The sequence below is a fragment of the Arvicanthis niloticus genome, chromosome 15 (assembly GCF_011762505.2).
Source record: "Arvicanthis niloticus isolate mArvNil1 chromosome 15, mArvNil1.pat.X, whole genome shotgun sequence".
NCBI lineage: Eukaryota > Metazoa > Chordata > Mammalia > Rodentia > Muridae > Arvicanthis > Arvicanthis niloticus.
The window spans coordinates 15,717,735-16,001,181 of NC_047672.1; the positions used below are offsets into that span (position 1 = coordinate 15,717,735).

At 46.9% G+C, this 283,447-nt stretch overlaps 3 protein-coding genes, 2 long non-coding RNA genes, 33 other non-coding genes and 2 pseudogenes across 51 annotated transcripts; 27 read left to right on the forward strand and 13 right to left on the reverse strand.

The window, feature by feature from the left end:
- Positions 1-1,545: 1,545 nt before the first annotated feature.
- On the reverse strand, positions 1,546-56,892 carry LOC117720609 (SCO-spondin). Of its 3 annotated transcripts, none has more exons than XM_076913379.1 (103): positions 54,343-54,572; positions 53,827-53,909; positions 53,471-53,650; positions 53,017-53,261; positions 52,800-52,899; positions 51,449-51,607; positions 51,233-51,312; positions 50,757-50,909; positions 50,123-50,294; positions 49,767-50,007; positions 49,391-49,535; positions 48,283-48,400; positions 47,490-47,665; positions 47,183-47,410; positions 46,877-47,042; positions 46,435-46,672; positions 45,156-45,345; positions 44,952-45,046; positions 44,480-44,736; positions 44,042-44,176; positions 43,118-43,314; positions 42,875-43,002; positions 42,676-42,785; positions 42,200-42,349; positions 42,012-42,105; positions 41,761-41,930; positions 41,303-41,536; positions 40,672-40,893; positions 40,055-40,291; positions 39,573-39,701; positions 39,409-39,500; positions 39,098-39,329; positions 38,810-38,962; positions 38,384-38,524; positions 38,127-38,309; positions 37,885-38,035; positions 37,198-37,351; positions 37,020-37,074; positions 36,465-36,569; positions 36,001-36,195; positions 35,786-35,913; positions 35,109-35,274; positions 34,882-35,035; positions 34,345-34,417; positions 33,642-33,699; positions 32,105-32,227; positions 31,671-31,814; positions 30,146-30,316; positions 29,897-30,061; positions 28,821-29,000; positions 28,598-28,720; positions 28,386-28,515; positions 28,090-28,215; positions 27,841-27,932; positions 26,766-26,939; positions 26,356-26,520; positions 25,588-25,837; positions 24,656-24,702; positions 24,334-24,504; positions 23,853-23,984; positions 23,446-23,591; positions 23,089-23,183; positions 22,146-22,198; positions 21,766-21,972; positions 21,465-21,635; positions 21,273-21,352; positions 19,689-19,858; positions 19,143-19,189; positions 18,858-19,043; positions 18,572-18,742; positions 18,169-18,369; positions 17,772-17,868; positions 17,477-17,676; positions 17,023-17,189; positions 16,033-16,193; positions 15,664-15,887; positions 15,360-15,401; positions 15,066-15,221; positions 14,008-14,217; positions 13,662-13,829; positions 12,224-12,355; positions 11,884-12,130; positions 11,485-11,637; positions 11,364-11,410; positions 10,837-11,181; positions 10,379-10,546; positions 9,751-9,881; positions 9,388-9,512; positions 9,135-9,181; positions 8,628-8,906; positions 8,123-8,281; positions 7,839-7,955; positions 7,068-7,206; positions 6,727-6,929; positions 6,018-6,145; positions 5,766-5,908; positions 5,623-5,669; positions 4,723-4,931; positions 4,099-4,194; positions 3,911-3,971; positions 3,561-3,691; positions 2,265-2,415; positions 1,546-1,721 (listed from the first exon to the last, which is right to left on the reverse strand). In XM_076913379.1, exons 1-103 carry the CDS (start codon positions 54,555-54,557, stop codon positions 1,699-1,701), a joined length of 15,513 nt encoding a protein of 5,170 aa, XP_076769494.1. In that variant the 5' UTR covers positions 54,558-54,572; the 3' UTR covers positions 1,546-1,698. The 3 variants fall into 3 exon arrangements, 2 of the variants coding, with proteins under 2 accessions (XP_076769494.1, XP_076769492.1); XM_076913377.1 differs by having other exon boundaries at positions 26,329-26,520; XR_013104026.1 differs by lacking the exons at positions 1,546-1,721; positions 2,265-2,415; positions 3,561-3,691; ... (8 more) ...; positions 7,839-7,955; positions 9,135-9,181 and having other exon boundaries at positions 8,142-8,281; positions 26,329-26,520; positions 54,343-56,892.
- Positions 56,893-57,251: 359 nt separating this feature from the next.
- Znf467 (zinc finger protein 467) lies at positions 57,252-65,898 on the forward strand. 7 transcript variants are annotated; one of them, XM_034519394.2, is made up of 5 exons: positions 57,252-57,797; positions 59,681-59,756; positions 60,398-60,517; positions 60,909-61,022; positions 63,381-65,898. In XM_034519394.2, the coding sequence occupies exons 2-5, from the start codon at positions 59,723-59,725 to the stop codon at positions 64,904-64,906; spliced, it is 1,794 nt and encodes a 597-aa protein (XP_034375285.1). In that variant the 5' UTR covers positions 57,252-57,797; positions 59,681-59,722; the 3' UTR covers positions 64,907-65,898. The 7 variants fall into 7 exon arrangements, with proteins under 7 accessions (XP_034375285.1, XP_076769504.1, XP_076769507.1 ...); XM_076913389.1 differs by lacking the exon at positions 57,252-57,797 and adding an exon at positions 58,036-58,182; XM_076913392.1 differs by lacking the exon at positions 57,252-57,797 and adding an exon at positions 58,279-58,298.
- LOC143434517 (uncharacterized) lies at positions 59,994-64,376 on the reverse strand. Its single transcript, XR_013104027.1, has 3 exons — positions 64,238-64,376; positions 62,546-62,771; positions 59,994-61,167 (listed from the first exon to the last, which is right to left on the reverse strand). It is a non-coding gene; the product is annotated as an uncharacterized LOC143434517 (long non-coding RNA).
- Positions 65,899-87,620: 21,722 nt separating the features above from the next.
- On the reverse strand, positions 87,621-109,005 carry Krabd3 (KRAB domain containing 3). 6 transcript variants are annotated; one of them, XM_034519208.2, is made up of 18 exons: positions 108,793-109,005; positions 101,376-101,502; positions 100,897-101,016; positions 100,246-100,395; positions 99,488-99,643; positions 98,427-98,561; positions 97,847-98,020; positions 96,998-97,147; positions 96,148-96,348; positions 95,527-95,700; positions 95,003-95,179; positions 92,791-92,943; positions 92,124-92,276; positions 91,266-91,460; positions 91,035-91,175; positions 90,375-90,482; positions 89,952-90,062; positions 87,621-88,926 (listed from the first exon to the last, which is right to left on the reverse strand). In XM_034519208.2, exons 1-18 carry the CDS (start codon positions 108,802-108,804, stop codon positions 88,115-88,117), a joined length of 3,249 nt encoding a protein of 1,082 aa, XP_034375099.1. In that variant the 5' UTR covers positions 108,805-109,005; the 3' UTR covers positions 87,621-88,114. The 6 variants fall into 6 exon arrangements, with proteins under 6 accessions (XP_034375099.1, XP_034375100.1, XP_076769495.1 ...); XM_034519209.2 differs by having other exon boundaries at positions 99,488-99,640; positions 108,793-108,945; XM_076913380.1 differs by having other exon boundaries at positions 98,427-98,558; positions 108,793-108,945.
- Positions 109,006-109,286: 281 nt separating this feature from the next.
- Positions 109,287-143,486, forward strand: LOC143434519 (uncharacterized). Its single transcript, XR_013104029.1, has 3 exons — positions 109,287-110,031; positions 123,248-123,403; positions 142,733-143,486. It is a non-coding gene; the product is annotated as an uncharacterized LOC143434519 (long non-coding RNA).
- On the forward strand, positions 125,550-127,497 carry LOC117720848 (retinol dehydrogenase 11 pseudogene; annotated as a pseudogene).
- A 2,448-nt stretch (positions 143,487-145,934) lies between the features above and the next one.
- Trnac-gca (transfer RNA cysteine (anticodon GCA)) lies at positions 145,935-146,006 on the forward strand. The gene has a single exon. It is a non-coding gene; the product is annotated as a tRNA-Cys (tRNA).
- A 7,021-nt stretch (positions 146,007-153,027) lies between these two features.
- Trnac-gca (transfer RNA cysteine (anticodon GCA)) lies at positions 153,028-153,099 on the reverse strand. Its single transcript has one exon. It is a non-coding gene; the product is annotated as a tRNA-Cys (tRNA).
- Positions 153,100-154,093: 994 nt separating this feature from the next.
- Positions 154,094-154,165, reverse strand: Trnac-gca (transfer RNA cysteine (anticodon GCA)). Its single transcript has one exon. It is a non-coding gene; the product is annotated as a tRNA-Cys (tRNA).
- A 3,407-nt stretch (positions 154,166-157,572) lies between these two features.
- On the forward strand, positions 157,573-157,644 carry Trnac-gca (transfer RNA cysteine (anticodon GCA)). Its single transcript has one exon. It is a non-coding gene; the product is annotated as a tRNA-Cys (tRNA).
- A 904-nt stretch (positions 157,645-158,548) lies between these two features.
- Trnac-gca (transfer RNA cysteine (anticodon GCA)) lies at positions 158,549-158,620 on the forward strand. The gene has a single exon. It is a non-coding gene; the product is annotated as a tRNA-Cys (tRNA).
- A 3,188-nt stretch (positions 158,621-161,808) lies between these two features.
- Positions 161,809-161,880, forward strand: Trnac-gca (transfer RNA cysteine (anticodon GCA)). Its single transcript has one exon. It is a non-coding gene; the product is annotated as a tRNA-Cys (tRNA).
- Positions 161,881-162,732: 852 nt separating this feature from the next.
- Trnac-gca (transfer RNA cysteine (anticodon GCA)) lies at positions 162,733-162,804 on the forward strand. The gene has a single exon. It is a non-coding gene; the product is annotated as a tRNA-Cys (tRNA).
- Positions 162,805-173,159: 10,355 nt separating this feature from the next.
- Positions 173,160-173,231, forward strand: Trnac-gca (transfer RNA cysteine (anticodon GCA)). Its single transcript has one exon. It is a non-coding gene; the product is annotated as a tRNA-Cys (tRNA).
- Positions 173,232-174,176: 945 nt separating this feature from the next.
- Trnac-gca (transfer RNA cysteine (anticodon GCA)) lies at positions 174,177-174,248 on the forward strand. The gene has a single exon. It is a non-coding gene; the product is annotated as a tRNA-Cys (tRNA).
- A 4,614-nt stretch (positions 174,249-178,862) lies between these two features.
- On the forward strand, positions 178,863-178,934 carry Trnac-gca (transfer RNA cysteine (anticodon GCA)). Its single transcript has one exon. It is a non-coding gene; the product is annotated as a tRNA-Cys (tRNA).
- A 945-nt stretch (positions 178,935-179,879) lies between these two features.
- Positions 179,880-179,951, forward strand: Trnac-gca (transfer RNA cysteine (anticodon GCA)). Its single transcript has one exon. It is a non-coding gene; the product is annotated as a tRNA-Cys (tRNA).
- A 4,618-nt stretch (positions 179,952-184,569) lies between these two features.
- Positions 184,570-184,641, forward strand: Trnac-gca (transfer RNA cysteine (anticodon GCA)). Its single transcript has one exon. It is a non-coding gene; the product is annotated as a tRNA-Cys (tRNA).
- A 945-nt stretch (positions 184,642-185,586) lies between these two features.
- On the forward strand, positions 185,587-185,658 carry Trnac-gca (transfer RNA cysteine (anticodon GCA)). Its single transcript has one exon. It is a non-coding gene; the product is annotated as a tRNA-Cys (tRNA).
- A 4,612-nt stretch (positions 185,659-190,270) lies between these two features.
- Trnac-gca (transfer RNA cysteine (anticodon GCA)) lies at positions 190,271-190,342 on the forward strand. Its single transcript has one exon. It is a non-coding gene; the product is annotated as a tRNA-Cys (tRNA).
- A 945-nt stretch (positions 190,343-191,287) lies between these two features.
- Positions 191,288-191,359, forward strand: Trnac-gca (transfer RNA cysteine (anticodon GCA)). Its single transcript has one exon. It is a non-coding gene; the product is annotated as a tRNA-Cys (tRNA).
- Positions 191,360-195,971: 4,612 nt separating this feature from the next.
- Positions 195,972-196,043, forward strand: Trnac-gca (transfer RNA cysteine (anticodon GCA)). Its single transcript has one exon. It is a non-coding gene; the product is annotated as a tRNA-Cys (tRNA).
- A 945-nt stretch (positions 196,044-196,988) lies between these two features.
- Trnac-gca (transfer RNA cysteine (anticodon GCA)) lies at positions 196,989-197,060 on the forward strand. The gene has a single exon. It is a non-coding gene; the product is annotated as a tRNA-Cys (tRNA).
- Positions 197,061-201,676: 4,616 nt separating this feature from the next.
- Positions 201,677-201,748, forward strand: Trnac-gca (transfer RNA cysteine (anticodon GCA)). The gene has a single exon. It is a non-coding gene; the product is annotated as a tRNA-Cys (tRNA).
- A 945-nt stretch (positions 201,749-202,693) lies between these two features.
- Positions 202,694-202,765, forward strand: Trnac-gca (transfer RNA cysteine (anticodon GCA)). The gene has a single exon. It is a non-coding gene; the product is annotated as a tRNA-Cys (tRNA).
- A 4,656-nt stretch (positions 202,766-207,421) lies between these two features.
- Positions 207,422-207,493, forward strand: Trnac-gca (transfer RNA cysteine (anticodon GCA)). The gene has a single exon. It is a non-coding gene; the product is annotated as a tRNA-Cys (tRNA).
- Positions 207,494-208,401: 908 nt separating this feature from the next.
- Positions 208,402-208,473, forward strand: Trnag-gcc (transfer RNA glycine (anticodon GCC)). Its single transcript has one exon. It is a non-coding gene; the product is annotated as a tRNA-Gly (tRNA).
- Positions 208,474-214,062: 5,589 nt separating this feature from the next.
- On the forward strand, positions 214,063-214,134 carry Trnac-gca (transfer RNA cysteine (anticodon GCA)). Its single transcript has one exon. It is a non-coding gene; the product is annotated as a tRNA-Cys (tRNA).
- Positions 214,135-219,562: 5,428 nt separating this feature from the next.
- Trnac-gca (transfer RNA cysteine (anticodon GCA)) lies at positions 219,563-219,634 on the forward strand. Its single transcript has one exon. It is a non-coding gene; the product is annotated as a tRNA-Cys (tRNA).
- Positions 219,635-220,636: 1,002 nt separating this feature from the next.
- Positions 220,637-220,708, forward strand: Trnac-gca (transfer RNA cysteine (anticodon GCA)). Its single transcript has one exon. It is a non-coding gene; the product is annotated as a tRNA-Cys (tRNA).
- Positions 220,709-237,713: 17,005 nt separating this feature from the next.
- LOC117720597 (histone H3.3A-like) lies at positions 237,714-238,122 on the reverse strand (annotated as a pseudogene).
- An 8,475-nt stretch (positions 238,123-246,597) lies between these two features.
- Trnac-gca (transfer RNA cysteine (anticodon GCA)) lies at positions 246,598-246,669 on the forward strand. The gene has a single exon. It is a non-coding gene; the product is annotated as a tRNA-Cys (tRNA).
- Positions 246,670-249,039: 2,370 nt separating this feature from the next.
- On the forward strand, positions 249,040-249,111 carry Trnac-gca (transfer RNA cysteine (anticodon GCA)). The gene has a single exon. It is a non-coding gene; the product is annotated as a tRNA-Cys (tRNA).
- A 2,419-nt stretch (positions 249,112-251,530) lies between these two features.
- Positions 251,531-251,602, reverse strand: Trnac-gca (transfer RNA cysteine (anticodon GCA)). The gene has a single exon. It is a non-coding gene; the product is annotated as a tRNA-Cys (tRNA).
- A 4,676-nt stretch (positions 251,603-256,278) lies between these two features.
- Positions 256,279-256,350, reverse strand: Trnac-gca (transfer RNA cysteine (anticodon GCA)). Its single transcript has one exon. It is a non-coding gene; the product is annotated as a tRNA-Cys (tRNA).
- A 945-nt stretch (positions 256,351-257,295) lies between these two features.
- Trnac-gca (transfer RNA cysteine (anticodon GCA)) lies at positions 257,296-257,367 on the reverse strand. The gene has a single exon. It is a non-coding gene; the product is annotated as a tRNA-Cys (tRNA).
- A 4,545-nt stretch (positions 257,368-261,912) lies between these two features.
- Positions 261,913-261,984, reverse strand: Trnac-gca (transfer RNA cysteine (anticodon GCA)). The gene has a single exon. It is a non-coding gene; the product is annotated as a tRNA-Cys (tRNA).
- A 944-nt stretch (positions 261,985-262,928) lies between these two features.
- Positions 262,929-263,000, reverse strand: Trnac-gca (transfer RNA cysteine (anticodon GCA)). Its single transcript has one exon. It is a non-coding gene; the product is annotated as a tRNA-Cys (tRNA).
- Positions 263,001-274,265: 11,265 nt separating this feature from the next.
- Trnac-gca (transfer RNA cysteine (anticodon GCA)) lies at positions 274,266-274,337 on the reverse strand. The gene has a single exon. It is a non-coding gene; the product is annotated as a tRNA-Cys (tRNA).
- Positions 274,338-277,928: 3,591 nt separating this feature from the next.
- Trnac-gca (transfer RNA cysteine (anticodon GCA)) lies at positions 277,929-278,000 on the reverse strand. The gene has a single exon. It is a non-coding gene; the product is annotated as a tRNA-Cys (tRNA).
- Between the last annotated feature and the right edge of the window lie 5,447 nt (positions 278,001-283,447).

Here is a 283,447-nt window from a genome sequence, read left to right on the forward strand (position 1 = left end):
TGTGTGTGTGTGTGTGTGTGTGTGTGTGTTACACATATGTGCAGGTGTATCTCTTTTTTCAGGCTGACCTTATATAGCTTATACTTTGGATTTTGAGACAGAGTCTATGGTGGTTTGAATATGCTTGACCAGGGAGTAGCACTATTAGGAGGTGTGGCCTTGTTGGAGTAGGTGTAACCTTGTTGGAGGAAGTGTGTCGCTCTGGGGGTGGGCAATGAGACCCTCCTCCTAATCCTGTAGAAGCCAGTCTTCTCCTAGTGGCCTTCAGATGAAGATGTAGAACTCTCAACTCCTCCTGCACCATGCCTCCCTGGATGCTGCCATGTTCCTACCTTGATGATAGTGGACTGAAACGCTGAACCTGTAAGCCAGCCCCATTTAAAGTACCCCATAAGAGTAGCCTTGGTCATGGTGTGTGTTCCCAGCAGGAAAACCCTAACTAAACAGGGTCTCTCACTGAATCTAGAGCTGGCTTTTCTGCAGGACTGACTGGCCAATAATAGATGTACTTTCTCTGTACTTCCAGTACTGGGGTTATCAGTGAGGACTGTCTACCTATATAGGTGCTGTGGATACTAAAGATATAAAAGCCCACACAAAGATTTGTGCAAAATGTTCATAATAACTTCATGCAAAATAGAAAAGGCAGCAGCAACAGGAATGTCTACCAACTGGCAAATCGACAGGCAACCCATAAGGAGTGTCTATCAACAAGCCAATCATAGGCATTTCACAGATGATCCATGCAACCGGTACTAACTAGCAGAAAAGGGGAACGAACCACGGTTACATGTTATAATGTCAGTGAGCCTCAGAATCGTCAGGTTAACTGAAAGAGGCCAGGCTTTTACATGAAATGTGCAGAAAGGACAATTCTGTTGAGATGAAGTAGGAGAGGTTGATTGTCAGTGGGCATGGGCAGGAAACAATAGAAAGGTTCTAAACCTGGATGGAGGTGATGTTTGTGTAACTTCCTTCTAAAGTCATTAAAGTTTAAAGTTAAATTGCAAGATTTCAGGCCGGGTATGGCACCTCACACCAGTAACCCAAGTGCTCACAAGGCAGAGGAGGCAGATCTCTGCTGAGTTTAAGGCCATCCTGGTTTATGTAGAGAGTTTCAGGCCAGCCACGGTTACACAGGGAGATCATGGAGACCATGTCTTGAAAAATCACACACTTGTGTATATATACACACACACACACACACACACCACAGAGGGGGAGGCAGAGAGTTTCTTTCCATACAAATTACAGTTCAGTGAGTGTTCCAGAATTCTATGTTGTGATGGAATCACACTGGGTTGAGGGATATGACCAGGGACACTCATGTCTAACACAGGAGCCCTTCAGACTTTAGTGTCAGTCCTGTCCTACTATAGTTGAAGAAACTGGGGCAGAGTTGGAAAGTGACTTATTCAAGCCACAGAGAGCACCATGATGAATGCATGGTGGGTCCATCAGAGCTGTTGCTCGGGTCCAGGATGAACTCTCCCTCCAGCCCCCTGTTGGTACCAGGAACAGAGATCACACAATAGTTTGTCAGCATTAGTTGCCAGCATTACTTTATTCAGAATGTGCTCCTGCCAGAGCATGGTTCACAGGTCAGAGGCGGGTAACTGAACACGGAAGGAAGTGGGGAGTGCCACCAAGCCCTACGGTCACAAAGGAGACAATAAAGGCTGGGTCCAGCAGAGCCTGTCAGTGCTTTGAGAAATCACCACCTGCAGACAGAATTTTGAGATGGGCCAGTGAGAGGCAGCAGGGTCAAGTGAGATAAGATGGGGCAGGGTGGGGCAGTGGAGGATGAGATAGAGCTGCCCAAAGGAAGCCTGAAGCCTGCAGCCGGCTCTAGCCCCCACCTAGGAGGTGTCATTGTGCTTCCTCTGCATCTTCTCCACACTTGGCAATATGGTGTGACTTCAGTTAGCACACATCAAATATGTAACTTAACCCGCCAGGTACATGCATGCCCTTCCAGAGTCCTCCCTGAAAGCTGGTGTAGATCTCAGCCCATTTAAAGGATGGCATTATGGGTACTGACCTCAGTGGAAGACTGAGATTTGAACCAAGTTTATGTGTAATTGGAAAGGAAATACGCAGAATGTTGAGAAGGGGAAAGGATGAGAGCGGACTGGCAAAACCCAAGGAGGAACGGGACCGTGCACTGTGCATGCTCCTTAAGGAGAACTCCGACCTAGCCTCTGCTGGTCCTGTGGAGCCCTGCCCACCAGCAACGCTGTCCTCTCCTCCCAGGCCAGACCTACCCTGACAGGCACTGCACTGGCAGCTATGAATCATTGGCAACACCACTGGCTCTGTGTGACCATCAGGGCAAAGGAGGTTCAGGATCCGCACGGGGTTGTCCAGATCCAGTCTGTAGCTACAGCAGTCACACTGGCTCTGCAGGTAGGGCTCCTGAGCAATAAAAGGCCGGTTTAGTGTGTAGGGAACCAAATGGAGTCTCCTCCCTTCCCCTGGCCTTTCCCTTCCATCAGTCCTGGACTCCTAAGGTAGCTTGGCCTCGCAAGCTCCCTTCCTCAAGAAGCCCATTTTCTTCACTCCAGCCCCAGCACATCTGAACACCCAATGAATGGATGTGTCAGCGAAAGGATGTGGTTTCCACCCTAAGGGCGTCTAGATGGAAATGGGCTAGTCATGCATGAAACTGCTAACAAAACCTAACAGAGTTGGAATCCTAGGCACAGCGGGCTGCCCTTCCAGAGCAGACCCTCCTGCCCAACTCAATAGTGACTTAATTTTACCTGTAATCCTTGTATAGCCAATAACTCTTTCAGACATTCATACAGTATCAAGTTCAAAATGGCAAAGGTTATTGTCTCCTAACTGTTCCTTTTTTCTTTCTTTATACTGTCTTTTAAAAGTTCCACGTGTGTTTTGAGAACGTATCCCCAGGAGGGCAGGGGCACTCGGGCCAGCAGCACCACAGCACAGGGCTGAGGGGCAGCATCCCTGGGAACCAGACAGAAAGCACCATTGCCTTCCAGCACTAGCTAGCCCAGTTTGGTGGAAGTGGAACGAGTAGACTTAAGAATGAGTGTGGTGCTGGAGGTCAGGATCTGGTCTCCATTCAAAGGAATACCAGTGGCCCAAGTTACAGCTTTCCAGGTTGGAAGCTAAAGAAGTCAGGTCCAGGGGGAGCAAGCAGAGAGAACTTGATTCTGGGCTTGCTCAGGTGTAGACATTACAGGGAAGGCTCAGGAGGGCCTATCTATAAAAGACCAACTCTGGGTACCCTCCTGCAGCGAGTATGATAGGTCTGGCCTTAGCCACTTTCCCTTCCCAACCCTTTCTTTGTGGGCATCTCAGCTTATTGGCTTAGAGGGACACAGTATGGCTGAGAGGCATACTCTAGGGATGTGTGTATACCACAACCTTGGAGAAGGCCTCTGACACTCCATAGCCCCAGTTCTGTCTGCTCTATGAGAATGGACACATTCTTCATGTTTTCTGGGTTTTACCCAAGTCCTCAGATAGTGTCAAGCCCCCCAGAGTCCCTGGCTGACCTGCCCCATGGAACTTTACGACAGCCCCCAGCTCACCTCAGTCATGACATTGGTGCTGGACCTGCAGTGTCCACTGCAGTAGCTTACTTCTACCTGATCCAGGTGGCAGGGACCCTTGGTGAGGTTTCTGAGTTCTGTGAGGTACCTGCAGGAGACTGGCTCCTCCTCTGGAGGTGAGGGGGTAGCACCAAGACAAAGGAAGAGGCTATGACTGAAGTAGTGGTGGTGGGGAACTTTAGGGCAGAGTCTGGGATGAGGGAGTCACTATGATCCCCATGCAGGCAAGCCTGGGGAGGGCGGGAACATAGCAGGCTGGGCATGAGATGGTGAGGCAGAAAGATGCAGGCCAGGGAAAGGCATTATACAGGTTCTTCTACCCTCCATACCCAGAGTGTCCTGCTGACAAATGGGACAACAGCTCCCTGGCTCCTGCATGATCACTTCACCCTACAGAGAGCCACCCACAAGTCACATGCCATCACCCCACACTGCCTGCTCAGAGACCCCCCCCCAAGACCAGCCACATATAGAAGGTACTAGGGTGCTGCCAAGAGGGAAGAGGGCCATGGAGTACCTGAGCACAGCTGAGTTCTGGGCAGTGTCGAGTACAAACGCTCTTCCCATGGAGGCAGCGGCAGCTCTCACAGGCCTCCTGCCATTCAGATCCAGGCTGCAGGAGGGGAAACACTCTAGTTGGTCGCTCTCAGATTTTCTTTCCTTTTTTTATAAGATTTTATTTTCTTATTTTTAAACCGTGTGTGTGTGTGTGTGTGTGTGTGTGTGTGTGTGTGTGTACACGTGCATGTGCACGTGCTTGTGGAGACCAAAAGAGGGCTCAGATCCCCTGGAGCTGAAGTTGTAAATTGTTATACGCCACCAGATGTGGGTGCTGGGAACTAAACTCAGATCCTCTGCAAAAGCAATAATACATGCTGTCTCTCCCAGCCCACTCCCACCCGCCCTGGGATTTCCATGGTAACATCTCAGTTCTAAATCCAGCCTGGGAGTTTCAGCCAGAGCAATGGCCCAGGACTGGAGCCTGGCTAGGAGCCAGGGGGCATTTCAACCTAGGGCCAGCTGGGTCCTGAGAAGGCAGTCTGCCTACTACCGCAGGGCCGGGAATAGGGAGTCAAAAGAGGTACAGCTACAAATCAGTAGATGGTGAGTCCTTGGACAAGAAAAGCAGCTGTTGTCTCACCAAATGAGGACTCCCATGGTGCCAACATTCACAGTGGTCTTCAGGAACACAGAGACCTGTCTGGCTGCGGAAGTGCCCCAGCTGACACACGCAGCCTGGAACCCGTGCCTCAGTGCAGTTGCTCCAAGCCTGTGTCATGTTCATTTCTGGGCATGTTTTCTCGCAAGGCCCCAGCTCCCCATGCTGCCATGTTTCCCCAGGAGGGCACTCTGCAGGAAGACCATCCACTTGTTGTCTCTGTGAGCTCTGGATCCAACCCGCCCTACTAGACATGCCTTGGGTACTTGACCTGACTTCCTCCTGTGCAGCCTCCTAGCTCCAGCTGCTGTCTGTCAGCTATGCCTCATCAAACACTGGGCCCAGACAGCCCTCACTCTATAACCAACTCTGCCCACCTCCCCTCTGCGTTTCCAGTACCCTGTCTCATCTTAAGGGTGCTGTCAGAGACAGCCTCCAGTCTTTACTTGTTCTGGTGGCTGGCCCACCTTCATTCAGCAGCTAGGCTTGGTGCTTCGGAACTTGCAAAACCTAAGTCTGAATTTACAGAACCCAGCGTGGCAAAGGTGGGCAGCACCAGACATTGAGGGTCTGGGGTTTCCCAAGCCAGACTCCTCCTTTCCACTCTGGAAACCTCAGCAGGAAGCACCGTTTAATTCCTGGCTTCACTCATAGAGCCTAGCTCAGTATACACGTACTATATTGGCAAATACCACACATCAGTAGAAAAGACACACAGGGTGCTCTGGGATTGCGGAGTGGGGAGTACTGGGCCTCAGGGCCGGGAAGCTGTCTGACCATTTCCCAAAGCGAGTAGCTTAGCCTGGGTTGTAGATAGGGCTCTCTTTCCCTGAGCAGAGTCTTGGCTTTGGAGGGTAGGAGGGGAAGACAGCCATGTCTCACCCTGACAGTCCATACGGGAGCAGATGAAGGCTCCACCTTGACAAGTGCTAAGAAAACAGAAGCAACGGCTCAGAGGCCCCCTGTCCCTCCTCCTCACCCCATTCTCAACAACCCTGCCCTCTACCCAAGCTCAAGGACCTCACCAGTGTGTGCAGTTCCAGGTAAGCACAGTTCCTGAGAGCAGCTCCCTGGCCTGCTCTTCCAAGGGTAGGGTGAGGCCCCAGGGTAGGGAAAACTGGGTGCAGGGACAGGCCGCAGGAGGAATGCACGTGCCATTGTGTAGCAGCTGAGGCAGATAGGTTCAGTTACAGGTTAGATCTGGGCCCATGCCTCCCCAACTGCATCTCCCTCTATTCCCTACCCCACAGAAACCAGAACCCAGAGGCCACACTCACCTGTCCTCCAGGGCAGCCACAGCCAAGCTGGCAAGGTTCCCGCACACAGATGGTGCCAGGCCACAAGTGGGAGCAGGAGCTCGGGCACAGAGTGGCACAGGTACTGAGCACCTGCCCAGGTGGGCACTCTGAGAAACACACATATGCAATGAGAAGGGTACTTGGAGGTTACAGAGGGTCTCTTCTACCCACTGCACGGGGCTAGCAAAGATGGAGGACTGTGTAAATGAATTATCCTTAATATAAATATAAAGGATAAATTAATAAGGCAGCTGTATTTCTGTACCTTATTCTATTTCCCAATAACCACACAAAAGAAATAGGACCCAGCCCCATCCCATGATACTTACATAATATGTAATAATATCGGACCCCTTCTTCATGGTTCTAATTCTCCCATCCTCCTGCTCCCCCTGCTCCCAGCTCCCTCTCTCTTTCGTCTGTTGGCAGACATCCCACCCTATTCATTATTCTGCCCAGCCATTGGGTGATCAGGCATTTATTGACAAAGCAGAGAATGTGTGGTAAGAACTGTTTACACAATCTAGAGACAGGAGATTCTTGGTATAAGCATTACAATGCTGTGTCTGGATTGAAACAAGATATGAGGGCAGAGAAATCAGCATGTGAATAACCTAAGGGTAAACTTTACACAGCATACAAAGCATTCTGTCTACAGGGCTGTACAACCTGGACCCAGGGCACTCACCAGGGCAGGCTTGAGGGTTACACTCTTGCCATTGCTGCAGATCTAGAGCCTGGCATGGTACCCCCTCAGGATGCTCCTCACAGCTCCTGTGACGCATCATGGTGCCCCCACCACAGACAGCTGAGCACTCGCTCCAGCCTGACCAAGGTCCCAGGACTGGACACTCAAGGTGTGGACACATCAGGGTCCCATTGACGCATGTGCTATGGAAAATGTGCACCCCCAAGGGCTCAGGTCCCAAGTTGTGACAAACAGCTTTCGTTCCCCAGCATTGCCCATGGCCTTGGCCTGCCCCATGTCTCCCACCCAAAGCCCTTATAGTTTGGCACACAGCAGCATACCAATTACGGCAGTCCAGCTGGACCACCTGTGTGGGGGCCACCTCCCATGAGGCATTGGCACTGGGCAGGCCACAGCGGCAAGAGGAGATGGGCACGCAGTGTCCATCTTGCACCAGCTGACCAGGGGGACATCGGCAGCCTGCGAGAGGCAAGCAAGATTCAATGCTTTAAAAAGACATGAAAGTGTGAAAGGGAGATTTACCATTCAGGAGGAAAGCTGGGTAATGAAGAAAGGGAATGGGGAGAAAAGGGAGAAAGTACAGTGTGTGCATTATGAAGATATGACTCATTATTTTGTATAAAGTTAATACATGCTAATAAAAAGGTTATAAAATCCTACGTTTGGACAAGGTTTACATAATGGGTCCCTTCAGCAGCTAGACTGGATCCAAAGCTGGTCTCACCATCTGGCCATGTGTGGGAGATGCCTCTGTGCTCCTCTACATAGCCCATTGTTTTGATACAGTATCTTGCTATGTAACCTAGGTTGCCCTTAAAGTCAAAATGTATCCCAGGCTAGCCTCAAACTCAGCAATCTTCATGCCTCAGGCTCTCAAATGACACACATTTACAGATGTGTATCACCACAGCTGGCAACCCAGCAGGTTTAGGGACCATTAGGGACTTAGAATGGTTGCTGGAAGTGACTCAAGGACTTACTTTCTTGCCCTGTCATGATCAGCCTGACCTTTTGCCTACTCTACCCCTGCTCCTGTAGTAAAGAGTCTGGGCAACCCAGATACCCCAGGCTAGATACCCCAGGACAGATACCTGGGCTGCAGGGTCCCTGTAGACACTGAACACCATCCCAGAGGTCAGCACAGCTGCGAGGACACTGGTTGGCACAGTCAAGGGTAAACACAGTGTCCCTGGTCTCACAGCTCTCTCCTGGGGTCCAGAAGTAAAAGTGTGAACTGGGGGCACTCATACCCACCCCACCCACAGCAGACCCTCTCTTTCACTATAAACCACCAGGGCAGAGGCACCAATGTCCCTCAGAGGCCATTTCCAATGTCCCAGTGTCCATACCCTTGAGATGCTGGGATACTGGTTACCTGGGCAAGATCCCATATTGCAGCTTTCTGTCTGAGCCCAGGGTCCACGGCATTCTCCCCGAGAAGTGTCTCTTGTATCTCTCCAGCGCAACTTGAATCCTCCACTGCAGGGCACTTGGCAGGGGCTCCAAGGTCCCCAAGGTCCCCATTGGCACGTGTCTGAAAAGGAAAATTAAAATGGAAATGAGTGGCTCAGGCCCCACCTGCCTCAGGCATTCACCCCAGGCAGTGTCTCCTACCACTGGAAAAATGCCCCTAGGCCCTTCACAGTCCTGTTTTGTTTTGTTTTGTTTTGTTTTGCTTTGTTTTTCCCAATTGCTACTGTTACTTCATCAAGTCTCAAATCCAGCCAGCCCTGGAGGCAAGCAAGCAGGAGGCTTAGCAGCTTACCTCTCTCCTAACAATGAAATGAATCTGTGACTAGCTCCATCTGGACAACCCCCTGATGCTAGCATGCCAGACCCATCCTGCCTGCTGGCCGGCACAACCCCTCCCCCCGCTTTACCATTGCAGGCTCCAGGGTCAGGGCACAGGCGTTGCTGGCTGAGAGGCACAGTGCAAAGGGCAGGATCTCCTGCCCAGGGCCTCCCGGTCTCAGGGTCCAAGCAGAGGCGGTGCCGGTACTGCTCTGAAGCCAGCAGAGTGACTGGGGGTGGAGGGAGGCCTGATATGTTCAGAGACCAGTGCCCCTCCAGGGCAGTCCTGGAGGCAGGGGCTAGGGCACTCTGGGGCAGGCAAGGCCCACAAGGTGACCACTCTGACCATCCAGTCAGAGGCAGGAGACCTACAAGGGCAAAGGGTTTGTGTTGATCTCAGGAAAATTTTCAACCCAGAAAGCCCAGTGGGCAGGCAGGAAGAGTTCAGGGTCATGATCAATAGGAAAGACTAAGAAAAGTGTCAGGGCAGGACAGGGTACTATTTGTCTAGGACTGTCCTGGCCTTAACAATGCAAACTCCATGTCCCAAAGTCCCCCAGGGCAAACAGGGACAGGTCTCCTAAGGCCAGGATTACCGTCACAGCCTTGGCTGGAACACTGCAGCTCTCCTCTCCGGCACACGCTGTAGGAGGGACACATCAGGGTGGGCTTTTGGAAATAGGGGTCTGCTGAACCTATGGCTCAGCAGCCTGGGAGCTGGGTGCTCTGATGCAAGATGAAAGAGCTTTAAAGTTGGGCATCTTTGGATCACTTGCTTTCAAGTTGGCTTCTGCTGGGTCGGAATGCCCTTGTCCCCACACTTCTGTCCCTCTTTCCCCTGTTACTCACCATTCCTTGCAGCCCAGCTGCAGGCGGTCCCCAGGGGCCAGGGTCACCCTAGCTCCCTCTCCTGAGGTATGCCAGCAGTTACACTGCTCTGGGAGAATACAGCCTCCAGCCTGCTCTAGCAGGCCCTGTGCAGAAGGAAAAATCAGAACAACTTGGGACTGCAAAGGGATCACTGTCATCTACGTGCCCTGCACCATGCTGGCAGTGCACACGTGTAGTGTAGTGACAAGGTGTGGAGAGGTTACCAGCATGGAAGCAATGTGCTTCATGGCACATCAGACAGGCACCCTAGAGAGGGGAGTGGGGGTGGGGGCTGGGCAGAGCACCCCCTTCTTGAGTGTCTCACCATCTTCTGGAACTCACCTTGGGGCAGTAGCAGCCAGGCTGGCAAGGTGGCAGGTCCTGACAGAGCCGATGGCTCAGATGTGTGGCACAGAGCCCAGCACAAGGGGAGCCACAAGACTGGAACTCAAAGGGAGGTGGGCAGCTGTCCTCTGGAGGGAGAGGGAGGAATGCCAGTGGAGAGACAGACAACCCATGGACACCACATCCCACAAAACAGAGCACATGACATGCTACATGGTTCCAGTGACACCTTCGAGAGGTCACTTGGTGATAGATAATACAAAACTGTCCTGCTGCCTGCCAAGACTATTGTCCCCAGCCTTTCTACTGGCTCCCACTTGGTTGGGCCCCAAGATCCAGGAAGCTGCAAGGAGGAGGGACTATAGGAGTCAGAATTGTGGTGACTTACTCTAGGGACTGGCAGGTGGGACACAAAGAGACGAGATGAGCGACAGTTTCAACAGAAGCCAGATACAAGGGGGATAAAACACAGCTGTCAGTGGGAAATCACAGTGAGGAAGGTAGCTAGTGGGTGGGACAGAACAAGCGTGACTGTGTTCTCAGGGCAACGGTCAGTGCAAACCCTGGGCATTTATACCGACCCTCTTCCCACTCAGCCCCCTGACCTCTCATTCCTGGGCCTTACCTGAGCAGTTGCCAATGGCGCAAGGTCGGAAGTGGCCATCCAGACGGGTGCAAGGGGTGCCCTCTCCAGACTGGCTGGGTGATGGCACCTGATGCCGGTAACGCTGCTGCACCAGGACCTTACAGGAGCAGCGTGTCCAGCTGCTCCAGTCACTCCACATGCAGTCCTCTAGAGATGGGCAGGGAAGTAGGCTGGTGTTGGGGGGGTCTCACATCACCCCCTGTGCCCACACCCCTCCCCTCCTTAGCTGGAATAAGGAAAGAAGAACGCATGGGTTCTGAAAGGCCCTACTGGGTGGATTCTCTCAAAGTTGGCAAAGAGAGCACATGGCAAAGAACTCTGAATGGAATAAAGTAAGTTGTGGGGTAGATACAGGGACATTTCCAAGAGATAACCTGGCATGGGCAAACATTTATTCCCTGGATTTTCCAGGCAAGAAAAGCAAAGGAACAACTCACCCTGGCAGGGCCCTAGGTAGCAGGCCTGGGTGTCCAGGCCTGAGAATGTGTCATTACACTCAGAGTCCTCTTCGGTCAGTAGACAGGGGCAGGATCCAGAGCGGGAGGCTAGACCTGTGCCACAGCTGCGGGAACAGGGTCCCCACGGTCCCCAGGAGCAGATCTCTAGCAGCTGCAGGCACAGCTGCTGCCCACAGTGTTGGGTCTGGGTGTCTGGGCCCTGGCAAGATAGGTGCCCATGCTGAGGGGCTGACACCATACAGGATCGAGTGCGGACCTGGCTTCCCCCTCCACACGAGACAGAGCAGGAGGACCAGGAGGACCACAAGGTCCAGCCTCCGGGCACTGTAAGAGGGCAAGGTGAGGTTAGAGTAGTGAGGTGGGGGTAGCAAACACTCAGATCCTTGTAGCACAGAGGGTGGCATTGTATGTGTATGGGGGGAACAGAAGACAACGAAGAGATGAGCTACAAGACATAAGGCCAGTAAGAGGGTGCTGAGGGGGTAGGGGACAGGATGAACCCAAACCTGCACAGTCAGTGTCTTTGCAGATCACTCCCTCTGGGGTGCAGGAGCTAGAAAAGAACCTGGCTTCAGGGTCTTGCTGTCCAGCAGGACAGTGGGTCACCCTTTCCTGGACCCTGCTTACCACTGCTGGCATTCTCCATGCAGCCAGTTGTCCCCCAGAACATGGAGGTGGGCTTCATGTAGGCACAAGGGTGGGCAGGGGGCCTCAGGGCAAGGCTGACTCTGTGACTGCTCCTTCTGACACTCCAGGGCCCACGAGCCTGAGGTGGAGGACCTGGGCAGGGCCAGGGGCAAAGGCAGTGGGAAGGGGGTGGCAGACAATGCATGCCCTCCATAATCCTTCTGGCTTCAAGAGGGGAAAGTCCAGGGTGAGCATGAGGGTGGCTAAGGCCTAGGTGACCAGCTCAAACTAGGCCAGGACACAGGATGGAGCAAAGTCACTGATGAAACCAGGAAGTACCCAGGAATTTTGTCAGAGAGGACATGCCAGGAAGGAGACCCTTGTCACCCAGACTCATACCTAAAGCGACTCTGTTGCCCTTGAGGTCCACATGAGTGACTGCAAGAACTCCAGGCAGACCAGTGGCTCCAGGCACAGTGGGCAGGAGGTGGGCAGGGCTGGTCAGTGCAGGAGAGTTGCCCCGCCTGACAGGAACAGTTGTTGCAGGCATCCTGATGCTGGCTCCCTGGAGCCCAGCTGCGGCCCTGGGCATCCGTGCATTCACAGTGCCCAACTGGCACACAGACTCCATCCTGCTCCAGAAACCCTGTGGGGAGGCAGCAGATTGATGTTGGTACCTAGACCACAGCTGCCTTCCCATTGAGCTACCCTAGGTGTCAGATAGATCTTTAGCACACACCTTCAGAGCAGCGACAGCCAAACTGACAGGCCTGGTTCTCCTGACACATGCCTCCCTCCTGCAGGTCTGAGCAGCTGTAGGGGCAATGGTTGGCACAGCTCACCATCTCCATGCCCACTGGGCAGCCTTCCTCTGTAGGAGATAAGCCCAGTGTCAAGAGTACATGGGTGCCCCAAGACCCCTGTGGTGGTTTTAATAGGAATAGTCCCCACAGACTCATGTGTTTCAATGCTTGCCCCATGGAGAGTGGCAGTATTAGGAGGTGTGGCCTTGGTGGAGTAGGTTTGGTCTTGTTGGAGGAAATGAGTCATTGTGGGGGTGGACTTTGAGGTCTCCTATGCCCAAGCTCCACCCAGTGTGGCGTCCAGTCCACTTCTGCTGCCTGAAGATCAAGATGACGAACCCTCAGCTCCTCTGACACCAAGTCTGCCTGTAGCTTCCATGTTTCCCACCATGATGATAATGGATTAAACCTCTAAACTATAAGCCAGCCCCAGTTAAATGTTTTCCTGTATAAGAGTTGCTGTGGTCATGGTGTCTCTTCACAGCAATAAAATCAAAACTAAGATAACCCCCCCTTCTTTCTTATTAGTGACTCCTAGAGGCTCCAGGGTCCATTCCCCCTGTCCTCCCCCCCATATTGGTATGAACTGAAAAATCAGGGGCTTGGCAGAGCCCCAGAGTTAAGTTATTCTAAGTGCACAGAGAGCTCCTCACGTCCAGTAAGTTCTCAGAACCTCCTGTTCATGAAGCTGGATTGCATTTGTACATCTCAGAAGCTAACATTCTCTCCTAATGGTTCATGGCCCTGGTCTGAGGTGTGAGGCAGGGTACAGTATGAATGGGGATCTCTTGACAAATGGGTCTTGGAATAACCAAGCCCCTTAAGGCTGGGAGCATTGAAAGGAAGGGCTGGAAATAAGACAGGATCAGGGAAGGGGGAGGGGGAGGGGGAGGGGGAGGGGAGGGGGAGGGGGAGGGGGAGGGGGAGGGGGAGGGGGAGGGGGAGGGGGAGGGGGAGGGGGAGGGGGAGGGGGAGGGGGAGAGGGGAGGAAGAAGGGCTCAATTATAGTCTTTGGTTCGGTTTATACCTGAGAGTAGCACATATAACCTTGACATCACACTGCAAGCTCTCAGAAACTTTGCCTGGGCTAACTGGTTCAGACAAGGTTGGGAAGATGCTGTCCTAGGCATAAGCCAGGTAGGTGGTAGATCTTTGCATCCCACCCTCAGCCACAAAGGACCCGGATACATATAGGACATCCCAGCCCTGCCCCCAGATTCCCTGAATATCTCTGTTTTCCTTAGTAGCCCACAAAGTAACAGCCTGCTTCCTTCTCCATCCCATGGTATAGTGGAAATGTAGTTAGAGGTGGGGGTGGAGAGAGCTTTGCCGAAAGAGGGCTTTGGCAGGAAGTAGCTGTCATCACTGTAGTACCACAAGGCATGGGATTGCAGGACCGGACATGGAGCCTCTCCCCAACACAGGATGCTCCCCCATTCTTGGGTGGTGGGCTTGAGCAGCTTCTGCTCCTCAAGGATCGACCTCCTCCACAGCTGCGATCACACCAGGACCAGGGACTCCAGTGGGACCAGCCCCCAGGCACTGGTGAAAAGAGAATAGTTCTATCAGGGCTTGGCTCAGACATGGGGCCCCACATGAGCCAAGAGATGACTGTGGCATGATCACGACGGCTAACGCAAGGCATCGGAGCTTCTCAGGGGCAGGGCAGGGGCAGGTAGGACCGTGAAGCAGGCTACTCTTTGTCCTTAGCTCCCCTCACCTGGACAAGCACGAAGATTACAGAAACGACGCTCCTGGTACGCGGTCAGGATGTCAGGGCACCAGTGTCCACCAGGACCAGGAGGGTGATATGCTCGTAGCCGACGCTGCTGGCCCACCCCACAGCTGCGGGAGCAAGGCTCCCATGGAGCCCAGGATGTCCAGAAACAGTTCCCTGACCCACAGCCAGGACCAGGGCACAGAGGCAGTGCTGCATGATGAGCAAGATCTAGAGTTAGCAGAACCTGTCCCAGGCTCTCCTACCTGTGCCAGCTCAGGTTCAGGTTTCCTCACCTGGGCCAGCTGTGATCTCATCCATACCTGGGGCTCCTCCTCCTGATGGGTGTGTGGTTTTGGCAACTGGGTCTGTGTGCCTTGTTCTCATAGGGGTCAGAAATTCCTGGCTCATGGGGCTGCTGAGGGATGGGGAAAAACCCCACAGACAGTACACACACACACACACACACACAAACACACACACATACACACAAACACACATACACACACAAACACACACACATACACACAAACACACATACACACATACACACTTATACACATATACACACACATACACACAAACACACACATACACACAAACACACACACACATACACACAAACACACACATACAAACACACACACAAACACACACATACACATAAACACATACACACACAAACACACACATACACACAAACACACACACATACACACACAAACACACACACATACACACACAAACACACACATATACAAACACACACACATACACAAACACACACACAAACACACACACATACACACAAACACACACACACAAACACACACACATACACATACAAACACACACACATACACAAACACACATGGACCAAGGAGCCTGCCAGACTTGGCAGAGCTCGGAGAAGCTGCTAGCTAGTAAAGTGAACAAGAGGCCTAGAGTCAGACACTGATCTGAGATTAGATTGGATCCTTAGATTGCTCTAGGGGAACTGGATGTTGGACTCTAGGTGTGGGTTTGGATCAATTGTTTGAAGGCTGTGATTAGAGTCATACCTGTACATGAGGGCAGGTTACACGGACGCTCCTGTGAGGAGTCCCCTACTGTACAGTTAGCCAAACAGAGGCGTGTGCGGCTACGCCATGCCGGGTGAGCAGGGTCTGTGCAACTGTGGGAACAGGGAGACCATGGAGACCATGGGCCCCAGCCACCTGTGGGAAGGAGGGTAGAGGAAAGAGTATGTAGTCAGTAGTCAGCTGAGGCTCTCCAACCCTTCCAGGAAGTAGGATGGGGAGAGAGGAGGCCCAAAGATAGGCCATACTGGAGAGGTGCAGGGAGGCTTGGAATACCTGCAAGGCCTGTCACGGGCTCCACTGTGGACACTGCAGTCCCTGTGTAAAAGGAAACCTTGCTCAGAAGTGTTTTAGGGTCTTCAATGTACCCTACCAGCAGCACACATACACTGCAGAGCATCCGGTAAGATCTCCAGAAGTGTTGGTTTGGAGACCCAAACAAAAGTCTAGAGGTATTGGGTAAAAGGAAGGAAAATCCAGAGATACCAGCAGAAATAAACAGATACAGGAAAGGATAAAGACAGGCTGAGCCGTACCTGGCCAGGCAGGTGTTTGCCTAGCTGCTTCCTATTTCACTTACCAGGACATTCTGGGCTGAAGCAGTATTCCAGGTCCTGAAGGGGCCCGCGGCAGCTCAGTCCACCGAGCACAAGTGTGGGATGCACACATTGGCGGGTTCGGGTGCGGGTACCCAGCCCACCACAGGAGCGGGAACAAAGGCTCCACATGCCCCAGGGACCAAAGTCGCCATGGACTCTGGAGCATTCCTTCATAGAGCAAGACAGCTTCCCATGAACGCAGGAGCTGGGGAAAGCACAGGCATAAGGGGAAGAACAAAGTGGCCAAGGAGGCCCAGCCAGAATAGAGGATAGAGCTCAGGGTTCTCTATCCTCAGCCCCCCCACCCCCATTACATTCTAGTCCAGTCCCCACCTTGCCGGTTCCCTTACCAGTTTCCACAGGCTGTGTGAAGCATCTGGCCTGAGTGAAGCTCATCTCCAGGTCCAAGGGGCTCGCCCTCATCTCCCAGAAGGGTTGGATAGGATCTGAGGGCAGTGGTAGCCAACCCCAGCTCCTGCAGCAGCAAGACTGTCAACACACAGGGGCACTCCTGGGGGAGGGGGTGAACAGAAGGAGACAGTGACATCTCCCAGGAGGCTTTCTACTGGGTATCTGTATACAGCTTCTGATGAGACTTGGGTAAAGAGAGGGAATGGTAGCAGGAGGGAGGACCTCGGCTTCAGGAGACATTTCCCAGTACACACAGGACTGAGGGCCTCGAGGCTGTGAGCCAGCTAAGAGTCAGCCATCTTTCTCTACAGAACAGCTAGAGCGACACTGGCAGAGCTCCAAGGCTCCAAGACTCGGTGAGGCAGAAAGAATCCGGGCAGTAATCAGAGGACTCTGGATGTCTCGGTGTGAGAGCAACACTGGTGTTCAACGTCCTCCTGACCTTGGAGCATTCCTTCCTCCATCAGGGTCAGCATCATAATCTCTCAGTAGAGGAAATGGAGACAGAAAACATCTCAGGTTCTGGCTGGCAGAGGCCGCCAGGATTATGTGTGGAATCCCAGAACATCTATCTACTGGACTCAACAGAGCAGAGAGAGCACCTGCCTGCCATCTGCCCCCACAGCTGGAGACAGGGATCTGGGGCCAGGTAGGGTGAAGGTGTGGCGGTATTTCCCCACAATGACTTGTCAGGGAAGAGAGGGTAGTGAAGGTCCACAGCGCCCAACACAGAGGATAGGACTGCTGGTCCATGCTCCATGTGCAGTCATGGGAGCCCATCAGGAAAGGCCTCTCAGGTTTGAGTGCTACTTAAGGTCCCATGACAAAGGGGACTGCCTAAGAGGCTACAGATACCTTGGGAGTAGGGAGCCGCCAGATGCCAGGGACAGTGGGCACAGCCTCGGGCTCCTGGCCAGCTGAGTTCTCACCTGGACACAGGCCAAGTGATGCTGAAAGGTGCCCTCTGGACAGTGACACCCCTCCTCACAGCTCTCAGAGAAACAGGCCACCTGTCCAGTGACATGAGCGCAGGAGAAGGGGCAGCCCTCGCTGGGTTGGCATTCCCGGTATAGTCGGCCCTCTGGGCAGCCTGTCTCTGAGACAACACTGGAGTCAGTGCCCTGTCTGATTCTGTCCTCACCACCTACCTCTGTGCCCACCATTTCTATAGCCTGAGAGTCATAGTGTCCACCCTCTTGGCTGTGTCCCTTCCCCTAGGGCTCCCCCACAATCTGGCTATCTCCTCCTTTACTTGCTCATAACTAACAAGGGAAGAGAAAGAAGGAGGACAGGAAGAGGATTCTACAGGCACTCAGTCAGGCTCAAAGGACCTGACAGGACTCAAGGCTCAAGGCTCATTGGGTAGAGGATGGCTGGGCTCACCTCTGCAGACATGGATGTGGCAAATTCGGCTCTGCTGAGCCAGTCCAGGGCAGGGGGGTCGGGCACATTGCCTGGACCGTAGCTGCTCCCCTCCCCCACAGGAAACACTGCATTTCTCCCAGGGTCCCCAGGAGCTCCATATCCCAGGACCAGGGCAGCTGGGTACCTCATGGCACTGCAGAACACCTGCCACACAGGTGCTGGGGACACAGAAAAGGGATTCAGCAAGAGGGCCTGGTCCAAGCTCCTGAAGGCACCATTGACCAGCTCCATAGTCTACTCTCAACCCACTTACCAGTTGTCACAGGGCCCAGTCACCACCTCTCCAGGTTCTAGACTCTCCCAGGAGCTGAGTGTGGACCCTACTGACCGGCTCTGGTTCTCAGGGATTCCTGAAGCCACAAGAGTAAGAGTGAAGCCAGACAGCACAACAGCCTCACCTCGGTCCCCATCCAACACTCCTGGGTTCTAGAACCCCTTCCAACATTACCCACATCCTGAAGGAAGGAGATGCAAACCCTATAACCTGGACTAGCCCAGGGTGTGGGAAATGCAGGGCTTCCAGTTCCCAACCTATAGCCTGGGCCTGGGCCCCATGGGTAGAGATGCAGAACCAGGCAGAATGATACTGAGCTCCATGGCTGCTGGCGGAAGCGGGTGGCAAAGATGAGGGGAAGGGAGGCACTACTCACCCATGGCTCTAGGCTGGAAGTGGCAGTGGCAGTCAGCTGGGAACACACAGAGCCCATCCTGGGAGAGCTGGCCTGGGGGACACCCACAGCCAGACTGGCAGCCCTCCGAGCCTGGCTGGCATGTACTGCCAAGGGACAGGTCCTGGCAGGAATGAGGACATGGTTGTCCACAGGGAAAGAGATCCTGGCCCCCTCCACAGTCTAGGAAAAAAGTGAAAGCGTTAGTGTTAAGGAGCTATCCCAAGAAGTAAGAGCCTCCTGTTATGCCTACACTGGCCCTGCCCTGACACCTCACCCAGAACCCTGAGGCTGTCCTATGTACAGTGGTACTCAGAGTCAAAGTCAGGTCTTTGTCTTTAGACCTACAAAGGACTCTCCCTTACCCCACCCCCAAAGCCTTCACCTGTACACAGGGTGGAGCTGTTCCGACAAGGGCGACTCTGCTGATGGCCCCCAAGACAAGGCATGCCTCCATCAGAGGTGGGAGGATGGCTGCACTCCCGGCTCCGATAGGACTGCCCGAGGCATGCATCACAGGGAGACCATGGCCCCCAAGGGCTCCAGGCTCCATCCACTGCACCAAGGAGACAGAATCATCATCTGTCTTGGAAGACCCAGAAGGTCATCAGGGTCAGAACCTACATTGGGGTTTCTGGGACAGGGTCACAGGCCTCATGGGAACATCACACCTGGGCATGCGGTGGGGTTAGGGCAGGCCTCCATTTGATGCTGCACTCCTGTTTCCTGCTCAGGGCACGGAGCACCTCCATGCTGGGGAGCGGGACAGACACAGGCCCTGGAGCGGGTCCTTGTTTGGCCCCTGCAGGGCTGGGAGCACGCTGTCCACTCTGACCACGAACACCAGTCTCCAGACACTGCGAATGGTAAGGTAGGCATTGGATATAAGTGATATAATCCTAAGATTACTCCCCTACACTCCTGCTCCTCTCCCCACCCTGCAAGCTAGCACGTACCTTGGCAGGGCAGGTCTGTGCAGTTAAGCCTCCCCTCCCTGCAGGTGCTGGGCAAGATGGAGCCAAAGGAAAAGATAACAGTTTAGAATGGCCTAGGCCACCACAAAGTCATCTGGCTTCTGCTTCCTTCCTCTCCATCTTTTCACCTTCATGGTGTAGTCAATGCCCTTCTTCGTTTATGCTTCAGAAGCCTACCAGTCCCATCAGCTGGCCTTTTGGGATAGCAGAACAGGTGTACAGTATTTGGTAATGACTGTAGGCGACTTACAGGTAAGTGAAGGCAGGCGGCAGGAATAAACACCCTATCTGTTGCTTGTTCTCTCCTCCTCAGGAACAAATTCTCAGCCCTCAGCAGACATATGGAGCTGGCTGCCTCAGTTTCCCCTCCTATTAGGTGTGTGTCATGGAGCCTACTCTACATCTTCTCCAGGGGAGGGGGTATCTAGTGTACCACTGTCTGAGCAGGGCTTAGATGCACAGACACCAGGCAAGCCAGTCTTGTCAGCATGCTGCCTTGTGTCCCAGGAATACTGCATGGCCTCTTACCAGTGGTTACAGCCATCAGGCCTCATCAGCTGAGTGCCTGGATGGTGACGCTTCCCGGTCAGCAGGTCCAGGCAGCTGCAGTGACTGGGATGCATGCAGATCGCCCCATCGGCACTCAGTACCTTGCCCAGGGGACAGTAGCAACCTGGCTGGCAGTGCCACACACAGTGCTGGAGAGGTGGGCAGAGAGCAAGCGGGGGGGGGGGGGGGGGGGAGTTAGTCAGCAGGAAACAGCCTGCCGTGGGGAGTTAGAAAGAATCCCAGACCAAGTTGGAAGGGTGGTGGGTGGATGTGATGGTTAATCTTGATTGCTAACTTGATTTAGAATCACCATGGAAACAAAACCACACCCTAAATGTGAGTGGTAGCATTCCATGTGAGGGGGTCCTGGACAGAGTCAGAGAGAAGCAGCCTCATCCCTTGCTTCCCAACTGTGGATGTGATATGACCACTGCCCTCAGTGCCTCTACGCCTTCTGCAAAGTGATGGGCCTCCCCCTACTAACGGTGAACCTGCAAAAGCCCTTCCTTTCTGAACTACTTCTGTCGGCATCTTGTCCCTGCAATGAGGAAGGAGTGCTGTGAGGATGAAGGGTGCCCAGAGAGGCAGAAAAGCACAACCTTACAACTCCTTTCTCTTTTAAGAATTGGTGAAGGGCAAGAAGGGAACCAGCCTGCCACTGAGTTCCCAGTCACTGAGAAGAGAAAGGTGAGGAGCATTCCTACAGATTAACCCCTCAGCTCCCAAGGAATGTATCTGAAAGCTGGGTCCCTGCAAATGTGAAACCCCAATTCTCAGGGGTTGCAGACTCAGTGTGGGGCCTGCATCAATAGCCTGGGGACTGAGACATGAGCAAGCATGAGACATGCATGCCCAGACCTCCCTAGCACTGGGGGAGCAGGTACCCTGGAAAGCTGCATAGCAAGGAAGGCTGTGGGAAAGATCTGGGAACAGGCCTTGTTCAGGATGACCTGCAGCAACTGTCCCATTCTAATTCTCTTGCACCCTTCTTCCTCTCCATCACCTCTCTGGAGCCAGCCCTGGCCTCCAGTATACATATGGCTCAGGCTTCAAAGCACCGTCTTCATCTTCTGAGCTCTTATTATGTCCAGTCTTTAATCCATGTCTGTCTTCCTCCTCCCAGAATGTGGGGCACAGATTCAGAGACCTTGTCTGTATTTGCCTTCAACTGTGTCTACACTGTCTGTGTAGGTGTACACACACACACACACACACACACACACACACACACACTCATTTTGTACACCAAAATGTTTATGGCACTTAAGATGATGGAGTGAGATGTAGTTCCCCCGCCTACATGTTTACGCTGTGTTTGCAGTGGCATTTTAATTTAGAAACATTGGCTGTACTGAAGCCAAGGGCTGCTGGAGAAGGCTGGCTCTCTCATCAGTAAGACAGAGCAAGCCTACACTGTTGTAAACTAAAATCCAGGGCCTCAAGCCTCCCCACCAGGATGTCTGCCCCATTTCTCTCTGCAAGAGACCATGAGCCCAATGCCTCTTGTTCCCCCAAAGGATGCTTCTCTGGACAGCCAAAGGTCAGGTGGGAGACCAGACTCACCACAAGGTCATCACAGGAGCGAGGACAAGGAGGGCCACAGGGGCTGTATTCTGCCCCTTCAATGGCACTGCAGTTGGTCACTGGGAAGACAGAATGGGCTGAGAGTAGGTTGGAGACGTAGGCCTGCCTCCCAAGACTGCTTCCCAGCTTCTTACTGTTTGTTCCTGGGACCACCCCATCCTCTGCAGGTACCTGGGCATGGTTGAGCCTGGCAGGCCTCCCCCTGGGCCTGAGGTCCCTCACAGAAATCCCCCAGGCCCTGGGGTGGTGGCTGGTCACAGGCTCGGGTCCGGCTCCGCAGACCTCCTCCACAGCTCCGACTACAGCCAGACCAGGGGCTCCAAGGACTCCAGCCCCCTGCTTCTGAGGAGCAGCAGAGGAAAGGATATGAAAAGATTTAAGGTTGCTGGAGGCTGCCGTACAAGGGTGAGGTATCCCAGTGATGGCCTCACCCAGGGCTTCAGGGCATGCATCAGCTTAAAGGGACACTTACGATTGCATCCTGGGAGGAGACATGGCTCTTCCTCAGCCTCAGGGCCTGGGCAAAGGGTTGCGGGGGCAGTCACTGTGGGCAGCAGAACCAAGCTGAAGGGTTCCCTGTTGGGTGGGCTAGCACAGAAGCGGCGCCGGTGGCGTCGGGCAGGGCTGCAGGAGGCTGAACACGCACTCCATGGAGTCCAGGATGACCATGCAGGTTGGCCTTGAGGTGTATGGGAGACAGAGAGAACGAGAGAAGAGAATGATGCGATGTGGAGAGGTACCATGACACCTTCTGCCTTGGCTCTTCTGAGGCTTATCTCCTACCCCAACAAAGACCCATGGCTGCTAGGGATGGGAAGCAAGGGCACATGAGTAGTGAGAAGCCTTTCTCACCTTCCTCACAAGGCCAGGAGCTGCAGTTGGTGATGAGCCCAGAGATGCAGGAGCTAGAAGAAAAAGCAGAGGCTTGGGTGCCCCTCAGGGCTACTTGGTACCCACAGAGACTATGTTCAAACTCTGGCCGCTGGAACTTGCAAATATGACATTTATTTGGAGATAGGATCCTTTCAGAGGTAAGCAATTTAATAAGGTTGTTGGAGAGGGGTGTGGCCAATCCAGTGTGACCTGTGTTCTTGTAAGAAAAGGGTATCTGGATGCTGACCTACACAGGGGGAAGATGATAAAAAGAGGGAGGAGACAGTTCTCTGCAAGCCAGAAAATGCCAGATTGGTGCCAAAAAGGTGAGTTAGAACAAATGCTCCCTCTGCCCTCAAAAGGCACCAGGTCTGCCAATACCTTGATCTAGGACATGTGTGGCCATCAATGGCTGTTTTTCAAGGCCCCTACCTCCAGAACATGTGCATGTTTGTGTACATGTGTATGTGTTTGTGCTTGTGCGTATGTATGAATGTGTGTGTGCTTGGAGTGCATGTGAGTATGCATGCATTCATGTGCATGCATGTATATATGTGCATGTATATTGATATGGTATATTTTGTTACAACAATCCTAGAAATTAGCACAAGTAGAGAAAATAAAGACAGGTAATTTTTCTTTTATTACTGGAGATTTAATTAACGGTCTGACACATTCCAGGCAAGCCCTCTACTACTGAGTGTATTTTCAGCCCCTGAGAGAGGAAAGACAAGGATGGGTGGTTGGAGAGTTGCAGGCAGGTTCAGGTGGCAGGGCTGGTTGGTTGCAGCTAGGGGAAGGATGGGCATCTATTTGACCAACTGGAGCCAATATCCCCTGCTACTGAGGAGAGGCAGATGGGTATACTTGAGTCCTCAGGAACCACAGGGCTACTGCAGAACTGGGGGTGGGAGGGTCTTACCAATTCTCACATGGAAGAATCACAGCACTGCCTGGGGAATAAAGGCGCCCCCTGTGGGCACAGGGGCAGTCCTGGGCAGGCACGCATACATTGTTCTGGAATAGAAAGTCCTTTGTCATCCTGGCTCCAGCCTGCTCCAGTCAAAGCCAGAACTCAGTTTCCTAGTCCCTCTCAAGCGCCACCCAGACTCCTTCCACAGAGCTCTACATGGGCCCCTCTGTCAATGGGCAGGGGCAGATCCTCAGCTGAGGACCACATGGGCACCATTGCCCAGGCCCCTGGCTATCTCTTCCCTGCTAAACCAGGGTCCCAAGCTATGAGGAAGCTTTAGTTGTGGCCAGGCAGTGGGATACTTACGAGCAGGAGCATCCCAGAGAGGCAGTAGCAGCCGGGGTGGCAGGTCTGATTAGCCTCTCTAGGGGTGCTGAGATGAGCACAGGAGGCTGGACCTTGGGCACAGTCCAGCCATTGCTGGTCCTCGGGACACACACCTGGCACTGGTCCTGTAGACACATGTGACAAAAAGGGCAGCACAGAGCCTGTCCACTCAGCTCCCTTCTGGGATCTTAGCACGGGAGAAGCACCAGTTCTGGGTATTGATGAGGTTACCATAGAGGTCATACTGTTTTAAAGGACAGGGCTGCAGCAGGGGTGGTGGTGGTGGTGGTGGTGGTGGTGGTGGTGGTGGTGGTGGTGGTGGTGGTGTTAGAAGTATCCTAGCTTGGTGGGAATGAGAACTAGATTCTGCCCAAGGCATCCCTCACCTGCACAGGGCTGCAGGCTGCAGGTAGAGAACTCAATAGGGCTGTGCGGGCCACTTCCTTGAGTGCGGTTTCGGTAGCCACCACCACAGGGCACTGAGCATGGAGTCCAGGAACTCCACACTGCACCAGGGCCTATGGGTAACATTCAGACCGCTAAAGGTCTCACCTTCCATACCCAGCACACCTCCTTCCCAAACCAATATCCAAACACATCCCTTCCTTCTCATCTTGTGTAACTTCATTGCAAGATCACTTCGTCTCTGGGAGACCTGGAGCCTTCAGAGAGGAAGTGGGCTGGCCTCTAGGGAGGGTCTTTCTTAGGGAGTGGACTAGCAAGGCCTCTGGGGTCCCACCTCTAGGACCCTTAGGGAAGTCCCTTATAGAACTTCTGGGGTCCTGAGGGTTATTCTTGGTTTCTCTCTGGAAGGAACCCTAGATAGATTCTTCAAGGAAGTCTCGGGCCCTAGGTTCCAACTCTCACCTCGGCATGGCCTCAAACTGCAGAATTCAGCGTCTAGGTTGGGACCTTGGCACTCAGCACCCCCAAAGGCAGCTGGCGGTGCAGTGCCTGCTCTGAAGCGCCGTCGAATGCCCACATTACAGCTTTGGCTGCAAGGGCTCCATGGAGTCCAGGGGCTCCAGCCACAGGCCACTGCCAGGGTGAAGGGACAGATGTCTGAGTCTAGGGTAAGCTGTCCTGCATCCTGACTTTCCTGGGACATTACCAACACCCCAGGAGGCTATCACTGCAGGGTCTAAAGTCTCCCATAGTCTCAGCACTGACCACCACATGAAGGAAGTACCTGGACAGCGCTCTGAGGTGCACACCATTTCTCCAGAGATGCAAGTGCTGCCAAGAGATGGTCCAGTGAGCTCTAACCCAGTCTACCCAGTCCGTGCCCTTGAAGCACTGGATACCTGCCTCAAGGACCAGGGAGCTGGGCCACCAAATATATAAAATTCACAGAAGTAAATTCTGTAACTTGGACTCTCAACTCCCCCTCCCAAATCCAATGGGCTACGTGATGCTGAGGGTGGGTGTTAAGAGTGTCCTCTGCTGGCAAAGCATGGTGTCAGTTTTGAGTACTTCAAAGAGCAGAATCCAAGGGATCCTATGTCGAGAATTACATTCAAGAAGGAGAAAACCCCTTTCAGAGGGGCTCATGAGCCCTCTCCCCCCAGTTGGGTAGCTATGACAACTAATGGGTGCTGGTGGAAGGAAAGTTCGTTTTCTTTAAGGACATGGCCCCCGGTGGGTGGACCATTCTCCAGTGGATGGTTCATGAGTATCTAGACAACAGTCTTGAGTTCAGGGGTTGGGGTGGATCTGGAAGTAGTTAAGGGGAGGAGTGAGGATGAAGAGGATCAAAATAATGATGTGCACATGTGAATTTGTCAGGGAATGAAATTATATTTTATAAAGGAAACCCCTCTTTAGTTTACACAGCTCTCCCGCCTATCTGAAACCCAGTCTTCCCACAGTCAGATTGGATGAACACTTTCTGTAGACACCTGTGATGTAGCCAGGCAGTGTCTCATTCACTGCAGTCTTCTCAGGAACCATGTCTGGTGTGTGGTCTGCATACTCAGCCCTCTGCCACCCGCCCCCAACATGCACCACTGAGAGAATATGTGAATGAGTCCATTTCTGCCTGACTCTGGAGCACATAGCCCCTCCCTTTGTACCACCTCTCCTCTGCTCTGTCCCCACCCCATTTCTCCACTGGTAGCCTACCAGTTGTTGCAGTCTAGGTGAGCCACTGCTCCCGGTGCATAGAGCTGCCCGTGCAGCTGGCAGGGGCACTGGCTGAGGGGCAGGCAGCTAGCATTATGCAGGAAGAGGCCAGGTGGACAGTTGCAGCTAGGAGCACAGGAGGCAGTGCACTCCACCCCAGGGTCCTGCGCCAGGCACAGCTGAGGGCACGGACCCCCTTCCTCGAGACACTGCTCTGCTGAGCGGAATACCATGTTCTCTGGGCACTGGGCTAGATGAGAAGACAAAGAGGGTCTGAGCCAGGAGAGAAGCTGACAAGGAGGAAAGCCTGGATGTACTGCCTGACAGGGCAGAGGTGAGGAAGTCCCTCCCCACCAGTCCTCTCCCATTCCGTTCCCTCCCCTTGTCCCAGAGCTGGGCTCCACTGGATATGAATGCTCTTGAGAACAGGAGGACACCAGTGTCTGGTCCAGGAGGAATGCCCAATGGACCAGGGAGCAAGAAAAACAGACTTTATGGGCTGATGCTGCACCCCGACCCCATGAGTTCTGCCTTTGAGTGGGCTCTGCCTCTAAGGTCACTCTTATCAGGAACAAGTAAAGTGTCTGGCCCAGTATCTGGTTCCCAGCAAGTGGGAGGAAGAAGGGACTTGGAGAGATACTGGAGTCCCCAAAGGCTCCCTAGCTCTCTGTGGCATGTCAGAGGTCTGATAAGCGCAAAGAGAAGGCTGGAAAGGTCAAAATCCAGGGTGGACATGGTCACCTGGAAAGTGTGGAAGAAATGTGGCACCTGTGCACGGATGCATGTTGCAGTCTCTGGTCTGAGTGTGGGGTCCTAGGCACACAGGGTTCCCAGGAGCAGAACCAGAGCAGCTGCGCCCACGAGTCTGGATACCACCATTGCAGGAGGCTGAGCAAGTGGACCAGGAAGCCCATAAGCCCCAGGCACTCGGCACTGTCAGGAAGAACAGAGGCCATAGTGGCAAAACACAAGCAGGGGAGGAATAATCCCAGATAATATCAATCAAAGTTTCCCATTTTTAAGGAGACTTTGGGTAGGGGCGAGATGAGGTAGCTTAAGGACATCCACCAGGTTGGCAGTTTCCCCTCCTTCCTGGGGGTTGGACTAGGTCAAGGGGTCATTCTCTTTTTCCTATTTCCACTAAGGTTTCCAGCCACACCAGGAAGGCAGGGCTGTACCTGGGCACACAGGGGGGCTGCAGGGTTCCTCCTGGGTGGCCTCTCCAGGACAGATTGTGTCCCTGGAGCTGGGGCACAGTCGAGAACGCTGCCGCCAGCCAGGGTTCCCCCCAGGGACAAGGCAGCTCTGGGAGCAGGAGGACCAGGATGTCCAGGGTGTCCAGCCTGGTATCTCTGAAAGGAAAGACAGTTAGAGGCCTGCTGGCCAAAGGATTGGGGCTCTGGGTCAGGTCCAAAAAAAACAAGAGGCTATGAAGGGTTGGGATCACTCCTATGGCTCTGTTATTAGGACCCCATTCTGCCGCCCCACGCCCCACGCCCCACGCCCCACGCCCCACGTCTCACGCTTCCCTAGGGCACAGCCTTCCGTGGATCCTGCCTGACCTCGTGCCCATGCCCCCCATGGTTCAGCCAACAGCCCACAACGAATTCCCCATCCTCAGTCACTCAGCCCAGCTCTTCTAGCTTTCTCAATATGGGAAACGTCAAAGTTCCCTGTGACGTGTGACCACCCGTCTGGGATCACCATTCACTCTCCACTGACCCCACTACTCAGCCTCCTGCCCTCATTCCCTGTCACCCACTATGCATTCTGCCTCGCAGACCAACAGCAAGTAGCCTGCACTTTAGTGATTTCCCTCGGTCCCCACATAGCCTGAGGCAAAGGGGGCAAACTGGCACCTTTATCCTGCCTCTAAGAGTCCTATCAGCCCTGGGCACTTGAAGCCCACAGCAGCTCATCTCCAGCCTCTGCAGACACCTGTCCCCACATCCAGCCTACCCAGGTATCCAGGAAGTCTGCACCAGAGCCTATCTGTCCCACCCCAAAGCACACTAACCTAGCCCAGTTCCAGGACCACAGCTTGGAGGGGTGGGCACAACTCTTACTTCTACTTTCTGGCTATGCCTCACCTTCCACAGTACCCACTACAGTTTGTGTTGGCATTGGACTTCAGGCAGGAAAGGAAACAATGGAGACACCAGCCTCCTCCAGCAGTTTCATGCACTAGCTCTCTAAGGTACCAGCCAGGTCAAGGACTTGGAAAAAAGAAGGCAGTCTTCTGTTTTACAGTACCTGTCCCACAGTCTGTGTAGCAGGCCTGCAGTTCCTGCTTGTCACCTTCACATGGGGAGCCTCCAAATGCCGCAGAAGGGTTGGTGGGGGACCTGAAGAGAGACTTGCCTGGGCGTTTGTCTTCCTCCTTCACCACCCAGCACTCCTGCCCTCCTTATCCTTTTCCCATCCATTCACTGCCCTTCCTACTAGGGCAGCCCGCTCTGACCCTCTCTCCCCATCTCCTCCACTCTTGCCGCAGCTCCACACCTGAACCTGGCCCTCACTCCAGAGCCACAAGAGCGATCACAAGCAGTCCAGGGGGACCAGGCAGACCAGCCACAGGACTGGGAACAGGCCCCTGGCTTACACAGCAGTGTCCCCTTCTCACATGTGCTGCAGAGAACAGAAAGAGAAGGATCCATCAGCACCAGGGGCCTCTCCATTCAGCACCATTTCTCCAGAGCCCCACCCCACCCACCCCAACCCCACCCCCGGCCCAACACCCTCTCCCACCCGGATACTCAACCTTGGACTAGCACCACCCCTTAGTGTAGCACACTCACCATTGGCTGCAGTTGTCCAACAGGAAGGGCAGCCTGGGCTGCATCAGCTTTTGGCCCACCAGGCAAGGGCATTCAGAGAGGGGCAGACAGTGAGAGTCCTGGAGGAAGAGCCCAGGAGGGCAGCGGCATCCTGGGTGCAAGGAAAGAACACTTAGGGACAGTGCTGAGCTTGGGAGGGCACCTCTTACTTCCTCTTTCTGGCTCTGCCTCACCTTCCATGCAGCGCCCACTGCAGCTTCCGTTGGCTTCGGGGTCCAGGCAGGAGGGTGGACATGGGGGTACTAGTCCCTTCTGGCACAACTCAGCATTCACATGTACACGGCCTGCCTCACAGTCTGAGAGGAGAAGATCTCAAGTAGGGTGGGCACCAGAAGATCCTGAGACAAACCCTGGGACTCTACTGTCGGAGGTCTCTCCCAGCCAACTTCCCTTTACCTGTGTCACCTGGGCAGACCTGCAAGTTGCAGGGTGCCTTCTCATGGGAAGGCCCAGGGCATGGGGCACCACCATTCTTGGGAGGAGGGTCCACACAGCTCCTCTGGCGACTCTGGTGGCCACCTCCACAGGAGACACTGCAGGGCTCCCAGGGCCCCCACTCTGCCCATGCCCCAGCCACTGTAGAGGAAGAAGGGGATCCATCAGAAAGACTCCAAGAAGACAGGTTGTGTAGAGAGGGGAGAGCCAAGCCAGGGAGCCTCTTCCAACCCCTTGGGGGTAGGTGGCCTAGCAGACAAGGGCAGCACCCTAGCAGTTCTAAAGTCCCTGTATTATGGAAAACTGTCTGTGAGTGAGAAAACCAGTGACAGCCACCTGGTAACTCCAAGGATAGAGTTCCAGCCCCTGGCAAGGTTATAATGCCAAAACCCTGAAGTGGCGCACATCTGGCAGCCATGATACAGGAAGCTACCAAAGCCAGGGATGGGGAACCTGATATAGGAGCTATGGAGAGGCTGAGGGGTGTGTGTGTGTGTGTGTGTGTGTGTGTGTGTGTGTGTGTGTGTGTGTGTATGAATGCACGCACGTGCGTGTGTACTGTCTCAGCAGCACATAGAGCAAGCTGGGAGCCACTGTGGTCGAGTGACTGAACACAAAGGTCTGTAAGGCCTTCAGCCATGGAGCCAGGGGCAGGTGAGTGGTAGCCAGCTGTCACTTAACACACCCTCTTATGTTCTCTTCCTCTCTCCGCACACATGGAAATGTGACTGGCTGGAGGTAAGAACAACTGTAGAAATACCAGTTTACAGCATGAGAACCCTGAGTGAAGAGATTCCCTTGGGCTACCTTGGGCAACCTAGGCAGGCTAGGAAGGGTGGGCGGGGCCAGAGGAGAGAGTATCCTGACAACTCTTCGAAAGCTGGGAATCACATGATCACATGGCTATCTTTGTGCTACAGTCCCAAAAACCTGGACACAAGGAGAGCAGGGCACTTGTTGAGGGGCTCTGATATGAACCAACCAGGTCGCCCACAGCAAGCGGCCAACCCCTATTTCCTTCTGGAGTGCTAGGCTACCTGGGCAGGCTTGCACAAAGCAGGACTGGCTACGGAACTGGTCCAACAGACAGCTGCCTCCAGGCAGGGGAGGTCTCAACAGCTCTCGGTGCTGGAAGATGAGGCCCAGGCCACAGCTGCGACTGCAGTCACTCCAGCCAGACCAAGGTGCCAACACACAGTCTACTGCAGGGGACAGCACACCAGGGCTTAGAAGGAGGCTCAAGCAGGAACAGGACCCTCAGGACTGTGCCTCAGGCCAGCGCGTACCGCAGTCGTCCTCGTCAGAGCCATCCTGGCAGTTCACCTGAAGATCACAGCGACGCTCAAGGGGTAGACACTCGCCACTCCCACATCTCAGCTGGCGTGGGGAGCACAGGGCCCTTGAGGCTGGCAACCCAGGGAGGGCAGTAGTCGGCACAGTGAAGGGCTCAGTACCTGCTGCCAATTGGTCATTTGAGGAGAGAGAAGGGAGCCACATAAATGATTTCTGGCTGGATGAGAAACCAAGTCTCTTGAACTTGAGGCCAAGATCGGGACAGTTGGCTGAGCAGAGGCTCCGGCCTTTCCTCGCCTCCCAGTGCTTCTGCAATCCTCCACTCAGGATGAGCCCACATAAGGTCTTTGTTCTACACAGTTTCACAGTTTCTCTACTGGTAAGTATCCAGAGAGAAGTCAGTGCATGCAGAACAGCCCCTCCCCTTGGTTATCCTCTCTCCGAATGGCTTCTCCCTGGGGTGCCGGTTACTATAATTGGTTAACACTTTTCCTTTGAATTGGAAAACCAAGCTTTGATGAAAATGATCTACCTTGGATGGATGGATGGATGGATGGATGGATGGATGGATGGGTGGACAGGTGAGTAGAGACTATGTGGATAGATGAATGACTATGTGGGTACATGGGTAGATGGATGGACAGAGAGATGAGTGTATGAATGGGATAGCTAAGTAGATGGTAAGTAAATAGGTAGGTGGGTGGGCAGGTGCAAGAGTAAATAAATGAATGTACAGACAGACAGACGATAGATAATAAGATAGGTAGCAAATGGATATGTGGGAAGGTTGGTAGACAGATAGGTCAACAGATTAATAGATATACATTTGGAGAGAGGGATGGAGAGATTGAATAAATAATCAGATGTATGGACTGTGGATGAAAAGATGGGTGTGTGTATGGATGGGTAGATTTAAGAGTATATGGGTGGGTTTAGAGATACCTCAGTGGTTAAGAGTACTGCTTGCTCTTCCAGAGGACCCATGATTGATTCTCAGCACCCACATGGTAGTTCGCAACCATTTTAATTCCAATTTCAAAAAATCCAATATCCTTATCTGGTCTCCATGAGCATACACATGTGGTATGCATTCATGCACATGCATGTGCATGTACACACACACACACACACACACACACACAAAACAATAAAAATATTTTTAAAAAGAATGGGTGGATGACAGATACATAAAGAGATGGATGGAGCAATGGATAAGTGGGTGGGGATGGGTGAGTGTGTGGGGGATGGGTGGGTAAATGTATCAACAGATAAGTGGGAAGGCGGACTGATGGACAGTTGCGTATCCTCAGCAGCCAAATGGGTTTAACAAAACAGGCTGGGACCCAATGCCTAGCCCGTCCTCTTCATTATCTCCAAAGACTCTGGTGCTCCTAGTCGTTTTACGATTTCTCTCCACTCCCTGGTGCTCCAGCCCCTCCCATATCCTTTCCATAGGAGCTACCCAGATCTGAAACCCTCTTGCCATCCCCAGTGTGTGATGCAGTCCCTCTAGCTCACCACAGTGCTGCTCATCGGAGCCGTCAAGACAGTCCTCCCTCCCGTCACACAGCTGCTCCTGCTCCACACAGCCCAACACATCACAGGGCACCTGCCCAGGGCCACACTGCACGGGTGGGAAGGGCCTGGGGCTGACACTTTGACCTGCAGACAGGATACCACCACAGGATGCCAGCTGACTTGGGAACCAGCCACTCTTACCCTTCTTCCTTGGTCAGTTCCTAGAAGTCCCCAACTTCTCTTAGTGTCTAGGATACATCACTTTCTACTTTCCTGGGGTAATGAAAAAGGAGTGAGTTGAATCAGAAAGGCCCATTCTAGCAAAAAATGACGTGGAGCCATGTGACCTTGATCTAAGTGACGAACCTCTTGTGGCTTCTGCTCCTCACAGAGAAGCTAGGTTCACACAGGGTTTTCAGGCAGAAGAGTCTTACCAACAGGAGTTCCTGGCGTGACTGAGTGTGGGGGATGCACCGTCGCAGCTGCCATTCCAGGGTGTAGACTCTTGGCACCAGGAGGGAAGGTAGAGGTGGAGGTCAGAGTCTGCATGGAGTGCCCTGAAACAGGCAGAGGGCCCTCAGAAGCGTGGATGAGACCTGCTATTTCCCCTGATGGGGTGGAGTTAGACATCACTGGTTCAGCTTCCTGGCCTATGAAAGGTGGTGAGACAGACTCTGAAGAAGGCACCCCTGGTTCCTATGTGGTGCAGGATAATTACAGCTATCACAGGACCCCTCAGATAAAAAAGAAAGGATTTCTATCACCCAAGCAGCATGAGAGGGAGTTAAGGGAAAGAAGAAGAAGAAGAAGAAGAAGAAGAAGAAGAAGAAGAAGAAGAAGAAGAAGAAGAAGAAGAGGAGGAGGAGGAGGAGGAGGAGGAGGAGGAGGAGGAGGAGGAGGAGGAGGAGGAGGAGGAGGAGGAGGAGGAGGAGGAGGAACAGATGTGATCTAATACTGTACTCTAGTTGTGTGAAGACACAGCAACTTCCCTCAGTGTGAGTTCACTGTAAAATAAGGCGTTAAGAAGTGAGGAAGGACTGGAGCCATTTAAAAAGAACAGCAGAAGGAGCAAACATGACTGAGACTCGGGATGAGGGCATTGCCACTGATGTGAAGACACAAACTTGATTTCAGCTTCTTGACAACTGTAGTGAAAAGGAGAGCCAGACATGCATTTTCTGCCAAAATATTCATCTTCAAAGACAGCCTTTTTTGGAACCAGACTTAGAATGAGACTAGGATTCATCCCATAAGCCCACACGTTGAAGAAGCGATTTTTTTTCCCTTTTTTACAAAAGACACAAAGATATGGTACAGCCAGACTGTTGAACAACTTCCACTAGAATTCACGGGGAAGAGCCTCCTAGTCTCATAGGCGAGGAAACTGAGGCACAGGGTTGGGATGGTTTGTCCAATGTCTTCCAGGATAGTCAGTACAGCTTGCTCCTTTGGTGGTCCATGCCCATCCCAACCCACATTGAGTCAGCTCCCTTGGGGACGATGGTGCAGGTGGCTTATCAGTAGCCCTGGGGAAGCTGGTACATGCTGAGCAAGGAGTCCCTTTTACTGCTTAGAAGTATCCTAAGATGGGTACTCTGTCCCCTCACACTTTAGAAAAACACCTAACATCATGATTAGATAAGAAGAAAGACCAAGATGAGGCCAGGTGGAATCTCAACTTTCTCAAGGAGGCTGGCCCAAGATAGGGGGCTGCAGCCATAGAGACAATCACTTGGTCCTAGAGACTGTCTTTGTCCCCCTCAGATTGCACATTCTGGGTCTAGTAGGCTGAGCAGGTTAGGACCTGGCCAAGCACCTGGTGAGTGGTATCTCTTGACCCTATAGCTCTCCGGTCTTGGGAGAATTAGGACAGGGGGTTTTAGCCTCTGGAACACCACTGCCTTTGCTCTAGAAGGAGAAGGGATGACAAGGGCGGGGACTTGGGGAGGGCTTTGGAGTCTGTGCACACACCTGCACTAGGCACGGATGATCCCTGCTTGGGCTGCTGGTGTTCCATGTCTGCCAGACCCTGCAGAAGGAGAGAACTTAGCCTTTCTGCTCAGACCTCCAGGAAAGCTCCACCTGACCCATTTCTTTTCCAGCAGGCCACAGCTCCTTCCTTCCCACCTCTATCTGTTTCCAGAAGCTCAGAGCTGAGGACAGAGATGATTTTCCTGAGAGGTAAGTAGGCTGACTATCCCAAGGTACTGGCCCACAGGTTAGCTCATGACTGAGCTAACCTCCCCTGCAAGGTAGATGAGCCGGGGCATCCTCAGACATTGGCCCACCTGTGCAACCGCTTCATCTCTTTTCCCCAAAGTCCTGGGCCTCCCCAATGCCCTGAGCAGGTTGTTTGTCAATAGAAAGTGCCCTGTCCCTTTGTGTCACAGATATCCCCGCACTCCAAGCTTTGTCCAAAATGCCTCTGGGGACCCCAGGCATAGTTTCCAAAAGCAGATGGTATCACCTCACCGGTGACAGAGCTCTTGCCACCCAGACCACACCACCCTACCTCATGCCAAGCTGGCTTCCAGACAGTTCAGGACTGAAGGCCTGACAGAGCAGCATCAGGAAATACAAGTTGGAGGAAAAGCCACTGACCGCATACAGAGTGAGGACAAGGTAGATACAGGAAGTACACTGCTGAGGGAGTGGAACTCAAATTCCCACTCACCTCCATGGGCTGGAACGAAGTCTTTCCAGGCTGAGCAGAGGAGAGGGCTGGGGTCCTGGCCGTGGGGTGGATTCTAGAAAGAAAAACCATCAAGAGGGCTCAAGGGGATCTCCCAGCCCTGGAGCCCAGCCATCCTAAAGAGATCAGGGGATTTTGGACCAGGGTAGGGCATTCAGGAGAGGCCCTGACCACCAAGGCTGGACAAAGGTGGCTCTAACAGTGGTCTTAGCTTGATCGTGTCACGATCACCAGAGGACGGGTAAAGCACTCCCATTGCCACCCTCAGGACCAGGTAGAAACTGAGTGACTCCCATCTATCCCGCTGGGTGATGGTGGTGGTCTTAGCTCAGGGGCCATCGTTTGAGAGTTGCTAAACTCCAGATATCAGAAAAATGTACAGGACCCAAGACTCTCACGGTGGTAAGCGCTCAAGGGCACTCAGCTAAGACTCCTCAACAGTCATGGTTTGGGGGAAGGCAAGACAGGGCTCCTCCCATTCACCTTCCCATCTATGTGCAGCCCAAGGCCAGGCCATACCTGCTGGTAGTGCTTGCACGAAGGGGCCCACAGCCCTCCTCATCAGAGCCATCCTCACAGTCCACAGAACCATCACATGGCCCACCCTTTGGGGCACAGTCACCACTGGCACAGCGGTGCCTGGTCCCTGGACATAGGGGTGCCAATGGGGACACTGTGGAAGACACATGAGTAAGGACTCCTGACCTCACACGGCCCACCCTTGTCCCTCCAGCTCCCAAGCTGACCTGTTTCTGGCATACAGCCCAGTAGCTCCACCCACAGGAAGATATCCTGCGGGTTGTTGTCTCTGAGGTGGCTACCATGCGGCCACACCCTGATGTACCTTGCCTGTACCATCTGGTCGAATGTCCGTATCTCAGGGGCCATGTGGTTCAAGCTCTCCGGGGAAGGCTGTGGAAGACATTACTTGTGGCCCAAGTCCCACCTCTTGCTCAAGCTGTCATGGTAACTCTGTTTTGATGTCCCTCCTGAGTCCCCCCACCCTCATGACACAGATAAACTCCTCCGTAAAGCAGGTGCTCTCTAAGGAGAATGGACATGAGTGGACTGAGTCTTGTGGCCGCAGGGGCCTGTCGTCCTGGGGAGGATGCCCACTCCTAAAGGAACAGAGGCTGCTGCAGAGACCTGTGCTTCCGAGGGCCTCTGTGAACCGGCTGTGTTTCCATCCTGCTCCTTCACAAGCTGGCATAGAGGATCATGCATGCAGATTCTAAGTCACTTTGGTGTTTTCAGATGTCCCTGGACTCTCAACTCATAGTCTCTGCTAGTTAGTAGGCATCCCACAGATGTCTAAAGCAAGGACTGTCCCCCAGGGGACTGAAAGTGCCTTGGGGACAATGGCTGTGTATCCACAAAGAGGTTTGTTGCACCACCTGCCCCAGGGCACTGGAGGGCTCAGTACCTTGGGTGGAGGCAGAGTACCAGACAGAGAGTTGAGATGGTTGTACCACTGTAGACCGTCACTGCTGAACTGGAGCGACAAGCTGGAGACATAAGCAGCAGAGGAGCCGGTCCTCTGCACGATGATGCCTGAGAGGAGACAAGGGCAGGGCAAAGGTCAGCACTGAGACAGCCACCTCTCCCCATTCCCTATCCTGTCCCCTCTTCCTCACTGACCAGTTAGGTTCCGAGGACGAAGCAGGTCCAGCTGCAGATAGAGTGGCTGGGTGTTCCACTCCGCATAAGCGTCCTCTCTGGGGCCAGGCCCTGTTGTGGGAGCTCCCATGGGGGCAGCCCTGGTGCTATGTTCCAGGTACTGGGATGGTGTCCACATGGGCAGTCCAGCCAGGCCCAGGGGAGAATAACAGGCATCTGGGTACAGGAAAGAAAGAGAGAGGTAGGCTCCAGTAAGGCAAAACAGAGGGGCAGGGACAACCAGGGAGCCCCAGGGGAGCTGTGGTACAGAGGACAGAAAAATGGAACAAGGGCAGAGCAGAGTCAGTGAATGCAACTTGGGATGAGTGACTTCAGCACCTGCAGTGTGTGCAAGGCTTGGGACTGGGCCGGAGATCCTGTCTCTCTAGAGGTCTGGCAATCGCTAGGGCAGTCCCTCTCAACACCCAAACCAGCACATGACTTACCCGCCATGGGAGGCAGAACATAGGTGACCAGAGAGGCTCCAATCTGAGGGCTGGGGGCGGGGGCGGGGGCAGGAGTGGTTCTGGGGATCACTGTCTGGTTCTTTCCTGTGCAGAGACCCAGTGGTCAGGAGAAAGAGTGGGAGAGGCTGCCACCAGCCATCAACCCAGCACCTAGGCTCCGCACACTTCCCAAAACACAGTCCCTCTCATGGCTTCTCAGGTACAAAAGCCATCTGGGAAAGGTTCCTCCTTCCTTGTGTGTGAACTGGGGCTTTCCACCTCCACTCACTATTTAGAGAACAGAATGATACCCGCAGGCCAAAACAACTTTCAGATGATGTGTGTGGAACAGGTGCAGCTTCTAACCTATGTGGGCGTTAGGGAGCGACTCATTGTGCAGTGAACCTATGTCACTGTACATGCTTGGTAGGTGCTAGCTTCGTCAATTTGTAAATACGCCTTGAGGATAAGGAAACCCCACCACGGCTCCCTGGCATAGCCTTCAGTGGGTTCTTCTCTTCTTGAGGCTTTCTGCTGCCCTCCAGTTCCACTCACCAGGCAGTGCACAGTGGCAACACGAGTCTCCCATTCCCTCCACCAGGACCCAGCCCTGTGAGAACATAGAAGTCAGGCCACTTGTCCATCACCGAACCACACAATCGGTTGCCCCAAGCCTGGCTGGCTCATATCACCCCTCCAGGCTCTGCCCTCTCCACATTCCCAGGCCCCTCACCTGGGGACAGCTGCCTATTGGGCAATAGGGGGAGCAGCGTGTGATACTCCTGTGCACACACTCACACACCATGCAGGGGCCCCCGCGCCAGCGTTCCCCGACACGATACGTGAGGCCCCACTGTTCACAGCCCTCACAAGGCTCTGTCTGGCACCTGGGAAGGGAGATGTGGTTACAGCTCCTTGAGAAGGGAGTTCACTCAAAGCTATCCCCACCCTACTTGCTGGACAAAGGGCATTCCTAGGCTTGTGACTGTCAGTAATAAAACTAAGAAAGTCCTGGGTAAATGTTTGGTCATGCTATATTCCCACTCTATCCCTGGAGGTTCCACAGCGGAGGTAAGCACTTTGGGCCAACAGTGTAGGTAAATACAGCCTGTTCCAGAAGAGCTGAAATAACTGTGCCCCTACAAGCCTCCCAGATGCACTCCCCACCCACTAGAGACACAGAGACCTATTCTTGCCACTGGATTGCTAAGCTCTATTTGGAAGTTCTGTCTACTGGATCTAAGAGGTACAAGAGTGAAGTAGGAAAAGACAGCTGAGGTGTCCATTGGCGACCAGAGAACAGGTTGCTAGTCTGGAGTTTCTGGCAGATGTGAAATACTTAGTTCAAAGAGAGAATCATTGGATTGCACTGGATTGCATAGCATTGGAGCAGAAGATAATCGTGTCCCTAACTCCGTACCTGCGGGCTTTGCGGTGGATGCCACGGCACTGGCGACCGTGCCCTGAGAAGGGTGGGTTGTTAGGGCTCCGGAAAGACCACTGGAGGCTCTGGCTGCTGCAGGGGCCCAGGCACTCTGCCCAAGGGGACCAGGAAGACCAGCCACAATCCACTGAGAGATAACAGAAATCAAGGCTTGGTGGTCTGGAGAGGAAGCAGCGCCCTGACCCCCACTCCAGGGAAGGGCCTGAACAGAAGCTTACCGGCACATTCTGGATTGGGCCGGCAGCGATGAGGCTGCCCATCCTGGCAGAAGCAGAGCTGGCAGTCCATCTTGATGCGTTGTCCAGGCCAGTAGCGGGCACCATCCACCAAGCAGGGACACTGCCTGGGCCTCACACACCGCCCCTCAGTGCCCAGCACCTTCCCTTCTGGGCACCAGCAACCTGGGTAAAGCCTAGCATTAGGCATCAGGCAAAGCAAGGCCCCCACAGACCCAGTTCAGTACCTACCCCCTCACCTGGGCTGCTGCAGGGCCTGCCAGGAGAGCACACAGCCTGACCAGAAATATCTTCACAAGTCAGAGGGCAGGGGGCACAAGGCCGGAATACCAACTCCCCAAAGCAAGTAGCATTGGGGCAGCCCTCTTGAGGGCAGGGGTCTGAAAGTGGGCGAGGACAACGTCAGAGCTTAGGGAGAAGCATCTGCAGCAAAGACCTGGTGTTCATCCCATTCTGCATCCACCATAAGCCCCCATGTCTTCAGTGTCTCACATGGTGACTCCCATGCCCACAGTACCCTCCAGCAACCCTCTGTTCTTGCCATCTTCTCCCATCCCCTCACCAGTATCCACCCAGAGGTCCCTCCCCCAGTGTCCACCTATCCTCTCAGCATCCAATCATCAGTTGCCCCATGCCTTTACTGTGCCCTCTCCCCCTTTACTCACTGGTCTGGTGGGTGCTACGAGTGTTTCCAGGCAACAGGGCACAGTCCTGGCCCCCATTCTGGGGTGGCCGGCACTGCCGATGCCGTGTCATGGTGCCCCCACAAGATTCAGAACATGGAGACCAGGGAGACCAGGAGCTCCATTCACCATCCACTGCAAGAGAGGGCCAGGACAGTATGTGTGTTAGGGTGCAGGCTTGGAGGCAGGACTGGGGTTTAAGAGCCTCTATTGTCACCTGTCTCTAGGATCTACTGCTCCACACCCCCTGTCAGATGTCCCTTCCCTCACCTGGGCAGGCTTCCATGAAGCAGGCCTGTGACTGGTGCTGTAGGCCTGGACAGTTCTGTAGCACCTGGAGACTGGGCGTGGAGCAGTTTCGGTTCCGACTCTGTATGCCAGGCCCACAGGTCTGACTGCATGGCTCCCACGGACCCCAGGAGCCCCAGGCCCCACAACCCTGCTCGTCCAAGGAGGGCTCTGTTTCATCTGTCAATTCACAGTCTGGGTTCCCGTCACAAACCTGGGAAAGCAACAGGCTCAGGCTTCTGGTTAGGTGTATAAGATCTGAGCCTACCCATCTCTGCTTGAGACTCTCTTACCAGCAGAAAATCAATGCAAGTGCCATTTGGGCAGGAGAATTCTGGACAAGGAACCCCTGTCCTGTTGGGGCCTCCTGAGGCTGACTGCTCCTCTGGGGAAGAGAGAACAGTTAGCTAGGAATTACTGCCATACATCCTAGAAAGCAAGAAAACAGTATCCATACCACAGTGCAGCTCATCCTCGCCCTGGGGGCAGTCAAGGATCCCATCACAGAACTGCTTGGGACTCAGGCACAGCCAGGGAGCCAACCCACAGGAGAAGAGGCCTTGGCATGAGGGCAACTGGGTGGAACCTATGGATAAGAAGTGTCCTATTAGATGAGCGGTGGTGGTTGTGCCTTCAATTCCAGCATTTGGAAGGCAGAGGCAGGCAGATCTCTAAGTTTGAGACCAGCCTGGTCTACAGAGTGAGTTCCAGAACAGCCAAGGCTACACAGGGAAAGCTTATCTAAAACAAACAAACAAACAAACAAACAGAAGTATCCTGGCATGCTCCTGCCTCACCCCCATCCTATCCTCACAGAAGGACAGAGAAAGCCAAGGCATTAGAGGAGGACACAGGAGGCCGAGTCCTGTCCTGGATCAAAGGGACCTTTAGAATGGGGGATTGAAGAAGAAGAGACAGAGTAAGGCATGTGACTTTTACCGCAAACATCGGGGTCCTCATCTGAACCATCGGGGCACTGTGTCACTCCGTCACATAGCTGTCCTGGGGACACGCAGTGTGAGCTATGGGCACAGGGCATTTGGTACAGCATGCAGGGCCCACCACAACCAAGCTCATCACTGCCATCTGTGCAGTCTTCCTCCTGGTCACAGCGCCAGCCCCGGGGGGTGCATTCTCCACTGTTGCACTGGAACTCAGAGAGGCTGCAGGGGGACGCTGCAGAAGATGGGTTGCTTAGACCGGCGAGAGTGGATTCTTGACTCTGCAGGCCAACCTCACATTTCCTCTGGGGCTGCCCTCTAGGTTCTGCGCCCCCGACTTTTACCTGAGAATGTCCCACCCTAACCTAGTCCCACCTTCTCTTGCATTTGGCTGCTGTTTTGCTTTTCACAAGCTTTCCCCTGGTCCCTGAACATTCATTAGATTCTCTTTCACTTGCTCAGAGGGAGGCCCTGAACACTAGGAAGTAATTCTGGACCTTCCATCTCTCCCAGAACTTGGCCTAAATGCTCCCTTCTGAGATGCTCACTCATCCCCTTCCTGGGCAGCTCATCTAGCTTCCAACTTTCTCACCCTATTTATTCCCAACGACTCACCAGGGCTGGTACTATCCATAGGACTTGGTGATGTATCCAGGGAGTTGGTGGAAGAGTTCTGCCCAATGCCCGCAGGGGGAGTAGGCAGAGAAGGCAGAGAGCAGTGGCTAGGCCCCTCATCAGCTCCATCTGGGCAGTCCCAAACTCCATCACACAGCTGGATGGTCCTAATGCAAGTGCCATCAACACAAGATACCTCTCCAGAGATGCAGCTCACCGGCCCTGCAGTCAGAGAGAGAGAGGAGGTGATCCTGAGATTTACCTCCTTTAAGACTTAAAACATGTATGTTTGTGCATGTATGCTACATATATCCAGGGGTCTGTGGAGGCCAGAAGAGCATGTGAGAAACCCCAGATCTGGAGTTATAGGTGGTTGTGAGGTTCAGTGTAGGTGTTGGGAGCTAATTTTAGGTTTTCTTGAAGAGCAACACAAATTTATAACCACTGAGAAATCCAGCCCCTGGGAGTGCCCTTTATTCTCTCTTTTAGGGATCTCCACTTATTCATTCACCGGTACCACCTTTGTGAGTGGAGACCTGACATAGAACGGGGTGGATACTTGGGGGACTTCAGGAGCTGGACCCTGAGAAGGGCTTCCTAGAAAGCTGGAGGCAGGGCAGAGACTCCTCACCCAGACAGGATTCTTCATCTGCAGCATCCAGACAGTCAGGATGACCATCACACAGCAGGGCAGGTGGCAGGCAGCGACCATCAGCACAGGTTAAGGAACCATGGGGACACAGGCACCCTTGCTCATCTGTGCCATCTCCACAGTCATCCTGCCCATCACAGGTCAGGGACAGGGGCAGGCAGAGGCCAGACTGGCAAGACATCTGTCCCTCCCCGCAGACTGAGGTGGCACACCCTGGCATGGGACAAGCAAGCAGGTTCAGAATGTTGTGTTGCCAAAGATCCTGACCCAAGAAGGACCAGAATGCCCTCTCTGTCCCTCAGTTCTTGTCCATCACCCAAGTCACAACTCCTAGCAGGGGAAGCAGTGATTTAGGACGCCACCCCGGGGCCAGATGCTGCAGCTTCAGTAAACTCAGTTATCTGTCCCTGTAACAGCCACACACAGGTTACACTCACCCTCCTCATCTGAGCCGTCACCACAGTCGTCCTGGTTGTCACAAAGCCATTCAAGTGGCACGCAGTGCCCATTCTCTCTGCACAGAGCCTCTCCCTCTGCACAGCCAGGTTCCACCTCCTCACACAGGGCACCGCCACGGTCACAATGCCACTGGCTCTCCTGACACGTGCTGAGCACATGGACGTCTGGCATTAGCCACAGGTCAGCCTGTTCAGCCTAAGGCAAGGCCTCTCTTGGGTCTCCCACTCACCAGTTTCCACAGTCCTTTTGCAGCACAGTCCCTGGTGGGAAGAAACTGCCCTGCCACTCACAGGGACAGGCAGCCAGCTCCACACAGACTCCTCCTGAGAGCACAGAGCACAGGATTCGGAACAAAGGAGACCCAGCTAACACTTGTGGCCTTTACCCAGTGTCAATGTTCTCTCCCCAATGACATACCATGCAGCAGTGTCCCCTCTGGGCAGAAGCAGCCCTCCACACAAGTGATGGCCTGGCACTGCCATCTGAGTTCAGGATGACGGTCATGGCAAGTGGGTGGACATGTAGAGCCACAGGGTTCATACACCTGCCCTCCTTCACACTGTAGGGCTGAATGGGTAGAAGAGAGGCTCTGCTCACTGAAGCCCAAGAGCACCAGGAAGCAATGTCACAGGTGATACAGCTTCAGTTGACACCCAAGGGATGCACAGGACACATGCTAGAGACCTCTATCAAGATGCTTCCAAAGGAAGATGAAAGATGCCAGCCCTGTGCACCAGCCATTCTCAGGCTTGGTCCATTAAGAAAAGTGTCCAGCAACAGAGTAAGCACCCAGATCACATTTGAACTTGAGTGACTAAATAGCCACGTGATGGGACAGGAGAAGCACCTTTCAAGGGGCTGAAAGTAGGCAGGACTGAGTAGGACACACTCACGGCAGAGTTCCTGGCTGCGCCAACGCACATGGTGTCTGTGCCGGGCACACTCATCAGCATATGTGGCAATGGCTGAGCAGAGGCACTCACAGTCACCCCCTGTGTCACAGCTGTGGGGTGGAGCTGTCAGCCCATCATACACCCCACCCCACCCCCAAACCTCAGCATGCCCATTGCACCCACCACACAGTCTTCTTACCCACAAGCATCGTGCACACACCACTCATAGTACTGCTGCGGGGGCACCTCTGTGTGGCATGGGGCAAAGATTGGCTGCAATATCACCTCACAGCGTGCCCGGGCCCAGTTTGCCCGATGGGCATTCACCTGCAACACAGGGCACTTTTGTGGACCTCCCTTCTCTCCCTCTCCCTCTCCCTTCTTCTCCCCTCAGCTAGTATAGTATACTCATCCTCCCGACTGGCTACCCTGCCCTGCTCACTGTACAAGGATGTGGCAGGTCTTCTGGCTCAGGGCACAGGGGATTGAGGCGCCAGGAATGGGCAGTCAGCTCTGCTGTAGGCTCCAGGACTCCTTGGCGGCTCCGCAGGTCATTACTGGCATCACCATCAAAGTTTCCACACAGCCCAGCCACACGACCATGGAAGTGGGGAGACAGTTGTACCAGAACCCGGGTGCCTGGTGGCATTAAAAAAGTGACTTCCAGGGCCCTTGGCAGGCTGGGGCAGAAGGACATATGGGTACAGTAGCCTCCTGCACAGGTGCCTCTACTCAGCAGGGGATAACTGAAGAGCAGCATCCAGGAGCTAACTAGAAAGCTAGTTTCCTAACTAACTCTAGGTTGGGAGCAAAATCTCCCCACCAAGCCAGATTCAGGTGGGAACTGGCTTTTGGATGTTCTGAGAAACTCTTCTGTGGCAAGAAACTCTAGGCTAGCCCAGCTGAGAGGACCAAATCCACACAGGGTTGGTTTCCCTCAGTTCCTCACTAACAGTTATATTTTTAAAACGCCAACTGCTTATGTTTGGGTAGTGCGATATCAGCTGGTCTATTTTCATTTCTTCCTAAAACTTGGTATTTTCTAAATGTTTCTCTGGTGGGGCGGTCATGCTTGTAAAATGAAGAAACATGAAGTTATGAAAATACAGTATGGAAGTTCCCCAACTTCTTTCAAGGGCTGTAAGACATGGATGGCCACTGAGGGGCAGTGGGGCAAGGGTGGGAAGGTGGGAGACAGCAGACATCTTGGCTTGGCTGTCATACTGAAAATCGGTCTTGAGTGGGCTGTCAGGGGTCTGCCTCTACCTCAGAGCCTGGCAGGCACTGGGAAGAAGGGTTTGGGGGGAATCCAGCTGCCAGTGTGAAGGCCTGGCGTGCGCTAAGAGCATAGAGGACAGAGCCTGACCTCCATCCCAGAGCAGAGTGAGACCCAGGCGTGTTGTCAACAGCAGAAAGAGGCCAGCGTGGTGCAGGCTCAGGCCAGGGCCTGTGTAGACTTTAGGGAGCTTTATGCTTGCTCCATTCACTGTCACTGCCTGGCCTGAAAAAGAAGGGAAGATTTTAAACTTAGTTTGGACCCCGAGAGATCCACCCAGCCACTCTTTCAAACTTTCTTTTGCTTAATTTCCTAGGTGACCTCGGCTGGGTTGTTAGTCTTCCCCGGGCCTTGATTTCACAGCCTTCCAGAGTTCTGGCTCCAACCAACCCCACCATAGGACAACCGAACACAGAAAGGAGCTGGGAGGGAGCCTGGGCCCTGGCCATGCTGAGGGGTTACAATGCTACACTGCTTTGTCCCACACCCTCTGGCAGTGTCCAGACATTACAGACAGGTCACAGCCACCTCTAAGCATGTGCACAACAGTGCTGTCCAGACGCACAGCCAATGCCTTGGTACATGTGAGGCCACTGGCACCACAAGGCAAGTTCTGGATGGAGACACTGAAGCGGCCACCAGCCTCTCTCGCCAGCAGGTACTCGCAGGCCCCAAGGAAGGTATAGACCAGCCCATCGAATGTCACATAGTGGGGGGCACCTGATGCCTGGCACCACCCACTGCACCGCTGACCTGTGCAGTGCCAGCGCTGGCCCTGGCATACACTGTGGGCAAGAGACAGGGCCGAGCCATCAACAACAGGGATAGTCCAGACATACCCTGCCTCAGTGTGAAAAATTCTGGAGGGTTCCCCAGGGTCCAGGCCACTCGGGACGTGCTGCCCCATTGATCATTTTAACCCCTCTTAGCGAAAAGAGGCACGGTGCCTGGGGAGGGGTCACAAGGTCATATGGTAAGGGGCGACAGGGACTGAGCATACCAAATGTTGCAGTCTTCCTGGATGGTGGCATTGGGTGGGTACCATTGCCCGTTGTGACGACAGGGACATTGATCAGGAGACACACAGTGCTTGTCCTGCATGAAGGGTGAAAACACTGTTTTGGACGTCTAGGGAGCAGTACAGGATCCTTGTGTAGGGAGAGGAGGCACTTTGTTGCCCCAAGGGTCCCTTTTCCAGCCTCACCAGCAATACAGTGCCAGGGGGACAGACACAGCCATCAGTGCTCCTAGCCAGACAGGAATGGTTGGCACTGGGGCTGTCACAGGTGAGAAGGCAGGCACCAGGGACATAGATGAGCTCCTTGGGGCAAAGTGCCCACTGTCGGGGGCAGTGGTGGGCTGTGCAGTTCCAGAGACCCCTCTCCTGACAGATGCTGTAGAGGAAGGGAAGGTGGAAGAGCCAGGCCCAGCATGGGCTCATCTGGCTAACCTATCCCCTAGTCAGACACAGTGAATCTCAGGAACCAAGATACCGAGGACCCCTGCAGGCATCTGGATCCACGGATGCATACTAGGAACCTGGCCCCAGTGCTAGGGATCGAAACAGTTCTACTTCCGACACCCCAGCCCCCAGCATAGGAGGGCAAGCTGTTCAGGAAGCCCACGTGCCTGGGATCCACAGTCCCTCTGTCTGGCCCCAGTGGGGCTACTCTTGGAGCTCTACAGTGAGGCGGAGATACTGACTCCCCTAATGTGATGACCAATCTTGACTGTCTGGGCTTCTGTATGAAGGATTTTTAAAATTGGGTTAGTTAGGGTGTGAAGACCCACCCTGACTGAGGGCAGCACCATTCCATGGGCTGAGGTCCTGGGGTAATAAGAAAGTGAGCTAAATTCCAGCATTCATCTCTCCCTGCTCCCCAGGGATGCGGTATGACCAGTTACCTCCTGCCATCATGACCTCCCCACCCTAGTGGTCTGTATTTCCCTGCACCATGAGCTGACATAACCACTTCCTCTCTTGAACTTCTTACCAGGTACTTGGTCACAGAAACAAGAAAAGTAACTAAGGCATTTACCACTTGTCCAGTGCAGGAGAGGGGAACCACTGAAGTGCCCTAGATCCTGCCCCTGCCTCCTTAGGTACAGACCGCATCTTGCCTTCTCAGTAACGCATGGTCTGCCCAGCTGAGCCTCTCTTTCCTCATCTACCAAGTAGGAATGGGTTTTCACCTCCCACACTTTATTAGGCCATAGTTAGGTCATAAAATCAACACAGTATGTAGTGAGCATGAAAGGGCTTCCTGAAGCTGACAGTGCTGCAGCAATGAGACAGTATCAACACCCTGCCGTCCCTCCCGGGGAACCACTGGGACCATGCAGCACACCCAGCCATTCTCATATTCTCTCTCTCTCTCTCTCTCTCTCTCTCTCTCTCTCTTTCCTTCCCTCCTTCCCTCCCCCCCTCTCTCTACCCTGCCTCTTTCCTCTTTGCCCAAGGGTGACAGGGTGGCAGGTCTTACCAGTGTCTGCAGTCGTTCACAGTAGTGGTGGTGTTAAAGGCATAACGATGGCCTCCAAGTTGACAGTGGCACATGCTGGGAGGCACACACTGGCCCTCCAGGTCCCACAGTAGTCCTGGGGGACAATTACAACCAGCCACACAGCTGCCAAGCTCTTTACAATCCTCTGGCTCCCCACAATGGTGACCACACACTGGGGCACACTCCTGGTACACCTGGCCACCAGGACACGAGACAGCTGGACACAGGAATATATGAAAATCAGAAGCCTAGCCACCTTGTCTGAACCTCAAGTCCCTGTACCTCTACAGGAGAAAAGAGCCTAGCAATAGTCTGGTAAGAAAGGTGTTCCTGCCCCCTCCACCTCCTCCTAATGATGGTGGCGGGTGGGAAAGGGGAGGTGAGGGGCCTAGGTTAGGGTTGACTGGGCAGAGAAACTCACGGCACAGGGTCTCATTCCTCCATTGCAGCAGGACTCCCTCCTGGGCACAGTGGCGTGCATAGGCAGAGAGCACAGAGCACAGGCAGTCCCTGCCAGGGTCACAGCTACACACGGCCTCCAAGCATCGCAATCGAAATGGTTCCTTGTCTACTAGCCCATGACACTCCTGGGGGGAAAAAGAAAAGGGGCAGTTCTTTCTTCATACATCTCATTCCCTTGGGACCCCACTGCTGCCTCCCTGTGCCCTTGAACTCTTTCTAGAACTTTGGATCCTTGATCTTATGGGCAGAGAGGACACCCTAGTACCTGAAAGGCATGGCCATGCAGGATGGCACAGGCTGTCTCTGCGAAAGTGAGACGTTGAGAGTAAGTACTGCAGGAGGACAGTGGGGTGTGGTCCACCAAGGGGCACCTTCCATCACCTGACACTTGGAACTTGCTAGCAAAGGCCGCAACACTAGTCTCTATGTCTCCAGCCGGTGTCAGAAAGTCATCCTGTTGCTTCCAGGTAAAAGTGCCACACAGACCCTGCACCTGAGCCATGGAAGACACATAAAAGTGAAATACAATCTTAGCTAGTCTAGCCCAGACATTTGCTGGCCTCTCAGCATACCTGGTAGGCATGACGAGGGTCCAGGGTGATGTATGTTGCAGGGTCAGCCACTCCCCAGAGAACCCAGGCCCCAGGCCAGCGCAACAGCAAGAACGTAGAAGAGGCACGGGAAACATTGAAGCCCTCGGCACCAATCCAAGGCAAGTCTACATCCTGGCCATCTACCAGCACCGCTCCTGGAAAAGAGGCCTGACCATGTAATGGGGAGTCTGTGGAAGGAAGGGGATGCAAGAAGGACTTGGCAAAAAAAAAAAAAAAAAAAAAAAAAAAAAAAGGGAGGATGTGTGTCAGTGTGGGATGAGGGAGCAACTACCATGATGTCTGGAGGGCACCTGTCCTACCAGAGGCCACACTTCCATCCCTTTGTTTGTGTGGTCAGTAGTGGGAGGAGTTGAATAAAGAGAGCCAGCAGCAGGCCTGGGCTTGGCAGAGTTGGAGGGATAGTTGCTGGGAGGGGTTAGCCTTCTGCTCATGTCCAAGGCCTTTCCAACCCTTATAACTGTGTGACTTTTATTTACTCCTGAAGACCAGCAGAAAATGTCTGAGAAAATATCCTTGGGATAGTGCGTCTGCCTCTGGGATGGGCGCATGAAGCAGGGTAGTAAGTGCAGGTGCAGCAATTTAGAAGGGACAGTTATTGGAATCCAAAGAGGGGTGTGTGAGGGTACTGGGTAAGCCTGAGGGTACAGAGTAAAGACCATGGACAATAGGCCCTGTTGGTACCCCAAAGACGTTGTCTACTCTCCAGAGAATAAAGGTCCCACACTAGACAAGGAGGCAGAGCTGGAGCTACCTGAGTATCTGAGCTGAATGTGGGTGTTCTCCAGGAAGACAGAGAGGGCATGCAGGCAGCTCCCAGTGTCACAGGCCCCATGTTCCAACACGACCAGCAGCTGGCCTTTCACAGAGTCCTGGGGTAGACAGGATGGTGGGATGTGTGGAGGACCCATGAGGAGGCCTCAGGTAACTTCAGCTCCTACCCTACACAGGTGCTAGACAGTCAGACTCTGTGAGGCAAGATGCGCTTACCTCACCAGGGACCGACACAGGTGAATGGACATGGGTGTATGTGGTGAGGAGATTTGTGTGACGTGTGGTGTGTGTGTGTGTGTGTGTGTGTGAGAGAGAGAGAGAGAGAGAGAGAGAGAGAGAGAGAGAGAGAGAGAGAGAGAGAGCCCATACTCCTCTTCCACCCCATGAGTGTTCCTATAGGTATATAGATATATGTATACACTTTTGTTGAATCTACATATACAACATGACTGTGTGTGGAGTGGTGTGTGTGTGTGTGTGTGTGTGTGTGTGTGTGTGTGTGTGTGTGTGTGCTGACATGTAGCCTCTGTCTGTGTGTATATACCTCATGCATCTTTGGCCAGGTGATGGGGAGACAGCTGCCCTGGATAACAAACCAGCTTGTTACCCTCCTCTCCCCTGATTTCCTCATCTCATTGTCACCCAGGCAAGGAGGAGCAAGTACAGAGACCACAGTGATCCAACACTAAAGTTGAGAAATCACTGATCAGTCCCCAGAAGGATGGAAAAAAAATGATATGTGTTGAGTTTGGGAAGCTTCAGTGTTACTGAGGAGGGCCCCTTCTTTCTCCTGCCTGTGACAAGTCCTGTGTGTTACATCTGTAAAAGGGTCTATAAAGATGGGTTTAGTTCTGTAGCTCTAGACTAGGATGGCCAGTTAAGAAGAGGTGGAGACTGGAAAGGATGGGGGTGGGCAGGGTGCCAGCAGCCATTCTCCCACCAGAATGGCTATTCAACTCTTCTTGCAAGGAGCTATATGTTACACCTATTACTTTAATGATTGGTTTACAGTCATCTCCCCTCAGAACTGCCTTGTGAGGCCCCCCACTCTAACAAAATTCCCCTCCTGAAATAGGCTGTCTGCTCACCTGCACTAGGCTGTAGTGGCAGCCGGGATTGCCCCTGAAGGAGAAGCTCCGCCCATCAAAGGTGAAGTAATGCCCGTCACCACCCACTGCACACTCAGCAGGGCACAGGTCCTGAGCACAGTGCCAGCGGCCATTCTGGCACACACTAAGGGCATAGGGGGTGAGACAGTAAACGGTGGCATCAGCTCCATCCCAGGGTGTTGATTCTTTCTCTCCCCTGGCATTCCCACCACCAGTAGAAGTAGACAGTCGTCAGTCATGCCAGAAAATGCCACAGGTCACTGGGTGGGAGACCCCAGAATGAGCTGGTTATTGAAAGGAGTAGATCTCAGAGACAGCACAAAGAAAAGTGTCAGGACATGGCCCAAAGACCCACCAAGAGTTGCACTGCTGCTTGACAGTGTCACCAGGGGCGTAACGCTGGCGCCGGTGGTAGCAGGGGCAGTGGGCAGCAGGCACACAGTGGGCACCATCCCAGAAGAGGCCGGTTGGACACTCACAGCCACTTACACACTCTTTCCCACAAGACCCCTCCTCGCCCTGGGCTACTGTGGAACAGCTGGGTGGGCAGGATGAGACACAGTCAGAGTAGAGCTGCCCCCCTGGACACAAACGTTCTGTAGGAACAAAAGAGGAGTTGGTTTTGCAAATCCAATAGGCCATGGGAGACAGCCAGGAAACCCAGGCCACTCATGGATCTTGGTTAGCTTGGGATAGGCAGACCCAGCGTACCACAGAAGCCAGGCTTCCTCCACTGCACATAGATGTGCTGCCTGGCACAGGCCTGGGCATAGTTGGCAAAGGTGGCACACACAGCCTCTACCTGCCCCTCTGGGCCACTGCCTGCTGTGGCTCCAACACAGTAGGCAAAGAGGCAGGTTTCATGGTATGCATCTGGGACAACCTGTAGGGAAGGGAAATCCTCAGTCAGCAAATGCCTTTCCTCACCAACATCTCCTGTCTCCTCTTCCTTGACATCTCAACTTGAAACCAAACATGGCAAGTACTAGAAGGGTCCTCAAGAGTCACAAGAACAGCCATCTTGTTCTCAAAGGTAAAATCAAAGACAGGGAAAGGCACCCAATGACAGGGTCAGATCACCCAACTGGCATCTTTTAAGCACCCACTAGCCGGGCAGTAGTGGTGCATGCCTTTAATCCCAGCACTTGGGAGGCAGAGGCAGGTGGATTTCTGAGTTTGAGGCCAGCCTAGTCTACAGAGTGAGTTCCAGGACAGCCAGGGCTACACAGAGAAACCCTGTCTCGAAAAACCAAAACCAACCAACCAACCAAACAAACAAGCACCCACTAGCCTCTACGAAACCTCTCCCCTCTAGAGTTGCTCACCACCTCCGTCCCACCCATACCTGTCCATGGCATTGCCAGAATGGATCCTCCAGCAGTTGGTGGCACATGTCCTGGGCTTGCGCTTGAAGCTTAGCAGCTTCCAAGCCAGTGAATGTACCTTCTAGGAGGCCCTCACAGCCCCGGGCTACCTCTACTGCATCCAGACACCCAGGCTGAGAACAGAGACAGGCCAGGAAGCAGTGATGAGGACATTAGCCGGGAAAACGGGAAAGTGATTATGTCCTCATAGCTGCCTCCAGACCCAACTGCCATGCCCACTAGACTAGGGCTGCAGCTGGCAGCAAAGTGATAATCCCAGCTCAGAGAACGAGGAGCCAGAGCCACGGTCAGCCGGTAAAGATCTGCTCAATGGCCCTAATGGAGGACCTAGGATTGTCATTACACAGCAGTTGCCAGGCTCCCTATGGGGCCTGGAACCTGTATGTTCTCCATGAAGACCCCAGGAAAATAGTAGGCAGGCAGGAGACAGTCTCACCTCAGAGCTAGGGAGTTTCCATGAATTCCCAAAGGTAGCAGCTAGCATAGCCAATCCCCCTCCAGGCTCCACAAAGTCATCTGAGGAAAGTTGAAGCCAATGCTAGACCTGGAGTCCTAAGACTCTTCCTTCCCTCCCTCCCTTTCCCTCTCTCCCCACTCCCTCCCTCTTTCTCTCTCTCCCTCCTCCAGACACACCAAGCTATACCTCACATACCCTCTGGCCTGCCATTGTAAAGTCCACAGAGGCCCTGTGTCTGTCCCCAGAACTCATGGTCCACGGAGATAGAGATGGAACTGGACCTGTCCAGTCTTACAACAACCCCCAGGCCCCCAGAGAGCACCAGCCAATCTCCCTGCCACTGCAGGCTCATCCCTGGAAAGAGAATAGGGTCATTCAGTCTCAAGGGCCACATTCCCATTTCATCAGCAGGGTCTAAACTGCATAGGGAAAGAATTCACAAAGATTTCTAAGCTCTGCACTGTGGTTTTCCTGCTGTGGCTGCTATCTTGAGAGATACCACATACACTCTATCCACACCACACACACATACACTATATCCACACCACACATACACTATATACACATCACACATACATACACTATATCCACACCACATATACACTATATTCACACTACATGTACACTATATCCACATTACACATACACTATATCCACATCACACATACACTATATCCACACCACACATACACTATATACACACCACACATACATATACTATATCCACACTACATATACATTATATCCACACCACATATACACTATATCCACACCACATAAACACTATATCCACACCACACACACATATACTATATCCATACCACACATATACTATATACACACCACGCATACACTATATATACACCACACACACATACACTATATACATACCATACATACACTATCTATATGCACACCACACATACACTATATATACACCACGCATACACTATATACACACCACACACACATACACTATATACATACCACACATATACTATATACACACCACACATACACTATATATACACCACGCATATACTATATACACACCACACACACATACACTATATACACAGCACAATACACTATATACACACCACACATACACCATATACACGTTCCACTCACACTACATATACACATATAACACACATACTGTATGTGCATTCCATGTACCACAATACACAACATAAACCACATACCTCACAGCATTCATATACACATACCACACTTCTACATAGGTAATCCATGCACCGTACACACACTCCATCCACCCACACCATACAGACACATATGCACTTAGCCCCAACCTCCTGTCCCAGACATGATGATACTCTCATGAAGCTCAAGGCAGGTAAACAGAGTGGCTCGCCCAAGTCACAGTTGAAGACAATAAGAAGTGGGTAAGCCAGGCTTATGTCTTCCTGACCCCTAATTTTCAAGTTTCTCAACAGCACTCAGGGGGTGCAGCAGCTCTGCCCTAGCCTGTCACCCTGCCTTCAGGAGTAGGCAGACCACCCCAGAGGAGTGAAGAAACCCTCACCATGGAGCAGCCGAGGCTCCCCAACAGGCACTGGCTGGCCCTTCACAGAGACCTCTCCATCTCGGATCAATACCTCCTCAGGACCCATCATCACTTGAACCTGAGAGAGAGAGAGAGAGAGAGAGAGAGAGAGAGCACAATGGAGCAGATGTGCAACTCTCCTCTCCTACCCCTGCCATGTCCAGACCTTCCCTGGGGTCATCTCTCTCTCCCTTACCAGCCAGCAGTGCCTAGGCTGGGGACAGTAGACACTAGGCCTGAGGTGGACAGTCCAGGTGGAATCCATAGCACCAGCTAGCAAGTAGGTACATTGGCCCAGGAAGTGATAGTGATGTCCATCAAAGGTTTTGTAGTGGAAGCCAGACCAGGTGGTACAAGTGGCTGAGGGACGCTGGCGCTGGCTCCAGAGCTGGCCTATAGCCCCTGCCAGAGGCTGCAGGAGGTCTTCAGAGGAAGCATTGCCTGAACAAGTTACATCATGTGTGAGCCTCTAAATGCAGGAGCTGAGGTGAGGACACAGTTCTGGCACAGCAGGAGGCGTGAGGTCAGGGCATGGTCTCTCGGAGAGACCACAGGAGTAGGCAGGACCTGGTGGAAAGGCCTGGAAGTCTTAAGGGTGAGGATGAGGGTCTGGATAAGCTTGTCTCCAGAACTGGAGGCTACAGACCTACCTGGGTGGTGCTGACCAGAACAGCTGAGGCACATCTGGGAGCTGCTGTTCCACCAGCTGTGTCCCCAGGGCTGGGCACAGCATTCCTCCAGGCTTCCTGCTGAAGAATTAGCTGAGCCTGCTAGAGGCTGGCAATGCCATGTGACAAAGCAATGACCTTTAGGGTTGGCTTCAGCAAGGACTGTGGTAGAAAAGAATGGGGCACACCCAGTTTGTCATTATTTTGGATGGCTCGGAAAGCCAACCAGATCTGTTGTGTCTTCAGGCAGTCTGTCACCTCTGCTATATCACAGATGGGCTCACTTTCATAGCTGCTACCCCAAAGGTACCATCTACCCGTTCCTCTTGGATACTTACCATCGGTACAGTGAGTACCTCCCCATCCTGGACAACAAGCCCTCACTGTCCGGTTCCAAGTAGCAGGCCTGGTTTTGGGGGGTCTGCCGCCACCACCACACAGAGAGAAGCAGGGAGAGATGTTAATCTTCAGCCAAGTCCCACCGTAAGGCAAGGTGGGGCTTGGTCTGGTCAAGTGCTCAGTGGGTTAGTTCTGGTCTACTACTCTGAGGGGTCCTATCAAGTCATTCTCCTCTCCTGGGGCCTTACTTTCGATTGCAAAGCAAGAATGAATGCTAGGAAGTAGCCTGGGGCAGAAAGAAGAAGGGGCACACCCCTCTTCCCCACCATACTGTGCCCACCATGGTACCCTCTCATCCACCTACAGCATCCACCCTTCCTTGAATCCAGCCAGAACCTGTTCCCCAAATGCCCGCTGCACTAGTTCCTCCCAGTCCTCCCCCACTCTCAGGATATCCTGCGGTCACTCTTTCCTTTCCTGTCCGGCAGACAGCACAGGTTCTGACCATCACTCACTTGTAGATTGCACAGAGCCCAAGTGCTGGGGACCTGCTGAGCCCCACATGGCCACTCCAGGACAGGTCCAGCTGCCAGCCTAGGCGGCTATAATGGTACAAACTGGTGCAGGGTACCAGGTCCTCCTGACGAGGAGTTACTTCCTCTTCCACATGGACAGTCTCTGTCTGCTCACACCAATGCCTGTCCAGGAATAGGAGAGCACAGAAACCCATATTGTCCCCTCTGTCACCATGAAGCTCGGTACTATGAATCCAAGCCTTCAAGGACTGCTGGGAAAAGTACGTGAAAGAAGGGAGAGGTTAGGGTCAATAGAAAAGTGCTAAAAGAAAATGCTGGCATCCCAGAGGGAGCCTAGGTATAGACAGGCAGGAAGACCTTATTGGGAGCGGCTTACCCATTAGCCAGAGCCCATAGCATCCCAAAGAGAAGGGCAGGAAGCAGCATAGTGCTCCAACGCAGGTCACCTTGGGGAGGACCTGAGACTTGGACTTGGGCACTGCTGCTGGAGGAGGCCAGAGAAGATAGCACTGTCCCACACTGAGGTCTGAATTAACCTGGAGTTCAGTCTGTCCGAAGCTCTTCACAAGGGTAGAATTTATCCCAGTCTCTTGCCCCTGGGTACCAGCTGCTCAGAACCAGATTGGACCTACCTCCAGCATCCCTTCAGAGGCCAATTCTCCCTGGAAACAGGCCCCATCACACCCCTCCAGGAGTGTGTGTGTGTGCGCGCGTGCGTGTGCGTGTGCGTGTGTGTGAGATGGGACTACACCTGGACACTTTGAGCCCCTGGCTTTTCTACACTTTCAAGCACTATCACTAATATATGAGTGTGGTCAGGACACCTTTTTTTTCTTAGCGTCTGTTTCCTTTCCAGTAAAAACTTCAGGGACTTCCCAAGGCTGCACAGATGGGACTCAATAAGTTTTTTGAAACTTCAGGTGTAGGAGGGTCTCTCCACCCTTCAAAAACTGCAGGGCGAGGAGAGAAGGTGGCTCAGTGGTTTAGAACACTCGGTGCTCCCAGATTTGGTTCTGGGCACCCACACTTTAGCTCACAACCATCCATAACTCCAGTTCCAGGGGATCCAAAACCTTCTGACCTCAGCAGCACCAGGCACACACGTAGCAAACATACATACAGGCAAAACATACACGAAATAAACCATTGCCTTTATTATAGCATTCTCTGTGCTCTTTCCCTCCCTGTTCCCTCAGGCCAGGTGCACAGGAAGAGGGAGCACCCAAGTATGTGGAGACAACATGGAAACATAAATCCTTTCCTCAGTGAGGCCAGTCTTTTGATGGTATTTGTATGAGGTGGTTGGGGCCATTTGGTCACCTGTGGTGTTTCTGAGGGTCCTAAAGCATCCAAACATGGAAAGGATCCAGGAAGATGGGAAGGAGAGAGGGGTGGACCAAGACTGGGAGGGAGTTTGTTCCCCCTGCCCCTGGATGGAGCAGAGCTAAGCCGGATGAAGTAATCTCAGTATCCGGTTTAGAGGAGGCAGCTGCAGGCTCCACAGGCAAATCCTGGTTACATCCTGGTCACCAGCAGACCTCTAAGGCCACTGGGCTGGAATGCAGCTGTACCTGAAACTCTGAACCCTTTCGTTTCATAACAAAATGAGGTCCCATTGGGTATCCTGCATGGTCACTCCACCTGGCACACCACAGCTGGCCTGGGAGTTCCTTCTTCTGGGCCTACTATTGGGTCTGGAACCAAAGAAGGGCCAGTATGAATCTCCCCAGTTGCTTCCAGACAGCTACGGTTGGTGCCTGGGGGTTGAGCAGAGTCCTGGGAAAGTGTCAGCATCTGTTGTGGGCACAATGTCCTTCTGACGTCTCTTACTCTCACCTGGCCACTGTTCCTGCATACCCTACACACAGGACGGCAGTTCTCAAAGCCAACTCCTGTACACAGTTCTCAAAGCCAACTCCTGTACACAGAAAGGGAAACAAACTCTGCTCCTATGCCATCAGTCAGTGAAGTGGCCAGGGATTAGAAGAGCCTTTTGCATCTTGAGTCACAAGACCTCCTGATCCTTCAGGTCTCCACTGCTCCAGACCTCAGGTTATCTGTAAATGTTGAGGACAACCCTGCTCCATCTGATAAGGCCAGCCTTGGGTCACTGCCCTGATTCCACAGGTGTCACTATACTTGTGTCAGGGTGCTATAGTCAGGGACCTTGTGCTATTCAGAAGGGCCATTTACTGGCCTCCTCATCCCAGACTCTCTTCCAGCTCTGTTCTGCAACTTGGCTGACAAGGGAAGCTTGGATTGGGGAGAAATGTAACTTGGATCTGCCCTTTCCCCTACAGGGGCATGCAGGCGGAAATGAGAGCCCATGGGAGTTTGAAGAAAAATCACAGGGCATGAAATATCCAGCCTAGATTTTAGTTTCAGGACTGGGAGGGGGTGTCTGAGGTGCAGAGGTGGATGGGTAAGGCCCAAAAGTACCTGCACTCAAGAGCAGAAACGGTGGAAGTCTGGGGAGAGGTCCACACTTAACGCCAGGAGGTTTTCTTACCCACGGATAGCACTCCCCCGCCCCCGCCTAGCCCAGCCCCGCCTCACCCCCTGTAGCCTCCATGCCTGTCCAGCATGTCTCAGTCGGGGACTTAGTTCTATTTATCCCCATTTTCTACTTTGAGAGCCCTCTCTCTGCCCTCTCAGTTTGGCTCTTAATCCTCAGCCCCTGCAGTGGAACTTGGCTCTCGTCCTTCGGTCTGGGTGGATCCTGGTGGAGAGTTTTTTGACCGATTCTCCCAATCTCTGCTGGCCAGACAGTCTCCCGCGGGACCGCGGCGCTACCACATACTCGGCTGCCACTGGCGATTTTAAAGACAGCCATGCACACATTGCTCTCCTCCCCAAACACGCCCCCTCCTCTCCCTGCTCCCCCCAACTCTTCGCTACTACCACCACCACCCCGTTCCGCGCTCCACCTTTCCCCAGCTCCTCCCTCCTAGGCAGTGAGCACCCTCCCTTCTAGCCCGAGTGCCCTTCCTCCCTAGCCTCTTCTTCTCCTTCCTCTCCCCTCTGCCCTTCCTCGATCCTAAGCTCCCATTTTCCGTCTCCACACTCCGGGCATCTTGCCTTCAGACCGTCACCTGCACCGAAGCCCATTAGTGCACCCTCCCGCGACGGGTCTCTCGAAGACCCTGCGCCTTAGCCTGGTGCCCCTGCCGCCTTAGCCTGTGCCCCGGAGCAGTGTTCCCGCTTCCCGGGTTCCTCCCCCATCACCCGCAACGCAGCCCCGCACCCTCTCCCTCCGCGTCTTTCCTTCCCCTCCCCGCGAAGTTTCAGGGCTGTCAGTCCCGGAGTCTTTCGGGCAGCCCGCACCCAAGCTGCAGGCAGCCGGCGCCATTGTGCAAACGGCCGCCCGGGACCGGAGGCCCGAGCGCCTGGGTCCCCGAAGCGGGCCGCGGCACGTAGCCGCAGGAGCCCACCAGGTAAGGACACCCGAGGCTCCGGGCCAGGCGTCTCCGCCCGCCACCCAAACGGAGCATTACAAGCCCCGCCGGCTCACGGCAGGTGACAACCCCGAGGGAAGGGGCGCGCAGACGCGAGTGTGGGGGAGGGGTGGGGGTCAGAAGAGCGAGGGAAGGGAGTCAGGAGGGAGGGTCCCGGCGCAGAGGGAGAGACTAGGAAACTGGAGGGGAGGGCAAAGACTAGGAGAGGCCCGGTGGGAGCAGGTGGGAAGAGGGCGGGAGGCGCCTGCGGGGAGGATCCCAAGGAGCGGGAGTAGGGTTCCTCGGGATAGAGGAAGGGTCCAGCACGAAGGGGCAGGAAACGGGCTCCGGGATGGGGCTGGTCGGGAGCGAAGGACGCTGACAGGTGAGCTTAGAGCAGGGCAGGGGGCCGGGACCGGAGTGACTCCGGAGCTCTAACAGGGGCGGGGACTGGGGGCGGGGGGAGTCTAGTCAGAAGGAAAACTCCGGAGAGGACGTGAAGTCAGTAGGGAGCAGAAATGGGCAAGGGGGCTGCGGAGAGGGAGGTGTGTTGGGAAGAAAGAGGGATGGGGAGGGGCAGAGCAAGGGAGTAGGTCCGGAGACTGCGGGGTAAGCTTGGATTCCCCCGAGGTGGGGGGCGTGAGACTCGGAGCGGACTAGGAGGGGGAGGGGAAGAACAAGGCTGGGGACCGGGAGGGGAGAGAAGCGGAGCCCGAGCTTGCAGGGTAGGCAGAGGGGGAAGGGAGGCGGGGGCCGCTGAGGGGGAAGGAGAGCAGCGGGAGGGAGGGAAGCAGAGGGGAGGATGGTGTGGGGGAGGGGGAGGGAACCGAGGAGAGGAAAGAAGGAAAAGAAACCCGAGTGGGGGAGGAGAGGGGAGGGGCAAGCGGATGGGGGAGAGCAGCTGAGAAGGGGAGGGCGGGAGTTGGGGGAGGAAGGAAAAGAGGAGGGGGAAGGAAGGGAGGGAGTGTGCAGCCGGGGGAGGGGGGTGGCGTGCGGAGAACTAGGCGGGCGGGCATAGGAGGAAGGGGGAGGGGAGCGCTGCCCAAGACTGCTGGGAGAGGAGGGTCGGGAGAAGCCGTAGCTGCTGAGGGCTGACTCGAAGGGGGCCCCTGGGGGTTGACCCGACGGGTGCGCGTAAGGGAGGAGCCAGAGGGGCGGGGCAGGAGGAGGAGCCCCAGAAGGCTGCCTGATTTGGTGGGGAGAGAGGGCGGAAGGCAGCGAGAGAGGGGAGGGGCAGAGGGAAGGCTGCCAGGGAGGGGGGAGGGGAGTCTGCTAAAGGAGGGGCAGAGAACCGGTTGGAAGAGGAGCAGGGAAGTGCAAAAATCGGGGAGTGTCCTGGCTTGGTGTGGGGGTTGTCCTCGCCGGGTTAGTCCTGTGGGGGTTGTGAGTCTTTGAGGTAGGGGTTTAGGGAGAGGAAGTCAGAGTCATTTACTACCTCTGCAAGAGCCCTTGTTCACCTCCCCCCAACCCGTACCCCTAAAGTGTTACTGGTCCTCCAGGGCTCTCCAGGGTTGGCTCTTATTTCACTAGCTCCTGCCCTGGGGGCTGAAGGGTCTACTTGTAGTTTCCCACTCCCCATCTTGATCCAGAGAATGAAGTGTTCCCTATACTTCCCCTGGCAAAGGCACAGTGGGTGGTGAGTGACGGCTGATGGCTTGGGGATGGTTTTAAAGATTTGACAGGTGGGGACGGGCATATATCCATAGCCAAATTTGCAGAAGGTTCCATGTGATTGTGTGTACCCATCTTCAGAGGCCTCTGTTCCAAATCCAGTTTCCCGAGTTCCTTCACCTGTGCCTAGGACACCACTTTGGTGTTCTTGGGGATAGCTGAGACCTAGGTGGAAGCTGTCAGGAAGAATCTGAACAAGGCTGTCTTTTTAGGGTCTGTGGCCTGATCACCTAGGAGAGCCACTCCTGGTGGCCATGAGAGAGACCCTGGAGGCCCTGAACTCCTTGGGTGAGTGGGGAAAAGGAACCAGGAGGGTGGGAGTTCCTAGGCACCCGAAGTGTAGCATTGCTGTCCTCAGGAGTTTACAACCCTGAGCCCCAAACCATGGCAGCCTGGAGAAGCAGACATCTTTTTAGGTCACCATTTTTATATGTCTCAGTGACCAGACCAGGATGATAATACTAGGTTGTATGTGTGCAGGGGATTCACAGAGAACTAGAAGCTAAAAACAAACAAACAAACAACTCATTGCACTTATATATTTATTGTGTTTATTATGTGTACCTCATGTGTGGAGGTGAGAGGACAACTTTCTGAGTTATCTCCTACCACCATGTGGGTTTTGGAAACCTTAGGTGCAGAGGCAAGTACCTTTACCCACTGAGCCATCTCCCCTGCCCAGCACTGGATTTTTTTTTTTTTTTCTATTTCAAACTATTCAGTTTCCTTTCTTTTTTTCTTTCTTTTTTCTCCCCTCAATTAAAAGGGCTGAGCTTAATACCCGGCCAGACTGCTGGGGAGTTTGGCAGTCCTTTATCTATACAGACCAGAGATACCTTTCTTCCCAAACCAGCCGGGAAAATGCCCCATCTCTGATACCAGTTCAATACCAGAAGCTTCATTTGAACTCATCCCTCTGCCTCCAACAGGATTCTCAGTGGGACAGCCAGAGATGGCTCCCCAAAGCGAGCCCAGGGATGGGTTCAACAATGCCCAGGAGAAGGTGCCATCATCTTCTAAAGAAGAGAGCACGCTTCGTTCCTGCTCAGGTAAGTGGGTACCATGGAGGGGGGCTCTGGAGAGAACATTCCTTCTTCCACAAGCTGTCTATGAAGCACCTACTCTGCTGGAAGCTCTTCTGGACATTCGGAACACCTTAGGCACTAAATAGACCTAGGTCCCTCCCTTCGAGGAACTTAATCTTAGAATGGGCAGCTGTCAGCCAACAAGAAATGTAAGCATGGTAGAAGTGCTATAGGAGTGATAACACACGCCTGTCCACCCTTAGCGCCTGCTTCAGCTACTGGGAATTTGCCTTTGCAGGTATGATGTAGGACAGAGATCTCTGGGGGAGTTCAGGCTTGCTTCCTAGTACCAGTGGGGTTTGCCTTCCATCTGTGATGTTTTTGGAGTCCTTGGGAGCATCCTCTTCTCTTCTAGGGCATGAGACCCCTGGCCAGAAAGAAGGCATCCACACAGAACAAGCTGAAGCTCCTTGTATGGGCAGCCAGGCCTGTACCCCACAGAAGGCAGAGCCTGCATGCTCTGTCCCAGGTGAGTCTTCCTGATGCTCTAGGAGGACCAGGCAAAGGGAACAGGGACCAAGCAAATTCCACAGCTTCTCTCTGAGGAGACAGGTGTGCTTCAGGCCCTCTCCTTTTCCTCTGTACTACTTCAGAGTTCCAAAGGAGTCTCACATCTGTGGACAGTGGAGTGGGAGAGGAAGGTACCAGATAAGTCTGGAAGTCCCAACTTCCCTCATCATCCCCCTCCCATTCATATACACTGTTGTTCTCTTGGGTTATAATTTCCACAAAGATAAACAAAGATACAGAGTGTTCATCAGTATGTTCACTGACTCTACCCTGCATGCTCCTTTCCCAAATCTCTGCTGATCTTCATGATACCAAGGGCTCCCAGTCTGTAGTACGAACACACATGTGTACATATGTGTGTGCAAACACACACACACACACACACACACCTTCCATTCATTACCACTTACTTGAATGGCATCACTGATTCAACAAGGTCTTTTTTAGTGCATACTGCACAAAAGTGTTGAGTATCTCAGGGAAAGACAGGGCATCTAGCTGCACAGACCTGGGTTGAACCCTTGTTCTGCACTGACCTGCTGAATGTTCTTGGGGTGGGATGCTGTGTTCCCTCCAGGGGTGGTTTGCTCCCCTGTCATCAGGGTGACAGTAACATCCTGGCTAGCGTGAAGCTTTGTGATGCCACAGGCACACTGACTAATCCCTAGTTGGCTTCAAATAAATGGTCATAGAACTGACTTTAGAATTCAAGATGTCTGCCATCCAGAAGCTAAAGTATAGCTGGGCTGCTGTTATTATGAGGCAGGACAAATAATTAAACCAACAACACATAGCCACGGGTTCACAGAAGCTAATATTAACGGTGACTGCTATAGGAGTTTATGGTAGAGGATCTTTATGTGCTAGACATGTCAAAACGTTGCTTGGTGTACTGCACGGTGAGAGAAACATGGATTTCAGCGGTTGTAAGTGGGGTGGAGGAGGGGAAGACATTCTTGGCTGAGAAAGGACTTCCAGGCAGGAAGCAGGAAAGGTGATCTGTGACAGGTTGGAGAGCAGCAGCAGTTGTGAAAGACAAAGCTTCACACCTGGATGAAAAGGAAGCTGGACTGGGAATGGGGGGGTGGGGGGGAGGGCTCGTGACACTAGAAGCTATTGCTGATTCCTGAGCAGAGGAGTGGCATGCAGAAGAGGGACTTGACATCGGAGGCTGAGCAGACAGTGAGATGGAACCAGTGAGTTAGAAACTGGGAGTGAATGTAAATCTGTGTAATATGATCAAGGCTCAGGCTATGACAGGCTTTCGGGGCCAGGCAGCACTCACTCAGATCATGTGGCTCAAATGTTCTCAGACAAGATTCACTGGGGGTGGGGGTGGGGGAGGGCTTCAAAGGAAGGGAACGGATTCCTCTGCATGCATGGATGCATTTTGCGAGGATTCCCTAGGAACTTGAATCTGCCCTTTGGGTTGAGGCTCCCCTTGAGGCCTCACCCCATGTCTCCCCGTGGCTGAACACTCACCAGTCTCCCAGCCCCCCAGCCTGTAAACTCCACTCTTGTCTTCTCTCACTTAACTCTTCCTTTGATCCTGTCAACTCCAGCTTCTTTCTTTTTGGGGGTGGGGGTATCTCTGTATAGCCTTGGCGGTCCTGGAACGTGTTTTGCAGACAAGGCTGGCCTTGAACTCAGAGATCAATCTGCCTCCTCCTTCCAAGTGCAGCGTCTTTCTTAATGGGGCTTTCCAGTCCTGTAGAGCAGGAGGAAGGACGCTCAATAGGGGTTCTAAAGGGCATGGAGCAGAAGAGGTAGCATTTGAGAAGACAGGATGGAGCCTAGGGTGCTCTGGTGCTCTGGAGGAAGCAAAGGAAGCGGCATCAAGGTTCCAAGGCCATCCTGCCTCCTTTGGTTAAAGTTGTCTGGGAATAGGTCTTCGAAGGCCAGGCGGTTGTTGACACTACAGTCAGTTTGAAGGACACCCAAGAAGGGCCAGGATGATAGTGGGCGTCCTCAAGGATGGAGGCTCAGAAGTAGGCAGCAGTTCTGTTCTGGAGGGAGCAGGGGGAGGGGTGTCTACTGAGGATTCAAGAGAGGGTTCCTGGGTGGAGGAGCTGGCCAGCCTGGAAGAACAGCCCCTGGAGGGGCCATGCTTGCCAGCAGCTTTGACTGCAGAGGGGACAGAAAGAGAACGAAAGGACTCTGGGGCTTACCGATTCCCAGGACTCTTTGAGTGGGGTACAAAAGGAGCCAGACGGGCAAATGGATGTACCATGGAACCATGGATGGGCTTTCACACAATTCTTTTTTTTTTTTTTTTTTTTTTTTTTTTTTTTTTTTTTTTTTCTTTTTGACTGCTCAGGGGAGGAATGGATGATTCGGAAGGTAAAGGTAGAGGATGAGGAACAGGAGGCAGAGGAGGAGGTGGAATGGCCCCAGCATCTCTCCTTCCTTCCCAGTCCTTTTCCCACTCCTGACTTGGGTCAGTTGGCTGTTGCATACAAATTGGAGCCAGGGACTCCGGGGACACTAGGTGGAATCGCACTGTCGGGGTGGGCCCCGATCCCTGAAAAGCCTTACGGCTGCGAGGAATGCGAGCGGCGTTTCCGGGATCTGCTAACTCTGCGGCTGCACCAGAGGTTGCACCGGGGTGAGGGTCCTTGTGCCTGCCCGGACTGTGGCCGCAGCTTCACGCAGCGTGCTCATATGCTCCTACACCAACGCAGCCACCGCGGAGAGCGTCCCTTCCCGTGCTCCGAGTGCGATAAGCGCTTCAGCAAGAAGGCCCACCTGACCCGCCACCTGCGCACGCACACTGGCGAGCGTCCCTACCCATGCGCTGAGTGCGGCAAACGCTTCAGCCAGAAGATTCACCTAGGCTCGCATCAGAAAACCCACACCGGAGAGCGGCCCTTCCCCTGCACCGAATGCGAGAAGCGTTTCCGCAAGAAGACACACCTGATCCGCCACCAGCGTATCCACACGGGCGAGAGGCCGTACCAGTGTACCCAGTGCACACGTAGCTTCACACACAAGCAACACCTGGTGCGACACCAGAGGGTGCACGATGCTGCTAGCCGCACCCGGTCCTCTCCGGACGTTCCTGCTACTCCTCACTCCCCCACCGCGTCTCTTACCTCGTCCCCTCCTGGGCCCAAGCCTTTCGCTTGTTCCCATTGCGGGCAGAGCTTTGGCTGGAAAAAGAACCTCGCTACGCACCAGAGTCTGCATCTCACCGAGGGTCGTCCTTTTGGGTGCGATGAATGTGCCCTCGGCACCAACGTGGACCCCGCCGCCGCCGAGCCATCAACCTGCACGCCCCACGCGTCTGACTGTGGCACGGGTTCGGAGCCCGCGGCACCCCAGCGTACCGCCTCCAGCGAGCGCTCCTTCTTCTGCCCCGACTGCGGGCGCGGCTTCGCCCACGGACAGCACCTAGCCCGGCACCGGCGCGTGCACACGGGCGAAAGGCCGTTTGCCTGTGCTCAGTGTGGCCGACGCTTCGGCTCACGCCCCAATCTAGTCGCCCACTCCCGGGCCCACAGCGGCGCCAGACCTTTTGCCTGTGCGCAGTGTGGCCGCCGCTTCAGTCGCAAATCTCACCTGGGCCGCCACCAGGCAGTGCACACTGGCAGCCGCCCCCACGCTTGCGCCGTCTGCGCCCGCTGCTTCAGCTCCAAAACCAACCTGGTCCGCCACCAGGCGATCCATACGGGCTCCCGCCCCTTTTCCTGCCCTCAGTGCGCCAAGAGCTTCAGCCGCAAGACCCACCTGGTGCGGCACCAACGCATCCATGGGGAAGCGGCCCTCCCAGCCCCAGCCTCGAACCTCTCTGCTCCAGCCTGGTCCAATCCCTCCGAGGTGGTACCACCCCCAATCTTTTTCTAAGCGGATTTCTGACCCGTCTCCTGCCTCCACCCCCCGCCCCCCAACTTGGGAGACTCATGCCTGGAGACTTAGTGAGTTTTCAACATTCACACGTAGGTTGCTGCCAAAGCACCAGGACACTTGAGTCATTGACCTTTCTTTAATGTTTAGCCGAGAAGTCCGAAAAACATACTTAGCTCTTGACAGTTTTGACAACACACAGACTATCCTTGCAGATTCCACACTGAGAACCAGGCACTCCTGGGGATCAACCAGGTCAACGGGAGACTGGCTGAGCAAGAGACCTCTAAATAGAGGGAAAGAATAGTTATTTATGTACTTGAAGTTCATTGAAGTTCAAATCTGAGGTTCTGGGGCTGTTAACTGAGCCAGGGGAAGAAAGCCTGACTAACTACTCACTGCCACCTCCTTCCACAGGAAAAAGACCTCTCCTGTCAGTCCAGGAAGTAAACTTAGCTAGCTGGTTCTTCCCAACCAAAGTGTAATATGCACGTTTGCCAAACACCTACCATGGTCCCGCGCGTGGGCGCAGACATGTGCGTATGTGTAGCATAGAAATCTGACTTGGAGGGAGTAGGTGAGGACCAGAGCTCTTAGGCTGCTCCCCGGGGGACCAGCATTGTTACTCTAGGTGCTGCAGCTCCTTACTACCTGTTTGCAGCCCTTCAAGAAGTTTCCCGGAAGCATCCTTACCTGCACCTGCCTAGGAGACACAGAAGGAGCCAGCGCTTGAACAGGCTGTAAAGGTTGTTTCTCTACCAATTTTTCCATCTTGCGAGGAGTGCTGGAGCCTGAAGGTATTGCAGCTGTACACCCAGCTGGGGCTGGCAGAAGCAGAGGGGCCTGCCTGACAGCGAGGGGAGCAGTGGGGGATGGGGTACGTGTTTAGAGAGAATTGTTTTGTATTCGACCTCATAGAGAACTTGGAGGAAATCCTTTACTCTCCCGGAACTTCAATTTCTCATTAAAACTAGAGCTGGTTGTTGATGAAAGCGGAGACTCCTTTCTATCCTATTACTAGATTACTAACAACAGAAATACCCAAGGCAACTGTCTCCTGGGTGCTAAGCACTGAGAAGGGTCAGAAGCCAGTTAGCAAGGATCCTTCCTTCCGTCAGCTTAAGTGGGTTTCCTGGTTTCTGTTTCTGTTGCTGTGATAAACTACTGACCTTGAGCGGGAGAGGGTTATTTGTTTTGTACTTTCAAGTCACAGTCCTCGAAGTCAGGGCAGGAACTGAAGCATAGGTCAAGGAGGGAAGAAATACTGCCATTTGGCTTGTTCTCATGACTTGTTCAGGACCACCTGCTTAGGGGTGGCACTGCCTGCAGAGGAGGCCCCTCCCACATCAACCAGTCAGTAATCAAGAAAATTCCCCGCACAGGCTAGTCTGATGGGTCATGTCAATTGAGGTTTCTTCTTCCCAGATGAGTCTAGCTTTGCCAAGTTGGCAACAAAATAAAATCAAAACCTTGTCAACACAGTGGACTTGTTGAGGGCAGAGTAGGGGCCCAAAAGTCCAAGACTAGTCTAGGGAGGTTGACAGACAGGCTGCCTGCCACTTCTGAAGCCATGCCTGAAGAAACCAGATGGGACACATGGGTGGGAGGCTGAATGGACATAGAAGACACAGATTAGGTCCAATCTAAGATCCAGAGAGCTGCAGACCTCAACCCAAGGGACGAGAAGAGAAGCTGGAACTGGCTTGAGAACCAGAAAGGCTGCTGGCACTCTGTTGTACAGTAGTTTCCGCTGCATCTAAGAGAGTGGGGACAGCAGGGTTTAAGCAGGGTGGAAACATGGCTGTGTTTATATTCCAGCACTTTAGAAAGACTGGCTGGAGACTTGTGCATCAGTCACCCATCAGTCATGTTGTGGGGACCTTGGACTATGGACATGTCAGAGGAGATGGAGAAGTGTTAAATTCAAAAAACACTAGTCGGATGGTACATGACTTGCTAAGAAAAATGGTGGAACCACTGGGGCCTGACTTCTGCTTAGCTGGCTAGCTGACAGTAGCCTTCCCCTGAGGAGAAGGGTCCACAGGGTGGAGGAACATATTTATGCTGGGAGAGCAGTCTTTTGTACCTGCTGAGGTTGACACGTAGAAAGTAGCCCATATTGGTCCGGTGCTCAGGATAAGGGAAGCTGGAAACAGGTAGTCTGAGAACTGTCTGCATTCTGGAGGCTATTAGGTATTAGGTGCCCACCTTCCAAAGAAGTGAGTGTGGAGTGAAAAAGGGAGGCCTTGGACCAAATGCTGGTTTGGAGCACCAGCAATGAGGGAAGGACCCTGAGAGAAAGCTGAAAAGACTGGGGACACCAGAGGATAGAGAGGAAGACCCTGAGAGAGGGTGATGGGGATGCGTGGATAACACCTTGAGGAAGGAAGAAGCAGCTGAAGGCTGGAGGGTGGGGGGGAGGCGGAGAGCACATGACCCCAGGATCCTGTGCCAAGGCGATGGTATGTATCTGAGTGGTGGGGTGAGCTCCAATGCAAAGGTGAGTCACAAAACCAAAGTCCTGGAGCAGGCGTGAGCAGGCGTGAGACCTGGACATGGGTGAGGGACAGTGGGAAACCTCTTTCACTGTAAGGCCAAAGGCGTGAATGTGTGTAAGGTTTTGTTTCCTGGCTAAGAATGAGTAGATGACTGTTGACGACTATGGGCGGGGCTGTAAAACAGCCCTCTTCCTGCTGCCTGGTTATTGGAGTCCCCACCACTCTGCTGCTCCAAAACGCAGCAGCTCAGCTTCTCTCTGAAGCTGCCCACCTGGCCTCTGGGGCTCTGAGCTTGAAGGACTTGCTGAAAGGCTATTGCGTGGACTGTTTGGCTCACCCACATGACATTAGCCTACCACTTCCCTTCTCCAAACATTCTGGAATTCTTGTGTAACAGCAGCTTTTTGATCTTTCAGCATGTTTGGTGAGCACTACCCCGTGCCAGCCATTTCTGGGGGTTCACATTCTCTTGCAGATTCACCACCTGGCGAATCTTTGTCCTTTGAGCTTATTTGCAAATAGTTGAAAGTTGTTTAGTATCAAAGCCTGGTGGTTAAAACAAATGACAAGTGCTCAAAACCAAGTGAGCAAAACTGACCTGTCATCCCAGCCTCTCTGGAGGTTGAGGCAGGAGAATCAGAAGGCGCAAAGCTAACCTGGGCTACAGAGTGAGTTCAAGGCTAGCCTGGAGAACCTAGTGAGACATTGAGGGCAGGTCGGGGGATGAGAGTGGGTATTGACAAGATGACTTAACATACCTGCTCTGAGCCTGCATTCTATCCCAGGGACCCACGTGGTGGAAGGAGTGAACTGCTTGCTACAAGTTGTCCCCTGACCTCCACACATGTGTTGTGGTATGCGTATGTGTGAGCACACACTGATTAAATAAAAAGAATTTTGAGAGGGAAAGTTCTGGGTTTGTAGCTTGGTGGCAGCCACTTGTCTGGCATATGCAAGGTTTTGTGTTCAAGTCCCATTCCTCCTCTGCCCAGGCTCTGAGTGAAGGGCAGGGGCTTTTGAAGACTGCTGCAAGGAGGAGCTCTAGGTTCAGTCAGAGGTGTTCTTATTAAGATCAATACACACTCCTGTGTTTCTCCAGGTGGGACCCAAGTTGTGAGCCATCCCCAGTACTGGCATGCAAAAAAAAAAATACTCTAAGAAGTAAAATGCCAATTATATGTATTTATTCGTGTATGAATGTTTCGTTGATGATGAAGTGTTTCGTTAATTAGCCAAAATGTATTTAGTTTTCCTCCAAATCTTGTCCCACAGAAAGATTGCCTGTAGTAAACAGGTATGAAGCAGGCAGTCTAGTCCCAGTCGGTAATACAGACACGTATAGCTCATGCTGCCTGTCTGTGAGGATCTTACAGTCTGTCTGGAAATGAACCATGAATGCACACAGACAGAGGGGTAAGGCTCTGTGTGTCCTGCTGTTGCCTCTGCATCTGGAGGAGGAGTCAGGGGAGGAGCTAGTGTGTTTTCAACAAAACTCCCAGCCCTTGCATTGCTTACTGTTGACAACTGTTCAGTTGCCCGGAATGCTGCTTCTTACCCCCTTCTCTCATTTTCTTCTACATGTTGCCTTGCTTGGAACAATCAATGATCAAGAGACTATTTGGCAAGGGCAGAGCAGAGTGAGTGGATGTTAGCAGCAGCTAATCCAGCCTCTAGCGAAATCTGCCAATCATGTGACCCATGACAGAGGAATCTTGCTTGTGGCAGAGACTATTGGGGTCTTCTCCCTCTGTCTGCAGGGGTGGACAGTGAGAGCTGCTGGTGGACAGAGGGACCTGCCAAGCATGGTGCAAGTCCCAAGTCAGAGAGTCTAGGTGTGTCTCTGACCAGCTCAGACAAGCAGGTAGACTCTGGCATTTTAATCCTCTGAGCTTGCAAATCCACCCAGCCCTGTGCAAACATTGTAGGAAACAGCACAAGCCCTTGATCTCGTGAATTTGATTCTTCAGATGTAAGGCAAGCTTTGTCCTGTGGATGGCCTTTAATGCTGCGTGTTCCGGGAGATGGTAAAAAAAAAAAAAAAAAAAAAAAAAGGGAATCATGGTCCCAGACTCACAAGCTTGAACCTGAGCCAAAGAGAAAGCTGGAGCTTCACAACGTGCCCATCACTTGTGGCTGGGCAGGCACAGGTATTGCAACCTGTTCGTGACCAAAGGGCAGAGAAAGGGTTGGGTGTAGGCTGGAGAAGTCAGGTGTTTCTGGAGAGAAGCATGCCCTGGCTAAAGAAGAGGGCTAGGACTGCAAGAAGGAGGCTGAGGACTTAGGATCAACCCAAAGGCCATTGTATGGGAGGCTTGGGCCACAAGAAACCAGTTTTATGTAAGTCTAAGGCAGTGATGAGAACCTATCCTTCTCAGGGTAGGTTCAGAGAAATCCCATCTCTGCTGAAATGATTGATGTTCTAGCTGATGGATATTGCCTTCGTTAGGTTTCTATTGGTGTGATGAAACACCATGACCACAGCAAGTTCCAGGAGGAGAGGGTTTATTTGGTTTACCCTTCCATATTACTGTTTATCATCAAAGGAAGCCAAGACAGGGCAGTAATCTGGAAGCAGGGGCTGATGCAGAGGCCATGGAGGGGTGCTACTTACTGGCTTGCTCTCTGTGGCTTGCTCAGCCTGCTTTCTTATAGAACCCAGGACCATCCGTGCAGGCATGGCACCCACAATGGGCTGGGCCTTCCCCCATTGATCAATAGTTAAGAAAATGTCTTACAGCTGGATCTTATAAAGGGATTTTCTCAATTGGGGCTCCCTCCTCTCTGTGTCAAGTTAACATAAAACTAGATAGTGCAGTTAGTAATTGCTAACCATTCATCATTATATAAGTGTCATACCGTACTCCACATACATGCAGTCACTGGTGTCAATTGAGAAAACTGAAACTCTGCTATGGAACAGTGACTCCATATTCTCTCCATCTGGCAGGCTCCCACAGCCAACAGTCTATGTTCTCTATGACTTTGACCACTAGGACTCTCCCATAAGTTGGATCATATAATATTTGTCTGGCTTATTTCGCTTAGCAAAAGACTTCAAGGGTCATACAGATGGTAGCACATACCAGAGTTTCCTTTTATAAATTCCTTTTCATAAAAAGTTAAGTGCATTGTATGCATCCAACTGTGGGGCCACCAGACAGAAGACCTGGTAAGATTGAAGCAAGTTCAAAACCCTGGGAAGTCTCATAATTGAAAATGGCAGGCATTAGAACCAGCTCCTGGCCAGGGTCTATCTGTTCTGGAATACATACAATATACCCTGTTTGGAGTTCTCTATGCTAATGAGGTATCTGGATAGGCCTCAAGTGTTTAGCCAATGAGCTTCCCTTCCTGGGCATCCCTTGGTTCACCCTGAGTAAGAAGTATGCATTCACATCCTCCATAACAATAAAGCAGTTTGGACAAGCAAGGACCTTCTTCTTCATCAAGGATCCCCGAGAGGAGGGGAGGAGAAGGGTCTGCCTCACAAAGAGCCCTGCCTAAATCTCCTGGAGAAGGCCTCTTTTTTACCCTTTCCTATTTTCTCAGCACTTATTCAAAGCCAGACTGTATTTTGCCCCATCCTGGGCTCAACCATCCCTTACCTTGTCTGGTGCATAGGGGAAGTGCAGACCCCCAGGCCCCCAGTTCCAACTTCTCTCGGTCCCCAGAGGTGTCTGGGTACATAGGAGGCTGGGAACCACCATTCTCAACTCCTGGTGGTCCCTAGGCTCTGGGTACACAGGAGATTGAGAATCACAGCATCTGTCCCAGACACTTGGTTTTCATCTGGAGAAACACAGGTTGGAAGCCCCTGTCTTGGACTGTGTTCTGCCTTACCTGAGAAACATGTTGGTGGCGCTCTGGCATCCCAGTGGTGAGACAGATTCTCAGTATGCATGTGGAGATCAGAGGACAACTTGAGGGAGTCTGTTCTCCTTCCACCATGTGGTTCTTGGGTATTGCATAGCAAGTACTTTATCCCATTGGGCCATCTTGCAGGCACAATATACCTTTACTCTTAGTCTTTCAATATGAGTTTGGACACAGTTTTCTTCCTTTAAAGGCTGAATGATAACCCACTGTGTGTCTACAGTTTTTTTTTTTTCTCTATTCATCTCAGTGATACAGGTTGTTTCTACTCAATGACTCTTGTGAATCATGCTGTACCCTATTGCAGAGAGCATCCTCACATTCCTGGGCTCTGTAAACTTGGATTCGTAAATGGAGCCAGCAGCTGAATATGTAAGACAACTATGTGCGAGGTGTCTGGGGCAACGAATAAAAAGCGATGGATTCTGCCCGGACGGTCAGGAGGCATCTCTGAGAAGGTGAATCAAGTTGACAGGAATATCAGTGTTGTGGTCTGGGCCTCTGGCCATCCAGGCAGCTTGGTTCTACACACCCAGGGCATTTCACTGTCTGTCTCCTGGGAAAGAAGGAGAGCATCCTCCCTCCTCCCCTGCCCAAGCCCAAGACTATGAAAACTGTCATAGCAAGGAATGAATACTGCATCTGGGTCTCAGTTACAAACATTCCAGGAGCCACTGTCAGTTTCAGAGACATGCTACTGCAGTCTATGACAAAGTGTGAAAGACACAATTTAAAACATCTAGAAATGAACAGGCTGGGTAAAGCCCAGCTTTCATGGAAAATGTATTGTAGGACATGCTGAAAAAAGGCACTTCAGATCGAAAACAAGTATTCCAGCAGATGACCCAAAGGGAGGCCAGCTGTGTGACAGGAAGGACTTAGAGAATGCTTTGCATCACAGGCAGGTGACACCATCCAGGCCTAGCCTCACACCTAGCCTGTTTTCCGAGAACTGCTTGGGAATGTCCCTGTCTTTTAATGTAGCCTTCTTCCACCTCTACCATCCACACCCACCTTCACACACAAAGCAGGGGAAAGTCTGTGCCCAGAACCCTTCACCAAAGGCACCATATTCCTTTTCTGGAGTCTTCTTACTAGAGTACCAGGGTCTGGGAGGCTCCAAATGACAAAGCAGCTCCTGTCTTGTTGTTGGATTGGAGGTTGTAAGATTGAGGCCCAGGCGCTAGCAGGACCTCAAGCCCACTGCCGGGAGTGAAGGATGAAGATGCTGGCTTCTGCCTCGTTCGTAGCTGGCCCTTCACTGGTGGATGCTTCTCCATCTCCCCTTCTGACCTCATACGACTTCCCGAGCCATTATTCTGTGGGCATCTGTATCTTCTCATCTTAAGGACACAGATCTTATTGGATTAAACCCAATCTAATGACCTCATCTTAATTTGATTACCTTTGCAAAAGCCCAAATACATGGTCAAATACATAACCTCAGAGCTGTAGGAGAGCCTGAAATGAAGGTTCCAGGTACCTGAAGGCTGGGAGCTGGCTCTGGAGGTCACTCAAACAGCTGCTGCAGGACAGAACATTTTTGCCTGTACAAGTGATTTTACTTGCTTTGTTTTTGAGACAGAGTCTCACTATGTAGCCCTGGCTTGCCCAGAACTCACTATGTAGACCAGGCTGTCTTCCATCTCAGAAAGATCCACCTGCCTCTGCCTTTAGCTAGGAGAGACTTCATTTCAGCTCTGAGGCCATGAATCTGGAAATTGTGTCTTTGCAAAGGCAATCAAACTAATCCATTCCACCAATGTCTGGGTGGAATCAAAGGTGTGTGCCACCATATCTAGCCTTTGCTGACAATTTTACAAATCCCAGAGGACAGACTCTTCCTTTGTTCTTTAGGGGAACTCACTTATTTTTTACTTACTTATTGACCCTTGGGACTTAGCTGGAGACAAAGCGGGGTTGGGACCATTACACTCTTCTATGGATGAACAGCATCTTGTGCTGTCTGGAACAGCCATTGTGGGAGGGGCTGGAAGACTGTCTTTAGGGAAGAGCTGTGGGACCCTCCCTGGGGAGAGGTGGACGTGCAGGACAAGAGCTAGAGGGGTGGAATAGTGGCCAGAAGCAGGAGCTGGAGGTCCCAAGATGCTGAAGATCTGAGCTGCTAGACTGGTACAAAGCTGTACAGGAGACAGGGAGCAGATTAAACCAACCGCCCAACTGAAGACAGAGCCTTTAAGTTTGGGATTAGGTCAGCCTTAGGGCAGGGGACCTTCCTGGTCAACTACAGGACACTGGTTTATGTAATGGGTTTATGTAATACTGTTATGTAATGCCATTAGAGGCATCACAAATTGTATTCTACTTGAGACTCTGCAGAAGCCAGACCAGGGATCTCTTTCAACCCTGCAAGACAGGTCCTGGGGGTCTGAGCCCTCTTTCTCTACCAGGATTTCTGTCCCGGACTCACTTCCCGTGGTTTTCAGAGTCTTCCCACAGGATGTGGATTTTAGACAGATGAGGCCAATTTCATCCTGAGGATCCCTGGGATCTTTCCTCTGCAGAACAACCCACAGACCCACTCAGATGCTTCCCCTTCCCCCAACCCTCACACTTGCACTCCCAATGCTGTCACCCTGGGAGTGTTCTAGAACATGGGTCTCTAAACTTTTGTGGACCACTAAATATTTTTAAATGTTTATTAATTATGCATTAATTAATTACAATTAATGCATAATAATCGTCCATATTGTTGGTGTGGGTGTGAAACTTTCACACATGAGTACAGTGTACACCTTCATCTACACACAGCCATGCTCCTTCCAGCTTTGTGGTTCACTGTTCTGCATTCAGTTCCATAAAGCACAGTCAGCTTCCTCACATGAGAGAAAACATGCAGCATTGCCCTTCTGTTTCTGTTCCTTTCACTCAGCAACTTCCAGTTGCAAATGGCGGCACTTCACATCTTCTTAGGGCTGAATAATATTCCCTGTGTACATAGACTACTTGTTCCTTATCCATGATTCAGTCAGTAAGCACCTAGGCTTTTTTTTTTTTTTTTTTTTTAAATATGGTGCCATGATAAACATGGATGCTTCTTTCAAAATAATGTATTGAAATAAGTTTGCACATAAATTCAGAGCCCATGATCCACCCATAATTGTATTTGTGGGCCCTCATGGATTCTCGGGGCTGTTGAAAGAATCCCTGTTCTCATTCTATGTATAAGACAGTTTGGGCCTAGAGATGGTGAGATGATTCCATCGGCTGCAGGTGGGAGGAAGGAAATGATGAGCCCGTAGTGCGGTAGGGCAGGTCCTGCTTATGGGTTTCTGGCTCCCAGTGTGACCTGTACCTACCAAAACAGAGCCTAAAAGAAATTCTGGAACAGGTGGGTGTACCCAAGAAACACCCCTGTCTCTGTATCCCCCCTTCCTCTTTAGGAGGCGGGGGAAGGTGGGGTATAAAACACAAACTTGAGGGGGCTGGGCTGAACTGAGCTCACAGCAAGAAGTCTGCTACAAGCTAGTGAGGTGGCTGGGTGGGTAAAGGTGTTTGCTGCCAAGCTTGATGACCAGTTAGATCCCTGGAACTTAGATGCTGGAAGGAGAGATGTGTCTCCTGTGAGTGGTCCATTGATCCCCACACTGATACCATGGCATGAGAATTGTGAGGGGTTACTTACAAGGAGCACATGTGACTCAAAGGCAGTTGTGTCACTGAAAAGCCTACCAAGATGGAGTGACAACTAAGGAAAAGTACATCCCATAAGCTCTTTAAACTACCAGCAGATAATTCAATCTCCTCTGCCTAGCAATTGTGACTGTTTCTATAACCTTGAGATGGAGGCTTGGAAATCTTGTAAGTTTCAGAAGCTTGTGAGTTTTGTTTTGTTCCCGAGCCTTTTAAGTCTCATCCTCATCTCCACGTTTATTTCTAACAAAGGTCACAGCTGGGTGCTGTACAGGTTTTGTGGGTAATGTCCCAAGGGAAGCAGTGCTAACTGGGTGAAGAATAGTCACTAGAACAATCAGGTAGGTATTTAAGCACCAGAGAATGCTGGGAAGGGGTGAATCTAGACTGTTCAGCATCTCTGCACTATCTGCCTTTTGGTCATGTAACTAGCTAAATAAATGGTACTTAGTAGGTGGCAAGCAGGAGATAGACATTTCTCTCATTACTACTTTCAAACTCTCTCTTTGTATCTCTCTTTTCAACCTTACCAGTTTTCCATAGCTGGACAACATACCAATCCCAAATTGAAGGGGAAACAGCAAGCCTGTAGCTAGTCTTTTTGCTACTTTGTGGGTTCTTTCTTCCACCCTTCTCCTCCCCTTTTCTTCTGCCCTTTAAACCCCCTAGATAAGAGAGAGAGAAAAAAAAGATAAAGAGGAAAGGAAAGAGATCCCTGAATACAAGTCAGGAGTGAGAAAAGAGGCAACATTATTAGTAGACTACTTCCTGTTGATTAGGAGTGTCAAGTTCCTTGGGGCAAATTTGATCTTCATCGTCAGGATATCTAGTTTCTTCTCATTTCTTCTTTGTACCGAACTACTTAACAAACCACAACCAACAACAAGAAGCAACAAACAACAACCCACTAACAGCCTACTGCATCTCTTGGGGCCCTTGCATTTATACACTCTCTGAAAAGTTCCCAGAATTCCAAACATCATACAATTGCAGAAACTATCTGCAACTGGCAAAAGCTTGCCTCTGCTAGAGCATGAAGCAAATCATAGTCAGCTGCTGAGGACAGTCTGAAGCAGCCCCACATCTCATACCTGGGATTAAAACAAAAACATATTCTTATGATAGTGTTGCCTCATGATTTAAGGCAGATACGGTCCACTATGGCAGGTGGATTATGCCATGGTAGTAGGAGACTTCAGCAGCTAGTGACATTGAATCATCAGTCAGGAAGCAGAGAGTTAAACGCTGATGTTCAAACATTTTTTCCTTTCCCCTTTTTATTCAGTACAGGACTCCAACTCATGGGACACCCATATTTAAGGTAGCCTTTCCCTCCTCAGTTAAACATAACTGTAAATACGCAGTGGTACCCAAAGATGTGGCTCCAATGTTATTCTAAACCCAGTCGATGAATATTAATTACCACATGAGGGTAGCAGTTGGGGGCCTTTGCTGAGTGGCTCTGGCTGGTCTTCTTTGAAGACCTCATAGCCATCTTGTCTATGGCCACACCACCCTGAATGTGCCACCACCCTGAATGTGCCCAATCTTGGAAGGCCACATATAGTTGTAATCACCTTAAAGCTCTTGGAACTCCAGACCTGGGTGATCCAAGATGTCTCCACTGTCAGCCTCCAGGAGGCTGGTCTGTTTCCCAACATGATAGCTCTGAGCTCTGAAACAAAGAGAGCAGAAGCAGCCTACCCTGGGGTAGGCTCTCATGCAATATCACTTCTGCCATATTCTCTTGTCCACATCAAGTTGTCAGCCATCTTGGTTGACACTCCTGTCCCTACTACTGGAACATATGTTGGATGGGTCCTAACAAAGCTTGCATGCTTGAGCAGTTCCTCTTTCAGCTGTTGCAAAGTTCAGTCTTATCTAACCTAAAGCTTCCCTCTCATCAGCTTAGAGACTTTCTGCCTGGTGCCCCCGAGGCTGCTCAGTGACAGGGGAAGAGGGCCAGGTCTCCATGGTCTCTCTCTTGTTTCTTGCTTCTTCTCTACCAGGACACATGGTTTCCCCTGTAAGAGGACAGGGGTTATGAAAGGAGAAAGAAACATCTCATTTGACTCACAAGGGACCTTGGCATGTCTGGATGCTGTTGGAATACTAACCTTTTATGTTCTAACAGGCTCTGAAGAGCTCTGTCTCTGTCCTGGCATGAGACCACAGGAAGTTCCACTGTTGTCTGATGAGGATACATGTCTTCTGATGCCTGCCATTCACCTTCTGCCTAACAGACACCACAAATGATTGCTTTCTTCACTTTGAATTGCTATAAAAGCATGCCTGGGTCTAGGTAATTTATAATAAATGTAAATGTATTTGACTCATGGCTCTGTAGACTGAATATCCCTTAGCCCAGTTAAATTTATATAAACGTTGATTGTCACAGCAGCTCAACTTAACTAGTGAAGACAAAAAAGCAAACGTTGATTCAATAAATCCATGGGAAGGCTTGTTTGGCAAAGCAGGGCAGAATGAGAGGTTTACGAGGTAGTTCCCAGGGGAGAACAAGCAAGCAAGAAGAAAGAAAAGAAAAGGCATCTGAGCCATACAGTGACTCCCTGAAAAGCAAGGGGGGGGGGGTGTCAGAGGAGGAGAATCATGTAGGTGGAAACTCACACCTCTCTGCATAAAGTCTCAGCGGGGGAGTTCTGAGGCAAAGATGGCTTGTCAGATGAGTCTACTCTGCAGAAGCACCAAGCCTAGTAGTACTCTGTCATGCTCAGATAGGGCTGCTACTCCCTAAGAAAAGCACGGCCTGGGCTGATGAGCTGAGGTGAATCCTGAATGAAGACCAGTGACTTTAGACAATCAGCCATTGCTTTCTTGAACAAAGCAACCCTCGGTTTAGATGAAAAATTCAAGGGTGACATCTCCAATTCCCACAGGAATGTAGGCCTCTGACTCAGCCTCGGGTATACCAAGAATCTGTGGTTGCTTCATTTAATGCCAAGAGTCCCTCCATCTCTCTTCTTCCCATTTTACTCTTGGGTCAGTTCTCACTGAAGACCAGCTTCTCCACACGATATTTAAAAAAAAAAAAAAAAAAAAAAAAAAAAAGCCAATAACAGCTCTCAGGGTTTACTGTGTGTGGCTTTTGCTAACTAAGAGAGAATGCACATACACCATGGTTTAAAGTCAGTGCCTGACCTTGAAGAAGGTATTTCAGCTGCTCTGTCTCTCTGTCTCTGTCCCTCTGTCTCTGTCTCGTTCTCTCTCTCTCTCTCTCTCTCTCTCTCTCTCTCTCTCTCTCTCTGTTTCTTTTAGAGATAGGGTCTCTTTGTCTGTAGAACTCACTTGACAAGGGTGGCCTCATCAAATTCACAAAGATTCACCTACTTACTTCTGCCTCCTGAGTGCTGAAATTAATGTGTTCCACCAACACCTGGCTGGGGTACTCCCTTTTGGACCAGTCAGCAGATGCCAGGGACAGAGCCACACAGGAACATGATAGCCATTGGCCATGAGGGTGAAGTAGGGAGAATAAAGAGCTTCTCTTTTTCCTGAAAAAGAGTGCCACTGGGCAAGTAAAAATTCCACATCTAGTTCAGACATGGTGGTACACGCCTCTAATCCCAGCACTTCGGAGGCAGAGGCAGATAAATCTTTGTGAGTTTGAGACCAGCCTGGTCTGCACAGTGAGTTCCAGGCCAGCCAGGGACACACAGCGATAACTTGTCTCAAAAACAGAAATAAAAATTTATATATCTAAATAGTCAACACATCTTGTCTCCACTTCCTTACTTCCATTTGCCACTAAACCACGTACAATCTAACCCCTGCTCTCACTCTCCTATTGAAGCAACCTCTAAAGTAACAACCTATGGCTTCATGATTAGTAAATTTGACTGTCCCCAGGCTAAGCAGCTTCAATTTCCTTCTCCGAAAAATAAGGATAAAACATCACTTTATTGGGTTGGTGCTAGAATGCAATAAGATAATGCAAAATGATGATATGATATAACAGAGAGCATAGAGCATTCTGGATGTATTTCTTAGCTAAATTTAATATTTAAAAAACAGACAGTAAAACCACTAAATCTTATATCATCAAACTGATCAAGAGCTAGTCCCACATCTTCAATGCAAGTCCATATTAAACTCCCTTACTGAGGCTAGTACATAGTAAGTCTCGGTCAATAGGACTGGTGAGATAGCTCAGTGAGCAGAGTGCTTGCCATGGAAGCTTGCAGGCCAGAGTTCAGATCCGCAGCACTCATGGAAAAGCCAGGTGGTGGCAGTGTGCATCTGTGACCCCAGTGCTGGGCTGAGTCAGAAGTACACTGATGCTAGGCGCCTGCTGCCCAGCCAGACTGTCCAAACTGGTGAGCTCCAGATTTAGTGAGAGACCATGACTCAAAAATAAAGTAGAAAACAGTAAACACAGGCATCTTTGGCCTGTGGCCTTCCACATGTGCACACACAGGCAAGCACACCCCTGCACACGCATACACAAGGCATACACCCCTCTCTAGTGTGGGCATGTCTGTGACCTGGCCTCTAAGCAATAGTTAGAACAGTGCTGATGGAGGTCACCACACACCGTGTAATACAGGGCAAATTTGCCAGCAAAGCTTCTCTCTGTAACCCTGATAAGCAAGTGTTGTACTTGGAAACCTGTGGCAGAGAATCTTGGGTGCCCTCCTAGCTAGGGCCTGAGAATGGCTTCTTAGCTGAGCTATTAAAAAGCTGGGACCTCTCCCTTCAGTCCTGCAGCCCAAAAGAAACGAAATCTGCCAACATACAACCAGAATGTTTCATGGACTCTGCTATATTATCACCATTTTGCATTAAATGCCTGTATCTCTAGCTCCAGGAGATCTGATGTCCTCTTCTGTCCTGCAAGGGCACCTGCACTCGGACAGACAGACAGACAGACAGACACACACACAGACCCACATACACACACACACTCTTCTTTGGGGAAAAATGTGGGAAAGAAAAGGATAAAGAAGAAAATTAAAATGTCTTAGTATGCCTCTCACAATATGCTTTCTTTGTACAGAGCGCTTTTGCAAGCTTACTTATCCCAGCAGGCTGGTAAAGTGACTGAGGCTTTAAGTGCTAAGGGGCTTGTCGGGACTCACATGCCCTAGGTCATAAAGCCTCATCTTCTTTGAGTTTGAGGCATCCTTTCAGGCAGAATTTTTGTCTTTACTACAAGAGATTTTATGATTTGAAATAATTTTATGTGAGTCTGGGAAAGCCAAGCACAATCACAATTACATTTAAAATATGTCTCTGCAAGTCCAGAAAGCTGTGCTGCTACCAGCTGTTTATTTGATGTCCTTTCTTTTTTTGTGTGTCACTACTTAAAAAGAACGACTTTCAGACAACACTACATTCTAAAGCTCTTCATGTATTTCTCAGCAGCATCTGTTTAACTCTCAAGTGACTTCCGATGTATCATTTGCACTTCTGCTTTGCAGTGACCGGTCACTTACCTGACTCAGTGGTCCACAATCCATTCTTAAAACAACACTAGCTGATTCTTACTAAACACGATGAGCAAGCAGATGTTGGTGTGTGCATGGCGTGGTGGTTTGAATGAGAACGCTCCTCATCGATCTAATGTTTGAACACTTAGTCTCCAGCTGGTGGCACTGTTTGGGGAGGTTTTGGAGGTGCGGTCTTATGGGAAGAAGTCACTGGAGGCTGACTATGGGAGTTCAAAGCCTCCTGCCACTTCCAGTTTGCCCTCTCTCTGTTTCAACAGCCTGCTTGCTGTTGAAGATGTGAGCTCTCAGCTTCCTGCTGCCATGCCTGTTGCTTGGTGCTAGGCCTCCCTGTTATGATGAATTCTTGCTTTTCTGGAAATGTAAGCTCAAATTAACTCTGTATTTTATAGGTTACCTTGGTCATGGTGTTAAAAAAAATGTTCGGCCTGGGGGCAGTCAGATTTACTAATATTGCTCTTGGTGGTGTTTTATCACAGCAACAGAAAAGTAACTAATGCACAAGGGAAGATGAATGAGTGTAACAGAATGTGTATGTATGCGAGCGTGTGTACATGTGTGTCTGTACATGTCCACACGACTAACCAAAGATCAGATGGATATAGAACTAACTTGTCATGTGTGTCAACTTCAGCATCCATTTCCCTGTTTGTCTTAAATACTAGTTCACAGGCATCTCCTTCAATGTAATTGAGCAGAGCAGAGGAAATGCTTTCTCTACAACCATTCTCTTATACCTATTGGAACTTCTGGATATAAAAAGGTCACTGCAGATGGGCATGGTGGTACAGCCTTCTAATTCCAGCACTTGGCAAGTCATCTCTGTGGTTTGAGGCCATCTGGTTTTCATGGGGAGTTCCAGTTCTAGGGCAGGTCTACAGAATAATATCCTATCCTATCCTATCCAAAAAAAAAAAAAAAGAAAAAAAGAAAAAAAAGAAAAAAGAAAGAGAGAGAGAGAGAGAGAGACAGACAGACAGAAAGAACACAGCAAAAATGGATAGGCCCAATGAAGGAAGCACTGTGCTGAGAGAATCAAGAGGCAGGAGGAAACTGCTGTGAGAGGCATGCCCATGTTTCGGTGACTTCACTTTTGATAGCTGCTGATGGAGAGCAGCCTGATGCCAGGTCTCATGTCTTGGAGCAGCTTGGGCATTGGGAATAGAACTTTGATTAGGCCTGTCTCTGTTCACAGGAAGTATCAGGAGCATGAAGTCTGACTCTCAGAGGAGACCCACTTTTAACTATGTCAGATGTAATCAAGCTTGTGAAGCTCTCAGAGAGAGGACTTCAACCAAAGAGGGAAGCAGACTTACTGGGAGAGCAGCCAACACAGAAGATGAGGAGAACACAGACGAAGAGATCCATGGATCGGCACCACCAAGGCTCCATCTTGGGAGTCTATAGATTCAAGAGACCTAGCCCAGGACTGTGAAGGTTGTCTTGGGCACTGGTATAGGACATTCCATTTTCCCAGAGAACTACTCACATTGTGCTAAGCTGAGCTGAGCTGGGCCCCACAATGCTGGGCTAAAGGATTCCTAAGATACTGTAGAACTTGGTTGTCTTACGTTACAACCAAGTGTAACACTGCAAGCCTATAATCCTGGCTCTCAGGAAACTGAGGCAGGAGAATAGCAAGTTTGAGGCAGTTGAAGCTACATAGTGAGAACCCTGTCTGAAGATAGAAATTTAAATCTCACTTTTCATGGAAGAGGGACTTTTGTCTAAAATTTATTTTTTTCTGTTTTCTGGGTATTGGGATAGGGTATGGGTGTGGGGTATGGAAATGAAGAGAGTAATCTTCTGGATGATAGCACCTGATAGCTGGCACACTTAGCTTGTGAATTCCCCACAGACGCCTTCTGTGAGTTCGCTCAGGATACCCAGCAATGTCTCTGGGTCACCAAAGATGCAGAAGAACAAAGGTATCTTGGAAAGGTTGGACAGCTGTGGTTTCAGTTTGCATCCTTGCCAGATTTAATAAAGGTGTCTTCATCAAGAGTCACAGGTTCCAGCTAATCCACACTTTTCCCCCTCCATGCTCAAAATATTCCATGCCTAATCAATACTTCCTGATTTCCCTACTGTCATCTGCTGCAGACCCCAAAGACCTTCAATAGCCCAAGGATCAGTGGTGGTGCACCTCTTTTTTGCTCCTTCCTTCCTTCCTTTTTGACATGAGGTCTCACATAGTCTAGGTTAGCCTTGAACTTTCTGTGTAGCTGAAGTTGTTCTTGAACTCCTGATCTCTTGTCTCACCTCAGAAGTGCTGGATTTACAGCTATGTGTCATTATGCCCAGCTTTTCTTTCTTTTTTTTTTTTTTTTATTACAACTTTTTATGTGTTTGAGTGTTTGCCTGTATGTATGTCTGTGCATCACATGCAAGTCTTATGGGGCTAGAAGAGGGTGTTGAACCCCCTGGAACTGGAGTTATAGATGGTTGTGATCTGCTATGTGGGTTCTGGGAATCAAACCTAGGTTCTCCGCAATAACAATACATATTCTTAACCACTGAGACATCTTTCCAACCCACTTTTCTTTCCTCTCTCTCTCTTTCAGTAGAAAAAGGGATTTATGTTTAACCGGTTCACTTTCTTATTTAGATGCATTGGGTTTATTTTAAATGTTTATTGTTGGGGCTCAAGAGATGACTCAGCAATTAAGACTAAGCAATTCCTGCTCTTGCAGAGGACTGAGTTTGAGTTCCAGCACTCATATTAGGCAGCTAATGCAGTCACTGATTCCAAGGGATGCAAGACCCTCTCAGCTCGGAGGGCACCCGCATGCACCTGGTGCACATCAACTCACACAGGCACATATACATAAAGTAGAATATTTAATGTGCCCCTGTTGTGTGAGCAGCACGGTGGAAGCAGCAGCTGAGCTAGTGGTTGGACAAAGCTGCACACAGGAAACACAGAGAATAACAAAAGGAGTAAATACAATAGCAGCTTGTCAGCTGATGCTTGCAAAAAAAAAAAAAAATACAGCTGGGGAGGAGTAAGGAGGACTGTGGGCCACATTACAATTTTGAATAGAGTGGTCAGGAAGGTCATAACTGAGGTGACATTTATGTTTAGGGACATGTTTCAGTGGAACAAATGAATGAAGGCAACAGTTTCTAAAGGTGTTTCCCTACCTTTCCTTTTAGGTTTTGAGACAGGGTCTCACTGTGTAACCCTGGCTAATGTGGAACTCACTATGTTCTAGACCAGGCTGGCCTAAAATTCATGACTTCCAAGTGCTGAGTCTTGAGGTATGCATTAGCACGCCAGCTTGAAATGACCATCCTTGTCTGGTTGTGTGTGTGCCTCATTGCTGGGGTGCCTGAGCACTGCCAACAAGCCTCTCAGGGGAGGCAGAACAACACAGTCCATGATAGGGGCCCCAGCCCGTGTTTCCCCGGGTGAGAAACAGCACGGGCTGGGACAGATGCTGTGGTTCCTGTGATTCTGTCTCCAGTGTACCCAGACGCCTAGGGTGCCACTGGGAGTTGGGAATGGGGGTCTGAGGTTCCATGCTTCCCCTCAGGGCATTTATGTGCCAGACAGGAAGGGAAAGGCAGAGTCTAGGGACAGGAGTGGAATCCAGTTTGGTTCTGAGTGTGGAGGCATGCGTTCCAGATCTGGCAGTTTGGCAAGGAGCTGGCCCCATGCCTACCATTCTGAATTCTGAGATTCCCTGGGACTTGGGTCTGCTCAACCTTACCAGTTCTGTCTGGTGGCACAGTCCACTTGCCCCACACATCCTCTCTGTAGCTATTAATCATGTTTCTCCCCCTTTTAGTCTATATGGTGGTGGGTCGCCACTGGTGATTTTCAGATGTTAAGATCAGTTTTGGATCTCACAGACAGACCCGATGTAATCCTGACCTTGTTCTTCTAATGTTGGTACTCTGATGAAGATTTCGGCTTCCATGGACTCTGAGGCTGGCGCTGATGCCCTTCCCTTGGATTGCCAGCAAGTTGAGGTAATCTTGTATTGAGCTGGAGCCCAAAGTGGCACTTTTCTGGAGTATTCTGGTTATTCCTACTCCTTGCTTAACCCATGAAGCTCTCGATTTCTTCAGTAGGAAGATGGTTAACAACTTTTTCAGTGGTATAAAACTACTCAGGTTTTCTTTTTCAATATTTGAACTGTTTTATGATTTAATTTTTAAGATCTTAGGAAAAAGTTCTTTGTGCTAACTTGTTATCTTTTCACAGCCTATAACATCTATAGTAATGTCCCTTTTCACTCCTGAGGCTAGTTACTTGAGTTTTTTTTTTTTTTTTTTTTTTTGTATTGGTATTTTACCACAGGCTAGTCTCTTGTGTTTGTTTGGATAGTATAATCGTTATTTTTAGAGTATATAAACACGTCTGGGATTTGCTACTTAACTCTAGCCTAGAAAGTAAAGTGTGGTCAAAATATACATTCCATGTAATTTCAATACTTCTAAATTTGTTTAAACTTGCTCCAGGGCTTAGTCAACTAGACTAATTTCCAACTGTTCTGTGTGTGGAAACAGCAGTCCTATGGTGCAGTGTGTTTACATTCATGAATTGGGAGAAGTTTGTTAATCAGCTTGTTCAAAATTTCAGCTTCCACCCTAATTTGCTTTATGAATTCGAGGAAATACTGAAATTTTCCAAATAGAAATGTGAATTCAGATGCTTCTAGTTCTTTGGGAGAAGTGAAATGAGTATGAAAAATTAAAAACAAAACAATACAACAACAATAAAACCTACTACAGCCAATCCAAAACAAGACAGGAAGAATGGAAAACAAAAACCAAACCCAGTCAAGCCAACCCCAAACTCTGAAAGCGGGACAAAGCACAGAGTATGAGGGTGAATGTAAGAACTGTGAATGAACCAGTAACTAACACCATGTAAATGGGCCAAAGCCTCCAGGGACAGAAATCGCCCAGATGGATTAGGAGGGAAAGCTTTGCAATCACAGGTTATTTACAGGAGCCACATGTCAAATCCAGAATGGTCACTGCCCCAGTGGGAGATGCTGCTGTGGTAGAACAGTGACTTGCAGGGTGTTGCAGGAAGTCACCGATTGTTCCCGGGGCTACCTCCTTCAGCCTTTCATCAGCCTGCTCAGTGAGCAGGACTCACCCTCATAACCCTGTGGGTGAAATAAGGAAGAAGTTCCCACTCAGGTATGGCTTATGGCCACTTCCCAGATCAGTAGGGGATAGACCTCTGGTCCCCACTTCGTGGCCAGCAAATCTGCACTGAGTTTAAACAGGTTGTCCCAGAACTGTCAGGTCAGGAACAGGACCCAGTGAGTCCAGAAGGCTGATTAACAGCTGTGACAGCAGCAGGTCCTAGAGAATTCCCAGTGGTGTGATGTAGCTGACACCACAGAAATCCATAGGGTTCACTTAGAGGCTCATGTTCCAGTCTAAATGTTTCTTTAAACCTGTTACTGTCCAGTTGGAACTGAACCACTCACACTGAGCTTGGTCCCAACTGCTCTTATTCTAAGCAGGCACAGCCAAGGGAAGCACTTACCACCCAGGAGATGACAGGGCCTGGCAACTGTGCTGTAATGCTGTTTGGTGACTTGTGCTAGCTGTCAGCAAGGCAGACAGATGTGCCATCCCTTTCACTGACTGATAACAAGCTCTCATGCTTAGGAGCGAAAGGACAAAGTACCTGTCCTGGCCAGGGATACCTAGAACAGTCTCCCATGTCTCATCAATTTAAGACTACCCAAATCACCCAGGTAGGATTATGAAGTTGAGTGTTTTGTCTCCGCCGGACCTGGGTCTTAACCCACCCACTGGTGCTGGAAGCACCAGCATTGCCCCACTAGCCCGGGGATGCAGCTGCCCGTTCCTCACAAGTGGAAGCAGCAGCCACTTGATTTCTATCCACTGTAGGCAGTGAGCTGGATTTGTTCATCAGTGTCCTGTGCACGGCTTATATTCCAGTCTGGGCTGACTCCTTGGGTGCTTTCGTCCCTCCAACAGTTCACAACCGTACCAATGCTGCAACCATGTAATAGTTCCTCATGTTAGTGGTCACCACTAACATTACTTCTTTGTTACTTTAAAACTATAGTTGTGCTACTGTTACAAATCGTAATGTAAATGTCTGCTATGTGATCCTCAAAGGGTGGATCCTTCTGACCCACAGGCTGAGAACTACTGCTCTAAAAACTTTCTACTCTCTTTTGTGTGTCCAAGCCACACTCAGCAAGCCTTACACATGGCTACTTAGGGGGCACCCAGGCCCTGGACATCTCCAGGGACCATTACTTTAGGGCAGCTGCAAGCAACTGCTTGTGGTTGTCAAGGACAAGGCCCTGGCCTTCCCAGCTCCTGTGGGTATAGACACAGCTCCTGAAAGGCCTTCAGGACAACTCTGAAGGACATGAAGAGAGTAAATACAGGATGTCCAGCTATGGTAGAGCACCAGGCATCTCATCAGCAGATGAACTGACATCTAGTCAGCCAGGACTGGCCCAGGTCTTAGGTGTAGTATGAGCTGGATGGTGCCCTCCTCCCCATTTATCTGTTAAAACCTAACAGGCACAGCCAGCCTGTAGCCTACTGAACCTGCATGCAGCTGAGAAATGTTATATGCAACCCAATATAAACTTGTAAACGTACTTAAAACATGTTTTTTTTCCTAATTTTTTTTTTTTTTTTTAAATCTCAACTGTCTGGTTCTTGAATGTAAATTTTCTGAATGACAACACTGTCATGATATGAAAAGCCTGACACCAGGCATTAGGGGAAAGTGCCCCCGCCCACTCCCTGGCACTTCAGAATGTGATGTTCTTTAGAGTCTTTACTTTAAGCTCAAATGAGAATGGGTGTCATTTAAAACATCCTGTGTCCTGGTATGAGGGGCATTTGGAGAAAAGACTCATAGAAGATGCCATGTGAGCATGAAAATAGCCCTCAACAGAGCCAAGTGTCCCCTGCAGAACCAAGCCTGGCAGGACCGAGATTTGGGACCCCTGATTTAAACTGCTCAGACTGGCTAAGTCTGTGACACTTTGTACACAGCCTAGGAGACTGACACATGTGCAGTACTCTCCCTAGAGGCCCCGTGGCATCCATTCTGTCCCCACCTGTATTACACGTGCTCAGTTCTTGTGAGGTGTGTGTATAGAAGAGGGGACACCCAGCCTAGTTCCCAATGTACTGGTGACAATCCAGGCGACCATGACGGAGCTGTCCCCTCTGAGCACCCTTCCATAGAAGCCAGTGGTCTTTACTTAGCAACTAATATATTTAATTTTAGAATCCATGTGGGTAAATTCAGCTTAGACTATAGACCAGGCTCTCCCTAAATGAGATCTGTGAAGTATTCACTCTAGACAAAGGCTAGCCTTTTAGTGTTCTTGGGATCAGGAGCCCGTTAAGCTGCCCTTGTGGTGCCCTCTGCGGCTGGCTCTGTGCACATGTGGTATGCAGGACACCCACCTGGAACCTAGATGGCTCTGCCAAGGAGGAAGAGCAACCTACTGAACCCGAGCCAAGAAGCCAGAGGTACGGCTGAGGAATGCTTCTATGGTGGCTCTGTGCAGACACCATGGAGGCCTGGCACAGCATGGGCAAAGAGCCAGACCTGCAGCAGTAATGAGAGGGCTGGTTGAACAGGTAAGAAGAAAGATGCAACCCCTGGAAAGCAGACAGCTTTTGTCCCACGAGGACATCCCTGCCACCCAGAATCCCCAGCAAGGCTGAGCAGACAAACAGCAAAGTTAATGGGCCCCCCACCTTGGATCCCTGTGGTCACCTTCCCAGAGGTCTTTGCTGAGGGCTTCCCCTAGCAGGCTGTCAGGTTCCTTGGGCTGGTTTGGAATGCTGATTGTTGCCATTCTAGCAACCTGAGGTTCTGTGTCTGCACTGGTTGCAGGTGAGACCACAAGGGGGACCAAGGCAGTAGGCACTGAAGGGGAAAGGGGATTCTGGTGGCATCCAGTGTGTTCCAGAGGGGGGTGTGCAGTCAGCACAGTGTGGCCGCCAGGTGTAGAGAAGATCTGCTGAGATGAACTACAGGTGGGCCTGGAAGATTCTACCAAGGAAGCTTCTGGAGGCAGCTGAGGCACCAAACTGCCCTTCCCTCTAGAGAGTCCTGGGCAATCACCAGTCTTGCAGCCTTCTGCCTGTGTCCGCAGGATCTTTGGTCTGGGCCTGGTGGGGCCCTTCTGTCTCCAGTAGGGTAGATGTCTGTGGTTCAGTCTGTTGACCCAGCGAGGTCTTTGGGGGAGGGTCAATCGCCAGGAACCCTGACCTTTTGGTCCAAGGTTCCGTGGGCGCCTTCCCAACTGATCCATCTGGGTCCTCATGGTTGCAACTTCCTGAGTCAGGCCTGCCACTGCTGCTGCAAGCTGCTCTAGCTTGTCCGTGAGGGCAGTGCCAAGGTTATGCAGCTCCTGCTGCAAGGCTCTGCCACAGGGGCATGGTGGCTGAAGAGAAGTGGGTGACCATTTTGACAAGACAGTTGTGGGAGGGGGAGACTTGCTAGGTGGCTCCGGAGGGTCCCCAGAAAGCAACTTCCCTTGGGTCCTGGCTAAAACCAGAGGAAGGGGAGTAAGAGTGTTTAGATGTTAAGATCTTTTCTCTAGCCCCAGAGACCTCTTTAGTGAATTCTGCATTCTGCCCCATAAGGCCTGGTTTCCAGAGAATTTAATCTTAGGTTCCTTTTTTATCCAAAATGGTCTAATTCTTCAGTCCCACATACCTTGGAGTGGGTCTCACCCCAGGCAACATGGTGCCGGCCAAGGCCCCTGACATTCTTCACCCACTTGGCCCAGAATGGAAGAGGGATCTGCTGTCTGCTGAAGCCCAGTTAGACCCGCCCTTGTCTTTTCAGTACCGTTAGGGCTACAGATAGTGAAGGACAGGCAATGGCCCAAGGACTCACATCTTGTCTCATCAAGTTTTTAAATTAAAGCAAGGATCTGAAACTGAGGCAGGAGGATCACGTGTTCCAGGTGGCCTGGGTTACTAGGTGAAACCTTGTCTCAAACAAAAATTAACAAACACCACAAAACAAAATGAGAATGTGGTCTGATGCTTCATCGAAGGGCAGCCAGGGCTCTCAACAAAACCTAGCACTCTTGAAGGAGCCAAAGCTCAGAGGCATGGAAGGTACAGCACAGGTATGAGGCAACAGTGGTATGTGGCACAGACACTTGAGTCCTGCACACCTGTGAGGCCTTCCCAGCACAGCTCAGGACACGGGGACATCACCCTGCTGGTTATCACTGTGGGTCCCTGGAGCAATGTGTAATGTGAAGCCTGGGTGCTGTGCAGGATGTTAGTGGGGTCAGTAACTGTGTGGAGGTTCAGTTCCTTCAAACCCCAACCTTGACTCCAGATGCTTCTCAATGCCTCTAAAAGGTGAGCCTGTGCACCTTTATGAAAACCCTGAAGTAACGTGAACCATGTCCTGAGTGCCTTCAACCTAAGACTTTCCTAACCATGACGCAAAGGAGGACTCGGAGCACGCTTACTTCCTTATGACGGGACCTGGTTCTGATTCTCCCAGAGGCCACTAAAGTCCAGCAAACGCTGGGAAAGCCACCAGCTCACCTGTGGTCCTGGGCTGTCTATGTCCAGGCTCTAGGTCCCTGGAGTCTTCGGTCCCCTTGGGCTCAGGCCTTTCCTCTAGCTGAGGGGCAGGCCCTGGGTGCCCAGCTGCCTCTGCAGAAGCACACAACACTTGGCATTAGGACAGTAGTGTTGTGTCACCACACAGGGATTCCAACACAGGAATGTTCCGATGAGCCACAACCGCCACTCCTACCCTCCCTCAATGAAAAATCTTCACCTTCAGACGCAAGATGCTGGGGAGCCTGACACTGATGGGGTGGCTCGCTGTGACAGTGGGGACCCAATGTCATTTCGTACTAAATCCTCAGTGTCTTACAGGGAAACATGAGGAAGGTGGCTCCTCCTGAGTCCTGCAGAGCCTGCGGGTGGAGCAGCCTCTGAAGATGGCTCCCTGGTCCCTACCTCCTTTTCCTCCTCCTTTTCTTTCGGTGCTGCTGACAGGGCCAGGCTGGCATGTGCGCTCTGCACCCGCTTCTCTTTTGGGTGGGTGGGGCTTCTCTTCTGCTCTTCCTGTAGAAACAAAGTCCGGGGCACAGGTTGCAGCTCAGGTGGAGAGTAAAGTGGCTGGTAATACTAGCTGTCATTTCTATACTTCTGGGCCAATTTCAAAAGTTCTATTCTCACTATGTATGTGATGTTAGGGATCAGAACCAGGGTGAGATAAGTGCTTTACCAATGAAAAAAGTCACGTTTGATATTTCTTTTGTTAAAATTTTCAAGTTTTAAAAATACTATTGGATACTAACTATATGGTGTATATGTATGTACACATATGCATGTGTGCATATATTAATAGACACACATAATATATATATAATATAAATAATATATATATAATATACATATCATTCAGTGGTTTACCAAGATCTCCCTAACAGAACACAGTTCTTGGCTCAGGGGCTCACCTTCTGTCTGGCTTAGCTTTACAGGCTCTAAAGCATAAAAAACTGGGGAACATTTTAATGAAAGCCAGCAAAATGACATTGGAACTCAGAGATTGAAGTCTAGACCCTTGGCCCACTACAGACATGTGGTTGCCATCCAGGGAGACTTCAGGCTCACCTGCACTGAGGCTACTGCAGTCCCTGGGCACTGCTCTCTCAGGGTTTTCAGCAAGACAGCTATTGTTGTTGACTCTTGGAGATGTTCCAGAGACAGGGCACAGACGAACAGGGTCCTTACAGGAGGGAAGGTGGTCTTTCTCTGTGTCATAAGTAAGCTAGCATCAGAGTACTGACAGGTACCCCAGAGGGCATCCTACTGCCACTCCCACCCCTATGCTAGCAGACTCACGCTGGAGGGGTGACTGCCAAAATGCAGGCTCCGGTCTCAGGTCTTCTCCATCAGAGCTGCTGAAGCTGGAGCTGGAGCAAGGGCTGGGACTGGGGCCAGGACCAGTCACGCAGGTGAAACGCAAGGGCTTCACGGGCAAGATCCCCCTCAGAGAGTTCTCCAGGCGGTGCAGAGGTGAGGGCATGGTGGCTGTCTCTAAACAAAGGAGAATTCACTGACTAGTACCTGACAGCACCAGTCTGGGTAGCCAGGCACCTGGCATTTGTCTTTTTCTGCTCTGCCACACCCTATCTGTGCTCCCACGGATCCTGAATAACTTACTTCCTGGTCATAGGCAGAGAAGCAAAGCCAGAAGCTAGCCATGTTCCTGGCTAAGTGAGCTTCGGAACTTTCTGGAAGTTCTTGGAAGATCTGGAACTTGTGATCAGGAAAAACTACTCTTGATCAGGTTTCTGTTAGGTCCTGAGTCTTGCAAGCTTAGCAGTCCTTCCTACTGGGTAGTAGGCTGCCAACCCACTTCTTAGCAGACCCTCTACCCAGCACCATGCAGGAGTTTGCAGTTTCCTGAGGGCCACTGATGAGCTAAGGGTCACCCTTCTACCCACTGCAAAGACTAACTAGCATGGTCCTGCTAGAGCCATCTACAGTTAACAATAGGTGTACCTCTCAGTGTCAGCAGCATCTCCACTGCAGAGGCCGCCCGCCCACAGGTAGACCTACTCTTTCTGTCCACTTCTATATTCCATGCAAGGGAAGAAGGTAGGACAGAAATAGAAAAACAGAGAGAAGGAAGGCTATTGGCTTGACAGAAACTAACTGTAGGGAAACCATGCCACATGTCCTGGACAGAGAGCTCACCCTCTTGTGGCCATTGCCATGCTCCTGGCCTGGTGGTCACTTGGTGGCAGGTGGGAGTACAGGTCTGTGGACTGCCTCGGTGCAGACTCCTGCTGGGTACTTCACCAGGTCGCTGTCTGAGGTGCGGTGGCTCAGAGACCTCACCTCTCAGTCCTGTTTTAATAAGTAGAGTCCCGATGGTCCTATGGCACCTCATACTTCCACAGAATGGAGAAAATTTCTGCCACCTCCAGGCTTTCGGCACACAAGTTTCAGGTGTGGGAATGACCCTGCTTGGTCGCTGCACCAACCCAAACCTCTTTACTCCCATCAAAGCCATATGGAATCTCAGGAGGTATACAACTCAGTGCCCAGACAACAGGGCATGATACAGCCATGCCAGAAACTTGGTCAGCAAAGCTCTGGCTCAGCGCAGCAGCAGACAGTGGCGCTGGGCCTCCACGCCCTGGGCTCTGCACTCTGCCTATGGCTCATTTATCAGTGAGTCTGCATGTGTCGGGAAGTGACTATCTATCTGACTGTCTGCCCTTAGCGCTCTGCCCAAGCCTGTTTCAGAGCATCCTCTCAGCCCAGCTGAGATCTGAGGGCTGCCACACCGCTGCCAAAGCCAGTGCAGGATAGGGAGGACTGCTCTTCTCTCAAGTATCCACAAATACCATTTTGTTACCTTCTCTGTCTCCAGTCCAGGTCCTGGGCTCTGTTCTCTTCAACCCCCTGTTTACAGTTGAGGAGCAAGGCCAGGCAGCCTGTGGCCTGGGAATAGGGATCTCTCTCAGGCAGTTCTCCAGACCTTGGAGTGGAGAGTTTCCTGGTGGATAGCCTGTGAAGGACAAACATCAACAGTCTATGATTGGTAGCGAGGGCTCTGTGAATCCCTGGAGACTGTCTCTTTTGCCCTGATTAGAGCAGATGAAGGAGACACAGAATATAGGACATGTTCTGGTAGTTCAGGGTCCCAGATGGAGACATGAACCAAACACTTGTCATCCCTGGCTTTGGGGTAGCCCATGCTCAGGCTGCTCGGGAGAAAGCCAACATAGAGGTCTGCCTTGGGGGCTGGAATGAAGGAGTCTAGTCTCAGGTGTAGGCTTTAGGCTCCCTCAGTACAACAGTTTGTCACCACGGCGAGGGGAGATGCTGCCTCTTGTCATTCAGAATACCCTAATAATCAAATGTGTACAAGGTTTCTTTTACCCTTCCGAGGAGGACAAGCTGCAGGACTTCTTGCCTCTCAGTGGACATCAGGTTACAGGAAGTCTAATTCTCCACAGGTTTCAGACACATTGCAGGCAGCACTCCTAGTCATACAGTCTTATGCAAACAACATGAACTAGATTATGTGAGATTCTAGAGGGATAAGGTTAACAGACAGCACTGGCCACATTCCTCCGTGAGGCACCTCCTGTCTGCTCTGGACCTGGGCAGAGGTTATAAGCAAGAGACTGTCATGTGGAACTGATGTAGCATAGCACAGCTTAGAAGTAAAAGCCACAGCAGACAAAGGTGCTTGGTGCCACGCCTGAGTTTGATCTCCAGAACCATATGGTGTTGGAAAATTTACAACTGACTCCTGCAAGTTGTCTTCTACCATGTATACATGCCATGATCTACCATGTATACATGCCATGATCTACCATGTATACATGCCATGATCTACCATGTATACATGCCATGATCTACCATGTATACATGCCATGATCTACCATGTATACATGCCATGATCTACCATGTATACATGCCATGATCTACCATGTATACATGCCATGATCTACCATGTATACATGCCATGATCTACCATGTATACATGCCATGATCTACCATGTATACATGCCACGATACACACACAGGGGCTGGGGAGGCTGAAAGTTGAAGAACATTTGAGTTGTTTACTGGGGGTGAGGGGCAGGGAAGAGGGGTGGGGAGGAGTTGCCTCAATAGGACTCAGGAAAAGAGAAAAGCAGGCTCCATAATAAAAGCAGTCTCCTGGACTTGCAGCAAAATGTTACTAAGTTCTTCTACGTAAGTGCCAGACAGAAGCAAAGGAAGCCACCCTGCCCCGATTAAGCAGTGTTTGGCAAAACCAGCAAATCTTTGATCAGGGCAAGAATAGGACACACATAAACACGTGACTTACTCAGCTGGTTTTGTCCTTGTCTTCGGTACCAGCTCTGCTGCTTTAACAGCTGGGTGGTACTGCAAGCTAAGCTTAAGCTGACTCTGCTGTTGACTTAGAGCCACAGAAATTAGGAGCTTGGTAGGTGTGGGCTTGATGTAGCCTTCCACAGTCATCCATAATGCCTGAAGAAAGCCCTGGTAGACTTGTTTAACTAACTCATCAGGGTAAAGTAAAATGAGTCACTCTTTAAGCTGCTGGTACCATGTCACTGAGGCAGATGTCTCCCCACTAACAAGGGATGAGGCCAGGGCAGATGGGTATCCAGCACAGGACAAGGCAGACATGATTGTTCCAAAAGGAAAGACAAAGGGAGATGCTGAGAGAGCTCCTTACGACCCCAAAGTTCCCAAGACTGACTTTCTTTGGCAGGGCCCAGGGAGCCACATGACACTCAGTACAACTCTGAAGGTGGTCTTCTGTGGTTCTCACTCTATTTCCCCTAAGTTGGAGGTCAGTTAGTATTATAGACACTTCTTTTTGTCCGGAATAGGGTAGCATTTACTAAAAGAGAAATTAAGGACACAGGGTCATCACTGTCCTATCCTCTCTAAGCCAAGACCACCTCACTCTGCCAAGACAAGTCCTGGGTCTGCTTCTGCTTTGGACTCTCTAGCTCTTCTTTTAGTGCTGGAGCAGAGACAACAGTGGGCAAGCACCTTGTACTGCTTCCTAGAGGACTACAATCTCCGCTGGACCAGCTCACCTTTCCCAAGCCGTTGCCCCTGGCTGCCCCTGGGGCTCCTGAAATCCAGATCCCCATCACTGCTGCTGGCTGAGGAGAAGCTGGTAGGGGTTCCCTGGGAGCCACAGGGTTGAATTCCAGGTCCTTCTCTCATGTAGCCCTGCAAGCTCAGAGGCACAAGTGGCTCCCTTGTAGCTTCTGCAGAGAGAAGTACAATTGGGTCAAGTCAGAGCCCACAGGAGAAATCCTTGGGCCTTAGAGTATATGGCAGCAGGAGACCCAGCACAGAGACCCCCTTCCCTTCTGGGGTTTCCCATGGCACTGATGAAAAGTCTACCCCCAAATACTCTTGGCAATAAGGAGAAGTTCTCAGAGCAGGGAAAGTGGGTGGGTAGAATTTGGTTCTCACCAAACCTGGATGGCTATTTGGGGGAAGGCATGAAGCAGGTTAGGAAAGAAGGATATATACTTGAGGAGGCCTAGAGGGGATGACCAGCATTCCCTCCTGTGCGCACAGGAGTAACTGTCAACCCAGGTCCAAGTACCTTCACTGTGAGATCCTTGTTGTTGTAGCTCAAACCTCTGAGACCCAGCATCTCCTGGCTGGGGACTTCTGGACCATGAGATGGCTAGTGACCGAAGAGGTGATGACCCACCTGGAGGAATGCCCTTCAGACAGGCCTCCAGAGCTTCTAGGGGTGAGCTTGAGGCCCTGCTGGCTGGACAAGAGAGGCCACCTTATCAACTTCTCCTGTTGGGCTCTGGCCTGCTTGTCAGATCCCAGCTTGGCCCTTGGCTGGCCCACAGTCTACTTCTATAGTAGGCTCCAGGGACCTGCTAAGCAGGAAATCCTCCAGCGAGGAACTCTGGATGTGTTTTCTACTTCTAAAGAAGGCATGAAGCTGACCCCAATTCTGAAGAGAAGGGTGGGACAGCCTGCAAATGCAGTGGCTACCTTTTGTAGTCAGAACCTCACTGCAAAAGGAAGGTCCTGAAACCAGAGGGCTGCCTGCACATGGGCGTGGATTAAGAACATGGACTATGGTGTAACAGTTTAGGAGGAGAGGCAGGGAAAGGCTCCTCGGCTAAAAGAGAAACAGGTACTTTCCTGTGGGCTTTGGAACTCATTCCCACTGGAATATGTGGGTAGATAGCCCAGAACTTACCTAGAGTCATGGGGCCCCAGCGGGGCACACGGACCTCTCTGTTGTCTCCAGTGGAATAGGAGCCGTAGCCTTGCCTGCTAAGCTGGCAGGATGCTGGTACTGGGGGACTCTGGGCCCAGCCATCTTCTACCTTCACTGTGGTAAGCACACTGCCAGCTCCATGACTAGGACGGAGAGGAGGAGTCTGGAGGCATCTCATCTCTGTGGGAGAGGGGACTGCTGGGGAGCCTTGATTTCAGGCTTGGACTTACCTTAAGTCCTGAGAGGCTCCTCTTTATAGGGTTAGGAGGGACTTTCAAGGCTCCTCTGCCCCCATGACAGTCACTAGCTCTGGGTATGATCACTTTTCAATCCCAAGCACAGATCCGAGTTACACCTCTCCCACCCCTGGGTGCACTAGAGCTTTCTAAGAGATTTTAAAAATAAATCACTCCCTGGTCAGCAACAAGCCAGCGTTTGCTTCTCATGCAGCAGGCTTGGCTCTAACCCGTCCTCTCCTCGCTCGCTCTCGAGACTGTGTTCTGAGGAATCCCACTTACAATTACACTCTACTGAGCTCCAACTTGTCCTCTAGCTCATCTCTCTATCTCCTCTATCTCCCCAGTATCCCTTCTAAAAAGCTCTAGTACTTCTACCTCCTATAACAAGGGCAAGTTTGGAAGATTATGAAGCATTGACTAAGGTTCTCTAACTGTTCTGCTCTCTGTACAGTGATGAAACCCAACACTAGGTCCTCTACCTAATGTGCTGATACAGAGCATCAGATTGTGTTGTGACAGCTGCACTCAGAGCAGGGAAACTAAACACATCACATGTAGCTCCCACCACTAACCCAGTGCATAGCTTTTACCTCCAGAATGCCGTTTCCCTGCATCCTCCTGCAGCTGCAAGTCTGATGCTCCTGAGGGGCTGGGACGCCGGTCTGGGGCTTTGGGGATCTCCTTCAGACAGTTCAGCAGGCCCTGAAGGGGACAATCCCCGGATGCTGCCTCTGTCTTCACTAAGGGAAAAGGCATATGTCTCACTTAAGTTCAGTATCCTCAGTCCCTGACAGACAGACAAGGACTGTCCTAGGGTGCCTTTTGAGCTTTACAGGGACAGAAACTAGGACCTGTAGACTTTGCAGGTGGGCAGCACCTAGGGACAGCTATCACTCAGGGTGGAGGCTGAAGGAGTGGGCTGGCAGCTTCACAGCTCTGAGTACAGCTTAGCTTCAAGGCATATCAGGCCTTGACAGACACATGTAACTTTCATACAGGAGAGTAATTTTGTAGTTAAGTTCACCCGAAGCCAGGGGATAGAACAGCTCTCCTCTACAAATGCAAGACCAAGGCTCAAAGTTTGGCAGTCTTTTGAGGAAAATCTCGGGCAGACCTGAGGGTCCACTGATACTCATTCAAGTCAACGGAAGCGACTTCTGAGCACTGAGCTCTCCTCAGTCCCACAGTAGAAGGAACAGAGGAGAGTCAGGAAAACAGGACCAAGCTTGCTGCTGCTATCCTTGAAAGGCTTCAGCTACTTGACTGTAGGGACACGGGAGCACCCACTGTGGTCACATCATGGGAGGGACACAGGAGCACCCACCGTGGTCACATCAAGGGAGACAGCAGAGAACATAGGAATAGCTATGAATGGCAAGCTGAACCTTGTGGGACTTTGGAGACCTTGGCATGGGCAGGCCAGGTACCCAGGGACTCACCTGAGCAGGGCAGGCTCCCAGCCTCTACCTCAGCTCTGGTCTGCTTCAGCACACTCAAGCCAGGGAGAGACGGTGGCAAGTCCGGGGCTGTCCCCCGGTGCTGGGGCCTGGGCACAAGGATCTCCTTCAGACAGTTGATGAGGCCTTGCAATGGACTGTTCTCAGGAAGAGATCCTATGCATGTACAAGGCAGCTAAGGTCAGCATAGTCCTGACAGGCAGCATGAGACCCTCAGCCATCTTCACCATCTACGGGCAGCTGCAAATCACCCATTCAAATACACAAGGCTTATCTTATAGCATCAGTTCTCAACCTGTGGGTTGCAACCCCCTTGGGACTAGCATATCAGATATTTACATTACAATGTGTAACAACAGCAAAATTAGTTATAAAGTAGCAAGAAAATAATTTTATGATTGGGGTCACCACAACATGAGGAATTATTTAAAGGGTCACATTAGAAAGGTTGAGAACCACTGGTTTATAGGGATGTCATGGAGTTCAGTTGGGTGAGTGAAATGACCTTCACTGACTCCGCTCAGCTCTAGGCTGCTCCACCTCAGGAAAGCCAACCTTTTACCTGTTCCCATGCTGCCTCTATCCTGTCTTAGGTAACTCTTGCTCTGGCCCAGGCTCTGAGTGGAATGAATAGAGGTCTCTCCCAAGGCTCCTACACCTTCCTTCTCTATGGACAGTGGTTTATCATCAGTTCCTACTGCAAAACACAAAGGTCATGTTAGGGGGGACTCAGACCTGGGGTCTCCCCAGATCTGTTTACCTAGAGAATAGGTCACGCTCACCCTCCAACCCTTTGAGAGTCACCCAAACCCTAAACATCAGCCTCGGGCAGGGGCCGTCTTTGGACGATTTGATCAAGGACGGCTGGAGGCTGCTTCCTATCTCCTTCTGGTCTACTGTAAATATTGAGACTGCTTTATGACAAATCCTTCCAGACCCTTTCTCGGACCCCAGCTTGTGAATCTGGCCCAGCCAACGAAGCCGACAGCTACACCACAAGTCAGGCTTGTACTCCTGATTCCTATGTGATTCTTGTAAGACAGATGGCACAGGGAACAAAGCCAATTGGAGTACATTTTTTGGAATGTCCCTTTTAATCTTCATTCCCTTAAGTCTAAATTAAAATACCAAAACAGGACTGGAGAAGTGTCTCAGCCATCAAAGGCTAGGCTCACAACCAAAAATAAAAAAACCCAAACCATTCAGACAAGTACAATTTCGAAGAATTTTGAAAGACAAAATGAGACCCCAGAGAAACTCCAGTAACCAGCATTGCTTTCCTGCTGTTAGCTTTGCCGAGACAGGCTACAAATCTGACCAGGTGCCCATAGGCTAATTGCCTGCAGGGCCTGTACATTAGGAACTGCTCAGAGCTCCCTGTGTGCATATACAGTCCTCAGTGATCAACATGGGCGACAGGCCATCTGGAACTAAGCATTGTATCACCTGGTCTGTAGACCAGAGGCCAAGTGCATTTTCTCACTACTTAGAGACCGTTGTTTCCGGTTAGCTATAGAGCAAGCTGAGGCAGAGAAACTGAAAAGGGTACAGGGTCTAAGGCCAGTTTCCAGGGCTAGGCCTTTACAACGCTGAGTGTCCCTGTACACATTAGGTCAGACTCACTAGTAGGTAAGGGGCTTCCTTGTGCCCAGTCTCCAGGAGGGCCACTGGAAGTTGAGCTGCCTGTGGGTGTGGTGGCCAGGCTGGGGTGGCTTGCAGGGCTCTCCGGAAGAGAATTGAGCAGGCCTTGGGGAGGGCAAGCTTCCACAACCACAGCTACTGTTGGGAGATGGAGAAGATGCCAACTGGTAAGTGTCCTACATTACCGCTGTTATGTTCCACTAACGACCACCAGGGGCCACACTGACAATGCTAAGCTCTGAAACTTTAAGATGCATGGTCTTGGCCAGGTCCTGGTAAAGCACAAAGCACAGGGTATAAAGCCACTCTGTACCTCTGCTCTCTTCCTCTGTCATCCAGTGTTAACTAAAGAGGGCTGCAATAGGAGAGGGACATGTTCCAGAGCGAGAGAGGCTGAGCTCGTCAAGTAGACAGGGAAAGAGCAGTGTGTGAAGTAGGCTGAGCAAAGGCTGGCAACAGGACCTAGGCCCCACTGGTTGTCAGGACAAAGCTCAGCCTCTCTCACGGTCTCCGTCTGCTTAATAGGGACAGACACACTGCTTACCACCATACAAAGTGCAAAGCAACAGGGAGGGACCACACAGGAACACCAAGAAAAGGCTGGAGCGGTTCCTGTACCCAATAGGTCCCAGAAGCTGACAGGATGAGCACACAGTGAGGACGTCAAGAGCAGAGCTGGAAGGCAACTATGCACAACACTGTGACAATAGTGAGGTTACTCTTGCAGCTTGTTGACTTACCCTCAGGGCTTGTTTGCTCCCCATCCAGACTGGTGCTCCCACTCTCAGAGTAGTCCTCAGTACCCTTCACTTCTCCAAACAAGAACTCTGGAATCTCCTTCACCAGCTGCACTAATGCGGTGAGGTGTAGGCTCTGCTGAGACTGTTCTCCTGTGGAGAGGTGTGTGAACCCTGTGCTCAGTCACCTAGCTCCTCAGAGAACCCTCTCAGTCACAGACAAAAACAGCAAGCGGTTCAGAGAAGGGGGTGCTGGACTCAGGAGGGTTCTGTGCCTAGTAGTTCCCAGTAGCTCCTCCTGTCTCCTTTCTATCAAGGGTCATACTGAAGGTCCCTGTGGCCCCATCTGGTCTTCTACCTTCCCTCCCTTACCTGGGCCCTGTGTGCCACCTCACTGTTTAAACTGCAAGCTGGCTCTGGGTAGTGGTGAGTGGGACCCAAGACAGAGGATCTCCCTGACATGACCTCAGGTTTTATTCTGAACATTTCTCCATGGAATAGACCACATGAGTCTCCAACCCAGAGGAGTAAGGGCAAGACTCAAGAAGTCCTGGACTGAGCTAGCTGAAGTCAAAGTGTCAGTCCAGGGGCACAACCAAGGGGCCGAAAGCCATGATTAGGAGGAAGTGCTCAAAGTCTACTGGGATGGCCTACCCTGGGAACTATGCTCCAAAGGGGGCTTTTGTCCCTTATCTTGGTGGCTCTCTCCTGCTGTGGCTCCTCCGGCCTCTGCAGGTGACAGGAAAGCAGAGAGAGGAAGCAGCTCAGCGGTCCCTGGGGAAAGAGGAGCAGTTACACTGGGAACGGAGTGACTTTTACCCTCCCACAGTCACGTGATGACCCAGATGCCTATTTATCTATGTATAGCTTTCCATATACGTTTGTGTAGTCATCAAATCAAGAGACCATATCCCCCTAAGCCTTATACCCAGACCCCCACTCTAGCTCACAGAAACAAGCAAAGTAACAGGAAAGTGTGGCCCTGGGCAGCCTCAAGCTCCCAACACTCCCCTAAGACGCCTCAATTCACAGATGAGAAAACCAAGGCCTGGAGGAGCCTAGGGTCCCAGACTTAAGACCAGTCACCCTCTTCTGTCCCTGCAGCCCACATTCTGGAGGCCTCAGGACCTCACCCACAGACACCAACGTCTCGTAGTTTTCCCGCATCACGTCTCTGTAGAATTCCCGTTGCCCCTCCTGCAGGAGCCGCCACTCCTCTTCAGAGAACCGCACGGCCAAGTCCTTGAAGCTGATGGGCACCTGTGGGTATAGTCTCTGGGGGGGTTGGCTGCAACCATGCTAACAAGGCCCACCCAAACTGTCCCTTAGAAGTCAGTGAGCCACATGGGTCTCTTGGCAGACAATGGGAACAGGCAGTGCAGAAATGGGTGGGCCCGGCCCTGGAGCAGCAGTTCTGGGGCAGTGCTGGAGTCGGCGGGGTACCCAGGAAGATGTGCTCCCAGCAACTGTTTACAAACAAGGTCACTACAGATGTATCTTGGGAAGATGAAACTGCATTCCTAAGTATACAGGAAGCCCTACATGTCACTGTGTCAGTTAATAAGTGAATGTCCAAGGACCTGGAACTCTAGCACTGTGGTGTTGTGACATCAGCTAATAAAACCAGCTTGTTACCAACGTATAGTATTCTTTTCCCAAATTCCTGGGGTTTTGAATATTTGCTTTTGAGTGTTGTCATGTACATAATGAGTCATTTTAGAGGTGACACTCAAGTCAAAGCAAGTATGTTCTTTTGTATTTACCTAGCTGATGGTAACTTTTTTTTTTTTTTTTTTTAAATTTTTATATAAGTACACTGTAGCTGTCATCAGACACACTGGAAGCCGGCATCTGATCCCATTACAGATGGTTGTGAGCCACTATGTGGTTGCTGGGAATTGAACTCAGGACCTCTGGAAGAGCAGTCGGTGCTCTTAACCGCTGAGCCATCTCTCCAGCCCAGCTGATGGTAACTTTTACAGTGTTTTTAGTATGCCCTGTTTTGACTACAAGCATTTATAGGAGCTCAGATGGACCTTCTCCACACGTGGCATTACAGTGCTCAAAAGCTTTGCCCTTTGGAGCATTTTCCATCTCAGATTTCTGGACTATGGCTAATCAACCCACATAGCAAAGAAAAAAATCCCACTTAATGCTCTTCAGCAGGGATGGCATAATTTATGCCAGAAATTAAACACCATCAAAAAGCAGGGGGAGGCGCAGCAACAAAGATCTCAGGAAGCCTTGAAGATCCCGAGATGACTGACTCTTTTCCACCTGCTAGCCAGGTAGGAGGTGAGCCAGGCACTCATAGGCCTGACCTATGCTTAGGGGCCCTGACCTCAACTCCTGTGTGGGTCCAGGATCCTAGCTGCTGGGCAGAACCCACCTTCACTTTCCCAGTCCCATCTGCCCTTCAAGGCTTCCACTCTCCACAGACCCTGGTACAGCCTTGGCCAATTCCACTGTGGAGAGCTGTGACACCCACCACCAGCAGAAGCACGCCGCAGCAGAGGGGATGTCCACAAAGCCCTTCTAGGCTGCAGTCTAGTGGCTCCACCTTGCCATGCTCCCTACCCCACCCCTCCCACTACTGCCACTTAGCATGTAGTGTGGTCCTCAGGGACCTGCTCAGAAAAAGCCCAGAAACCCGGCGCTTCAGGAAACACTTCTTTACATCCACACTCCACACCTTAGCTACTATGCTCGCCTCCTGCTTCCTGTGGCTTTGTAAGATAAAAGCAACAGCTCTTACTTTAAAAGTCATCATTCAAACAGCCATGAAAACTCAGACAATGACCAACATCTGATAGGCATGAGCTTCAATTATGGCAGAAATTAACCATGCAAATAACACAAACAGAATGTAAATTAAGGAAAGAATCCATCTAGGTTAGAAACAAGCATGAGTTGCAGGAAGGAATTGTAAAGAAAATGGCAACACTTCTAATAAAAGCAGAGGAGACTCTACTGCCTATTTCATGCATTTATGCCACTGATTTTAAAAACTATCTCTGCTACAAACTGACAGCCTTGTCATCCACTCCCTGCCATCTCTCTGCCTGCCATTCCTGACAGCTGACAGCTACCAAAGTGCATATACAGACTCATAACACCCAGAGCCCTGACATTCTAAAGTAGTTAGACCCCAGTCACACATCTGGCCAGGGACAGCATCTCCAGTGACTGCTGACATCCGGAAGTCCTGAAAGGATCAGAGGCAGTGTCCTTTGCTTCTTGGCTCACTGTGCATTCCCAACTGTCTCTATGGCCTGCCAGACAACCCAACAGACGTTTTCCCCAGGCTTAACTCGTGGCTCTGGCCCACTATAGCCACTATCCCTCAGGAACATCTCAGTTACTCCACAGACTTATAGCAGGGAGCCATTTTGCATTTATTGTTGGCCTTCTAGCACATAAAATGTGGGCAACCTTAGGTTCTGTACTAAAGAACCAACAGGGCAGGCATGGCACTGCTGCCCTTCAAAATATTTAGCACCAAGTGGCCTCAGGCAGACACCTGGGAATGTGCATCTCAAAAGAGTTTCTACCTAACCAATTAGAAGTTAACAAAGAGGCTTGTAGTGAGAATTCTGGAATTTTGGTCTCTATTTAAAAAAAAAAAACATAGAAATATTCTAAGACAATATTTTTGTTTTAATCCCAGTCAGCGCCACAGCAGCTGACTGTGATTTGCCTTGTGCTTTAGCAGAGGCGTGGTTCTGCCAGCTGCAGATAGTTTCTGAGATTGTGTGACATCTGGAATTCTGGGAATTTTCAGTCGGTACACAAATGCTAGAGCCTTGATAGGTGGAGTTGGCGGTCGTTCAGGGGGGTTGGTTGCAGTTTGTTGGTAGCAGGGTAAAAGAAGAAACAAAAGGAAAGAAGTTAGGTTCAGAGGTCTCTGTCTCCACGCTATCCTTTCTCTCCTATCTAGTGATAGGGAGTAAAACAGGAGGGGGATAAAGGGTGGGAAAAAGAACCCACAAAGTAACAAAGACCAGCTACAGAGGCTAATCTGTATGATATAGTTTGTACTGAACACACACCTTTTTCTAGGTGTCTGCAACTGGGTCAAGTGCTAGCAGACGGAGTGACCTGTTGTTAACAACAATCTTGAGTCTAGAGTTTGCCAAGATTCCCACAGTGGATGACATTCTACATGGGTCATTCAACATCATGCTGGGGGAGCTAAGTGCTTCCTGGTGACTGCACTAGAGGACTCTGGGAACTTGCCTTCAAATGTCCTCTAACGTCACCCCAAAATCAGTGCCTCTGTTGATTGCTGGATTTGTCAGATGTCTTTCTACTGTCATGGACACAGCTATGGAGCTAACTACCGGCTGAGCCTGAATCCTCATGGGTGTCTCTAAATCTCAGATGCTTTTGGGGGGGCCTCACCACAGGACCCCATTACACTTGGCCGTCTTACACCCTCCCCCTATGTATTCTTCTAGCCATTACTTTTTAACCTCTCCTTTGGCATCTCTGCTACAGCTCTGATCTCTGGTCCCTCCTGGTGCAGCCCTGCTCCCCCTTTCCCTTCTGGTATCCTAGCAGCCAATGCCTGGGCACCATGGAGGCTGGCAAGTGGGAAGCTGCTGCTGAGTGCAGACTCCCAGGTCTGTCACAACAGGCTCAGGGTCTACATGGGCATATGTGTGTCTCTTGCAGACCAAATCTGCACGCTTTGCTCCCACACTTTAAACATGTGCAGATGCTGTCGTGATGAACACTCATGTCCTTTAGAGCCATATAAATCATGATGCATAGACATTCACCATCTCATGCACTAAGCAGACAATTACAGGGGTCCAAGAAGTTTCACCATCAAGAAGGGGTCATAAAATCAAAACAAGAGAAGCCCCTGCCTTCTCACTGTGATGGCTAAGGGAATCACTGGAAAGGGTGGCCAAGCCATGGCAACAGAGAGACCTGACCCAATGGAGCCTGTAACCTGAAGAACTGGAACTGGTCAACTGTTTCAGACCCTGCCAGAAGGAAGTGTGCTCACACAGAATAGCATGAGTTTACAGAGTGAATTCAGCAAAAGGGAAGGCCTTGCTTGTGGATCCCTGGCCTTGGCCACATGACCTGTATTCTGGCCTACATAGCAGAACTCTTCCTACATAGCAGCATGGCTCAGGCTACCAAAGCTCCACACTGCCAGCTGTCAAGCTTGTCCAGCACCTGTGTGCTTACGAGACAGCTCTCCATCTGCACGTAGCTTCCCATGCAGGGTCCACTCTAGGTGAGCGTGATTAGGCTATGTCTACCTAGATTGAGGCCATTATCTGGGGGAAGTAATTTCCTGATAAAAAGATGGGGTTAGCCTCTTCTTCCTCTCTTACTCTGTTCTTCTGTCCTCCTGCCTTCCACCATGGGATGACAGTGCTATTGGCTGAATGTGAAGAGTCTCCCAGTGCCCACAAGCTCATGTTTTAAAAGCTTGTTCCCTGTCTGCTGAACGATTTTAGGTTACAGAAACTACAAAGTGGACCTAATATATCACTGGAGGTAGGCCCTTTGGGGTGTAGTACTCCTGGTTCCTTCATGTCAAACCCCCTATCTCCCAAGCATCAAGACTTAGAGAAGACACACTGTGCTGCCACGATGTTCTGCCCAAGGACAGGGGTCAAGTGACCATGACTGAACCCCCTGAAAGCATGAGCCAAAGTAAACCTAGCCTCTCTTAGGTGTTTCTGCTGGATATTTGGTCAGAACCACCAGAAAAGTAGCTAACCCACACATTAAGGCAACCCTTGCCAGATGCCAATTCCTTGACCTACACTTTACATTTTTCAGCAGCTAGAATTGTGAAAGAGAAAAAAAAAAATTGGTTTGTTATTGTTTGCTTTTTGAGAGGCAGCCTCACATTGTAGCCCTGGCTGTCCTGGAACTTACCATGTAGGTCAGGCTGGCTTTAAACTCACAAGAGATTCAGCTGCCTCTGCCTCCCAAGTGCTGGGATTAATGGTGTGCACTGCCACATCCAGCCACATCCAGCCAGATCTGTTCTTTATAAGTGACCTGCCCTAGGTCACTTTAATATACAAATACAAAGAAGTGGCCAGATGTTTCAACAGCTGTATCTCCATGCACTTTCAGTTTGTCAGCTTCACTTTTCACTAGAAGTAAGCACCTGCTTTCCTTCCTCTCTGTGTTTCTACAACTGTTAACAGAACACCTGAGATAGGGTGATCATAAAGAAAATAAATTGACTCCTTACAGTTGCAGATGCTGGGAAATCCAAGGTCAAGGGGCCATGTTGGTTGAGGGCCTCCCTGCTACATCATATAGTACAAGATAGTTTGATGGAGAAACAAAGCAAGCAAGCAAGCCAGCCATACAGGCCTCTTAGACAAGGCTACTCCCTCAATCACCCATTAACTCCAATGACGTCCCAACAAAACATAAACATATGACACTAGGAATTAAGCTTGAAAGGTGAAATTCGGAGGATACTGTCAAACCACAGCATTTTTGTTAGGCTTTTGTGAGTCTGCCTAGTGTAAGTCAGTCCTCTTGAGAACCACAGCCTAACCTAAGGTGCACGGGATGACAACATATTACTCATGGGACTTCAGCCAAATGGCTGCCCCATCTGAGTGTTAGCAAACTCATCTGTAATAGTGGATCATGTTCTAGTTCATAGGGTACTGTACAGACAATATTAATTACTATAGGCTAGAATAAATCTAGAATAAACACTGGGGCCCATCAAGTGTTGTGACTAGTGTCACTATAGCCAAGTCTATCTGCCTAATACCCATTTACAGAGCACTGCTTGCCACCTCAGGCTCTACACACCATTCCTGACTTTGGGGGGCAGCCTATGTGGCTCTTTATCTCAAGGCTAAATATATCTGGCTCCTTTAGGCCTTTGCATGTGCTATTTTCCAGGCCTCCCTCCAACCTAGCCTCAGAAGGCAATCCGCACTGAAAGTGCTTTGCTCTGCTGTGGATGGGAACTTGCTGTGAGTGGAGCTGCTCCCTGCAGAGCCTTCCCAAATGGAAGAAGTGGAACTGGGGGTGCTGGTCATACAGTACAGTGCTTGCCTGGCATGCACTGGAATGAAGTCCCAGTGGCACACAGAGCCAGATATGGTAATACATGCCTATGATTCAGGTGACTGTAGGAGGATCAGGTCAAGGTCATCTTCTGCCATATGAGACTGTCTCCAAAAATATAAATAAAATATAAAAAGCAAAGGAAGAGAGAGTGTGTGTGTGTGTGTGTGTGTGTGTGTGTGTGTGTGTGTGAAGGACAGGGAGTGGGAAAGGAGGGGAAGAGACAGAGTGGATGGGGAGACTAACTTCAGCCAGCTACCACTGGCTTGCCATCCAGACCTCTGTTCAATCATCAGAAGAAAACCTTCCAGGACTAACTAGGACCACTGTAGATGATCAATCTCCTTGCTCAAAACTGCCATGATGGGTCTCCTAAGTAACTGCTTTTAATGTGTCAGTTCTATATGAAATTGCAGTTTCAGCACTCAGTCTTATGTCAGCTTAGCCCCACTGCCCCAGTATGCCTCAAGCTACCAGGGTCAGACCTTGTACAATGCTCCCACTCACTGTCTCCACCTGCAGACTGTGCACACACCCCTGCGATTCTGTCACCCCTGTCACACTGAAAACAAAGATCTCAGACCTCCCCTGCCCCTCTCCCTCAGACTGCGACCCTGTACTCCCAGAGACCGTGTCTGACCATCGTCTTATGCAGTCACAGAGTATGTGGATATTCTTACTTGAACGACAGGTCTGAGATCCGTGGTTCAATTCCCTCATCTACAGAACAGAAAACCCAAATAAGTAGACTCTAGGATGGGGCCAGTGGGCGTATCTGAGCAAGAATGTCCTTGGGCTACCTGTCAGCCAAAACTAAAGATGATGCTAGAAGGCCATACAATATCCAATTTACCTGGCTACCATTTCTCCTGAGATTCTTGTGGGGTATTAGTGATGTCCAGCCACGACCTCAACACAGCTGCCTAAGTCTGGCCAAAGCTCTTGCACACCTGACTCTGAGTGTCTACCCAGAAGGCAGTGCAGCAACTGCCCTGGCATCTTCACAACCTACGACCCTGCCCAAACTGTACCTAGGCCACAACAGTTGATGGGGCTCTTCTTCAGCTCTAGGATCGACATATTTTACCAGCATTAACTTCGATCTGCTTTCTTTCTCCCCACTTTTTCGGCCTAACTCACCGGGATTCCGTATCTTAACAAAAATAGACGTCAGATTTAGTTATTCCCCCAAGACCCGCTGAGGCTTCGATCGTGCACATCCTCTCTCGACATCTTGTACTGAAAAGCCAAAGGAATGAGTTCCCCAGGTAGAAAAAAAGCTCCAGGTCCGTGTGTCCAGGAAGACGGGGAGAGTCCTAGACTTCTGGCCAGGGAATCTTGGGCACTGGCCGACCTTGATGGGCTCACCCGAGCTCAAAGTCAGCGGTGACGGCTCCTCCGGGGCCTGTTACCCCGGGGACCGCGCTGCACGGAGAAGCTCGACCGAGGCGTCCGTCGGTCCGCAACGGCTCGTCTTACCTGGAGCGCCATGGCGGAACTCAGCTTCCCGACTCCCTGGCCCACCCAGCTTCCGGTGCGGCTCAGGCTGGAGGCTGCACCGAGACCCTCGAGACCCTCGGGGACAGCGGCCCAGTTCTGCACGACAGGAAGCGGGGCCGGGGGACTCGCCGCAGAGTTGGCTCCTTTGGGTCGGCCCAGCGCTTCGCATCCCGGGAGGTGTGGTCCCGCTTCCGCCCGCAGCCCCCAGCCTCACAGCGATAACAACGCAAGCGCAGACTACACTTCCCAGAGGGCGCCGTGGCTGAGGCGTGGTTCCAGGGGGTGTGGCGGGGGTTCTCCTTTACTGCTCCGTCCCTCACACCTCTAGCTCCTCAGGTTCAGAGATCCGCCTGGCATTAGCTACATCCTGTCAAGCTTGCGGCTGCGCATGCTCAGGTGCAAACAACCGTTCATCCAAGTAGCCATTTATCCACTGTTGCATTTCCTTCAGCATCCGGCGCTTTCTGAGAGCGTCCTGTATAGGTGCCAGATTGGGATGCGTGGATAAGAAGGGACCAGTTTCTCCCATACGCCGCAGTCACGTAAACCGGACCCTGAGTGGCTGAGGGCCAGGGCACAGATCTGCCACACAGATCTGCATCTCTATATTTTATGTGACTATTTGTTTGCTGGTCTCACCCACTGATAGTGGCGGCTCCAGTAGTTCCTGACAAACGCTAGGCTTAAATATATGTATGATGTATGGACTAAGTGTGGGCTCCACCATCCCTGGATTCATTTGTGCTGGTGCAGACATAGACATAGTCCTCAGGCTGCACTTTGAGGCTCATTTTCCTTCCTGGAGCCCTCACCATTCCCTTCGTTCATTATATATAGGGAAAACTCAAAAAGAAGTTTGTGGAGTTTCAACCACTCTTTGAAACAGGTGCTTGGAGCCACAGCTAAAGTTACCCTACTCAGGACTTGTTCTTTTTTGCTCTCCACTCCTAAAAATGTCTGCAGGAAAGTCCTCTCATCTGCGATATTCCGAGGAACGAGGATTTCTCTCCTCGTTATCCCAGTATAGAGTTTTAGTGACTCTGGCATACGTGGACTGCATTGGGTTTGTATCCTGACATGCCAGAATGCATGATTGAGCAGAGACCACTAATTATTACTGCCCAGCCAGCTGAGTGAATTTCCTCCTTCACACTCCAAGGACCAGAACATGGAAAAGGCAAACTGAAAGTTCAATCTCATCTCCAGTAGCAACTCAGGGTAAGTCCTAGGCCTCAAGCCAGGGATCCATGATCCCTAAGCCACAAAATCCTCTCAAAATCTTTTTTAAAAAAGACAATTTAAAGTATGTGAAGTGTCTTGATGCTATTTTAAGTGTCCTCCTCCTGTCTGGGCTTGGTGCAGGATTTGAAGATGTGGGCTATCTGTTGCTAAGAAGAGCTTGCACCATCAAACTTGCTGAATGGCCAGTTGTTAAAGTTATGGAAAAAACAGCTGCCCATTCATTACCCTTTTGACTATTTTGCATCTACGCCAGCCCTTATAATCTCTATGTTAAAATTTTTTACTCTAGATGACAAGGGTTGTAGTCTGGGATATGGTACCATGACAAACAATGGTTGTGTTCAGGGAAGGGAAAGAATTTTGTTATGTTTTGTTTTCTCGAGACAGGGTTTCTCAGTGTAGCCAGCCCTGGCTTCTGTGGACTTGCTTTGTAGATCAGTCTGGCCTTGAATCCACCAGCCTCTGCATCCTGAGTGTTGGCATTCTAAAATGAGCAAGGTTGCAGAGTTGTTTTGAAATGATAGTCCTTGGCTATACAGGTCAGTAACAAAGGTGTTGTTAGTTCAACTCTGGGCAGGCACTTGCAGGGTGGGCATCCTTGTAGAAGTGCTTTCTCCTTGTAAGGTTGTTATGGCATTTGTGCAAGGTTGTGGTCTTGGCAGCTTTTTGTGATCATTCTGGTTATCAGCAAATATGTGTGAGGAACCCCCTACCCTTACCACCAGGGCTTTTTGACATTTTCTGTCAGCAGTTGATATAGCGATTCTATCAGTTTAATGTAAGTAACTCTAGTTTGATCTCAACAACTTCACATGAGCTCAAGGGATGGAATAAAAATGGAATACATTAAATAAAACCTTGCGACACTCTACCTCGCCGATAAGGAGCACGTCACACTCAAGATTCTTCTGACAGCGTCTTTTATTGTTACAGCTCTTTTAGTTAGAAGGATGCAAGATGGAGAACAAAGGAAGGACCCCAAGCCCCAGAATGTACTGACTTATATACTATCAAAGAGACATGATCTGTCCTCATTGGCTTATAGACTGGGGTCTCATTTACATATCCACTGATAGTACTATCAGCGGGGAAAATTCGCGCCTACTCGTGCGCACAGCTGCAGACACCAAGGCCAAGAAGAACCAGGAACAGGAAGCCAGCGCCATCTTCTAATGGCAAGCGTATAGCTACTTCAGCAAACGCAGCATGGCTCCTAACATCTCCCCCTTCTTTATAAATAGCATAAAGTGACTAGAGACCTTTTGTGCCTTAGTCCCGTGCAATGGGAACCCGAGCCCTGGGAGGCATCAAAAGGCTGTCCCGTCTACAGCTTGGTGCAATGGGATCCTGTGCCCACAAGCATGCATAAACGGAACAGCATCTCAGCACTTTAGCATATTTAACCAAGCTTGAGGGGATGCTCCAGTCTCAATGGCCAAAAATGCCTGAGCAATAACTATTTTATCACGTTGTTGTTGAGTTTTCATTTTACAAAACAACCAGAGTAAGATCAATGTCCCTCCAAGTAGCATACAACCAAACAAACCTACCCCCACCCACTCCTTAAAGAAGGAAAATGCAGAAAAAAGCCAAGAGGCAAAGTCTTTAAAACTGATTATGTCAAGGCTTGTATTTTTGAGGTCTAATATCTTCAACTGTAATTCTTCTTGAAGAAACTCCAACTCCTGGGTCCAATTCCCCTTCAGATATTCTGAAATAATAGAACTGTTAACAAGGGAAGAATTATCAAAAAGTAAGGGGGTTATACATAGGGAATGTGTGGAAGCCACACAAGAAAGTTGTAGGACATCTCCAAGCGCTTGTAATTGTTGTTGTAATAAGTCAATGCGCTGATTGACCAGTAAGACCCCTGAAGCCAAATGAGCATCAGTTCTTTTCACTGTCTCAAGTGCATCGGATGCCTTTTCAGTAATATGACTAATAACTGAGGCTGTTTGCACTTGATTGGCCATGGCAATACCTGCAGTCACTGCAGCTGCAGCAGAAACAGTAATGGCAGTGATTATAGCTGCTGTAATGCCAAAATCTCTTTTTTGTCTCAATAATTGTACGATAGGAAAATCTTTGGGGTCAGCTTCAACAGGTACTGGTACAAATGTGGGAATATTCACCACAATTGCTGTCCGGTTATTTCCATTCCAACATTCTGTTAAGTAACATGTAATATTAGGACTATGGCAATTAATTATTGAGCTGTTTTCAAACAACTCTTCATCACATATAAGGAAAAAATATGGTGCTTGAGCATATAATTAGAATATTGTTGATTAATCTTCAAATTAGATAAACTGATCTTTGTTTTATTACTTTGAGTGGTCTCCAATCGTGTACCACTGACATTATTAGATGTATGGAAGCTTCCTTGTAGATTAGCAAAAGCTGATATACTAGTAGATGCCTCAGCATCATTCATAATTATCCATTCAAAAAATGGCCACTCACTCCCAGGGCCAGAGTGAGTGTTATTTGTTTTAAATCTTTTTAACTTTTGATTAAAATAGAAACCCTCCGATAGTTTAAATTTCTGTAATTCTGGTGGTTGACATGCTGTAAATGTCGGAGGAAAATCCAATAATGGATAGCACCATGGTATCTGTCTTTTAGCGGTCACATTAAGAGGAGAATTATCAGGTAATGGTATAGTTACATTGCTAGTGAGCATAATGGTAGTGATATTAGAAGATGTATTATTACCACCAGTTCCACTTCCACTAGTTGCTCCAGTACTTATTTGTGACAGGGCATTCATTAATATCCCTGTGGGAATTTTATTAGCAACAAGTGGATCTTCCCAATATCCCAATGTCATTTTTGTAATTTTAATACATGGCCCTTTCCCAGAGCTAATAGTCTCATTTTGGAAAGTAAAACATAATGCCGTATTTAATTTTATTGAGGTGGCATTATATGGTTCTGTTTCAAACTTAGGCGTTTTGATGCATGGTGCTTCCATGGCACAACTTGTGGATAAGAATAAAGGAAGTTTAGTCGAATTAGCATGTACAGGCATTGGAACGGGCCATGTTCTCACTATTGCCCACAGAGGTAGGCTGCTCCTTATGGGAGTCTAAAAAATTAATATCAGAAACATTGATGTCCACAGCCTCTGGATCCGGATTTTCTTTTTCTCCATCCTTCACTATTCTTGTCAATCTTGTTGGTACCCAGATCGGATTTTTTTGTTCCCGTGGGAAAACACAAATAGCTCCCCTGGCCAGTTAGCATATCAAAGCTCCATTGGGGGTGATTTTGTGCCATGTTATCTCTGGCCTGTGTAGCACACAAATCATGATAAAGAGATTTCCATTCTAAATATTTGCCTGTAGGGACAATTGCCTTGATGGTACTACACCAATCCCCAGGCGTCATAGCACTTTCTGTAAGTCTCTCTATTAAGGCTTGGGTAAAAGAGGCATTTATGCCATATGTTTGCACCGATTCTGCCAATGACTTTAATTGTTTCAAGTCTAAACTTTGATGGTATCTCTGCTGATTCTGATCTTCAAAGACCGGAAAGGCTGCTCTAATCCTTCTTCTCTCCTTTTCTGGAATCCAGGAGGTGGCTATTGGAATAACATGTCTCCTAGCCTGTTTCTGTTTTGTCTTCCGCACAAGCAGCTGCGCTGATGGCAAACTGCCAGGTGCATAAGGAGGATCTGGACGATATCTTTCTTTCTCATAAAGAGCTGCCTCCTCATCTAATTCTGTTTGTTCATCCGAATCCAACCCATCCTGGGACGAAGTATCGTCCTCGTTTTCTCCCTCCTCAGAGGACGTCTCCTCTGAGGCGGAGTCATTCAGTGTTAATTTTCTAAACCCCCAGACAAGGCTGGATATATTTTTTTATATTTCTCTGACTGAGCTATTTTCTCAGCTCCATTTTCTTTTTTCTTTTTTCTTTTCTCCCCCTCCTTCTTTTTCTGACATGGAGGGCTTAAAGGCTGTTTATCATTGCCTTTTCTTCTGCTAGCATTCCCTTCCTTTTCTGCTTCTGATAGGCTCTCCTGACATTGAGTAAGGACCCTTTGTCCTTCTCTAATCTTTCCTTGGCATTTCTCATCCGCTATGCATGCCTGAATCATCTTAAAAATAGGTAACGTGCCTGCTCTCAATCTTCCCTCTTCCTTTTCCCCGGCTAAATCAGCTCCTAACTTTTCCCATGATTGCGTGGTAAGGGATCCTGTAGGAGCATACCACGGAGCCACTCTATCTACCTCTTTAAAAAACTTCAAAAGAACCCCATCTGAAATAGTCAAGCCACTTTCTTGCAGCAGCGCCTGCACTGCCACGAGAGCTGGCTTAAACTGTTGATTGCCCATAATTCTTTATCTACAGAACTGGGCAAACCTGCACAGTTATCTACCTGTGATTTATGGTTCACTTTGAAAAGGAGGACATGTACACTCCTGTCCCTTAATATGCCAATTAAGGCAAAAGCAAAACACAAGAACAACCACCGCCCAGGCAGGGATAGCGAAAGCAAGGCCAAGCATAGGATCCACCATATCTTACAGAAAAGTGTCTAGACTTACTGCACCATCAGTTCTGAATCTTGTTTCTGCGAGCTAAGCAGGGTCCTTCAAGGTAGACGATCCTCGGGGGCATTCGGAGTTCACTCCCGGGTTTCGGCACCACAATGCGACATGCTACCTCGCCGATAAGGAGCACGTCACACTCAAGATTCTTCTGACAGCGTCTTTTATTGTTACAGCTCTTTTAGTTAGAAGGATGTAAGATGGAGAACAAAGGAAGGACCCCAAGCCCCAGAATGTACTGACTTATATACTATCAAAGAGACATGATCTGTCCTCATTGGCTTATAGACTGGGGTCTCATTTACATATCCACTGATAGTACTATCAGCGGGGAAAATTCGCGCCTACTCGTGCGCACAGCTGCAGACACCAAGGCCAAGAAGAACCAGGAACAGGAAGCCAGCGCCATCTTCTAATGGCGAGCGTATAGCTACTTCAGCAAACGCAGCATGGCTCCTAACAAAACCTCAGTAATTCAAGTTGGCTGTTCAGTACATTGCTGTTCAGAGGGCTTAACTTTCTACATATTTGGCATTTTGTTACCTGGACATTCAGTGACTTGGCTTTTAGTGGACTACTAACTATCTTGCTCGAATGAAACAGCTAGTTTCTGTCAGTGATAAACTGTGCTGCCCATTTCTTCATATGAAAAAGAGCTGGAATTTAAAATACTTTCTGATTTTCATTATGGGTTTCTTCTCTATCTATGAGATCACCTAAAAGACTTTGGAATCTCCCATGATGAAGGTTTTATAGAAGAGTTTGTTGTTTAATTTTGCTCTATGGTCAGAGACTGTTATTGATCATGTTATATGTGCCTTTTATATATTATCATTTGTTTATCTTTTGGTTATTGAACTGTGTTAAAAATCTCAGGATTATACACTTGTCTATTTCTCCCTTTATTTGTTTGGTGCCTGTGCATAGAAATGTAGAATTGTATGTAAACGTTTGGTCAGTTTTTTTCCTCCCAGCCCTGTGCTCCCAGAAAATAGACTAACACTCAAAATATATTTAGAAATACCTTGGCCATATAGTTAAGCTCAGCTATGACTAGATAGAAACTTAAAGTATCCCATATATTCTAATCTACATTCTGTCACATGGCTGGTTACCTGTGCTCAGGTCCATCTGGTCACATCTTCCAGGGTGAATCTCTTGGGCCTCTCACTATTTTCCAGAATCCTCTCTCTTGGCTGCCAGTGTCCCACCTCCAATTTCTTGCCTCAGCTCATTGGCCATAGGCTTTTTTTTTTTTTTTTTTTTGACAGGTGATGCTTATAAGAGATTCTCCTTACAATGGTATTTTCCCAGAGAATTCTTCATTTTAATTCTAGGGAGTAACACTATTTCCAACAATACATTTTGTCTGTGTCTTTTATCTGATAATAAGATTGCTGGGTGAGGTAGTTTGAATGAGAATGGACATCTTGGACTGTTTAACTTTGAAACTCCTTATATTGTTTGAAAAGGAAATTACTTAACTCATGAGTAGTTAATCCAATGGTGGGCTGTAGCCAATTAATATAACCCATTAATTTTTGAAAATGAATAAGAGATTTCAAATGATCTCTAATTTGTACCTTTTGTGGTTGAATTTTGTGTTGACTTATTTTATAACCCAAATACAATCTTCTCTCTGTAGTTTTTCAGGAGCAATCTGTAACCCCCAGCATGGCAGAATTTGTGGTTCCTTAAAGATTTTCTATAAAATATGCATGTCAGAATCAACTAACAAAATATACATAGAAAGAATCTTTTGTGCAATGTATGGAAGTGTTGTCTGTCAATAAAATGCTGTTGGCCCATTAACTTAGGCAGGAAATAGGGAAGTGGAAATTTGGTACACAGAGAGGATTTCTGGGATAGACCCAGGTACAAGAGCAATTGCCCCAATGCTGAAGGAGACAGTTGTATGAAACGTAGGAGAGGTGATCAAAATCAATCACATAGTGAGACATAGAATAGAATAAATGGGTAATTAAGTTATGAGCTAGTCAGGGAACAAGCTAAAGTTTTTGGCCTATGCATTTATCCAGAAAAAATAAGTCATAGAGTCATTATTTTGGGGAACTTGTGCACAGGTGGAAAGCCTGTGGTTACAAATATAATCCATGCAACGATAAATAAGAGATTGAGAAAATTTCCTATGAATTATTTCTAGCAGTTGTTGCACAAAATATTGACATAAAATTGGACTGTTTAACATTCCCAGTGGAAGATCTTTCCACTGATACCTTTTAACAGGTTGAGCATTTCTATAAGTAGGTGCTATGAAAGCAAATCTTTCCCTATCCTGTTCTTGCAAGGTGATAGTAAAAAAGCCCAGTTTATTTTCTTCCTCAAACATTCTTCCTATAAATTACAGTGTGATATACTCTGGTATAATCTATATTCTTGGTAGAATTCTTGATGTTTATGCATTAAGTGTCATTAAAAAGTACACATTTTTATTTAGAAAAATATTTCAATCTCATGGGATAAAAATTTAAAGATATAAACAGAAAGAAAAAGAGTATGGAAAATCAGGTTCACAAATATTAAAAAATATAAGGATTTAAGATTATTAGATTTCTAGTATTAAAGAAAATGGCTCTAAAATTTAGTTTATACATGTGGATTTTTTTTTACCTATAAAATATATTCTGTCATACGAATCATCAGTTTTGCTTTTACAGGCTCATTTTGAACATTTTAATAGACAACATTTTTTTAGCTAAATGTCTTCATTTACAAGACAGTGTTTGGCCCACCCCAATGAAGGACAGGTGTCCATGAACTTCTATTTTAGATTAATAAAAATTTATGTTGAAGATTTAGCTGAGATTAATTTTTCTAAAAAGAAAAAAATCAGTGAAGGCTTCTCTGAAACCGTGTATAATCTTTGTAAATGAAGTGAACTTTTCCCAGGATCCTCAACTTTGTCCCTAAGCTCTTAAAACCACTATGTGACATTGTTCGATAGTCACGTCATCAAATTTAATCTGTTCCTGTATATCAGAGTACTGACCTTCTCCCAGCAACTGGGCTTTTACTGTATTAATTCCCCTTACTCTATTTTGCTGTTCAGTATTCGTGGCTTTGTCTCTCCACCATGCTAACCATTGCAACCGCAGACCAGACTGCAGTAAAGCTGTTACCAATCTTTTCCAGTCTTGGGGAATAATTCTGTTTTGAGTAGTCCAGGCATTTATTTTAATTTGTTTCACATAAGGTGAATGCATCCTATATGAAATCATGGCTTCTTTAAAATGTCTTAGATCTATCATTTCTTTAGGATGACATCCTGTCTTGTCATAACCTTTTCCCACACATTTAGCAGACATATGCTGTATAAATACTGGGGAAGCTGATGGCGATCTTGTAACTCTGAGCCACCCTTCCTTTAACCCTGGTGGTGCAGTTGGTTGGAGATTAACCCTTTCTTTCTAGTGGGCTGTTTCATCAGATTGCCATTCTAGTTTTCAGATTTTCCCAGACTCTGGCACAGTTTCTTTCCCTCTTTTTTCCTGCAGGGAAATTCCTGCTCTCTTGCTCAGTCACTGGGACTGAACGTTTTTGTTCTCTCTTCTCTAGTGCTCTTCCACCCACAACCTTTTCAGTTGCACAGCCAACTCTGCAACCATTTCAGAAATGAGAGAGCAGAGCAAACAAACCTTTTCGTTTTCCCATTTCAGCCATTTCTTTCTTTCTTTCTTTCTTTTTTTTTTTTTTTTTTTTTTTTTTTTTTTTTTTTTTTTTTTTTTGTTATTCGGGCTCCTCCATTCCCACCTACAGTTTTTCCAACAGCTCAGCCATTTTTCCAACCTTTTCTGAAACAGAATATAGGAAGAAGAAAAAGAAAAAAAAAAATCAGAAAATCCCCTCTGGGAGCAAAGCCGGGTGGTTATGGTGGTGGTGGAAATCCCAGCAGTAGCAGCTGCAATAAATTTTTCTTTTTGTGTCTTGAAAAAAATAAACATTCCTTCATCTTTGTTGTTTTTTCTGCAGCATTTGAAATGAGACTCCTGTTTTTATCCTTAATTTTCATGCCACATGTTGAGGTGCCACTTGTAATTGGTCTTTGCTACTTTGTGGGTTCTTTCTCTGACTCTTTATAACCCCTCCATCCCCGATCCCTGGTTTCATAGTCAGCCCCGTATCCCCACACCTGGGATTAAAACAAAAACATATTCTTATAATATTTCTGTGGTTTTAAGAGAAACTAAAATTCCAGAATTCACATTACAGATAATCTTCTATGGTAACTTTACACTTTAATTTCATCTTTGCTGATAATTCACGGTTATTCCCTGAGTTGATCGCTACTTTTACAGCCTTCTTTTGTGGAAGAACAAGAACAAAACAAAACCCTAAAGTAAAGAAGGTGATGTGACTTTGAACCAGGGACCTCTTGAGTACAGCTAAATGCTGCTTCATTCTAATCCCAGTGTATTAAACCCACTAATTGGCACTTTTAACTCTTGGCAGCACATTGAAGACTCCAGTAACTCATAGCTATTTCTTCATGTCTGAGGAGACCTGAATCTGTAAAATACAACCCTATTCCTGGTGAATGTGACCTAGCTAGAATTTGGGTCACTCAGTTATAACCAAGTTGAGTCATACTTGGGTAGGATGGCTCTGATCCAATATGGTTGGTGTTTATATAGGAAGAGGAGAGAAGACACAGGAAAGAATGTTGTGGGCATATAGCCAGAGATGGGGGTTATGTTTGTAAGATGAGATGGGCCAAAGACTGCCAGCATCCACCAGGAGGTGGAAGGCCCTGTTGATCAATGGCTTTATTCCAAACTGTTTGCTTTCAGAGCTATGAAATAATAAATTTTTTAGACACCGAATTTCTGGTGAGCTCTGACCACAGCTCTAAGAAGCTGATTGACCTTCTAGTTGGGTGATACGGTCTCTGATCTCCATCTTCCCAGGTTTGTGTGAAGCACCAGCAGGGAGAGTGCTCAACTCCATAGTCAGCTGAGACTTCAACAATCAGCTAAGTATCTTGTCTTACCGAAAGAAACAGTGAATCTCACCCTGAGCCATACCATTCGTTACCCTTCAGCTTGGACACCCCAGACTCTTTGCTTATTTATTTATTTTAGGAAGGAGAGTACAAGATATTATTTCCAGGAGCTAGAAGAGCAATTGACTTCTAAGGAAATAAAATAAACCCCACATAGCTGGGACAAAACACTTATGAAGACAGGAGGTTGCTGAGGGGTGGTGGAGTTGCTGGTTTTGGATTGAGCCATATGAGGGAATGTGTTGTGAAATAAGGATGTAGACTCTGGGTCAAAGTTGAGTGATCTCTTACAAACAACAGCTTGTGTCACTGAACTTGTAGTTTTGAACCTCATTTCAAATGAGCCTGATTTACTGGGCTGTGATGGAAATTATAGTTGAAGGGGGCTAGTCACATATGTGGCACCTAGTATTGCCTCATAGGAGCCACTATCCACCTGTTTCTCTTCAATGTTCCTACAGAAAGTGAAATCATTTCGGTTTTTCCTAGTAGGGAAAGGACACCCACAGTCTTCTTCCCTCTTCTCCCCTCCTTTTTCATCTCACTCTTCCTCCAGGGAAGCAGGACCCAACTTTGTCTTCTACTTCAGAAAATAAGAGAGAGAGAAGGGTTTGCCTTTGATTGTTTCCCTATCATCCAATATCTACTGTGCACAGTCTCAGCTTAGCCAGGGAAACTGCTCTGTTATTTGGCTCTGTTTTTCTATTCCATGCATATGCTGGTCTAGGACGTCCAGCTATTCTCAAGAGTATACTGGCTTTGTGGTTTCCTTGTGTAAACTCTATCTCTAGTTTCTGTCACCACACACCAAGCAACCAGGTGTTTAGTGTGCCAGGTGACCCCTCGGGGCAGTGGAATTAATGTGATCTGTGGACATCTGGGCTTTTTAAAAAATAGATTTAATTACTTAATTTTATGTCTTTGAATGTTTTGCCTGCATGTATGTATATATGTGCAGTACATGCATGCTTGGTCAGAAGAAAGTGTCATATGTCCTGTGAATTTTTATGTGGCTACTAGGAAATCTGCTCCTCCATCAGAGCAACAAATGCTCTTAATCTCAGAGCCATCTCTTTAGCACCAACCTGTGAGTTTTTACTAACTCTATTCCAGGATGTAAACTTTATCTCAAAATTCTGAAATTCTCTTTTTATAGTCTTCAAAACCAACAAAAGCAATAAAGAAATAAAAAATAAATGAGATCCTAAAAGATGAAGAAGATAGAAAAGCTAGCCAATTTTCAACATTAAAATTAAGTGTAATACATGAAATGCCAAGTTAAAAGACAAATAAGCTGATAGATTAAAAATAAAGTCAATCAACTACATATTTTTGTTTCTGAGAGACAAATCTAAATATAAGAATACAAATATGCTAAGAAATAAAAGGACACAGGGGAAAGAACTTTCAAGATAAACACAAACTAAAGCAATTCATGACCAGTAGCCTGCACTGTGGAAGATATTTGAAAGAATTCTACCCAGAAGTGAGGAGGAAAGACAGTGGCAAACATTAAAGGGCTGGAAAGAAGTGTGATGAGAAGAATGACTGGAAACAAGAATGGATTAGGAAGGAACCAAACATGTTCTTTTCTTAATCCATGACACTCTTTCACTGAACAAGGCAGCAAACAAACAAACCTACAAACAGTGCTTGTCTCAACCAGGAAAATAATCTGACAAAATTTCAGGAATTATAAAGCTCAATGGCAATCCTAACTGTAAATGATCTTAAATCTTCAGTTTAAAAACATGTAGACCAGCTAAATTAAAAACTGGAGCCAACTGGTTTTAGTCAGCAGGAAACACACCTCACTAGCAAAGACCCACACAGACTGAAAGTGAAAGAACAGAAAATTATATAAGCAAATGGACATAGAAAGCACCTGGAATACACATATTTAAGCTAAAATAGTGAAAGAGACAAAGAAGCACTATATATTAAGAAAAGAAACAATCTGCCCCATAGATATGATGACAGGAATATGTACCCCAGATGCTGATGCTCCTGATTTCATAAAACTAACACTACCAGGCATGATGAGCCAGACAGGTTGGGACACAACAATAGTGATTGGTGCCAGCACTCTTCTCTTTTTTAAAAAATGGGCTGTTCAGACCCAGAAAATGAAGAAAGGGGCTTCAGTGACACATGCATCAAAGCCCCATTGCACACAGAGTTTCACCACTTGTAATGTCAAACATTTGAGAAACAAATGATGTCTTTAACTTCAGGAGAATAATGCTATTTTCAAACTGGTGCCTTCTCTGAGCGTGAGTCACCCACTCTAGAAAAGTGGTTCCTACATTCATCTCACAAACTAACTACTTCTTCAAGTGACAAGATCTATTTTTGAAACAACCCTAAGTAGGACACCAGATTAAAGGGAAAAAAATCACTTACCATTAATACAGAAGAAGATTGAACACATGTTCATGGTTTTAGATGCTCTTAGCTAATTAGGACAAGTGTGCTCCAATGAATATCTCTAAACATAAAATAAATCCTATTAATTGTAGGATATTGAAAGTTTTCCATTGAAACTCAAACAAGATGAAAATATTTATTGTAACTACATCTAATCTTTGATAAATGAAGGTCTTAGCCCAGGAGAAAGGAGTTGATAAAAATAAACAATCTATGCTTTTAAGGAGAGAATAGTATAGGTGAGAATGTTGCAGACCACCACACACATAAGGTCAAATTAGAGTCCATTCTTTTCCTTTGGCTGATAGCCAACAGTGGGATAATGCCTTAGACTCTTGGCACCAAAGCTTAGAGGTACAACATTTTAAAAGTTAAAACCCACAATTATATCCACCTTAGGCGAAGGTCACAGTTACTGTTACATTTGTTTTGGCAAAACATAACAGTTATTTCAGACACAGCATGACAATTGTATCTTATATCCTTTTCATTTATTTTAGCTTATGTTTGGTTTGTATAACATTATTTTGGCTAATACATCTGGGCTATGCCAAATGTGTTCCAAGGCAGACATCGCTATTGGGGGCATAGAGAGCTGAAAAGTGTCTAAGCAGACACAAAATAGAGTCAGGACAAGTCACTTCAATGTGATTGTATATGTAGAACTTAAAAAGACATCAAAGGCACACTGATTAGGAGATTAACTGTTCCAGAAATGTTTCTGGATTCAAAGAAATCATTATATCAGTGTTTATATTTCAGTGTACCAACAAGAAACTGGAAAAAGGCAGAAATTCCATTTAGAATAACATAAAATGTTAACCTTCTGTATGAGTTAATTTCCATATTGTTGTGAAAAATACCTGGCAAATACACCTTCAGGGAGGATTTATTTTGTCCTGCGGTTTTAAGAGGGACATAGTCTGCCGTGGTCAGGAAGGCTTGGTGGCAGAAGCATGAATGGCTGGTCACATTGCTCCCATCATGAGGAAGCAGAAGGAGATGGATGCTGCCTCTCAGCTCCTTGCCTCCTTTTCACTGAGTCCAGGACCTGCTCAGGCTGGGTCTTCCTTCCCCAGTTTAAACCTTTCTGGAATCACTTTCATGAATATACAGTGATCTCTGTTTCCATGGTGATTTTAAATCTAGTCAAATTGATAAAATTAATTGTTATTCCTCCTAATCACAGATGAGCAAAAATTACACAAAAATGTCTGCAACTACGAAAGTTTCTGGGAAGAAACTGATGAAGCAAATATCAAGAAGACAGAAGACTTGTGGGCTGGAGACTGAGTTACCAGAAATATGTGGATTCTCCCTGAATTTGTCTAAAGCACAGATGCAAGTTAGTAAGAGATACTGGAATTATGTTTGTGTTTGTATGTGTTTAATTGTACAAATAGTTCCTAAAAGCTATAAGTACAGTAACCAAAAACATTTAGGACTTGGATGAAATAGAGAAGGATGTGTTGAACCAGAACTCAAAGCTCATTCAAGAGAAAGGAAGGGAAGGTGGGCCTCTCTAAAGATGGGCAGAAGTTCAAAGGCTCAGGCTAGTCCCATTAGGAAGAATCCTCTCCTCTCAGTAAGGTTTGAAGCTTAAATGCCCCCAAGGGCTAATTAATGTGTTGGAGACTTGGTTCCTCCCAGCTCCCCAAGCTGGTGGATCTATGTTGGGAGACAGTAGAAACTTTAAAACGTGGGGCCTAGCTGGAGGAAGTAAGTTACTGCAGTTTTTGTAAATATTTTTTGTTTTTGGAATTATAACATAATTAAAACATTTTTCCTTTCCCTTTTCTCCTCCGACACCTCCTATGTACCCCGTTGCTATCTCTCAAATTATGGCCTCTTTTTCTGTAGTTGTTCAAACACACACACACACACACACACACACACACACACACACACACACTTCTAAATATAAACTACTCAGTCTATATAATAATCCTTGTTTGTACATGATTTCAGGGCTGACCATTTGGTATCGGATAAACAATTAGTGTGCTCGTCCCTCAGGAGGACGATTTCTCCTGCTCACATCATTCCTTAGTTGCTTGTAGTTCTTTGTGTAGAATTGAGGCTATGTGAGCTTTCCCCCTTCCATGTTACATGTCTATTGGTGTTGTCCTTGTTCAGGTTGTGGTTAGGCAGCCTGGGTGATGAGACTTCATGGTTGTATCACATCAAACATCCTGGATGCCGGGCAGTGGTGGCGCACGCCTTTATTCCCAGCACTTGGGAGGCAGAGGCAGGCGGATTTCTGAGTTCGAGGCCAGCCTGGGCTACACAGTGAGTTCCAGGACAGCCAGCGCTACACAGAGAAACCCTGTCTCAAAAACCAAAACCAAAACCAACCAAACAAACAAAACCATCCTGGACTATTGGTTGCTTCCATCCCTTGGAATCTTGTATGGTGCCTTTTAGTTACCGACTCTGAAAACTATGAAAGTTAGTCCTCAGGAAGGAAACATTCAGGTCAAATCCTGCTCAGGTCTTCAGGCTCCTGTATTTGAAATACAGGATGTCTTTGGCAATAGGGACATGCTTTCCACCTCTTGGGAGGAAACCAAGGGCTACAGCAATTGCTTACAATGTTTGGGGAGTCTCTTTGACAACTCTGACCACCAGTTCAAAACTAGGGTAGGAAGGGTGCTTCTGAATGGTATTTTGTGCCTGGCTCTTTCTGTTCCCCTCTTTGCTTCCTGGACGCTGTATCCTGAACAGCTTTTATCTATCATACCCTTCCTCGTGGAGCTTGTGCCTTGTTGTGGGCCTAAAACAGTGGAGCCTCCTGCCCTTGGAGATCTTTAAAGGAGATGAGTAGACATATACCCTTCCTCTTCAGTTGTTTCTCTTGGGTATTTGTCATGGTGACAAAAATTTCATATAGACAGTGGTTGATGACATAAGCAGTTTGCAGAGCACTAAAGGAAGCTGAGGAAGACGGAGCTGTCTAACAGAGGGAGTGGCAACTGGGCCCACATAGAAAGAAAAGAAGCTTGTTGAATCCTGACCTCTACTTCACAGTACATACTAAAGACAGTTTTGGAACACAGTGACAGTCAACCCAACCAGGTTTAGAGGATAATACAGGAAATTATAAAAAGATATTTTTAAACTGAACAAAGACCACACATTACCATAAAGAAAACAGTCAGTTAAGGTATCAACCTTAAAATGACTTCACATCATGAGTAGGCAAAAGTTCTGGTGTTCTTGTGCACAGGGTTGGGAGACAGCTCAGAGGTTAGAACACTAGCTGTTTTCCTAGAGGACCTGGGTTCAATTCCCAGCATATATATTTGGAACTCTATAGTTTCATGGGGTCTGATGCTCTCTTCTGGCCCCTGAGGACACCACACACACACAGACAAAAACATTCATATACATAGAATAATATAAATCTTTAAAATGGTTCTTTTATTAAAAAAAGCCAGGAGCCTAGGGCATTGTGTAGGTTTCAACTTCCACTATGCTTCAGTGGTGCTGAGATGGTTGGGTTCTTGCTACTGCACTCTCTTCCCTTCATCCTGTACTTGAGTATGCCAAAAATCAGGAAAATGCTGTCCAGAGGGGTGTGCACATCTAATTAATGTCCAGCGTCCTGGGAAGGTAGCCATAGTCACCAGTGCTAACACAGGCATTGGGAAGAAAACAGCTAAAGACCTGGCCCAAAGAGGAGCCCTGTGTATTTAGTTTGCTGGGATGTGCAAAAGGGGGGAACTGGTGTCTAATGATATCCAAGCCACCACAGGGAACAGTCAGGTCCTGGAAACTGGACCTAGTTAATACCAAGTCCATTCAAGCTTTTGAAAAATAATTCTTAGCTGAGGAAAAGCATCTGCACATTCTACTCAATAATTCAGGCATGATGATGTGCCTGCCCCTACTCTAAGACTGCAGGTGGCTTTGATGCACATTGGAGTCAACCGCCTGAGTCCCTTCCTTTTGATCCATTTGCTGCTAGAGAAGCTGAGGGAATCAGCCCACCAAGAGTAGCCAGTGTGTCTTTTTTTTTGGTACACCACCTTGGAAGGATCCATTTCCATAGCCTGCAGGGTGAGAAGTTCTACAGTGCAGGTCTCTTACTGCCACAGCAAACCAGCCAACATTGTCTTCACTAAGGAGCTGGCCAGGAGGCTGAAAGGCTCTAGAGTGACAACATATTCTGTCCACCCTGGCACAGTCCATTCTGGATTGATTTGGCACTCTTTTTTTATGAGACAGATTTGGCAGCTTTTCTTCTTTTTCATCAAGACCCCTCAACAGAGAGCCCAGACAAGCTGGTACTGTGCTGTAACAGAAGGTCTCCAGAGCCTCAGTGGCAGGCATGTCAGTGATTGCCACTTGGCATGGATGGGTCTCTAGCCAAGCTCACAATGAGACAATAGCCGTGTGGCCGTGGGATGTCAGCTGTGACCTGCTGGGCCTCCCTATGGATTGGTAAGTGATGGTTTGGACTCAAAAGAAGATTGGAGGAGATGATGATTATTCTTCAAAGTGGTCAAAACCTTGAACAAGAAGAGTGCAGAACTTCAAGCCTTGCTTGCTTGGCATGCAGTTAAATCCCAGTACACTGCCAGGCTCCTCTAAACCCCTTGAGTTTGTACTGACTGATTTTGCTCCTGCTTCTGTCAGCGTTTCTAGTGGTATCACCAACTAAGACAGAGGACCTTCGTGTGACCTACACAGCTTCTGTTTTCCTTTGGAAGCTGCTCCTCCCTAGGAGCATGGGAGCCCTGTGAAGATTGGTGTGTGGCAATGCAGATTAGATGGAGCTCCTCCCGATCAAACATCCTGTCCTTGAAAAGCTCCACTGAAACCTCAGCCAAACCTCAGGAGTCCAGTGACCTGGCTCAAGAGCAGGCCTTTGTGGCCCTGCTTCAGGGAAGTTTTTGCTAAATCTGGCAGTCTGAAGCTTTTGCTACCGAAACACTTTTCTATGTCCAGACCACAGAAGAGCTTCCTTCTCTACGAAGTTTGTGCAACTTGAAGGAAGGGCAGAAATAAAAATAAAGCCAAACTGTCATCTTCCTGCTGTTTTTCAGCCTAGTAAGGAGGTAATGAAAGGAACGTTATGAGACAATAGGTCACTGGGGTCAGTTACTGACCCCAGCCCATGGAAGTCTGCCTTAGTTTCTCTTAGGAAACTAGAAAAGGAAAGGCCTTCTTGTTGTCATTGTGTCAGCTTTGTGTGTCTTCTTGTGCATTCATACAGTTGCAAAGTGAGGGAGAGGCTATCTGTGTTGTAATCGGTCACTGAGAAGCACAGATGCTGCAGGGAAGAAGTTTAGAAGAAGAATCCTAGGAGGCAACATATGATAATGAAGGGGTCAGCCAAGGATCTAAAACCACAGCTGAAAGGCAGTGATGGACAGCTGTAGAAGGCACACTATCTTAATCACCAAGCAGTGATTGACAGCTGTAGAAGGCACACTATCTTAATCACCAAGCAGTGTGGCAAGAAAACACCCAAAGCACAAGAGTGAAACCAAGTCTCTATTTAGAAATGTTATCCTAAGGATTGGTAGTTATAGTTCATAATCTTTCAGAGCATTTTCTTTTACGTTAGCTTAACAAGATGCCCGTTTCAGGAGTGTGTGTAGAGATGGGATGGCTTAACACTGACTGCTGTTCCAGAGGACCCTGGTTTAATTACTAGGACCCACATGGTAACCACAGCCATCTGTAACCTACGTTACAGATGATCTAGAGGATCTGACAACCTATCTACCTGCACTGCAGGAATGTGGTGCAGATACACATGCAGGCACTCATATAAGTAATTTTGTAAAAAAAAAAAAAAAAAAAAAAAAAAATCAATTTTGAGATTGGAGATGTGTGCTGTCCTGGAATGTGTGAGGCCCTGAGTTTGGTCCCAGCACTGAAAAAGAAAGTAGACATAGCTTCAATTTATTAAAATTCTGTGCTTTATTTGGGGAGCTTTTGTTGAAAGCAATACAGACAAAGGGTGTTGGGAATCTCTCACGCTCCTGTCACTTGTTTGGAGGATGCTGTTCTAAGGGAGTTTGCCATTTCTGTGGGCTGACAATTATATTTTAAGCTTGAATATGTGAGACTGATAGGACCACAATCTTTAACTTCTAATATTTTTAAATTAATAATTTTTATGGGCTTGTTCTGACCAATAAACTGTATTTCAAAAATTAGTTTATGGTTATTTTGGAAAGCTTTTGAAAATGCAGTGGCTAATAGAATTAATATTTTACTTAATTTATATTCACCTGTCAATGAAAATAAAGGTTCTTTTCAATTACAAAAAGAAAAAAGAGAAAGAAAAGAAAACTACAAACACAGGGATGAACATATCAGTCAGCTGAAGGTCCTAGGGTTGGTTTTCTTTCTCCTGGGTTCTCATTTGTCCTTAAGATCTGAGCTCTTTCTCCTTCCTGGTATGACACAGCCGTCTCTTACTGATGGCTCCTATCTATGGGGCTTGAGGCTCTTCCCTAGGAAACACTTCTCTCTCACAGTGCTGCTGTGCTGGGCCCCGGGGCTTCTACTGCTCAGCCCTCACTTCCTGCTCACAGACTGCAGCCTGCCTCCCCTGCTTCCATGGAGTTCTTTAAACTCTCACAGCCTCAAATATCCTTTCCACGATGCTTGCAGTGTGTGTATCCTGTTGCTGATGGGAGAGAACCAGAAAACTTCAATGGCCCTATAGAATTCCACACAGAAGGCAGCATCCCTCCATCTCTCAGGCTGGATAAGCAGAAAAGAGGCTTTTGGCTCACCTCATGAGAAGGTAGCTAGGATTCTAAAGGAGAGTTCTGTGAGTAGAAGAAGAAACTTAAGAGGAGAGAGAGAGAGAAAGAGAGAGAGAGAGAGAGAGAGAGAGAGAGAGAGAGAGAACAAGCTCTTGTTTGACTTAGGGGGTAGCATGGTAGGTACTGAGGGAACTGTTTTTAGATGGGGTATGGCTCTTCCCACTGCCCGGAAGATCTGAGTTAAATGGGGTTTGTTGCTGGTAGTGTTTCCTGGTTGTGATCTATGTTGGTATCTGTCCTTTCACACTCTGGAGATTCCAGATCTGCCTTTGACTGTTTCTTTGAGGAGCTCATTGTCCATCATACTTATCTATATTAACTGAAGAGAAAAATTGGGGCTGCCCTCATATGTCCTTGTCTGTAGTTACATAGAAGTGCCATGAACTCTATGTATTGGCCCAGGTGGGTCAGGCTTGGCTTTGTCATCATGTGTGACATGACAAAGAAACCTCAGTCCTATGCAATTTCTATTTCTAAGTCTTTATCATGATGGGTGCTGGCTTTGACTCTAAGGACCATTCTAGCAAATAGATCAAAGCTCCTTGAGGCACTAGCTGGCCCTGGGGGTTTGTGGAGAGGACACAGCTGTAGGACTTCCAGTAAAGTGACCCTGTCTTTGGGTACACAGCAGAAGATAGATTTTCTTTGAGTCAGGCTTGGTGCTCCTGAGATCTCCACCCTGTAGTGTCAATAAATAGGTTATAAGGGATATAGTAGGGCTCTAGGAGTAAAAGGTGTTAACTAAACACCATATAAGCAGGAGGTGGTATCCATCAGGCGTAGAGGATTGGATTTGACTGCAGAGCAAGGGGTCTCTGTTTCAAATCCAGGTTTCCCATACTCATATATTTGCTTTTGTGTGTATCAGGAGTGGGCATCCACTTTGTGTTTTGAGACATATTCTCTCAGTGCACCTGAGTTTACTGGTTGGCTGTATTGATAGCCCCTCCTCCTCCTCTTCCTCCTTCCTTGCACTATCACTGGACTAGGTGGCCAGCAAGCTGCCCCCAACCCTCCTAGCTTCTTTCTCTCTTATCTTTGTCTTCCTTTGCTTGGGATTATAGGCTCACTACACCTCCCCATGGATTTTTTTTTTTTTTTTTTTTTTTTTTTTTTTTTTTTTTTTTTTTTTTTTTGCAGGGGGCTGGAGATTTGGGTTCAGATGTTAGTGCTCAAAGGGCAGGTGCTGTCTTCACAGCCCAGCCATTAGTTCTAACCACTGAAGTAGATGCTGGATTTCAAGTTCTTCTTTCTTAGTGGATACTAGGAAACATTTTGCTTTTCCAGACCCAGTACATGGTGAGGCTTTATTGTGATAGCTTTGAACCTCAAATATACATTAGGAGCAAGACATTATAAAAGTTTCCTTTCCCAGGCTTCATCCAGACCAAATAAATAAGAATATCCTGGGTAGGGCCCACACACCATAAAAGCGTCCTAGTGCTCCGTGGACCCCAGAGGTGAGAAGCATCACCACGGGCTTCCCAGGAGCCTCCATCAGCCCATGTCACCCAACACCTGTGTTCTTAACCTCTGCTTGGGTTGGGAGCATCTGTACATGCTTGTACATACATGTATAACCAGACTGCATCCGCATCTTCCAGGGACAACTGCTTTCTCAGCACTCTTAAGTTTTCTTGATTCTTCTTTTCTGTCTGTTAATTCTCCCTGGGAAGAGGTGGAATTGGTTTTCTAATACTCAATTTGAAGTGGCCTGGATTCTCTTTTCCTGTTAGTTTTTCCCCCAAATGTAAAGGTCTTATTTTGTGCTGTATACTGTTTTGTTCTTTAACGTTTTTCTTGACTTTCTGCAGCTGTCCATGTCAGAGCTTCTGTGGCTGCCACTCGGCTGCTGAGTGGATGGTACATACGTGCATATCTGAATTGAACTTTTAGAAAACAACACAATGCACTGTAGCCAAACTCAAATGAATAAACATATGTGCATTCATTTGCATATACCTGTTTCTTACAGAACACAAACACATGTATAGAAAAACTATACATGTAACCAACTCAACTAAGAATTAAGGTTTTAAAAATATATAGTTCTTTTTATTTAAAGTATAGGAGCATTTGCTTGCATGTATGTATCACATGTGTGCCTGGTGCCCAGGTTGGTCAGAAGAGTGTGTCATACATGTATAACCATGAATGACACATGTAAATCCCCTGGAACTGGAGTTAAAGACAGCTGTGAGCCGCCATGTGGAATCACCCTGTTCCCTCTGCAAGAGCAGTCAGTTCTTTTAAACAGCTGAGCCATCTCTCTAGCCCCAGAAATAAGTTTTTAACAGTGTGAACCTAGTTAGGCATGGTGATGAATTTCTTAAATACCAGCACTTGGGAAACAGAGACAGACAGATCTCTATGAATTTGAGGCCAGCCTTGTCTACATAGTGATGTCCAGGCAATCCATGGATACAGAACTAGAGCTTTAAAAACAAATAAACAAATAAACATATGTGGTCATATGTTCTGGAGCTAATCTAAAGCAGTGTGGATCAGTGAGCACAGCTGGGTGGATGTAGTGTAACGGCAATCTGATGAGTCCTTGAAGATCAGTGACCTTTGTGCCTGTGTCTTCCTCTGTGTGTGTGTGCATGCGCGCGTGCACACACGCACATGCGTGTGTCTTCCTCTTATAACTATAGCTTTTGTTTGTGTTGGAGAAAATTAAAGTTAGGTAGTTAGGAAATTGAGTCATGGACTCTTTTGTGACCCCTCAGCCAACACATGGAACCACTGCTCACCTTAGAGCAATGGATTTCCAGAGGGTAGATGTTCAAATGCATAGAAGGTAGACTTAAAGATATGTGCACATGCACACACAAACATGCATTCATATATACAATTTGTATTTGTGAGAGTATATAGGGCACTGGGAATGGAACCCAGGGCCTTGTGATTGTGGGCTGGTGCTCTGCCACTGAGTTACATCCACTTCCAAGAAAATACATTTCTAACATTTTAAATGTTAGAAACATTTTTTATGTTAGAAAAAATTTTAATAGAACCTCTACACTTGAAAGACACCTTATTTATCAGTGGCTTTATAATACAAAGTTAAAAACAAACATGGAAAACATATGTCCTAGTTTTCTCTCTCTTGCTATGATGAAATGGTCTGACTAAAGCAACTGGGGATAGAGAGGTATTGAGCCTATAAATCATGGAGGAATTCAAGCAGGGACTGAAATAGAAGCCACGGAGGAACACTGCATACTGGCTTTGCTCTCTAGCTCCTGCTCAGCTTGCTTTCCAATGCAGCCCAGAACTTTGTGCCTGGGGATAGGTACCCCCTCAACAGTGGAATTGGCCTTCCAATATCAATTAGCAATGAAGAAAATTCCCCACAAGCTAATCTGATTGAGGCACTCCCCAACTGAAATTGCCTCAGATAACTCTAGGCTGTGTCAAGTTGACAGCTGAAGCTAGGAGACTTCACACCTTGGGAACCTGATACATATCTCCAAGATCTCATATTAATATCATGATATAAAATACAGTACAATGTTAAGAGGCCCAAAGTCTTTAAAATTTCAAATACTTTAAAAGTTTTTGATGGGCTGGGCAGTGGTGGCACACGCCTGTAATCCCAGCACTTGGGAGGCAGAGGCAGGCGGATTTCTGAGTTCGAGGCCAGCCTGGTCTACAGAGTGAGTTCCAGGACAGCCAGGACTACACAGAGAAACCCTGTCTCGAAAAACCAAAAAAAAAAAAAAAAAAAAAAAAAAAAAGTTTTTGTTGTATCTGTAGTTATTAGAAGTCACTAGAAGTTGGTTTAATAGTACATCTATTAAACAGTATAATAGTAGTAAGTTCTTCCCTAGGCTTATGATCTGTCTAGCTAAAGGTGGTTGGCCAGTAATGGCACCAGTTAAGGTTTCATCTTGTGGAGTGGGACTTACATTCGAGGAGAAAGTGGTTGATTTCCCATAATGTCATGCCACTAGTGCACCAGTGAGCGTGCCTCACACAATTCACAGATGGGTAAGACTGATGATTACTGTGCCTGCAGCCTGTAGAGGATCTTCCAGCATCCAATAGGAATGCAGCTTCCAGGTGAATACCAGGTTGATTTCTCCATGTTTCGTAATTAAAGTATGTGGTTTCTACAGCAATAGGGTTTTACCATCAGGTTCTAGAGGTTGCCAGTAGCATTGGTAAAAACTTTTAATGGAATCCTAAGACAATTAGATGCCTTCCTGTATCAGTTGGCAATCAAGAAATTGTCCCGCACACATTCCCAAATGTCAACCTGACTGATGTACTCTCCCACCTAAGACTCCCCAAGGTGACTCTGTACTGGGCTGATTGCTACTTAGAAGTGAGCAAAGACAGATCCAAGTTTGTTTGGTCTGAGTAGCTTTCTGTAGTTTAGTTTTCATTAAGGAGTAAGGCAGTTCACAGATAATGCTGCCTTGTGTTTTGTTAAACAGCCATCATTTTGGAGAAATATGTTTCTTAGAGGCTAGGTTTCTAGCTTTCAAGACTTTACAGTAAATGTTTATGTATTATAAGAAACTACAGTACTATTTTGATTAGTCTAAATCTCGACTGTGACAAAAATGAAGAAAAAAAACCAAAACAAAATGAAAACAAACCCAGATGAGATTGTGTAAATAAGGCTTCTGAGGGCCAGTGAAAGGGCAAGGCCTGTATGGAGGAAAAAGACCAAAAGATACTATTTTCTGTGTGGCAAAATTTTTATAATATTAGAACTTTCTGAAACAAATTTCACTTCTATGGGTATAGATTCCAAGTGTGGTTTTGCAGTGTGACTCAAAAGGTATTTATTAGTTGGTTCCAGAGTAACAGGGGCGTACCTCACAGGTAGAACATTTGACTACAGGACAAAAGGTCCCTGGTTCAGCTCCAGGCACCCTCTGAGGAACTTTAGTACTGGTGTCATGCAGTAAATTCCAAGTGTACTCTCAGCTTGATTCATTGTATCTTCCAGGTTGAGGGGTGTAGAAATATTTTGGGGGGGGGTCTCTCAATGCCTTCTTTTGCTCCTAAATAACTGTAGGTGGTTTCTACACCCACTTAGCTCATAAAACTCCCAAATAAAAGACACAGAGACCTGGCATTTTTATTAACCAGTTTCTGCCACTCTGCTGGGTAGGTTCTAAGTGGTTCTAATCTCTAAGGCAATCAATATCCAGATAAATGCCCTGTTACTTGCCATCTCAGTCTTGTCTTGGCTCACTCTGCTCCTTGTGTGTCCTCTTAGCTGCTCTCTCATCAGGACCTCATGGTGAGACCTCCTGGTGGCTCCATATGGTCTCTCCACATCTTTCTTCTCTTTCTGCTCCTCTCTCTCTCTAGCTAGTGCACTCTCACTGGGATCTGATGTCCCACCTCTACTGTCCTCTCTGCCCAATCATAGGCTGATCAGCTCTTTACTAACCAATCAGATGACAGAAAACAATTTTTACATAACATTGAAACCAGAGATGCTTGACCATACCATTGTCTGTACTATAACCAGATGTCTGGGCACAAAAATCAACATCTGTGCACAAGACCAACCCCCAACAGAGGCAGAATAGACAGGCAAAAGTCTAGTCTATCTTCTTAACTGGGGCAATGAAATGTTTTAGAGCAAGAAACAAGGTTTTAGAACATGATCATGGTTTTTGTTTTGTTGGGGTTTTTTGTTTCTTTGTTTAAGATAGGGTTTCACTGTGTGGCTATGGCTGTCCTGGAACCCACTATGTAGACTACTTTGTAGACATCATAGAGATCCACCTGCCTCTGCCTCCCACATGCTGGAATTAAAGACGAGTGCCACCATGTCTGGCCAAGATCATGTTCTAAGCATAGTGTGAACTAAGACAGGCTTTCTCTTTTTGAGTCTTTTCTTTAAGTATACAACATGGACATACAGACTAAAAATGAAAGTTGTCAAGTGTGTGTGAATTCCAGAATGGTCTGGGGGTGTGATGACATGTGCTTATTTTCTGATCTCATCTCCAGACATTCTGAATTGTTAGGTCTGAATTTTGTAGGCCAGCCTGGTCTACAAAACAAGTTCCAGGATGGCCAGGACTATACAGAGAAACCCTGTCTCCACCAAAAACCAAACCAAACTAAAACAAAGCAAAATGAAAGAAACTGTTGTTACTATCTCCAGGAAAAGCAAACAGTTCAACACAAATTCTTAGATCTACTTAAGCATGACACTCATACTCACTATTATGCATTCACCAAAATAACACAAAGAATTGAAAGTGATATGCTTCTCTACAAAAGGACTGTAATAATTTCCAAACTTGATTATTTTCAACTTAGCTATACTCACTTAACCCCACAGTGCCAGAAGAAACAACCAAAACTATGGAAAGCAGAACCTGTGCATGGCAGGAAGACTATATGAAGAATTGCAGGGTTTTATGATAAGCCTTAAAACAACGCTTGGCTCTGAAAAAAAATTGTGGATGATACTTTTATATAAGAACAAACATATGCAACAGTGGACACATTCATGTAGTGGGATAAAGGTCACAGTAGTGCTGTTTCAATAGAGGCCCTTTGTGATCCTCATTCTATGTTGTCCTCATGATGGTTCTCAGAGCTCCTTCATTGTCCAGTCAGGACCTGGGAAGTCCACAACCTTCTCCTGCCCACACCCTTAGGATCTAATCACAGATCCTTGGGCTGAAGAGATGTGTTCAGGTCTAAGTACTTGGGTGTCTCAAAAAGTTAGGCATAGTACCTTGACCTGAGGCTTTGTGGTATATAACATAAAGCATGGCATGTACATCCTAGAGTCACTGTAGTATTGTCTCTTTATATAACAATATATAACTATAACTAAACTATATATAACTATATATGTCTATTGCTCCTACAGCCTGAAGAAAGGGGGAAGAATGTGAGCAGGAAGAGCTGGCGACTGGACAAGTTGCTCTCTAGGTTGAGTTTGCAGAAGAATCAGTGCTAGTCTTACCAACTCTCTGGAGCATAAACTTCCAGAATATTGTTGTAATGCTATATATGTGAATATAAAAGGAAATTATTAGACCCCTACCTTAGAGCAGAAGGTAGAGCTCAGGAGGTAGAGCATCTGGCTTCAGGGCATGTGGCTTCTAACCAGTAAGGTCCTGGTTCAAGTCTGGGTGCTCCTTGATTAAGTGGGTTTTTTCCCCTCATAGTGGCTCATACTCATTTCTGCTTTTCTTTCATTTGTCCAATTCTTCTGGGACTTTCCAATGCAGAGCTGATAGCTATAGAAACAACCAGCATCCTGGGAAAGAACCAACAGAGGGCTCACTGTGAAGTCCATTTAGGTTACAGTCACTCTACCATGACCCAGATAGTCTCCCAGGAAGTGACCCTGAGACTCACTCCATGCAGGAAATCCAGTCTGAAGAAGCCTGAAGAGTTGATGTGGTTTGAATAAGGATGTCTCCCCCATGGTCTTATATATTTGGAAGCTTAGTCACCAGGGTATAGCACTATTTGAGAAGGATTGGGAGTTGTGGCCTGATGGAGTGGTGTGACCTTGTTGGAGGAAGCATATCATTGAGGATAATCCATATCAGGTCCAATCTCCCCTCCCCACCACCGCCTGTTTACCTGAGGATCGAGCTGGAGCTCTCAGCTACTGCCCTAGCACCATGTGTGCTGCCACATAACTTACCATGATGCTGATGGACTCAGCCTCTAAACTTCAAGCGAGCCCCAATTAAATGCTTGCTTTCCTATAAGTTGCCTTGATTGTGGTTCATTGCAGGCTTAGATTTTTCAAAACCTACTTTTAATAAGGGTTCTTAAATAACTTAACCTCCCTTCTAGCCTACAACCCACTAGAGGTATTGGAAAGGAAAGATTAATAGAGCAAAGAAGGATGTAGACCCGTTAAGAAATATTTCTTTGGAGCAAATCCAATCTGCTTTGTCAGGATATCAGCAGTTCAGTTCACAAGAATTAGCAGCTCGATAAACTCATAAACACCATTCACGAATCAGCAACAACAGGTTGATCCAGAAGAAACTGCAAGGCTCTGCCAATTGGCCCAAGTCAGTGGAAGCAGCAAGAAGCCACCAGAACACCACCAGAAGTTTTTTGGTGTGTTTCTCTCTATGAAGTCACGACAAACAATAACCAACAAAGAATGGTGAGGCGTACCAATACCATTCAGCATCATCAGCAAAGCCCAACGATGACCAAGAAAGCACGGCATACTAATACCGTCCAGCATCATCCAGTGTTCACTGGGCTATATTTATATCCGTTCCAAACATTACTTGTTCTCTCAAGCATCTGCTCTAGGAAAAGATCACATGCCCTTTTCCCAGGCTACCTCCAGAAAAACACCATGTGTCTGTTCTTAGCAAAACATCCTCTCATAAGACAGTTTCCAGAAAAACACCACATGACACATCTGAGTCTCCAAAGAAACCAGAAATTTCTACTTCAGATCATGGTGTTCCTTCACAGCAATATAACAATGACTAAGGCAGGGGTTGAGGAGCTGGCTTCTTCCTCAAGCAACCCTTCTCATCTCTCTAGGAATCTCCATCTCATTCCCCAGCTTGAGTACTCTGTCATCTACTCTGCCTCTGCCACTTCTATGACAATATGACTCCTAGATTGGTTTTCTACTTGAAAGAAGTCTCTTTGAAAAATTAGAACAATGTCCATGCTTTCTCTCTGTGTTTAAAATGATGGCTAGGATGTGACAAACTCCTTGAGTGTTCACTTATCATTTCATTATAACTGAATGGAGGAATAGTGAACATCAGAGTGAGCTCCCTTCTGAGCGCCTGGGGTTGTAAAGATGCAAAGATGGGGTCCAAACCTTTCAGCCGCAGGAGGCTTCAGGTCGCAGACTGGGTTTCCTTCTCCCGGGTTCCCTCTTAGCCCTTTCTTAAGACCTTATAGCTTTTCCCTCTTCCTGCTTACCACCAGCTATGCCTGGGTTGTGGCCTAGGGAATGTTTCTCATCATGCTGGTTCAGCTACCAGGCTGTGGAGACCATAGGGAAAATGAAAAATGAAAAATGGCTGCTGGGAGCAGAAGATGGTTTAATTGCTGTGGAAAACTATTGTTTCTCAAAAGGTTAAGTAGGGAGCTGGGGAGATGGCTCAGTGATTAAGAGAAATGAATTTTCCAGAGGACCTGAATTTAATTCCCATATGGTGGCTCACAACCACCTGTAACTCCAGTTTCTGGAGATCTGATATCCTCTTCTGGCCTCCACTGGCACCAGGCATATAATGTGCTGCAAAGACTGACTCTATCTATCTATCTATCTATCTATCTATCTATCTATCTGTCTATCTATCGGCAAAGCACCATACATATAAAATAAAAATAACATAAAAACTTTAAATAGAATTATCATGTAGTCCAGCAACCTAAATATTCATCCATGGACATTGTTCTCATTCTTCAAAGAGATTTCTTTGAAGTAGAAGACCAATCCAGGAGTCTTATAAACCCAAAAATCTACATACATACATATGTGCATTCATGCATGCATACATACATACATACACTTCACATGGACAGAAAACAGATTGGTAGTCCAGGACATTGCATGTAAGGGAATGGGAAGTGGTTACTAATGGTGTAGGTGTTCTTGGTTGAGGACAAGCTTTGACACTAGAGATCACAGATGGTTGCCAACATCATGAATGAACTAATCACTGAACTGTGCACTGTAGAAAACTTAGTTTTATGTCATGGGAATTTCCCCTTGATTTAGTTTAACAAACAGAGATGAGGCTATTGAAGAGACTTTGATCGTGTTGGTAGAGCTGGGGCATAGTGCCTAAGTGCTATCTGCGGGGATGATAGCTTGCACATGGGCGCCAGCGTGGGTTCCTGTTGGGCGGGGGTCTGCCGCCCCAGTTGGCTGGGACCGGGACTCTGGGCAGCAGAAGTATGTGTGGGATTTTTGACTGAATTTTCTCCATGTGGCACCAGGCAGACACTGTGGAGCTCGCGCCTGGGCGTGACAGAATCTCAATCTGAAGCTCCGCGGGGGGGGGCGCGCAGGGTTCTTGAGTGGACCTGGAGGCTGGTGGCCTCTATTCTTGAGCCCCCAGACACCGCTGAGGGGCCGTGGAAGAACGGAGACTGGGGGCTATGGGCTGGCCCGCAGCCGAGAGGAACAAGGGGAGAGAAAGAGGCCCCCAACAGCATCCCGCTGGAAAGAGACTCTTTTTACTGTACTCACTTGGCTGACTCCGTTAGCTTGCTTGAAGAGGCGGTCTCTGCAACAGGAACGCAGAGAAGCTCTCCATGGGAGATTAGATGGCGGTTCAATACTTGGAGGGCCCATCCACGGTTCTCCATGGCAGGCCCCAAAAGACACGAGGAGGTCCATGGTTTTATAAAGCTTTATTGTCATGGCAGATGGTAGATGGATCTTGCTACACCCCTCCCCTACTCCCCAAACTCAGGGTGGACCTGACTTAAATAGTGAGGGAGGAGGAAGCAGTCTGGGAAAGAATGCTTAATTGGCTACACCCTCTGGCCTTCAGGTATCTCATTAATATGGAAATCTCTTGAGGCTGAGGCCTGTAGTCATGCCCACTACCTGTGCTGAGTGACACAAACCTCTCTGGGAGGGGCTGCATTGCCCTGTGTGACTGAAAAGTGTGGGCCAATGGCATGTCAGGAGCCTGGGGTCTGGGGGTATGGCCAAACACCTGCCGTTGTCCCATTAGGTTCCTGGGTTTGAGGCCTGTGCCCAACCAGGAACCAAGCTATCCTTTCATGGTCCCACAGCTAGCCTTGATTAGAAGCTGGTCCCTGGTCACTGGAGAGAGAACACAATAGATGGGCTCAGATGCTGAGAGTGAGAAGGTATCCTAGAGCAGGTGGACACAGCTTCTTGTGTTTCCTCAATGCAGTCAGAAATGAATTGAAGATGGGGAGAAGCTGCTACAGGTTTGGGGAGAGAGGGAAAGCATGAAACACTAATCCAAGAGAGTAGGGATGTTGTTGGGAGACTGGTCAGCAGACAGCAGTGGGCCGCTGCAGCTCTTTGGCAGGTGTAGGAAGTGAGAGTTGTCAAGACTGGGTTTTCTTTTTTAAAGAGACAAAACACAGAGATTGGCTTAGGGAAAGGCTTGTTCAGTAAAAGGCAAGGACATCAGAGAGCATGGGAATGAAGTTATGATGATGGACACTGGATGGATAAAGAGCAAATGGGAACCTGAGTGGGACAGTGATAAGGGGATGGACTCGTATTTACACTAGAATGCCTTTCTTACACCTAACAGAAGCTTGTATGTGTGCAGAGGTCTTGACTTCTCAGCCTGTGGGATGGCTGCTTGTGGCTGGATCATCTTGAGGCTATAAGTGGGAACTACAGCATTGGATGTTCCTCTGTTTCCTCCTGTTTAGAAATCACTTGTCTTCCATGCCATGCTATGAGAAAGTCAAAAGTTTTTAAAACTCCACCTGGGCCCTGGAACCCCTGGTGCACTGGATGTCAGCATGTCTGCTGTGGGATGTGTATGCCCACACAACCCAGGGGCATATTCTCTTCTCTTGAGTCAGGCTTGTCCTGCAGAAAAGATACTTCTGGTATTTATGGCTCCACCTAGGCTGATCTTCTGGTCCATGACCCTTTGGGACAGTGTGCCCGTCCTGTGCTTCAAAATCAGATAATTATAAAATAATTTATCTAGGCTTCCCTGAGTTCAGTTAAGTTCTTTCCCCAAACTATGAAACATCTTGGGGGAGAATTGGACAGAGCAGAGGGAAGAAAATGGGCAATAGAGACCCCAAATCATATGGTGGAGAAAGAAGTGGGGAGGAAGAGGATGTTGTGACAAGTTCAATGCCACTGAAGCTTCTTGAAGATGAGGAGAAGGAATGGAGGGAAGGAAGGAGGAGGTTTTTTTTTAATCAGATGCCTCAAAAGGTTCCTAAAAATGAGATGTAAAGATTATGCAGAGAAGCCTTCCGGGAACCAGTGTGAGCATGGGGGCTCCATAGAAGAAAAGGACCAAAAGGCACTAATTTTCTGTAAAATCATATTTCCTCATTACCAAAACTTTCTTAGGATTTAAAGAAATTCTGTTCACACTGGAGATGGTGTTTATTAGCCCATTAACAAGATTGATGTATGTCTTAGGGGTTAAGAACCTGACTGTGGATCAAGAGGTCCTAGTTCAAATTTAGGTGCTCCCAGTGAAGTTTGCTTTTAGTGTCCTACAATACAGTCAGAACTTTAGGTTGCCTCATGCCATCACTCAGTCAAGGGGCATTGATAGAAGGTGGTAGGAGAGAAATAGAGGCAGACCAGGCAAGAAGGAGGCTAGTCTAATCATCTATTGAGCTGGAGTGGTGGAATGTTCCAGAACCAGAAATGTGGTTCTAGAACATGGTCATGTTACTAAGCATTATGTGAACTTAGGCAGACTTACTGTGTCATGGTCTTTTCTTTCAAGAATACAACATGTGAGTGTGTTGGGGGGTTGGTCTGGTGCTGCTATGTATTCAGATGCTAAATACTGGCCCCCAAGATCTGGTCTGTAGTCCCAGCAAGCACACAAGCACACGGAAACCAGATGGTGTTGTATAAACTTTGCTTGCCAATCTCTTCTAACTGGTTAAATCGAAGTGCTGACAGCAGTTAATGGGGAGTGGACGTAGGCAGGGCTTCGGTTACTGGGCTGGGGGTTGCAGGTAGGAATCATGATGAGAGGAGGGGGGGAGGGAGGGAGAGATCGAAAACTGGATTGATGGAACAAACAGCCTCGGGGACACTCAAGCAGCAAGTAGCTTGTGGAGCACAGTTAGCCAGTCTAGCATAGAGAAATAGATTAGGAATAATCACCCAGAAATTGTGATAAAGCTGATTAGGTAAATCAATAGGACGCTGTCTCAATTTTTGGGAGACTGACTGGGTCATAATAAGAATTAATAGGGTTATTAAATATCCAACAATAGAAGTGCAGACTAAAATAAATGTTTTCAACTGTGTCCGAGTTCCAGAACGACGAGTGTGGCTGTGCAGATTCCCTAATCTCATCTCCAGACCTTCTGATTTGTTGGGTCTGAACTGGGGTCTGAGGAGTTAAGTTTTCAATAGCATTTTTATTTCATTTTGTCACCTTTCTGAGATCATGATTTCTCAGAACAAATTCCGCGTCCACTAGTTAAGTAGACTCACCACCCATGGCTATCAATCCGAAATTTCTACCTAGTGCATGTCTTTAATGAGTAAATGTTCACACAAGTTAAACAACACAAAGCAACATCATTCTTCCTAGACAGGCAGCAATGAATAACAGAACTCTAGGATCATGGTGAGCATGTCACCCAGGGTTCAGGAAACCTGCCCAGAGCAGATAGGATCTCATCTAGGCATGCCCCACTTTATATCACTGTGGCAGTAGCCCAAGGGCCCCCTATTCCAGGGCCGTCCCTGTGGGTTTGGGACCACTGAGCATTACAGGATGTACTGTTCTAGGAGGGATGGAAGCAGAGCTCAAGATGTTTCCGGTCGTTTCTTGTCATCCGAGGGTGATGCGAGTGCAGCTGACCGTACAGTCAGAACTATAAGCAAGGAAGAGGGAAAGATCATGTCACCTAAGGCCATCAGGGCACTTGTCTTGCACCACTGGCTCATTCTAAATGCCTGTTCAGAGTAACATTGCTGTCTCTCCAAGTCGATGTCTTTGTCGTAGCTGGTTGCTGAGTGGAAGGACATTGGGTTTGATCAGGGAGAAGAGTAGGGTGGGTTCAATTTCTAACGGAACCATTCCTACAGAGAGAAAGCAGCAGAGTTGTTAATGCCACACAGATGTATGTTAGAGACAGCGGAACATGTGCTCAGGTGCAGACAAAGTTAGAATATTTGTGGGCAGGTAGAGTGTCAGTGATTTAAATCTCTGTGCCTTCCTCTCCTTTAGTGTTTACATGTAAAAATTGTTTCATCTTTGAATTCCAAGATGCTGGAGTTCTACAGCAAGGGAAGAGGAGGAAACAGGCTGTTCAGAGCTTCTCTTGAAATCCTCCCAGGCTTTAGCATCCACAGGTAAGCTTCTCTAGGCTGTCTCCTCCTGAGTGCTGATCCTTCCAGCCCTCTGTCTGCCCTCCTCTGTGGGGAGTTTTGGCTCAACACACATGGCCAACACATCCCTGGATAAATAGGGCCCTTAACTTCCTTCGAATTTCCATTCACAAGGACATCTTAGCCTGTGTCTGTGTCTGAAGAAGAACTCATGACTACAGTTTCTGCCCCCGAACATTTCTGCAGAGAGTGAAATGGGAAAAGTGGAGGGTATCTGAAGTAGCACCGTGACTTCTGGGAAGCTGCTGTGACCTAGGAGGGTGTGCAAGCACTCTGAGGCAGAAGGCTTGTAACCACCTCTGTTACTACACTTGGCCACGCGTTCATGAACAGCTTCTGTAGCATGTGTGATGGTTATTCTTCCTCATCAGTTTGACCACATGTACAATTACATGAAAATATACCTTTGGGTTTCCCTTTCATCCTATCTTTCTAGCAATGTATAACAGCCAACTCTCTCACCCCTGTGAACACTTCATCTCTCCTATAAAAGAGACTTCAGGAGGCCAGCAGATGCTGGTCTCTCACATCCCAACTTAGGGTGAAACAATCGTCTGGCCAGTCCCTGGTACACCCTGAAATACAGCCTGCCTTAATTGGACAATTGTGGATTTGGGTTTTTTTTTCCTCCTTGTGATTCTCAGGTTTAGCAGTGTAAGAATGTTTCCTGAAGAGGGATATATGTGGCATTGTCCCAAGGGCTTGGTTCCAAGACTAAAGATGGAGAAAATGAGCTGAACACAAGCATTCATCTGCCCCATGCTCCTGCTGACACCTCTCCTCCACACGACGCACTGAAGATCCTCAAATTATAAGCTAAAATGAATTCTTCCTCCTTTAATTTGCTTTATGTCAGGTATTTGGTCACAACACCAAGAAAAGTAAGTAAGCTAGGAGACTGGAACCAAGGCCTGGGACTGTGAGAAGCCCGACCCACTTAACACCATCTAGATAATCCATGAATACAATTACCTAATCATCAGGATAGAAACATAGAAGACAATTCAAACAAAAGTTGAGATAGAAATATATTTGAAAAATGAGTATAGCAGAAGGCACATGACTTACAATCCTAATCAACAGAAGCCAGTCAATTACTGATTTCAAGATTGTATTAAATTAGACAAACTGTAGAATACTGAATTTATTTAAGGGCACACAAACTAGAAAATAGAGCCAGAATGGATTCATCCTAGAAACAGGAAGGATATATGAAAAAGAGGGAGATTTTTTCTTAATAAACTTTAAAAACATTTTACTTCTAAATATAATTGTATAAGATCCTTTGGCAAATACAAAACCCATTGTCCTAGTTACTGTTTTATTTCTGTGAGCAGACACCATGGCAAAGGCAACTTATAAAGGAAACATGTAATTGGGTACTTGCTTACATTTTCAGAGGGTAAATCCGTGGTCGTCATGTGTGGAGTGGGGTGACTGGCAGGCAGGCTGCTGCTGAGAGCTTACATGGTCTGCAAGCTGCACCTTCATCCGGCTTTGGAAACCTCAAAGCCTAATCCCAGTAACACACTTACCTCAAAAGTTCAACACCTTCTAATTCTTCCCAAACAATTCTAATAACTGAGGACCAAGAATTCAAGTATTTGAGCCTATGGGGGCCATTCTTAGTCAAATTGTCACTCACATGTCAGATTAAAACTATCCATGTTTTGGAGGTAGAACTGAGGGGCAAGGTGGGGCCCAGAGCTTCAGCATCAAACCAAAGGCCCTCCCTATCCACCTGTGCTGCTATCTTCCTGATGCCTCTCAGAGCTCTTCAGGAAACCACTCAGGCCCGAAGAGACATTGTCAGTAACTATCCAGCAAACAACCTTAGAGTCTAACACACAAACCATACATGCGCTGGAGAGATGTTTTCACATGCAGGTACCACATGTGGCCCAAAGTGTATTAGCTTATGTTCTCATGTCTCCAGGGAAAGTGCTCACATGACAACAGGGGCAGAGTTGGAGACACTGGGCAGGAGAGCAACCACTCTGGGTTCTTTGTGGTAGCAGTACTACTGGTTTTACCAAGTCTCATGAGACAACAAAAAACTTACTAAGTTTTAAGAATGTAGAAGGTGAAAGACACTCATTAGACATGCCTGAGAGGGAAGCGATATATCTCGAGGGTAGAAAATTTGACTGCAGATCAAGAGGTCCCTGATCCAAATCCTGGTAACTCCTACCATATATTTATATCACACACACTCAGTTCTATGTTTCTTTCATTCACTCCTCAGCAGAGCTGGGAGCTCCAGGCTCCATTGAATGCCTGTCATGTAGATGGATAGTCTCCTCCCATCTCTTCCTGCGGGCTGGGGGTCCTTCTTGTTGTTAATATCTGTCTCCCGCATTCTAGCATATATCTAGCTTCTTTGGTCCTCTTGAAATAATAAAGGCAAGATAAGGACTACGACAGAAAATTCTGCAGTTTTCCAGGCACAGCAGTTATAGAGGCAGATAATGTCCAGGACCAGACAGGAAAGCCTAACTACAAAAGCATCTCCCTCCTTGGCTATCTGGTAAACCTGTGGTCAAGACTAAGGCGACAAATCAGAAAACTGCGTGGTCTGTGTAGGCTGGACGTTTCCTCTGAGTTTCTCTCCTCCTTCCAGATTCCACTGCTCACTTGCTTCATCCCCAAAGGTTAAAGACCGCTCAGCTGCCTGAGAGACATCCTGTAGTGTTGCAGCTGACAGTGTCAGCTATGACCCTGCTCAAACTCTTGAGTGATAGCCCATCTGTCAAGGGCGTCTGGGGGCCACAGGGGAAGATAGTTGGCCAGCTCAGGAGCTAACCCAGGACAGCAGTGTGAAGTAGGCTTTGGGTCTGCAGGCTGCTCCGCTTGTTTTCTTGGGTGATGATGGTATTCAAGGATGGACCTGGAAAGCTGCAGAGCTGAGGAAGCATCTCACCAGTCAGGTCTGGCAACTTCTGGAAAGTAGGTTTGTGAGCATCTGTCATTTAACTTTTATAGTCAGTCATAATGTATCATCATAGAGATGAAAACTATTAACTGTGTATACCAATACCAATGGGGGTATAGCTCAGGGGTAGAGCATTTGACTGCAGATCAAGAGGTCCCCGGTTCAAATCCGGGTGCCCCCTTATTTATGTCTGGTTACTGACTTACCATTCATCTTAGGCAGGCCACCCATGGTGTTAGAAAGTCTTCCTTAGCTGAGGCCTCTGGAATCAATGTTACTATGTTCCCATTTACTGCCATTCATTACATTTATAAGCATCCTCCGGCTCAAAGGCTGGAAACCCCAAGGTGCATTATTAGTACACTGCACACTGCCCACTGCACACTGCCCACTGCACACTGCCCACTGCACACTGCAGGTCTCTTACCTGTGCTGAGTCCTGTCTACCTTTTTTTTTTTTTTTTTTTTTTTTTTAACCTGGCCATCTGTATTCTTTCCCTCATCCTCCTTGGGATAGTTAGTTTTAATTGTCGGTTTGACACAATGTAGCCTCACCTTGGAAATACAGTCTCAATGAAGGATACAGTGCCTAGATAAGGTTGGCCTATGGGCATATATGGAGGGGATTGGCTTGAGGACTAAGTCAATGGATGTATGAATGTTGCCACCAGCAGCAACAGTTGAACCGGGTTCACCTGCAAGAGAGGCTGAGGATGGGAAAAGGGCGGGAAGAGATGAAGCCAGGACAAAGTTCTCTGATCGAGGCTCAAAGTTTAATGTAGGACCATCAAATAAAAAGGGGGAGACCCCACCTCCACAAGAAGAGTCTCTTCAGCACTTCAGCTCAGCAGTGTGAGTGAGGGGTATGCATCCTTAATCATACCATATCAAGCAAGCTCAGCAGGCAATCTATTCAACTCAACTCCTGTGGCAGACTTTGGGTCTCCAATTCAGGCAACTTCCCAGGTCCTTTGTTATTCGGGTCTCTAGTGGTAAACAGCGTGTTCCAGCTTGCTCAGCCTGACAAGCTGGCAGCCTGGGGGAAGGGTACATATGAAGACCTAGCACTATTCCCTAGGCAGGGATTCTGGATTGTGGGAGTGTAGAAGGTGAGCTAAGCACGGACAAGCATGCATGCATTCATTTTTCTCTGCTCTTAACCATAGACGTGACTAACTGCTTAAAGTTCCTACTGCCTTGACTTCCCTGAAATAAGGGACTGTAACCTGAAATTGTGTGAACTTTAATTTTTTCAAAGCCTACTTTTACTGATGGTTCTTAAAGACTTTTAAGAACCATCAGTAAAAGTACTGAGGTACTGGGAAAGAATGGACATAGTGGAAGTGGACCATTTAGAAAGGTTCTTTGGAGCAACGCCCATCTGTGTTGTCTGGAAATTGGCAGTTGAGTTCACAGGTCAGCAGAGGCAGCTCCACTCACAAACACTTTACAGATATACCAGCAGTTCAGTTCAGTAGAGTCAGGAGAGCAAACAGGAATCAGCAGTGGTGGCACTGTCTATCAGAGACAGCCAGGCCTCAGCCTTAGCATGAGTCAGCAGGAGGGACCAGCAGGAATGCCAGGAAAAGTTCTCTGCTGTGCCTCTCTCAGGGAAGTAGGGATCAGCAAAGATGTGAGACCAACAAGCATTGCGCAGCTAGCTGTACCAGCAAGCCAAGCTCAGCCTCATCGCTGTCTGTGGAGTCCTATTTATACGTCCTCCAAACATCCTGTGTCCTCCACAGGTCTTGTATCAGCTGACATCACTCTGCCAGTCAGCCTGAGTCCTCGAAGCTGCAGCACACCATCAGAAGTTTTTTGGTGTTTCTCTCTATGGAGTCCTGACAAATGCAGCTCAACTGCACAGTGTAAGGCGGACCAATACATGCCTGTCATTAGCAAAGAATCCTTCATCCCATGTCCTTTCACGTGTTTGCTTTAGCAGAACATCCTCTCTCCTGTGTCTGCTCCAGCAAACATTCCTTCATGAGTCTGACGCCTTAGTCTTCCACCTGTATCCGTTTCAGGAAACACTCCTTCATGTGTTTGCCCTAGCAAAACACCATCCAACACAACTGACCTTCCAAAGAACCCTTAGATTTCTACTTTGATTGTGAGCTAACAGTAACCCTTTCCTCCCTCACTTGCCTATTACCAGGGCATTTTATCACAGAAGCAGAAATGAATGCACCTTCCTCCAGTGGCCCCCTCTCAACGAGCAATGGTCCAGGTATGGTCCAGAGATGCCCATTGGGCGAGGAACTTTATTCTGAGTTCCAAGGCTCTATTGGCAGGCTAAGATGGGGGTGGGCAGAGGCTGAGGCTGTGCTAGCATGGAGAAACACTATCTGAAGGCAAATACTTTTAGGAGGCAGAACATATCAGCAGAGAATTGCTGAACTTTTTACAGTCACTAACTCGCTAATGTCAGCTGTTGAGGAGATGCAGGAGGAGGGCTCTTTCTGCTTAGGAAGAGGATTTGTTCCTTCTGGAAGACAAAAGTGGTGCACTAGGATGCCACTGAAACATCCACTGGGTTGACTGGTTTGGTTCCAAAGTACAGTACCTACAGGATGCTCACTGCTAGAAAGATAATGAGGAAATAGTATTGAAAGTGTGTAAAGTGATTGTCATGATGACCCAGTAGGATGTGTGTGTGTGTGTGTGTGTGTGTGTGTGTGTGTACTTTCAGAGCTCTGAAAGGCTATTTCAGAGTAAAATGATGACTGTGTGAGCTATTTATGACAGGCTGTTTTTGCCATAGATTCTATGAGACGGGTTTGACTTCCCATGAGAACTGAGTGGTTCAGAAAGAGAATTCAGAGGCAATGCAGATAGCACTTGGTTGTTGGAAAAAGTGAAACATCTCTCTCCATGCAGGAGGCCTTGACTAACTCAGTTCAAGGAGAGTAGAGAACCAGAGCCCAGAATCTTCCCATCAGTCACATCTCAGCAGTGTAGCTTGGATGCTTATGAAGACTGATTTGACTGAAGTGATGCCTGGTAAATTCTCTTACGTGGAAAAGAGCATCCCAGAAAAATAAAGCCTGTCCCACAGAAGCCCACTGAGTCCAGTCACCAAGCTGCATTGTGACCATGGCTATTGAAAGATGGAGTCACATCACCGGATCCTCACAATTCTTGTGGTAGCTCTGCTGACAAACCTTGATTCCTCGGCTTGCTCCCTACACCCACAGGTCCTGAATGAGGAGAAAGCAGAGCCCCTGGCTTATTGTAGGAATTCAGATTGTGATTCATAATGGAAAAGAACCTGTGAGATGAATGAGGGGGCCTCTGGTGATTGAACAGGAAACACAGAGTCTGAGTCAGCTGGTGATGAGTCTGGTTTAGTGCCATATACAGTATATTATGGGATATATTCAGGGTCACACAGGTAAAATGCACTAGGGAAACCTCACACAACAGAGGTGTAACTTAGTTGAATGTTGGACTTCAGAGTAAGGTTCTGAGTTCAAATCCAGCTGACTTCTACTGCGGCTTCCCTTCATCTATAATCCTGTAACTGTCTCCTCTCTTTAGTGTTCTGCTAACTAGTCACCTCCAACACTGTCCCTTCTAGGACCCTATCAGTGTGCTTTGCAAACATTGGATATCAATCATAAGTCAGAGTCCCATCAATGGTTAATGATGGGTGTCTATTTCAGAAGTTCTTAATTAGTCGCTCCATAAACCTGACATTGTGGAGGGATATTCTGAATCTGAGGCTGTCCAGTTATGCTGAGGCAAAGTCAGTGGGTCACTTTGCCCCAGTCTCCCCACTGTGCAGCACCAAACCCTGTCCTTCAGTCTTTCTTTTTACATTTTATGTGTATGGCTGTTTTGTCTGTCTGTCTGTCTGTCTGTCTGTCTGTCTGTCTGTCTGTCTGTACAATGCATGGTTTCCTGATGCTCAAGGTAAACAGAAAAGCATTTCAGATCTCCTGGAGCTGGAGTTAGAGATTTTTGTGAGCTGCCAAGTGGGTGCTAGGGATCAAACCTGTGTCCTCTACAAGCAACACGAGCATCAACCAATTGCTCCAGGCTCCATCCCTTCAGTCTGTCTCACGTTTCCATCCTTCAGTCTGTCTCACGTTTCCATCCTTCAGTCTTGTCTCTGTTTTCTTGGTGCACAATTCTCTTACATTGGTTTCCTTTCTTTTTTATCCCCCTTTGGCCTATGAGTCCTCTGTTCAGGGTTTAAAGTCCCCAATAGTGAGACTCTGTGACAAAATGACTCTACTTGTAGCCTCAGACACTGGAATAAGGGCTGTGTTTACCTTGTCCTGGTCACTTGTGCCCTGCCAGGTTCCCCTCATACCACATACAGTGTGTGTGTGTGTGTGTGTGTGTGTGTGAAGACACTGGTGGCTGGGATTCACCACACAGAGGGAGGAGACCTGTCATCACTCATGCACTCCATCACCAGTGTAAGATGTATCCCGGCTGGTGTGTGTGTTCCCTGGACCCCCAATCTTTCAGGTGACCAAGTCCTCATCATATTTAGAAGGGAAAGTGAGGTCCCTAATCCTAGGCCATGGCAACTTCAGTGGGAAGAACCAGTTTCTGCATGTAGAACCCTGTCTGGAAGGAAGCCAGCACAGCAAGTGGAGTGGGCAGCAGGCAATGTCCCTAAAGGAAGGGGGATAAAGAGTAGGCTGACTTCTGCATCAACTGGAGAACTCTAGTGGAATCTTCAGAGCTGGGAATTCTGGATCCCAGGTGGTGAGAGAGAAGCACACAAGCCACCTGGATTCCAGGCTGCTTGTTGGCGTGGTGGGCACCCAATGGTGGCTATTGGCTGGCACCTGCTCTAAATGGTCAGGATCTGTGTTGTGGCAGACATGCTTCAGTGTTTGAAGTTTCGCTCTACAGAACAATATTTCCACCAAAGACCCAAACTTTCCACAGACAGCATTTGCTATAGTGCTGTGTGAAATGCTAAGCAGAGCCTGACAGGGCTGGAGCTCCATCGTGTACCATGGACAGCTCCACAGTCAGAAGGCTTAGTTGAAGGCACAGAAGCAGCCTGCAGACCCCTCCATTGTACAGCAACCTCAGTTATTTCTTCAGGGTGGATAGGATTGCATAAAACCGAAAGTGAAAACAATAATCAAATTACCCCAATGCTGTCTAGTGTTCTGGCTCAGCGGGCATTAGCACTTGCTGAACAAGCCTGAGAATCTAAGGTGGATATGTATCTGTATGTACATTTTTCTAACACACGAGGACAGACATGTAGGCACATATATGTAATCCAAATAGTCATACAGGAAGATAGCAGTTGAAGATAGGAAACTCTTTCTGGATACTCACTGATAGTTAGCATGGAGTATGCATCCCTGTTTTAAGCAATAAGAGTGACTCTGCTTTAAATAAAACAGAAGGTGAGGTCTGACACCTCAGACTTTCCCCTGATCTCTCCACATGCTTCATGGTAAACACATGCTTTCATATGCAAACACATCATATATGCATACCCACACTGTTATACACACACACATATACAGGTACATAAACAAACATACCTACACACATATGCAATTGTAAACACACACACACCACCAGTGTTGGGAATTTATCAGTGTCCTTATCTAATACTAATTTTCATTAGTGGGGAGTCAGGTACCCTAGGGCACTGGAGATGAGAAGTCACAGAGCATCCCTGGTGAGGCAGTACAGGGATGTGGTGCTTGAGGAGAATCTACACAATATGAGGCCATAAGTCACTGGCAGAGCCAATGCTTACAGCTACTGCAGTCCTGACTCAAGACTGTACCCTGCTGGCCACATCGGTGGCCATGTCACGCTCCTGAACCCTCAACTCTCTGATTCTCACTTCTCCACAATTCTGAGGACGGAAGCCATTCTTCAGGTTATTTCTTCTTCTGATAAGTCGAGGGATTCTCCAAATGGAGACCAAGAGGGAGGAGGATAGGAGACAATGGTGGACACTCTGTCCCTGCTGAGGAAGGCTGGCAGGAGAGTCCCAGAATCATTAATGTGAACTCTGCTATGGCTTGGTCATTGTGAGTTGCATCTTGGTGGGTCTGATTTAATGAATGTGTTTTCACATCTGTAGCATGAAGCTTATATAAAATTAATAGGTAGAAACTAGTGTATCTGAAACATCCCTAGAGCTTTTTAGAGACACAGGTTGGTCATCCTAAGGTACGGTTCCCAGAGGATCTGCTTTAGGTTTTCACAAGTGGGGACGAAAGACATTTGCTTCTGGCCTACCTCATCTCACTTGCTGTGTGTTCTTAGAACACATGGTCTTTTGAATCCAACATGAGGTCTCAACCTCATAACCTGCCATGCAGGTCATTATTGCAGTTCACAGAGTCCACAGCTGGGCAAGACGGTTGACGACTTTACAAAGTACCTTCCAGTTCCACCAAAGCTAGGCAACAAGGAGGAAGCTTCCTGGTCAGAACCAACTTGGTTCCCCATGTCCTGTGACTAATATGTCTGTGTCTTCACCAGTAGCATTTAGTGAGCATGTTCTGATGGGCATCTGAGAGCAATGGCAGTACCTTGTATTGTCCTGGGGCTCTCAGGAACACCAGAGTCGGAATTGCTCTACACAGGGGATTATGCTCATTTGAGAAGCCATAGATTGCCAAATAAGACATTCTTGTGCCAGTTATGGGATTCCTCCCTTGAATTGTTAGTCAGGGGTGTCCTGGAGCCACAAACGTTTCTTACTATCTCCTAAGGTCAAGTACTGCTGTTGAAAAGTTAACTACAATGATGATTTCTTGTCCTGTATGTATCACCTGCTCCTTGTAGCCTAGAGTTTTTTAAGATCTTCCCTTTGGTGATAAAATTCTTTAACACTCCCTACAGAGTTCATCAATTGTGTTAGCATTTGCAGATACGCAGGATGGAAGCTCACATATTCCTTTATGTGAAATTTTCTTCCATCATTTTGTTTCTAATCATTGTGCAAACATGTGGTGTGGGGGGGTGGTGCATAGACTCAGCGTCTAATAAGTTTGTCCTTTTGTTTGAGAATTCTGTTAATTTCTCTTAAGGCTAAGTCACACTCATGGAAGACATCAAATTACCTTGTATTATGCAGACAACTGAGGGAGGCTATGCAGTTTACTCAAGAAACTTCAACTAATGGATATTTCCTAGCTTCACTGGGGTTCTGCCTAAGGTGGATATGGTAAGTTAAGTACTAAAATCATATTTAAGCCAGGGGGCACCTGGATTTGAACCAGGGACCTCTTGATCTGCAGTCAAATGCTCTACCCCTGAGCTATACCCCCACTTTATAGGTAAGGTAGCCTCTCATTAGCACATCTTCACACTTGGCACCACACCCATGCTTGTTTATGATCTACTGCTTCCTCTACTGATCTAGAACCTGGCAGGATTTTTCTATTTAAGTCTGCTCTTAACCGTTTTCCTCTCCAACTTTGATTAACCCACCTCAATGCCCCCTCTCTGGGTGTGCTACAGACCTCAGCTTCAGATCTACAAGACACTTAACTGTGCTGTTTTGTTTTGTTTTGTTTTGTTTTGTTTTTTTTTTTTTTTTTAGTTCAGAATAAACTTTTCCTTAAACAGTCTAGTCAAGAGCTGCTGGTTCTGGGTCTTCATTAGCCCAACCTGCAGCCTAGAGAGAACTTTATCCTCCAGGACATCAGGAGGGTGCTCATTACTTCACTCCATCATTTAGTCACTCAGTGACACTCATGGAGTTCATTATCTCTGGTCACTGATCAGCCACAGTGAGGACACACACACACACGCACACACACACTCACACACACAGAGAGAGAGAGAGAGAGAGAGAGAGAGAGAGAGAGAGAGAGAGAGAGAGAGAAAGAGATATCAGACATTTCCCTTTTTCCTCAGAGTCTTAGTATACACTGGAGTCAAATTCACAGATCAGTCCTTCCTCTAAAGGAGCAGGAACCAACCACAGGCTAGGGGGAAGTGGAACTAAGGAGCACCCTGTAGGGGGCTCTGGAGGGACTTCCTGAGGGGACAGCTATGGAAATTTCCAGAGGAAGAAGCCACTTCTCAGCTTCATAGGACTTTTCTCTGACCTACATGGAGAGAGCAGAGAGCAGTCTGTGCCACAACATGTAACCTGGATGGGTCTCACACTGGATCCTACACTAGCTCCTCTCAAATAGGAGAACAGAGACCATGCCTGAGCAGGATACAGAGCACACGGGAACACAGTCTCGTATGCGACTCTGTGTTAACCAATACTTCACATTTAGTCTCTTATATATAAAGGAGACAATAAGAAGGGGGCACCTGGATTTGAACCAGGGACCTCTTGATCTGCAGTCAAATGCTCTACCCCTGAGCTATACCCCCATCTCTTTCATGTATATGTCATAGACATCTCTAAAGCTGTATGGCCACTCCCCAACATGTGTATTTTCCAGTACTCTGAAATCATCCACTTTCTCCTGTGAGGCCCAGCCCTAAGCCAACTCTACACATCTGTCTGTCACCTCCTCCTGTCTTATTTCACAGCTGAGACAGAACACAAACACCTGGAAGTCTGCATTTACCTCATCCTGCAGACCCACCTACACAAGCCATACTCAAAGGGCAGGGTGTTAAGCAATTTATGGCTTTTGAGGGAGAGAGAACTGTTTTCTTTAAGGGAGTGGCTCTTGGTAAGTCAATCTTATTGCTGTGGAATACTTCTGACGTAGAAACATATGGGCAGCACTAATTGGAGGACACAAAGCCTGGGGTATAAAGGTGGGATGGCTCTGTGAAGAGGAGTTAAAAGAAGGAGTTGAATGTGAGTATGATCAAAATACACCGTATGAAATCTAAAGAATTAATGAAATTATCTCACAGCATATTTTTTCCTCAGCAATAGGGTCTTACCATCTGGTTGTGGAGAAGAACTAATAGCTTTGGAATAGCTGGTGACACAGGGTCATGGGTTTAACCATAACTTTTTAAAAAATGGCAGAGAGGCCCAGTGCATTAGTTGGTACCCATATCTAATCCTGCTGAGGTGGCCATGGACCCGGGACTAGCTAGGTCATGGGCCCGAGGAGGAAACCTACTACTGTTGTTCTGCTAAAGGAACACAGCGATAACATGAAACCTATTGATGCACTGCTACACACATAGATCAACGCTTTGGTCGGCTCACATGGGAGAAGCTTCTCCTTGCGGTGATGGAGGTCAACCCAGAGACCCACAAGTGGACAGTGGACAGAGTGTGAGAGCCTGTGGAGCGCTCAGTCGTAAATGTGATGCCTTCCTCAAACCCCGACACTCAGGGTCAGAGTGCTGTGCTGGAGAGGAGGCGGAGAGGCTGTCAGAGCCGAAGCTGGTGGATGACTCCATGGAAGCCATGTCATGTGCTTGCGTTTCATCTTGTCCATCTTTTCCTTTCCACTTCAGATCTGCAAGAGTGATCAGTCATAACTGTGTGACAGTCAACACCAGGTTGTCTTGAAATTTCCTCTGCTATCAATATTAGTCCAAAACGCTTCTATTTAGTTCATTGTGAATATTTAAAACAAGGACAAAAGTCAGGTACATATTTTGCCAAATTTTGTTAATAATTCTGATGTTCTTCCCCTCTGACACCTTTTGAACTATACCACACAATCTCATTCCTCTGGGCACTACTTTTTTTCCAACCTTTTGTTAGTATGGCCTGTTACATCACAAGTGTAACATTCAACTGCTTTTCATTTCTTTCTTATATATTTTTTACTCATTCACTTTACATCCTGCTCACTGCCCCCTCCCACAATCTTTCCTCCCAACCACCCTTCTCCTCTGAGCAGGTGGATGCCCTCTCTCTATCCCCCGACCCTGGCAATCAAGCCTCTGCCAGGCTAGTTGCATCCTCTCCCACTGAGGTCAGACATGGCAGCCCACCTAGAAGAACATATCCCACATACAGGCAGTAGCTTTTGGGATTGCCCTGTCTCCTCATGGAGATCAAGCTGCACAGCTGCTATATATGTGAGAAGAGGCCTAGAAACAGCCTATGTATTCAACTGCTTTTCTAATCTAAAGTCCAGACATCTCCCATATTTCTTCAACAGGCAGCATTGTTACATCATGTTATATTAACACAGGCCCCAGTATCAACTTCTCACTGTGTTACTATAGTGTCACATACAAAGTTACTATACTATGTTACTGCCATAAACACAAATCATGATCAAGGCAAATTATTATAAAATAAAGCATTTCACTGCGGGATTTCTCACACTTTCTATGTTTAGTCCATGATGGCCGTGGTGAGAAGCATGGTAGCAGGTAGGCAGGCTTGTCACTGGAGCACAAACAGAGTTTACATCTGCTGCATGAGCAGGAAGCAGACGGTAAGACTGCTGGGCCTGATGGGGATTTTGAAACCTCAAAATACACACACAGTGACAGATTTTCTCCTACACAGTCACAACCCCCAAATATCCCTAAATAGTTCCACCAACTGGGGACCTAACATTCAAATATATGAGCCTATGGGGGCCATTCTCATTTAAACCACCACATTTTTGTGTGAAAACATACTTAAATTAAATGTACAGACTATCATTATAGCGTGTGGGAAGAAGTACAGGCCTTATCACACATACGAAGCCTAGACAGTTCACTTCGTTATCCTCTTACAGGAAGGGTTCGTCTCTCAAAGGAAGAAATGTCATTTTGATAAGAAACATTCGAGACCTTGGAATCTGGAAAGAGACACTGGCACACAGAAGAGATGCTGGAAAGGAAGACTTACCTGGTGAAGGTGGAGGAACCCACAGAGCCTTGGCCCTGCAGGATGCTGTGTGGACAACCAGAACAAAGGGAGCAGGGACCTGGGTCACTGCAGGAAACAAAGCACAGATGTTCACTACTGATGATCCAGTCATGCAAAATTGCTCAGAAAGATGTTTCATAGGGAACTCAACATGTATCGAAGATGTTGAAAGAAATGAAGTAGTCTACACATAAGGCTGTCATTAACTTGAGGAAAAACAAAAGTTCCACCAGACATCTTCATCCTGTATAGAATGACATCAATCATACAGTGTCAACAAATCACGTGATATAAACATAGTCATCCAACCAAAGCTGGGACATGACTGTAACTGGAAAGTCAGAATGGAAGAGGATATGAAGTTATGATCTCATCACAAGTCAGTTACTGATGTGTAGACATGATGATGTAAGAGACACCACGCTGTGTGGGTTTTCCCTAAGTGCACAGGACAGACTAGCAGAGACAGCTAACCTTCAGGGAATGGCTCCCATTGGATGACAGGAACAAGGAAGTAAATAAAAGTATTCATGTGGTGACTTTCTTAGTAACCTTAATATTGAGTTTTCAAAATAATTGAATTGTGCATACATTTTGATTTAAAAATATATGAAAACAAGTTTGTGTAGTGGTGACAGGTTTCTAGGCTCAGGTAGAGGCCACAATGTTAGCATTCTCTGTCCCCTGCTCTGCTGAGGCAGCTCCTCCAGAGGCCAGCTAAGTAGCCATTGTGTTGCATGTGGATTTTAGTTGAGTCGAAGGTTGAAGCAGCACCAGCTGAAGCCTCCTGCCTCAGCTAGGATCTCAGCAGGAGAATGATAGACATTCATGAGGACATGGCAGTCAGATGTGCAGAGGCAGCTCAGGGCTGGGCCTCAGGAGAGGAAGCAGTTGATGACAGAGCACTGGCAAGTGCACATGCCAGATGGTAGCAGTCAGGGAGTGGCCATGCACGTTCTGAGTGCCCATGAGACATTAATAAACAGGTGGGGGTATAGCTCAGGGGTAGAGCATTTGACTGCAGATCAAGAGGTCCCTGGTTCAAATCCAGGTGCCCCCTACCACATGTTTGTTTTTACTCATAAAGATACCACACACACTCAGTCCTGTTTCTTCCATTCATTCCAGTCATGGACCTCACCAGACATGGGGGCTCCAGACCAGCCTGTCATGTGGATGGGTGGCTGTCTCCCAACTCTTCCTACATGCCAACTGCCCCTCCCATTCTTATCATCTGTCTCCCCTGTTCCTGCATAGACCTAGTTTCTCTGGTTCTGTTAGCATGTGGACATGTAGATATGATGTAAAGTAGGAGACAAGAACTATAAGGGAGAATTAGGAACTCTGTAGGCACAGCAGTTACAGTGACAGCCAGTGTCAAGGACCAGAAAGGAAAGCCTAACCATAGAAGTATGTGCCTCTGTGAGTCTGTGCTGAATCTGTAGTGAGAACTAAGGAGGCCAGTCAGAGAACTGGACTGTCTGTGTAGGGTGGACATTTCCCTTGTGAGTTTCTCTTCCTTCTTCCAGAGCCCACTGCTTACTTGCTTCACCCTCAGAGACTACAGACTGGCATGAGCTGCGGTCCCAGGCAGACAGGGACCCTGCAGGTTGCTGCTGACAGTGCTAACTAGGGGCTCTTGGTACTCTGAGTGACAGCCCATCTGTCTTTGGGGAAGGAAGAGAGGAATGTCTGGGGGCTCAGGTGGAAGGGCAGTTCAGAGCTAACCCAGGACAGCAGTGTGAAGTGGGCTCAGGCCTGCAGGCTGCTCCTCTCCTTTTCTTGGCTGATAATGCTATTCAAGGATGGACCTGGAAACTGAGGAGCTGAGGAAGCATCTCACCAGTCAGGTCTGGCAACTTCTGGAAAGTGGGTCTGTGAGCATCTGTAATTTAACTTTATAGTCAGTCATAATATATCACCACTCTGATGAAGATTATTAACTGTGTATACTGTTATTAGTGGGGGGTATAGCTCAGGGGTAGAGCATTTGACTGCAGATCAAGAGGTCCTCGGTTCAAATCCGGGTGCCCCCTTTCATGTGATTTTGGAAACTATCTGACCACATTTATGGTATAGACCTACTTTTCCTTTTGATCCAGATGGCTTCGCAGTCAGCTCATTGAGAACACAGCGCTATTATCCCCCACAGATCCCTTTTGTGGCAGGTTGCTGTGTGTGTTCATATGATCCCAAGTCTTTCTGGTGAGCAAGTATTTTAGAATATATATGGAGCTCCCAAAAACCTAGAAAAGCTAGGTTTTATTAGAAAGAACCATCAGTGGTTCTCAGAATATCGAACTGAACACACAGATGCATTGGGCAGCATCAAAGTACCATAAAGTAAATGAAGTAGGGGATACTGGGATGGTGTTTCACCATAGTCGGAGACATTCAATAGGTGCATCAGAGCTGGAAATGTGAGATTCCAGGCTCTCAGGTTGAGAATAAGAGCCATAGATCACAGTGTTTCCAAACTGCTCACGGGCCTGGTTTTTACCCAACGGTGGCTCATGGCTGACATCTGTTGTATACTCTCAGCATCTATGCTGTAGCAGCTGTGTCCCCCTGTTTTAAGTGTTACTCCTTAGAATGAGTTCCCCACAAAAGATCCTGGCTTTCTTGACAACTATTGCTTCAACTCAATGTAAAGGGCCAGGCAGAGCCTGACTGTGCTGGAGCTCTGTGTCATGCCATGGACAGCTCCTAGACCCGTCCTTTGTACTGAAAACTCAGGGAACATCCCCACTGTCCTACACTGTGCAGAAGTCCTCAGCTCCTTCTGCAGTGATAGAGATTCCAAACCAAACACAGACTCAAATCAGCAGTGTTGGGGTCACAGTGTCTCTGTCTCCAGTATGTATTGCCACGTTAGTGACAAACTCCAGTTATGTTTTGGAGGATACTGGCCCTTCCCCAAACCTGAAAAAGAAGTTCCATGAGTCACTTGAGTCTTTATTGGCATATTTTTCTGTTACAAGTAACAGAAGTTAAGAGGATTCAAGGATCTTCTCAAATATTCATCTGAAACTTTGTAGTGGGTTGGTCACTAATATTAATTGTATATTTCTAATAATACTACCACATTTTTCTAAAAATAAATCACTTGAGCCCCCACCCCCCCTACACTCCAGTTCTCTCTCAAAACTGGACATTAAGGTTGTGCTGAATTTTGTGGCGAACTGAGCAATGGTGACATCCTGCTCTGTCTCTGCAGTGCTTGTGTAAACTTTGTGCTATTTGCTTATGCATCTGTAAGAATTGACCAGTGAGGCTTCTAAGTTTGTTCTTTTTGCACATAATGGCTTGACTACTTTGCAAAAGTCCTTGTTTTATGAGTAAAGTATTCAGTAAAACTATATTTACTAGATAAAGTCTGAATGAAAAATTTCCCAAGAAGAAGCATTCTGTGATTGCCCTCATTATCTTATGCAAATCACAAAAATTGGACTAGGGCGTCCCTGAATCCTCTCCTTTTTCTCCATCTCCACAGACTACATCCTTTGACTATGATCTTCTCTTCCATTGTTGTTATCTGTGTGGGTTTGTAATGGTTTCTAGGAGAAGGGTTCACATGGCAGAAATTCCTGTGAAGTGGACATTTCTTGTTTCTTTGGGGACTCAGTTATGTTATGTGATGTCTAGCTAAAACAGACAGGTGAGCAGATGCTTTCCTAAAGCAGACAGGTGAAGGGTTCACAGTACTTAGAAAGACTATAAATATAATCCCACAGACAGTCTGATGAAGCTTTTGCATTGGTTCACCTTGCACCATGTTTCTAGTCTTTGTTTGTTGTGATTTCATACAGAGTAACTTGCCAGAGAACTTCTCACGACATTTCAGCTGCTTCTTGATGCTTCTGCAGACTCAAGTTGACTTGGCAGAGCCTCTCAGTCTTTTCCTGAATCAAACCACCTCTGCTGATTTGTGCTTTGCATTTGTTGAGTGCACTGGACTGCTGACAACAAAAGTCAAAAATCTCCCTTAAGAACCACTTGTAAACAGGTCTACAACCGGTTTCCTATTGACTCTTGTTTCCCCTACCTCTGGTAGGTAGGCTAGGAAGGAGGTTGAGGCGTTTAAGAACTCTAATTAAAGCAGGTTTGAAAAGCCTACATTCTGTAAGCTCTGCTCTGACTGTTGACATAACCAGTCTTCGTACCTAGTCCATGTTGATGCTGAGCTGATTGTTTGGGGTCAGCATGTTAACTGTCTCTCAAATTTGGAGATTTTCATTCAAATTTAGTACAAGAAAATAATAAGACAGGAGATCAGAGAGTGAAAAATCACAAAAAAGATTCTTAGTACATGAATATGCTGAAGGCTAGAGTGGAGTGAGGAGTGAAACGGGGCAGGGAGACTTTGCAGGAAAAACCACAAGAGGAAAGCAGAGCATGACTCCAGCCCTGCACACTATTCTCCAGTTGAGGCCCCACAGATGCTGACCAGAAAAGGCTGGAGTTGCTGGGCACCAAGGGATTCTGGGTACCCTGTGGTAGGTGTATGGGGAAGGACATGGTAACTGCAAGCCTGGTTGAGTTCAGTCTGAAGGAGGCAGGTCAGGTCAGATCCTCTAGCACCCTGGAGATTAACCATCACCATGGATACTATATCCTTGGCTGAGGCAGTGACCTGTGCTAATGAAAAATTTTGCATAGTTTACAAGAGCAAGACACAGGAACTTTGTCTCAGTATATCCCTGCTCCAAGACTCTGACTCCTGCTGATCATTTGTTATCAACCAGTGTTCTGTGTCATATTTCAGCAACCATGGTGTCCAGAAGTCCTTAATCATATCTGTAGACTCTACTTCCCCTTGGTTATTAAGCAGGAGTGTTTTCTTTGTCCCTCCTAGAGAATCTGACCAAAGAGTTCTCATCAGACAAAGAACCTTCCACTCTGTCCATTCCTACCTCCCACTTACCTCCAAAGCTCACCTGTTAGGTTTACATATATGCAACCTCTTTTAGTTGTATCGAAAGTTGAGGTAGCAACTGCTGAAGCCTCTTGATTTTAATGCCCCTGCCTCAGCTAGGATCTAAAACAGAAAAATGCTAGTCATTCATGAGGACATGGCAGTCAGATGTACAGAGGCAGCTCAGGGCTGGGACTCATGGGAGGAAGCAGATGATGACAGAGCACTGGCAAGTGCACATGCCAGATGGTAGCAGTCAGGGAGTGGCCATGCACGTTCTGAGTGCCCATGAGACATTAATAAACAGGTGGGGGTATAGCTCAGGGGTAGAGCATTTGACTGCAGATCAAGAGGTCCCTGGTTCAAATCCAGGTGCCCCCTACCACATGTTTGTTTTTACTCATAAAGATACCACACACACTCAGTCCTGTTTCTTCCATTCATTCCAGTCATGGACCTCACCAGACGTGGATAGATGGCTGTCTCCCATCTCTTCCTACATGCCAACTGCCCCTCCCATTCTTATCATCTGTCTCCCCTGTTCCTGCATATACCTAGTTTCTCTGGTTCTGTTGGCTTCTGAATAGAAGACGAGTACAATAAAGGAGAATTTAGGGACTTTTTAGGTACTGTGGTTATAGTGATGGCCAGTGTCCAGGGATCAATAAGGAAAGCCTAACCATAAAAGTATGTGCCTCTGTGGCTCTCTGGTAAATCTGTAGTCAGAACTAAGGAGACAAGTCACAGCATTGGACTTTCTATGTAGGGTGGACATTTCCCCCGTGAGCTTCTCCCCCCTTCCAGAGCCCACTGCTCACTTGCTTCACCCTCAGAGGCTACAGACTGGCCGAACTGCCAAACCAGGCAGAGAGGGATCCTACAGTGTAACAACTGACAGAGTCAGCTAGGGCCCTGTGAGAACTCTGAGTGACAGCCCATCTGTCTTCTGGCGAGGAAGAGAGGGATGTCTGGGGGCTCAGGTAGAAGGCAGATGGCCAGCTCAGGAGCTAATCCAGGCCAGCAGTGTGAAGGGATCTCAGCAGTTCTTCTCAGCAGATGATACTATTCAAGTATGAGCCTGGAAATCTGCAGAGCTTAGAAAGGTTTCTCACCAGTCAGGTCTGGCAGCTTTTAGGATATAGGTCTGTGAGTATCTGTAATTTAACTTTATAGTCAGTCATAATATATCACCACTGAGAATGAAAATTGTTAACTATATACACTGGTACCAGTGGGGGTATAGCTCAGGGGTAGAGCATTTGACTGCAGATCAAGAGGTCCCTGGTTCAAATCCAGGTGCCCCCTTTGCATATGATTTTGGAAACTCTCCACATACATGGTATAGACGAACTTTCCGTTTGACTCATGGCTGGAGATTCAACTCAACTATGCTACAGCTGTGTTATTACCCATCAGATCCTTCTTTTTTTTTTTTTTTTTTTTTTTTTTTTTTTTTTTTTTTTTTTTTTTTTTTTTTTTTTTTTTTGGTTTTTCGAGACAGGGTTTCTCTGTGTAGTCCTGGCTGTCCTGGAATTCACTCTGTAGACCAGGCTGGCCTCGAACTCAGAAATCCGCCTGCTTCTGCCTCCCAAGCGCTAGGATTAAAGGCGTGCGCCACCACCGCCCGGCCCATCAGATCCTTCTGTGACAGCTTGTTCTGTGTGTTCATTCAATCTCAAGTCTTTCATGTGAGTGAGTGTTCAGCATTTTTAGAGTGTATAGTGAGTTTCTTAAACCTAGAAAAGCTAGGTTGTATTAGCAAAAACCATCAGTGGTTCTCAGCAAATGGAATTCGACATACGAATACATTGAGCATCAGCAAAGGACCCTCAAGAAAATGGAGTAGGGGATACTGACCTGGTAATACACTAGAGTAGGAGATGTATAATTGGTTCATCAGAGCTGGAAATGTGGGAATCCAGGCTCTCACAGGGGAGGGGGAGCATAAGATCATATGGATTTCGTAGATCACAGGGTTCCTAAGCTGCTCATGGGCCTGGTTTGTTGTACCCATCAGTGGCTCATGACTGACATCTGTCCGAATGGCTCAGCATCTGTGATGTAGCAGCCATACGTCCCTATTTTAAATGTTACTTCTTGAAATAAAGTTCTCAACAAAGATACTGACTTTCATGACAGCTGTTGGTACAGCTCTGTGTGTAGGGCCAAGCAGAGCATAACCATGCTGGATCTGTGACTCGTACCATGGACAGCTCCTCTGCCTGTCCCTTTTGCTGAAGACACAGAGTAAACATGCAGACCCCACCCTCCTCCACTGTTCATTTTGCCATTTTTGCCACAATTCCAGCAAACTACAGTTAGAAGTTCTTCAGTGTGTATTTCCTGATTTGAGGATGAATGGGAGTGCTGCCTGAAGCTCATGTGACTATCTGTCTGATTATCTGAAAAGCCTTTAATTATTAAAATATATTAAATGTCAGATCCTTCAGCTCTATGAAATATTTGAGACCATCTTTCTAAAGTATATCTGTATAGACAAACTTTGCTTGTTTTTAGATATTTACTTTCTGCTTAACCTTGAAAACATATGCAGGAGGCTAAATAAAGCTTATTTCTGTAGTTAACTAGTACCTAACATTACTAAAGGTTTGTTTATAGGTGACTGACTACTAACTTGCATTTCTCAATTATTCTAAACAGCTGAAACTAGTAGCTTTCATGAGTCTAGAACTTTATTTTTAAAATGATTTGCATATATACAATACCTTAAACAAGATTTAAAACATACACCATGTTGTAACAAATATAACCTTAAATTTCTGTCAATATAAAAAAAAAACTATGCCAATGTAAAATATTTGAGAATTGTTGCTTTTTAGTTTAAAAGTAGGTACAACAATCTACTTTTCTCTTCCTTATTTCCCTATATCCTCTTTTTTCCTTTGATCCCCCTTTGCCCTCCTTCCCTCTAATACTAGATAGGAGAGAAAGAAGGGTAGAGTCAAGAATGAGAAAGAGAAAGAGATCCCTGATTTTAACCTTCTTTACTTTGTTCTCTGATCAAGACTGATAACTTGTAACCCACCCTTCTGAACAGCAACAAACATGTATAACCCAAGGAGTGACACCCCCCCCCTCAGTAATGGGGGCATCATGTCCTTAAAATTGCTTCCTTTTGTCTGGGAGTGAAGATATCTTTTGGGGATCCTAAGAAAAATGGGATATTGGCGAAGTCCTGAGAGAGCTAGCTGTATTCATTCTCCCGGTGATAGGGAAGTGTAGAGCTTAACTGAAGTCCTGGCTGAAACAGTCTGTGAGGCTGGACCATCTGAGCTAGCTGGTTTCAGATAGTTCTGGATGCAAATTTTGAGGAAACAGCAGTTCATGCAGTCTGTGAGGCTGGATCTGTTGGGCTACTTGCTTTGTCTTCTTTGGTGTTTGATCTTTGAGCTCTGAAAACACACAAACTTCTAAAAGTAATAGTGTAGGCACATTTCTACATTAATGATTGTATGGAACATGCATTGTACACAAATCAGCTAAAGATTATTTTCTGTTCTATATTTGAGCAGGTGAAAGGTGTCTGTCAACTTTATAAGTCCATTTGGACCCCATAACCAAACTTTAATACAAATCTCCACCCATGCCATATGAAACCTCTTGAAATAAAGCTCATGAGGACCACCCATGCCATATGAAAGGTTGGTGTGTACTAAGTCATGAGGACCAGGTAGTCAAAAAGATTTGCTGGCTGTGCAGAGACAGTCATGTCTCATCTCACATGAGGTATTCCCTGGAAAAATCAAATCATTATAAGTTTGGATGGTATCTATATCTTTTCATTTTCTGTAAAAACATAAACAAAACCACATTTCCAACACAAAACTATTGCAGGCTTCTATTCTGGTATTAGCACTTCCTTATAGTATATGGGCTGATTTAATTCAATTATTTCTATAATCTGTTGTCTCTCGGCTGCTGCTGTTCCTTTCTTATTAAAATTAAGAATACTTAAGGTTAACAAAGTACTATGTAGTTTGTCCCTGGGGTGGGGGGTGTCTTTGTTCTTCCTTTTTGTATTATAAACATTTCCTTTAAGGTATGATATTTTTACAACTGTGTGTTCTATAGGATTATATGCCCGCAATGTGCTTTATATTATAATATGCAAAGAATTGCTTCATCTTACTGTTGACATATGTGGAGGCAGTGTCAGTCTTAATTTGTGCAGGTAGCCCCAGAATTGCCATTATTTCCAATAAATCCAGAATCAGCATTTTCAGAACTAAAAGCAGTTGCTCATTGAAACCCTGAATATGTATCAATCATATGGTGGACAAACTTTTGTTTTCCAAATTCTGCAAAATGAAACACATCCATCCAACGGATTTCATTTCTTTTGTAACCCATTAGGGTTACTTCCGGCAGGTACTAGAGCTTGGTTATTTAGAGAACAAGTAGGACATTTTCTTATAATTTCCATGGCTTGTTGTCAAGTGATAGAAAAATTTCTCATTAAACCTTTATTGTTAATGTTGGAGTTGGGAATTGCCTCACAAACCACACAAACACTGATCTCAGTCAGACAGGGATAGTTTATTGAGCAAACGCCCCAGGGCTGGCCAACCAGGGCCATGGTCCAGATTCAGGAACTGAACTATGAACCAGAGTTAAGATCCTACAGGGTTTTTAAGCCCCCAATCCACAAACATCTGTGCCAAGTTATTTCACCAATCAGTATTTAAGGATAGGGTGTGTCCCTAGGAACATGTCTTTGTTGTACATTTATCTTGGCCCCTTTGGTTGGGGTGTTCAACTGTGGCAGGGGACTTGCCTTGTCTAATATTCATGTCCTAACTGTCTACAAGGATAGGACTTGTCTAACAGTCATGTCATAACTTGCCAACCAGGATGTCAGTTACCCACTTACATGTCTCTTCCTGCCGAGTAGGATGTCAGTTTCCAGGGAGGTCTTGGGCACTTGAACTTTACTATTCCATCACTCAAAATGAAAGTCTTATTCCAAATAGTTTCTTATATTGGGACAGGTGTCTGTCTTATGCTCGGGTCTATCCCAGGGGCCGCTTAAACTGCAAAAGCTTATACACAAGTGCAGGAAGTGCTGCTGGGTGGCTGGTTCAGGTCCAAGCTTATTGTGGGTAACTATACAAAAACAGTTATATTGACTCTTATCATGCTTGGTTTCCAAGGGCACAGAACATAACAGAATATGTAATCAATCTTGGCATTAGAAAGTTTCCTAGTAACAGCAGAAACATATAAGAAAGTGTCCTTATCATGGCAGGCTAGCCAAGTAACTGTTGTCTGGGCCTTAACATTTTAGCTATGCCCTAACAGTTAACATGGTATTTTTTTTTTCATGAAAATTTGAGCTTATAATACATTTCCTGTTAATAATTGGTTAATTTCCTCATTTCCTGTGGTAATGGACCTGGCAAACTTGTATGAGACTGACACGAGTGATATATAATGTTTCTATTTCTCATTGCCTGTTGCAGTTATATAAATAACAAAGTTAATCTGAATAATTATCAGTAATAAATTCAGTAGTTTCTATATTCAGAACAATTCTTTCAGCATATTGAGAGTCAGTAATAATATTAAGAGATTCAGGAAAATCTGATAATATTGTAAAAATTGCATAGAACTCTGATAACTGAAGTTATGGGTTTGGATTACTTTTCTTAATTTGTCTGACTTGTAGCCTGCCATTCACAACATGTTTGTGTCAGTATAGAATGTAGGTGCTTCAGGATTTGGCATTACCTTTACAATATGTTGGAGAATTCAATTAGTTCTTTTTTTTTTTTTTTTAATAAATTGCAGATGTCTGCTTTTAGGATATTTGCTGTCAATTTCTCCCAAATAGTTACTACGAGCTCGTTGCCAAACTTCGTTGATTACCCATAATGACATAATCTCAGCATTAGTGAAAGGCACTGCAATTTCAGCCATGTCTATTCCTCACAATTGACTTGTTCTACTTTCTATGATTAATCCAGAAACCTTTTCTATGTAAGTCTTTAATTTTTTACTTTCTTTACATGCTAAGAAAATATGACATAGTACTGTCATTCCTTTGTATAATGAGTCCAGTAGTAGAATGAGTTGAAGGCAAAATAACAAAAATACATTCAAGTTTAGGGTCAATTTGATCCATATATGCATCTTGCAGTCTCTGTTCTACCAGTCTCCCTCCCCCTCTCCCTCTCTCTTCCCCCTCCCTCTCCCTTTCCCTCCCCCTCTTCCCTCCCCCTCCCCCTCCCCCTTCCCCTTTCCCTCTTCCCCCTCCCCCTCCCCCTTCCCCTTTCCCTCTTCCCCCCCTCCCCTCACCCTTCCCTCCTCCCCTTCCCCCTCCTTCAGCTTTCAACCATCTTAGATTGTTTAAGTCTCAATCTCCTTGTAACTTTTGAAACAAATTACTTAATTCATGAATAGTTAATCCAATTGTAGGCTGTCACCATTAATTTTTTAAAATCCTTAATAGTTTGCAACTGATCTATGGATCTGTACCTTTTGTGGTTGAATTCTGTGTTAGCTTATTTTATAACCCAAATAGTTAATAAAATCTCTTCTCTGTCTTTTTTCAGGAACAAGCTACAACCCCCAGCATGCCAGATTTCTTTGTGTTTCCTTAAACATTTTCTCTAAAGTATGTGTGTCAGAATCAGGCAATAAAATATCATTCGTGTAATGATACTAGATTGCGGAAATTGCCTACAAATTATTTCTGGCAATAGTCGCACAAAATCTTGGGCTATTTAACATTCTCTGTGGAAGAACTTTCCAATGATGTCTCTTTAGTGGACTGTTATTACTACAAGTAGGTACTGAGAAAGCAAACCTTTTCCTATCATGCTCATACAAAAGAATTATGAAAGAATTCCCTTAAATAAATTACTATCATAGGGCATGGCTTAGGTGATAAAGAAGGCAAAGGAATTCCAGACTGTAAAGGACTCGTTGTTTGAATTACTCTATTCACTAGTCTTAAATCTGTTAACATTCTCCATTTTTTGTGTTTTCCTTTTAACAAACACAGGGGAATTCCACGGGCCGGTAGATTTTTCTATACGTTGAGCCTCAGCTGCTTTTGCGCCAGCTGTTCAAGTGCCTGCAATCTTTCCTTAGTTAAGGGTTGTTGCCATACCCACACAGGTTCTCAGTCAGCCATTTTCAGGGTAAAGCTGTTGGTATTTCCCAGTAGCTCCTCTTCCAAATTTGGAAACTCAATCGCTGTGATGTTGTGTGTCTGGACAATGAGCACAGCCTGTGATTGTGTTGATACACATCAATGTCTTCCTCAAGAACAGCTACCATCCCCCCAATGTCATCATGATATCTGGGGTTGCAGGAATATTAATTTAAGTACCCCCATTATTGTAAAAGATCCCTGTCCATGAATTTATCGGTATGTCAGCCACATAAGGTCTGAACTTCCCTTTCTGGTCCCACACATTTAGCCCATCATAGACTTTTTTTTAGGATAATTTGGCATTTCCTATAAACTGTGTATAAACCTTCTGAAGTGGCCATTGAACTCCAGGACTGGAGGAATGATAGTCACATCAAGCTCCTGCATCCACCAAACCTTCCATGTCTACACCATTCACTGCAATTTTAATTTTGGTCTCTGATCATTAACCACAGTTTGACAGAACACGTGGTTTCTAGTACTCCCAATGCCCCTGAACATGTGGTTTCTAGTACTCCCCAATGCCCCTGAACACATGGTTTCTAGTACTCCCAATGCCCCTGATCTACTTGCTAGAGTAGCTTTGCCCTTAATGTAGGGACACAATAGCAGCTGAGCAATTCTATCCACTGTATTTAATTTATATCTCTTTTTAATTTCTCCCTTGAAATCCCTATCTGTAGATTTAGATTTTTCAAGCCCTACTTTTAATAAGGTTTCCCAAATGCTTCAACTCCTCTTATAGCTCACCGTCGAGAGGTAGGGGAGAAAAGAAAGTAAACAGGACAAGCGGATGTGGACCTGTTTAGTGGTTCTTTGGGGCGATTCCGATCTCCATTTGTCAGGACACCAGCATTCCAGTTCAAAGAGTGTCACCAAACACAAATCAGCAGTCACAGCACAACTCTGCAGAAACAGTGAGGCCTCCACTGAATGAGCACGAGTCAGCAGGAGTGACCAGGACCAGCTGGAATGCCATGAGAAGTTCTCTGCTGTGCCTCTCTCAATGAAGTAAAGATCAATGAAAATGTGAGACCAGTGAAGTGTTGCACAACTAGCTATGCAAGTGCCTGGGCACTGTTTGTTGAGTCCTATTTATACTCTCTCCAAACATCTCATGTCCTCCCATGGGCCTTGCCTTAGCAAAACACCACGTGAGTCTACATCACATGACATGACCAGAAAATTCCAATTCATCCATCTATAATACCTGGATACACAATGAATCCTTGGAAAGTTAATTTAGTTCTTCCCAGGATCATTCTGTCCCTGAGGGCAAAGGACCATAAACACTAATGGTTGTTTTGTAACACTGACTTTTTTGAGGTAGGGCTTGAGGTTTATCTGTGGCCAAAACTAAAGCAGCATTACCGTCAGTACTGTACGTGAGATCAGCAATACTTAGTTGTGGGGTTTTTTTGTCTGTATTTCATTTCCCAAACACAAGAAATCACTTGTGTGTCTCTCCCGGACTTGCACTCATTAGTCCAATGGTACCCTTTGCCACAGTGCCTACAAATCCTGGGAAGCCTAGAACTCTTTCCAGAGAACCCATTGCCACAAGAAACTGCTTGTTCCCTTTTCCTCCAAAGTGCCATTTCTTACAGTTACCTAACCGAGAATTTTGAGCTCTGAGGCATTTAGCCTCACAGTTTCCTTGTAACTGGCAGAATTCACTGCAATTAAAGCATTGGATATTTTGATATCTTGATACCTCTAGCTATAACTTGTCCTATGATACTTGCGTGATGCTTACAAGAGCCAATTGTCATTTCCATTAAGGACCCATCCATTGGTGCGACTCAGTACTTTAGCAGTCTAACATCTCTTTTACATTCAATATTCGAATTCTCAGAAGCAGAGGTCTCTGTCAATACCTGTCTCACATCAGGGTCTAATATGCCTTTGTTTTTTTTTTTAAAGATATTACCTACTAGGTATGTGCATACCCTTGATGGGTATACGCAGGTAGAATTGGGGGAAAGGTAAAAATCATTAAAGCACACTGTATGGAATTCTCAAAGAGCTCATATGCCTTTGTTTACAGCTGAAGCCAATCCTTACAAGAAACTTGTGAAGGCTTCCCTTGGAGCCTTGTGTAATCTTAGTGAATGCAGTGGGTCTTTGCCTGAGCTCCCCAACTTTGTCCCAAGCTCTTAAAGTTACCAAGTCGCATTGTTCTATGATGGCGTCACCGGATGGAATTTGTTCTTGTAAGTCAGAATACTGCCCTTCACCGAGAAATTGATCTTTAGCAATATTCCTTCTTCTTGCCTTATTTCATTGTTCAATACCCACTGCTTTCTTTCTCCTCCACATTAACCACTATAATTGCTGCCGAACCTCTAGGACAGCTGTTAGCAAATGTTTTGAGTCTTGGGGAATAACTCTATTTTGGGTAGCCCAGTTACATTTGTTTAACATAAGGGGAATGCATTCTGTAGGAAATAACAGCCTCTTTAAAAAGCCTAAAATCTAGCATTTCTATTGGACACCACATTGTCTCATCATAATCATGATCAGAACCATTAGCAGGCCTGTGCTGCACAATTACTGGGAAAACTGATGGCAGTCTCATCATTCCGGGCGAGTCCTCTGCCCTGCCCTTGGCTCACATCAACACTTTCCCTTGAAATGGACTGTTTTTTTAACTCTGTCATCCTGCATGGGATCATTCTCTTCACAGCTCCCCGACCCACTCAGCGACTGCTGGGACTTGAAACCTAAAGTCCCAGCACACAGAGGGACAGTGACCTGCCTTCTAGCAAACTCAGCCCCTCTCTTTCATCCTGCTGGAAGCTCCTGCTTGCAGTCACCAGCTCTTAACCTTTTTGTTTCATTTTTCTGGTGCTACTCACTTCTCAAGTGCTTAAACCTCTACCCATAACCTCTCAGTTGCATAGTCAATTCTGCAACCCTTTCAAAAATGAGAGAATAGGGTGACCCTTCTGTTTTTTCTGTTTCATCTACTTTTTGTTTCTCCGATCCCTCCATATCCGCTCACTTTTCCAATTGTTGATCTATTCTTCCAATCTTTTTGAGATATAATATAGGAAGAAATAGAAGAGATAAAATCCGCTCTGGGAGAAAACTGAGAGAGAACCCAGCAACAGCAGCACTTATAAACCTTTTGCTCACATCCCGAAACATAGTCATTTCATTCTACCCTGCCATCCCCTCTATGGCAGTAGAAATCAGATTTCCATTATGACAGGCTGTACATCCGGCACCACTTGTAGGCATGCATTTCTTGGCTACTTTAACACTCCCAACCCTCATTCCAGTCCAGTCCCTTCCAACCACCAAACACTAGGTAGGAGATAAATAAGGTCAGAGGCAAAAGGGGGAATTGACTCTTTAGACTACTACCTGCTGATTAGGGCCATCTAATTCCATAGGACCAAAAAAATCATTGTCATCAGAATTATTTCTAACCAGCAAACCAGCTAGAGCAACAGCACAAACCACCAGCAGCTGGGGCAGCAGCCACTGCAGGCCCTCTCTGGGCTCACACATTTATATACTCTCAAGGCTCCCCAGAATTCCAAACATAAACTATCTGTAGCTGTCAACTAGCAAGCCCCTCCTAGAACCCGAGACAACTATATTTAGTGCCCGTGGACAATCTGAATCAGTTCTATATCCCACATCTGTGATTAAAACAAAAATATATTGACATAAAAATGGTTTGGATTTTTTTAAGAAACGAAAATTCTCACTAAACTGAGCACTAAAGTCCACAGGATGCTAGACATGGAGGGAATCTGCGTGTCCTAGGGTAGGTGTATGGGGAAGGACATGGGAAATCTAAGCCTGATAGAGTTCAGTCTGAAAGAGGCAGGTCAGGTCCTCTAGCACATTGGACAGAAAAACATCACCATGGATAATACTATAACCTTGGGTGAAACAGTGCCAGTGACCTGTATTAATGAGGGAGTCAACATAGGATCAAAAGCAACACTCAAGAACTTTTATGTGACTTAAGACATGCGCCAACGACTCTGACACCCGATGATCCATGCTATCAACCACTGCACTGTATCGTATCTAAAGACTCTTCATGACTTGGTTATTAAGTAGTAGATTTTATTCACCGCTCCTAGAAAATCTAACAAGGAGATCTCCTCACAGGACAGAGAACATTCTATCCAATACAACATGGCACCAAGATGACCTGTAAGAGCTAAAAAAAAAAGCAGCCATTGTGTTTAGATGTGGCAGTTTTAGTTAAATTGAAGTAGGTTGAACCGGTATCATCTGAGGTCACCTGATGTTAATGCTTTTGCCTCAGCTGAAATTAAAGACAGAGAATACTAGTCATGCATGAGGATATGGCAGTCAGATGTGCAGAGGCAGCTCAGGGCTGGGCCTCAGGAGAGGAAGCAGTTGATGACAGAGCACTGGCAAGTGCACATGCCAGATGGTAGCAGTCAGGGAGTGGCCATGCACATTCTGAGTGCCCATGAGACATTAATAAACAGGTGGGGGTATAGCTCAGGGGTAGAGCATTTGACTGCAGATCAAGAGGTCCCTGGTTCAAATCCAGGTGCCCCCTACCACATGTTTGTTTTTACTCATAAAGATACCACACACACTCAGTCCTGTTTCTTCCATTCGTTCCAGTCATGGACCTCACCAGACGTGGGGGCTCCAGACCAGCCTGTCATGTGGATGGGTGGCTGTCTCCCATCTCTTCCTACATGTCAACTGCCCCTCCCACTCTTGTCATCTGTCTCCCCTGTTCCTGCATAGACCTAGTTTCTCTGGTTCTGTTAGCATGTGGACATGTAGATAGGATGTAAAGTAGAAGACAAGAATTATAAGGGAGAATTAGGAACTCTGTAGGCACAGCAGTTACAGTGACAGCCAGTGTCAAGGACCAGAAAGGAAAGCCTAACCATAGAAGTATGTGCCTCTGTGAGTCTGTGCTGAATCTGTAGTGAGAACTAAGGAGGCCAGTCAGAGAACTGGACTGTCTGTGTAGGGTGGACATTTCCCTTGTGAGTTTCTCTTCCTTCTTCCAGAGCCCACTGCTTACTTGCTTCACCCTCAGAGACTACAGACTGGCATGAGCTGCGGTCCCAGGTAGACAGGGATCCTGCAGTGTTGCTGTTGACAGTGCTGGCTAGGGGCTCTGGGTACTCTGAGTGACAGCCCATCTGTCTTTGGGGGAGCAAGAGAGGGATGTCTGGGGGCTCCGGTGGAAGGCAGTTGGCCAGCTTAGGGGCTAATCCAGGAGTATGACGTGGTCTCAGGGTCTTCAGGTTGCTCCTCTCTGTATCCTTGGCTGATGATGCTATTCACAGATTGGCCTGGGAAGGTGTGTTTACCTAGTGTGTTCTGATACAGGGAAGCTGTAGAGCCGAGGAAGGCGTCTCCACAGTCAGGTCTGGCAACTTCTGGAATATAGGTTTGTGAGGTTCTGTAATTTAACTTTACAGTCAGCCCTAATGTATCACCACCCAGATGAAAAATTTTAACTGTGTACACTGGTGCCAGTGGGGGCATAGCTCAGGGGTAGAGCATTTGACTGCAGATCAAGAGGTCCCTGGTTCAAATCCAGGTGCCCCCTTTTTCATGTGCTTTTTGGAATTTCTCTCATGTGCTTCCACTGTCCACATTCACGGCATAGACCTACTTTCTCTCTTGACCCATGGCTGGAGATTCAACCCATTGATGCTACAGCTGTGTTATTACCGAACAGATTCCTCATTGGTAAGCAAGTCTTCAGCATTTTGAGAATGCCTAGTGAGTTTTCTCAACCTATAAAAGCCATGTTTTATTAGTAAGAACCACATCAGTGGTTCTCAGCATATGGAATTCAACACACTGATGCACTGGGCATCAGCAAAGGACCCTCAACAAAATGGAGTAGGGGATATTGGGCTGGTAACACACCAGAGTTGGAGATGTCCAATTGGTTCATCAGAGCTGGGAATGTGGGAACAGGCTCTCAGAGGGAAGAGGGAACATAAGATCCTATGGATTTCATAGATCACAGGGTTCCTAAGATGCTCGAGGGCCTGGTTTGTATCCAGTGGTGGTTCATGACTGGCATTGGTTCTACAGGGCTAGCATCTGTGTTGCAGCAGCCATGTGTCCCTAGTTAAGTGTTACCTCTTGTAATAAAGTTTCCAACAAAGATCCTGACTTTTTTGGATATTTTATTTATTTATATTTCAGATGTCATCCCCTTTCCCCATTTCCCCTCCCTAGAAGCCACTATCCCATCCCCACTCCTCCTTTTTGCTTTCATACCATTAGCATTACATGCAAGTATTCAGGTCAGTTCTGGGTTGAGGGACTAGCAAAACAATAGATGGAAATAGCCAAGGAACAAGGAAGACACTAAACACAAATAGTCAAAGAACAAGCAAGGCATTAAACACAATTCCACCAACACTCCCGTGATCACTGTTTCTAAGGGCTTATCAGGGTGACCAAAATATCTGAGACAACTTCCCTGTCCTAGCCCAAAGTCATTCTCATGTCTGAAGCCTCCTTCATTGTTCTAGCCTAAAATTTAGATTCCTGCCTTGAAATTACTTCTTTGTTCTGGCCTAAGATTTATATTCCTGCCTGAAATTACTTCTTTGTTCTGGCCTAAGATTTATATTCCTGCCTGAAATTATTTCTTTCTTCTAACCTAATGTAAGATTCCTGGCTGAAGCCTACTCTCTTGAACTTGGCCAATGTCATATTTCTGCCAAGCAGCCCATTTCCTTGTCCTTGGCCCATGTCAGATTCTTGCCGAGCAGCCCCATAGGCTCTCCGCCTCTCCCCATTTTTTATTTCATTAACAAGACTGAGCCTGTTTTAGGTCATTCTGACAAGAATGCCTTCCTTACCCACCATGGAATATGCATTATCAAAAGCAATGCATTTCTGTCTTAGGTTGGTTAGGCTCTGTGCAGAATCTTACCCGTCCTTGGCTTACCAGCCTTTTAATTTAATAACTCTGTCTGGGGGTCCATTTTCAGGTTCAAGCCACATGCAATACCCTCTCCCTACTATGCTGATGGACTCAGCTATTTCTGGTATAGTGACAGAGTGTACAAAGTGACCGAGATTCCATAAAACCAAACACAGTCTCAAATCATGCGCAGTGCTGGTGTCAGTGTCCCTGTCTCTTGTGTGTATGTATTGTCATATGTCTAATGGAGTGACAGACTATAATGGAATCTTTGAGGATGTTGGCTCCTCCCCCAACTTGAAAGAGAAGTCTCACATGGGCCTCTACTGGCATATTTTTCTTTACCAACTGATAGAGCCTATGGAGATCCTGTGTTGAATCCAGAAGTTTTCTCAAATATTCATCTGAAACCCTATGGTTGGTTTCTACTTAGTAGTCACCAAATACCAACTGTATGCTTTATATTTCTAACAACATGACAGTGTTTTTCTGAAGATAGTTCACGTGGACACACACACACACACACACACACACACACACAGGCACACACAAGATGTCTCTCCAAACTGGATATTAAGCCTGTGCTGACTCTGCAGTGAGTTAAGCAATGGTAACTTTATGCTCTGCATGTGCAGCCCTTGTGTGAACCTCCTGTTATTGCTTACATATCTTTAAGAATTCACCAATGATGCTTCTAAGATTTTTTTGTATATAATGGTTTAGCTACTTTGCACAAGTCATGTTCTTGGGTAAAATATACAGCAGAAGTATATTTACCAGAGAAAATGTATGAGTGAAGTTTCCCAAGAAGAAGCATTCTGTGACTGCTTGCCCTCATCATCCTATGCAAATCACAGAAGTTGTGCCAGGGCATCCCTGAATCCTCTCCTTTGTCTCCATCTCCACAGACTACATCCTTTGGCTGTGGTCCTCTCTTACATCTTTGACATCTCTGTGGTCTTCTAGCCTCATTGTGGTGGCTTCCAGGAGAAGGGTCCACAAGTAGAGATTCCTGGTCCCACTTAGGCTGAGCTCTGACTGTTCAAATAGCTAGTCTTTATACCTGGTCCCTGCTGACTGTGTCCTGATGGTTTGGGTCCAGCGTGGGGCTAAATAACTCTCAGATTTGCAGTTTTTCCTTCCAATTTAGGACCAGAAAATGATAAGGCAGGAGACCAGAGGGTGAGAAATCACAGAAAAGATCCTCCATACAAGAATGTGCTGAAGGCTAGAGTGGAGAAGGGAGTGAAAACCGGGTAGGGAATTTGCAGGCAAAAGCACAGGAGGGAAGCAGAGCAGGACTCCAGCCTTGCACTATGATTCTCGGTGGTGGTTTCAATATGCTTGGCCCAGGGAATGGCACTATTAGGAGGTGTGGCCTTGCTGGAGTAGGTGTCTCTTATTGGAGGAAGTGTGTCACTGTAGGTTTTGAAACATTCAAGCTAGCTCCCTGAAAGACAGCCTCTCCTGAGTGTAGTCAGAACAGGATGCAGAACTCTTGTCTTTTTCTCCAGCACCATGCCTGCCTGGTCGCTGCCATGAGTGCCATCATGATGATAATAAACTGAATGTCTGAAACTGTAAGCCAGCCCCAATTAAGTATTGTCCTTTATAGAGGTTGCTTCAGTCATGGTGTCTCATCATAGCAATGGAAACCATCACTGAGATATTCTCCAACTGAGTCCCCACAGATGCTGAGCTTTAAGCACAATTTCCTAGATTCCTTCATTGTGTTCTATTATCTGCCACCCTTGCAACCATTATTCCACACCAATGCCTTCCTACACCTTAACATTCCGTAGAAGAGAAAGAAGGTTAGAGGGGAAAGGGGGTTAGACCTCTTTAGACTAGTTCCTGCTGATTAGAAGTGCTGAGATCCTAGGGGGCCTTTCCAATCTTTATTGTGAGAATATCTGCAGTCATCAACCTAACAGTCAAGCAATCGAGCAAATGATCAATCCAGCAGTATACCAATCCAGCAATCCTGCAATCCACCAATCCACAATTTCAGCAATCCAGCAAGACAGCAAGACCTCAAGACAGCAATCCTGTAATCCACCAGTCCAGCAATCCAGCAATCCTGCAATCCAGCAATGCAGGAACCCACCAGTCCAGCAATCCAGCAATTCACCAATCTAGTAAACTACCAAATCCAGCAATCCAGAAATCCGGCAATCCACCAATCCCCCAATCCAGCAATGCAGCAATCCACCAATCCACCAATCCACAAATCTAGCAATTCATCAATCTAACACTAGCAATAGCACCAACATTAACCAGAAACAGCAGGGGGAAGCAACAGCTGCCACAGGCCCTCTCTGAACTTTCATATTTATACCTTCTCAAGAGTCCCTAGAATTCCAAAAATGATCTATTTACAGTTGAAGAAAATCATGCCCCTCCTAGAACTCCAGGCAGTTACAGTTAACAGCTGTTGAAGCATCCCCATATCCCACATCTGAAATTAAAATAAAAATATATTCATTAACCTAACTGGGTTTGTAAGAAACCAAATGTCTAACTACACTGAGCAGCAAAGGCTACAGTGTTGTGGATATGGAGGGATTCGGTGTGTCATGTGGAAGGCCTAGGGCAAAGAACATGGTAAATCCAAGCCTGGTAGAGCCCAGGTGAGGCAGTGCAGGTCCTCACTGGGTGAGGCAGTGGAGGTGGCCTGTGCTAATAAGGGAGTCTACATAGGTACAAGAACAAGACTCTGGGACTTTATGTCAATCAAGCCCTGCTCCAAGACTGCCACGTGTTGACCACATGATCTCAACCACTGCACTGTGTCAAGCTTCAGTCACTATGGTCTCCAGATGTCCTTCATCATATCTCTATATATGAGTGACTTGTAGATTTGTAGATATAACTGAATGACTTGGTTGTTAAGCAGGAGTGTTTTCTTTGTCCCTACTAGAGAAAGTGACCAAGAAGTTCTCAGCAGACAAAGAACTTTCCATTCTGTCCACTCCTGCCTCCCACTCACCTCCAAAGTCCAGCTAAATAGCCATTGTGTTGCATGTGGATTTTAGTTGAGTCGAAGGTTGAAGCAGCACCAGCTGAAGCCTCCTGCCTCAGCTAGGATCTCAGCAGGAGAATGATAGACATTCATGAGGACATGGCAGTCAGATGTGCAGAGGCAGCTCAGGGCTGGGCCTCAGGAGAGGAAGCAGTTGATGACAGAGCACTGGCAAGTGCACATGCCAGATGGTAGCAGTCAGGGAGTGGCCATGCACGTTCTGAGTGCCCATGAGACATTAATAAACAGGTGGGGGTATAGCTCAGGGGTAGAGCATTTGACTGCAGATCAAGAGGTCCCTGGTTCAAATCCAGGTGCCCCCTACCACATGTTTGTTTTTACTCATAAAGATACCACACACACTCAGTCCTGTTTCTTCCATTCGTTCCAGTCATGGACCTCACCAGACGTGGGGGCTCCAGACCAGCCTGTCATGTGGATGGGTGGCTGTCTCCCATCTCTTCCTACATGCCAACTGCCCCTCCCACTCTTGTCATCTGTCTCCCCTGTTCCTGCATAGACCTAGTTTCTCTGGTTCTGTTAGCATGTGGACATGTAGATAGGATGTAAAGTAGAAGACAAGAATTATAAGGGAGTATTAGGAACTCTGTAGACACAGCAGTTACAGTGACAGCCAGTGTCAAGGACCAGAAAGGAAAGCCTAACCATAGAAGTATGTGCCTCTGTGAGTCTGTGCTGAATCTGTAGTGAGAACTAAGGAGGCCAGTCAGAGAACTGGACTGTCTGTGTAGGGTGGACATTTCCCTTGTGAGTTTCTCTTCCTTCTTCCAGAGCCCACTGCTTACTTGCTTCACCCTCAGAGACTACAGACTGGCATGAGCTGCGGTCCCAGGTAGACAGGGATCCTGCAGTGTTGCTGTTGACAGTGCTGGCTAGGGGCTCTGGGTACTCTGAGTGACAGCCCATCTGTCTTTGGGGGAGCAAGAGAGGGATGTCTGGGGGCTCCGGTGGAAGGCAGTTGGCCAGCTTAGGGGCTAATCCAGGAGTATGACGTGGTCTCAGGGTCTTCAGGTTGCTCCTCTCTGTATCCTTGGCTGATGATGCTATTCACAGATTGGCCTGGGAAGGTGTGTTTACCTAGTGTGTTCTGATACAGGGAAGCTGTAGAGCCGAGGAAGGCGTCTCCACAGTCAGGTCTGGCAACTTCTGGAATATAGGTTTGTGAGGTTCTGTAATTTAACTTTACAGTCAGCCCTAATGTATCACCACCCAGATGAAAAATTTTAACTGTGTACACTGGTGCCAGTGGGGGCATAGCTCAGGGGTAGAGCATTTGACTGCAGATCAAGAGGTCCCTGGTTCAAATCCAGGTGCCCCCTTTTTCATGTGCTTTTTGGAATTTCTCTCATGTGCTTCCACTGTCCACATTCACGGCATAGACCTACTTTCTCTCTTGACCCATGGCTGGAGATTCAACCCATTGATGCTACAGCTGTGTTATTACCGAACAGATTCCTCATTGGTAAGCAAGTCTTCAGCATTTTGAGAATGCCTAGTGAGTTTTCTCAACCTATAAAAGCCATGTTTTATTAGTAAGAACCACATCAGTGGTTCTCAGCATATGGAATTCAACACACTGATGCACTGGGCATCAGCAAAGGACCCTCAACAAAATGGAGTAGGGGATATTGGGCTGGTAACACACCAGAGTTGGAGATGTCCAATTGGTTCATCAGAGCTGGGAATGTGGGAACAGGCTCTCAGAGGGAAGAGGGAACATAAGATCCTATGGATTTCATAGATCACAGGGTTCCTAAGATGCTCGAGGGCCTGGTTTGTATCCAGTGGTGGTTCATGACTGGCATTGGTTCTACAGGGCTAGCATCTGTGTTGCAGCAGCCATGTGTCCCTAGTTAAGTGTTACCTCTTGTAATAAAGTTTCCAACAAAGATCCTGACTTTTTTGGATATTTTATTTATTTATATTTCAGATGTCATCCCCTTTCCCCATTTCCCCTCCCTAGAAGCCACTATCCCATCCCCACTCCTCCTTTTTGCTTTCATACCATTAGCATTACATGCAAGTATTCAGGTCAGTTCTGGGTTGAGGGACTAGCAAAACAATAGATGGAAATAGCCAAGGAACAAGGAAGACACTAAACACAAATAGTCAAAGAACAAGCAAGGCATTAAACACAATTCCACCAACACTCCCGTGATCACTGTTTCTAAGGGCTTATCAGGGTGACCAAAATATCTGAGACAACTTCCCTGTCCTAGCCCAAAGTCATTCTCATGTCTGAAGCCTCCTTCATTGTTCTAGCCTAAAATTTAGATTCCTGCCTTGAAATTACTTCTTTGTTCTGGCCTAAGATTTATATTCCTGCCTGAAATTACTTCTTTGTTCTGGCCTAAGATTTATATTCCTGCCTGAAATTATTTCTTTCTTCTAACCTAATGTAAGATTCCTGGCTGAAGCCTACTCTCTTGAACTTGGCCAATGTCATATTTCTGCCAAGCAGCCCATTTCCTTGTCCTTGGCCCATGTCAGATTCTTGCCGAGCAGCCCCATAGGCTCTCCGCCTCTCCCCATTTTTTATTTCATTAACAAGACTGAGCCTGTTTTAGGTCATTCTGACAAGAATGCCTTCCTTACCCACCATGGAATATGCATTATCAAAAGCAATGCATTTCTGTCTTAGGTTGGTTAGGCTCTGTGCAGAATCTTACCCGTCCTTGGCTTACCAGCCTTTTAATTTAATAACTCTGTCTGGGGGTCCATTTTCAGGTTCAAGCCACATGCAATACCCTCTCCCTACTATGCTGATGGACTCAGCTATTTCTGGTATAGTGACAGAGTGTACAAAGTGACCGAGATTCCATAAAACCAAACACAGTCTCAAATCATGCGCAGTGCTGGTGTCAGTGTCCCTGTCTCTTGTGTGTATGTATTGTCATATGTCTAATGGAGTGACAGACTATAATGGAATCTTTGAGGATGTTGGCTCCTCCCCCAACTTGAAAGAGAAGTCTCACATGGGCCTCTACTGGCATATTTTTCTTTACCAACTGATAGAGCCTATGGAGATCCTGTGTTGAATCCAGAAGTTTTCTCAAATATTCATCTGAAACCCTATGGTTGGTTTCTACTTAGTAGTCACCAAATACCAACTGTATGCTTTATATTTCTAACAACATGACAGTGTTTTTCTGAAGATAGTTCACGTGGACACACACACACACACACACACACACACACACACACAGGCACACACAAGATGTCTCTCCAAACTGGATATTAAGCCTGTGCTGACTCTGCAGTGAGTTAAGCAATGGTAACTTTATGCTCTGCATGTGCAGCCCTTGTGTGAACCTCCTGTTATTGCTTACATATCTTTAAGAATTCACCAATGATGCTTCTAAGATTTTTTTGTATATAATGGTTTAGCTACTTTGCACAAGTCATGTTCTTGGGTAAAATATACAGCAGAAGTATATTTACCAGAGAAAATGTATGAGTGAAGTTTCCCAAGAAGAAGCATTCTGTGACTGCTTGCCCTCATCATCCTATGCAAATCACAGAAGTTGTGCCAGGGCATCCCTGAATCCTCTCCTTTGTCTCCATCTCCACAGACTACATCCTTTGGCTGTGGTCCTCTCTTACATCTTTGACATCTCTGTGGTCTTCTAGCCTCATTGTGGTGGCTTCCAGGAGAAGGGTCCACAAGTAGAGATTCCTGGTCCCACTTAGGCTGAGCTCTGACTGTTCAAATAGCTAGTCTTTATACCTGGTCCCTGCTGACTGTGTCCTGATGGTTTGGGTCCAGCGTGGGGCTAAATAACTCTCAGATTTGCAGTTTTTCCTTCCAATTTAGGACCAGAAAATGATAAGGCAGGAGACCAGAGGGTGAGAAATCACAGAAAAGATCCTCCATACAAGAATGTGCTGAAGGCTAGAGTGGAGAAGGGAGTGAAAACCGGGTAGGGAATTTGCAGGCAAAAGCACAGGAGGGAAGCAGAGCAGGACTCCAGCCTTGCACTATGATTCTCGGTGGTGGTTTCAATATGCTTGGCCCAGGGAATGGCACTATTAGGAGGTGTGGCCTTGCTGGAGTAGGTGTCTCTTATTGGAGGAAGTGTGTCACTGTAGGTTTTGAAACATTCAAGCTAGCTCCCTGAAAGACAGCCTCTCCTGAGTGTAGTCAGAACAGGATGCAGAACTCTTGTCTTTTTCTCCAGCACCATGCCTGCCTGGTCGCTGCCATGAGTGCCATCATGATGATAATAAACTGAATGTCTGAAACTGTAAGCCAGCCCCAATTAAGTATTGTCCTTTATAGAGGTTGCTTCAGTCATGGTGTCTCATCATAGCAATGGAAACCATCACTGAGATATTCTCCAACTGAGTCCCCACAGATGCTGAGCTTTAAGCACAATTTCCTAGATTCCTTCATTGTGTTCTATTATCTGCCACCCTTGCAACCATTATTCCACACCAATGCCTTCCTACACCTTAACATTCCGTAGAAGAGAAAGAAGGTTAGAGGGGAAAGGGGGTTAGACCTCTTTAGACTAGTTCCTGCTGATTAGAAGTGCTGAGATCCTAGGGGGCCTTTCCAATCTTTATTGTGAGAATATCTGCAGTCATCAACCTAACAGTCAAGCAATCGAGCAAATGATCAATCCAGCAGTATACCAATCCAGCAATCCTGCAATCCACCAATCCACAATTTCAGCAATCCAGCAAGACAGCAAGACCTCAAGACAGCAATCCTGTAATCCACCAGTCCAGCAATCCAGCAATCCTGCAATCCAGCAATGCAGGAACCCACCAGTCCAGCAATCCAGCAATTCACCAATCTAGTAAACTACCAAATCCAGCAATCCAGAAATCCGGCAATCCACCAATCCCCCAATCCAGCAATGCAGCAATCCACCAATCCACCAATCCACAAATCTAGCAATTCATCAATCTAACACTAGCAATAGCACCAACATTAACCAGAAACAGCAGGGGGAAGCAACAGCTGCCACAGGCCCTCTCTGAACTTTCATATTTATACCTTCTCAAGAGTCCCTAGAATTCCAAAAATGATCTATTTACAGTTGAAGAAAATCATGCCCCTCCTAGAACTCCAGGCAGTTACAGTTAACAGCTGTTGAAGCATCCCCATATCCCACATCTGAAATTAAAATAAAAATATATTCATTAACCTAACTGGGTTTGTAAGAAACCAAATGTCTAACTACACTGAGCAGCAAAGGCTACAGTGTTGTGGATATGGAGGGATTCGGTGTGTCATGTGGAAGGCCTAGGGCAAAGAACATGGTAAATCCAAGCCTGGTAGAGCCCAGGTGAGGCAGTGCAGGTCCTCACTGGGTGAGGCAGTGGAGGTGGCCTGTGCTAATAAGGGAGTCTACATAGGTACAAGAACAAGACTCTGGGACTTTATGTCAATCAAGCCCTGCTCCAAGACTGCCACGTGTTGACCACATGATCTCAACCACTGCACTGTGTCAAGCTTCAGTCACTATGGTCTCCAGATGTCCTTCATCATATCTCTATATATGAGTGACTTGTAGATTTGTAGATATAACTGAATGATTTGGTTATTAAGCAGCAGTGTTTTCTTTGTCCCTACTAGAGAAAGTGACCAAGAAGTTCTCAGCAGACAAAGAACTTTCCATTCTGTCCACTCCTGCCTCCCACTCACCTCCAAAGTCCAGCTAAATAGCCATTGTGTTGCATGTGGATTTTAGTTGAGTCGAAGGTTGAAGCAGCACCAGCTGAAGCCTCCTGCCTCAGCTAGGATCTCAGCAGGAGAATGATAGACATTCATGAGGACATGGCAGTCAGATGTGCAGAGGCAGCTCAGGGCTGGGCCTCAGGAGAGGAAGCAGTTGATGACAGAGCACTGGCAAGTGCACATGCCAGATGGTAGCAGTCAGGGAGTGGCCATGCACGTTCTGAGTGCCCATGAGACATTAATAAACAGGTGGGGGTATAGCTCAGGGGTAGAGCATTTGACTGCAGATCAAGAGGTCCCTGGTTCAAATCCAGGTGCCCCCTACCACATGTTTGTTTTTACTCATAAAGATACCACACACACTCAGTCCTTTTTCTTCCATTCGTTCCAGTCATGGACCTCACCAGACGTGGGGGCTCCAGACCAGCCTGTCATGTGGATGGGTGGCTGTCTCCCATCTCTTCCTACATGCCAACTGCCCCTCCCACTCTTGTCATCTGTCTCCCCTGTTCCTGCATAGACCTAGTTTCTCTGGTTCTGTTAGCATGTGGACATGTAGATAGGATGTAAAGTAGAAGACAAGAATTATAAGGGAGTATTAGGAACTCTGTAGACACAGCAGTTACAGTGACAGCCAGTGTCAAGGACCAGAAAGGAAAGCCTAACCATAGAAGTATGTGCCTCTGTGAGTCTGTGCTGAATCTGTAGTGAGAACTAAGGAGGCCAGTCAGAGAACTGGACTGTCTGTGTAGGGTGGACATTTCCCTTGTGAGTTTCTCTTCCTTCTTCCAGAGCCCACTGCTTACTTGCTTCACCCTCAGAGACTACAGACTGGCATGAGCTGCGGTCCCAGGTAGACAGGGATCCTGCAGTGTTGCTGTTGACAGTGCTGGCTAGGGGCTCTGGGTACTCTGAGTGACAGCCCATCTGTCTTTGGGGGAGCAAGAGAGGGATGTCTGGGGGCTCCGGTGGAAGGCAGTTGGCCAGCTTAGGGGCTAATCCAGGAGTATGACGTGGTCTCAGGGTCTTCAGGTTGCTCCTCTCTGTATCCTTGGCTGATGATGCTATTCACAGATTGGCCTGGGAAGGTGTGTTTACCTAGTGTGTTCTGATACAGGGAAGCTGTAGAGCCGAGGAAGGCGTCTCCACAGTCAGGTCTGGCAACTTCTGGAATATAGGTTTGTGAGGTTCTGTAATTTAACTTTACAGTCAGCCCTAATGTATCACCACCCAGATGAAAAATTTTAACTGTGTACACTGGTGCCAGTGGGGGCATAGCTCAGGGGTAGAGCATTTGACTGCAGATCAAGAGGTCCCTGGTTCAAATCCAGGTGCCCCCTTTTTCATGTGCTTTTTGGAATTTCTCTCATGTGCTTCCACTGTCCACATTCACGGCATAGACCTACTTTCTCTCTTGACCCATGGCTGGAGATTCAACCCATTGATGCTACAGCTGTGTTATTACCGAACAGATTCCTCATTGGTAAGCAAGTCTTCAGCATTTTGAGAATGCCTAGTGAGTTTTCTCAACCTATAAAAGCCATGTTTTATTAGTAAGAACCACATCAGTGGTTCTCAGCATATGGAATTCAACACACTGATGCACTGGGCATCAGCAAAGGACCCTCAACAAAATGGAGTAGGGGATATTGGGCTGGTAACACACCAGAGTTGGAGATGTCCAATTGGTTCATCAGAGCTGGGAATGTGGGAACAGGCTCTCAGAGGGAAGAGGGAACATAAGATCCTATGGATTTCATAGATCACAGGGTTCCTAAGCTGCTCGAGGGCCTGGTTTGTATCCAGTGGTGGTTCATGACTGGCATTGGTTCTACAGGGCTAGCATCTGTGTTGCAGCAGCCATGTGTCCCTAGTTAAGTGTTACCTCTTGTAATAAAGTTTCCAACAAAGATCCTGACTTTTTTGGATATTTTATTTATTTATATTTCAGATGTCATCCCCTTTCCCCATTTCCCCTCCCTAGAAGCCACTATCCCATCCCCACTCCTCCTTTTTGCTTTCATACCATTAGCATTACATGCAAGTATTCAGGTCAGTTCTGGGTTGAGGGACTAGCAAAACAATAGATGGAAATAGCCAAGGAACAAGGAAGACACTAAACACAAATAGTCAAAGAACAAGCAAGGCATTAAACACAATTCCACCAACACTCCCGTGATCACTGTTTCTAAGGGCTTATCAGGGTGACCAAAATATCTGAGACAACTTCCCTGTCCTAGCCCAAAGTCATTCTCATGTCTGAAGCCTCCTTCATTGTTCTAGCCTAAAATTTAGATTCCTGCCTTGAAATTACTTCTTTGTTCTGGCCTAAGATTTATATTCCTGCCTGAAATTACTTCTTTGTTCTGGCCTAAGATTTATATTCCTGCCTGAAATTATTTCTTTCTTCTAACCTAATGTAAGATTCCTGGCTGAAGCCTACTCTCTTGAACTTGGCCAATGTCATATTTCTGCCAAGCAGCCCATTTCCTTGTCCTTGGCCCATGTCAGATTCTTGCCGAGCAGCCCCATAGGCTCTCCGCCTCTCCCCATTTTTTATTTCATTAACAAGACTGAGCCTGTTTTAGGTCATTCTGACAAGAATGCCTTCCTTACCCACCATGGAATATGCATTATCAAAAGCAATGCATTTCTGTCTTAGGTTGGTTAGGCTCTGTGCAGAATCTTACCCGTCCTTGGCTTACCAGCCTTTTAATTTAATAACTCTGTCTGGGGGTCCATTTTCAGGTTCAAGCCACATGCAATACCCTCTCCCTACTATGCTGATGGACTCAGCTATTTCTGGTATAGTGACAGAGTGTACAAAGTGACCGAGATTCCATAAAACCAAACACAGTCTCAAATCATGCGCAGTGCTGGTGTCAGTGTCCCTGTCTCTTGTGTGTATGTATTGTCATATGTCTAATGGAGTGACAGACTATAATGGAATCTTTGAGGATGTTGGCTCCTCCCCCAACTTGAAAGAGAAGTCTCACATGGGCCTCTACTGGCATATTTTTCTTTACCAACTGATAGAGCCTATGGAGATCCTGTGTTGAATCCAGAAGTTTTCTCAAATATTCATCTGAAACCCTATGGTTGGTTTCTACTTAGTAGTCACCAAATACCAACTGTATGCTTTATATTTCTAACAACATGACAGTGTTTTTCTGAAGATAGTTCACGTGGACACACACACACACACACACACACACACACAGGCACACACAAGATGTCTCTCCAAACTGGATATTAAGCCTGTGCTGACTCTGCAGTGAGTTAAGCAATGGTAACTTTATGCTCTGCATGTGCAGCCCTTGTGTGAACCTCCTGTTATTGCTTACATATCTTTAAGAATTCACCAATGATGCTTCTAAGATTTTTTGTATATAATGGTTTAGCTACTTTGCACAAGTCATGTTCTTGGGTAAAATATACAGCAGAAGTATATTTACCAGAGAAAATGTATGAGTGAAGTTTCCCAAGAAGAAGCATTCTGTGACTGCTTGCCCTCATCATCCTATGCAAATCACAGAAGTTGTGCCAGGGCATCCCTGAATCCTCTCCTTTGTCTCCATCTCCACAGACTACATCCTTTGGCTGTGGTCCTCTCTTACATCTTTGACATCTCTGTGGTCTTCTAGCCTCATTGTGGTGGCTTCCAGGAGAAGGGTCCACAAGTAGAGATTCCTGGTCCCACTTAGGCTGAGCTCTGACTGTTCAAATAGCTAGTCTTTATACCTGGTCCCTGCTGACTGTGTCCTGATGGTTTGGGTCCAGCGTGGGGCTAAATAACTCTCAGATTTGCAGTTTTTCCTTCCAATTTAGGACCAGAAAATGATAAGGCAGGAGACCAGAGGGTGAGAAATCACAGAAAAGATCCTCCATACAAGAATGTGCTGAAGGCTAGAGTGGAGAAGGGAGTGAAAACCGGGTAGGGAATTTGCAGGCAAAAGCACAGGAGGGAAGCAGAGCAGGACTCCAGCCTTGCACTATGATTCTCGGTGGTGGTTTCAATATGCTTGGCCCAGGGAATGGCACTATTAGGAGGTGTGGCCTTGCTGGAGTAGGTGTCTCTTATTGGAGGAAGTGTGTCACTGTAGGTTTTGAAACATTCAAGCTAGCTCCCTGAAAGACAGCCTCTCCTGAGTGTAGTCAGAACAGGATGCAGAACTCTTGTCTTTTTCTCCAGCACCATGCCTGCCTGGTCGCTGCCATGAGTGCCATCATGATGATAATAAACTGAATGTCTGAAACTGTAAGCCAGCCCCAATTAAGTATTGTCCTTTATAGAGGTTGCTTCAGTCATGGTGTCTCATCATAGCAATGGAAACCATCACTGAGATATTCTCCAACTGAGTCCCCACAGATGCTGAGCTTTAAGCACAATTTCCTAGATTCCTTCATTGTGTTCTATTATCTGCCACCCTTGCAACCATTATTCCACACCAATGCCTTCCTACACCTTAACATTCCGTAGAAGAGAAAGAAGGTTAGAGGGGAAAGGGGGTTAGACCTCTTTAGACTAGTTCCTGCTGATTAGAAGTGCTGAGATCCTAGGGGGCCTTTCCAATCTTTATTGTGAGAATATCTGCAGTCATCAACCTAACAGTCAAGCAATCGAGCAAATGATCAATCCAGCAGTATACCAATCCAGCAATCCTGCAATCCACCAATCCACAATTTCAGCAATCCAGCAAGACAGCAAGACCTCAAGACAGCAATCCTGTAATCCACCAGTCCAGCAATCCAGCAATCCTGCAATCCAGCAATGCAGGAACCCACCAGTCCAGCAATCCAGCAATTCACCAATCTAGTAAACTACCAAATCCAGCAATCCAGAAATCCGGCAATCCACCAATCCCCCAATCCAGCAATGCAGCAATCCACCAATCCACCAATCCACAAATCTAGCAATTCATCAATCTAACACTAGCAATAGCACCAACATTAACCAGAAACAGCAGGGGGAAGCAACAGCTGCCACAGGCCCTCTCTGAACTTTCATATTTATACCTTCTCAAGAGTCCCTAGAATTCCAAAAATGATCTATTTACAGTTGAAGAAAATCATGCCCCTCCTAGAACTCCAGGCAGTTACAGTTAACAGCTGTTGAAGCATCCCCATATCCCACATCTGAAATTAAAATAAAAATATATTCATTAACCTAACTGGGTTTGTAAGAAACCAAATGTCTAACTACACTGAGCAGCAAAGGCTACAGTGTTGTGGATATGGAGGGATTCGGTGTGTCATGTGGAAGGCCTAGGGCAAAGAACATGGTAAATCCAAGCCTGGTAGAGCCCAGGTGAGGCAGTGCAGGTCCTCACTGGGTGAGGCAGTGGAGGTGGCCTGTGCTAATAAGGGAGTCTACATAGGTACAAGAACAAGACTCTGGGACTTTATGTCAATCAAGCCCTGCTCCAAGACTGCCACGTGTTGACCACATGATCTCAACCACTGCACTGTGTCAAGCTTCAGTCACTATGGTCTCCAGATGTCCTTCATCATATCTCTATATATGAGTGACTTGTAGATTTGTAGATATAACTGAATGACTTTGGTTATTAAGCAGCAGTGTTTTCTTTGTCCCTACTAGAGAAAGTGACCAAGAAGTTCTCAGCAGACAAAGAACTTTCCATTCTGTCCACTCCTGCCTCCCACTCACCTCCAAAGTCCAGCTAAATAGCCATTGTGTTGCATGTGGATTTTAGTTGAGTCGAAGGTTGAAGCAGCACCAGCTGAAGCCTCCTGCCTCAGCTAGGATCTCAGCAGGAGAATGATAGACATTCATGAGGACATGGCAGTCAGATGTGCAGAGGCAGCTCAGGGCTGGGCCTCAGGAGAGGAAGCAGTTGATGACAGAGCACTGGCAAGTGCACATGCCAGATGGTAGCAGTCAGGGAGTGGCCATGCACGTTCTGAGTGCCCATGAGACATTAATAAACAGGTGGGGGTATAGCTCAGGGGTAGAGCATTTGACTGCAGATCAAGAGGTCCCTGGTTCAAATCCAGGTGCCCCCTACCACATGTTTGTTTTTACTCATAAAGATACCACACACACTCAGTCCTGTTTCTTCCATTCGTTCCAGTCATGGACCTCACCAGACGTGGGGGCTCCAGACCAGCCTGTCATGTGGATGGGTGGCTGTCTCCCATCTCTTCCTACATGCCAACTGCCCCTCCCACTCTTGTCATCTGTCTCCCCTGTTCCTGCATAGACCTAGTTTCTCTGGTTCTGTTAGCATGTGGACATGTAGATAGGATGTAAAGTAGAAGACAAGAATTATAAGGGAGTATTAGGAACTCTGTAGACACAGCAGTTACAGTGACAGCCAGTGTCAAGGACCAGAAAGGAAAGCCTAACCATAGAAGTATGTGCCTCTGTGAGTCTGTGCTGAATCTGTAGTGAGAACTAAGGAGGCCAGTCAGAGAACTGGACTGTCTGTGTAGGGTGGACATTTCCCTTGTGAGTTTCTCTTCCTTCTTCCAGAGCCCACTGCTTACTTGCTTCACCCTCAGAGACTACAGACTGGCATGAGCTGCGGTCCCAGGTAGACAGGGATCCTGCAGTGTTGCTGTTGACAGTGCTGGCTAGGGGCTCTGGGTACTCTGAGTGACAGCCCATCTGTCTTTGGGGGAGCAAGAGAGGGATGTCTGGGGGCTCCGGTGGAAGGCAGTTGGCCAGCTTAGGGGCTAATCCAGGAGTATGACGTGGTCTCAGGGTCTTCAGGTTGCTCCTCTCTGTATCCTTGGCTGATGATGCTATTCACAGATTGGCCTGGGAAGGTGTGTTTACCTAGTGTGTTCTGATACAGGGAAGCTGTAGAGCCGAGGAAGGCGTCTCCACAGTCAGGTCTGGCAACTTCTGGAATATAGGTTTGTGAGGTTCTGTAATTTAACTTTACAGTCAGCCCTAATGTATCACCACCCAGATGAAAAATTTTAACTGTGTACACTGGTGCCAGTGGGGGCATAGCTCAGGGGTAGAGCATTTGACTGCAGATCAAGAGGTCCCTGGTTCAAATCCAGGTGCCCCCTTTTTCATGTGCTTTTTGGAATTTCTCTCATGTGCTTCCACTGTCCACATTCACGGCATAGACCTACTTTCTCTCTTGACCCATGGCTGGAGATTCAACCCATTGATGCTACAGCTGTGTTATTACCGAACAGATTCCTCATTGGTAAGCAAGTCTTCAGCATTTTGAGAATGCCTAGTGAGTTTTCTCAACCTATAAAAGCCATGTTTTATTAGTAAGAACCACATCAGTGGTTCTCAGCATATGGAATTCAACACACTGATGCACTGGGCATCAGCAAAGGACCCTCAACAAAATGGAGTAGGGGATATTGGGCTGGTAACACACCAGAGTTGGAGATGTCCAATTGGTTCATCAGAGCTGGGAATGTGGGAACAGGCTCTCAGAGGGAAGAGGGAACATAAGATCCTATGGATTTCATAGATCACAGGGTTCCTAAGCTGCTCGAGGGCCTGGTTTGTATCCAGTGGTGGTTCATGACTGGCATTGGTTCTACAGGGCTAGCATCTGTGTTGCAGCAGCCATGTGTCCCTAGTTAAGTGTTACCTCTTGTAATAAAGTTTCCAACAAAGATCCTGACTTTTTTGGATATTTTATTTATTTATATTTCAGATGTCATCCCCTTTCCCCATTTCCCCTCCCTAGAAGCCACTATCCCATCCCCACTCCTCCTTTTTGCTTTCATACCATTAGCATTACATGCAAGTATTCAGGTCAGTTCTGGGTTGAGGGACTAGCAAAACAATAGATGGAAATAGCCAAGGAACAAGGAAGACACTAAACACAAATAGTCAAAGAACAAGCAAGGCATTAAACACAATTCCACCAACACTCCCGTGATCACTGTTTCTAAGGGCTTATCAGGGTGACCAAAATATCTGAGACAACTTCCCTGTCCTAGCCCAAAGTCATTCTCATGTCTGAAGCCTCCTTCATTGTTCTAGCCTAAAATTTAGATTCCTGCCTTGAAATTACTTCTTTGTTCTGGCCTAAGATTTATATTCCTGCCTGAAATTACTTCTTTGTTCTGGCCTAAGATTTATATTCCTGCCTGAAATTATTTCTTTCTTCTAACCTAATGTAAGATTCCTGGCTGAAGCCTACTCTCTTGAACTTGGCCAATGTCATATTTCTGCCAAGCAGCCCATTTCCTTGTCCTTGGCCCATGTCAGATTCTTGCCGAGCAGCCCCATAGGCTCTCCGCCTCTCCCCATTTTTTATTTCATTAACAAGACTGAGCCTGTTTTAGGTCATTCTGACAAGAATGCCTTCCTTACCCACCATGGAATATGCATTATCAAAAGCAATGCATTTCTGTCTTAGGTTGGTTAGGCTCTGTGCAGAATCTTACCCGTCCTTGGCTTACCAGCCTTTTAATTTAATAACTCTGTCTGGGGGTCCATTTTCAGGTTCAAGCCACATGCAATACCCTCTCCCTACTATGCTGATGGACTCAGCTATTTCTGGTATAGTGACAGAGTGTACAAAGTGACCGAGATTCCATAAAACCAAACACAGTCTCAAATCATGCGCAGTGCTGGTGTCAGTGTCCCTGTCTCTTGTGTGTATGTATTGTCATATGTCTAATGGAGTGACAGACTATAATGGAATCTTTGAGGATGTTGGCTCCTCCCCCAACTTGAAAGAGAAGTCTCACATGGGCCTCTACTGGCATATTTTTCTTTACCAACTGATAGAGCCTATGGAGATCCTGTGTTGAATCCAGAAGTTTTCTCAAATATTCATCTGAAACCCTATGGTTGGTTTCTACTTAGTAGTCACCAAATACCAACTGTATGCTTTATATTTCTAACAACATGACAGTGTTTTTCTGAAGATAGTTCACGTGGACACACACACACACACACACACACACACACAGGCACACACAAGATGTCTCTCCAAACTGGATATTAAGCCTGTGCTGACTCTGCAGTGAGTTAAGCAATGGTAACTTTATGCTCTGCATGTGCAGCCCTTGTGTGAACCTCCTGTTATTGCTTACATATCTTTAAGAATTCACCAATGATGCTTCTAAGATTTTTTTGTATATAATGGTTTAGCTACTTTGCACAAGTCATGTTCTTGGGTAAAATATACAGCAGAAGTATATTTACCAGAGAAAATGTATGAGTGAAGTTTCCCAAGAAGAAGCATTCTGTGACTGCTTGCCCTCATCATCCTATGCAAATCACAGAAGTTGTGCCAGGGCATCCCTGAATCCTCTCCTTTGTCTCCATCTCCACAGACTACATCCTTTGGCTGTGGTCCTCTCTTACATCTTTGACATCTCTGTGGTCTTCTAGCCTCATTGTGGTGGCTTCCAGGAGAAGGGTCCACAAGTAGAGATTCCTGGTCCCACTTAGGCTGAGCTCTGACTGTTCAAATAGCTAGTCTTTATACCTGGTCCCTGCTGACTGTGTCCTGATGGTTTGGGTCCAGCGTGGGGCTAAATAACTCTCAGATTTGCAGTTTTTCCTTCCAATTTAGGACCAGAAAATGATAAGGCAGGAGACCAGAGGGTGAGAAATCACAGAAAAGATCCTCCATACAAGAATGTGCTGAAGGCTAGAGTGGAGAAGGGAGTGAAAACCGGGTAGGGAATTTGCAGGCAAAAGCACAGGAGGGAAGCAGAGCAGGACTCCAGCCTTGCACTATGATTCTCGGTGGTGGTTTCAATATGCTTGGCCCAGGGAATGGCACTATTAGGAGGTGTGGCCTTGCTGGAGTAGGTGTCTCTTATTGGAGGAAGTGTGTCACTGTAGGTTTTGAAACATTCAAGCTAGCTCCCTGAAAGACAGCCTCTCCTGAGTGTAGTCAGAACAGGATGCAGAACTCTTGTCTTTTTCTCCAGCACCATGCCTGCCTGGTCGCTGCCATGAGTGCCATCATGATGATAATAAACTGAATGTCTGAAACTGTAAGCCAGCCCCAATTAAGTATTGTCCTTTATAGAGGTTGCTTCAGTCATGGTGTCTCATCATAGCAATGGAAACCATCACTGAGATATTCTCCAACTGAGTCCCCACAGATGCTGAGCTTTAAGCACAATTTCCTAGATTCCTTCATTGTGTTCTATTATCTGCCACCCTTGCAACCATTATTCCACACCAATGCCTTCCTACACCTTAACATTCCGTAGAAGAGAAAGAAGGTTAGAGGGGAAAGGGGGTTAGACCTCTTTAGACTAGTTCCTGCTGATTAGAAGTGCTGAGATCCTAGGGGGCCTTTCCAATCTTTATTGTGAGAATATCTGCAGTCATCAACCTAACAGTCAAGCAATCGAGCAAATGATCAATCCAGCAGTATACCAATCCAGCAATCCTGCAATCCACCAATCCACAATTTCAGCAATCCAGCAAGACAGCAAGACCTCAAGACAGCAATCCTGTAATCCACCAGTCCAGCAATCCAGCAATCCTGCAATCCAGCAATGCAGGAACCCACCAGTCCAGCAATCCAGCAATTCACCAATCTAGTAAACTACCAAATCCAGCAATCCAGAAATCCGGCAATCCACCAATCCCCCAATCCAGCAATGCAGCAATCCACCAATCCACCAATCCACAAATCTAGCAATTCATCAATCTAACACTAGCAATAGCACCAACATTAACCAGAAACAGCAGGGGGAAGCAACAGCTGCCACAGGCCCTCTCTGAACTTTCATATTTATACCTTCTCAAGAGTCCCTAGAATTCCAAAAATGATCTATTTACAGTTGAAGAAAATCATGCCCCTCCTAGAACTCCAGGCAGTTACAGTTAACAGCTGTTGAAGCATCCCCATATCCCACATCTGAAATTAAAATAAAAATATATTCATTAACCTAACTGGGTTTGTAAGAAACCAAATGTCTAACTACACTGAGCAGCAAAGGCTACAGTGTTGTGGATATGGAGGGATTCGGTGTGTCATGTGGAAGGCCTAGGGCAAAGAACATGGTAAATCCAAGCCTGGTAGAGCCCAGGTGAGGCAGTGCAGGTCCTCACTGGGTGAGGCAGTGGAGGTGGCCTGTGCTAATAAGGGAGTCTACATAGGTACAAGAACAAGACTCTGGGACTTTATGTCAATCAAGCCCTGCTCCAAGACTGCCACGTGTTGACCACATGATCTCAACCACTGCACTGTGTCAAGCTTCAGTCACTATGGTCTCCAGATGTCCTTCATCATATCTCTATATATGAGTGACTTGTAGATTTGTAGATATAACTGAATGACTTGGTTGTTAAGCAGGAGTGTTTTCTTTGTCCCTACTAGAGAAAGTGACCAAGAAGTTCTCAGCAGACAAAGAACTTTCCATTCTGTCCACTCCTGCCTCCCACTCACCTCCAAAGTCCAGCTAAATAGCCATTGTGTTGCATGTGGATTTTAGTTGAGTCGAAGGTTGAAGCAGCACCAGCTGAAGCCTCCTGCCTCAGCTAGGATCTCAGCAGGAGAATGATAGACATTCATGAGGACATGGCAGTCAGATGTGCAGAGGCAGCTCAGGGCTGGGCCTCAGGAGAGGAAGCAGTTGATGACAGAGCACTGGCAAGTGCACATGCCAGATGGTAGCAGTCAGGGAGTGGCCATGCACGTTCTGAGTGCCCATGAGACATTAATAAACAGGTGGGGGTATAGCTCAGGGGTAGAGCATTTGACTGCAGATCAAGAGGTCCCTGGTTCAAATCCAGGTGCCCCCTACCACATGTTTGTTTTTACTCATAAAGATACCACACACACTCAGTCCTGTTTCTTCCATTCGTTCCAGTCATGGACCTCACCAGACGTGGGGGCTCCAGACCAGCCTGTCATGTGGATGGGTGGCTGTCTCCCATCTCTTCCTACATGCCAACTGCCCCTCCCACTCTTGTCATCTGTCTCCCCTGTTCCTGCATAGACCTAGTTTCTCTGGTTCTGTTAGCATGTGGACATGTAGATAGGATGTAAAGTAGAAGACAAGAATTATAAGGGAGTATTAGGAACTCTGTAGACACAGCAGTTACAGTGACAGCCAGTGTCAAGGACCAGAAAGGAAAGCCTAACCATAGAAGTATGTGCCTCTGTGAGTCTGTGCTGAATCTGTAGTGAGAACTAAGGAGGCCAGTCAGAGAACTGGACTGTCTGTGTAGGGTGGACATTTCCCTTGTGAGTTTCTCTTCCTTCTTCCAGAGCCCACTGCTTACTTGCTTCACCCTCAGAGACTACAGACTGGCATGAGCTGCGGTCCCAGGTAGACAGGGATCCTGCAGTGTTGCTGTTGACAGTGCTGGCTAGGGGCTCTGGGTACTCTGAGTGACAGCCCATCTGTCTTTGGGGGAGCAAGAGAGGGATGTCTGGGGGCTCCGGTGGAAGGCAGTTGGCCAGCTTAGGGGCTAATCCAGGAGTATGACGTGGTCTCAGGGTCTTCAGGTTGCTCCTCTCTGTATCCTTGGCTGATGATGCTATTCACAGATTGGCCTGGGAAGGTGTGTTTACCTAGTGTGTTCTGATACAGGGAAGCTGTAGAGCCGAGGAAGGCGTCTCCACAGTCAGGTCTGGCAACTTCTGGAATATAGGTTTGTGAGGTTCTGTAATTTAACTTTACAGTCAGCCCTAATGTATCACCACCCAGATGAAAAATTTTAACTGTGTACACTGGTGCCAGTGGGGGCATAGCTCAGGGGTAGAGCATTTGACTGCAGATCAAGAGGTCCCTGGTTCAAATCCAGGTGCCCCCTTTTTCATGTGCTTTTTGGAATTTCTCTCATGTGCTTCCACTGTCCACATTCACGGCATAGACCTACTTTCTCTCTTGACCCATGGCTGGAGATTCAACCCATTGATGCTACAGCTGTGTTATTACCGAACAGATTCCTCATTGGTAAGCAAGTCTTCAGCATTTTGAGAATGCCTAGTGAGTTTTCTCAACCTATAAAAGCCATGTTTTATTAGTAAGAACCACATCAGTGGTTCTCAGCATATGGAATTCAACACACTGATGCACTGGGCATCAGCAAAGGACCCTCAACAAAATGGAGTAGGGGATATTGGGCTGGTAACACACCAGAGTTGGAGATGTCCAATTGGTTCATCAGAGCTGGGAATGTGGGAACAGGCTCTCAGAGGGAAGAGGGAACATAAGATCCTATGGATTTCATAGATCACAGGGTTCCTAAGCTGCTCGAGGGCCTGGTTTGTATCCAGTGGTGGTTCATGACTGGCATTGGTTCTACAGGGCTAGCATCTGTGTTGCAGCAGCCATGTGTCCCTAGTTAAGTGTTACCTCTTGTAATAAAGTTTCCAACAAAGATCCTGACTTTTTTGGATATTTTATTTATTTATATTTCAGATGTCATCCCCTTTCCCCATTTCCCCTCCCTAGAAGCCACTATCCCATCCCCACTCCTCCTTTTTGCTTTCATACCATTAGCATTACATGCAAGTATTCAGGTCAGTTCTGGGTTGAGGGACTAGCAAAACAATAGATGGAAATAGCCAAGGAACAAGGAAGACACTAAACACAAATAGTCAAAGAACAAGCAAGGCATTAAACACAATTCCACCAACATTCCCGTGATCACTGTTTCTAAGGGCTTATCAGGGTGACCAAAATATCTGAGACAACTTCCCTGTCCTAGCCCAAAGTCATTCTCATGTCTGAAGCCTCCTTCATTGTTCTAGCCTAAAATTTAGATTCCTGCCTTGAAATTACTTCTTTGTTCTGGCCTAAGATTTATATTCCTGCCTGAAATTACTTCTTTGTTCTGGCCTAAGATTTATATTCCTGCCTGAAATTATTTCTTTCTTCTAACCTAATGTAAGATTCCTGGCTGAAGCCTACTCTCTTGAACTTGGCCAATGTCATATTTCTGCCAAGCAGCCCATTTCCTTGTCCTTGGCCCATGTCAGATTCTTGCCGAGCAGCCCCATAGGCTCTCCGCCTCTCCCCATTTTTTATTTCATTAACAAGACTGAGCCTGTTTTAGGTCATTCTGACAAGAATGCCTTCCTTACCCACCATGGAATATGCATTATCAAAAGCAATGCATTTCTGTCTTAGGTTGGTTAGGCTCTGTGCAGAATCTTACCCGTCCTTGGCTTACCAGCCTTTTAATTTAATAACTCTGTCTGGGGGTCCATTTTCAGGTTCAAGCCACATGCAATACCCTCTCCCTACTATGCTGATGGACTCAGCTATTTCTGGTATAGTGACAGAGTGTACAAAGTGACCGAGATTCCATAAAACCAAACACAGTCTCAAATCATGCGCAGTGCTGGTGTCAGTGTCCCTGTCTCTTGTGTGTATGTATTGTCATATGTCTAATGGAGTGACAGACTATAATGGAATCTTTGAGGATGTTGGCTCCTCCCCCAACTTGAAAGAGAAGTCTCACATGGGCCTCTACTGGCATATTTTTCTTTACCAACTGATAGAGCCTATGGAGATCCTGTGTTGAATCCAGAAGTTTTCTCAAATATTCATCTGAAACCCTATGGTTGGTTTCTACTTAGTAGTCACCAAATACCAACTGTATGCTTTATATTTCTAACAACATGACAGTGTTTTTCTGAAGATAGTTCACGTGGACACACACACACACACACACACACACACACACACAGGCACACACAAGATGTCTCTCCAAACTGGATATTAAGCCTGTGCTGACTCTGCAGTGAGTTAAGCAATGGTAACTTTATGCTCTGCATGTGCAGCCCTTGTGTGAACCTCCTGTTATTGCTTACATATCTTTAAGAATTCACCAATGATGCTTCTAAGATTTTTTTGTATATAATGGTTTAGCTACTTTGCACAAGTCATGTTCTTGGGTAAAATATACAGCAGAAGTATATTTACCAGAGAAAATGTATGAGTGAAGTTTCCCAAGAAGAAGCATTCTGTGACTGCTTGCCCTCATCATCCTATGCAAATCACAGAAGTTGTGCCAGGGCATCCCTGAATCCTCTCCTTTGTCTCCATCTCCACAGACTACATCCTTTGGCTGTGGTCCTCTCTTACATCTTTGACATCTCTGTGGTCTTCTAGCCTCATTGTGGTGGCTTCCAGGAGAAGGGTCCACAAGTAGAGATTCCTGGTCCCACTTAGGCTGAGCTCTGACTGTTCAAATAGCTAGTCTTTATACCTGGTCCCTGCTGACTGTGTCCTGATGGTTTGGGTCCAGCGTGGGGCTAAATAACTCTCAGATTTGCAGTTTTTCCTTCCAATTTAGGACCAGAAAATGATAAGGCAGGAGACCAGAGGGTGAGAAATCACAGAAAAGATCCTCCATACAAGAATGTGCTGAAGGCTAGAGTGGAGAAGGGAGTGAAAACCGGGTAGGGAATTTGCAGGCAAAAGCACAGGAGGGAAGCAGAGCAGGACTCCAGCCTTGCACTATGATTCTCGGTGGTGGTTTCAATATGCTTGGCCCAGGGAATGGCACTATTAGGAGGTGTGGCCTTGCTGGAGTAGGTGTCTCTTATTGGAGGAAGTGTGTCACTGTAGGTTTTGAAACATTCAAGCTAGCTCCCTGAAAGACAGCCTCTCCTGAGTGTAGTCAGAACAGGATGCAGAACTCTTGTCTTTTTCTCCAGCACCATGCCTGCCTGGTCGCTGCCATGAGTGCCATCATGATGATAATAAACTGAATGTCTGAAACTGTAAGCCAGCCCCAATTAAGTATTGTCCTTTATAGAGGTTGCTTCAGTCATGGTGTCTCATCATAGCAATGGAAACCATCACTGAGATATTCTCCAACTGAGTCCCCACAGATGCTGAGCTTTAAGCACAATTTCCTAGATTCCTTCATTGTGTTCTATTATCTGCCACCCTTGCAACCATTATTCCACACCAATGCCTTCCTACACCTTAACATTCCGTAGAAGAGAAAGAAGGTTAGAGGGGAAAGGGGGTTAGACCTCTTTAGACTAGTTCCTGCTGATTAGAAGTGCTGAGATCCTAGGGGGCCTTTCCAATCTTTATTGTGAGAATATCTGCAGTCATCAACCTAACAGTCAAGCAATCGAGCAAATGATCAATCCAGCAGTATACCAATCCAGCAATCCTGCAATCCACCAATCCACAATTTCAGCAATCCAGCAAGACAGCAAGACCTCAAGACAGCAATCCTGTAATCCACCAGTCCAGCAATCCAGCAATCCTGCAATCCAGCAATGCAGGAACCCACCAGTCCAGCAATCCAGCAATTCACCAATCTAGTAAACTACCAAATCCAGCAATCCAGAAATCCGGCAATCCACCAATCCCCCAATCCAGCAATGCAGCAATCCACCAATCCACCAATCCACAAATCTAGCAATTCATCAATCTAACACTAGCAATAGCACCAACATTAACCAGAAACAGCAGGGGGAAGCAACAGCTGCCACAGGCCCTCTCTGAACTTTCATATTTATACCTTCTCAAGAGTCCCTAGAATTCCAAAAATGATCTATTTACAGTTGAAGAAAATCATGCCCCTCCTAGAACTCCAGGCAGTTACAGTTAACAGCTGTTGAAGCATCCCCATATCCCACATCTGAAATTAAAATAAAAATATATTCATTAACCTAACTGGGTTTGTAAGAAACCAAATGTCTAACTACACTGAGCAGCAAAGGCTACAGTGTTGTGGATATGGAGGGATTCGGTGTGTCATGTGGAAGGCCTAGGGCAAAGAACATGGTAAATCCAAGCCTGGTAGAGCCCAGGTGAGGCAGTGCAGGTCCTCACTGGGTGAGGCAGTGGAGGTGGCCTGTGCTAATAAGGGAGTCTACATAGGTACAAGAACAAGACTCTGGGACTTTATGTCAATCAAGCCCTGCTCCAAGACTGCCACGTGTTGACCACATGATCTCAACCACTGCACTGTGTCAAGCTTCAGTCACTATGGTCTCCAGATGTCCTTCATCATATCTCTATATATGAGTGACTTGTAGATTTGTAGATATAACTGAATGACTTGGTTGTTAAGCAGGAGTGTTTTCTTTGTCCCTACTAGAGAAAGTGACCAAGAAGTTCTCAGCAGACAAAGAACTTTCCATTCTGTCCACTCCTGCCTCCCACTCACCTCCAAAGTCCAGCTAAATAGCCATTGTGTTGCATGTGGATTTTAGTTGAGTCGAAGGTTGAAGCAGCACCAGCTGAAGCCTCCTGCCTCAGCTAGGATCTCAGCAGGAGAATGATAGACATTCATGAGGACATGGCAGTCAGATGTGCAGAGGCAGCTCAGGGCTGGGCCTCAGGAGAGGAAGCAGTTGATGACAGAGCACTGGCAAGTGCACATGCCAGATGGTAGCAGTCAGGGAGTGGCCATGCACGTTCTGAGTGCCCATGAGACATTAATAAACAGGTGGGGGTATAGCTCAGGGGTAGAGCATTTGACTGCAGATCAAGAGGTCCCTGGTTCAAATCCAGGTGCCCCCTACCACATGTTTGTTTTTACTCATAAAGATACCACACACACTCAGTCCTGTTTCTTCCATTCGTTCCAGTCATGGACCTCACCAGACGTGGGGGCTCCAGACCAGCCTGTCATGTGGATGGGTGGCTGTCTCCCATCTCTTCCTACATGCCAACTGCCCCTCCCACTCTTGTCATCTGTCTCCCCTGTTCCTGCATAGACCTAGTTTCTCTGGTTCTGTTAGCATGTGGACATGTAGATAGGATGTAAAGTAGAAGACAAGAATTATAAGGGAGTATTAGGAACTCTGTAGACACAGCAGTTACAGTGACAGCCAGTGTCAAGGACCAGAAAGGAAAGCCTAACCATAGAAGTATGTGCCTCTGTGAGTCTGTGCTGAATCTGTAGTGAGAACTAAGGAGGCCAGTCAGAGAACTGGACTGTCTGTGTAGGGTGGACATTTCCCTTGTGAGTTTCTCTTCCTTCTTCCAGAGCCCACTGCTTACTTGCTTCACCCTCAGAGACTACAGACTGGCATGAGCTGCGGTCCCAGGTAGACAGGGATCCTGCAGTGTTGCTGTTGACAGTGCTGGCTAGGGGCTCTGGGTACTCTGAGTGACAGCCCATCTGTCTTTGGGGGAGCAAGAGAGGGATGTCTGGGGGCTCCGGTGGAAGGCAGTTGGCCAGCTTAGGGGCTAATCCAGGAGTATGACGTGGTCTCAGGGTCTTCAGGTTGCTCCTCTCTGTATCCTTGGCTGATGATGCTATTCACAGATTGGCCTGGGAAGGTGTGTTTACCTAGTGTGTTCTGATACAGGGAAGCTGTAGAGCCGAGGAAGGCGTCTCCACAGTCAGGTCTGGCAACTTCTGGAATATAGGTTTGTGAGGTTCTGTAATTTAACTTTACAGTCAGCCCTAATGTATCACCACCCAGATGAAAAATTTTAACTGTGTACACTGGTGCCAGTGGGGGCATAGCTCAGGGGTAGAGCATTTGACTGCAGATCAAGAGGTCCCTGGTTCAAATCCAGGTGCCCCCTTTTTCATGTGCTTTTTGGAATTTCTCTCATGTGCTTCCACTGTCCACATTCACGGCATAGACCTACTTTCTCTCTTGACCCATGGCTGGAGATTCAACCCATTGATGCTACAGCTGTGTTATTACCGAACAGATTCCTCATTGGTAAGCAAGTCTTCAGCATTTTGAGAATGCCTAGTGAGTTTTCTCAACCTATAAAAGCCATGTTTTATTAGTAAGAACCACATCAGTGGTTCTCAGCATATGGAATTCAACACACTGATGCACTGGGCATCAGCAAAGGACCCTCAACAAAATGGAGTAGGGGATATTGGGCTGGTAACACACCAGAGTTGGAGATGTCCAATTGGTTCATCAGAGCTGGGAATGTGGGAACAGGCTCTCAGAGGGAAGAGGGAACATAAGATCCTATGGATTTCATAGATCACAGGGTTCCTAAGCTGCTCGAGGGCCTGGTTTGTATCCAGTGGTGGTTCATGACTGGCATTGGTTCTACAGGGCTAGCATCTGTGTTGCAGCAGCCATGTGTCCCTAGTTAAGTGTTACCTCTTGTAATAAAGTTTCCAACAAAGATCCTGACTTTTTTGGATATTTTATTTATTTATATTTCAGATGTCATCCCCTTTCCCCATTTCCCCTCCCTAGAAGCCACTATCCCATCCCCACTCCTCCTTTTTGCTTTCATACCATTAGCATTACATGCAAGTATTCAGGTCAGTTCTGGGTTGAGGGACTAGCAAAACAATAGATGGAAATAGCCAAGGAACAAGGAAGACACTAAACACAAATAGTCAAAGAACAAGCAAGGCATTAAACACAATTCCACCAACACTCCCGTGATCACTGTTTCTAAGGGCTTATCAGGGTGACCAAAATATCTGAGACAACTTCCCTGTCCTAGCCCAAAGTCATTCTCATGTCTGAAGCCTCCTTCATTGTTCTAGCCTAAAATTTAGATTCCTGCCTTGAAATTACTTCTTTGTTCTGGCCTAAGATTTATATTCCTGCCTGAAATTACTTCTTTGTTCTGGCCTAAGATTTATATTCCTGCCTGAAATTATTTCTTTCTTCTAACCTAATGTAAGATTCCTGGCTGAAGCCTACTCTCTTGAACTTGGCCAATGTCATATTTCTGCCAAGCAGCCCATTTCCTTGTCCTTGGCCCATGTCAGATTCTTGCCGAGCAGCCCCATAGGCTCTCCGCCTCTCCCCATTTTTTATTTCATTAACAAGACTGAGCCTGTTTTAGGTCATTCTGACAAGAATGCCTTCCTTACCCACCATGGAATATGCATTATCAAAAGCAATGCATTTCTGTCTTAGGTTGGTTAGGCTCTGTGCAGAATCTTACCCGTCCTTGGCTTACCAGCCTTTTAATTTAATAACTCTGTCTGGGGGTCCATTTTCAGGTTCAAGCCACATGCAATACCCTCTCCCTACTATGCTGATGGACTCAGCTATTTCTGGTATAGTGACAGAGTGTACAAAGTGACCGAGATTCCATAAAACCAAACACAGTCTCAAATCATGCGCAGTGCTGGTGTCAGTGTCCCTGTCTCTTGTGTGTATGTATTGTCATATGTCTAATGGAGTGACAGACTATAATGGAATCTTTGAGGATGTTGGCTCCTCCCCCAACTTGAAAGAGAAGTCTCACATGGGCCTCTACTGGCATATTTTTCTTTACCAACTGATAGAGCCTATGGAGATCCTGTGTTGAATCCAGAAGTTTTCTCAAATATTCATCTGAAACCCTATGGTTGGTTTCTACTTAGTAGTCACCAAATACCAACTGTATGCTTTATATTTCTAACAACATGACAGTGTTTTTCTGAAGATAGTTCACGTGGACACACACACACACACACACACACACACACACACACACACACACAGGCACACACAAGATGTCTCTCCAAACTGGATATTAAGCCTGTGCTGACTCTGCAGTGAGTTAAGCAATGGTAACTTTATGCTCTGCATGTGCAGCCCTTGTGTGAACCTCCTGTTATTGCTTACATATCTTTAAGAATTCACCAATGATGCTTCTAAGATTTTTTTGTATATAATGGTTTAGCTACTTTGCACAAGTCATGTTCTTGGGTAAAATATACAGCAGAAGTATATTTACCAGAGAAAATGTATGAGTGAAGTTTCCCAAGAAGAAGCATTCTGTGACTGCTTGCCCTCATCATCCTATGCAAATCACAGAAGTTGTGCCAGGGCATCCCTGAATCCTCTCCTTTGTCTCCATCTCCACAGACTACATCCTTTGGCTGTGGTCCTCTCTTACATCTTTGACATCTCTGTGGTCTTCTAGCCTCATTGTGGTGGCTTCCAGGAGAAGGGTCCACAAGTAGAGATTCCTGGTCCCACTTAGGCTGAGCTCTGACTGTTCAAATAGCTAGTCTTTATACCTGGTCCCTGCTGACTGTGTCCTGATGGTTTGGGTCCAGCGTGGGGCTAAATAACTCTCAGATTTGCAGTTTTTCCTTCCAATTTAGGACCAGAAAATGATAAGGCAGGAGACCAGAGGGTGAGAAATCACAGAAAAGATCCTCCATACAAGAATGTGCTGAAGGCTAGAGTGGAGAAGGGAGTGAAAACCGGGTAGGGAATTTGCAGGCAAAAGCACAGGAGGGAAGCAGAGCAGGACTCCAGCCTTGCACTATGATTCTCGGTGGTGGTTTCAATATGCTTGGCCCAGGGAATGGCACTATTAGGAGGTGTGGCCTTGCTGGAGTAGGTGTCTCTTATTGGAGGAAGTGTGTCACTGTAGGTTTTGAAACATTCAAGCTAGCTCCCTGAAAGACAGCCTCTCCTGAGTGTAGTCAGAACAGGATGCAGAACTCTTGTCTTTTTCTCCAGCACCATGCCTGCCTGGTCGCTGCCATGAGTGCCATCATGATGATAATAAACTGAATGTCTGAAACTGTAAGCCAGCCCCAATTAAGTATTGTCCTTTATAGAGGTTGCTTCAGTCATGGTGTCTCATCATAGCAATGGAAACCATCACTGAGATATTCTCCAACTGAGTCCCCACAGATGCTGAGCTTTAAGCACAATTTCCTAGATTCCTTCATTGTGTTCTATTATCTGCCACCCTTGCAACCATTATTCCACACCAATGCCTTCCTACACCTTAACATTCCGTAGAAGAGAAAGAAGGTTAGAGGGGAAAGGGGGTTAGACCTCTTTAGACTAGTTCCTGCTGATTAGAAATGCTGAGATCCTAGGGGGCCTGTCCAATCTTTATTATCAGAATATCTGCAATCATCAATCTAACAACCAAGCAATCGAGCAAATGATTAAACAATCAGTCCAGCAGTCCAGCAGTCCAGCAGTCCAGCAGTACACCAATCCAGCAATCCTGCAATTCAGCAGACATCAAGACAATAAGACCTCAAGACAGCAATCCTGTTATCCACCAGTCCAGCAATCCAGCAGTCTAACAATCCACCAATCCAGCAATCCACCAATGCAGTAATCCACCAAATTTAGCAATCCACCAATCCAGTAATCCACCAATCCTCCAATCCACCAATCCACCCATCCACCCATCCACCCATCCACCCATCCACCCATCCACCAATCCACCAAACCACCAATCCACCAAACCACCAATCCAATCCAGCAATCCAGCACTAGAAAAGCACCTGCATCAACCAGCAACAGCAGGGGGGAACAACAGCTGCCACAGGCCCTCTCTTTACTTTCATATTTATACCCTCTCAAGAGTCCCTAGAATTCCAAAAATGATCTATTTACAGTTGAAGAAAACCATGCCCCTCCTAGAACTGCAGGCAGTTACAGTTAACAGCTGTTGAAGCATCCCCATATCCCACATCTGAAATTAAAATAAAAATATATTCATTAACCTAACTGGGTTTGTAAGAAACCAAATGTCTAACTACACTGAGCAGCAAAGGCTACAGTGTTGTGGATATGGAGGGATTCGGTGTGTCATGTGGAAGGCCTAGGGCAAAGAACATGGTAAATCCAAGCCTGGTAGAGTCCAGGTGAGGCAGTGCAGGTCCTCACTGGGTGAGGCAGTGGAGGTGGCCTGTAAGGGAGTCTACATAGGTACAAGAACAAGACTCTGGGACTTTATGTCAATCAAGCCCTGCTCCAAGACTGTCACCTGTTGACCACATGATCTCAACCACTGCACTGTGTCAAGCTTCAGTCACTATGGTCTCCAGATGTCCTTCATCATATCTCTATATATGAGTGACTTGTAGATTTGTAGATATAACTGAATGATTTGGTTATTAAGCAGCAGTGTTTTCTTTGTCCCTACTAGAGAAAGTGACCAAGAAGTTCTCAGCAGACAAAGAACTTTCCATTCTGTCCACTCCTGCCTCCCACTCACCTCCAAAGTCCAGCTAAATAGCCATTGTGTTGCATGTGGATTTTAGTTGAGCCGAAGGTTGAAGCAGCACCAGCTGAAGCCTCCTGCCTCAGCTAGGATCTCAGCAGGAGAATGATAGACATTCATGAGGACATGGCAGTCAAGATGTGCAGAGGCAGCTCAGGGCTGGGCCTCATGGGAGGAAGCAGATGATGACAGAGCACTGGCAAGTGCACATGCCAGATGGTAGCAGTCAGGGAGTGGCCATGCACGTTCTGAGTGCCCATGAGACATTAATAAACAGGTGGGGGTATAGCTCAGGGGTAGAGCATTTGACTGCAGATCAAGAGGTCCCTGGTTCAAATCCAGGTGCCCCCTACCACATGTTTGTTTTTACTCATAAAGATACCACACACACTCAGTCCTGTTTCTTCCATTCGTTCCAGTCATGGACCTCACCAGACGTGGGGGCTCCAGACCAGCCTGTCATGTGGATGGGTGGCTGTCTCCCATCTCTTCCTACATGCCAACTGCCCCTCCCACTCTTGTCATCTGTCTCCCCTGTTCCTGCATAGACCTAGTTTCTCTGGTTCTGTTAGCATGTGGACATGTAGATAGGATGTAAAGTAGAAGACAAGAATTATAAGGGAGTATTAGGAACTCTGTAGACACAGCAGTTACAGTGACAGCCAGTGTCAAGGACCAGAAAGGAAAGCCTAACCATAGAAGTATGTGCCTCTGTGAGTCTGTGCTGAATCTGTAGTTAGAACTAAGGAGGCCAGTCAGAGAACTGGACTGTCTGTGTAGGGTGGACATTTCCCTTGTGAGTTTCTCTTCCTTCTTCCAGAGCCCACTGCTTACTTGCTTCACCCTCAGAGACTACAGACTGGCTGAGCTGCAGTCCCAGGCAGATAGTGATTCTGTAGTGTCTCTACTGACAGCGCTAACTAGGGGCTCTTGGTACTCTGAGTGACAGCCCATCTGTCTTCAGGGAAGGAAGAGAGGGATGTCTGGGGGCTCAGGTGGAAGCCTGGGCAGCTCAGAGCTAACCCAGGACAGCAGTGTGAAGTGGGCTCAGGCCTGCAGGCTGCTCCTCTTCTTTTCTTGGCTGATGATGCTATTCAAGGATGGACCTGAAAAGCTGAAGAGCTGAGGAAGCATCTCATCAGTCAGTTCTAGCAACTTCTGGAAAGTGGGTCTGTGAGCATCTGTAATTTATCTTTTTAGTTAGTCATAATATATTACCAGTAACATGAAAATTATTAACTGTGTACACTGGTACCAGTAGGGGTATAGCTCAGGGGTAGAGCATTTGATTGCCGATCAAGAGGTCCCTGGTTCAAATCCAGGTGCCCCGTTCCTAGGATTTCTTTTGGACGCTAGACAGCTAAATGCCTACAGTATTCCAAAACTCCCAAATATAACTTTTATTAACACATTGTTTCTTCTCTTGGATGGTGTCCCACTATGCACTGATCTGTGTTCACCTGTGTAGTGCAATCTACTCAGGCCCCTTCTTAGTGCTGCTCTCTGAAGCGCATGCAGGTCAAAGTTACTTGTGGTATCACATGGATTGTTTCCTAAGGCTGTGACCCTGTGTGTCACTCTTTGCTGAGAATTAAGCTTACAGGAGGCTTGGAATGGAAGTAACTCCTTGATCCCTTGTCTTTCATCTCTCCAGCATGCTCTCCTGAGCTCCTAGAATGCTCCTCACTCCCAGCTCCTCCTATCCTGTGCTTCAGTTCCTGCCACTTGTATGAAAAGTCTGTGATCCATGAATTTGTTTCCTATTTATACTAAGACTCAGCAAAAAGGGAAAAGCGTGATCTCCCTCTGTGTCCTCACTGTGGCTATCAGTGACCAGAGCTAATGAACTCCATGAGTGTCACTGAGTGACTAAATGATGGAGTGAAGTAATGAGCACTGTCCTGATGTCCTGGAGGATAAAGTTCTCTCTGAGCTGCAGTTGGGCTAATGAAGACCCAGAACCCACGGCTCATGTCTTGGCCACTTAGTGTGAACTTAAGGAAAACACATGGATAGGTGTCTTTTTCACTTCCAAAGTTGATGTCTTTAGTATGCCCTGAGAGGGGGGTTATTGAGATGGGGTCTCTATTGTTGGAGAGAAGAAGATGGAGGGCAAACCTAAATGGGAAAATCCTGGCAGTTTCAAGATCAGTAGCAGGGGCTGAGGGCGTAGTGTTGAGGCAGAGTATTCAACTATCAGTATCAGTGTCAGAAGCAAGCTCATGAACATATAGCAAGCTTGGGTATGGTTCCAAGGTTGAAGTGCTAATCAGAGGTTACTGTACCTTCAAGTGGGGGTATAGGGTATAGAGCATTTAACTGCAGATCATGATTCCCTGGTTCAAATCCAGTTGCCCCGTTGCCTAAATATGACTCTGGTAGTTAACTTACCATATTCACCTTAGGCAAGGCTCTGGTGACATTCGGAGGTCTCCATTAGTTGTAATTAATCAAATAAACTCAGATCCTCCATTCTGGGATACATAGTTTAGGGTGTTTGTACCTGTCTAAGTTAGGGTCTTATTGCTGTGAAGAGACACCACGACCAAGGCAACTCTTATAAAGGACAACATTTCACTGGGGCTGGCTTACAGGTTCAGAGGTTCAGTCCATTATCATCAGAGCAGGAACATGGCAGTGTCCAGGCAGATATTTGGAGCTGGAGGAGTTAAAATTTCTACCTCTTGTTCTGAAGGCAGCTAGGAGAAGACTGGCTCCTAGGCAGCTATGGTCCACACCCACAGTAACAAGGCCACACCCACTCCAACAAGGTCACACCTTCTAATAGTGCCACTCCTTGGGCTAAGCATATAAAACCATCATAGTGCCTTAGCTCCACTACCCACTGCTGTCACCCAAGCTCTCAAAGGCTCCCAGCCACTCACGTTAGCTCACTGTAGTGTCTCTCCCACTTGGGTGCACTTCCCACTCCACTCCTCACCTCTGCCTTGTGTTCATGATCACAGAGGAATCCTGTTTGATCTGCTTCTATTGTCCACCAAGAGATGAGGAATATTCTGAATACTCAGTTCCTGTCTTCGAGGCTCTTTGACAGGAAAGGCTGAGACAATGAGTTTAATCCTGAGCTCTGAATTGGCTCGCTCCTGCGTCCTTAGTGTGATTGCCTGTAGAAAGGCCAGCAAGCCTGACTGAAGCTGATCTAGAGAACCAGGGTTAGGGTACCCCAGAAGCCAGCTTGGGACCATGGGCTCACGCATCAGTCAAGAGCCATGGCAGAAGCCTGTACTTGTTCCAGAAGGTTTATGATAGATCTCCAACCCCCTTCCCCAGTTTTCTGGGGCCAGAAACTGTGACATTGAGCTACACTTTAATGAAGCAATTTTAGACTGGGCTTTGAACCAAAGAACTCTCAGTCTGTATCTGATGCTTAGATCCAAGCTTTTACCTACCTGACAGCCAACAAGTAAATAATTTTTTCTTTTAATTAGTTTAATTTCAATGTAAAAAAAACCACAATGTAACATTACTTTCCCAAGTAAGGAGGGCTGATTTGTTGTTTGCTACCTCCCTGTAGACCAGATGCCAGTTCCTGCTGCATGCTTCTCCTCCACCCTCTGTCTGATGTCCTCAGATACTGAAGCCCTGCCACCACCACCCTTCGTCTCTCTGAGTGTAACTGGAAATGAAACCCAGAGAGCTGTGGAATTATAAGGACTGTGCCCCCTCAGTTAACATCCTGTGTCCGAGGCAGGGAGTTGGTAGCTACACAGACTAAGGAAATCTGGTCATGGCACTCCATCCTTCTCCCACCTTAGAGGCCTGTCTGTGGTCTAGTGAGAGTGATGTGCATCACTAAAGTCCATTAGGTGTAGTGGGAAGGAGAGTAGCATGGAGCCAGGCTGACTGTTGACATGGGCTTAGTCCCAGCCTGGCAGGGATGGTAAGGATTAGTGGAGTCTTCACGATGCAAGTGAACTGAATTAGTGTGAAGACGGTATTGCTGAATGCACCACACACTTTTGTAGAATGACATAGAGAAACACGCTGAACCTTAGATGCAAACTTCTTCTTTGGTGACAAGTTTTATAGGTCTAAAAGCGACTCAAGCTGCTGAAGAAGAAAAGACATTAACAGTGTCCCTGCAGCCAACCCAGCACGCTACAGTAGTACTGACTTGCCAGGCAAGATGTGCCACTTGGAATGGAGTTCATGGGTATATCTGACTGCTTTTCGTTAGACTTGAGGCTTGCTCCACAGGAAGGAATTCAGGTGAGCCGCTGTAGACCTGGTCATGGGCCCTAGGGAGGAACCCACTACCACTGTGTTGCTAAACAGCATGTTGTCTGTTGTCAAGCTGTCCGTTGACTTTGTTTATACTGCCTGATTAGAAGCTTCACTCCACAAGGACCAGCAGTTAACGCAGAGCCTCATAACTGGTCAAAGTGCTGGGTATGTGGGACTATTGACTTAAATTCGACATCTACATCAACGCCTGACCTAAGTCAACTGGTCACTCTTGAGCGACAGACTCCTAAGTGGATATAATAAATATAATAAAATTATTTGTTGTTAAAAGATTAGTGTCATTAAAAAAAAAAAAACCTCAAGGCACAGATTGTGTTATGTGTACCAAAAGTTTCAGGAAAGAAAACTTTTATACAAACAATTCCAGGAAATTTTAAAAAATGGGGTTACTTACCCCAACTCATTTTGTAAGTCTAATTAAAGATGCTGTAAAAATGTCAAAGATTATAAGAGAAAACAAGACAACAGGCCAGTCTCACTTATGAAACACAGACTGTTCTTTAAACCATAAACAAAAGTCTTAAGAAGTCAAATTCAGCATTATATCAAAATAAATGAGTAATATGGAATAACCAAATGATGTCATTGAGGAATGCAAGGTTGGCTTCACCTTACCCAGCTCTGCCGTGATGCACACAGTAGGCCTCAGCACGTTTCTTGGCATGCAGGCCAGTGTTAACTTCAGGTCTGCCACTTCACCACCAAAGGATGTTCATGTTGTAGAACATGCATCATGCTAAAAACATGGGAAACAGAACTCTGGTCACGAACAGCCTCGGAAAACATTCCCTGGAGATGGTAGTTACACATCCCGGCTCCCTTGTCCTTTGAGGGAGGGTGACCTGGGGTGACCTGTATGTGTTCAGCCTTGGTGTAAGCCCTAGTTGCATGTGATGGACAAGTGCTTCATCTCCCGCCTATACTTGCCTTTCTTCGTCTCTCCACATAAGTTAACCATGCTCTACCAGTACTTCCTAGATATTTTCCTTAAAACAAACTACTCGCTTTCAAATTCTAGTTTCAAGGTCTCCTTGTGAAGAAATCTAAACTAATACCAGGTTAATGAGAAAATAATGATTATAAAATAAATAAGAAAGATATCCAACCAGGTGTAACAGATATCCATGATTTGATTATTTTAAAGTACAGCAAGTAAGAAACTGACTATGGGCTTGTGCAAGGACAGGCTAAGAATCTAGCAAAGGAGAAAAGCCATGTCAGGCAGACACCTCCACACACAGACTGGTTTCCAGACAGAATGGGGCTTTGTCCACCACCAACTTCTGGGCCACATGGGTTAGTCTGATAATATTTCTTGCTCCTAGACTTTTGTGACTGTTGGTTCATTAATGCTTTGGGAGATTCAGAAGTCCACTTTCAGCTATTTATTGGAGTTTATTCTTCGTCGTTTTCCGTCTATATTCACTGAGTGAGAAGTAACCATCTTTCATCCTAGCCTGTAGTTCTGCAGCAAGTTCCTGGAACCTTAGTCCAAGAGGGTCAGGCATGAATTTGCCATCACATTTGACAAGATAAACACCCCAGTTGCGTGGAATTTGTTTGTAGATCACACCACGACAGACTCCAAGCTTGACTCTGAAGATCATTCCAGCCCCCCAGAACTGTCTAATCCTGGGGACTGGAGGCTGGGAGAACATGCTGTAGGGTTTCTAAGGAAGGGTGTGACTTTAATTTTTTTTCAAATCCTATTTTTAGTGATGGTTCTTAAATGCTTTAGTCTTTCCTGTAGCCCACCACCCACCAGAGGTACTGGGAAAGAAAGGATGCAGGGGAAGTGGACCGGTTTAGAAAGGTTCTTTGGAGCAACTCCAATTGTGTTGTCTGGAAATTAGCATTTCAGTTCACAGGTTGGCAGGCAGTGGCAGCTCGATCCATTCATAAACACCGCACAGATACACCAGCAGTCCAGTTAGGTAGAGTTGGGATAGCAAACATGAATCAGCAGCTGTGGCACTACCTAGCAGAGACAGCCAGGCCTCAGCCTTGGCTCGAGTGAGCAGGAGAGACCAACAGGAACACCAGGAGAAGTTCTTGGCTGTGCCTCTCTCAGGGAAGCAAAGAACAGTGACGACCCATAAGCTGTTCCACAGCGAGCTGTACCAGCAAGCCAAGCTCTGTCTCCATTACTCCACAGAGTCCTATTTATACCCTCTAAACATCACATGTCCTCCACGTGCCTTGCCTCAGCACGGGTCTTGCTGCAGCATGTGTGTCCAATCAGCCCGAGTTTGAGGAGTCCTGACAATGCAGCTCAACTACACAATGTAAAGTGGACCAATACATCCATTCTGTTAGCAAAGAATCCTTCACTATGTGTCCTTTCACATGCTTGCCTTAGCAGAACATCCTCTCTCTTGTGTCTGCTTCAATGAAACATTCCTTCAAGAGTCTGCCTGAGTCTTTCACATCTGTGTCCACTTTCATGTGTTTGCCCCAGCAAAACACCATCCAACCATCTTTCCAAAGAATCCTTATGTTTCCATTTCAGAAGGGGCCTGTGACATTTTATGCAGGAGAGTGATGTGCTTTCTCTGACTCAGCCTGGAAGTTCTCAAATGATGATGCATAGGGTACAAGTGATGTGGGTGTAACTCTGAAGTGAAGGACATTAATTAAGCCTTATATTAGTATCAGGGGGTATAGCTCAGGGGTAGAGCATTTGACTGCAGATCAAGAGGTCCCTGGTTCAAATCCAGGTGCCCCCTACTCATATCTAGTTTTTATTTTTTTCTACATAAATATCTGAATTTTAATTTCTAGTTCCTTAGTAGACATTAGAATTAAAATATATTTTTTAGAAACAGCAACTATTAAGGCTTTATTATAGTGGTTTTGCCACACAAAATAAATTATTATTAATCAAAGAGTCTATAAAAGATCTCTTTCCCAGGCCTCATCTCAAACAACTAGAACACCCTGGGTGGAGCTAGGGCCTCATAAAAGCTTCCCTGTGGTTTCTAGAACCAGCTGAGATGTGAACCAGCCTTCCAGAGCTTCCTGGAAGCCTCCTCGGCCCAGGCTGCCTCAGCTCAGCTCTGTCCACACAGCTCTGTCTGTTTGGACCTTCACTCGTATCTACAAGCATTTCTGTGTGACATGTTGATGTGTTAAATGCCTAAAACTGGACCACACCGCACTTCAGAGACAGACCATTCCTTTTCTGTGCTTCTTACTTTCTTATATATATTTTTTCTTGTCTGTCCAAGAATTCTCCCCAGGAGGAGATGAAATTGGTCTTCTGATCACAGCCACTAAGATCTGTGGCTCCTAGGACGGGGGGTGGGGGGGAGGATGTTGAGGGGGAGGAGTTGTAGAGAGTGAACTAGTAACTCAGTAAATGTAAGTCATGTTATATGATGTGTTTAGTTAGTGAAACAGTAAGTCATGTTATATGATGTGTTTAGTTAGTGAAACAGGCAAGGGTAACACTATGTGTTATTCATACTTTAGGAAAAAACTGTACAAAATATAAACTATCTCAAAACTGAAACCATGTTACTGTTTATGTTGTGAAGAACAAATGGCTTTGTGGTAGAAACTCTCAGAACCCCTTGTGGATACAGATTGGAGAATATGGTTCAGAAGTTCGATTTATGGATTTTACCATCCCTCACATGAGTCATCTTTTATGGTCTTTAAAAATAAGCGTCCAGCGTGATAATGTCCATGGCCCATATTACCACTGAGGGCCATGGGGGTGTTCATCGTCTGTGCTGCCACCTGAATTCATGTTGACGTCTGTGGTTCTTGCTGCTGCTGCTCTTGCAGGCCATATTAGTGTTCATAGTCTGTGTTGCCACTGGAGGCCGTGTTAATATGTGTGGCCTATGCTGACATCTGAGGCCATGTCTGCAATCCCTGTGGCCACCAAAGGCCATGTTGGTTTCTGTGTCCACCATGGCCTTGGTTACCACCAAAGGCCATGGAAATGTCTGTGGTCTGTGCTGCCACCTGAAGCCATGTTGATATTCGAGGACCAGGTTGCTGCCAAGGGCCATGTTGGTCTCTGTAATCTGGCTTCGGCCAGGGGCCATGTTTTGTCTGTGGCCTATGCTGCTGCCAAGATTCATGATGGTGTTTTCGGTCCATGCTGCAGCTGAGACTACCTGTGGTAGTTTGAATAGGAGTGGGCTCCATAGACTCATGTGTTTGAATGTTTGGCCCCTAGGGGGTGGAACTGTTAAGAGATTCAGCCTTGTTGGAGTAGGCGTGGCCTTGCTGAAGAAAGAATGCCACTGTGGAGGTGGGCCTTGAGGTCTCAGAAGGTCAAGCTTGGTCTAGTGGCTCACAGTCCTTCCTGCTGCCTGCGGATCAAGATGTAGAACTCTCAGCTCCCTCTCCAGCACCATGTCTGCCTACATGCCACCATGTTTGCTACCATGGTGATAATGGACTAGACCTCTGAACATTAAGTCAGCCCTGATTAAATGTTTTCCTTCATAGGAGTTGCTGTGGTCATGCTATGTTTATTGCTACAGCAATAGAGATCCTAACTAAGATGCCACTGAAGGGCATGGGATGCCCATAGTCTGTGCTGCCACCTGCATCCATGGCAACGTTCACGGCCCCTGCTGCTGCCGGAGGTTGTGTGGAAGTCCATGATCCATACTACCACTGACTGTAAAAGGTAAAGAAGCTTCTTTTGCAGTGGTAGTACTGACTGCAGACTCATAGCTGAGAATGAGAGACATAGAAGGCCTCTGTGAAACCTCGATTTCCCATCCCCCAATACCCTCCCCCCCCCCCCCCCCCCCAAATAGGAAGCCATTGAAGAGAACTTAAACTGGCCACTAGGAGTTTAACCATGCTCTAGTGAATATATGGGTAACACAAACTGGACTTTGTATTTTTTTTCCTTTTTCTTCTTCTTTTGCTTTGGGGAGGCGATCACGAGGATGGAGGAGGACCTGGGATGACTGGGAAATGAATGTGATTAGGGTGCATGTGAAATTTCCAAATAATCAATGAAAATATTGTGTTAATAAAAACAAGTGCCTAGAACATAGTCCATGATTCACAGGATTTGTATAAAAATCAGGAGTTTGCATCTTCTATGGTCAAAGTGAGTTCTTGCAAAAAAGCCATTTTGGGATACAAGAATATTTTGTTTTTTATATTGAATGGCAGATAAATGACCATGTATGACAGAGCCTTGTCATATCTAGTCCCTTGGAGACTTTGTCTATAACAAGGAGATAATTGGTTTATTGAAGAGATACAGATTTTCACTGTGATCTGGAGAGGGGTACAGTGGGGACTCTGACCTTAATAAAAATAGAAATGGAAATAATAAAAATAAAAATGGAAAATCACATTGATGGAGATTTGTCTACCCAAGAAAAGTAAGACATGGCTGAATAGGACTGCAGGTAGACTGTGAGCACATCATTTGGAGTGGAAAATATGATGGACAGGGGTGCTCTTTTACCTTTAGGGTATAATCTTCTGCTAACACCCATCCCAACATTCAGTGACTTGGAGTAGCAGGTAACATGGACTGGAACTTAGAACAACATAAAATGCAAAATGTCATGGCTGTGTTAAACACCAGTGATACCCCAACTTCCACCGTGCCTGAAGGGTATAGGATGCCCAGCTTTAGGTACAGATAAAGACCAGGTGTGCAGAAGCACTGACTGTGGAGAAGCCCTGGAAACTGTGGGCGTGGCTGAAAAGTGACTGTGTGTAGAGGTATATTGTTTTGGGGTGGTAGCTTGTTAAGAGAACTTGGCTCTGTGCTTTAACACTCAGAACTGAAGGTCCCTCCTGATGCTGAAAAGATGCTGCTTGGCCTCCCTCCTGCTTATTGAGAATCACTTTTCTGGATGATGATCATAAATTTCTGATTCCAATTTTTATGTTCTCTAACTACACATATGTTTGCCCATGAAACATTAGGAAAGTTTTCCTTTTCATCCTGGGTTCTAAATGCTGGATCTTCTTTCAGGGAGGGATGAAGGGCTGAGTGAGTGAGTTTGTCTCACCCCTGTCCATCATATTTTCCACTCCAAATGATGTGCTCACAGTCTACCTGCAGTCCTATTCAGCCATGTCTTACTTTTCTTGGGTAGACAAATCTCCATCAATGTGATTTTCCATTCTTATATAGTTCCAAAACTGTGAAGCCTGTCCACATTTTAAGAATCACCAGTGGTGACTCTCTGTGAAGAAATGACGACTTACAGCCCCACAACAGAGTAGACAACCACCTCCCCCTCTACCCAGCCAGGCTCCCCTGACTCACATTACATGTGCATATCCAATATGCAAAGTCAACAGCCTCACTTAGAATTCTTCAGTCCTATGAAGCACATTAGAGAAATTCAAATTATATACATTATTTACACTTGAAGGTACACGTCCTAACTAGTTAAAATAATCAAGTAACTCATTAACCAAAAATAAAACACTGCTGTTTGCCTAAATGTCTCTTGCAAATCATAACTCATTGTTGCATTGACATCTCTCCCACAATAATTGTCTCAATGCATAAGACCCCTTTGGGTCTTACTGTGCATCATGCAGTCTGTTGGGCTGGAAGGGTCCACATGGCAGAGAGTCTTGGCCTCACTTCAGTGCACCCTGAGGCCTGGGCTCTGGGTGTTATTAAGCCTGTTTTCATGCTGCTTCCTATTCTCACAGAAAGGCCGATCTGGCAGGTCATAAACTCCCCAGTAAAGCTTCTCCCTTTGAAATCCAGAACCAGAAGATGAGAAAAACAGAGAGTAAAAATCATAAAACAAATTGCACGTGAATATGCAGCAGTGAGAAGGAGGCTGAGAGCGGCGCATGGCGTGGGTGCTGTAAGAGAAGCTATCAGAGGGGAGGGAGAGTGGGCAATTCTCCAGACTAAGGCACCTTATGGGACCTGAGGAGGAGGCCGAAGGACTCTGGGTAGGAAAGGTTTCTACCCATCTAGGGATAGGTCTGTGAGGAAGGGCAGGTGGAGGCCTGTGGCGATATGGCCAGTCATAGCCCACTAGTACACAAGACTTGAGAAGTCACACTCTGTAGTGGGCTATTGGGTGACCCAACATGGATGACACAGGAGTCACTGGGAAAACCAGCACAGACCAGGGAGAAAGCCCTTGTCTATACATGAGGTTTCTCCTGTTTTGAGGCAGCTACCTGGTGGCTCTTCCTGGTGTGGTGACATCCTGACAACACCATCAAACTGCAGAGCCAACAACCCCTCTGTGGACTGGATCCTCAGATAACTTCTGTCTGCAAATAGAGAATAAGAAGGAGGAAGAGAGACAAAGCAGGTTCATCTACTGCCCAGAACACTGTGCGAAGAGGCCACTGAGGTGTAAACGTGGACTCTAGTTGTGACATGGTCACTAATCGGGGTGTTGTATTTGGAAGTGAGTTTAATGACAGTGATTATATTATATCTACAATATGGAAGGTCACAGATGAAATCAACATCTTCAGTCTGTGTGTGTGAATTTTCATTAAGCTTGATATCAACACACATCATCCCTAGCTCCCGTTTCCTAACATTCTACATTCTTCTTCAGATTTTTCTACATTGTTTTTTCTATATTTTCTACATTTTTCTACATTATTTTCTACACTATTTCTCAGTAAAGCTTTTTGCTTTTGCCCACACCTGCCATGCCCTTTACCTCCAGGACATCCGTTTAACAGCTAGCTTTCTGAGTTGCACTGTTGTGTGTGAATCTAAAGGGTATTCAGCTGTAGACTTCCACAATATAATCTTTATTATGTTATATGTATAGGCATTTTACGTGAATAAATATCTGTACCATGGGTGTCCCTGATGTGTGCCAAGATCAGAAAAGAGACTCAGGTCCCCTTGGACTGGAGTTACAGGTGGTTGTGTGCTGATGGGTGCTGGGACTTGAACCTAAGTTCTCTGCAATAACGACAAATGCTCTTACAACTGAGTCGATTTCATGTGCCCACCTCAACTGGGAACTAAGGCAGGAGGCTGCTGTTTACGAGAATGTGACAGTCAGATGTGCAGAGGCAGCTCAGGGCTGGGCCTCATAGAGGAAGCAGACGATGACAAAGCACTGGCAAGTGCACATCAGATGGCAAGTCAGAGAGTGGCCAGGCAGGTTTAGAATTATGTATTATATGTTATGCATTATACATACATAAACAGATGGGGGCATAGCTCAGGGGTAGAGCATTTGACTGCAGATCAAGAGGTCCCCGGTTCAAATCCGGGTGCCCCCTTCCCTTTTTTACTCATTGAACACAATGTTTCTGAGATCCTGTCTCAAAAGTCCAATAAAAACCAAGTTTTTTTTAAAAGACAAAGAGCAAACCAAAATGAGCTCACATTACACAGCAGCAATGTCCTTTTCTTGTGGAATGGTCTCACTGACACATCTTTCCTGGATACTGCCCTGGGACCATTTTATTTTCTATGGATGTATCATATTCCATTCTATGAATGTGCACCTGATCTCTGATGCACATGCTGACAGCTCCAGTTCTTTGTTGACTAAAAGTAGAATGCAATGACGCTCTATATCTGAGTACACCTACATGAGCACTTCTGAAGGAAAATGGGACCATTTTTCCAAGGAATTGAAAAAAAAGAAAAGAAAAATTAATAAATAAATAAATAAATAAACAACAACAACAACAAAACCCCAGAGCTTCACTCAGTTGTCTAGCTCCTCAACCTCAGACCCATCTTCAGCCTTTGGACTGCTGTGTTCTCCATCCTGCATGCCTAACTTTAATTTTTTTTTTTTTAACACAAGCAGTATTGTTGATATTAACAGTTAAAATATAAACACCACATTGTTAAAAGCTGGAATCTCCATAATTGCACCCACGTGCATTTTGTATTTTGCCTGTACACTTGACAAATTATCAGGAACCTTAGTCTTTTATTAAATAAATATTAAGCTAAGGGCTCTGAAGGTCTGTTCCATGCAAGGGAAGGTACTGTCACCTAGTGACAAGCTCCCAACCCAGAGCAGCTGACGCAAAGTCAGTACTCCCTAATTGCCATTGCCAAGACAGTTCTCTGACTGGTTTAAGGGAGTCCTCAGGTGTATACCCCAGGAAGCGAGAGGGCTGTCATCTGTCATGTATGGCAAGTACTGAAGAGTAGAGGGAGGTGAGATTCGGAGAAGGCTTGCAGCACCATCCAACTTGCAGGACTGCCTTGTTTATAGTATTCCATTCTGGTAAAGCCTATTAATTATATTACCTCTCAGGCAAGGGGGTATAGCTCAGGGGTAGAGCATTTGACTGCAGATCAAGAGGTCCCTGGTTCAAATCCAGGTGCCCCCTTCAGGTATCCCTTTTGCCTCCCTAATCTAGTGCTATCCTCACTAGAAATGTCTTCAGTCATTTGTAACCTCCCTTTGTCAGCCGGAGCTCCCACCCTCTGCCACACTGAGGAGTGGCAGTTCACACCTCTACCTGGATCCTCATCTAGAGCTCCCGCCCTCTGCCACACTGAGGAGTGGCAGGTCACACCTCTACCTGGATCCTCATCTAGAGCTCCCGCCCTCTGCCACACTGAGGAGTGGCAGGTCACACCTCTACCTGGATCCTCATCTCTCTGTGTTCAAACCTTGAGCTTTATGACACTTGCTCCTGCTTTTGATATCGAGAAATTTCCACGTCCTCGGAACCTGTGAGTTCTATCAGTCACAGCCAGGCAGGAGACAGAAGGCCAGTGATTAAGTAGAGAGAATCACACTTGGTTTCACCTCAGTGTGGTGTCTTCACACATATGTGTTGTTACACTTCGTCCTCATTTGTTCCCTTCCCACCTCCGTCCCTCTTCCTGCTCAGCTCCCTTGCATTCCCAGATTACTCCCAAGCCCTCTACACGAGTGCACACACACACACACACACACACACACCCCACCTGTGACTAAAAGTACAACCAAGACTTTGACTTTCTGAATCTTCAGCCCTGCATAAAGCCCACTGAAACCTTACACAGGAAGTTCTTCTGGGTGGATGCCTGTGCAGTGTCTACCTGCTCAATGGTGGACAGATACCACCTCATTACCAACCCTTTCATTCTTGGATAATTGTCTCAAGTAGCACATGCAACTTCATTTTCTCTTGCTCACCTGGGCGTGTCTATGGGTTGTCAGAGCCTGTGTATCCTGGATTCTAATTTCTGTTCTGCTCCTGAACAAACTCAGTTCTATGTAGAGCCTCTCTCCATGTCACCAGTTTTGGTTGACAAAAGCCCAGGCTAGATCATTCAATTTGCATTCCAACTGCAGACTCACAGGCACTATGACAGATGGCTGTATTTTGTGACACTAGATTTTCTGTGGCTTGTTATACAACATCACTGTGAATAAGACTGCCAATGCTGACTTGGATATTTAGAGGGGTTCTTGCTGGGACAAATCCCAAAATACATGGCTTTCTGTGTGTAGCAAGCAATCTGTTCCATCAGCTGCAGGAATGGTGGAAGCTAGGACTGAGGGCAGGAAGACAGCAGCCCCTGAAAGCCTAGAAAGCAGAAAGTGTCCTCGATGGTGCAGAGCAGGGGAGGGGATGCTGGGTAAAAGGTTCAAAGTGTGAGCTACTTGCTGCAGGCTGCATTTGCCAAGGGGTCCCCAAAAGACCTGAGTTCAGATGAGAACAGCCTAGCTTTTAAGCAGAATTTAAAGGTAGTATGGATTACTCAGAAATTGCATAGTTGGGAAAGTAAGATTGCTCTGCCCAAGACTATGATATCAGTTTAAGAAGAAGGTAACTTGGTACCTTCCATAGACATAACCTCAGAGAAAAGGCCAACTTGATTGTGTGGCTTAAAAGCCCTTTTGTCAGGACCACTGATACCACCAAGGTTGTGCCAGCTAAATACTCTCATTGGCAAGTTCATAGGAAGATGCAGGGTGTGGTCCCATGGGAACCTGATGTGCCCAGATATTTACAACCAAGCCTGAGAAAAGCAGTATCAAAGAGGAGCATGGTGATCGCTGGTCAGAATGGAACCAAATTCACAAGCAACCCACAATTTTCCTGAGAGCTTGCATTAGCCAGGATTCTGTGTTGCTGTTTCCAAATAAAGAGGAAGGCACTTTAAAGGAGGAAGTGTTTATTTTGCTTGTGATTTTCTGCTGTTGCAGGGGTGGGAAGCATGGGCAGAGCAGATGCTATGGTGGACAGGGGACAGGAATACAGGAAGGTGCCAGGTCAAGATATAATGCCAAGGACATGCCCTATGACCTACTTCTTACAGTGTGGTCCCACCACCTGTGTTTCAGCAGCTTCCACTAACTCCATCCTATGGTGAGGCCATGGAGGGATGAATCCTTCCTTGTCAGAGCTACCATGATCTTTGGAGGCCGATTCATGGTCAGCCTCAGAGCTGGCTTAACTCATCTCCCGGTATTTTTCCATCCCTTCAAGAGGACAATTAAGATCCAACAGCACAGAAGTGTGAACAAACTAAACAAAAGGGACCAAGAACATAGAGAAGTAAAAAGACCTCTGAGCAAGTAATAATCATATTCGGGATCAGCTGAAGGGACTGCTCACCCATCACAAAGCACTTATTTTTTTGACAACCTCTTCAGAAATAACAAAGAAACATGGTGGGTTTTCACTGTGGAGCCACGTGTCTTGAAGAACGATGATGGGAGCTACTTCAGTGGCATGCCCAGAGCCTAATCGGGGAACAGACTGAATCCCAGGATTCTTACCTATTTTCTGGGTCTCCTAGTTTGGAGGTTAATTTGTTATGTCATATGGTTGGGGGAAGGTTGGAATATACTGAAAGTGGCATATAGAAAAGGAGTCACACTGTGAGGAAAGTGAGAACCACAGAGACCACGTCCACCTATAGCTAACTCTCTGTGACCTGCTTCTGTGACTTTGTGCACTTCCTGTCTTGTTAAATCTGTAAGCATAAATTTTTTACAGTAAGTCTTTTCTAGTAAATTCTCTGTATTTGGGGTGCAGGATAAACAGAAATTTTGTCTTTTAAGTTCACAGAATTTTAAATCAAGAAAATCCACTAAGATTTATTATAGACCATAATCGTGGATGCTGACTGAGCAAGGCTTTGGGAGAGCTGGCCTCAGGTCTTTACTTATGTCCCCTTCCAGATCATCCCAAAGAGAGGACATTCTTCCTAGTCATCGGCTAGGGCTCTGTCCTGTGACTGGCTTTTACCAGGAGGTGGTAGCATGTGATGCAGAAGAGCCTAGAAACATGTTCACTAGTTGGACATCCTCAACTGCATGTCAGCCATTGTCGGGGAGGTGTTTTCTTGCTAGCTGTTTGTTCTCCACCAGGGACCATGAACACATAAGAAACAGGCTGAGCCCAAATCACAGAAAGAGAGAAAAAAAAAACATAGATGGACCCACAGCTTGAGACAGAGCTGACTAAGCCCAGCCTACACCCACTGATGGGCATCTGCTCTACTAACTATGAAAATGAAAATAATGCTTATCCCCGTGTGTGGCTCAACTGTGGAATGAATAGTTGGATAACATTGTTGTGAGGGTGGCAAACAACCTCAACCATGGTTTCCATACGTCCACTTCTCAACACCCATTAAGTACCAGCAGAGAGGAGAAAGCACCAATATTGATTGAATTCAGAATGTGTAGATGGGGTAGAAAGAAGATGCTGAGATAGTGAGAGAAGTTGTCGGAATGGAGCAGTGAATTCATGGCTGGAAAGAACGTCTCTAGGCATCGGTGACAGGTTATCTGAGCCTATCAATGAGTAAGATTGACTGTATACTGTGGGATCCTTGGATGTAGTAACACAGGTGTTATTATCATTTCAATATGGGTATTTCCTGACAGGCTCCTGTGTTTAAGATTTAAATCAGACCGGTGGCTGGAGCAGTCTCCCAGCCCATCTGCTCCCCTCTGGAAACTGAGTCCGGAGGCACCCTAGGGAGGTCACGGACTGCAAAGCAGCAGGTAGGAGAACCCGCATACCACCCTAGGCCTTAGAAGCACAACTAGCAGTAGGGAGCCCCCAGAGGGCACCTGGCATCCAGACCCTGCCCCTGCGGAGAGCCACTCCTCTTCCGCCCAGGCCCGGATACCGGTGGCTGGAGCAGTCTCCCAGCTGATCTGCTCCCCTCTGGAAACTGAGTCTGGAGTTATCCTAGGGAGGTCATGGACTGCAGAGCTGCAGAGGTACCCAAGAGAGGTCAAGGACCGCAGAGCTGCAGGCATCCTAGAGAGGACACGGCCCACAGAGCTGCAGAGCAGGGGATACCATATCCTGAAGCATCCTAGAGGAGCAACTACACTCAGAGCAGCAAACACCTAGCTGGTCTACTACCGTGGAGACACCATATCCTGAAATATTCTAGAGGAGCCACTGTACCACTCTAGAGCAGCTGGAGCTCAGGATCATAGAGTCATCCGGACCCCGAGGAGTTCTGACACAACCAAGATAACTGGAAAGGCAGACACTCCAGTCAGAACCAGTGAGTGCAAGTAGCACTATAGCTAACCAAATGGCAAAAGGCAAGCATAAGAATGTAAACAACAGAAACCAAAGTTACTTGGCATCACCAGAGCCCAGTTCCCCCACCATAGCATGTGGTGTTCCTGAACACCACATCACACCAGAAAAGCAGGACTCAGAATTAAAATCACTTCTCATGATGATGATGGAGGACTTTAAAAAGGACACAAACAACACTCTCAAAGAATTTGAGGAGAACGCAGGTAAACAGGTAGAAGCCCTTAAAAAAAAATACAAGAAAACACAACCAAACAGATGAAGGGATTACACAAAACCATCCAGGATCTAAAAATTGAAGTAGAAACAATAAAGAAATCTCAAAGGGAGACTACCCTGGAGATAGAAAACCTAGGAAAAAGATCAGGAGTCATAGACACAAGCATCACCAACAGAATACAAGAAATAGAAGAGAGAATTTCATGTGCAGAAGATACCATGGAAAACATAGACACAACAGTCAAAGAAAATGTGAAATGTAAAAAGCTCCTAACCCAAAACATCCAGGAAATCCAGGACACAATGAGAAGACCAAACCTAAGGATAATAGGTATAGATGAAGGTGAAGACTTCCAACTTAAAGGGCCAGTAAATATCTTCAACAAAATTATAGAGGAAAACTTCCCTAACCTAAACAAAGAGATGTCCTTAAATATACAAGAAGCCTACAGAACCCCAAATAGACTAGACCAAAAAGGAAACACCTCCCGTCACATAATAATCAAAACATAAAATATATAAAACAAAGAGAAGATACTAAAAGCAGTAAGGGAAAAAGGCAAAGTAACATATAAAGGCAGACGTATAAGAATTACACCAGATTTCTCACCAGAGACTATAAAAACCAGAAGATCCTGGATTGATATCATACAGGCCCTAAGAGAACACAAATGCCAGCCCAGACTACTATACCCAGCAAAACTCTCAATCAATATTGATGGAGAAACCAAAATATTCCATGACAAATCTAAATTTACACAAAATCTTACCACAAATCCAGCACTTCAAAGGATAATTGGTGGAAAACTCCAACACAAGGAGGGAAACTACAACTAGAAAAAGCAAGAAAGTAATCTTCCAACAACCCTAAAAGAAGGTAGCTGTACAAACATAACTCCACTGCCATTAACAAAAATAACAGGAAACAACGTTCATTTTTCCTTAATATCTCTTAATATCAATGGACTCAATTCTCCAATAAAAAGACATAGACTATCAGATTCGATACATAAACAGGACCCAACATTTGGCTGCATACAGGAAACGCACCTTTGTGAAAAAGACAGATACTACCTCAGAGTAAAAGGTTGGAAAACAATCTTCTAAGCAAATGGCCCCAAGAAACAAGCTGGAGTAGCGATTCTAATATCAAATAAAATCGTTTTTCAACCAAAAGTAATCAAAAAAGTTAAAGAAGGACACTTCATATTCATCAAAGTAAAAATGTACCAAGAGGAACTTGCAATTCTGAACATCTGTGAGGAGCCGCATTCGCCATTAAAAGATGGCGCAGGCTTCTGCTTCCTGGTTCTTCACGGAAGCTTTACTTGAGAATGCGCCTGCGCATGGCGCGAAAACCGAGTATGACAATTGGATGAGAGATTTGAGCCAATGAGGGATCTGCACGTCTCCCAAAGCTCTATTTAAGCAGCGGGCTTTCTGAGCTCGGCGTCCTTCCCCTTTTCTCCATCTTGAAGAGCTGTTCAATAAATGCTGTCAGAAGAATCCTGAGTGTGGCGTTCTCCTTATCGGCTGTGAGCTACAAACATCTATGCTCCAAATGCAAGGGCACCCACATACATAAAAGAAACTTTACTAAACCTTAAAGCACACATTGCACCTCACACAATAATAGTGGGAGATTTCAACACCTCACTCTCAGCTATGGACAGATCGTGGAAACAGAAACTAAACTGAGACACAATGAAACTAACAGAAGTTATAAACCAATTGGACTTAACTGACATCTATAGAACATTTCATCCTAAAACAAAAGAATATACCTTTTTCTCAGCACCTCATGGTACCTTCTCCAAAATAGACCATATAATTGGTCACAAAACAGGCCTCAACAGATACAAAAAGATTGAAATAATCCCTTGTACCCTATCAGACCACCACGGACTAAGACTCGTCTTTGACGTGGACAAAAACAACGGAAAGCCCACATACACGTGGAAACTGAACAATGCTCTACTCAATGATAACTTGGTCAAGGAAGAAATAAAGAAAGAAATTAAAGACTTTTTAGATTTAAATGAAAATGAGGACAAATCATATCAAAATTTGTGGGACTCCATGAAAGCAGTACTAAGAGGAAAAATCATAGCTCTAAGTGCCCACAAAAAGAAAATGGAAAGAGCATACATTAATAACTTGACAGCATACCTAAAAGTGTTAGAACAAAAAGAAGCAATTATACCCAAGAAGAGTAGATGGCAAGAAATAATCAAACTCAGGGCTGAAATCAACCAAGTTGAAACAGAATGAACTATACAAAATATCAACAAAACCAGGAGCTGGTTCTTTGAGAAAATCAACAAGATAGACAAACCCTTAGCCAGACTAAGCAAAGGGCGCAGACAGTACTCAAATTAATAAAATCAGAACTGAAAAGGGAGACATAACAACAGAAACAGAGGAAATTAACAAAATCATCAGATCCTACTACAAAGGCCTATACTCAACAAAATTGGAAAATCTGTATAAAATGGACAATTTTCTAGATAGATACCAGGTACCAAAGTTAAGCGAGGAGCTGATAAACCATCTAAACAGTCGCATAACCCCTAAAGAAATAGAAGCAGTCATTAAAAATCTCCCCACCAAAAAAAGTCCAGGGCCAGATGGTTTTAGCACAGAATTCTATCAGACTTTCCAGGAAGACCCAATACCAATTCTCTTCAAACTATTCCACAGAATAGAAACAGAAGGAACACTACTCAATTCGTTCTATGAAGCTACAATTACACTCATACCTAAACCACAGAAAGACCCAACAAAGAAAGGGAGCTACAGACCAATCTCTCATGAATATTGATGCAAAAATACTCAATAAAATTCTCGAAACCCGAATCCAAGAACACATCAAAGCAATCATCCATCATGATCAAGTAGGCTTTATCTCAGGAATGCAGGGATGGTTCAATATTTGGAAATCCATCAATGTAATCCACTACATAAATAAACTCAAAGAAAAAAACCACATGATCATCTCACTAGATGCTGAGAAAGCATTTGATAAAATGCAACATCCCTTCATGTTAAACGTCTTGGAAAGATTAGGAATTCAAGATTTATACCTTAGCATAATAAAGGCAATATACAGCAAGCCAGTAGCCAACATCAAACTAAATGGAGAGAAACTTGAAGCACTCCCACTAAGATCAGGGACTAGACAAGGCTGCCCACTCTCACCCTACCTATTCAATATAGTACTGGAAGTCCTAGCTAGAACGATTAGACAACAAAAGGAAGTCAAAGGGATACAAATAGGAAAGGAAGAAGTCAAAATTTCACTATTTGCAGATGATATGATAGTATACTTAAGTGACTCTAACACTTCCACCAGAGAACTCCTAAACCTGATAAACAACTTCAGTAAAGTGGCTGGATATAAAATCAACTCAAACAAATCAGTAGCCTTCCTATACTCAAAAGATAAACAGGCTGAGAACGAAATTAGGGAAATGACACCCTTCACAATAGTTACAAATAATATAAAATATCTTGAAATGACTCTAACCAAGCAAGTGAAAGATCTGTATGACAAGAACTTCAAGTCTCTGAAGAAAGAAATAGAAGAAGATCTCAGAAGATGGAAAGATCTCCCATGCTCCTGGATTGGCAGGATTCATTTAGTAAAAATGGCAATCTTGCCAAAAGCAATCTATAGATTCAATGCAATCCCCATCAAAATTCCAAATCAATTCTTTATAGAGATAGAAAGAGCAATTTGCAAATTTATTTGGAACAACAAAAAACCCAGGATAGCGAGAACTATTCTCAACAACAGAAGAATTTCTGGGGGAATCACCGTCCCTGACCTCAAAGTATACTACAGGGCAATAGTAATAAAAACTGCATGGTATTGGTACAGAGACAGGCAGGAAGATCAATGGAATAGAATTGAAGATCCAGAAATGAGCCCACATACCTATGGTCACTTGATCTTTGACAAAGGAGCTAAAACCATCCAGTGGAAAAAGGACAGCATTTTCAGAAAATGGTGCTCGTTCTACTGGAGGTCAACATGTAGAAGGATGCAAATCAATCCATTCATATCTCCTTGTATAAAGCTCAAATCCAAGTGGATAAAAGACCTTCACTTAAAACCAGATACACTGGAACTAATAGAAGAGAAGGTGGGAAAGACCCTCAAATATCTAGGCACGGGGGTGGGGGGGGGAGTTCCTGAACAGAACACCAATGGCTTATGCTCTAAGATCAAGAATTGACAAATGGGACCTCATAAAATTGCAAAGCTTCTGTAAGGCAAAGGATATTGTCAATAAAACAAAACTGCAACAACAGATTGGGAAAAGATCTTAACCAATCCTACATCCGATAGAGGGCTGATATCCAAGATATACGAAGAACTCAAGAAATTATACTCCAGACAACCATATAACCCTATTTAAAATGGGGTACAGAGCTAAACAAAGAATTCTCAACAGAGGAAACTCGAATGGCTGAGAAGCACCTTAAGAAATGCTCAACATACTTAGTCATCAGGGAAATGCAAATCAAAACAACCCTAAGATACCACCTCACACCAGTCAGAATGGCTAAGATCAAAAACTCAGGTGATAGTAGATGCTGGTGAGGATGCGAAGAAAGAGGAACACTCCTCCATTGTTGGCGGGATTGCAAGCTGGTATGACCACTCTGGAAATCAGTCTGGCGGTTCCTCCAAAAACTGGACATAGCATTACCTAAGGATCCAGCTATACCACTCCTGGGCATATGTTGGGAGCCAACTTTTAGCAGAAAGCAGCTAGAAAGCAGCTATCCACATGCTATCCACGCCATACATGCCTGCAAGGCGCACATGGTATCTATGCCTCCAAGGTACACGGTGCACGTGCTATCCATGCCTGTAAGGCTTACATCATATCCACACGCCTACAAGGCACATGACAAGTGTATAAATACCCAAGATTTCCCTTCTATAAAAGAGACTTGATCAGAACCTCTGTCTTGTCTCCATTCTGTGTGTCTCTTCCCCTTATCCCCACTCTCTCTCTCCAGACCCTGACCCGAAGACTGGAGCGGCAGTTTGAGCCGAGTAGTGGTGGCATACACCTTTAATCCCAGCACTTGGGGGGCCAAGCCAGGCAGAGCAGAGCAGGCTGCAACATTTTTGGCGCTCAATGAGAGGCAGAGGGAACAAGAGACCGAGTTAGGACATTAGAAGGATCTGCTGCATAGAGGAAGGTATAATGAAAATGGGGCAAGAAATAAGTCAGCCTGAACTTAACTCTCTGTTTTTGTTTTGTTGTTTGCTGCTCACATGTGTTAATTTTCTGCTTTTGTTTCATGGTTTGACTGCTGTCTTTCATGTTCAAAATAAAAAGAAACGTATATATCTGAAATTAGAATCCAAAATACAACCAAAGGCTGATGATGATTTGTCAGAGCCAGAATGTGCTAACCTAGAGGAAGAGGAAGTCAAATATTATGACCCTGAATGTGCACCTCCGCTTCCAGAGACAGTGGAGACAGTGGTTGTAGATCCCAGAAAGAAGTTACAGGATAAAATTTCTATTCTTAAACAACTAATAGAGTTGGGAAAAGAGTATCAGGACTTAATTAATCAGCTACAAAAATTAAGGACAGGGAAAAGGTCTCGAGAGGCCAACTGTGAAAATCCCCTGATTCCTTGTGTTCCTCAACTCGGAGTCCAAAGGCAGTCCCTATCCTCTAGCTTTAGTTCAGCTATAGATCAGCCAGAGGAGGGAGAGGCTGAGGCTTTTCCTGTATCAGAGACCAGAGACGCTCAAGGGGTTGCTTGGAGACATCACACAGGGTTTAATTTCCAAATTATTAAAGAATTTAAAAATACAGTATCTCAATACGGTGCCACTGCTCCTTTTACTCTTGCAATTTTAGAGTTTGTGGCAGAGAAGTGGCTGACTCCTAGTGATTGGAATACGTTAGTGAGAGCAGTACTTAGTGGTAGAGACTATCTTATTTGGAAATCAGAGTATCATGAGAATTGTAAAGAGACAGCTAGGAGAAACATTCAGGCAGGCAATGGTTGGTCCTTTGATGCCTTAGCAGGAGAAGAGCAATTTGCTTCTATAGTGATAACCAGATGCAATATGACCCAGGTTTATATGCTCAAATTCAAAATGCAGCCATGAAGGCTTGGCGTAAACTTCCAGTAAAGGGAGACCCTGGTGCATCTTTAACAACAGTCAGGCAAGGGCCTGATGAACGATTTTCTGACTTTGTTCATCGATTAATGACAACAGCAGGGAGGATTTTTGGTAATGCAGAGGCAGGTGTAGACTATGTGAAACAACTTGCATATGAAAATGCCAATTCTGCCTGCCAAGCAGCCATTACAGGAAAAAGACAGATCTTACAGGGTATATCAGACTCTGTTCTGACATAGGTCCCTCCTACCAACAGGGCTTAGCTATGGCAGCTGCCATGCAAGAACAATCAGTAAGAGAATTTTTGGCAAGAAGAGATAAAAAGGCCTGTTTTAAATGTGGCAAGCCTAGACACTTTGCAAGAGATTGCAAGGCAGAAAATGAGTTAACTCAGAGACAGCCCAACAAACAGCCTGGGCTCTGCCCACGTTGCAAATGTGGAAGGCATTGGGCTAGTGAATGTAGGTCCAAAAGAGACGCACAAGGAAACACCCTTTCCCATAATCAGGGAAACGGGAACAGGGGCCAGTTTCAGGCCCCGAACCAACGCAAGCTAAAACAGGCTTATGGAGCAGTCAGTGTCCTACCAGCAAACACCAATCCCTTTCTGAACTTAGTCGAGCAACACCAGGAAGCGCAGAACTGGACCTCAGTTCTGCCACCCACACAGTATTAACCCCAGAAATGGGACCTCAGGCTTTACCCACTGGAATGTTTGGACCACTCTATCCAAATGTATTTGGCCTGATAGTAGGAAGAAGCAGTGCTACTAGGCAGGGACTACAAATTTTTCCTGGAGTTATAGACAATGATTATCAGGGTGAGATTAAGGTAATGGTGCAGGCAATTCAGAATATAGTCACCATTCCTGCAGGAAAGAGGATAGCTCAACTATTGTTACTTCCATTGTACCCTACTAATCACAAATATAAGAGTCCTAAGAGAGGGGATCAAGGCTTTGGTTCCTCTGATGCATACTGGGTACAGCCTATAGTTAAACAAAAACCTATGATGACACTATGGCTGGATGGAAAGGCATTTCAAGGCTTGGTTGACACAGGAGCTGATGTGACTATCCTAAAACAAGGTGATTGGCCTGCTACCTGGCCTCTGACCCCAACCTTACCAACTTAAGGGGTATTGGCCAAAGTTAAAACCCACAACAAAGCTCTAAGGTGCTGATATGGAAAGATAAAGAAGGAAATACAGGAAATAAACAACCCTATGTCATCTCAGGCCTTCCCATTAATCTCTGGGGCCGAGATCTGTTATCCCAGTTGGGATTGATTATGTGCAGCCCTAATGAAGTAATCACGGCTCAAATGGCAGACTCTGGATTTTCCCCAGGGAAAGGATTAGGAAAAAGTGAAGATGGGATCACTCATCCTATTGAGATTTATGGTAACACTGGAAGAAGAGGCTTGGGATATTTTTGATGGGGGCTACTGATTCAGCTACACCCCTAGGGTGTTGTGCGGATCCCATCACCTGGAAGGGAGGACTCACCCGTCTGGGTGGATCAGTGGTCCCTAACCACTGAAAAATTACAAGCTGCTCAGTTGCTAGTGAAAAATCAATTTAAAAAAATTAAAAAAGGGGAATGTACCCTACCAAGGGATCCCCCAGAAATTTTAAATTTTCTAACTTTGGATTCTGAAGGAAAATCTGCTGCAGATAGATTCTGGCATCCTGATACCAAAAAGAATTTTGCAAAAGTCCTCTGGAAAGACCCATTAACTGGAACCTGGAATGGGCCAGATCCAGTGCTTATCTGGGGAAGAGGTTCTGTCTGCATATATTCCCAAACTGCAGATGCTGCACGCTGGCTGCCAGAGAGACTGATTAAACAAATAGACAACAATAACAAATCCAGGGAGGAGAAACCCCCTAAGAAGCATATTTTTTCTTTGCAGGAAATATGAAGGAAACATGAAGATGCTTCACAATTGCCTTCAAACAGGAACAGATCAATGAGCAAACCTGACTTGGGAAGTTCTCAATGTTGAAGGAGACATTACCACCTGAATCTCCAGGGTGGCTCTATTGGACTCTTGATTCTCTGACTTATGATTTATTGGGGTACATTGTTTAAACCCACTACCACAGTTGTTATAGTTGTTTTGGGGGTTTGAGATTGACTGAGCAGGGACTGGGAATTTCCTTACTTGTTTTGTTAAGATCAAAGCTATGATCAGTTCTGTATTTCTGTGTGTTGCCTTTTAAAAGAGTGCTGCTGTTATACCAACTATTTAGGCATTAAGTCTCTTGTCTCTCAGGTTTATGCTGTTCGACAGACTGATGGCTTTTGTACGGCAACAGATAGATGCTATTCAAATGAAACCCATACAGGTCCATTATTACAGGTTGGAAGTATGGGACTCTGAAACCTCTGTCATCAAGATTGACGAGGATTAACCCCTAACTTACACGCTAAGCCGGATAGTCAATGATGGGTAAGAGAACATACCGAGACCCTTGCCCCTAAAAGAAGGGAGGCCTCGCCATCCTAAGACAGGAGCTCAACCAATGGCTGTTGAGTATCCAAGGATGGGAAAGGGAGACTGGGGTCCTTTGTTCCAACCTAAGACAGACACAGTTTCTGTAAGTTTTCCCAGCCTTCCCTTTTGAAAAAATAATTAAAAGGGGGGAACCTGTTGGGAGCCAACTTTTAGGAGAAAGCAGCTAGAAAGTAGCTAGAAAGCAGCTATCCACATGCTATCCACATGCTATCCATGCCATACATGCCATACATGCCTGCAAGGCGCACGTGGTATCTATGCCTCCAAGGCACACAGTGCACGTGCTATCCATGCCTGTAAGGCGTACCTTATATCCACGCGCCTACAAGGCACGTGGCAAAAGTATATAAATACCCCAGATTTCCCTTCAATAAAAGAGACTTGATCAGAACCTCTGTCTTGTCTCCATTCTGTGCATCTCTTTCCCTTATCCCCACTCTCTCTCTCTCTCTAGACCCTGACCCAAAGACCGGAGTGGCAGTTTGAGCTGAGCATTGGTGGCGCACGCCTTTAATCCCAGCACTTGGGAGGCCAAGCCAGGCAGAGCGGAGCAGGTCACAACATTTTTGTTATAGTAACTATTCAGGCATTGTTAAGTCTTTTGTCTCTAGCCAGACAGAGCGAAGCAGGCCGCAACAGGCATATACCCAGAAGATGCTCCAACATATAATAAGGACATATGCTCCACTATGTTCATAGCAGCCTTATTTATAATAGCCAGAAGCTGGAAAGAACTAAGATGTCCCTCAACAGAGGAATGGATACAAAAAATGTGGTACATCTACACAATGGAATATTACTCAGCTATTAAAATAATGAATTTGAAAATTTTTAGGTAAATGGATGGATCTATAAATCATCATCCTGAGTTAGTTAACACAATCACAAAAGCACACACATGGTATTTACTCACTGTTAAGTGGATGTTAGCCCAAAAGCTTGGAATAGCAAAGACTCAACTCACAGACCACATGAAGCTCATGAAGAAGGAAGACCAAGAGGGGATACCTCAGTTCTACTTAGAACGAGTAACAAAAATACTCAAGGGAGCAAATATAGAAACAAAACATGGGACAGAAACTGAAGGAGGGGCCATCAGGAGACCATTCCACCTGGGTATTCATTCCATGTACAGTCACCTAAGCTAGACACTGATGTGGATGGCTGGAAGTACATGCTGTCAAGAATATGATATAGCTGTCTACTTAGAGGTCTGCCAAAGACTAACACATTCAGAGGATGATGCTCACAGCTAACCACTGATATGATCAAGGGTTTCCCAAGGGAGAACTTGGAGAGAAGACTGAAAGAGCAGAAAGGGTTTGTGACCCCAGGAGGAAAGCAACAATACCAAACAACCAGAGCCCCCCAGGGTCTAAACCACCAGCCTGGGAGCACATAGGGAGGGACACATGACTCCAGCAGTATATGTAGGGGAGGATGGCCTTGTCGGGCATAGGTGGGAGAGGAGTTTCTTGGTCCCATAAAAAACAAACACAGAGTGGGGGGGGGGGAATGTGAGGATGGGGGAGGGGGTAGTGGGAGGTAGGTGCAGGCACTGCCTCATAGAAGCATGAGGAAGGGGGATGGGATAGGAGGTTTCTGGGTGGTGGGAGGAAGTGGGGTAAGGGGATAAAATCTGAAAGGTAAATATAATACCCAATTTTTTTTAAAAAAGATATGAAAAAAAGGAAAAGGAGAAAAAAGAGGAAAAAAAGAAAAAAATAGGAGAATTAATAACACAAAGGGAAGGATTTAGAAATTTAGGAGGCAATTTACATTAATGGAAACAGCATCACAGAAACTGGAAAATCACATCCTCATAGAAGCACAAGGAGGGGGGATGGGATAAGGGGTTCCTGGGTGGTGGGGGAATGGGATAAGGGGATAAAATTAGAAATGTAAATATTACAACCAATTTTAAAAAGGGAAAAAAAGAAAAGTTGTTAGAACCAACATCTTTAAAAAAATGTCAGCCCTCTAGGAAAAAAAAATTTTTGACACTAAAACTTGTTCTGAGAATTGTATATTGCAGAATACACAGCCTTGGTGTATCTACTCATCAAGCATACTGAGCAGACCTGCCCAAACCTCCAATGTCCTGGAATTCCATCTGGATGCAGTGAAGACACAGCGTCAGAGGCTTATCAATTTACTCTTCCCCCTCTTCTAATATCTCAACGCCCATAATCAGCTTGAAGAAGTCGAAGAAGAGTCAGCACCCCTATTCCCTGGGCTTGGGGACTAAGGTGATTAATATTGGTCTGTCTTTCTAGGGAAAAGTAGTGGTTTTGTTGGAACAGGGAGGATTAGCTAGGACTTATTGCATAGCCATAACCTATTGGTAGAAATCTGTATAATTAATATCAAGATGAAGTTATAATTTCTTAAATGGTACAAAATTTACTTTGATTTCAAATTTAAGCTTTTCATTGGTATGAGCTTCTTATTGATATAAAATTGAGATGAATATTGATACTCTCATGGGCATTGTGCCTGTATAACACATTTAGGAATACAAGGCTTAGACCCAGTCCTTCTTTAACTTTTTTAACTGATTTGGAACGGTTAGCCTATGAATTAAGGGACTATAGCGAATTCATGGCTTTGAGTTTATTGTTAGGGTGTTTTCCATATTTTATTTAAAAATGGCTGAGAGCAGTTAACAGACAACAATCCAGGTTACCTTACATGGATAGTTGGTTTTCAAAACGTCAGAAGTCCACAGAATTGACGTTACAAATATTTATATATTAATGTTCATTTTGATTAGAGACCTATCTGCTCCTGACAGCTTCCTGTCATGGATTCTAAGAAGAAATTGAGCATCCTTGGAGTTACTCCAGTTGTACGGTGGATGGAGATTTTAGAATGGCTACTCCAGCTTGTTTCTTATGACCATTTGCTTGAAAAATTGTTCTTCAGCCTTTTACTCTAAGGTAGAGTCTGTCTTTGTCACTGAGGCAGGTTTCCTGTATGCAGCAAAATGCTGGGTCCTGTTTATGTATCCAGTCCATTAGCCTATGTCTTTTAATTGGGGAATTGAGTCCATTGATATTAAGAGATATTAAGGAACAGTGATTGTTGCTTCCTGTTATTTTTGTTATTAGAGGTGAAATTATCTTTGTGTGGCTATCTTCTTTTTGATTTGTTGGAAGAGGATTACTTTCTTGCTCTTTCTAGGGTATAATTTCCCTCCTTGTATTGGAGCTTTCCTGCTATTATCCTTTGTAATGCTGGGTTTGTGGCAAGATATTGTGTAAATTTGGTTTTGTCCTGGAATATCTTGGTTTCTCCATCTATGGTAATTGAGAGTTTTGTTGGGTATAATAGCTTGCACTGGCATTTGTGATCTCTTAGGGTCTGTATGACATCTGTCCAGCATCTTCTAGCTTTTATAGTATCTGGTGAAATTCTTTTTTTTTTTTTTTTTTATCGTTTAATGTATTTTAATAGCAAACTTACAGGAACAGCACAGAAGACAGACAACATTAAAAATATGTACTTGTATGTAGGACAACTCAGTTAGAAAAGTATAGTGAATGGATGGAATCTACTGTATAATAAAAATGCTACAAACACACTTAGTTGCCATCAATAAGAAATCCAAATGCTGGCATTGTCCAGAAAATTTTAACAGGTTTATTTATAATTGTTATAAAGTTGAACTGTTGAAATGTGTTCACTGAAACATTTTGCTTGCATTAATACTTTACATCTTGCATTTATATTAAAAATTCACACACAAATGAACGTGGAGAAACTGCCAATACCTGATTCTGTCCCCTGTGTTTCCATCGCAATCATAGACTTAGGTACCTTTGACCCAATGGGAAAACTATCTAACATTCAGAGCTACTGATAGCAGGAAGAAGAGGAAAACATTTTTCTTTTGAGAATGAAATGTTTCCCCATAGTGGACTCTTAAGCACGCTCTCTGTGTATGCGGCGAGCTAGCTGGACATCTTTTGGCATAATTGTTACACGTTTGTATCTTCAAAAAGGCCAACCAGATAGGCCTCACTCGCCTCCTGCAAAGCACCAATAACTGCACTCTGGAAGCGCAGATCTGTTTTGAAGTCCTGAGCAATTTCTCACACCAGATGCTGAAAGGGGAGCTTGCGAATCAGAAGTTCAGTGGACTTCTGATAGCGCCTGATTTCACGGAGTGCCACAGTACCGGGCCTCTAACGATGAGGTTTCTTCACCCCTCCAGTAGAGAGTGCACTCTTGCGAGCGGCTTTTGTAGCCAGTTGTTTCCTGGGTGCTTTACCACCGGTGGATTTGCGGGCAGTCTGCTTTGTACGAGCCATGGCACCTCCTTACTTACCCCCCTTCTTCGGCTGGAGCTCCGCAAGGGAGAGGCAGCTCTGGCGTTAGAGAGTGGAGGCGGCACTGAGAAGACTGTGAACACTGGTGTAATTCCGATAGGTCTGCCTTTATATGTTACTTGGCCTTTTTCCCTTACTGCATTTAATATTCTTTCTTTGTTTTGTGCACTTGGTGTTTTGATTATTATGTGACAAGAGGTATTTCTTTTCTGGTCTAGTCTATTTGGCGTTCTATAGGCTTCTTGTATGTTTATGGGCATCTCGTTCTTTAGATTAGGGAAGTTTTCTTCTATAATTTTGTTGAAGATATTTATTGGCCCTTTAAGTTGGGAATCTTCACTCTCATCTATACCTATTATCCTTAGGTTTGGTCTTCTCATTGTGTCCTGGATTTCCTGGATGTTTTGTGTTAGGAACTTTTTGCATTTTGCATTCTCTTTGACAGTTGTGTTAATATTTTCTATGGTATCTTCTGTACCTGAGATTCTCTCTTCTATCTCTTGTATTCTGTTGGTGATGCTTGCATCTATGACTCCTGATTTCTTTCCTAGGTTTTCTATCTTGAGGGTAGTCTCCCTTTGTGATTTCTTGATTGTTTCTACTTCCATTTTTATGTCCTAGATGGTTTTGTTCAATTCCTTCACCTGTTTGGTTGTGTTCTCTTGTAATTCTTTAAGGGGTTTTTTGTGTTTTCTCTTTAAGGGCTTCTAGCTGTTTACCTGTGTTCTCTTCAAAATTTTTGAGAGTGTTATTTATGTCCTTCTTAAAGTCCTCTATCATCATCATCATCATCAGAAGTGATTTTAAATCTGAATATTGCTTTCCTGGTCATATGGGGAATTCAGGACTTTCTTGTGTGGGAGAACTAGCTTCTAATGATGCCAAGTACCCTGGGTTGCTGATACTTATGTTCTTGCACTTGCCTTTCGCCATCTGGATCTCCTTAGTGCTACCTGCCCTGTCTCTGACTGGAGCCTGTCTTTTCTATTATCTTGGTTGTATCAGAACTGTGTGTGGGGTGGGTGTTACTACTGGGGTTAGAGCTGGGGCCCAAGATCTGCTCAGTGCTCAGGCGCAGACAGGAAGGAACCAGTGCTCCAGGCCAGAAGTGACTTCCTGGGTCCTAGTGGGTCCCAATTACTCCCTGTTTGGGGCGGGTATTGCTGTCTCCTTACCTAAGATACTGCCCAGGTTAGAGCTCTTGGAAGGCCCACTTCCTCTGGGTTCTGTGAGATTAGGGGCAGAGCTGCAGCCCAATATGTGCTCAGTGCTTGGGCCCAGACCCCAACTCTGTCTTACTTTCTTGAGTGTATAGTTCTTTTATGGTTCTTCATTTGTCTCTGCTTGTCTCTAGCATTTGACACATTTTGAGGATGTCAACAGTAGGAGCAGAAATAACTCTCTTGAAAGGTCAGAAGCTAGAGTAGATAGAGGGCAACTTTATCCCTTTGTCTCCACATCCCTTCTGCCCACACAGGTGCTCCTACCTCATGATAACTGCCAAGTGAATGACACAGATGCAAAGATGACTTAACATTTTACATGCTAGTTTTCAAGTTATAACTGAGAGGTTCAGACGCTGGTTTTATACCATTTATACACATTTTCCCAACTAATCAAAATACATCAGTTATAATTTCTAGAAGAAAACTAAATTCTCCATCATCTCTTGAAAATCATAGGTTTTAGCTTCCCTTATATCCTCCCCACAGCTCTTGGCCTCCACAGGCCCTCACCCTGGGACAATGGTCCTTCCCTGCATCCTCGGGATCTGTGGTCTTTTGAACTGATTGTTTTCAGGGTGGTGAACAAAAAGAAGAGTTCACAAGAAAAGGCCCCACTTCAGTGCATTCTGAGGTCTGAACACTGGGTGTACAAATAACCAGCCAGTTTGCCTGGTCCTTACCTTCCAACTCAGCTAAGTTAATGGTTGGGGACAGCCTGGGGTGGAACCCTCTCTGGTAAAGTGCCTGACTTTCAAACCTAGAACTAGAAAATAAGAGATTTTGAAGAAAATCTGAGAGTTAACAAATAGAAGTCAAATCCCAAAGAATATGGGAGTACCAGTGGGTGAGAGTGGGGTGGAGAGAGAACCATATTACCAAGGTGTTAGACAAGACAAGACTCCCTGAGGTGCCACCACAGGGTGTTGGGCATGATGATGTCTAAGTCTTTAGCTATGTTAAAAGTCAGATGTAATCTGGCTGAAGGGGGTCAGTCCCCTCCCCCTAATTCACTACAAATGAGGAGAAATTGCAGTGTATGCTTTATCCTTGAGTAATTAACTACACACTACCTAATGCAGATAGTGTGGGTTAATTAGGAAAGTCTTCATAGGTACAAAGTTGTCTGCACATGAAGCCATTCACGGTTCAAGTCTATGTCGCCTGCCAACCCTTTCTTGCATACTTACCACATATTGTCAACTGCCATCTTATGTAGTGCTCCTGGGGCCAAGGAAGGATGGATCCACTCCATTGCTTCCCTGAGGGTTGAATCCTTTCTTCAGGGTATTTATTCTGTATGACCTGTGAAGTATTCTAAAAATGGGAAGTATGGGGGGCAGAAGAGAGGTAACAGAGTCATTGATTTCCTTTTCCTGGGTGATCAGTACAGAGGCCCTTTGTCATGAAAGGGGCACTGCTTATGACTTGGTCATGAGTCAGGTGTGCTTTGTTTGGACACAGTTTTAAGCATCATCACTTTCCTCCACATCTAGATCATGGAAAGGAGCAGACCAAATCAATGTCTCTAAACTGTCCATAAGTTAGAGTTATCCATTGAGCTTTTTTGGTCCACACAAAGAACCCTTTTCCACACACTCTGATTTAAAGTTCACAGGTAGACACCAAGACTGTTAGTTCTGCCACAATGAATGCAAACCCTTTGAGCCCGACCCCTGGTGAGTGTAAGGATATTGTAAATGCAGACTTTCAGGAGTGGATCCTCCTGCTCAGTTAGGAACTATGGACAGGAGGATCAAGAAGAGGTCACACGGGCTGGAAAGATGGCTCTGTGGTTAAGAACACTGACTGTTCTTCCAGAGGTCCTGAGTTCAATTCCCAGCAACCACATGGTGCCTCACAACCATCTGTAATGGGATCCAATGCCCTCTTCTGGTGTGTCTGAAGACAGCAACAGTGTACTCATATACATAGAATAAATAAAATTAAAAAAAAAAAAGAAGAGGTCACAGATAGGCATGCAGAGGTGACTCAGGCATGGACCTCATAAAAGGAAGTGATGTAAAACATTGGCACATGTACATGCCAGGATTGTGACACCCAGGGGTTGTCTATAGAGGTTTAGACTGTGCCCTAGGTAGGGACCGGAGTATGTTTCTCTTGTGCTTTGGGTTCTGATCCCAAGACTGTGTCCTCATCTCTGAAAAGGGCCAACAGACTGTTGTCTATGAGGCATGTCCAGGTTGCCATCTCTCAAACTGTGGCAAGGACTGTGACCTTGAGGCCCATTTACTGCAGGAAATCCATCCCATGGGAGGCTTCTGGGATAGAGGAAGCAGCCCCTCCCCCTTGCCAGTCTCCCTTATCATTTCTTTGAAGGCTTGCTGGATTCCCGAGATGCTTGCCATACTCTTCACTCCTAGTGGCCTCTGCACAGGCTCCTGAAACTTCTGTGGATACACTTGGTTCATGGACTGGTCTGTTATTTGAACTAAGCCTCTCTGAATAACAAGAACAATATCCTACTTGTCTCTATGTACTCGACATAGATGACAGAGACAAATACTTAACAAGTCCCGTGAGCATTTGTTCAGTGAATGAATGATGGAGTCGTAGTGGGCTGCATGTGTTATTCATAGAAGGCCCCAAACCAGCAGCTCCTGTTCTGACTACCAAGTGTAGATGCAGAGGAAATACCACTGTTGGGCATACTTTCCTCACTACACCTCAAGACAGAGGGGCTTCAAGGGGACAGTTAAGGTCAAGAGAAGAAGGGAGGACAGACTGCAGTACAGAGAGCTTGCCAGTGCCTAGAACATTCAGAGACTTGGAGTATAAGTGTGCAGCTAGTTCTGGTGTGCTGTCGTGGATGGAAGATGCTAATGAGTGCTACACCTAAGTGGGAGGCACAGCTAAGAGGTAGAGCATTTGACTACAGATCAACAGGACCCAGATTCAAATCCAGGTGCCCCGCCCTTTTCCCTCAATGGTCACAATGCTGTCTTTCCTGCAGTGACTCACCCTCTAAGACAGGGAGAGGAGTGGAAGGTCAGGCTTTTACTAGAAAGCCATCCTCTTCTACCTATAGTACGAGTTCTGTCCATAAGGCCAGGAGACAGTTCTGTGTTGGCTCAATCCTGGTGGAGCCAGAGTTCTGCATCTGAATAAGAAAAGGAACAGTGGCAGATGTGTGGATGTAAGTGTGACTTGTGAGTCTGCCTGTGTGTCTATAGAGAATTTAAGGAGTGGCCATTTCATTTTTTCTTGAAAGATTTATTTATTTTTATCTTCTCTGTGTATATTTTCCTTACATGTTTATCTGTACACCACATTTGTGCAGTGACCACAGAGAATAGAAGTGGGCATTGGATCCCCTGAAACTGAGTTCCAGGACAGTCAGCTGCTATGTGGATGCTAGGAACTGAGTCTGTATCCTCTGCAAGAGCAACTAATGCTCTTAACCACTGAGCAATTTCTTCAGCCCCGTATCAAACTTCTTAGTTTTGATGTCTGCAGGATGGACACAGGGAGAGGTGACTCAGCAGATGGAGTTACAGATAACTATAAGCCAAGTCCCTTTGACCCCAGAGACAGAGTCTTTCCTCCTGGGTTTAGAAATGGTGTGAAAGGCTTATTCGCATTATGGAGGGTATGTGGCTTTACTCAAAGTCTACTGATTGGAATATGGCTCACACCAAAATGTGCCTTCACAGCTAACGTGAATTTAGCTACGATATTTTGCACCATGGCCTCACCATGGTCTCACAAACTTATATATCACAAAGTTATCATCTTTTTTTTCATTTGTTTGTTTGTTTGTTGAGACATGATTTCTCTGTGTAGCCCTGGCCATCTTAGAACTCTCTATATAGACCAGGCTGGCCTCAAACTCAGACCTCTGCCTACCTCTGCCTTCCAAGTGCTTGGATTGAAGGTGTGTGCCACCATCACCCAGAAAAAGGTATTATCTTAATCTTGGCCAATGCCATGCTCTTGAGTAGGCCTGTGAATTCTAGGTAAATGACACAGAGAGGTAAGAATCATCCTGGAAGTGACAGAGGTCCAGCAACACCAGAGGGCTAGAAGCTGAGGCCAATATTCATTGTGGTGCTCCAGTAGCTTCTCGAGTTTGCTGATTGAGTTCCTGGCCTGTGGCTTCCCTCAGAGGCCTGGTGTTTCAGGAACCCGGAGGGGTTCTCTTGCTTCTCTGCTGTGTTTTGACTTCCTCACATGGCTGCTAAGCTCTGCCCCTGTGTTTCCATTAGCTCAAGGTACCTGACTTAGTGAAACACCTGAAAAAAGAGAAAAGCTGGTGCCGGGATCATCAGGCCTCCATACCAGGAGACTCTTTGGCTTCCATGATTTCCTTGTTTAAAACAGGCTAAGAAAGAATACAGTTTAACTTTGTGATCTGGACTTGGGTCTGCTTCTTGTATGTTCGTTCCAGGATCCCAGACTGGCATGGCAGCTGGAGCAGGAAGCTGGGAGTTTACATCATCAACCACAAGCACAGAGCAGTCAGAAATGGCGTGAGGCTATTGCATTATTTCCATGCGTTACCTCACTCTGCCCAAACAGTGCCACCAAGTGGAGACCAAGTATTCAAATGCCCAAGACTGGGTGATATTTCCCATTCAAGTCACTACCTCAAGCAACTCCTTTTTGTCCAAAGGGATCCTAGAATGAACATACAAGAAGCAGACCTAAGACCAGATCACAGAGTTAAACCAAACAGAGGAAGACTCAAGTCAAGCCCAATACCAGCCGACACCAGCTTATGGGTACCCCCAGTGCCGAGCTGTAAGCATGAGAATAAACATGAGCTGTTGATGCAGCTGAACTTGGGGTGACTATTGTGGAAGTGCTGGCTACCTCAACCATGCTTCCCACACCTGACACCCAAATTGGGTGCATTGGAGACTGGCTAGGGGGAAGAGGGGATTTTAGTTCATCCAAAGAATTCAGAATATATATTTGCAGGGTATAAGTGAAATTTTCAGACATAGTAGGGACCACTGGGGGCATAGGATAGCACACTCATTGTTGGAAATAGCATGTTCTGTCAGTCACTGTTCTGTTGCTATGAAGAGACACCACACCCAAGGCAACTCTTATAAAAACAAATATTTAATTGGCTGGCTTACAGTTTCAGAGGGTTGGTTAGTCCATTGTCATAATGACAGGGAACATAGCAGCTCACAGGCAGGCATGGTCCTAGAGAAGTAGCTGAGAGCTGCATCCTGATAACCAGAGAGAGAGAGAGAAGGCGGGGCACAGACACAGACACAGAGACTAGTCCTGGTGTGGATTTTCAAAACCTCTAAGCCCACCTCCAGTGCCACACCTCTTCCAACAAGGTCACACCTCCCAGTCCTTCCAAACGGTCCATCAGCTGTGGGCTAAGCATGCAAATATATGAGCCTGTAGGGGCCAATCTCATTCAAACCACCAAACATGTCTAATCAGTTGGAGTTGGTTGATCAATTTTTATAGTGTAAGAAGGAGAAGGCGTACAGTGCATTAGAGAGTCAAGAATAGACATAGACAACAAATCCCTAAGGATTTGTGAAGCCAGAGTGAGGTAGAGAACAGGAGACTTTAAAGTAGACAAGACTCCAGGAAGGACAAAGAGAGCAAGGCTTTAGCTCTGAACAGTAGTTCTCCAAACTGAGGCTCCACAGGGTCCTGAGGAGGAGGCCAGGATGCTGGCCAGGAATGATTTCTATAAGTGTAACAGTCTTCCAGACCTTCCATGATGAAAGTACCCTCAGGCTATAAAACTCAGCATGCAGACAGCACCTCCTGCCAAAACAAAAACAAAGGTCTAATCTATCAAAGTTCACAGTTATGGGAAAGTATCTGTGGTGGATTCAATATGCTTGACCCAGGGAGTGGCATTATTAGGAGGCATGGCCTTATTAGAGTAGGTGTGGCCTTGTTGGAGGAAGTGTGTCACTGTGGGGTGGGCTTTGAGACCCTCTTCCAAGCCACATAAGAGACAGCCTGCTTCTGGCTTCCTTTGGATGAAGATGTAGAACTCTCAGCTCCTCCCACATCATGCCTGCCTGGACACTGCCATATCCCTGCCTTGATGATAATGGACTGAACCTCTGAACCTGTAAGCCAGCCCCAATGAAATATTTTCCTTATAAGAGTTGTCTTGGTCATGTTTGTTCATAGCAGTAAAACCCTAACTAAGACTATAAATGTACTAACCGTGCTTGTTGGCTTCTGTAGTTCCACTTCTGCCCAACTGTTCTTGTTAACTGAACTATGTCAGCCTAGGGCACTTTTTTGTGTTTAAAAACTCATCCTGAGACAGGCTTGGGCTATACTGAGATCCTGAACACCCAGTGTAGTCACTAACTGGCTAACAAAGACTTTCTTTTGCCTTAAACTCATGTCCAAGTGGTCTTTTCAAATGGATACCCCAAAACATAAGAGCCAGGCTGGGTCTATGGGAAGGACAGTGTAAGTTCAAGGTTAAGTAGAGGCCTATCTGAAGGAGGTCAGTCCATTGTGACCACCTGACTAAAAGTGAGGAGGCCTCACAATGCATGTGGGTCCTTGTATGTACAAAACACAGCATAGTGATCTGAATCCCAACAGTGAAAATAGGTGGAGTGTGTGAGTCAGATGAGAGCATCTGAAACTTTCTGAAAATGGGAAATGAGAGAGGAAGAAGGGGAGAGGAAGGAAGCCATGGATCCTCTGCCCTGAGCTGTTTGGGGCAGAGGCCCTTTATCATAGATATAGATTCTGCATATGGTCTGGTCACTAATTAGGTGTTTTGTTTGGGCATAATTTTAACAATTGCCATTTTTCCTACATGTATACAATGAAAGGAAGCAGACTAAATCACTAGTTGCAAACTGTCAGTGAGTTAGAGGCAGCCACTGAGCTTGTCTAAGATACAGGTCATCCTCTGGTCCCTTCCCAGAGTGTCTCATTTAGTTCTTAGGTGGGAGCTAAGATGTGAGTTTCTCTAGCCCTGCTCCCTCTTATCTCCAGATTTCAGTTGAGCATCTAGACCTCTGCATCTTAGTCTTCTAAGTGAGTCTGAAAGATACTCTAGCACAGACCTCCAGAACTTAATGCTCCTGTCTCAACTGGGAACTGGGGCAGGATGATGATTACCAGGAGGAAGTGGCAGTGGGTGGACAAAGGCAGCCCAGGGCTGGGCATCCTAGGAGAAAGCAGATGATGGCAGAAGACTGGCAAGTATGCATGCCAGATGGTGAGTCAGGGAGTGGCCTAAGGTTTAGAATGTTTATTAGACACATATAAGCAGGTGGGGGTATAGCTCAGGGGTAGAGCATTTGACTGCAGATCAAGAGGTCCCCGGTTCAAATCCGGGTGCCCCCTATTTTTCTTTCCATGAACACTGAGTAGGTTGTATGCTCTTCAGGAGAGTCCCAGTCTTTTGAAACTTAGTCATTCTTGTAGGCCTGAGGCTAGTTTTCATTGGTTCAGTTATGGTGGAGGCAGAGTCTTGCCTCTGGTTAAGAAAGACAGCAGTGACAGATGTTTGAACTGGGCACATTGGTCATAGCTGCACAGAGAAAACAGAATTGACAGATGGTGTGTGTAAATTGTGGGCGTTGTATGCTCACACAGAGAAATTCTAAGAAATACTTGCACAGTTGTAGGGTAGAAAAGTCTGATTTCTGCAGAGCAGATTACAGGATAAAGACTTGAAAGAGGCAACATGGTAGTCAGAATCTGAGGAATGTGTGAGGTTAAATCCTTTGGGGACATCACTCTTTCTTCCCAGGCCTTTCTTTACCTGATACAGGAGGCCCACCTGCTTTACAGGGGCTAATGGATTTTGCTTAAAGTCTTCCGACTGAAATTTGGGTACCAACAAAAAAAAAAATGCCTTCACAACACCATCTGGTGTTTTACAGCCTCATCAACTGGCAGCATGAATTATTCAGCACAGCAGAGAGTGCCCAAGCTTATCAGTGATGTACCTCGAAATAAGGCTGTGAATGTTGAGTAAGTTGCACAGAGAGGTAGAGAGATTTGGAAACAGCCTGGAGTTGGCTGACCCAGGCACCGGACTAGATGCTGAGGCTAGTGTTCATTGTATTATGTATTGTTCTGGTGGGCAATAAGGCTGGCTGAAGTCCTGGTCCCATGTTTCCTTAGGTCCTGTTTCTTTTCCTGTGTCATCTTGAGGTCTTTGTCATCCTTCCAGTGATGGCCTTCCATGTTACTTATCTACAAATAGGCTTTTATTTAAACAAAGTACTTCTGCTAGAATCAAGTTAGGTAACAAAAAAGATTCTCAGGGAAGTACATAAAGTGAAGCTGGTCATCTGGCCTTATTGGACCCAAAGATGTTAGTTTCTGTTCTATTGCAGTGAAGAGACACTATGACCTAGCAACTTATAAAAGAATTTAATTAGGGGCTTGCTTACAGTTTCAGAGAGGGTAAGTTTATGACCCTCTGTAAGTCCATGGGAGGCATAGCAGCAGGCATGACACTGGAGCAGTAGTTTAGAAGCTCACATCAGATCTGAGGGTTGAAAACAGGGTGTGGGGATGGGAGTGGCTGTGCCTGGTGAGAGCTTTAAAACCAAAGCCCACTCCCGGTGACATACCTCCCCAACAAGGACACATTTACTCCAATAAGGCGCTACCTCCAAATCCTTCCCAAACAGTTCCACTAACTGGAGGCCAGGCATTCAAACACTTAAGCCTATGGGGGCCATTCACATTCAAACCACCACAATCCAGTAGGCTCTAGGGATGGAATGAAGACTCCCAGATCTTCCAGAACAAGGTAAGTGACGCAGCCCTCAGTTCCCCTAGACCAGTACACAGTTTCCAGAGAGCACCGCCAGAGCCTACTGATTTAACAGGGATATGCTCAAATGTCACATTGCATACCCTAGTCTTCATGAAGGCTAAAACACGGAGCTCTTTCTGGCTGAAATGTTTGACTCGCTGGCCTCCAGTTACTGCAGATGAGAAGCAGCCAAAAGGAAGAGCAAAGGCTAATCTGGCTTCTATCAGTGGCATCTATAGTTTCCCTGGTGTTTGTTTGTTTGTTTGTTTGTTTGTTTGTTTTTTGCTGAAAATAGATCAGTGGTTAAGAAAGAATTGAACTTGAGGGACAGCAATGTGGATCTATGAGAGCATTGGGACAGCTTAGATATTAATCAAATCAATAGCTCTACATAATCTTTCTGTTAGCCAATCATGGAGTATGTCTTCCACCTGAATATCCTCATCAATCTAAAGACTGCCTTCTTCAGTCACTTACCTGGAAACTCTGTCCCAAGAGAAGGAAATGCCTTTCTCGTCCCTGTGTTCACAACACAGTCAGGGACTGACATGTGACAAGCTCCTTGTTTGCTGAGTGAATGAATGACCAAGTGGGATAGGAACACCTTCCCAAAGCCTTGGAGTGTGGACAAGGCTCTTCTGCACTCAGTGTCAAGTTACTTTGAAGACCAGGATGGACTGCTCTTGTCCTGACCAGTGTGTGACTTTAAGGACTCTTACAGTGAGGTGTCTTTTCCAGGTGCAAGGCTGGTGCCCTCACCACACTCTGAAGGATGGGGCACTCAGTGGGACAGGTTAAAGTTGAAGGAAAGGGAAGGCAGGTTGTAGTGAAGAGTCACTACTAGTTTTTAGAAAACAGGGAGGCCACAGTGGAATATAAACCCATAGGCAGGCTGGGTGCAGTGCTATGGTTAAGAAGATACTAACAAGCTATACACAAATGGGGGTATAGCTCAGGGGTAGAGCATTTGACTGCAGATCAAGAGGTCCCTGGTTCAAATCCAGGTGCCCCCTACTTTTTGCCACTGAATTGTTTTCCTTGTAGGTCAGGAGCCCTGGAAAAGAACAATGAAACACATCAAACTCTAATCCACATTAGAGGCACAAGCCTGATATCACTCAGGTAACTTAATGCACCTGTTAGAGGTTAGAGTTTGTAAGCCATGGATCCTTGCTTCTGCTAGCCCTCAGGTTTTACTCCTGTGTTATTGAAAATCTCCCTGAGAGATGCTGGTGATCACAGATGAAGCTGGTCATCTTTTCTCCTGCCTTCTGGGCTGGAACATCATGTCCCTTGCAATGGAGTGGCTCCCAGGTTTCTGATTCCACCATGCCAGTCTGTAGGTCAGAGGCCCTGGACCTTGGGTCTGTATCCCAAGTCTGGAGCTCCTTCCCTGGGCTGCTACAGGTTACTAGCCACATCACTTATGCCTCCCCTACCTAGATCTAGGAGGAGGGGAAGGACAGGATTCTAGGAGGATCTCTAGGACAAAAGGCCAGGGTGAGGCAATGATGGAAGTCACCTGGGGGTTCTTACAGCATTGACCTGAACTTCTTGGTCTCTTTCCCACTGCCCCACAAGCTAGCAGGTTAAGAATCATAGGCAAGAAAAGAAAACCAGGGTGGTACCCCCAGATCAATAACTAGAAACAAGAAAACCTGAGTTAAAGTTTTGATCTGCCCTTAAAAGCTCATCTCACTATCTAATGACAACCCAAGGACTCTGCTAATTCCTTGAGTTCTCTACATGCAGTAGTCCACAGATGCAGACATTCTGGGAACACTAAAGATGTTTCCTTGGAAGGCTTGCAGATGAATGTGAGACATGGCTGTCCTGCTGGGCCATCCACCATAGTTCCAAATTAGGGAGATGCTGATCATGGAAGGCATGCCTGCATGGGGATAAAGATTTACAGGCCCCATCTCATAGCTCCTGCCTCTGAGTACGGCAAGTTCTTTGGTGGTGGAGGGTTTTGTTGGGTTTTTTTTTTTTTTTTTAACAAGATCTTCCCATGATCCCAGTGGGAACTGGAAGCCTCCAGGTTTGTTTGATGCCCCGTGATGTAGACTTCAAAAAAGGTCATGACTATGAGACATGTTGAAACATACTTACCCTATTAAAAACGGGGTTGGGAATGAATTCCAGTTTGGACTCTTTCCACCAGCTCAGCCTGGAGCCTCAATATAACCTGCCGGCTACACCTGCTGTTCAGACTCTGAAGCTTGACAAGCTAGGTCTTCTTATGAAATGGCTCCAAAGACTCCTAGCTTACTTAGTCTCATTATACCCTAGAGAAGACAGACAGACAGGCAGGCAGGCAGGCAGACAGACAGACAGGTGCACACGAGTGCACACACACACACACACACACACACACACACACACACACAACCTGCCCTGGCCCTATATCATGAACCTCCTGACCTGTAGTTAAATGCTCCTCCATCAGGCTGGAGCTCACGTCACACAAGTCCTGTCTTTGGTGCTATTTAACCACCATGGACTTCTTCCAGCAACCCTTAGTTCTGCTTATTGATGGTTAGGCTCCATATTGTGGCCTACCTTCTACATGCAAACCATTCCTCACCCAATCACTAGTTGCCCACTGACCCTTCCATTGAACAGGGGCGGCCTCCTATGTCCTGCATAGCACATGCTCTTCCTGTGTCCAGCAGGGGGCGTACACTAGCTTTGGAGTCATCTCCTGATGGCATGGCATGGCTTCCTGCTGCTCCCATCCTGGTCTATTCACTCCACTATCACCTTTTAGACCAGTGGCTGGAATGCTGTTCTTTATCTTCTAGCTTTTTCTCTTTTCTTTATCCTAAAGCCAAATTCTTGGCACTGGTCTTCCTGGGCTGAACTTGTGGGGAGCCTGATGCCAAGCCTGGTAACCAGTCTCAGGAGGCCTCATTTTAGCGGATCAGCACACTTGGAAGAACAGGGATTGGGTTGCCTTAGGATCCAAATGCAGTTCCAAAGGGGTTTCTCAACTAAGAAGACTCCCTCCCTGCTGCTGAGTGCATGCCTAGGCCCCTCAAGCCACAGGTTTAATATGCATCTTACCCCCAAGGTGTACCTGGAGGTTACCACAGCCTCTCTGTTGCAAAAAATCCAAGGTCACGTTCAAACTCATTACAGAGGCCCTGATGTTTGAAAGTCTCACAGGATGTGGTTATTCATGGTAGACAGGTCTTGGCACTGGTGGATGGAAGAGAGATGCTGGCCATTCTGTAAGAGGTTCTGCTTGCTGGATAGTCACATAGACCATCAAGGCCTGGCTCAGGTCACAAGATGGGGGAGGAACACAGGGACAAACATAGCACAAGGCCCTTCTGGTCTGTTCCTCAGTGGGCTGTTCTTTCCTACCTCTTCTCTCTCAGAATGTTGAGACGGGGCATAGCTGACTTAGGCTAAAAAGACACAAATATTAGGGGGCACCTGGATTTGAACCAGGGACCTCTTGATCTGCAGTCAAATGCTCTACCCCTGAGCTATACCCCCTTCCTGATGTGCCTTGGGATTAGCACTGATAACTAGGTAGTCGTCCTTCATTCTAAGACTATTAAGTCTCTGGTAGACTTCTTTATTATGGCTGCAAGTTTCCCCTTCTCTGATCTTTGAGGAGATTCTCCCAAAGCCTCCTTTCTCTCATCTGATGTTTCTCTTCCTTAGTACTGTCTGGGATCCCCACACAGAACCAGTAAATGGAATGGAATTTCAGATTTTTAAATCTATCTGCTCCTCCATGGTCTTCTTTCCTCATCCTATGGCCAAGTCTGTGGCCTTAGCTGAGTCCCCACAGACGAGCTCAACACCAGAGCAGGTATTTGGCCAGAAAGACTGCAGGCTTTACATCAGACCACTGGTTCCTTTCAGGAGAACATCACTATCCTTGGCTATAAGGAGACTTCAAAACCAAGCCGTATGGCCCCTGAAATGGGGCTGAGGACTCTTCTGGCAAAACTCTGGCTCCAAAGCAGGACAAAACATACTGAAGTATCTGCGCCAAGCAGACACAGAATGACAATATGTCTGTCCTCTTCCGTGTTGATACTCCCTTGGTCCAGTGCTTCTGTGCTGTCCTCCTGTTTTCTCCTTTAGGAATGGGAATGTTTACTCTGTGCCATGGCATGGCAGAAGTATATAACCTGCATTTTATTTACAACTAAGAGTTTGTCTTGGACCTCAGAAGTGACTTTGAACTTGCTGGGCGTGTTAAGATTACGAGGACTCTTGAAGTTGGACTGAATGTTCTTTATGTTATTACCTGACCTCCTGCAGGAGGCAGAGACAGAAAGTCAGGGTTCTGTGAGCGCATCATAGGTTTCAACACTTGGTCCTCAGATGGTAGAATTGTTCTGGAAGGTTGTAAGACTTGAGACACAAGCTCTAGCTGGCAGTCACAGCCACTGGGTGGTGGCTTGAAGTCTGCCCCTATCTCCAAGTCCACTCTTTTCTGCTTCCTGCTTCTGGATTTTCCCTGATGTTCCCACTGCCATTCACTCTGCCATGCCTTCCTTAGTGTGATGGACCAAAACAGCTGGCCCAGGTAAATCTGTCCTTACATTGTACTTTGCCACAGTAGTAAGAAAAGTAATGAAAAGCATCACTATAATTATGACCACTATTTATTTGCTGGTTCTAGAAAATGCCATGTTTATCATGGTATCTACTAAAAGGGAGAACTTGAAATTCACACTTTTTTTTTTTTAAGAAGAGAAAAACTAGACACAAATAGGGGACATCTGGATTTGAACCAGACACCTCTTGATGTGCAGTCAAATGCTGTACCCATGGTCCACACATCCAGCGGCTGCTATAAAGTTTAGTTAATATGTTTCACTTCTAAAACCATTCTCAGTTCCTTTGTAACCAGTATTGCCACTTCAGGATAGATCCTCTGCAAAGCTTACAGGTCTGAGTCAAAAGAAACTCACCAGCCTGTCCCCAAAACAGGGAGCAGGCTCCCCTCTTCAGAACCCCTGCTGTCTGTAGCCTTCAGTCACTAGGGCCAGGATGCTGCCTGGAGAGAGACAACTGCTAAAAGGCCCTACATCAGGACAGAGCCATAGAAATGCGGACAGTGAGGCCTATCAGGAGCTCACACACGGGAACAAACCTCTCACCATCTGCTTTACCGGCTAGTAAGGAATGTATCTATTTTTGACCATGCCCTGAAATTTTAAGTAAAATTTTAAATTAAAAGGTGATGAACTAATTCAGTTGGTGGAGGAAAACATAAGGCATCCAGTTTGTGGCCTGGTTGATGCCAACTGCTATTAACCAGATTTACAGTGAGAATGAGGGCTACACCAGAAATGGAAGATGAGAACACAGCAAGGAAAACACTTGTAGTTTGGCAGAGCGTGTGAGCACAGTTAGTCTCAGACAGAGCCAGAGGGGACAAAGCAGCCATGATTGTTAGAGTTAACATCACTAAAAAGAAAGCAGACTGTAGGGGTAACCAACCACTTTCTGACTGGATTTGCGGCCTGCTCCACAGGAGGGAATTCTGGTACTTAAAACTTGCCCAAGAGCCCCTGGCTGAGGGTGTCTGTCGTGGGTCCTGGGGAGAGCTGACCATGGGGTTGTGCTGCCAAGCTGCCTTCTAAATACTTATGTCTGTACTTTGGCTGCAGAAGGCCTTTCTCACCCTGCAGTGGGCAGCAGCTGCTGCAGATATTCATGACAGCCAAGGTGCTGAGAGTGTCACTACTCAGTACATCTGTCTCAGCACCACACTCCCCAAGCCTCGGGAGCACTGTGGAAGAGAGGACAGACAGAAGAACTGGAGGACAGAAGGAGAGCTGGGAAATGCTGTGGGCATGACATGGGCATTGCACTCATGAAAGCATAACAGCCGTGGGTACATTGTGGGTACCTGCACAAGCCAATCCCAGCACAGAACAAGAAGGGGCCTGTAAGACCCCCACCCCTATCTGGGGGGCTTTGGTTGTTGATGGAAATTATGGAAAGGAGGGCGAGTCACTTTTCTTTGTTGCTGTGGCCACAGGTAGGTTACCCATTTTCTAGTAGATGACCACACACCAATTTACATTCAGAGAACACTAACTACTGTAAAACTACTGTAAAAACAAAGAAGAGAGCATGAAGTTGGGAAAGAGATGTGTTGGGGTGGTCTCAGGGGAGCTGGAAATGAACAGATACGATCAAAATACATTCTAAGCATGAATTAAACTTCTCAAAGCATAAAATAGTGGTATGTAAAAAAAAAAAAAGCATATGCTTTGTACTGAAACTACAGGGAAGGTGGCTGCAAGACAAGACCCTGCCGCTCACAGCTTTCAAGGTGTAAAACTGAAGACCCCTTGGGAAGAGTTTGCCTTTAACAAAGCAAGCCAATGTGGTGTCCTGTGGTCTCCAAGTGTGAGGGTAAGGGCACTCTCCCACTGCAGAGCAAGTCCCCAGTCCATCTGGCTGGCTTCCAGACAAGAGGCTGGCTTGGCTGACAGAGATTATGTAGCGCCATTGATTTGGTTGAGACTTGCGTTGTTCCCGTGCTCTCATAAATCTACACTGCCATCCCTGAAGTTCCACACTTTCTTCACCATTGATTTTTCAAGAAGAAAATGGAAATGATGGATGTTACAGATGTGCTCAACACAGAAAACTGATGGCCCAGGTCCATGAAGTTTGCAGGACTCAAGGGAAGCAGGGTGTCAACAAGACACTGGAGCTGCTCCATGAATACCCACCTCAGCCTCTGGCCTTTGTTACTGCTTGAGCTCTGCCTCCTTTGGGATGATTCCAAAAGCACCCACCTCTGTATGACTTACTCAGCACTCGGTCTTATTTACGAGCCCATGGTGGGAAGAACTTAGGTCAATTACTTGTTGCACTAGATAATTTTATACGGCCCTCTTGGAGAGGACACAAGGCATAGATGTTTGGCCCAGTGCAACTGAGTTGTCTGTCAAAGCATGTTTTGTTGTGACCTGTATTTTAATCAGTAGACTTTGAGTAAATCCTGCTACTCTCTGTAAGGTGGGTAGGTCACATGTACCAGCTGATGCTATAGGAGGAAAGACTTGAAGTCTTTGGAGGAGATCTGCCTACTGGCTTTCATGTTACTTCTTTCTAGTCTTTCTATCATGAGTTTGCTCTGAAACATGAGACTTTTCCTCCCCACAGCTGTGTGAGCTGCTTGTTAAAACCCCTCTCTGTACAGACACAAAAACACTCTTATTTATGACCTCTCAGTTCTGTCTGTTCTGGATAGCCATGACTAACACACCTATTCAGCACATCTGCCATTAGATGCAGGATTCTGTCTCCACCCATACTAAACAATGAATAAATAGTCCCTGGCCCACTGGGCATGACACTACACCCAGACTACTGTGTACTTACACTCCACTGGCTTCTCTGCAGGTTCTGGGGACTGGAAAGCTCTGTATAGCAGTCTGCTCTTCCCTCCTCAACCTTACCTAGTTGCCAAGGCCCCTCTGCCTTTGTGTGTGGTGAGGGCACCAGCCTTTCATCTAGAAAGTTGCCCTACTGTGATTTTTTTTCCTCCAAGTCCCCACAAGCTGTTGGATTGGGTCTATAATGAACCCAGTATTGCCTAGAAACTCCACAGCCTCAGGATATGCTCCTTAATTCATGTCATTCATTCAGTCACACACACAAAATCTCACAGGCACTGGTCCCTACCATCTAGGATACAAACATAGAGATAGTAAAACATTGTTCATGTTATTTAGAGTCTTAGCACAAACAGGGGACAAAGCCATAGACTAAAATATTTCCATAGGTTTGGTAAGAGGCTAAGCAGAGTCCACTGATGGCTGAGAGCAAGAAACACCCTGTAGTGAGGTAGGGATGACCTGGGGGGGGGGGGGGGGTGATAAGGAAGTTACCAAAAGAAGGTCCGCTTCTAGGCTGGACTCACCACAGTGAGTGAGCCCCATGGTTACTAATGTAAAGAGCAGTTTGCCACAGTATGAGTGCACGTGACCTGATGGCCTGACAAGCCATCGTTGGCTCCTACCAGAGGACACAGACCAGGCATGAGAAGAATTTAGAACACAAAGGGGACACAGTTCAGTGGGAACACACAGGGAAGTTTAGGTAAGGTGGTGAAAGTCATTATTCGACTCTCTGTTAATGTCTACCTCAGGAGTTTTGCTCTCTGGCATCCAAAATAGACTCTGGCAAGGGGGCACCTGGATTTGAACCAGGGACCTCTTGATCTGCAGTCAAATGCTCTACCCCTGAGCTATGCCCCCACTGGCACCAGTGTACACAGTTAAAATTTTTCATCTGGGTGGTGATACATTAGGGCTGACTATAAAGTTAAATTACAGAACCTCACAAACCTATATTCCAGAAGTTGCCAGACCTGACTGTTGAGACGCCTTCCTCAGCTCTACAGCTTCCCTATACCAGAACACACTAGGTAAACACACCTTCCCAGGTCAATCTGTGAATAGCATCATCAGCCAAGGATACAGAGAGGAGCAACCTGAAGACCCTGAGACCACCTCATACTCCTGGATTAGCTCCTAAGCTGGCCAACTGCCTTCCACCCGAGCCCCCAGACATCCCTCTCTTCCTTCCCCAAAGATAGATGGGCTGTCACTCAGAGTACACAGAGCCCCTGGTTAGCACTGTCAGCAGCAACATTGCAGGATCCCTGTCTGCCTGGGACCGCAGCTCATGCCAGTCTGTAGTCTCTGAGGGTGAAGCAAGTAAGCAGTGGGCTCTGGAAGAAGGAAGAGAAACTCACAAGGGAAATGTCCACCCTACACAGACAGTCCAGTTCTCTGACTGGCCTCCTTAGTTCTCACTACAGATTCAGCACAGACTCACAGAGGCACATACTTCTATGGTTAGGCTTTCCTTTCTGGTCCTTGACACTGGCTGTCACTGTAACTGTTGAGGCTACAGAGTTCCTAATTCTCCCTTATAATTCTTGTCTTCTACTTAACATCATATCTACATGTCCACATGCTAACAGAAACAGAGAAACTAGGTCTATGCAGGAACAGGGGAGACAGATGATAAGAATGGGAGGGGCAGTTGGCATGTAGGAAGAGATGGGAGACAGCCACCCATCCACATGACAGGCTGGTCTGGAGCCCCCACATCTGGTGAGGTCCATGACTGGAAGGAATGGAAGAAACAGGACTGAGTGTGTGTGGTATCTTTATGAGTAAAAACAAGCATGTGGTAGGGGGCACCTGGATTTGAACCAGGGACCTCTTGATCTGCAGTCAAATGCTCTACCCCTGAGCTATACCCCCACCTGTTTATTAATGTCTCATGGGCACTCAGAACTTGCATGGCCACTCCCTGGCTGCTACCATCTGGCATGTGCACTTGCCAGTGCTCTATCATCATCTGCTTCCTCCCATGAGGCCCAGCCCTGAGCTGCCTCTGCACATCTTGACTGCCATGTCCTCATGAATGTCTAGCATTCTCCTGCTGAGATCCTAGCTGAGGCAGGAGGCTTCAGCTGGTGCTGCTTCAACCTTCGACTCAACTAAAATCCACATGCAACAGAATGGCTATTTAACTGGACTTTGGAGGTGAGTGGGAGGCAGGAGTAGACAGAATGGAAAGTTCTTTGTCTGCTGAGAACTTCTTGGTCACTTTCTCTAATAGGGACAAAGAAAACACTGCTGCTTAACAACCAAATCATTCAGTTATATCTACAAATCTACAAGTCACTCATATATACAGATATGATGAGGGACATCTGGAGACCATAGTGACTGAAGCTTGACACAGTGCAGTGGTTGAGATCATGTGGTCAACAGGTGACAGTCTTGGAGCAGGGCTTGATTGACATAAAGTCCCAGAGTCTTGTTCTTGTACCTATGTAGACTCCCTTATTAGCACAGGCCACCTCCACTGCCTCACCCAGTGAGGACCTGCACTGCCTCACCTGGACTCTACCAGGCTTGGATTTACCATGTTCTTTGCCCTAGGCCTTCCACATGACACACCGAATCCCTCCATATCCACAACACTGTAGCCTTTGCTGCTCAGTGTAGTTAGATATTTGGTTTCTTACAAACCCAGTTAGGTTAATGAATATATTTTTATTTTAATTTCAGATGTGGGATATGGGGATGCTTCAACAGCTGTTAACTGTAACTGCCTGGAGTTCTAGGAGGGGTATGATTTTATTCAACTGTAAATAGATCATGTTTGGAATTCTAGGGACTCTTGAGAGGGTATAAATATGAAAGTTCAGAGAGGGCCTGTACAGCTGTTGCTTCCCCCTGCTGTTTCTGGTTGATGTTGGTGCTATTGCTAGTGTTGGATTGATGAATTGGTGGATTGGTGGATTGGTAGATTGGTGGATTGGTGGATGGGTGGATTAGTGGATTGGTGGATTGCTACAATGCTGGATTGGTGGATTGCTGGAATTGGTGGATTACTAGATTGGTGGATTGCTGAATTGCTGGATTGCTGGATTGGTGGATTGCAGGGTTGCTGGATTGCTGGACTGCTGGACTGCTGGACTGCTAGACTGATTGTTTGATCATTTGCTCGATTGCTTGATTGTTAGATGGATGATTGCAGATATTCTCACAATAAAGATTGGACAGGCCCCCTAGGATCTCAACACTTCTAATCTGCAGGAAGTAGTCTAAAGAGGTCTAACCCCCTTTCCCCTCTAACCTTCTCTCTCTTCTACGGAATGTTAAGGTCGAGGAACACACTGGTGTGGAATAATGGTTGCAAGGGTGGCAGATAATAGAACACAATAAAGGAATCAAGGAAATTGTGCTTAAAGCTCAGCATCTGTGGGGACTCAGTTGGAGAATATCTCAGTGATGGTTTCCATTGCTATGATGAGACACCATGACTGAAGCAACCTCTATAAAGGACAATACTTAATTGGGGCTGGCTTACAGTTTCAGACATTCAGTTTATTATCATCATGATGGCACTCATGGCAGCGACCAGGCAGGCATGGTGCTGGAGAAAAAGACAAGAGTTCTGCATCCTATTCTGACTACACTCAGGAGAGACTGTCTTTCAGGGAGCTAGCTTGAATGTCTCAAAACCTACAGTGACACACTTCCTCCAATAAGAGACACCTACTCCAGCAAGGCCACACCTCCTAATAGTGCCATTCCCTGGGCCAAGCATATTGAAACCACCACCGAGAATCATAGTGCAAGGCTGGAGTCCTGCTCTGCTTCCCTCCTGTGCTTTTGCCTGCAAATTCCCTACCCGGTTTTCACTCCCTTCTCCACTCTAGCCTTCAGCACATTCTTGTATGGAGGATCTTTTCTGTGATTTCTCACCCTCTGGTCTCCTGCCTTATCATTTTCTGGTCCTAAATTGGAAGGAAAAACTGCAAATCTGAGAGTTATTTAGCCCCACGCTGGACCCAAACCATCAGGACACAGTCAGCAGGGACCAGGTATAAAGACTAGCTATTTGAACAGTCAGAGCTCAGCCTAAGTGGGACCAGGAATCTCTACTTGTGGACCCTTCTCCTGGAAGCCATCACAATGAGGCTAGAAGACCACAGAGATGTCAAAGATGTAAGAGAGGACCACAGTCAAAGGATGTAGTCTGTGGAGATGGAGACAAAGGAGAGGATTCAGGGATGCCCTGGCACAACTTTTGTGATTTGCATAGGATGATGAGGGCAAGCAGTCACAGAATGCTTCTTCTTGGGAAACTTCATTCATACATTTTCTCTGGTAAATATACTTCTGCTGTATATTTTACCCAAGAACACGACTTGTGCAAAGTAGCTAAACCATTATATACAAAAAAAAAAAATCTTAGAAGCATCATTGGTGAATTCTTAAAGATATGTAAGCAATAACAGGAGGTTCACACAAGGGCTGCACATGCAGAGCATAAAGTTACCATTGCTAAACTCATTGCAGAGTCAGCACAGGCTTAATATCCAATTTGGAGATACATCTTGTGTGTGCCTGTGTGTGTGTGTGTGTGTGTGTGTGTGTGTCCATGTGAACTATTTTCAGAAAAACACTGTCATGTTATTAGAAATATAAAGCATACAGTTGGTATTTGGTGACTACTAAGTAGAAACCAACCATAGGGTTTCAGATGAATATTTGAGAAAACTTCTGGATTCAACACAGGATCTCCATAGGCTCTATCAGTTGGTAAAGAAAAATATGCCAGTAGAGGCCCATATGAGACTTCTCTTTCAAGTTCGGGGAGGAGCCAACATCCTCAAAAATTCCACTATAGTCTGTCACTCCATTAGACATATGACAATACATACACACAAGAGACTGGGACACTGACACCAGCACTGCGCATAATTTGAGTCTGTGTTTGGTTTTATGGAATCTCGGTCACTCTGTACACTCTGTCACTATACCAGAAATAGCTGAGTCCATCAGCATAGTAGGGAGAGGGTATTGCATGTGGCTTGAACCTGAAAATGGACCCCCAGACAGAGTTATTAAATTAAAAGGCTGGTAAGCCAAGGATGGGTAAGATTCTGCACAGAGCCTTACCAACCTAAGACAGAAATGCATTGCTTTTGATAATGCATATTCCATGATGGGTAAGGAAGGCATTCTTGTCAGAATGACCTAAAACAGGCTCAGTCTTGTTAATGAAATAAAAAACAGGGAGAGGTGGAGAGCCTCTGGGGCTGCTCAGCAAGAATCTGACATGGGCCAAGGACAAGGAAATGGGCTGCTTGGCAGAAATATGACATTGGCCAAGGACAAGAGAGTAGGCTTCAGCCAGGAATCTTACATTAGGTTAGAACAAAGAAAGAATTTCAAGCAGGAATATAAATCTTAGGCCAGAACAAAGAAGTAATTTCACTTAAGAATCTAAATATTAGGCCAGAACAAAAAAAAGAAATTTCAAGCAGGAATCTAAATTTTAGGCTAGAACAAGGAAGGAGGCTTCAGACATGAGAATGACTTTGGGCTAGGACAGGGAAGTTGTCTCAGATATTTTGGTCACCCTGATAAGCCCTTAGAAACAGTGATCACGGGAGTGTTGGTGGAATTGTGTTTAATGCCTTGCTTGTTCTTTGACTATTTGTGTTTAGTGTCTTCCTTGTTCCTTGGCTATTTCCATCTATTGTTTTGCTAGTCCCTCAACCCAGAACTGATCTGAATACTTGCATGTAATGCTAATGGTATGAAAGCAAAAAGGAGGAGTGGGGATGGGATAGTGGCTTCTAGGGAGGGGAAATGGGGAAAGGGGATGACATCTGAAATGTAAATAAATAAAATATCCAAAAAAGTCAGGATCTTTGTTGGAAACTTTATTACAAGAGGTAACACTTAACTAGGGACACATGGCTGCTGCAACACAGATGCTAGCCCTGTAGAACCAATGCCAGTCATGAACCACCACTGGATACAAACCAGGCCCTCGAGCAGCTTAGGAACCCTGTGATCTATGAAATCCATAGGATCTTATGTTCCCTCTTCCCTCTGAGAGCCTGTTCCCACATTCCCAGCTCTGATGAACCAATTGGACATTTCCAACTCTGGTGTGTTACCAGCCCAATATCCCCTACTCCATTTTGTTGAGGGTCCTTTGCTGATGCCCAGTGCATCAGTGTGTTGAATTCCATATGCTGAGAACCACTGATGTGGTTCTTACTAATAAAACATGGCTTTTGTAGGTTGAGAAAACTCACTAGGCATTCTCAAAATGCTGAAGACTTGCTTAGCAATGAGGGATCTGTTCGGTAATAACACAGCTGTAGCATCAATGGGTTGAATCTCCAGCCATGGGTCAAGAGAGAAAGTAGGTCTATGCTGTGAATGTGGACAGTGGAAGCACATAAAGAAATTCCAAAAAGCACATGAAAAAGGGGGCACCTGGATTTGAACCAGGGACCTCTTGATCTGCAGTCAAATGCTCTACCCCTGAGCTATGCCCCCACTGGCACCAGTGTACACAGTTAAAATTTTTCATCTGGGTGGTGATACATTAGGGCTGACTGTAAAGTTAAATTACAGAACCTCACAAACCTATATTCCAGAAGTTGCCAGACCTGACTGTTGAGACGCCTTCCTCGGCTCTACAGCTTCCCTATACCAGAACACACTGGGTAAACACACCTTCCCAGGCCAATCTGTGAATAGCATCATCAGCCAAGGATACAGAGAGGAGCAACCTGAAGACCCTGAGACCACCTCATACTCCTGGATTAGCTCCTAAGCTGGCCAACTGCCTTCCACCTGAGCCCCCAGACATCCCTCTCTTCCTTCCCCAAAGATAGATGGGCTGTCACTCAGAGTACCCAGACCCCCTGGTTAGCACTGTCAGCAGCAACACTGCAGGGTCCCTGTCTCCCTGGGACTGCAGCTCAGCCAGTCTGTAGTCTCTGAGGGTGAAGCAAGTAAGCAGTGGGCTCTGGAAGAAGGAAGAGAAACTCACAAGGGAAATGTCCACCCTACACAGACAGTCCAGTTCTCTGACTGGCCTCCTTAGTTCTCACTACAGATTCAGCACAGACTCACAGAGGCACATACTTCTATGGTTAGGCTTTCCTTTCTGGTCCTTGACACTGCCTGTCACTGTAACTGCTGTGCCTACAGAGTTCTTAATTCTCCCTTATAATTCTTGTCTCCTACTTTACATCATATCTACATGTCCACATGCTAACAGAAACAGAGAAACTAGGTCTATGCAGGAACAGGGGAGACAGATGATAAGAGTGGGAGGGGCAGTTGGCATGTAGGAAGAGATGGGAGACAGCCACCCATCCACATGACAGGCTGGTCTGGAGCCCCCACGTCTGGTGAGGTCCATGACTGGAAGGAATGGAAGAAACAGGACTGAGTGTGTGTGGTATCTTTATGAGTAAAAACAAGCATGTGGTAGGGGGCACCTGGATTTGAACCAGGGACCTCTTGATCTGCAGTCAAATGCTCTACCCCTGAGCTATACCCCCACCTCTTTGCTTATGTCTCATAGGTATTCTAAACATGTGTGACAACTCACTGGCTGACACACCTATGACACATGCACTTGCCAGTTCTTACCACCATCAGCTTCTTCCTGTGAGGCCCAGGCCTGAGCTACCTTGGCAAATCTGACTGCCACCTTCTGAGGACTGGTACCCCCTTCCCTTTTGTGGTGGTTTGAATGAGAATGGCCCACATGGGTTATATATTTGAATCCCCAGCTGGAGGAATGATTTGGGAAGGATTAGTAGCCCACCTTGCTGAAGGAGGTGTATCACTGGGGGCCTAGCTTTGAGGTTTCACAAGAGTCAGGCTATTCCCAGTGCTATGCTCTCTGCCTCATGGCTGTAGATTAAGATGTGAACTCTCAGCTGTTTTGTTACAGCAATAGAAAGTAACCCAGTAACCTTCATTTTCAACTGAGGCAGTGGCATTAAATACTGGAGGTCTACAGCTAGAACATCTTTTAGACCCACCTGGAAAAGCCAGACTCAGTGTTGGATGTTAACAGACCAATTACATATAGCAGAGATAGGTCAGGACAAAGGCAAGATTTTCTATCAACACCTAAGGGTTAAACTAGACTTTCTCAGAAGGGGACCGAGGGGCACATTTTTTTAAAACCTCTAAAGATAATTCTGACTCACAAACTATGTAGAGATTACTGATCTAGTCTATCCCCCACCCCACCACCATGATATAGCTGTGGGAAACATGACAGTGTTTAAAATCATGCTTAAATGTGGGCTGATTAGTGAGCAAACCACACATAGACAGTGATGGGGAGCCTCTGCACCAAACACCCAGGGCAGGGAATGGCCCTCAACTCCATTGTCTCTCTTTTTCTTATTTCTCATTTGCAGAACCCTTCATGTGTCAAACAGAAGTATTCTGAAGAAAAGATTTGAAAGTAAGAGTCTACAGATGACAGTCTTGAGGCAGGGACTGCTGGGTTGCAATCAAATGCTTTCCTCCAAGTTCCACCCCCTCCCCACCCCCACCACCTGTTTCACTGTTCGGTTTTACACACTTGCCTGTGTTTGGCCACGTGTGGGGACCCCTATGTATTGTTGTTTTCTGATTTCTAGTGAACTTGCAGCCACAGCTACTTTTTTCAAACAGACCTCGGTTTGACCCTGAACTTGTCCTTCCCATAGACCTACAATTCCAGAGACAGGACTTCTGTCGATCTTGGCTACCCAGCACCCTGCGGCCTCCTACTTGTGGCACCTCAGTGTTCGGAGCTGGAGTCTTGAATAAGACCCTAGTGTTGTGGATCTCTGCCTGCCTCACTCTCACCCTCTGCTGCTTCTGCCTTCTTGGGGATTTGTTTGTTACTTACTGTTCTCCTTCACAGTTTCTTATGAAGACTGAAGAAATGATTCCTCCAGCTGCTTCTGACTTCACAACCGCATTCCCTTGGGTGACTCCAGGCACGGGTGACTCCCAGGCATATATCTCCCCAACAGAGCCACCCCAGCCTGGCTGGCTCCTCCTGAGACCTGCATCACTGAGTCCCATGAGCTCCCTGCAGGCAGCTGCACCACTGAAGACTTCCCCTCCCTCTTACAGGACCTGGGCAGGGGGAAGGGGAGGGCTGTGGGTCTTGTGACTTTCATGAGCCTCGTAAGTGTCCTTGCTTTCTCTTCCAGAGAATGTTTCAATCCAGGGAAGCAGCTACGCTCCCATTTCTCCTCTCCTACACCCCTGTAGGAAAATTTAGCATTCTGGCACTCAGTAGGCAGAGAGAAATCCATCCCTAATACCAATGGGTATATGAAATGTGGGGACCCAAATCAGGGGCTGTGATCTGCCAAGTGGTCACTCAGTGTTGTGATGAGCATGCTTCAATTCTGAGCTCAGCGCATGCCGCATGCCCCCACCGAGTAGTGCTAGGTCACTCCAGTTGGTCACCCTTTCCCTGTGGCTTCAGTTCACTTTCCAGGCATTTTCCACAGTTATGCACCTCTACATGCCTGCCATTGTCTGTGACTAAGCCCCCAGTGTGACATCCCTCAGTCATGAGTGATGGCTGGGCTTGAGAACCTCTGGTGTTCACCACAGTGTCATTTAACATCATAGCGTCACAGAGAACTGTGTGTGAAACCCTCCTGCCAGCTAGTCACTGGATATTAAGAGGGAATTTTGACTCCTGTACCAATTGCTCTTGCCTGCTACTAATCAGAAGTAAATGTACTATTCAGAAAATCTGAAGCATAATAAGGCTGGCTGACTCAGACTAAAACCTCCATAATGTAGCTTTTAAACAATCTATTAAGAACTTCACACACACACACACACACACACACACACACACACACACACACACACATACTGTGCTGGCTAGTTTTATGTCAGCTCAACACAAGCTCATCAGAGAGGAAGGAAACCTCAACCGAGAAAATGCCTCTATAAGATCAGGCTCTAGGCAAACCTGTAAGGCATTTTCTTAGTTAGAGATTGATATGGGAAAGCCCAGGCAATTGTGGGTGGGGTTGCACCTGAACCGATGGTCTTGAGTGCTGTAAGAAAGTGGGCTGAGAAAGCCAGTTAGCACTGCCCTTCCATGGCTTCTGCACTAGCTCTTGCCTCCAGGTCCTCCTCCCCATCCCCAGTTGAGGTTCTGTCCTGACTTCCTCTGATGGTGAGCAGTAGTAGGAAGCATAGCCAAATCAACCCCTTTCTCCCCAGGTTGCTTTGGCCAAGGTGTTTCATCACAGCAATAATAACACTTAGACAGAAACTGATACCAGGTTACAGGTACAGACCTGACCATGTTGATTTGGGGAAAGTTGTAGAAGGACTTTGGAACTTTGTGCAAGAAAAGACATTTAAATGTTCAAAACTTTGTGAGCTGTTCTGTGGGAGCTTGGAAAAAAATTGTGTTGAGAGAAATACAGACAACGTGTGGCATGTGAGGTTCTAGAGCAGGGGTTCTCAACCTTCCTAGTGCTGTGACCCTTTACTACAGTTCCTCATGCTGTGGTGACCCCAAACCTTAAAATTATTTTTATTGCTATTTTATAATAGTAAGTATCTACTGTTGTGAATTGTAATGTAAATATCTGATATGCAGGATATCTGTTATGTGACCTCTGTGGAAAGGGTTATTTGACCCCAAGGGGTTGTCACCCACAGGTTGAAAACCACTGTCCTAAAGTGAATTTTGAGTTACTTAAAGACTATCAAGGCTGTTTGTTATTTTGAGTTGAGAATCGGTGGTTCTGGTCAGCTGGAGCTAAAGAATCAGCTGTGATTAGCAGGAGATCAGAACCATTAAAGTAAAACCTTTGCTTTCCTAGAACAGTTGATGATGGTTAACTGGAGATGAGAAACTGGAGACAAGCTTCAGTGGGTGAAGAAATCTTTTGGGACGTGTTTCCTCAGAGTAAGCACACAAGTAACTGTGATCCAGAGGCAGCCAAGGTTGTACTTCTTGCTGACAGCCAGACTTGGTAATGTGTAAGAGTCACCCAGGTGATCCTGGCTCTGAAGGCTTGGAGAGGTCATGGAGAGCTTGGCACTCTGAGAGGTCAGAAGAGGCCATTGTTAAAGGTGCAGCCTCGGTGGCAGTTGAAGGTCCAGGATTAAAGGGGTCATGTAGAGAAGTTGAGGCTTGGTATCATGAAGACAGCCTATGGGAGATGATTGATGAAAGTGCAGCCAGTGCATCAGAGATCATCATTTTGGAGAGGCCCATACCATGGAATGACCATCAAGAACAGCAGCTCTTCGGGAGTGGAGCCAGGCAGAGCCCAGAAGTGTGTGCCATGGAGGACGGAGACTGAGAAGTGACCCAAGCCTCTTGGAGGAACCCAGAACCACCTCAGCAAATCCCAGACACTGGGCAGTGAGTTGTTACTGTTGGAGTTTGGCTTTGTTTTGTTCAGATTGCAACCATACCCTGGTTCTTCCTTCTTGAAGTAAGAAAGAATTTCATTTTATTTTTTATTTTACAGAGTCTATAGCTGGAAGACTCTAAACTTTTGGAAAAAAAAAGATTTTGGAGTTTTACAGAGACTTTGGATTTTAAAAAGAGACTGGATTTTTTTAAAGAGAAAACTTTTAAAATATTTGAATTTGTAAGGCTGTGGGGAACATTTTAAGTTTTAAAATATTTTATATCGTGATGTTTTTATTAATGTGTGACCTTGGGGATGAAGAAGAAAAGAAAGGTGGCTTAACAGGATGGTTTGTGTGTCGAGTTGTCAAGAAGTCAGTTGTGCTATGTTCTATCAATGACACTTGTGTCAAACAAGCTGAAGTCATGAAAGAGGAGGAACCTCAGTTGAGAAAATCCCACCATAGAATCAGGCTGTAGGCAAGCTTGTAGGACATTTTCTTAATTAGTGATTGATGTGGGAGGGACCCAGCCCATTGTGGGTGGAGCCACCCAGGTCGGTGATCCTAGGTTCTATAAGAGAGCAGGTAGAAGAGGCTAAGGAGGAGGAGACCTTGTAGGAGGACCAGCAGTCTCAATTGACCTGGACCCCCGAGGTCTCTCAAACACTGGACCACCAACTGGGCAGCATACACCAGCTGATATGAGGCCCCCAACACGTATATAGCAGAGGACTGCTGGGTTTGGGTTCAGTCAGAGAAGATGCTCCTAATCCTAGAGAGACTGGAGGCCCCAGGGAGTGGAAAGGTCTGGGGGTTGGGGAGGTGGAGACCAGCTGCGGGGGAGGAGGTATGGGATGTGGAACAGAGTGTGGACAGAGAGGGGGATAAAATCTGGAGTATAAAAAAATAAAGGGATTAAATAAAAATTTTAAAAAAGAAAGAGAGTGAGCAGTTTGAGCAAGCCAGTTAGCAGCACCCATCCGTGGCCTCTGCACCAGCTTCTGCCTCCAGGCCCCTGGCCTGCTTGAGTTCTTGCCCCAGATTCCTTCAGTGATGGGCTATGATGTGGAAGTATAAAGCAAATAGACTTGCCTGGTCACCATGGTTCATCATAGCAATAGTAACTGTAACTAAGACAATAAGTTTCCTGTGGCAAGAGAACCTTGTCTCGTGTCAAACTGTGATGTCACCAGAGAACACTAGAACGAGTTCTATACAGAGAGGTGATCAGAGGGAGGCATTCATGATACTACACCTTTCACCCCTGCACCCAGGAGGCAGAGGCAAGTGGATTTCTGTGAGTTTGAAGCCAACCTAGTCTACATAAAGAGTTCTAAGCCAGCCAGGCCTTCATAGTGAGACCTGTCTTAAAAAACAGAGCACTGGAGGGATGGCTCAGCAGTTAAGAGTTCTTACAAAGACCTAGGTTCAGTTCTCAACACCCACATGGCAGTAATGGCTGTCTGCACTTCCAGTTCCAGGATCTGACCCCTATTCTAGACTCTGGCAACACTACACACATGTGGTGCACAGACATACATGCAAACAAAACACCCATAAATATAAAATAAAGAGAATAAATCTTTATAAAACAAACATTTTTATAGGAGTGCTGGTCAGAGGGACTAGTTAGCAGAACACTTGATCAAAAAGACCATTTTTGGTTGGGGACGTAGCTCAGGGGGAGCAGGCTTGTCTAGCACATCGAGGCTCCAGGCATAATCTTCAGCACTACATTCGGGGATAATAGGAAAGTATTAGGTCTGTCAACAAGGCAAGTGGACCAGAGGGATGTTCCCAGATTTGAACCAGTAGAGTTACAAGCCTTTCCGTGACTGGAGCTCCTCCTCAGCACGTCTCACCATCCTCTCAGTCATCCTTGTGTTGCTGTGACAGATACTTGAAAGAAAAAATGTGAACTGAGGGTACACTTGTTGTTCTGTGTTCAGCCCCACCACAGGGCAGATGCTGGGCTTCAGGGAAGCACTGAGAGGCTGCTCTGGCTGTGGGAAAATGCAGTCTGAGATGTGAGAAGGCTGAAGCTGGTATTCTCTGGTTTCTGGGCCTCCAGTAGCTGCTGGAAAGCCACACAGAGAAGCCAGTGAGGAGGCCAGGACCTGGTGCTCCCAAACCCCTGAACACTCTGAGTCAGGAGAGCAGAGTCAGGGACCCACAGGCTAAGGACGGTGTGTAGCCAGGGGCCCAGGGGAAAGGGGGAGTTCTGGCTTAGCTCAGCGGCGATTGTCCTTAGCTTGGCTGCAGTTGTGACTGGAAGCACAGAGAGGCCTTCTGTGGGAGTCTTAGGCTGTGGCTTGGTAGTCAAAGACGCACTCCATGCTCCCCACGGTGATTCTTGATGAAAGAAACAGTCTAAGGTTCTAAACTGTTTCTCGACTGTTCATCGTGGAAAATGGATGCATACTGTACCGACTTCTCAGGGTGGACCTCATATTAAATACCTTTTGCAGGGAGGAATGTCTGGGAAGGGAACCTTATTGGGTAAACCCTCAGAGCCTCTAGGTACCTCGTTAGCATGGAGAACTCTGTTCTGGGGCTACATGTCCACAGGTCACCTTTCCTCATGTGGGAAGTATGGCACGTGTTCCAGGTCAGGAATTTGGCAGGTAGTGGGGAGGCGCCTACCATCTCAGGTGTGAGTTTCCAGGGTCTCAACTGGCCCTAGCACCAAGCTTTCTGGTATGACTTACTGCCCCACATACATTTACTCTGGTTCATATTTATTTCAGAGGTTTCAGTCCATGGTCACTTGGCCCCATCACTGTGGGTCTGTGGTACAACAGTGCATAAGCACAGAAAGGATGTGCTGGAGGAGAGTGGTCCACCTCACCACAGCCAGGAAACAGGAAAAGACAGAGACTGGAAGAGGCAGGGCACACGGATTATCTTTCTGGGCCATTTTTTACTGGTCTGCTTCCTCTCTGAAGCTCCATCTTCTAATTCCGATCCTCTAGTACATGAGAGTGTAACTCCATTGGTGGACCAACCATTGGCAAAGTGAGATCCCTCACAATGGAGTCACTATCCCAAAGATCCATCTCTGAACCTCGCTGAGTTGGAATTGTTTTTGATTTCCTCTTTAGGTGTCTGCAAGTGTATTTACATGAGTTTATGTGCACAACTTGTGTGCAGTGCCCACAGAGGCCAAAATAAGGCACTGGATTCCCTGCAACTGGAGAGTTAGAGGCATTTGTTTCTACCTTGTGGGTACTAGAACTGCTAAAACTAGGCCATCTCTGCAGCCTCCAACACATGAGCCTTTTAGGAAATACTCTTATCCTAGTAATACCAATGTTACCACAAAAAGCATCTCACAGGGGATAGTAAATCTTACTCGTTGAGAGGCTAGGAAAACGGGCAACCCACCACCAGCTGCCTACATACTCAACTTCCAGCCATGACTTCACCACCGCATTTCTGAGAGCTCTCTTACTTATCTGAACATTTTTTCTATTCCATCCACGCATCTTGAATCCAACAAATTTAAGCCTCTTCATCTTCTCAGTCAGTACCTGATGGGTGTTGGGAAGGGGCAGGTGGTTGAGGTAGCCGGCCACCTCCACAGCAAAGCTATCCAACTCCTCTTTCCACAGCTGAGTCTCATGCAGTGGTAAACATCATTTTATTCTCGTCATTCAGTAGGTTGGATGCCCATCATTGGGTCCAGGCTGCGTCTCAAGCTGCAAGCTCATCTGTAGTCTTCTCTCTGTGCTTGGGGCTCAGCCTGCTTCATGTTCGTGCTGCAGGAGTGGCAGCTGGCAAGGGGACACTTTCATAGCAATGACAGAAACACAATGAGGAAGCCTGACTAGGTGACCAGGCTTCTGGACTCCGCTGGGCACTCCCTGCCATCCCATGCCAAGTACATTAGAGGACCAAGGACCTGAAAGTGTGTCCCCATCTGTTCAGAAGGTCTGAACTGGGTCTCAGAGCCTGATTTGACCATGCTCTCCTCTTGATCAGTCCTACAAGTACAATGCACCAACCTCCACCCACTGCTCCCAACCTGCCTTCCAAACTCAGTCCAGGACCTTGTGCTCCACGTTAAACTCTATTGAGTTGGATGGTTAATCTCAGTTGTCAACCTGAGGGGATGTAGAACCACAGTGGGAACAAATGCTAGGTGGGTCTGTGAGTGGTTTCCTAGATTCAGTTAACAAGAGAGGAAACCTACCCTAACTGTGGGTGATGTCACTGAAAGGTCTGGGACTCTGTGTGAACTATGGTAAACAGCCCTTCAAAACCCCTAGTATCTTCTGAGTCTGTAATTGATACCATTACTTATCAATTGCTCAAAACAGAAGTTTATGGACCACTTGTACTGAAGTAAAAGAGAAAGCTAGCTGAATAGACTATTTTTTACTCTCTGACTGTGAATGTGATCTGAACAGCTGCCTCACACATGGACTCCAAATGTCCTCCCCACCGCGTTGGGCTTCTGAAACTGAAGAACAAAACAAACCCTTTCTCTTAAGCTGCCTTTGTCCAGGTCTTTTGTCCCAGCAGCAAGCCCAACACTGGAGGCTTCTTTTATTCATGAACTTAAATAGATTAAGATTCTGGCCCCTCCCCTACGTCCCAAATTCAGAGGAACAGACTTTTAGCAACACAATTATATTCAAATACTAAAAGTTTATAAAAGTGTACGTGGTATTAGAAACTGGCTTTAAAAAGAAAAATTCTCAAATATGTGGTTGGGAATATAGTTCCATTGGTAGACCGCCTTCCTAGATGCATGCAGCCCTGAGTGGGTATCCCAGCAACACATAAGCCTAGTGTAGTAGGGATTGCCTAAAATTTCAATTATCAGGAAGCTGAGGGGAGGGTATCAGAAGAAGTACAAGGTCAAAAAGACAAAAAGAAACAAAATAAAATTCAAATACAGGCAGAAATATCTGCACTTCTCTATTACGAGTAGTTACAGGTGTGCCCCAGCACACGCCAATTTGAGCACTTCCAGACTTTTCACTATCGTGTAACAAACTACCCCCAAAGTAACAGAACACTCCATGATAACAAATTTCTTTCGTTAGATCCTTGCTCTGCCACACAGGAGTGGTTCTCACCATTGTTCTACATGACTCTTGGCTCTGCCACCTGAGAACCTATCTTTTCCACTATCCTATAAAATTGAAAAGCTCATTGGAAATCTGTGGTTTCTGGTGGATGAGTAGCTACCATGCCTGACTCCCCAGTGTGCAATGACATTGGTGCACTGGACCTTCTTACTTGCTTTTGTGGAATTTGTTTACAGTACCATGAGTACAGCCTGTGAGAGTGAATCTTGTGACTTTGAAAGGATGGAGAAAACATGAAGAGATTGAGTTGTCGAGAAAGCAGTTCCTAGGATTCATTAAATCATGGTAGCTCTGACCTAAGGAAGGATTCATCCCTCCATGGACTCACCATAGGATGGAGTTAGTGGAAGGTGCTGAAACACAGGTGGTGGAACCACACTGTAAGAAGTAGGTCATAGGGCATGTCCTTGGCATTATATCTTGACCTGGCACCTTCCTGTATTCCTGTCCCCTGTCCACCATAGCATCTGCTCTGCCCATGCTTCCCACCCCTGCAACAGCAGAAAATCACAAGCAAAATAAATACTTCCTCCTTTAAAGTGCCTTCCTCTTTATTTGGACACAGCAACACAGAAACCTGGCTAATGCAAGCTCTCAGAAAAATTGTGGGTTGCTTGTGAATTTAGTTCCATTCTGACCAGCGATCACCATGCTCCTCTTTGATACTGCTTTTCTCAGGCTTGGTTGTAAATATCTGGGCACATCAGGTTCCCATGGGACCACACCCTGCATCTTCCTATGAACTTGCCAATGAGAGTATTTAGCTGGCACAACCTTGGTGGTATCAGTGGTCCTGACAAAAGGGCTTTTAAGCCACACAATCAAGTTGGCCTTTTCTCTGAGGTTATGTCTATAGAAGGCACCAAGTTACCTTCTTCTTAAACTGATACCATAGTCTTGGACAGAGCAATCTTACTTTCCCAACTATGCAATTTCTGAGTAATCCATACTACCTTTAAATTCTGCTTAAAAGCTAGGCTGTTCTCATCTGAACTCAGGTCTTTTGGGGACCCCTTGGCAAATGCAGCCTGCAGCAAGTAGCTCACACTTTGAACCTTTTACCCAGCATCCCCTCCCCTGCTCTGCACCATCAAGGACACTTTCTGCTTTCTAGGCTTTCAGGGGCTGCTGTCTTCCTGCCCTCAGTCCTAGCTTCCACCATTCCTGCAGCTGATGGAACAGATTGCTTGCTACACACAGAAAGCCATGTATTTTGGGATTTGTCCCAGCAAGAACCCCTCTAAATATCCATGTCAGCATTGGCAGTCTTATTCACAGTGATGTTGCATAACAAGCCACAGAAAATCTAGTGTCACAAAATACAGCCATCTGTCACAGTGCCTGTGAGTCTGCAGTTGGAATGCAAATTGAATGATCTAGCCTAGGCTTTTGTCAACCAAAACTGGTGACATGGAGAGAGGCTCTACATAGAACTGAGTTTGTTCAGGAGCAGAACAGAAATTAGAATCCAGGATACACAGGCTCTGACAACCCATAGACACGCCCAGGTGAGCAAGAGAAAATGAAGTTGCATGTGCTACTTGAGACAATGATCCAAGAATGAAAGGGTTGGTAATGAGGTGGTATCTGTCCACCATTGAGCAGGTAGACACTGCACAGGCATCCACCCAGAAGAACTTCCTGTGAAAGGTTTCAGTGGGCTTTATGCAGGGCTGAAGATTCAGAAAGTCAAAGTCTTGGTTGTACTTTTAGTCACAGGTGGTGTGTGTGTGTGTGTGTGTGTGTGTGTGTGTGTGTACACTCGTGTAGAGGGCTTGGGAGTAATCTGGGAATGCAAGGGAGCTGAGCAGGAAGAGGGACGGAGGTGGGAAGGGAACAAATGAGGACGAAGTGTAATGACACATATGTGTGAAGACACCACACTGAGGTGAAACCAAGTGTGATTCTCTCTACTTAATCACTGGCCTTCTGTCTCCTGCTTGGCTGTGACTGATAGAACTCACAGGTTCCGAGGACGTGGAAATTTCTCGATATCAAAAGCAGGAGCAAGTGTCATAAAGCTCAAGGTTTGAACACAGAGAGATGAGGATCCAGGTAGAGGTGTGACCTGCCACTCCTCAGTGTGGCAGAGGACGGGAGCTCTAGATGAGGATCCAGGTAGAGGTGTGACCTGCCACTCCTCAGTGTGGCAGAGGACGGGAGCTCTAGATGAGGATCCAGGTAGAGGTGTGACCTGCCACTCCTCAGTGTGGCAGAGGGCGGGAGCTCCAACTGACAAAGGGAGGTTACAAATGACTGAAGACATTTCTAGTGAGGATAGCACTAGATTAGGAAGGCAAAAGAGATACCTGAAGGGGGCACCTGGATTTGAACCAGGGACCTCTTGATCTGCAGTCAAATGCTCTACCCCTGAGCTATACCCCCTTCCCTGAGAGGTAATATAATTAATAGGCTTTACCAGAATGGAATACTATAAACAAGGCAGTCCTGCAAGTTGGATGGTGCTGCAAGCCTTCTCTGAATCTCACCTCCCTCTACTCTTCAGTACTTGCCATATATGACAGATGACAGCCCTCTCGCTTCCTGGGGTATACACCTGAGGACTCCCTTAAACCAGTCAGAGAACTGTCTTGGCAATGGCAATTAGGGAGTACTGACTTTGCGTCAGCTGCTCTGGGTTGGGAGCTTGTCACTAGGTGACAGTACCTTCCCTTGCATGGAACAGACCTTCAGAGCCCTTAGCTTAATATTTATTTAATAAAAGACTAAGGTTCCTGATAATTTGTCAAGTGTACAGGCAAAATACAAAATGCACATGGGTGCAATTATGGAGATTCCAGCTTTTAACAATGTGGTGTTTATATTTTAACTGTTAATATCAACAATACTGCTTGTGTTAAAAAAAATTAAAGTTAGGCATGCAGGATGGAGAACACAGCAGTCCAAAGGCTGAGGATGGGCCTGAGGTTGAGGAGCTAGACAACTGAGTGAAGCTCTGGGGTTTTGTTGTTGTTGTTGTTTATTTATTTATTTATTTATTTTTCTTTTCTTTTTTTTTTTTTTCAATTCCTTGGAAAAATGGTCCCATTTTCCTTCAGAAGTGCTCACGTAGGTGTACTCAGATATAGAGTGTCATTGCATTCTACTTTTAGTCAACAAAGAACTGGAGCTGTCAGCATGTGCATCAGAGATCAGGTGCACATTCATAGAATGGAATATGATACACCCATAGAAAATAAAATGGTCCCAGGGCAGTATCCAGGAAAGATGTGTCAGTGAGACCATTCCACAAGAAAAGGACATTGCTGCTGTGTAATGTGAGCTCATTTTGGTTTGCTCTATGTCTTTTTTAAAAAAAAAACTTGGTTTTTATTGGACTTTTGAGACAGGATCTCAGAAACATTGTGTTCAATGAGTAAAAAAGGGAGGGGGGCTTTATGCAGGGCTGTGGATTCAGAAAGTCTTGGTTGTACTTTTAGTCACAGGCGTGGGTATGTGTGACAAACCCTCTTACATGGTTTTCTTATGCCTTTTCCTTAGGATTTATTGTGGATGACTCCATTTTGGCTCCAAGTATTTTCATAGATTATAGTTTCTGGTCCAGTTGACATCAGCTCCTCACTGCCCCCAGGCTCAGGTATAACCATGTGTGTTCATTCTCATGTCCAGTTGAAAAGGTGCTACGTCACAGGACAAGCACAGGTCATGATAATCATGGAAGTACCAGATGACAGTCTTACCATCTGGCCTCATGTCCTGCCTGTATCATATCTTTGAACACCCACTGACCAAAGCAAATGAGTCTTCCTTCAGCCACTATATCCGTCTGTGATTCTCAGCTGCCAGTCTACCCTTCCATATTTATTCTGCCATAAGGAACCTGTTTCAACAAAACATGATTAGCCGGGCGGTGGTGGCGCACGCCTTTAATCCCAGCACTTGGGAAGCAGAGGCAGGCGGATTTCTGAGTTCGAGGCCAGCCTGGTCTACAGAGTGAGTTCCAGGATAGCCAGGGCTACACAGAGAAACCCTGTCTCAAAAAAAAAAAAACAAAAAACACATGATTGGACAGATGTCATTAGGGGTTCCTGCAAGGATGGTTCAGGAACACAGGTAGCTTGCTAGCTTTCCCAAATGTGCCTGCTTTCCTGATTCTGGATGGTTGTTCAGGAGTACACACTTACTTCATCTGGTGCTCTGTCCAGAGGACGTCCCTTGAAGGCCTCACACCCTAGCCAGCCTTGGAACCACCCTCTGCCTCCCAGACTTAGCTTGCTCCACTGAGGCACCTGATGCCTGACTGTTTCTGGGAAACACTGTAGCCCCTGGTACCCTCTGGCCTCACTTCTTCATGTTTCATGTAATCTATACAGGGTTAGCTCCTGCTTGCCTGGAAGCTGTGACCAAGAATGGCTAATAATCTGCTAATACCCCTTCCCCAGAAAAATGCAAATGGATAAGAAGACTGTGGAATTTTATTCACTCATGCAGAATGAACAAAATTATGACATCTGCAGGAAAGTCATGTACATGGAAATTGTGTTTAAAAAAACAAAGCAAACTCATGTTTCAGGCTTGCAGAACCTTGCTTTAAAGGTGTGTGTAAGAGGCAGAGTCAGAGACACAGAGAGACACAGAGAGGAAGAGGAGAAACTCAGAAAGGGTAGTGGAACACAGTCAGGGACCGCTCTGCCCCACGCTTGGGGGCCAAAATGTTGGGGACCACTCTGTCAATATTGGAGCCCACACTGCCAAAAGCTTTGGGGGCTAAACTGTTCTGGCTCATACTGCCCCAAGCTGCTCCAGTCCAAGGGTCGGGGTTCAGCAAGAGAGAGAGTGAGGACGGACGAGAAGAATGGAGACCAGAGTGTGATTCAATCCTGTTTGTTCTTCAGTCTCTCTTCTTCTCTCCAAGTTCCTAGTTCCTAGTACCAAGTCTCAAGTCCTAATCTTAGTTCTTGCTGAAATAAGTCTCAAGTCCTAATTCCTAGTTCCAGCTGTAATAAGTCTCAAGTCCTTATCCCTGGTTCTAAGTTGCTAGTCTCTTTCCCAGTTCCAAGTTCCCAGTCTCTTTCTCAGTTCTAAGATCAAAGTTCCAAGTTCCAAGTCTCAAGTCCTAAGTTCTCTTTCCAAGTTGCCTGTCTCTGAGTACTCTCTTTTGTCTGCCTCTCGCCTTTTATATGTCTCACTTCTAAGTCACACCTTTAAGTCTTGTCTCTAAATCACACCTTTAAGTCACACCTTTAAGTCTCACACCTTTAAGTCTCACACAGCCAAGGGAAAATCCTGGGTATCTAAAACAAGATGTTATCAGAGTGTGCTCAGCTGCTGTAGGCTGTTGACAAGTCTCTTGTCAGGGTATATGGCTCAAGATGGCTGCAAGGATGATAGCCACCTTCTGTCGGCTCCCCACAGAACACATGTGATAAGAAAGCAGGAGGCACAACTAAGTGGTGGGGAAATGGGAACCCCGTGGAAGGCAGTAGGGTGTGGGGATGAAAACAGTATAATGACCCGTGTATACAGACACCATAATTTAACCCATCACTTTGTATGTTAATCCCACAGTATAATGACCTATGTATACAGATGCCATAATTTAACCCATCACTTTGTATGTTAATGCCCCCTAATTAAAAGCAAGCAAAAACTCTTTCCCAATGTGAGCTGAGAGAGGAGTCCCTTGCAATTTTGAACTTGTGTGGACCCTTATCCTGAAGAACACATTATAGTTTCCTTTGAAGCTTTATACTCTTCTTTCTTAACATAATTATTCTTCCTAATAAATTTTTTGTACTTAATTATTAGGTTTCTGTCTTCAGGTTGTCTGTGATTGATACAACCAACCAAGCTTGAAGGAGAGGATAGGAAGTGTCTCAGTACTGAAAGAGGAGAGGAAATATTACAAAGCTCAAAATATGTCCAAAGAAAGGGGCAAGCGTCTGGCAGACGTGAACCTGTTACTTCTCAGTGGGGCAGAGGAGGGCAAGGCTGACAAGCAAAAAGGATACCAATAGGGGGCACCTGGATTTGAACCAGGGACCTCTTGATCTGCAGTCAAATGCTCTACCCCTGAGCTATACCCCCACAGCTTAATAGTTACTATAATTAGTATCCTCTACCTGAGTATAATACTGTTAGCAAGGCAGTGCCTGCAAGCTTCTAGATTCATTATACCTAAAGCCTGTGTGTCTTTCCTCTATTCATCTTCTCTGTCATATTTATCTCCAGCTTTTCCTCTGTGGCATTACTCTTCCAAGCTGCAGCCACCCATCCAGCCAGGACATTTTGATGTACTAGAATTGTCAGCAGACAAAGGGCAGCTCTGCAGGAGGCTGAGGCAACCTTTGCAGACTTCACCACTCTAGCCTTGCTACACCAGGCTCCCAAATCTCCATCCTGCATGGGCCATATCCCTGTCTTTTCTAACTTAGCTACAGTGAGCCAGGAAAGAGATAGTTGGGAATCCATCTAGCACCATAATGATAGCAGTAAAGAGAAGTGGTCAGAAACTGGATGTGTTTTGACGTCACATGAACAGGAGCTGATAGTAATTTAGGTGCTGTCTTAGACAGTGTTCTGTTGCTGTGAGAAGACACTATGACCATGACAACTCTTATAAAGGAAAATATTAAATTAGAGTTGGCTTACATTTCAGAGGTTTAGTCTATTGTCATCAGGATGGGGAGTGTGGTGGTATGCAAACAGCTGTGGTGCTGGAGAAGAAGCAGAGAGTTCTACATCCCGATCCTCAGGCAATAGGAAGAGAGAGACTCTGAACTTGGAATGGGCTTTTTAAAACCTCAAAGCCCACCCCCAGTAACATACTTCCTCCAACAAGGCCACACCTCTTAATCCTTTCAAATACTGCCACTCCCTAGGGACCAAGTTTTTGAATCTATGAGGCCAGTAGGGCCATATACATTCAAGCCACCATAGAATGAGAGAAAGAAAACCACAAAGGGAAGCACCCAAGATCTTTGGTTGAGTAGCAGGAAGGAGAGCTGCACCAGAACTCGTTCACTTTAGGGCAGACACAGTGATGGGAACCATCGGTTACATAACCAGAAATGATCCACACATGATAGTTATCGACAACTGTACCGAACAAGCCAGTTAAGGTTTTTAGTCCTTTTATTAATAGCCAAACCAAGAGCAGGCTCATACCTCTGAGAAGCGTCTTGGTGTTTTAAAAGACAAATGCACATTTACATCAGTGTTTACAGAGATGTGGGGTGGCCTAGTACCATCTGCTTTCTATGTAAAGTATTTCCCAGATGCTACATAGTCTATTTAGACCATAGTCAAAAATCATAGATAGTTTCCCAAGGCACTGCCAAGGTGAATGTGACCGCTAGAGTGGAAGGCTGAGAAATGGCCAGGCAGAAACAAAATAAAGTTAGAACTGGATGGTGTTACCTTAGTCATTTCATCCACCACCACCCCCAATTTTGTTACTTTTAAACATTTGAATTTGACTAAGGAGTAAACACTGAGTTCTGAGGATCATTAGCTGAGCTGAGGCAATTTTTGTTTGATGAACTATAAAAGGCAATTTATTTCATTGGAACAAGAAGGGCAGCTCTTCTGCTGCTGGTGGGGCAGCCCAAAGGTGAGTAAGGGGTGTGCCTCCTCTAGTCCTGAATAAGCATACACTTGGGGAAGTACATGTACAACCAACCATACATAAATCTGGATTATTATACAGATGTTCTGAGTTCATATAGCAGGTGAGATTGGTGCTACAGGGAAACCAAGTTCCTGTTCTTGCAGTGTGGATATCCAAAGTCCACTCAGTGCAACCAGAATCTGAACTGAGAGTCTATATTGATCCTGGAGAGAAACCTTTCTCACAGAACAGCCTCAAGTGCATTATACGGGGAGCTTTTAAAAGAACACAGAAAGTCTACGTCCTGGATGGCAGTTGCAAAGGGAAGTAAAGCAAGCAAGCAGTTTAACAGAAGCCAACAACTGGGGCATTTCAGCCTTGAGCCTCTAGAGCAGAGCTGGTGCTTTCCCATGGGACTTTTTCATGGCCAGGTAGAAAAGGGGAGGAGGGTGAGTTTTAAGTTAAACCAAAGATGGCTTCAAATGAGACACAATGGAGGAACCCTTTGCCCCATCATATTCCCCACTGGTCTAAGTCAATGAGTCAAATCCTGGACTCAGGACCATTAATTTGACTTAATCCTTTGTTTTATATAATTGTTTATAGTTTAAGATACAGGACTCCACCATTTATCCAATTGGAATGAGAATTAAAAACCCAGTAGAGTAGTATAGTAGAGTAGCCAGGATGAACCAAGAAAACAGAAACCGGTACCAATTTCTGATCCCCCCTCTGTCTGTGTTTGTCTATCTCTCTTTCTCTCCTTTCCTCCCTCCCTCCCTTCTTCCTTCTCTGTGTGGTTTTCCTCAACTCCAGAAAGTTTTTTCTAATTAATTCTGATCAGTTAGTATAGAAACAACAGTTTCCCCCCTAAGCCATACAAACTCCCCATTTCAGTTTCATGAGAAATAAGTGTACGCCCCTCTGGTTTAGCAGGACCACTTCCACAAGGCACCTAACTGTTGTTCTAATTCAGAAATCGAAATGTTTAACACCTCTAGGTCCCAACCAGCCTGTCTACTCAGTTCCTTAAAGTTTGTATCCCCATAACAGCTGATGTGCCTACAGCTGTTGAGCGGCTATGCCTGTGCTGACCAGGAGCGGGGTAAGGACTGATGCAACTTTTTCCCCACTGTCATCCAGGGTCTATAATACAATGTATTCTCCCTTATTTCCCATTAAATAGGATATCTGGGGCAGAATGAGTACCAAGACACATAAAAGGGGTGTGTCAGTTTGGAAAGCATCAGAAGAGGCACATAAAGCTTAGTGCATGCCCACTATTTACTCTCAGGGATCCAATAATATTGCTGTTGTCCAGAGTTTACCTGTATGCAGAATAGTAGGCATCAGAATAAGGGGAAGGGCCTAGGTTAAAGGTTTTGTATAATAGACAAGTTCCAGCCCCTTTGAATTCCTCTAATGTTAATTTGAGCTGCCCCACTCACCATGAGTTTTGTTAGTCAGTGGACTGTCTGGTTATTTTCTATCCCTGTGTAGTACAGGAGTTGAAGGCTTAAGCATAACCAGTAATCCTGGCTGATTGCTAGCTGGGAATGATTAACTAAGTGGTGGACCTTACCAAGAGTGGAAAGCAGAGATGGAGATCCCTCAGTTTCCTGGACAACAGGAGGCAGACAGCTTCCTGGACAACAGGAGGTGGGACTCGACCACAGTGTGTTAAGAGAGGTAGTTTCTTTGGAGGGGAGAGTTGGTCAGGGCTTTGTCAGATCTTTGTTAGGACTCAAAGGTCTGGGGATGGGGGAGGGATGGCTTTTTCTGGATAGTAAATCTATCCTCGGGTCCCTTCCTGTGGCACAGGATTTGATTCCCCAGGTTCTCCCAGTTTCCCAAAAACCAGAATATTTTTAAAGGAATGTCCAAACCTTTAATTTTATGGCCACTGGGATTCATTTTCCTATTGTGCATCCCTTAAGAAGGGGTTCTCTCTCTCTCTCTCTCTCTCTCTCTCTCTCTCTCTCTCTCTCTCTCTCTCTCTCTGTGTGTGTGTGTGTGTGTGTGTGTGTGTGTGTGTGTGTGTGTGTGTGTGTGTGTTTACCCCTGAGTTTCCAGGAAGCCTCTGTTTCACAACCCCATTCTTTGCAATGGAAACTCCCTTGTTCTTGGCAACTAGGGGGCCCAGCCATGGGTATACACAGAACTGCAAACTCTATATTCCTGTCTCAAAAGTTAAGTTCCCACATCCTCCAGTTCAACCAGACACTTAAATTGGGCATCTATGAGCAAAGTCAAGATGAAGTGTAGGTTACTGATCTGTAGTCATGATAGCCAACACCCCCCCTTTATTTGTCTTCCTCAACTCCCAGCTCAAGACTTGAAGGTGTGGGAGTTAGACCATGACCCTGTATGTCTATCCATAGGACAAAACACAAGAGTCTGAAGGAGGTAGGGGGCAGGGGTAGAAGGGCCCTGATGAAACCTTAATTTTAACAGGTCCATAGTCCAGGAGATGGTCCATTTGATGGTGGCAGCTGTGGTTTCTGCTTTCTTGTGCGGTGAATCCATGGTGTAATGCCAGCTACCTTCACAGCCATAGAAGTGGAGAGAATCATCATATAGGGTTCTTTACAATTTGATTTCAGTGCCCCTTTGGCTACCTGCTTGACCCAGATAGTATCATTGGACTTGAACAAGGGAAAACTGGTGGTGGACTCAGACCTGGGCAGGGTCACTCAGATAATTGGGTGAGGAACCTTTATGGAGGACTGGTGGTCCTGTAGTGACTTGAGAAAGGAATGATTAGAGCAGGGAAGCAGTGAGGGGGGTCTTCCAAACAAACCTCATAGGAGTAAATCCCTCTGTAGTGAGAATTCTGGAATTTTGGCCTCTTTTTAAAAAACACAGTAATGCTGTAAGAATATGTTTTCATTTTAATCCCAGGTGTGGAATATGGGCTGCTTGCAGTGGCTAACTATGATTTACTTCATGCTCTAGCTAAGATATGGTTTTGCCAGCTGCAGATAGTTTCTGCAACCGTGTGACACTTGGAATCTGGGAACCTTTTAGAGGGTATATGCTTTAGTTAATGTTTTCATTGGTATGAAGAGACACAATGACCAAGGCAACTCTTACAAGGCAAGCATTTAATTGGGTCTGATTACAGCTTCAGAGGTTTAGTCCATTATCATTATAGCAGGAAGCATGGCAGCATGCAAGCAGACATGGTGCTGGAGAAGGAGCTGAGAGTTCTGCATCTTGATTCAAAGGCAACCAGGAGACACTGGCGTCCTCAGGCAGCTAGGGGCCCCAGGGGCAGTGTGAGTGGTTTTTGGTCATTCGAGGGGGTTGCAATTTGTTAGCAGTTGTGCTCAAAGAGGAAAGAAATTGGATTCAGAAATCTCTATCTCTCTCCCCCCCCCCACATCCATCCTTCTTTCATCTCTATCTCTCTCCCCCCCCATCCTTCTTTCTTTCATCTCTATCTCTCTTCCCCCCCCCATCCATCCTTCTTTCATATCTAATGATAGGAGGTGAAACTGGGAAAATACAGGATGGGAAAAAAGAACCCACAAAGTAGCAAATACCAGCTACACCCCTTCTATGTGGGGTGCAGCAGGCCCAAGGCAAAGGGAAGGGAAAGGAAGGGAAGGGAAGGAGGTCTGTTTGCCCTTCACTGCACTGTAATGAGAGTTTTGTTAGGGCTTTTTGTAAATGTCCTGTTTATTCTTTCTACCTGCCCAGAACTCTGAGGTCTATATGCACAATGAAGTTTTCTTTTTTTTTAAATGAGTATTTTTTTATTTACATTTAAGATGCCATCCCCTTTCCACATTTCCCCTCCCTAGAACACCCCTGTCCCATGCCCCCCTTTCCTTTTTGCTTTTATACGATTTTTTTAAAATGTTAATCAAAGGATTTATAAGTTTGGTAATGCTCAATCAGAAGCGTAACCCAATACCCAACC

Coding starts and splice junctions, on each gene's coding strand:
- LOC117720609 (XM_076913377.1), bottom strand. CDS start 54,557: ATGGGTTTCTGTGCTCTCCTATTCCTGGACAGGCATTGGTGTGAGCAG. Junction 38,036..38,126: donor GCCCAATCCAGAATGTGCCG/GTAAGCTTCTGT, acceptor GTTATCTCTCAG/TGGATTGTGGCTGGTCTTCC. Junction 11,638..11,883: donor GGGCAACAGAGTCGCTTTAG/GTATGAGTCTGG, acceptor GGCCCTGCCCAG/GTCCTCCACCTCAGGCTCGT.
- Znf467 (XM_034519394.2), top strand. CDS start 59,723: ATGAGAGAGACCCTGGAGGCCCTGAACTCCTTGG. Junction 60,518..60,908: donor CACGCTTCGTTCCTGCTCAG/GTAAGTGGGTAC, acceptor CTTCTCTTCTAG/GGCATGAGACCCCTGGCCAG. Junction 61,023..63,380: donor GCCTGCATGCTCTGTCCCAG/GTGAGTCTTCCT, acceptor TTGACTGCTCAG/GGGAGGAATGGATGATTCGG.
- Krabd3 (XM_034519208.2), bottom strand. Junction 97,148..97,846: donor TGGGAGCCTGCCCTGCTCAG/GTGAGTCCCTGG, acceptor CTTTTCCCTTAG/TGAAGACAGAGGCAGCATCC. Junction 90,063..90,374: donor AAAAGGAGGAGGAAAAGGAG/GTAGGGACCAGG, acceptor GTGCTTCTGCAG/AGGCAGCTGGGCACCCAGGG.